This window comes from Miniopterus schreibersii (assembly GCF_964146895.1).
Source record: "Miniopterus schreibersii genome assembly, chromosome: 5".
Lineage (NCBI taxonomy): Eukaryota > Metazoa > Chordata > Mammalia > Chiroptera > Miniopteridae > Miniopterus > Miniopterus schreibersii.
In genome coordinates, this window is record NC_138106.1 from 148,307 (window position 1) to 435,253 (window position 286,947).

The window sequence follows — 286,947 nt, forward strand, 5'->3', positions numbered from 1 at the left end:
CCTGAATGTCTGCGAGGACTGGCCACGCTGGCCCAGCTTCTCATAATGTTTGCTCTACAGAGTGTTGGCCGTGTGTTTATTTCTGCCTTCCCCAAGTGGAAAGCATACTAAGGGGATGTTAAGGATGTGAAATAAGCTGGGCTGGTTTTCCTAAGTCTGTCACTCAGGCCCTTTGCATTGGGGTTAAGATCATCCAGGCACCTGGATTGCCTGTGCTTATTACTTTCTGGAGATAAATGGGAAACTTGGAAAAGATGCACACAATCAACATCAGGCCAGTTTAGGGTCTAAGAAGGTGGATGACATTGTATTTATCAGGAGGGCTGCTGGTTAATTCATAGGCACAGATGCCCACATTGGTCTGAACACTGAGTTAGGTTCCTTACAAGTGTTGTCTTCCCTGAGGGTCTTTCCTGTGACTTTTCTCTCTGCTCAAATTTCAGAGTCGTTGTCGGCAGTCCTGGGAAAGGTGATGCTTTACTTTAGAGGAGTTTGCAAGTTTGGTTACAAATGTTTGATGCTGGGGTTCTGTCCTTTACCAGGTGTCCCCAGAAGGGCATGTCATGGTTTTACCCGACGTCACAGTCATTAGAGTCATTAAATCCCACGCGTCCTGGTAAATTATTAAGAATAATTGATCTGTTGTGGCGACATCAGGATGTATTGACTTTCACCCAAGTCGATAGTTTCCAAAGGCATAATTAACCTCGGCGTTTATGGAAACATGCACGTGTGTCTCCGTGTGTGTGCGTGTGCGTGTGTCTGCACAGACAGATACCCATACTGTACTCTTTCTGAACATCTTTGTAAAAAACCATTTCCTGCAGAGATCCTGGTTAGCCTTGTTTTCTCATCAGTTCTCTCTTCATTCTTTGCATTTCTGACCTTGTTGTTCTTTCCTTTGGTTGACGAGAGTCAGGAAAACTCAGGCTTGTGAAGAAATATATCTGCCTTTTGCCAAATCGTGGGGCCGTCTTCTGGGGAGCTTGTGATTAACTGTGGAGTGGGTGTTGCCAGCTCTCCATCCCCGTCGAGGTCCAGTGGAGCAATGAGAACCTCAGACCCTTCCTGCCCCACAGCGGCCCGGGAATGCTTTACTCCAGCACCGACTCAGACCCGATCGGTCTGAGAACCCACCTCACTTAATCCCAGCATTTTCTCCATTAGATGACTCATACAGACAAACCTAAGGTCAAAGTTGCATTTAGTCACAGTTAAGGGGTTGCTACATGATGCGATCGGATGGGTCCAAAACAAAAACAAGGAAACCCCTTCCTGTCTCCCATCGTACCTTAAATTCTACCTGTAGGAATTCGTCGTAAGTGCTGTTCTGGAAAATGAAGGCTTCTCCTGGCTAAATAAAAACATCAGTATCAGTACCACTTACTGACGATCTGCTCTGTGCCCGGCTCTGTGCCCTCCCATCCAGGCCACACGGCTCTCGGCTGCCCCGAGTTCTCTGTGCCCCGTGTTTCTCCAGCTGCTGTTCCTCGCACATTGATCGACACCTGGGACCACAGACAAGTGAGACTGTGCTTGTTAATCAGCAGGGCTGTTCCTCGCAGCTAGAAAAGTGCTGATCGTCTAGGACATGGTGTTCCGATGGCTGGTGAGGGCAAGAAGGAAGGGGCACGTTTTGAGTGGAGCAAATTGCCGTCCTGTACACAAGTACGTCCCATCATGTCCTGCTGCTAGTCCGCATGTGTGTGTTCTCTCAGAATTCACCTGTTGGAAATCCTAACCCCACAGGCGATGGTTTTGGGAGGTGGGGCCTCTGGGAGGTGCTTAAGCCATGAGGGTGGAGCCTCGTGAACAGGATGATGGTCTGATAGGTGAGGATCAGGAAGAAACCCTTTGCCTTCTGCCACTCGAGGACACGGCGAGAAGTCTGCCACCTGGACGATGGCCCTCACCCACCACGCCGGCGCCCTGACCTCAGGCTTCCAGCCTCCAGGACTGTGCGGAATTAATTAATACCACAGTCTGTGGGATTCTGTGATAGCAGCCAGTGCACCAGGACACCCCTGTGTGTATGTGCCTGAGACAAGGGAGAAAGCAATGTTTCCCACGAGGCAATTTGGTTGTTGGACATTCCAACAGTGACAGAGACTCTCAGCAACAACCCAGCATCTGATTCTCGGGTGGGATGAGCGGGCGAGGTCAAGAAGAGAGAAGAGTCTGGCCGGCGTGGCTCAGCAGTTGAGCGTCGGCCTAGGATCCAGGAGGTCAGGGTTCGATTCCCGGTCAGGGCACATGCTTGGGTTGTGGCTCTACCCCCAGTCGGAGGCGTGCAGGAGGCAGCCGATCAATGACTCTCATCACTGATGTTTCTCTCCCTCCCTCTCCCTTCCTCTCTCTGAAATCAATAAAAACATATTTTTTAAAAAAAGAAGAGAGAAGATATTGCTAATATGACAACATCCATCTTTCTCATTAACACAATGGCTGTAACTGGTCAGGGCTCTGGACTGCCCCGGAGAGTAGCAGGGGGAACGCCAGGCAGATGAAAGAGAGAGAACTGTGGTGAGAGAGCGGATGACGGTGGCCAGGCCCACGTCTCAGGGTAACGCAGCTCGCGCGGAGCACGGTGCTTAAGGCTGGTGCGGAGAGAATAACAGCTCCCATCCCGGGGATGCATATTTAAAGCTAAGACCTTGAAAAATGAGGTTTTTATGTTAAAATTGTTTTTATCACTGTCCTTTGAGCCAGCGTGACTCCTGATGAAATGCATCAGCGTGGTTTGCAAACACTACCTGGGAATAAAGAAAATCCCTTCTGAGCCTAAATCTATGGATTTTCATGAAGCCTTTAGAGTGAGGGAGCTTTATGCTTTAGATTCTAATATAAAGAGGAGATATGTTAAGCACCTTGGGCAGAAGCAAAGCACCGTTCCTGTGAAATACAGAAATAGATGGCGACGTTGCAGGTGGCTTCTCTTCTGTCTTATGTTATGTAAAATCGTGAGTTATAAAGCATATCTGTACGGGAGACTTTCCCACCGAATGCCCGTGAAGACCAGGAGATGTGACCTCAGCCTGTTTTGTGGGCTCCCCAGCACTTACCAAGCACTTGCTGTATTTATTCCAGGAATTGTTCTGTCTGCTGGACAACAACGAACTCATTTAATGTTCAACGTTTTATGAAGTAGCAACCGATGGACACCTTGCGTGAGGAGGGGAGGGCCCGTGAGGGGCGGCTTTTCTTCTTGGCCGTGACGAGTTTGAAGGCCAGCGAGGAAAGACAGAGGGAGAAGGGGGAGTCGCAGATCCCCTCACGCTGCAGCATCTCGGGTCTCTCACTCCGCTCTCGCCCTCGGCCCATCCGTCGCCTACCCCACAGCACAGACCCTGGTCCTGCTACTCCCAGCCCTGCCCTTGCTCCTTGTGCCCCACCCTCTCCCCGGTGCCTGGGCACAGGGTGTGGGCAGCGAATGCCCCTGCTCGGGCCTGCGTGCTGGCAGAGCAACTAGAGCTGCGGTCAGACCCCCCTGCTGTCAGAGAAACACTACGCCGCGGAGTGGAAAGGTGCTGTCCTGCTATGTGTTAAGGTACTTAGGGTGTCAACACAGTCCTGCAACGTATTTGGGGACTTAATGGCCATTGATAACATTACTTGCCTGGCAGGGATGGTGTAAGAGATGATTAAATCTCAGAGCAGAGCTTGACTTAGATGATCTTTGAGGCTCGTTCCAGCCGATGGCCTCTGGCTGCGTGGGAATTATAAACGGGCTCTAGACTCTAAACAAGTGATTTCGGGTGAATACACGTCGGCGGTTGAGCAAGAGCTTGCCTTCCACATAGCGAGTTCTGATTCCTTCGGTTTCCCCTCATTCTGAGTTTTCACCATCAGGTATTCTCTGTTTTTTTCCTACACTCCCGCGCAGGAATCTTCCTTAATCCCAAATTGCTGCTTTTTGATTATAAGTAGTTTCGAATCTTCATTGGCTGTTTCGTTAAGCGAGATAAACATTCCCCAGGAAGGTGGAATGTACTTGTAGATGAGCGACACGGGGATATGTCGTTAACTGGCTTAAGTCTTTGCAATCGTGTCCAATAAGGATTTAATGATCTTTCTGTCCAATGGAATGAGAAGTGGTTGTTAAGTTTTTATCAGCTCCCTGAGTAGGCGGCACTGCCCCTCAGGGATGCGTAACCAGAATTAATCTCAGACGAAGTCCGAGTGAGATGCAACGAGGGTCACGTGAGTCCTTTGGGCAGTTGATCAGGAGCCATGTTCTCTGAACAGTTGACATTTATATTCAGTTGCTTTTGTGTTTCCTGCTGCACATTTTGATTCTTAAGGAAAAACAAACCTGTATACAACTCGGGCATAATACTATTGGATAGAATCAGACTCAGAGGTCATGGGAACCTTCCTGCTCCCTTCCAGGCCATGAGAATTCTCTTCGAATTCATCCCGAAAGGCCCAGAGCGTCAGTCTCCTTGGTAACTACTGTTAACACCTAACGACACTTTCTGTCAGGGTCTTAACTTCTCTCACAAACAGTGGACCTGAGGTGACTCCTCTGCTTGCCAGGAAAAAAGGAAACAGTTGGTTATGATTCCTCATAAAGTCATGAGTTTATAGTAAAACCATGAATTTAAAATCATGAGCCTTTTATTAAACTCATCAGACTAAGGTTGCCTATTGTTCGCTTTTAAATCAATTTCTTTAAAATGATCCTTTACCGTTCCACTGTTATAGTGAGGGCCCGTTGTATAAATGTCACAAATCTCTCCGATTTTATAAATATTTATGAAATATTTAGGACAGATGCTGTCTGAACAGGTGAATGTGGCATTTCAATGAAGGCAGTTTTATTTATTTATTAAAAATATATATCTTTATTGATCTCAGAGAGAGGAAGGGAGAGGGAGAGAGAGAGAAACATCAGTGATGAGAGTCATTGATCGACTGCCTCCTGCAGGCCCCCGACGGGGGATCAAGCCCGAAACCCGGGCATGTGCCCCGACCGGGAATCAAACCTCCATCTCCTGGATCCTAGGTTGATGCTCAAGTGCTGAGCCTCGCCGGCCGGGCTTGATGAAGGCAGTTTTAGAATCGAGCCCTAGGTGAGGGAGGAGACTGTTAGGAGACGGTTGACGCTGGTATTAAAGGGGGCGGGTGAGTCATTGGCCCCGGGGGAGGGGGGGAGATAAGTAACTAGACGGCTTTTCTATCCATCACCTGCTGATGGGCACGTGGGCTGCTTCTAGATCTTAGCTATTGTAAATAACACTGCAGTGAACATCGGGGGACATAGATTCTTTTGAATTAGTGTTTTGATTTCTTTGGATATATTCCCAGAAGTGAGATCACTGGGTCAAAAGGCAGCTCCATTTTTAATTTTTTGAGGAACCTCCAAACTGTTTTTCACAGTGGCTGCCCTGGTCTGCATTCCCACCAGCCGTGCGCAGGGTCCCCTTCCCCGCACCCTCGCCAGCACGTGGTGTTTGTTGATTTGTGGACAGCGGACATTCTGACAGGTGAGGTGACACCTCATTGTGGTTTTAATTTGCATCTCTGATGATTAGCACCCGTTGAGCATCTTTTGGGGCGGTGAACACACAATACTGTGTACGGATGATGTGCTGTAGAATCGTGCACCTAAAACCTATATGATTTTGTTAAGCAGTGCCACCCCAATAGATTCAATAAAAAGGAAGTAACTGGACTGAAGGAGCTAGAGCGAGGGAATCGAATATGTTTCATTGGGACAGAGAAGGGTGCAGGGTGGACTTTGACCCCCGTGAGTGAATTTCGACCCCATGAGCACAGAGCCTGTGGAGGCTGAGGGCAGAGCAGCAGGCGGCCTGGTGATGAATGTCCACCCCCTAGATGCTGGAAAGAAAAGCCAGCCCAGGCGGGCGCCCCAGGAATCTGTAATGAGCTGAGTGGATGTGGGAGGCTCAGGGCAGTAATTAGACAATAGGGGGGAGCGTGGTGGTGACCTGATCACTGGGGCATCGTCAGTCAGAGGACGGTTTCCGTGTGTGCAGCTCTCAGGGGCTGTTAGGAAGAGAACAGGCCGGACGCTGGCTCCCAGGGCCACGCGTTTCCTACTGGGGACGGACATCTCATCTCCACACCCCCAGTTCTGTTCATTACGGATTACATGGCACAGCACATGATGGAGAGGCCTGAGTTTTCCTTCATGGTCTGTTTTCTGGAAGACAGCAATTATCTGAGTGGAACTTGGTTTAGCTGCTAATGTTTGGAGGAAGCTGAGTATCTCAGGCTTTCATGGGCAGAGGCGTAGATAAGCAATCTCCCACTAAAGCCGTAATGTATTTACAAAAACGTGTGTGCAGGCCGTGATCTCTAGACTCTAGATTTCACGGGTAGTTTTTTTGGGGTCGCGGGGATCAAATCTTTGAAATTAAGATTCCAGCAGCTGTAATTCTTGCAGCGGCCGCGTGGTGGCAGGTGTCGCGGAAGCCGCATCCTGCTCGCGCCCCTGGGAACCCTGTTTCTGTGTAAATCGCAGGTTTTGTCTCTGGGCCCCTGTTTTTCCTGAAAACTGCTGCTTTCCCGACAGTGTTTGTTTTCCAGTTGCGCCCTGTTGGTCAGCTGGGCGAGGCCAACCTCTGCGACGCCCTGAATGTCGCGTGTTCTGGTTCAGTTCGTGTCAGTGCCGCTTGGAGGAAAGTTACCCTTTGAAATCGCTGTTGGTTTGGAGGCTTTTCTTCTGTCCTCTCATTTAATTCAAACACTGGGGACACACTGGGAATGAAAAGCGGCTCTTACCGTCCCCTGGAAAAGGTTTCTCAGACGATGCAGACTGAACACGCCGGGCAGAGGCTTGCTCTCCCGAGTCCTCACTGTTGCCGTTTGCAGGGGTCCTCAGCAGGTGAGTGTTCTCAGGATTTGTTCCAGGTGGTGTGAGATTATATATATATGGAGGGGCAAGGAAACTTCCTGCATTAAAATCTACCAAAGGTAACCTTTTCTAATTGGTTTATTTCTTTAATAACAAATTCCGTTAGCCATGTGAGCATTCTCTTTAGCACTCAGAAGGGAATGGATCCTGCAGCCCAGCTGCCTTTCTGCGATTCTCCGGAAGTGACCACCACTGTCGCCTGGGTGCTGCTGGGGTCTGAGCGAGCTGGTTACTCTGCCGGGTCTGCGTTTGCAGCTACACTTGCTGTGTGTCCTCAGGCACAGCAATTAGGTTTGCCCTGAATCTTAGATAAGATCATTCATTCAGGCAACGCTGTCTGTCTGGCAGGCCCTGTGCTGAGACGCACAACCAGGTGTGGTCCCCGAGCCCCCACGCCTGCAGGTGAGTGCAGGAAACAGCATGACCTCAGAGGAAACAGCCTCCGGAGAGGTCAGTCCTCAGGAGAAACACAGTAAACAATTCACAGCGGGACCTGGCCGAGGCTGGTGGTCAGGCCAGGCCTCTCCCCAAGGAGCTGGACTTACGGTGGAATCTGAAAGCACATCGACATGAGCCAGGGTCAGGGCAGTGGGTGGAGAGGGGGACGCTGTGGTGAGAGGTGAAGCCGGGACCAGCTGGTGTGTCTGAGGATGGGAGGAAAGGCCTGGAGGCTGGAGCAGAGGTGGGGGCGAGAGTTGAGCAGCGAGGCCCAGGCAGCGATGGGGAGTGTGGGGGACACCAGTGGCCGTGACGTGTGCAGACGTGAGAACGGCCCTCTCAGTGTGTTGATGGAGTGCGGCCAGGACTCTGCCAGAGCAAAGGGCACAGGGCCCAGCTGCAATGTGAGAAAGCGAACGGAGGAAAACTCATTTCAAACGGGTTGGGAAGGCCTGTAGGGGGCGCCCTCGCCACGCCTTGCCCTGCCCTAGCCGTGGGGAGATTTTCTTCTTGCCCAGCAACAGCCCAGCCTAAGAGACCAGACAACCCTGAACTCTCCATCTCCACCTCCGGACTTCCATTCAGAGCTGCTCCCTCCTGTCCTCTTTGAAAGCAAGCTCTGCCCCCCCCCCCCTTCTCCGGACTGGCCTGTGGCTTTGCCATTGTCCGCATGACCCAAACTGCAATTCCACTGCTAATTCCAAATAAACTCATTTTGCTGGTCAACAACTGGCTACTTCATTTTAAGGATGACAAAGGGTAACAGAGGGAGTGGCAAGGAGTTTAGGGCACCAGGAGGCCACCCACGGGAAGCGCTCTCGCAAAGATGCCCTGCACATGTGGGGTTTAATCCTGCTCCTTCCCCTGCCTCTCTCTCCTTCCTTCCTTTAGAGTTAAAAAAAAAATTGCTTCTGTCCGTCCCTCTCAGAACTGTATCTAAATGTGTTTGTTTGATTGTGGAAAGCCTCAAATTTTTCTACCTTATGGATCTCTACAACTTTCCAGAATTCTTGGAAAGAATCTGTACATGTTTGGGTTATAATGGAGTAATTTTTCTGAAGGACAAGCTACCTCGACCAGCTGGTAATTTACCAGTTAAAAATATTTTTATTTTAATGTATGTTTCACTCCATGTTTTTGCATTTTATTACATCTTTTAACTACAAATAGTTGATTTATTGTGTGATTTGGGGCAAGTTACTTAACTTCCCTCCATGTTAGTTTGAAATATAGTTTAATAATCTGGTGGTGGAGTAACTGTGCCTCTGCAGGGGGCTGTTTTGAGGATTAAATGGGTTAAAAACATGCCTAGTGCATTATGAGCACATGGTGAGTGTTGGCTGCTGTTACTATGGGAGGGGGCAGAAGACTGGACCGCGAGACCCAGGGGAGCAGCCGCTGGAACTTAAGCACCGGAAGTTATCACGATGTTGGGGGACGGGAGAGGTGAAGCCAGTGTTTTCTGGAGTTTATGCTGTCATTTGACTCCCACAGGGAGGTTTGGGAGCTTGTGGTGGGTGGAGAACAGGAGGGGAGGCAGATGTGCAGGCTCTTAGGACGAGACGGAGAGTTATGCCCTTGTGTCTCCTTGGACGGGCCTCTGCTTAGCGATGGGGACTTGGATGTGCTTGGGCACTAGCAGCAGTGAGAACCAGCTGAGAGCTCCCATGGCGCCGAGAGGGCGAGGCCAGTGTCCGCCCTCGGGAAGCCCGTTCTCTCGCTGACATATAAGAAGAGAAATGTCACGGCAGCTCGGAGCGGGTCTAATGAGGGTGACCCAGTCGTGAGAAGTGTCCGAGTAGCTCCAGTGAGAAGCCTTTTAAAGTCTCTCCCATGATAAGACAGCCATTTGGGGTCCTGGCACGTCCAATTAGCAAGTGAGAGACTTTTGGATATTTTTTCCATTTTTATTTTTAGAAAGAGTGGAAGGGGGGAACAGAAATAGAGAGAAAGAGAGAGAGAAACATTGATGTGAGAGACACATCATCAATTGGTTGCCTCCCTCTCGCTCCCTGGCTGGGGCTGGGGGTTGAGCCGATGACCCTTCGATCCAAGGGCCGATGCTCTAACCACTGAGAAACACAGGCCAGGGCACAAGTGAGAGACTTGATTAGCACGCCTGCTGTGTGGCGGACTGTCTCTGGCCCTTTATTTTGATAAGTGGTTTTAAGTATTTATTACAATGATCCACGGTCTGTGGACTAATGAGCTGTCTTTTCACTGTGATGAAGCCCTGAGACCTGAGGAAAGGCGGCCTCGTGAGCACTTGCGGTTAATCTCAGTTGTGAGGACGAGGCCACTCTTGATTGCAATAATCATGTTTTCTGACTAATGGGGTGGAAAATAGATCATTTTACTGTATGGAAGTTATAACACCCCGCACATAGCACCTCGAACAAAAGGCATTAGTTGCTAGTAACGGCCCTGATATCTGTTCGGAAGCCTCCCCTTTAATCGCCCTCCCAGTTGCCTCCCTCAGCCGTGGGTCTCTCTCTCCAGGACACCAGCCGGGCTCTGTTCTCGGAGCACCACCGGGTTTCTCTTCTGCTGAACGGGGCGTGTTCTGGGAGCGAAGGCATCTAGTGTGGAGAAGCGTCCGCTCTCCCTGTGGAAACCGTCTAAATCTGAAAGCAATCCTTCTCAGGCAGTGGTTTGTCGCAGCAGGGGCCACGTTCCCTACTACGTACCGAGGGCGGGTCACGGGGAGCATGCGGCGTCGCTGTCCTAACGGGTCAGAATGTGGCAACCCCGGAAGGTGTGCTGTGCTCCCTCTCTCCTCCATTTCCAAAGGCATAAGGGCTTTTGTTCCCTGGATGAAGGCCCACGACGGTGTCCCTCTCGAGGCCTGGGCGTGCCCCCCTGGCTCCCTGGGACTTTTCTGCCATCAATTTGAGCTCCTGCTCCTCGGTGAGGAGACCGAGAGGACTCTTCTCTTTAGCTGGTGGGAGGTGATGTCTGCCCTCCCCGGAGGAAAGCCCGTGCTGACAGTGTGCGACCTGGAGCCAGAGTTACGGGACCAGAGAATCGTAAGGTGAGTGTGCAGCTCAGAGGCGGCTCATGACCCAGCCCGGTGGCTGCCAGGCACCGACTGGTCTAAGTGCTCAGCGTGGGCTGCGGTGAGTTAGTGCCGAAGCTGACAGTTCACATGGACAGTCCACGAGGAACAAAAGACCAACAGCGTAAGTAATCGCAGGTCACTGAAGGCCAGGTCGGGACCATGGTGGAGCCTGAGGCAAAAGGAAAACCAGCCACACTGATCCTGTCTTTATTTAAAACTGTAACATTTGGTTCACTAAGGATTTTTTTATATCAACTGTGATTTTAAAAACTACAGTGGGCTCCGATACTATTTACCTCGATCACTGAGTTAGGACATCCCCTTTCTACATTGTGCCCAAGGCAGGTCCTCGTGTCCCGTCCCCTCCACCTGCCGATAGAAGAATCTGTCTAACCCACTGTGCCTGGTTACCCGCATTTTACCCGTGAAAATAGTGGAGGGACAGGGAAAGTGTTGGCTTCCTATGGCTGCTGTAACAAATTATGAAACACAGTTATTCTCACAGTTTGGAGGTCAGACTTCCAAAATCAGTTTCCCTGAGCTGAAATTGAGGCGCTGGCCAGGCCGGGCTGTCCCCGAGCCTGAGGGACAAGCCTTTTCTTTGCTTTTCTGGCTTCCAGCTCCCTTGTCCCAGGGCCCCTTCTTTCAGCTTCTGTGAACCAGAGACAGAGCTGCGGCCTCGTCTCACTGTGGTCATCAAGCCTCCCTCTGCCTCCTTATGGGACCCATGTGATCACATTCAGGACCCACTCAGATAATCAAGGGTTATCCCTGCATCTCAGGGTCTGTCCCCCGCATCACATGTTGCACATGATGTGACATTCACGGGTTCTGGCGAGTAGGACGTGGACCTCTCTGAGGGACATTCCTTGCCTCCCAGCGACTGGATAGTAGGCGCCATGTCCAGATTCGATGGAGGCAGACGGGCTTCCACCCCCGTTTGCCGTAGGTAGCCGACGAGTCCTCAGGCCCGTGGGGTGGGCGGGGAGGGGGCTGCAGGATTCAATGCAACAATTCTAACCTCTTTAAGGGCCTGCCCTGTGCTGCAGTCAGCGTCGGGGACAGAGTGGGGAGTCCTTCTCGCCCTCACCAGCACTGCTGGTTTGTTATGGACGGAGCCATTCTGGCAGGTGCGAGGTGATACCTGGTTGTTTTAATCTGCATCTCTGATGATTAGTGACGCTGAGCATTTTCTCATATGTCTCCTGGCCATCTGTGTGTCCTCTTTGGAGAAGTCTCTATTTAGGACCTTTGCCCATTTTTTAATTGGATTGTTTGTTTTCCTCTAGTAGAGTTGTATGAGTTCCTTATATATTTTGGAAATTCGCCCCTTATCAGATGTATCCTTGGCAAATATGTTCTCCCATACAGTGGGCTCCCTTTTCATTTTGTTGATGGTTTCTTTTGCTGTGCAGATGGTTTTTAGTTTGATGTAGTCCCATTTGTTTATTTTTTCTTTGTTTCCCTTGCCCTAGGAGATACACCGGCAAAAATAGTGCTGCGAGAGATGTCTGGGATTTTATTGCCTATGTCTCCAAAGAAATGACTCTTGATCATAAAAAATCTCCAGTCAACTGAGAAGGAGAAGTCTTGGAATCCTTAAAATGACCTCCCAATTATTTGGAAAGTACTGTCCTGTGATGCCGGGTCCCAGCATCAGCAAAGGAAGAATTTATTCAGAGGTTAAAAGGATGTAGACTTTCTCCAGGCTGCTTCGTCCTGTGTGAGGTGTGGGCTACGCCTCTGAAGGTGCCTGCAGGTTGTCATAGGGTGGGGAAGGAATGTGAGAGCAGATGCTGAGGCATTGAGGGACCAAAATTTGGTTTGGATAAACATAGTATCAGGAAATGTACGTGAAATACTGTGTTGATGTCAGGCCAGAAGTGCCAATAAACAGTTAAAAAAATTGGCTGCTGGGCTAAGGGCAGTCACCCCTCTGTGGGAGCAACGGGGCACGAAGGCCGGGAAATTAAAAGTCTTAACCATAGGCCCAAAACCATCCAAGCAACTTTATTGTTTGAGTGAAGTGAAATACATACCTGCACGGCCAGGAGGGCAAAATTTAAATTAAACTTCAACATCGTTTTGTGTTTTAACCGTCTAGGACATTCTTAGGACTGCAAATAAGTTCCCTTTCTTTGGAAGCCTAAAAAAAAAATCCAATACAAAAAACTCCCCTGGCGCCGTCTTTTCCCTCCATCTGCTCTGCACATGTTCACTCTGAAACAGAAATGTGACGAAGATCTGAATTAACGCAGCAACGCAGCGCAACTACCTGGGAAGAGTTGCTCTGCCACGGTGACCGCTGCTCATGCCTTCTCCAAGGTGAGACTTGGTTTGCAGTAGGACTTCAGGTCAACATCACTGTGCCCCCGTTAGGTGGTGGCATCGAGAATGGCCTTGCAAAGCAGACACCTGCAAGGGAGCCGTTAGGTGCCCTTGCTGACACTTTCTGGCTCAGGGTGTTGGATACACTTCTCTGCAGACTGGTTTTCCTTGGCTCAGTGGTGCTACTGATCTCCAGACAGGAGACGGCCATGAAGGGGCGGAGTTTTCTGGACACCTGAGCTCTTGCTCGTTGGTCAGAGCCACCTGAAGAAATTCCCATCTGCGGAGACAGTGGGATCCACCCCAGAGCCAGGTGAGAGGCCCCTGGATTGGTCATTCTGTGCTTTCTCCCCAAGGCCAAGCTGTCTTCTCTGAGGTTTGGCGTCCTTCAGTTTCTCAGAGTCTGAAACCAAGCTGGTGAGTTAAATGTAAATGCTGGATGGAATAAGTCAGATATTGATTTTTTTTTTTTTTTATCAGGGGGATAATCAGGACAGAAGATCATGGGCAGGAAGCAAAGGTCCCTCAGTTCCCTTCCTCACATCCAGGTCAAGGTGTTTCCTCACAAAGACGTCTGTCACGTATGTTACACAGACGTTGTTTCTAAGGGGACAGATGGCATTTAAGGAAGATATTTATACAAAATTCTATGCACAGGGTTAGAAGTGAGAGAATAAAGAAAAACAGGAAGTAAAAAGGGAAATCTAGTCGGCAGGTCCTGTGGCCAGACCAGCTCCTTCTGGGGAATCTGGTAGAGGGACCCGGGCACAGTGGGTCCTCGAGGGATGGGGGCATCTCCTGGCGGCGTCACCCACACCTGGCGGTAATGCTGTCCCTCAGGTAAGGCTTCCCTTCAGGCCAGGAGGAAGGTCTGTTTGCAGCCTGACTCTCCATTTCCCCTTGAAAGAAGCACTGTCTGTGTTTATTTCTTTTGACTTGAAAACAGTTTCTCCTGAGGCTGAAGCAAAAAGAAACAATTGCTATTAGTAGTCTGGAGATAACAGGAGAGCTTTCTCCATGGCTTCGTGACTGAGGGGTTTGAAAATCTGTCTGGATGCTTTGATATTTTCCCATCCTGGGTGGAGTCTATGTCCCAGCCCCCGGCCCTGGGCGCCTTCATGACAGGTGAACAGAATGAAGAGTTAAGCCGTGTGGCCTCCAAGTCCAGGTGAGGTAACACCACGTGGTTTCTCATTAGGATGGTTGCTCTGGGAACCATAGGCCCGGAGTGGAAGTCTGGCTGTTCTGAGACTCGGTGGAGACACACTGTGTGTTAAGGATGGCTCAGCAGGTCTGGATTGTCTAACCTCTGCACATTCAAAGCCAGGCTTGGCCTCAGCTTAGTGTCTGTGAGGTGACTTCCAAGCTTTTGGAATATCTGCCTGCTCACAGAATCTCTATCTCTGGGCCTTGGGGCACGCGATAGTTAATGCTAATAACGTTTATGGTGGGGCCTTGGGTAGTCATCTCAGCTGAACCCTGGAGAGCTTGAGGCCAGCCATGTGGACTGTCACAATGGCTACAGGACTGACCCATGACGAAAACACCAGGCACCCAGGCTTAGGTGAGCTTCCCTGGCTGGCAACGCTTTGCTAGTATCATACACATTTGCTGGGGATAAGTGTAGTCTGCGTGACCCCATGGAGAGGATAACCCCACTGGGAGAGGGTAACCCCACCGGGAGAGGGTAACCCTGCTGGGAGAGGGTAACCCCACTGGGAGAAGGTAACCCCACCGGGAGAAGGTAACCTCTCCAGGAGAGGGTAACCCCGCCGGGAGAGGGTAACCCTGCTGGGAGAGGGTAACCCCACTGGGAGAAGGTAACACCGCCGGGAGAAGGTAACCCCGCCGGGAGAAGGTAACCCCTCCAGGAGAGGGTAACCCCACCGGGAGAAGGTAACCCCCTGGAGAGGGTAACTGGAAGCCGTGCTGGTGTCTCTGGATTCTCCCCAGTTCTCCTTTCTCTTTAACATGCCGCAGCTGAGTGTCTAACAGCTTTGCTCAGTTCTATGAGTTCTTTTGGTGGTTCATAGGACCCTACAGGACATGAGGGTTGGCTCTGACATCTGAAATTACTAGGTCTGAACATCTCCCAGGGAAATTATTTAATTCCAAGAACACAATCTGTGGATGAGGAAACTGTATCTGAACCTCTCCACAAGGTTCTGCCCTTTCGTTTGACACTGTATCCAAGGGATCTGGCTGATAACGAAGCCAAACATGTTTCCAGATTTTCACTGGCTTGGAGACCAATGTGTCCCCTTATTTGGTGGTTTTGCGATGTCAGCGAGGGCAGCAATGACATGTGTTAACTTGTCGTCCTTCCCTGATCTTCATGCCATTTGTTCTTTCGCGTGTGCATTTATTTATTCATCTGTTTGTGATAAGTACACAGCTAATTCTTTTTAAGCACAAAAGGCTATCTGTGTCTTGTTCTTTCCTGTATGTTTCTCTCTCCGCTGCTGACTGACCGAGGGATCTGTCCCACAGGGGGATGATGGTGACATTTTTGACAGTTTTTAATGGGCAGTTGTGGCCACAAAAGGAACAATTCTTATTTTACTTACAAGGCTGAGAAGTCCTCTGGCCAGTAACTGCCTTCACTCATAGAGAAGGGGGCAGGTTTGTGGTTGCCGGGATAGACGCACAGGGAGGAATTTCAGAGGCTGGCGATGTTCCTCACCCCCCCCCCCCCCCCCCGCCATAAAGTAGAAAGCCTCCCGTATAAATTAGGAATCTAATCAGAATGTATGCTCCGCTCGACTGGAACGGGCTTAATTGGGAGATCTGTTTAATCAGGACATCTCCCAGGGAGCTGATTGAAGCCCGAAGATACACAACGGCAACGATTGTGGCTTAAAGGGGCAGTAATTCTGCTCAACTGAGGCACTTTCAGGAAATTTGGTGCTGCTTGAGGCTGGGCATCTGTGAGTCTCGTGGTCTCTGATTCTGCTTGTTTTTCTTACAGCCAGGTGTGCAGGGCTGACTTGACATAAATAGGTTAGGCGCTGCCCCAGCTACTCATCTCTACTCATAAGACAAAGGGGGTCAGGCTCCTTGGCAAGGAATCCCCATGCTCCTTCCAGTGACTTGGAACTGGTGCTTTAGCCCATTTAAAGGTGCTGTTGTGGGCTGCTTGGCATTTCCTATGCAACTAGTTCAAGGAAGTTGGCTCAGGCAGGAGAGATGTGATTTCTGCCCTTTGGGTCCAGTCCCTCCATGGCTCCTGAGTCGCCTTCCTGCTAGAACCTCAAACAAATCATGTAGGTGACCCAGTTTCCATGGAGGACAATCAGTTGCAGGGAGCTATGGACTGAATGGTGTCCCCAAAAATCTACAGGTTGAAGTTCTACCCCTTGATGGGATGGTATTGGAGGTAGGCCATTTGGAGGTGACTAGGTTTAGATAAAATGATGCAGGTGGGGCCCTCACAATGGAAGCAGTGCCTTTTAGGAGAAGAGGCACCAGGAGTGATGTCGCATTATCACTTGTTCCTGACATCAGGAGGCATCACTTGTTTTGTCTCCTCCCAACCAGAACAATAATTCAGCATCCATCTAGGGACAAACATGCCTCCGTGGGAGCTGTGGGATCTAGACCCATACACCTAGGGACCAGGAGGTGTCTTGGCCCAAGTGCTGGGGAAATGGGCAGACAGCTCTGGTCTGGCTCACCTTGGCCGAGGACACTGGCTCCAGCTCACCTTGGCTGTGTCTGGGAGCCCCCTGAAGACACTGTTTTACACAATGACTCAGACAAAAGCCCAGTGGAAGCCCAGGTTTCCACACTGTTGGAGCAAAAACACAAGCACGATGCACTGGCTGAGTCAGTGAAGACAAAAGGGGTGGCTGCTACTTTAAATGTGCAGCAGTAAGAGCCCCAGGGAACACGGTGAATCCAGGGCGCCTGACATCGCCCCTGGGTCACAGTAATAGTCTGGTACTGACCGTGAAGACGTGCAGATCTTCTAGTTACTGGATGAACAATTTAAAGCAGCTGTTTTAAGGAAACTCAATGAACTGTAAGGAAATAAAGACCATTGAACAAAATGGGATGTTTAACAAGGAGAAAATCATAAAAAGGAACCAAACCATTTCCGAAGCTAAAGGAAACAATGAATGCAACTGAAGATGCGACAGAGGGTGTCTCGTGCCGAGCGGATGGAGCAGAAGAAAGAATCTGTTACTCAAAAGTCAGAGCCTTTGAAACCATTGCATCAGAAGAGAGAACAGAAGGTGGAGAGAGCTCGCGTGACCACGGCCTGTCGCGAGGAAAACCAGTCTGCGGGAGCTGAGTCCCAGAGGATGAGGTAACATGCTGTCGATTGTGTTCTTGTGAATTTTTTATTAACTTTGTTTCAAGGTGCTTTATAATTTTATTGTTATTGTAAATATAAGACCCCATTTATATCAGGTGTTCTGAGCAGTTAGTGCTGGAGGGGTGATGACAGTGATTCCCGCAGACTGGCCACAGACTTGGCAGCTGTGATGGACTCAATTACTTTCAATAGTCTGTTGATTTTTCCAGGTACATGATCACGATATTTACACACACCCTTGCTTTCTTTTTTTTTTTTTTAATCCTTGCCTGAGGATACTTTTTCCACTGCTTTTCCGAGACAGTGGAAGGGAAGGAGAGAGAGAGACACACATTGATGGGTTGCCTCCCGCACAGGCCCCAGCCAGGGCCTGGGATCAAGCCTGCAACCCAGGTAGGTGCCCTTGGCTGGAATTGAACCCAGGACCCTTCAGTCTGCAGACAGATGCTCTACCCACTGAGCGCACCAGCCAGGGCAGCTTCCTTTCCTAATAATTTCTAGATTAAGTAGCACTTCCGTTCATGAATTTCCTTATTCTGCTCTCATCCTTCCAGGAAATACACCTCAGCTTTCTCATGAAGCGTAATGTTCTATGTCTTCAGTTTTGGTGTTTAGTCTTTCTATTTCTCTCATATGAGAGGCTTTTAAAAACTATAATAGAAACAGAATCTTACTCAGAGCTTCTATTTTGTATTATGTGAGATGACAGCATGTCTTCTTACTAGTCTATGATGTGGTTGTTGATTTATTTTGTATTTGGCAGCTCCTTGCATTCCTGAGATGCATGCAGCTCGTTCGTGACATATGATGAACTTCGAAGGTAGAACAGGTGTTACTGCGGCTGGTCGCAGGAATATTTACTAAAACTAGGCCCACGCAAAGGAGCCCCCAGTTAATCCCAATCTTTTTGCTGCTGGTGGAAACTGTGTTCTTTCAACGGATCAAGAGAAAAGCATTGCATGGAACAGGAGACTGTGGTGTGGCAAGATTGTTCGGGAAGGCTGCCCCGGGTTTCCAATGTCCCGTATCCGTGGAGAAAAATCCAATTTTGTTTTCATCAGCCCAAAACAAAGGCCAGAGTCTAGAGTTTCTGTTTCATATTAAAGTTTAGTCCTTTGCAGTCCACACTGTCTGCTGTGGCCACAGGTGCCTAGACCCTCATGGTCGCTACAGAGAGAGCCCACAAACAAACAGGGTGAGCACATTTTCCCGAGAGAGAGAGAGAGAAAGAGAGAGAGAGAGAACGAACTCTGTTCCCTGGGGTTATATTATATTATCTTGGGTTTGGGAAGGACCATCCAACCAGAAGCCCGGCCCAGGCTCACCTGGCGCCCGACCCAAGCACACTGTCTCCTCCACTCCACAAATCCTTCCAGGGAGTGTGTTCCCCTCTCTCCCAGACACAGCTTGTCGCACCTGTCCCTGCGTGAGTTGCCGGTGAATCCGGGAGGCGTATTGGATTTCGCTTTGAAATACATGCCTGATGATAACACGCCAGCTATGACTGGCGCTCGTTACTCATTGACGAGAGTGAACCCCACTACAGAAGAGAGCTACTGTGCCGGGGAGTCCCTGCACCTCCACGCCCATCTTCCAACTTGTTCTCTTGTCCAGGACGGTGACCTTCAGAGTCAGAATCTCTGGACTCTCGACAGGGCGTTGAATCTGGGCTCTGGCTGAGCTGGGCCAACATGCAGCAGGACCAGGAGAGCAGAGCCGTGGAAAAGAGTGGACCCCATGGTCCTACTGGATCCGTCTCACCTGGATGAATCCATCTCTCCCTGGAGTGTGGCTGCTCACAGCGTTATTTCCTAGAGGAAGTGACCCAGGACATCTGTGACGGGGTTATTAAGCCTTTTGGTGGACGATTCCTTGCAGTTAACTTCATCTGCAGCCTGCATGCTTGTGAGTCACTATGTTTGTTGGGATGTTGTGAGAAGGTCAACACTAATGATGTGCTTGTTATGATGAGTTTAAAACTCCAGCTGCCATTTGTTATCTTGGTCCCCTGGAGGTCAAGTATACTCAGTCCCAATCCCCCACTGCAGTTCTCAGTGTTGTTTTTTTTAAAAATATGTCTTTATTGATTTCAGAGAGAGGCGGGAGAGGGAGAGAGAGAAACATCAATGATGAGAGTCATTGATCGGCTGCCTCCTGCACGCCCCCCACTAGGGATCGAGCCCACAACCCGGGCGTGTGCCCTGACCGGGAATCGAACCTCGATCTCCTGGATCCTAGGTCAATGCTCAACTGCTGAGCCACACTGGCTGGGCTCAGTGTCATTTTTTGATACTTTTATGAAAATATTTTCTTCATCACTATAATTTGGTTTGTTATACTTAATGCCACTAAATTACTTTTAGACCTTGGTTTGGCTTTATTAAAAACTGTCTCATATTAATTTATTTAAATTTGTTGCTCTAGATGCAGAATTCATGAAGACGAGGACCACCGGCCACCTCTTCAGAGAGATTCTGGAAGCACCTACTGGCAGGTCTGCAGGTGCTGAACACCCCGGGGGATCGTAACAGAGCAAGGACATCACAGGCAGCTGAGAGGACGGTGTGGGATCCTCTGTGCCCCGGGCAGAGCCCGTATTTAGCCAGCAGTGTTTCATCTCTGAGAGTCAGAAGGGAGCAGGTGTGGTCGTGCTGTGGGCAGGGCCGTGTGCACCTTTGGCCACTTTCTAGGTGAGCAAGCTGCCTACCTCTCTGAACCTCTGCTTTGAACTCTGAAAAATAACGTTTGCTCTGACTGTCCTCCGAGCGAGTGCTGCGATGTTCATATAATGCGCTCAGGCCAGGCTCTCTCCCCTTTTCTTGACACTAAAGGCAAGAAAGACCCAGATTTAAGACTTAAAAGGAAAATCCATGTTCACTGTGAACATCGTTTCCCCTCCCTTCCTGAACATTTCACCTGAGCAATCGTTTTCTATTGGCATCAACAATCTACGGAAGGAAAGAATGTTAGATCTACTTTTAATTAACTTTGCCATTGATTTCTCCTAACTGTGTATGAGTCAGTTCTTTAGTGACAGGGAGGGAAACCTCAGAGATAAATGGTTGCTCTCAGGTTCCAGAGATTCTGTGGTTTCTTCTTTCTCTCTCCTCTAAACGCATTAGCCCCTCTGTTCTTCACCCCCCCCAGAGACACGTGTGCACACACACAGCAGACACACAGAGATGCGTGCACACACAGACTTGCACACACACACACACGCTCACACACACACACACGTGTGCACAGTGCTTCCAGGATGAAATATGGAACAAGGAGAGGTGGTTATGCACTGCGTGTGGTAGTTCACATAAAAAGTTCTACAATTTTGTCTAGTCCTATATTTTTTAATATTTTATTTATTTAAAACTATTTTAAAAAATTGATTTCAGAGAGAGGAAGGGAGAGGAAAAGAGAGAGAAACATCAATGATGAGAGTCATTGATCGGCTGCCTCCTGCAGGCCCCTCACTGGGGATGGAGCCCACAACCTGGGCCTGTGCCCTGATCGGGAGTCGAACCCTGATCTCCTGGCTCCTGGGTCGACGCTCAACTGCTGAGCCACACTGGCCAGGCTAGATTTTTTTTTTTTTTGACAGAGTTACTCATAGAAAGCATTGCATACCTTGAATGAAAACTCGGTTATCAGTAAGTGAAGAGGAAAGTGGTTAGTGGGCCTTAAATTATCTGTAAACCAGGTTCACACAATATATTTTAGATATTAAACGTTAATATAGTTCTTTTCCCACAAATTACTATAACAGTATGTGACAATATACAACAGTATTTCCCGAAATGAGACAAAACTATCAGCCTGTTACACTGGGAGCTGTAAAATAGAGTGAATGCCGTTGGTGTAATTTTTAGTGAACTGGAAAACGATGTTTCACCCTCTGATGTGCTCATTCTGTCTCTTCAGGCAGCTGGATTCGTCCTGTTTCTGCTGTAAGTGTTGAACGTAAGCATCTTAATGTGTTTTAATGACCTGCACTATCTTCTCCGCTCTGCTAATAAAATTCTGACTCACCCCCAATCTGAGTGGTTATTACAGTCACAGAAAAGTACCTACCTGATACCTGTTCCTGCCGTTTTAAAGGCGATTTCTTTTCCTTTTCATGTTTGGAGATATTTTTGTACTCAAGCTCTAAAGGGACTAGACTACAAGTTTCTCTGAGTTAAAGCATAATCCTACCAAAATCAATGGGATTTTTATATGAAATATTGATCCGGCGTCTGCCGCTTTTCCGTTTGGTTTCCCGACACAATGAAAGATTCCTCAGCCCCGGTTACGCCTCCCCCAGGGGGCTATGTTTCTTGTTTATTTGATTTTTTAAAGGTTATATTTTTTTAAAAGGCATTTTTATTAATTTCTTGATTGATTTGAGAGACAGAGAGAGCACGGCATTGATTTGTTGCTCCATTTATTGCTGCATCATTGGTTGCTCCTGGTATGTGCCCTGATGGGGATCGAACCCGCAACCTTGGTGCGTCAGGAGGATGTTCTGTCCAACTGGGCTACCCGGCCGGGGCCTGGAGCTCTGCTGCCGGCCCTCTGGGCTGTGGAGAGAGCCTTCTAGGTGACCCCTCCACCCCGCAGTCTTCTGGCAGCTCTTTCTGACTCAGCCAGAGCGGCGGTCGCCTGCCCGGCCCGCGGCATCCTGTGTGTGAACCGCTCCAAGCTCCCGTCTCTCCCCGTGGGGCCTTTTTCCTCTATTTCAGTGCCTGGGAATATGCTGCTCCCCCGGCCTGGAGCGCACACCTTCCCCATCCGCGTCCCTCCCCGCTCCCGATGGCGCCTCCTCCGGGAAGCCTTCCCAGCCTCACCCCAGGTGGAACTTGCCTCCATTGTGTGCCTTCCGCTCGGGCTTCCTGCTCTAAGCGACAGAGTGTTTTTCTCTTACATTTCGCTGTAAACTGAGAGCAGGGGCCATGTCTTCCTCACCACGGCAACCCCGAGCCTACAGTGGCCCCAGATTGGGGTGGACACTTATTTTCTGGATGAATTTTCCCGTTTTAGCATATTTCTATACTCACCGATGTCCCCAGGACCATTTAGACTATTTCTAAAATTAAATTTTAAAACACAAAGACGAATCGTTTCACTTTACTGTAATAACTAGGTATTTGGAATAAACTAAAAGTTTTTTTGTTTTTTTTTAACTCAGTCAGAAAGGACTCTCTCTGTCTGAACAGGTCAGAGGATTTGTCAAAACTGAAAACTTGGCAGCTGAGGACGCCTGGCCACCAGACCTCGGGAGTGGGAGGGAGTCGCAGGGACAGACGGACACTCAGACCCGCTCTAGAAAGAGACCCTGTTGTTTTATTGGTGCGTAGAAAGCACAGCAACTCCCTGGGGGCAAGAGAAGGCCGAGCCGTGAGCATCCGAAGCCGCCGACGCAGAAGCGGCGCCCTCCCGGGTCCGTCCGAGGGAGCCTCCCAGACGCTGGGATTCCCTCTGCACGACCGCGTTGTGTGTATAGACGGACGGAGATGCGTCCGACATCCCGCCTCCAAACCCTGCGGCCGGGGCCCTTTCCCTCCCGCGCCCACGGGCGTCCCGAGGCTCACGCCACCGTCTCCTTTCTCTGAGTTCGCCTCTGGTGACAAGTGAGGATACCGGTGAAGGGCGAGTTCCCCTTAGTTCTTGGCTTTTTCTTTAACTTTTTCTGGTTTCTGAGGGAGATGCCCAGCTCTTCCATGATGGCGTTGAAGGAGAGACACTGGGGAGCGAGACAAGAGCGTCAGCGCCCCAGGCCCCCCACGGCGCCGCTCCGTCTCCGCCTGGGTTACGGGTCAGGGCCCTGGCCTAGGGCAAGTCTGCGCGAAGGCAAGTCCCCCAGCCCCCCCGCCCTTTCGTGCCCGGGGAAACTGAGGCAGCGGGTTAGCCCGGCCAGTGCTGGGGCTTCACTCACAGACGCGGTGACATGAAACTGCCCCGCAGGCCGTCAGAACGGACCACTTACCTTCGCCGCGACACCCACAGAGTTAAACTAGTCATTTCCCCACGGGGCTGGTCCAAACATTGAGGGTGACAAGGCAAACGGACACGTCAGTAATGCTAGAAAGTGAACACACCTTCTCTACACCAAGGCTTTGCTTTTTTCTCCCATGAAACCTTACTTTGTTCCTAAAATAAAATCTAATTCTTGAGGACTTGCCTTTCTGATAAAGAAAAAGAAAAAAAAACAATTTTAAATTGTATATTTTCTGCAAAAACACACAGAGAATCTGCCAGTGGCAATGACGCAGCCGAGTGGGTGAAATGGAAACGTGGCTGTGGACCGCGTGGGGAGCGTGACGCAGGACACGGAGGGACGATGGTCATGGCCGCAGACGCCACACGGATGCGGATGGCGCACGTGTACCACGGGTTTCCCCGCCATTCGCATGCACGGTCACAGACGCGCTGAGACAGGGCTCGCTGCCGTTTCCCCGCCAAGGCGAGGCCCTCGCTCACGCCTGCCTGGCGGGGCTTCCGTCGGGTAGCACTGGTTCTGTGGACGTTCCCCTGTTTTTGGTGGCTCCTCGCCTGAGGATACCTTTCCCATTGGTTTTTAGAGAGAGTGGAACGGGGGGAGAGACATCGATGGGAGAGAGACGCCAACTGGTTGCCTCCTGCCTGCGTCAGGCAGGGATGGAGCCTGCAACCCGGGTAGGTGCCCTCGGCTGGGAACCGCGCGCTGCGTCCCCAGGAAGCAGACTGTGACGGTCACCTCGGTCCAGGGGGCAGGGGAGGCTCGTCGTCAGTAATCGCGCCCGTTAGGCCTCAGAAGGAAAGGGGCCTGTGACACGGGGAGACAGCTGCCGAGTTAGGGTCACAACGCACAGCAGCTTCCCAAGGCTTCTGTCCCTGGAGGACGTCTTCCCGAACCCCTCACGCTGAGGCACGGAAAAATTAGGTTTAAGCGTGAAGTTTAAACACCTAAGCTCTAATTTCAGACAGCGTCAGACGCGCTGGTGGTCACCTAGCTGCTTGCTCCGAGGACGGAAACGGGGCGGACGCCCACGTGGTTCCTGCCGCTGCAGACAGGACATTTCCCTGGGAACTTGGGGTCCTGGGTCCCCCCTTTTCCTCGAGTGGGTGCAGTTCACATTTTTCATGGATCTACGTGAACGACCATGAATTAGAGCTGGGAGTTGCCCCTTCGGCCGCGCTGCTCAGCAGCTGGGCTACGCCGGGCAAGCTGTTTATTTTCTCTTGGGCTCAGTCTCAGTTTTCTTACCTGTGAAATGGAAGCAACCGTAGAGCCCTTTCCATGGAGCTGTGATGAGACCGTGGAGCTGTGTCTATGTCCCACGGGCTCAGTGGTGGCCGTCGGAAGCACGCTGAGCATCTAGACCTGCGCTTTCCGCACGGTGAACCCCTATCGAGGCGGCTCCTGCCGAAATTCCCCTTTGCCCGTAGCAGGGAACGGCTGCCGCCGTTGGCCACGGTCGGACCTGCGGAGAGGAGCCCCGGCAGGAAGAGCTCGCTGCTTCCCTTCGCTTTTCCGGGCGGGTCGGGCGCCTCCGGAATGGCTCACGGGGACGCCGGCCTCACGGCGTGAGGGCCACGGCGCGAGCCTGAGATTTGTTTCGCGGCTTTGCCGCAGGCGACCTCGGAGAGCCTAACGCGGTGCTGGCCGGACGCAGGGCGGCGCTGGGAAACCGCTTCCCTCAGACGGCCTCGTGCTCGCGTGACCGGCTCATTTTCCGCAGGGCATTGCCCAGGCAGTCCCGGTTTGCTGGAAGGGCTCTAAACTAATTCAACTCATAACTTTAGTCTAAAACAAAACGAGCTTTACTCCCCCTCGAGTTGCGTCAGCCGAGAGGGGCCTGTCAGGAAACAAACCCGGCCCGTGGCCTGCGACAGTCGCCGACCCTTGTCCGGTCTTCCCGCTCCTCTCTGTTCCCTCCCTACCTTGAGCGCTTTTCCTCAAAGTAGAAGCGGCGAACAGGCTCCGGATAACCTGCCAGGGCTCAGGAAGGCTCGTGCTCACCCCAAACCTGGAGCCACACGGCTGTTTAATCAGTTTATACGACAACTTGCTCCCCAACTGCTTTTAAGCGCAACAGCTGTACTTTGGGTTATTGTGGGGACAAAACTCATGTAAGAAAAGCTATTGAAAAAACCCTACCCTTGTATTGGGCAGTTTTAATGAAAATGTGAGCGTATGACCTAATTCTGGAGGAAACCGCTACATGCAAGCAAATTTTAGGAAAATGGACGTGGTTGGTTGTAAACATCCACGTTCAGCCTTTGTTAAAAATGCCAGTTCCTGCACTAGCCTTGCTGAGGAGGGATCTCTAGAATTCGTATTTTAAATAAATTTCCCCGGTGGTGCTGAGGGACACAGACGTCTGAGAACGAGTGACGTGAGAATAGAGTTTGGAAATTTTTCTTTCATGTTCAACCCCTTTCTTCTAAGTGTCACTTAACACGCAGCCGTCCCCGGGGAGGCCACCGCGGCCTGAGGGGTCCTTTCCGGGACGGCAGGGACGGCTCGTCTGAGCCTGTGGAGAAGGGCAGGGAGCCGGGTGTCGGGAATCCACGGGGGGCCTCGGGGAGAAGTCACCGGGGCAGTCGGCCGCCCACCTGCGCACGCCCAGGGGGCCTAGGGCTTACAGCTAAACATGGAGGTGATGGGTGGGACGTGGTGGAATCGCTCTCTCGGAGAGGGGCAGTTTCTCCCTGAATTCCCCCAGGAAGGGTCTATTTAATACCCAGTGCTGCCGGGTGCTGTCTGCCCTGCTCAGAATCAGCCGACCGACAGCCAAGGCTTCTCCAGGGCCAGCACACAGGCAAGATTATGCTTCAGACCGTGACTCGCAGCCGCCAGAATCAGCCGGTGCCGCAGAAACTGCGCCCGGCTCCCGCTCCAGACCAATTAAGTCAGGATTTCTAGCGGTGACCTCCATAACCTCCCCTGGGGATCCGCACGTATTGCCAATCCGGGCCCTTCTCTCGGGGGCGATGAACTTGCCATCGATCTTTAACCTTGTGTGAGGGAAGGTCGCAGAGACGGCCTGAGCCTCTACACTGGAAACCTGTTTTCAGACGCTGATACACTGGACTCGCGGCTCGGGGACCAGCGAGCGGTGCTCGGTTTCCTAGGCACCCAGCACCTGCTAACCCACATGTGTTGACCGGACTCTTATAAGTGATTTCATTTCTATGCCATCACAGTATTTAACTTTCATGGCAAATATAAGTCAACATATTATTTTCATTTTAGAAATGAGGGAAGTGAGGCTCAGAGAAGCTAAGCACTGACCCCCCAATAATAATGCCATTATTTACTGAACGGCACCTGCACGCTGGGCATGGCATAAGGTGCTTTTAGATCTTCCCTGGGTGAGTTCCCCGGAGTACGACCTGCGGGACGCTGGTCTGGCGAGATGCTTTGGCAGAAAATATTCTGTGATGCGGTAAGCGTGGGAGATGCTGGGTGCTTGTCCCTGCTGCTGAAACTCAACGCGTCGTGGACACTACATCAACCACACGGAGATGTCACGCAGTAAAGGAGCAGCCGGCGTATTGCGCCATCAGTTACTCGACCGTGAACATCATGTGTGAGTAACGCTCGCCGGTGGAGCCCGTTTTGAAAAATAGTCCTTCAGCTTTACGACTGGAAACTGCACCGCGGTATCGATGCTAAAACCAAGCTCTGGAAGGCGGTCGCCCGTCGACAGTCAGTCATTCACGGGCGGCTGTGCTGGAGCTTGAGCCTAAGTCTGGCCGATTTATAAAGTCATCCTCTGACTGTAAAGTCTGAACTCAGGCTGCTGACTCACATCTCTTTCCCTGTTAGTGAAGCTGAAACAAAATCGTCGAGGACTCAGTGTAACGCCACACGCGAGGATGTTCGGAAAACCATAAACTAATGTGTAAATGTCAGAATGAGGTAGGCCACAGTTTAAAGTGGTCCATAGATACTGATTTTTGGGGTGGGCCATTTCTTTATCTCAATGTCTGAATGACACTTTTAAAGGAAATTCTCTAAAAAAACAGATTTTGTCCCTTGACCTTTTCTGGTAGCATGTTTGGTTTATTAAATAATCCTTGGGAATATAAACCTTTGTAATTTATAATTTCTATATACAGAATCAACAAACTATAAAACGAAATATAATATTTAACCCAACACCGATTCTATTGATTATAAAAATGTGGATGCCGACCTGGGGCAAACGGGGTGTTGCTTTCACCTCAATAACAGTAAACAAATGTTAGTGTAATTTAAAGATATTTTCTTAATAGTACATTAATTTAAAGAGGAAAGTGAGAGTCAACTTTCCTGAACAGGACTTAATGGAGAAAACAGTCGATGGGAGAGACTCGCGATTCAGAAGTTGGATCCCATTTAAGGCTAAGTGGACAGAAGGCAAATGTCACGACCTCACAGGTGGCATATCTGGGCTTCTGAGACGTGTGTTTTGGGGGTCACTTCGAGTGTCATAATCCCATTAAGGAGAACAAAGATTTGGGGTCCCGATTTGGGGGAAGGTGAAAGGTATCCACAGCCCTGGCCCTGAGAGAGCAAACAAGCCCGGGGGACAGCGACGTCCTGTCCCAACAAGCTAAGCACGCAGCTGGCTTTCTGTCACCAGGCGGAGTTAGAGCGGCGACTACTCACAGCACTTCACAGAGACCTGCGGCTAACGCGGATGTTAATTCTCCCCTCTACTTCCTCCCCCGTGTCTTCGCCCCAGCGAATGAGCCAATAACGGCCAAGGGGCCAGAGGGACGAGGGGCGAGAACGTGGCCCAGAGCCGCCGGCGGGCGAGCGGAGGGGGCGGTGTAACGTCTGAAACGACGCGCAGCGGTGCAGAGAGAGGGCGATCCCTGGAGACCAGAGGATGGGGGGCGTGAACCCCTAGCTTGGGCTGAGCCGCAAGCTCGCAGGAGGCAATCGCGGCTGGGGAAAGATCACAGCTCCTCAGAGACGCCGCCGGGCAACTGTCTTTCAGAGCCCGCAGAGGTTGTTAAGCTCTGCAAGCAAGTGTTACGCGGAAGGTGGATGTTAATGAATTTCTACCCAGGGATCCTTCTTGACGGAGCCGCGCCTTTCTTCTCTTTTAAAAAACATACTTACTGATTTCAGAGAGAGAAACATCAGTGATGAGAGAACCGTCATTGATCGGCCGCCTCCTGCCCGCCCCCGACGGGGGATCGAGCCCGAAACCCGGGCCTGTGCCCTGACCGGAATCGAACCGCGAGCTCCCGGATCCTAGGTCGATGCTCCGCCGCTGAGCCACGCCGGCCGCGAGCTGTGCCTTTCTGAGTGACGTTTGCCTTAGCTCATCTCTTCTGTGACACCAGAAGCTTCATTTGTTTTTCTCTGGATCACATTTTTGAATCTTTAAAATCTAAGGCATCTCTGAGTCTTTGTCTAAATAACACAGTTTGAATAGTGAAACGGGTTTGAATGGAAGATTAACACCGTTGCGGAGCTAGAATGAGAGGTCAGGGCTTCGGGTTGTTTGGGGCTGGGGAACCGACAGAGCGTTTGGGGTGGGGAGGGGGAGATACGAGGAGAGGCCTGCGAAGATGGACGCATTCCACACCATTAGCGTTCTCTTTTCTGCTTGGCCCTGTTGAAAGCCTGAGTCTGCTTTTCCGAAAGGAAGCAGCTGCTTATTTTTAATGCATGAAGACAGAGCTGAGGTAACTGGATGGCAGAGCAGGTCCCCGTAACTTCACGTGTCTTGGGGTCTGTACACCCCTGACGCCCGTTTCAACACACAGCGCCCGTCTGTTCCCCGCGCACGGAGCTGGCGTCGAGAGCACGGGGGTTTTGTGTCTTAAGGGGACAGGGGGAGACGGTTATTTATGCTCCGTGGGTACCGAGAGCATCGACAGTGCCAATTAGGGGAGACAGTTTCTGCTGGGAGCACATTATTTAAAAAAACTGATTACACAGAGTGAACTGACGACCGTGTCCGAGCCCCTCTCTCCTCTCGAGTTAATTTGCCACGTTCTACGTCCGCAGAGAGAGTGGCTCCAGGAGCGGAGCTGGCTGGACGGGGTTGCTCACACTGGTCCGTGACACACACAAAAAGCCTCGCATGCACAGGAAATGAGAAAAAACACAGACCCATGAATAAATCAGAAGCAAAAATGAGTGTTCAAATGAAAGCTGACAGCGAATGGGGCTGGCGGTGGCGACAAGCACATCCAAGCGTGAGGTACGCAGGCGTCGCTGGTCAAACGGGCCGCGCAGCGCGAGGCCCCTCAGGCGCAAGCTGCCGGTTAAAGCGAAGCAGGCCAGCCCCGCGCCCTCCTGCGCACAGGCGGCTTCTCCGCAAGGCCCAGGAGCGGGGCCTGCTGCTCTCAGGCTGCCGTGGGACTTGGGGACATTTTCATGGTGAAGCCATCCCGGCTTCGGGGGCCTACGGGGAGCGTCCCTGTGCAGGCCGTGAGGCCGGCGTGCAAGGTGAGGACGCAGAGCCTCGTCAGGATTATCGAGGATTTTAAGGCAGGGAGGGCCGAGCGTTAGACCAGCCCGGTCACTGACCGCCGTGTCCAAAATGCTGACAGCGCCTCACGTCTAGCGCGTGGCCGTGTCCCCTGCAAGGGCCACGAGACTGTTTATTCCGTGTGTTGGAGAAGAAACTGCCTTTGATCACAACAGAGGAGTGCGAGCTCCTCGTGCGATTTCCATCGAAAATAAAAGTCATGCGAAAACATGGGGACTGTAGAAATCACCCGCCATCCTGAATGCAATTTGGGAAAATCGTTTCTAATATGTTTTAGCATCATTTTAGCTAGTTTACCCTATTCCTGGCCAAAAAAAGGGAGTGATCTTTTATAATCAGACCTTGATAGAGGCAAAGGCTGAGTTTGGAAATACGACGTTTATATCTTTATATAAATCGCTTTGCCTTACGCGTGGGCTCGGCATCGACAGGTCAGGGATGGTACTATTTCTCTCCAAGACCTTTTTATCTCTTTTCCAATTTTGGATTTATTTCTCCCTCGCTCTGTCTAGGGTTTCTATCCGAAGAGCGAACGTCCGCTGAAGAATGGAACTGGGTTTGCGCTTCCGCCCTGTCACCCGAGCAGCACCCGCCGGATTTCACCCGCGAGGTGCTGCTCTCGTCTCCCCATTAAGGAGATGGGGCCGAAGCCGGTGGCACCTGCGGGGACTCAGCAGCTCTCTGCTCTAACTCAACAACGGCTCCTCCGGGCATCGAACTCAGCAGATGGTACAGAGAGGGGTGGGCGCCCCGGAAAGTCCCCAAACTCCAGGCAGGTCACCCGGGCTGAAAGACGCCCGCCCTAGGGAGAGAGGGGCCTCACCTGCTCGACGTCGCTGCCCCTCCGCGACGTGTACAGGAATTCGCCGACGGCCACGAACACCGAGAGCACCAGGCCGGCGGCCAGGACGATGAAGACGCCGCCGATGCTCTCCACGCCCAGGGCGCTGGCCTCCCTGCCGTCCTCCTGGGGGCAGCCGGCCCCCCCCCACCACTTCTCCTTCATCATGTGCAGCGTCCCCGCCTCCTGCAGCTGGAGGATGGCGATGGTGATCTTGTCGCGATAGGGGGAGCCTGGGGGCGGGGCACGCGGGCGGGACAGGACGTGAGCGGGAGGATGGCCTCGGAGCACCCGCTCGGCGCAAACCCCACCCCACAAACTGACCGGCCAGGGGCACCAAAGCTCAGGCCTGTGCTCTGAAGGGTCTAAGTAACTGGCGGGGGAGCTGGTGACCTGTGGGGATGAACTCGCGCCCACACTGTCTGTTCCTTTCCAATACGGAAACGCTGAGCTGGGAACCCTGGGACACCCGCTGCTCCCGGTGAGATGTCTCACAGATCCTTTCCTAACGGGGAGATCGCGTGGCTTAGACCTGCTGTTCCCAGGTGCTGGGCTGGATAACCAGCAGCCACCTCCTCTGCCTCCCAGGCAGCAGCTGCGCCCCCCAGGTCCCCTCACAGCCGCTGAACTCACAGGGCCCTTTCTAGCCACTGGGGGCGGAAGTGAAGGGCAATGCTGCCCAGCCCCGGCCCCCACCCCCCCCAGGGTCCTCTGCCTCCCTTTCCCCAACGCACAGGGCGACGGGCGTTCACGTCCCCGGGGACAGCGGGACCATTGATCTGAAGGAGCTCGGGCCCCAGCCTGCTGGCACCAAGCAGGGTCTCTCTCTCAGTCCACGTGGGACCGTGACAAGGTCAAGAAACAAACATTCACTGCCCAAGCCACCGAATATTACAGGTGCCGGTTACAGTAATTAGTCTGTACTGAGTAATGCACCTATGAATATACTGCTAAGAATAGGTTTAAATTCAAAGGTCCTACAAAATCCAGTTGTTTGAAAAATCTGCAAGGACCTTATTGATATTATTTATGCTTTATCTTCAAGTAAAGTCGTGGAACTTTTAACCATGTTAGGGTCAGAGGGCAGGACACTTGCCCGGAGCCTCGGTCGCCCGACGCTGCGTTCCCAGGTTAAGTCAAAGGCAGGGATGCGGAGACGGTGAAACTCATTTGCTGTCGCTCCTCAGATGCCAAGCGTTTTTGTTTGTATTTCTTCTGCTCAGTAGGAGTGTTGCTCTCTCTGTTTGCAAACTTTAAAGTTCTTCTTGGTAGAAGCAGAAAAATGCAATAATAATAATAATAAAAGTAGCAAATAGAAAAATGTGGCCTCTTAGAACCAGGAATCTCATGTAGTCAAGTCCACTAATCTAGAACCGAAGAACCTTAGTGAGCGAACAGTTACCGGCAGAGCCTAGAAATTCACTCAGTTCCCCTGCTTCTCTGCTGGTGTCATTTCCGTCGAAGCTTCTTCCTCCGTGTGCTGTGCGAACCCCCCACCTCCCCAAACCTCCACACACACCTCACGCTCTGTGTAATGTTCAGGCTGGGAAAGCAGAGACTTAACGTTCTGGCATTTGCTGTTGTTTTTTGTGTTTCGTTTCACCCAGGACTTCCCAAAGTCACCATCTGTCCTCAAAACCCAGTTTAAAAGACAAGCAGAATGTCTTGGAATTAGATCTTGGCTCGTCCGTGAAGAGTATGGATTTTTTTTGGTGAGAGGATGCTCTCGAAAGCCAAATGAAAAGATACTGACTGTTGTTTAAACATCCCCTGGTGTCCAGATTGGCACCATTGACACCACCGGAGCGTGTGAGTTCCGTGAAAGTGCTTCGAAGAGTTAAGAGTGATTCTTACAGCAGAGGCCACACCATCCTCCCCGCTGTACACAGTGGGCGCTCAGTACGTGCTGAGGGGCCCTCCTGTCCTCAGACTGCACAAACCCGAACCCCTTCATGTGCGCAGGGATCGGTCTTTTTAAAGCTGCCTCCAAGGAAGGTAATTTCCAGTCTCCCACTATCCTGTTTAAGCCTGAACTGTTCTCATTCTCTTGAAGTTTTATTTTTGTTTATTTTTGTGTTTTTTTTTTAAAGTTTTATCTTAGATTCCTCAGGAAGCACATTCCCAGAGCGTCCATCCTGAGTGTCTTCAAGAAGCAAAGTTTTCAATTTTGTGCTGGCACCGAGCTGACTTTGCTGACCTTTGACCATTTGAAAGAGTCTGGGGCTCAAGGGGCCCAGTCAGGGCAGGACCAGAAATGAGCAGAAAATTCTTTATAGTCGAATATATTTCAACATCAATCTTCGTTGCTGTTGCTTAAATGGACCGAGTGATGTTGGACGTGATTTATGACAAGTCACTTGAAGAAATGTTTATGTCCCGAATAGCAGCTGATCTTTCTCAAACGTCAATGCATCGTAGGGAAGAAATATCTCACAAATCCGTCCAGCAGCTGCACCCCCGATGGATGCATCCTCTCTAAGCTCTGCCATCTGCTCCAATTATCCCTTCATTGTTTTTGGTTTAATAGCCTGACAGGTTTGCAGTGACTGTAAAAAATTCCTGGGGTGTGTTTCTTCTCCTCCGGGGAGGGGGAAAGACTCCCTGACTTAGGAGCATGTGCCCCAGTGTGAATGAGGTTGGCCAAGAGCAGACTGAACTGCAGCATTCGAATCTCTATTACATTATATAAAACACAGTGACTCTCATAGAGGGTCTGCCTCACCCACGGGAGCACAGAGTAACTTTCAAAGCACTGTATTAATTCAGGGGGGTTGCAGAAGGGAGCCCCTTGCTTCCCCACCCGGAAAACAAATTAGCTTCAGAGTTGTGTTCCATTTGGTAGAAGAAACACCCATTAAAAGTCTTATATTCAAGGGCAGATATTCTCAGAAGGAGTGATATGTGTTGTTATATTCTGTCATTATTACCAGGCAGGGAATTTGGGGGGCAAAGAGGGGTGTAGCCAGGTGGTCAAGGTGGAAGACGGAATGAAAGAAGTGCATTGATGGAAGTTTTCAACTTTATAGTCTAGTCTATGGATCGTCCTACTGAGAAGTGACAGGTGCTCCTCTAAGAAATGCAGATTGATTGTATATTACAATCAATCCCAAGGTCTGGATTTTGAAAAGATTCAGGCGAAGTCACCCACTCCTGTGTCGTGTCTGACTGTGGCCCGTTTGACTAAAATCAGGAGTAATAGGATTTAAAAAGAGAGCCTCTGTCTGGCTTCCCCACTTCCTATTCCTCCCTATCTACCTAAAATGAGGGGCAGAGCTCGGTCAGGGAGAGAGGACATTGCTTTTCAAATGAAAAAGAGACGTTGTACCCTTTTACTTAGTGTCTTACAACCCTACTGCCCCTGCTGACATGTTGACTTAATTACAGGAGAGTTTACTTTACCGCTTGGGGAAAATGCACACACTCCATTAGCAATATCGGTATTTTCATCAGGAAAGGTTATTGGAAATTAAGGCATAAAACAATAGTTACAGTATCCTTGGCCCAGTCATTCTGCAGAAGACTTATTTAGAAGATACAAATAATAATAATAATAATAATAATAATAATAATGAAGTTAATTTCTCCATAGCATATATTTCTAACACCAGGTAGATAGCAGAGAGTCAAACGGGGTGTGTATTCCTGGTAGAAGGTGAGGAGAGCTGACCTTTATCTGATTAATTAAATTAGTATTGATCAAAAGTTGAATAAGGGATACATAGTCTTTTTCTTTGAGTGAATTTGTTGCTAAACTAAAATATCAGGACAGTTTGCCTAAACTCTGTGTTTTTTTTTCATGAAAATGGGAATATCTCACAAACTTGTACTCAAATTCCCACATGTACAGCTGACTAACCTGAAAGACAGCTGCCCCTGAGGAGAGCCACGTGGTCTCTCATTTTCCAAAGTCACTACTATTCCCATCATCTCCTCAAGCATCAAGCTTCAGTCAATGATGGTATCTCGTTGGTCCCTGCGGCACCTGAGTTGTGATCCCTGCCTAACGTTGAGGGTTGAGTTGAATACTTCCTTTCAAACAACAAAAATGATAAACAAACAAACACACTGACTCTGCCTTGGATCCTTAATGATCTGACTTGACTGTTACCAAGATTTCTGCTGACTGGGCCGGCGCAGCGGTTACGAAGGCTGCGACCTTCCTGTGGAATCCTTACCACAAGACCACCAGCGAGTCCTTGAGAAGAGCCGACTGCCCCTGCGCTAGAACCTTGTACTACACGGTTTTCCACAGAGTGAGGCTCAGTAACCGTCCCTTGAGCACGAATGTAGTTCTGTGGAGCAGCCGTTCAAGAAGACCTCGCCGTGCGGGTCTGTATGTCTAGGTCCGTAATATCCCCGGGAGAGCAGTAATACAAGCCATGGAACAGGGATATTGGGAGGTTTTAGGTCATTTTCACTGACTGAAGCTAGCACGTCTGTGCCTGAGCAAACATAATTTAATGTTTACCCTTTTTAGTGTGTAGGCACAGTCTTGTTTTTACATCTACTGACATGGAAACCTAGCCCTTCAACTTCTATCATCTATTTGCATAATTAATTTTGTTGTATTTTAATATAATTTAAGGTAGAAAAATATATAGGCATTGTACAGGTACTGAAGAAAACGTGAGGAAAATTAATCAGAAGATATTCCTTTTAAGATATTTGGGGTAAAATAATAAAATCTATAGACTCAAACAGATACCTAGTGGTAGAGCTTGAAAGAAGTAGTGAATGAAAGTTTTTTAGGTTAAATATCTGGGAATTGTCAACTCAAAACACGCCTCTGATCTATGAGGGCATTTCCCCGGTTGTCAGTGCACTCCCTCGAGCACTCACGTGGAGGCCTCTGCGAGCCTGTCCCTGCTACACTGCACGGTGGCCCGGCCCCGCTCAGCCCCAGCCGGTGACCTGGCCCCACTCAGCCCCAGCCGGTGACCCGGCCCCGCTCAGCCCCAGCCGGTGACCCGGCCCCGCTCAGCCCAGCCGGTGACCCGGCCCCGCTCAGCCCAGCCGGTGACCCGGCCCCGCTCAGCCCAGCCGGTGACCCGGCCCCGCTCAGCCCCAGCCGGTGCCTGGCCCCGCTCAGCCCCAGCCGGTGACCCGGCCCCGCTCAGCCCAGCCGGTGACCCGGCCTCTCTTACCTATCGGTGTCCCCACGCCGTAGCCTTTGTGGTCAATGAGGCCCCCGATCTGAGTGAGGTTGCAGTTCCTCTGCATCACGTACTCGATGCTGGTGGACTCCATGAGCAGGGCGTAGTCCGTGGCGAGCACACGCTGGATCCCTTCGTCGCTGTTCCTCACCAGGGCCGTCTGCTGCCTGCTGCTCATGAAGGCCCACATCTTCTCATAGGTGGAGATCCTGGACTTCTGCAGGGAAAGCAAAAGAGGGCGGGCTGAGAAAGTGTGTCCCCAAGCCAGTCAGGTCCCCATGGTTCAACAGCACAGGGAAGGTTTTTCATCTTTAGGAGGGAAACCGAGATTCATGGTCCTGGGACTGCAGCCGAGCAGCTGAGAAGAACCCAAGGAGGCGGCTGCTGAGGAAAAGGAGACCTTGTCCGATTGGTGAGACCTGGGCTCGAGGTCCTTCTGTTGATTTCAGAAGGACTGAGTATTTGATTTCAAAGTTTTCTATGCTTCTGTCTTTCCTCTTATTCGCATTTTTAGGATAGATTTCATAATAAACCACATATATGATATATTATATATGCACTTATATATCCCACTCTCCCATTATCTTCTTTGTTAAAATATACTGCCTAGGTTTTCATGGTGCTTAGGCATGAAATTTCTGTTTTGAATAGTGATCTATGACTAGACAGTTTACACTTTACTCTGTAATTTTCATATTGTTCCCATTTTTTCCCTAAATCTGTCTTCATTTGCACCAACACTTCCCTCCACTTATTTGCGAGACAAAAGATGTTACAGGAGTGACTGATAATTCTGGGCTAACTCTCGTGCTGGTGCCCACAGGCCACACAGCTCCCTCGGCGGGCACGGGGCGACTCGCCTAGGGGGGCAGATCAGCTGAGAACATGCTTTGGGGCTTAAGCAATAGATGGAACAGCCGAGGAATCAGCTCTCGGTGGTGGTTCATGCTCTGCCGTTCCCGGGCTCACTCGGTTCCTGACTGCTTTAGACCGAGGTTAATGCCGTCGGCTTTATGGGGTAGGAGAGACCAATGACTCTATTTTAGATCATTAGACATATGAAAAGCCCCTTGAGAAAGGTCTTGTGAGACAAACAGAGATGCAATGAACAGTCCCTCACAGACTCGGGTATTTTACGGGAGCCATTTTCACAGAGGCCTCGACCCCGAGATACCTGCACATTGGAGCGCACGTCTCCAGGGGGTCAGGGTCAACGCTTCGGTGGTCGTGTGATTTCCACCTGTAAACATCTGATGATGCTACAGTTACAACCAAGAGCTACTCGTGCGAGTGCAGGGAGGCCAGCCTGCCCTTCGGCTCAGCTGGGAAAACAACTTCTCCGTCAGGAGACTGCCTTACGGGAAAATCGATTTCTTAGAAGCTTGAAAGTTGTCAAAGATTTTAGAAATTGGCTCATTCAAACTGCCATTTGTACAGAGAATGGAATGTTTGGTACAGAAGGTTGGGGACCTCATGAAAGTGACAACCTTAGTATCAGAGCTAACACTGGCCCCAGGAACCCCGATATCTAATTCAATGCTTTTGCACTGTCCGTGCTGATTTGGGGTAGGTGGATGTCCATCCTGCCAACATTCTTCAAAGAATGATCTTACTCCTGTTTGCTCGGCCGGTGCCACTCAAGGACTCACGTTAATACAAACTGGGAGTCAGCCTCCATATAAAAAATTCCATGAATCATCTACTTTTTCATGGTATCTAAACGTTATTTAAGAAATAAATGTAAATATTTAGAAAACTGGATTTTTGGTCTACGGAAGTTGTGCACAAAACAGAGTGACCAGTTCACTCACGGAACTAGAGTGTAGGGAGTCCTTTCCAGCCCCCAGCAGTTGAAGGTCATGAAAAGATTCAACTCAAAACCTGCCTCTATTCAGCCCTATCATGGTGGTTCTCACATCACCTGCTGGGAAGGATTGTGCATTTTTTATTTATTTTATTTAATTTTTTTGGTTAATCTTCACCCTAGCATATTTTTTCCATTGATTTTTAGAGAGAATGGAAGAGAGGGAGGGGCGGCGACAGAGAGAGACATTGATTGGTTGCCTCCCCACACGCCCTGACTGCACCTGGGGATCGAGCCTGCAACCCAGCTACATGCCATGGGCTGGAATCGAACCCGAGACCCTTCAGTCCTTGGGCTAACGCTCTAGCCACTGGGCCAAACCAGGTATGACAGATTTTCCCTTTTTAAGACACAAATCTTAGAAATTCTTTAAAAGAAGAGCTAATTTCATGAAAAATTATCACAAGTATGAAAGGACCAAGCAAACTGCCTGAACGACAGTCTGGGCATTTCTTCACTTCTAGTCCTCAATAGTTGTCACCGGCTGCATCGCCCCAAGTGATACATGTTTAAAAAATAGGAACAGCGATGGCTCTTATGTCACAGAATTTGTCAAAGGTTAATTAGAATATTTGTAAAGTACTCCTAGTGTCTTAGCAGAAGTCTCTGAAACTGAAAAGGCCTCGTATTAAATCTGAAAGCATCCCGCTTTTTCTTTTTAATCCTGGAGGGGCGTCAGGTTGAGATAAACCTATCTCGTCTGTTTAAACCCAATTACGTGGCTATTCTGATGCTGATGAAACATTGTTGGGGAAAAATACACATTTTTTCATCCAAAATCTATTGTAAGGAAGCATCGCTGTATCACCATTTGATGACCATCACTTATTTCTCTGTTTTCCCCATAATGCAAGTTCGACTCTTACTGGGAACTGATTTATGATGTGTCCGTGCGCAGCTAAAACTGTGTATTGAAAAGAGCCATAAAAACCAGCATGTGCCAGGTTTACTGTGGGCCAAGCTCTATTCTAAACACTTTGCAAACATTAATTCATTTCATCCTCATGGTGATCACATGAGAAAGGTGCCACTAGGAACAAGCAGCCACGACTGGTCCCAAGAGGGAATCAACCAGGTCTTAACACACAGAACAGCAAACTCGGGACCTGCTAACGTTTCAACAGGATCAAAACGTCTCCTAAAGAAATAATCACAGGGAATGGCTGTGGCATCTTTTGTTACAACCCCAGCGGCTGCAGTTCTCATAGTCGGGGTCACGTAACACATGGGAGCCACGGAGATGAATCGTGAGCTTACATTTGTTTAGACAAAAAGACAGTGTTTTTGGACGTACAACAGGTGAAACAAGAAGAAAATTTGGATATTGTTTATGTCTTTTTTGTTAATCTTCACCCTAGGATATTGTTTTCCCCATCGCTTTTCAGACAGAGTACAAGGGAGGGAGGGAGGGAGAGAAACATGATGTGAGAGAGACACACCGGTGGGTTGCCTCCTGCCCACGCCCTGACCAGGGCCGGGGTCGAGCCTGCGCCCCACGTACATGCTGTTGGCTGGAATAGAACCCAGACCCTTAGGTGCACAGGCTGATGCTCTAACCACTGAGCCACACCAGCCGGGGCTGTTTATATCTTTTTATTTACCAGTAATTTGTGTTCCATACGGTTCCACTGTTTTCAGGTGCAGGGTGTCAGGTATGGTGTGCAAGGTACCTATAAATTCGGGAGTGCAAGATGGTCTTAAGTCTGACAGAACCTCCATTTTATAGGTGTATCCTCTAATATTTCACTTTTACCCAGACAAGCACTATTTATCCCCTTATTTCTACAACCAGCTCATGAGGCTTCTACCAATATGTCCGAGGATTTTATATATAGATCCATGTTCATATATATTTATTTGTACATATCTACCCCCCCCCCCACATACACACTGGGGAAGTTATTGATATTTTATCTTTGTTATCTTATCAAAGTGATGTTATAAATGTGGTGAATATATCCATATTGAACAAATGAAATACCAAAACCAATTACATTTTAAAATTTCCAATATGCTTTTACTTTAAGTAAATTCTGATTTAAGAAAACCTTAAAAATCAACCAAAGACATGGAAATCAGCTATGTAGAATCCAAACTTGTGAAATATAGGGTGTCTCAAAAAATGTATACATACTTTGAATAATTATAAAGGCAGTGTTTATTAAAATACATTTCATTTTCAAAATGTAACAGAAATCAGCTGTGTAAAGTGTGTATACACTTTTTTGGGACACCCAGTAGATATATCGGAGGTGAGTAGTTGCCTTAAAAACAATTGTCTCCTCTAACACATGATTAAATACATAATTTCACTAAATAATAATAATTTCTTACAGTGTTTTAAAACATAATTTAATATACAAAAACCACTTTGAAGGAACACTATCAGAAGAACGCAGTTACAGTGCACTGAGGAGCCTCTGCCTTTCAAATGTCTGTACTATAATCATTATGGTTGATTACGCTCTGATCTCGAGTTGATAGAAAGTTATGACATTTTCGGAATCTCCAAGGTTTTAAAAATTCATATGTCCCCTTTAAAAGATTCCCTCAGTGGGATCTAAACACCTTTGCTGAGACATTTTTCATGTTTCCCTTCTGTCTAGCGTTAAAGATTGGTCCATTCCAGGCAACGCACTTGGCTCTGAAAAGGTTAACTTGAACTGACCCCATGGATTTCCTCCCAAACACACACGTTTTTAATCTCCAGGGGCTTAACATTTCCGACGCTCATGATAAAATGAGCTGGATCTTTGAAACATGAGCTAGTAGGTCTCCTGTGAAGACGACCTTCCTACGCAGACAAGTCTGAGAAATGTCTCCCACCCTGCGCTCCCGTAAAATGATGATTTCTGTCTGAATCCCCTCCGGCGATGGCTCATTGCTTCGGCCCACGTGCAGTGCTCAGCCACCTTCTGAATCGGGCGTGATAGCCGCACCGACCCGCCCCCTGGAAGGAGACGACAGAGGTGAGAGAGCCCCTTATTCCCACGGCTGGCCCGAAGTCCAGGCCGTGGAAGCCAGAAATGACAAGTCTCTTAGGACTTTTTTTTTTTGGTTAATCTTCACCTGAGAATATACTTTCCATTGATTTTCAGAGGGAATGAAAGGGATGGGGGGAGAAAAAGAGAGAAACATCCATCAGTTGCCTCCAGCACTCGCCCTGACTGGGGGGCCCGGGATCAAACCTGCAACCCAGGTACATGCCCTTGACTGGGAATCAAACCTGAGACCCTTCAGTGCGCAGGCCGATGCTCTAACCACGGAGCCACGTCGCCAGGACTGTTGTGACTTTTTAAACCTGTTCTGTCCAAGTCATTTTAGACTGAATCAGGATCTGATCTGTGTTTGGATCTGGGAGGACAGTGCTTGGCTACAAAGCAAACTTCTACTGAGAAGAATTTCTTCCACGACTATTTCGTGGCCAACGTGGCTCACAAGGATTCTTAGGATGTACGACCGCTTCCTGTCTGCACAACACGCTCATTCATCCCTCGGAGCACAGATTCCACAGGTCCACCTGCATCTGCCTCTCTGCTGCTTTCAGGTCCAAGTCGTGCACAAATTTATACCCTTTCCCTCCCTGACAGAACCAACCTCAAGCACTGGTCTGATGGGAGATCCTGGGGAAAACACAAATCAAACTGAATTTAGTGGAAGTGCCTGAGTCTGCTCCTCGGCTGGCTTCTAGGGCCGGACCTGTCCGGTGCCTGCCCACCATCGGGACGAGCTCCCCTGCAGACACAGTGTGCGCACCCGGGAAGGGCTGGAAGGGCTGCGGTCTCCGTCCGGCCTGGCCTCTGAAAGTCTTTCTCATCGTGGGCACTTCTGTCCAGAGGTCGCTGACAGTAGGAAGCTGAACAAAGACCAAACTAGAGTCTTTCAAATCCAGAGGGATTGAAAAATAGGACTAATAGCTATGGAGACAGGATGGAAGCTAACGGTGATGTTGTTGACCATAATTATAATAATATCTCACTTTTTTGTTGTTTACAATTTGCCAAGTAGTAGTATAAGCACATTAAAGTCATCTCATTCCTTAAAATAACCTCATGAGTTAGATGTTATCCTCAACTTACAGGCAGGGAAACAGGCACAGGGAGTCTGTAACTTGCCAGGGCCCATCGCTCATGAGCAGTAGAGTCTGAATTTGAACCCAAGCTGTCTGTCTGCAGCACATGCCATCTGAGGCACCGTAAGTCTGGTTTGTACCCCAGCATTCTGTGTCGGTCTTACCCCCGGAGGAGACTGTCTGGTAGCCCCGGTCTCTGGACAGACTAATGCCATCATTCTGCTCCGATGACGGTCTGCAAGGGGCACTAAGAAATCCTTTCTTTCAGGCCTCAAATGGTTCTTAGGCCCTTTCATGACAATCCTTTCCTCACGGGGGGAAAAATGTGACTTGCTAATCTGTCCCTGAGAGACCAAAGTTTGTACAGTTCCATTCATCCAAAAAGATAATTAATAGAATTTCAAGGAGAAAGAATACAACTTTTGTACATTCCCTACTTCCTATGACAGATGGAGAAAACTCATGCTATATTTTGGTGCTTTGTTATAACAGGAAGAGCTGTAGCTGGGTATTAGAGCTGCCAATTTTGGGGGGGTCCAAAGGAGGAACTGGGTCTTGTAGGCCTTAGGAAGGCTGAACCCAGGTTGTGTCTGCAGGACTCGGCCATGAACTGACGGCTCTTTGAGTTTTCTCAGGTGCTGGTGGTGGTCCCAGGGAGCTGGGAGGACAGGGGACACCGTCGCTGGTCGGGGTTTGAAGCCACGGAAAGGACCACGCACCTCGCTCGCCAGCAGAGAGCTGGGAAACCAATGCAGTTAACGTGCTATTAACCAGCGTTATCCCAAGTAGAAAAACCGGAGGTTGGTGGAACGTTTCTCTTAAACAAAGTCTCTTGGAGTTCTGTATTATTAACACACTGACTTATAAAAAGAGTCTGTTTGTTAATTAATTAACGGTGTTACAAGGAGAAATACACGGCCCCTGGTACTGGGAGAATTTCACCGTCCCAGCCTTGAAGCTGCCTTTTCTTAAATAAGCTGCAAGGAGAGGAGGGTGACAGAAATCACCAAAATCCATCAACAAACAAAACCACTAATCCCTCCTGTCGGCCTCTGTGATGGTCTTAATGAAGCTTCTCCTTGAAAACTGTGGCCAGAAAATGCCGCTAAGGTTTCAATCAAAATCCATTGACTTTTCTGTGCAGAATCTGCTGCTCTTGCCGACAGGGTGCCCCTGGAGTTCAGAGCTGGGATATTTGATTTTAAACATGAAACAAAAACAAAATTAGTTTTTTAAAAATATAGGTCCGGTGAGACTCCGCTCTCCACGGTGTGGACTCAGGTGAGGCGGTGCTGAGTCCCAGACATTCTCAGAACCTAAAACAGGGCCTGGCCCGTGATGAGCACTCAGACAGTATGTTTTCGGTAAATGAGTAAATAAATGCACTAATGAATTTGGAGATGAGCAATCCAGGCAGAGGAGGGGGGAGCTCCTGCAAGAAACCGCAGACGGGTGGCTTATGGACAACAGGCGTCTCCTCCTCACAGCTCTGGAGGCCCAAGACCAGGGAGCAGCGTGGCCGGCGAGGCCGTGCCCAGGTCCCATGAGGGACCAGGGACCTCCCTGGAGCCTCTGCCGTAGGGGCGCTAATCCCACTCACAGGGCTCCCCTCTCATGACGTCAGCACCTGCCAAAGGCCCAGCTTCTTCATTCCATCATCTTGGGGAGTTAGAATTTAATATAAAAATTTGGGGGGACACATTAAGACCGTAGTGGGGAACATAACATAGGGACCCGCGCAGGAAGAGACCCTGTTGCTGAGTCCCTCGATTTACAAGTTTGCTGATAGCCCAGCGACCTTATTTATCAAGACGGAACTTATTTGCAAAAAAAGAGCAAGGGCTAAGTCCGACTTAGTTTCCCCTTGAGGGAGGCGAGCCGTCAGAAAGCTGCAGAGGGTCCCACGCTCGGGGCCCTTAAACTGGGTTATCCCACGAGGGAGATGACCGGTCCTGGGTCTTCCACCGGAGACACTGGGTGACAGCAACTGTGGCCACAGGGACCTGGTCCTGAGCCGGCTCAACATCAACGTTTCGCCCCCTCCCCCCAGGACAACGCCCCCTCTCAAGCTGCTGAGTGACTAAAAAAACTGCATCTAAACCGGCACGTTGGGCCCTTCTTGGGGCCCGATGGGGACCATCTCCACTCAGGTCAAGAAAACCTCGAATAAGAAGCATCTTCTCAGCACACACAGGGCAACAAAGTGCTGCTGTTCCCAGAAAAGCATGTGTACATGCACGTGTGTCCCTCTGGCGACGTCCCTGGTTTCTGAGTTCGAGATGAATCCCTGGCCTGGTTCTCTTCGCACTATGATTTCACAACAGCCCACCTTTCAGAAGCTTGGGGGACATGGAGTTAGTCGCGTGTCCTCAAAACCACACTTGTCCAGGGAAGAGACAATCACCACCCTTCCACTCATCAAGTTGATGACATGTTTCTTCAAATGAAAAACTGTCTAAAGATCTTTTTAACATAGAAGAAAAGCAAATCCTAACCTTTTTTTGTTTTGTGAATCCTCACTGGAGGATTTTTTTTTAGAGAGAGTGGAAGGGAGGGAGGGAGGGAAACATCGATGTGAGAGAGACACATCGATCAGTTGCCTCCCACGCACCCCGACAGAGGCCGGGGATGGAACCTGCAACCCAGGTACATGCCCTTGTCCAAGAATCGAACCCTCAACCCTTTGGTGAGCAGGCTGGTGCTCTAACCACTGAGCATACCGGCCACGGCACAAACCCTAACTCTCTACATTACTCTGCTTTTTGATAACCCCCTGGGGGGACATTCACTCTTAAAGTAAGTTTTGAGTAATAGTTGTTAAACTAAATTTACGACACAGGCGGTGGCTATTTTGGTGAACTAATCCTGTCACGCAAGCAGAATGTTCACTCTTTCTTGCCCTTAGCTTTTGTTTCTAAATTAATATTCTTCAAAACTTTTCCCACTGAATCCTGGGGCGGCACCTTCATTTATGGTACTTTGGGTGTGAAACTTGGCAGAGGTGCAGTTTATTTTGGTTACACCTGCTGTTTTCATTTCCCCCCCCAGTTGCCTCTTACAGGAAGGCTCCCGCCCGTCTCTCCTGAGCCCAGCGACTCTGAACGGATGATTCAGGCTCCGTTCTCTTTGGGGGTAAAGCAAAGGGCTGGCTCTGCCATCTCTCTAAACCTCCCTGGATCTATTAAAACCCACCTTCCCCCCGGGAGCTCTAGGACCTGAGATTTAACAATAAAAGCACTGAGGCTTATTCCATAAGGAAGGCAGACATCCTTTCATTAGAGACGGGAACAGTGACATTCACGTGACCCTGAATCTGCATGGGCTCGAACTCAGTTCTCCTTCGGTGCCTCCGGAGGTGCTCAGGCCCCTGGAGACCTCCGGCCTCGCTGGGCGCTCTGTCCCGGCTGCTGAGACCGCACGAGACTGGGGTCTCCTGGGACGCTTCTCGTTCTAATTCTCCAAATAAACATCCCTATCAACACGTTTACTGGTTACCTGGGCCTATGTCACCAAACAGACTCACATATTCTGGCTGTCAGAATTTCAGATGAAGGGATCTTTATTTTTGTGGGTTCCATGCATGAATGGTGAATTAATGGGTCTTAGACTGTCTTCAGAAAACAGCATTTTTTGTCCGTCTCTGGTATAAAGGCAAGAGAGGATCTTGAAGATGCCGAGCTGCTGATCCCTGGTCTGAGTGCGTTAAACTGGGAGTAGAGGAACCAAAGACATTGCTTTATGCTCACTGCTGGGGGCACATGGTCATTAAAATTTTTATATTCTCCCCAAAAATGTGCCCAATATCCCTTGTTCTAGGGGAGACTCCTGCAGTCCCCGTTCCCCTCCCCCAGCACGGGATGGCGGCCGAGGACCCGCCGTCTCTTACCTTGAAGAAGCTCATGGTCGAGCCGTCCCTGACCGCCCCGTACTCGATCTTGGTTTGCTTGGCCAGGTCGTCCGCTGAGTCTATGGGGGACTCCATCCTCTCCACGGTCAGGAAGGCGGCCAGGTTGGCCGTGTAGGACGAAATGATGATGAGGGTGAAAAACCACCATATGCCTCCGACTATCCTGGTGGAGAGGGCTCTGGGCATCAGCTCCGAGCCTGTGGTGGCAGCACCAGAGGGAGAGCGTCAGGCCGGTTAGGACAGGGAGAAACGCACGACTGAGCCAGCCTAGCGGGTAGGACGCGCTTCTGTGGCATAAAAATTGTAAACCCATCGAAGACGCCATCAAAGAGAGGCCTTGTGTGTACGTAAAATTGATGTATTTTTTTTTAAAAGAAAATGGATTTTTTAAATTAAAATTTAAATGATCCCTTATCATGAATCACTCCTGCTGCTTAAAGTGTAATTTATGAACACTTGACGGCAATAAGTGGTTTTAACCCTGAGATAATCTACGTCTAAAACTTACAGGGTTCACTTAGCTGCTCTGTCTTGAATTTGTTGGCTTGTTTTGGTCGAAAAGTCAACCCCAGACTTCTGGCCTTTTATTACCGTCTAATGTGCATCTCACTGTGTTAAATAAACGGTTCTATGTCTTTGTACAACTATAAAGCTTTGAAATGCTAACGTGTTTTTGTTTGAGGTTAAATATGTGAGAGCCTCTCAGAAGATTAACATGTTATACCGTTTATCTCATGTGCTTTAATGACGTTGGGATTTTACAAATCGAGTTGGGTAAAGATGCAGGCAGGCTTGAGAGAAGAGGAATCATTTTTTATTGTCTTATTTTTAGAGTCAAATTAATTTTTTCTAATGTAGAGTCTTACTTGACTGAAAAGACTATATTCACTGAAAAGCATAATTCTGCCCTTAAATTAAGTGCTATTTCTCAAAGTTTAGGCTTCAAAGATGGGCTGTTTCTCAGGTGAAAGGGACCCTTCTTGGTAAAAACACACATTGTACAGTCGATGACTCCTGGTTATTTGTAAAAGATAAAATAGAGGCAAATAACGTGTTTACCAAGAAAGCCCTTCTCTCTGAATGACAGGGTGTGAGGGCCGAGTTTTCTGACAATGCGGAGAAACATCTTTGGAAATTCTCTGGCTCAGACACTGGGTCCGACTGGGCTATGGGGCCTCCGTAAACCCAGCAAGAGGATTCAGAGGGGCAGGGGGCGCAGGCAGAGCTCGCTCCAGTCACACCGATCCCTGGGTGGATTTTGGCAAATCCGCTTGCCTAAAATTCACCATCGGTTCTGCGCTCAGCATTTCCTCCCTGAACTTGGAGGTGTCTCAGAGTTTATGTGACCATTTAAAACACCCAAGTTAAAAAACCCAAAGGGTTGAAGTGCAGCAGGTGAGCCCGGCAGCGTGGTCAGCAGGTGAGCATCGAGCTGGGATCCAGGAGATTGCGGTTCGATTCCCGGTCGGGGCACATGCCCGGGTTACCGGCTCGATCCCCAGTCGGGGGCGTGCAGGAGGCAGCCGATCAATGACTCTCATCACTGATGTTTCTCTCTCTCTCCCTCTCCTTTCTTCTCTCTGAAGTCAATAAAAACACACATATATATTTTTTAAAGTATAGCGGTGAAACCTCTGGTCTGAAGACTCTTTCACTATTCTGATTGTTTTGTAGTTCATGGTTTCAGATAGAGGAAAATTGGAGTTCAGCTACCTACAAATAAATGACTTTATGCTCAAGTCGAATCTATCCACAGACACATACATATTCGTCGTGGAATCAAAGCCAGCTCGAGGCTCTCGGCGAGCAGGTCAAGGCTGACAGAGGCTCTGAATTAACGGATGTTTCTTCTCAGGATATTAGTTATCTTTGGGCTGGACCCTCTTTTAATGAGCTAAATAAACATTTCACTGCAGTTGCATTTCCTTCCTTTGTTTTTTTGTTTGAATTTGGGTGTATAATATTACACAGATTTATAATAGTTTCCACTAAACTGCCTCCGAGGACTTGGTGGGAGAGTTTGTTGCTGTTGTTTTAATCTTGTGGCTTAATGGGATTTCTGTGCCTGGGGTGGGTGTGTTTACTGCCCAAGGTTGCCTCGTATCTTTGTACTTAATTGACTGAGCTGCCTCGTGGCAGCGGGATGTTATTTTAGATCTTTAGTTGGTTATCATTAAAATAGCATTTATTTCATAAAATAGCCATGGGAAATAAGCAGTAGAGCTAATAGGTATATTTTCTTAGCTTGTAGGTATAGCTTTTCTGCTGTAAATTCACCCTTGTGTTATTTGGATGCATTCATGGAAAGGTAAGGTTTCAGGTCCATTACTTATATAATTATGTTTTATACAACAGTAGAACTGGACAGACAGATGGAGAACCAACCGTTGCCAACTAATAAAAATAGTATAAATTCACACCTATCACACTTAAAATACGTATTTATACTTTTGGATAAAGTTGTCTTGGGAATTAAAACATAACCAGTAGAAAACTACTCAGGTTACATTTTAAACCCTCAGTAGATGGTACGAGTTACACTTCTATACATTTCACCGGGCTTGTTATTTTCACGCAATTTTCTGAACGTCTAGGGAACCAGGGGCCGCACCTACACCTGCTTAGCCGCGGTCACATGAACCACGCTTGACTCGCGGTGAGAAGAGTCTCCCACTTACCTCCACTACTGGGTATTTCCACACGGGGACAGAATACGGACGTTTCAAGCGGTATAAGGGCTCCCTCATGAGACGCCTTGGGGCTCGCCCGTCACAAACGTGGTTTGTCCCCAAAAATGTAGACACACGTTAACAGCTGATAGCACAATTTTGAAAATGAAATGTATGTTAATAAACCTGCCTTTGTAATTATTCAAAGTGTGCGTATACATTTTTGGGTGACACCCTATGGACCCCAGTTAAATTTTCCTTTTCCAACTTATTTTGCAGCTTACTGTCCAATCAGCAGGTGTTGCAAACAGAGCAGCACCTGTGACCTGTGGTTTCCTTCGATTAATGTGTTTAATCTGGGGAAGCACTTTCCAGGCGGGACGCCCGGGACCAAAGCTGAGGAAAACCCACGAAAGAGCTAGATTTCCTCCAAAGGTTGAAACAACTCACTTCTCCCCCTTCCAACAACATAAAAATCCCCCCGATTATCAAAATGTGTAAAATACGTTGTATTTCTATGGTTGGAGTTTCATCTCCCAACCCCTCCCGGTGGCTGTTGCTCTACCCGGTGAGGGAGCTTCGGAGAAAGTCCCCTGGGAGCTGAGATGACTCCCAGTCGGTCTGTCGGAGTGGAAATTAGGTGACGGTTTTAGGAAGACTGTTCAGTCAACTTAATTTTCAAAGGCACCAGCTCCACTCCTCTCAAACCCCTGACTGGCGGGGTTACGGCTGAAAGGAGGAGACTGGTACCTCCGTCCAGGCAAATCTGCAAACAATTTCTCAGGTGCTTTTTTTTCGACTCCCCTCTAGGAAAATTTGCATTCATTGCTTGAGAGAAGCCTTATTTCAGACACACAGCAAAGAAGTTCCCTTGGGCCGCACTTTTGGCTCTGCTATGTCTGGAACTGCCCAGGAAGTCGGGGTCTATATTTTAATTCCCACGACAGCCCCTGAGCCCGGCCTCTGCGCCCGTGGAGTTTACCGCGCGGAAGCCCGTCCGCAGACCGTGGGGCGTGGGGGGGCGGCCGAGGTACCTTGCTGCATGAGGGCTCCAACTCCGAACCAGAAACTGTTCAGCAAAGTAAAATTGTTCTCCACCACGTCCGAGTCGGGGTTGCAGGGGTGGGGGTTATACCACTCGTAGGGCGTGAACCTGTGGTCAACAGAGACAGTCCATCAACGTCAGAGAAAGACACCCGCTGAGCGATGCGGAAAACCCAGCGTCACCCCGAACGGCGGCCACGCTCACGGCCGGCCAGCCGCAAAGGGCCGTCAGGCGATTCAACTCACCCAACTTCTCATTCTAGGTCCTCAGACCCACGTCTGCCGGGCTCTTCTGAGCCGACTCATTTTCATTTTACGGAACTAAATGGACCATAAAGAAAGGTTCACTCGCTCCCAGTGTTCGCCCCACCAAGTAGCCACGCCAGGGACACACAGTGGTCGCACCAGCTACAGCGTGGGGACGCCGTGTGCGGGAGATTCGAGGACGAGGGGACCTGCCTTCAAGGGCGTCCGTGGACAGAAGCTTAAAAGGGACCTACGCGGTCTGGTGAGTTTACAGCGCATCCACGGAGCTGCAAGGCTGAGCAAAATTAGTGAACAAAAGGAAGGTCTGGGTTTTGGAGTGATTAGTATTTTGGGGCAGTTCATATAAATAAAAGTCACAATCCTTATATGAAGAGACAGAGCTTAAGCTTCAAAGTGTCCCCACCAGGCGGAGGGGGTCATTAGTGCCAACTCCACAGCACGTCCCACCGCAGAGCGTCAGGTTCAGAAGCCCTCTTCGGGTGTTTGTTTTTTTTAAAGATTTTTTTATTGATTTTGAGAGAGAGAAGAAGCGAGAGGGAGAGTAATGTCGATGCGAGAGCGTAACACTGATCAGCTGCCCCCGCTGGGGATGGAGCCACAACCCAGGCACGTGCCCTGATGGGAATCGAACTGGCGGCCTTTTGGTGCTTGGACGACGCCCAGCCAACTGCACCACACCGGCCAGAGCCCCTCTTCAGCTGCTGTTACCTTAACTGTTTTCAGGATGGACTGTGGTCACTTGATCGCCAACCCTGGTTAGGAAGTCGGCCTTGAACGAGGCACTTAACATCTCTGGCCTCAGTTTCCTTAGCTTTAAGGAGAGACTCCAGATGTTTCTGAAGTGTGTTAACATAAAAATCTGGGGGACTTAATAGGTTCTTCTATCTTGCCAAGGGGCACTTATGGTTCCAGAGACATCAGCAAACGCTGCACAGAGTGATCCGGAGATGATTTAAAACGCAGGAGCTCTCGGCACAGAGGCTCAGCGCATGAGCAGGAGTGTTGGCGTTACCCCGAAACACCATCGCACCGGGGGACGCACGAGTGCTCCCCAGCCACCAGGCAAACCGCAGGCTGGGCACTGGGGGCGAGCGGGGTTCAGGAGACTCTGTCATCGATAGGAAAGGGCAGGGCACAGTGTGAATCACGCACAGGGAGCTGGGCAGACAGCTCCTCTTAGTGAAAAGCCACCTCGCCAGCCGGTGTGGCTCAGTGGTTGAGCACTGTCCCTGCACCACGAGGTCACCGGTTCGACTCTGGATCAGGGCACATGCCCGGGTTTCAGGCTCCATGCCCAGGAGGGGGCGTGCAGGAGGCAGCCGATCCATGTATCGCTCTCGCTGATGTTTCTCTGTCTCTCTCCCTCTCTCTCTAAAATCAATAAAAAACATATTATTAAAAAAAAAGAAAGAAAAAAGAAAAGCCATCTTCTAAGCCCCAGACTCCTGGAAGGTACAAACTCTGCTCATCAAGTGTTGGGGGGGGTGAAGCCTCACCAGTTACCCCACTTGATGGCACCGACCCCTTGCCCACAGCTGCAGGGCACAGTGAGGTAGGTTCCTGTGAAATTAAGCGACAATGCCAGGCCAACACATTTTAATTACTGTTTCAGCACCATAATTAAGTTTTGAATTTATACACTCTCCTAACCAGAGAAGTGGGCTGAGCGGAGGAAATGAACACCCATGTTAATGAACCTACTAATTGAAGCAATACGCGGACGAAAGATGCCGTTGCTCGAACAATACCATCGCCGCCTGTACCGTCACTTAAAAATATTAATTGCAGTACATGAGGAGGCTTATGCATTCAGGAGGAGTTTTTCCAAACAGGCCGTAAACCCGGCAGCCACGCGCCCTGGTGTCGGCATTTCTCCCCACGGAGGCTCTGATGGGTGAAGGCCGGAGAGCTCACCACCTCCCTCTCTGAAGGCCCCACAGTGCTGCCCTTCCAGACACAGCCCTGTAGGTGCAACAGGCTCCCTGCGCCCAGATGTAGGAATTTCAGCCTGAAATTCCCAAAACCTGCCTGAGGACTGCCGGCCTCCGAAGGTCCAGGGGAGAGTCTCACACGGGAACTTCGCCAGCGACGTTCTGAGCTGCTGACCCCGATCGATGCTGGTCTTCAGCAACGTGACAGAGGGGGACACCTGGGCTTGGAACCTGTGTCCAAACCTGCGTATGGCCCTGGCCGTGTGGGCCAGCGGTTAGACGTCAGCCCGAGTTCCAAAGGGTCCCAGGTTCGATTCCTGGTCCCGGGCACACACCTGGGCTGCAGGTTCAGTCCCCGGCCCCAGTCAGGTCGAGTGTGGGAGGCAGCCAGTCGCTGGGTCTCTCTCATCCGTTTCTCTCCCTCCCTCCTTCCCACTCTCTAAAAGTCACTGGAAAAAACACCCTCGGGCGAGAATGAAAAGGAACCACAATAAACCTTGCCCATGAAAGAGCAGCTTTACATTAAAATGTAAGGGTTCCTTTTGCCTGGCGTTTACAGGGAGACACAAAATGATCATACGGAGGATCTTTAATCGAGGACTCTTGACGGCTGGGAGTGGACGCTGGGCTTCACCAAGGGCAGGAGATCTGCCAGCTTTAAAGGAGGGAGCTCTACCCGAACCTCTGCACCGGCTGGGTTTGTGTAACAACCACAGCATGACAGCCCCGGGTCTTCTCGATTTCCCTTCTTGCCAGATACTAACTTAAAAATGCTTATATTTAAGACCACAAACATGTATCATAAGATATACGCGGAGATTATATCTGGATTGTTAGTCTATTTAAATTGCGTGTTCATAATAACAGGCATCATTTCTCGGGTTAAATGTTTTTCAAAAAATAATGTGAAAACATGTCAACCGCAAAACCCAAACACCGGCGTGCGCACCTGTGACAAGTCAGCGCAACCGAGACTTTTACGTAGTTCCCTTGAGTTTGTGCCACTGACGTTTAGCCTCATAAACCAGTCGGTTCAGCAAGTGATTTTTAAGCATCTCTCTAGCGAGCGCATTAGCCTACACCCAGGGACGCTTCAGTTTTCCTCTTTAAAAGGACTTGAAAGGATACACTTCAGAGCACAAAGTCAAAGCCTCCTGGAGAGAGACGATTACAAGGTTAACTGTTTCGTTCCTGGGTCCCTGATGGGAATGCTAATCGCAAGGTGGTGGCAGAGCCTCTCTGAGCTTCTCCGCGTGGAGGGACCGAGCCCACGTCTCAGCCACGAAGGTGGGAGGTAGAGGGGGGCTGGGGAACCTACTCAACCAGGAGTTGCTCCAAAACCTACTTAGGGGCTTCAGGAAGAGCAGCAGGAATGGGGTCCGAGGTGTGGAGAAGGCGATGCCGCTGAGAGTGGACGCGGGGACAGGCGCCTGTGCCCGGGGGGGGGGGGCACCCTCTTTGTTTCTCCACCCGGCTGCCTCCAAGTCCGCACCTGTGCAAACACCTCCACTTGCTCTGGGGCCACAGGGGACAGTGACGTGTGGTGACCAGAACAGCAAGGTAAACGGAGGAGAGCTTGTCTGTAAACGGTGCTGTCGGTGAGCAGAACTGGGGGGGGGGGGGTACTGATGGGGGAGGAGGCTGCTTTCTTAATAGAAACAGAAAGAAGTCAGAAAATGTAGGGATGTGGGTCCCCAAGAGCTGATAGAGAAACAGACAAAATAAGGAGGGGAAACTACGAAATGTTATACTATTTTGACATAATCTGGTGACAAAAATCAGGCAACTTAAAGGCACAGTGGGGGTCAAGTGTAAAGGGGCACCCTCGACCCGTGCGTTTGTGAGACCCCTGGGTGCTGCTGACCCGTTTTCTCCCACTAGCTGTGACCCAGGGGTGTGACCATGACAGGGTTTCTCACACGATCAGCATCTCTGCCGCCTCCAGGACAGAGCAGAGCCACGGGGTGCGGGACTCACCCCTCTGTGCCCTCCGCTGCCTGGGGCCTCCACTGTCCCTGACATCACCCAGCAGCGTGGGGCCCAGGGGGGAGGCGTCCGCAGGAGCCGACGCGAGATTCCCCGTTCACCGTGGGAGGCACATCCCCTTCGGGTCGTCGTTTACTCGCTGGCCATTCTAGGCTCTAGGACTTTCAGCTGGGAGCCAATAACGAGAACTGCTCCTCCAGAGGTAAGTGACTTATCACTTAAAGTGCGACATCTAGGTCGGCATCTCTAACCGGCCACAGCACGGCCCCTCTCCTCGGCGCTGTTGACCTCTGGGGGCGACTCCGGGTTGCAGGGGCTGCCCCAAGTCTTGCAGGGTGTTTAGCAGCATCCCTGGCCCCTGGACTCTACCCGCTAGGTGCCAGCAGCGTCTCTACCCTCAATTACGACAACCAGACAATGTTTCCAGAACGCTGTCCAACGTCTCCCTGGGGGACAAAGTCTCTCCAGGTTGAGAACCAAAGATCTACGGCATGAAACCACCCACGGGAGCACTACTGTCAACCTACTCCTTCCTGAGTGAGACGTCCGGGAAGAGAGCTTTGGTCGTTATTTAAAGGTAGTTCAGCATTGGGCTGAAATTTGGAAAACAATCTGGGATTTGGGAATGTTACACTTTGCTAGATGTGGAGAAAAACTAGCTTCCTGCTGATGTGCAAACGCCCACCTGGGAGCACACCTCCCGTTAGTGTGACTGTGTCTCCTCCTGAATCTCTAAGACCTTCCCACCTGGGCTATTTTTCTAACCTTTCTTTGTAATTACATCAGGGTAAGAGTTACCTGGCATTAATCAAAACCAGACAGTGAGCAACGACACAGAGCTGGCATGGAGAGCCATTTCTCTTAGAAACTCCTGGAGGAGAAACCAGAATTGATCAGGGAAAAAGTTCACCGCATTCTGCTGAAAGATGAAAAAGATTGAAAACGAGTGGGAGACATGGAAAAGCAATTATTTTTTTTTTACATGGCTTATCCAGGGATATCAAATGTTCAAGTCAGCAGAAAGATAAAATAGCTGCTTTAAATTCAGCATCAAAGGTATTTAGAAAATATAATCTATGGAAAGGTGCGGAGGCCCTTTGAAGAACTGTGTAGAGCAGAACAGTTAAATATAGAGTTATCTCAGAAAATAAAGCCTAACCCGAGTCATTGGCAGCAGCGCAAATATTTCAGGCCTCCAGACTCTAGTGTAAGAAATGTTTCCTTTCACAGTTACTTCTAGAATTCTCTTATCTCTCTAATGTTTTTAAAAAATAAAATTTACAAACATTTTAGGGCCTTTTTCTTTATTCCCGAGAATGTCACAATCTTGTTTTATTCCAATGTTTCCTGTTTGCTGCACTAACTCCTAGCGAACTCCTTCCTGCTTGGCCGGTGGAATATCCCAAGGCTCAAATACACAGACAGCATTGTGCTTTTCTTCTTGAAACATTTTAGATTTATCAGCCGAGCCAGTGCTTTCCTTGTAACATAATCCCAGGGAAATGGGTCCATAACCATCTTGCCTGGAATACTGATAACATTATATTAATATAAAATTATTTTCTTACAGTCTTTTACAAGCACCTTCACAAAGAATTAGGAGGTACTTATTTGCGCCTTTATGAGAGAGACCTTGACGTAACAGAACACAGGCAAAACTAAGACACCACTTTAGAGTTCCTCAGCCGCGCCCACCCCTAGAGCCTACAGGTCAACCGAGGCCGACCCAGGTCTTGGTCGGAGTTCCGCGGTTCTCGAACTCACCTCGCAATCACGAAGAGCACACAGCTGACCCCCAAGCAGGCGAGGAGCACGTACATCCAGATGTCGGGGGACAGGGGGTTGAGGAAGGAGAAGACCCCAGGGTTGGTGCCGTTGGGCTTTCGGTAGAGAATGCTGATGCCCAGGGTCATGAAGGGCTTGGAGAAGTCGATGACCGTCTCCCGCACGTAGGTGATGGTGAGAGGGGCCACGGCCAGGTCAGCCCTCTGCAAGAGCAAGTTCAAGGTCATTTCTTAGGGCCTAGCTTCCTGGCAAGTGCCTGGACCTTTCCTGGTTCTTACTCTCAACCCCAGATGTTTCCCACACGGGAAGCTTCTGTGACAACTGGCTCTGCTATGACACAGGCTGATTCACACAGTTGTTGTCATAAAAGTGTATTTTTTTTGTTGTTAATCTTCACCTGAGGATGTTTTTTCCATTGATTTTTAGAGAGTAGGAGGGAGGGAGGGAGGGAGGGAGGGAGGGAGGGAGGGAGGGAGGGAGAAAGAGAAACATCATCGATAGGAGAGAGACACATCGACTGGTTGCCTCCCGAATGTGCCCCAACCCAACTGGAGCCGGGGATCCAACCTGCCACCCAGGCACGTGCCCTTGGCGGGGAATCAAACCCGTGAGCCTTCGGTGCGTGGCCGACGCTCTACCGCTGAGCCACACCGGCCAGGGCTGAAAGTGTACATTTTAGGAAACAGAAGCGCACACACACAGACAGACAGACAGACCCAGGCATGTGCACATTCTGGAACTAAATGAACAAAAGCGCCGCAGAATGACATCTTTGAAAAGAACACGTGAGAAAAGCACAGAATGAGCAACGTGATCCTGAAACTGGTTGGCAAGTCGTGACTCTGCTCCGAGCTGCAAACTGGAGAAGTCTCCGTTCAACGTGAGAATCGCTCAGGTTCACTCGCCCCAGAGCCTTGTGCCCCCACCTGCCCTTCCAAGTAAGCAAACACTACTTCCAGGTTTCCTCCTACTTTTAAACCCATTTTTATGATTCAGAAAAAGTGAAATATTTCTTCTGACTCAACCATTTTCTCTCTCTTTTCTTTCACTTCTCACTGTGCGTTTTGCGGACATTTGAACCCTGTATGCAGGATGCACTTTTGCTTACGTGATCTATCAGTTCCTTGACCATTCCGTTCCACTCTCCTCTGTCGTCCTGGGCTCCGTATTTGCCGTCGGGGACGAGTGTCACATCATAAATGAATCCCAAAATGTTTGACAACTCCTTCAGGAGATCGAGGCAATACCCTTCAAATCTGTCGTTCCCGTAGAGCGGCTTGTCCGACTTCCTGTACATCACGTAGGGTTCCTCCTGCAGGACGCAAACCGGACACGGGAGCCGTGTTACGGCGGAAGGCGGGATTCATTCCCAAGCTCCCCCCAGGGCCAGGTGCCATACGGCATCTGAAAAGGATTTCTGAGACACGGGAGCGCCGGGACCAGTCACCCACCTCCTCCCACGCTCTGCAGAAACAGGACAGTCCACGTGTTACCTCCCCCCTCCTGTCTCCAAAGGACGCCTGAGTAAAGGGTGGGACGGAGCCCTGTCCCGTGTGCACTCCGCCCGGCGGAGCGGGGCGTGGGGACTTCCAGCGCACGGCCGCCCCCCGGCTTTCATCGGAGAGCTTCGCCTGCTGGCAGGAGGAAAACCCAAACCAGCTAAAAACCCCTTGTACCTCAAGTTCCTGAAAATTCTTATTCCCTTATCTCTCGGCCAAAGTTGGTCTCAGTTTCACTAGTTATGCATTTTTGGTTGGCTTCCTTCAGGGTGTCTTACTTAAGGAGTATTTCTGTCTTTTTTATCATCAGGTTCATTTTCTGAATTGAATCACCTGAAATCTTACAGCCGCCCATTCTTTGCTTACGCACCTAAATGATAAATCCCCGATTCTACGAAAAATGGGCATTTTCTTACTACCATGGACCTACCACCTCCATTCTCACTGGACTAATCAGAATTTCATAAAATTCTATTAGTTACCATACCGCTGACCTGTCCTTTTACTTCTCCTCATTATTGCACTTTTCTCAGATATTTTAGACCCATTTAGGTTTCTCCTCAAACACGCTGATGGGAACAGAAAACTCTGCATTTCCAGGAGGCAGCGGCAGGGAAGTAGTCACCAGAAACACAAAACAGTTTTTATTTTGGATGAACAAGTCTCAGAGGTTAATGATTTTAGAAATAAATCGGTCTGACATTAGGGACTGACTCTAAAAGTGGAAATGTCCGAAAGTAAAGAATTTAGACTTGGCCACTCCAGCCCTTTATCCCGTGGGTCGGGGCTGGGAAGGGGGAGGGGGACACCTGTGCAGGTACAGTGGCTGGACGGGTGTGTGGCCGGGGTTCCAACAGGAAGCGGGAAGCACCCCTACCTGGGCTTTTGAAGGGTGGAAGGTTCAGGGGCTATTCACCAAGGAGCGAGCAGGGAAAAGGGAGCCCAGGACGGGGGTGGGGGTGTGGACCCCAGGGACCCACCTTAGGAAGTGCTACCACTCAGGGCCGGGGCGGGTGGGGCAAGCATGCACCTAGGGTTCCGGGCAGCTGGGTCTGGGAGATGGATCACTCCTGGGACAGGAGCCATGGTCGTGGAGGAGAGTTTCCGACAAAGCCAACGGGAGGCAGGGGAAAAAATCTCCTCACGTGTCGGCCCCACTCTCCTGGCATCTTGCCACAGCCTCGCTTGGTGGAAGCCAACCAGCCACCGGAGAGCAAAGGGGCCCCAACTGAGACGGCTGGAGAGTGGGTGGAGCAGAGCTGATCTCCAGAAAGTCGTTGGAAGCTGATCATTCAATCCCATCTTAGTGTGGTCGGCTCTTAGACAGACACGAGCAGAGCCAGGACCACGGCCAGGTACAGAAGGTCGCCAGGGCGGAAAGCCCCAGGTGCCTAGCAAAGGACAATTGTAGGGCGGGACCTCCCCCCAGGGCGGCCTTTCCTCCCCTAGCACGTCACTGGTCATGCGGTTTGGACCCCTGACCTTTCCTCCCTGGAGATAGCATCTAGGCCCCAGTTGTATCTCAGCTCCAGGCCCAGAAAAGCAGCAGAACCAGCCTCGGCTGACCCAGGACCAGCTGCACTGACTAATAACCCCCTGCCCTGGCGCCGACCAGTCCATCAGTGGAGACCACAACCTGAAAGGACCCACCTGGAAAGCTGCTGAATATTCTGAGACCTTCCCCTAAAATCTCCACCCTTAAAACCCTCAGGGTGGTGGACCCAGCGCTGTTCCTCCCGGGGACACGGCTTCCCTGCCCCTTCCCCTTTCCTCCCCTCCCAGGGGTGTCACCTTTACCTGCCTCAGTCCCCAGCTCCAGGGGCCCTTCCTTTACCTCTATACCTTGTTTCCTCAGCCCACGTCGTCTACAAATTACTTCTTCCACCTGTGTGGTTTTATAAATAAATGTCCTTATAGTTTTAGTCTTGGCTCTGAATTCTGTCCTAGCCAGACTCAGGTACCGAGGTTGCTGAACCCAGGTCCCGTCTGACCCCAGTGGCCAGACACCTGGTGTGGTTCCCGCCACCAACAACAATAGGGACATTCAAATAGGGACACGTGCTCTCAGTAACCCCATGAAAACCAGAATCTGCGGGCAGTGGTTGGCCTGGAGAGGACAGCTGAGGAGTCCTTTGAGGTCTAGGCTGGGGTCTGGATAAGAGAACCCTGGGTGAGACGCCCCAAACCCCACGCAGCCCACTTACGAGGATGGTGGTGACGATGAGAGTGCGGTTGGCCAGCGCGTCGGGGACGTCGTGGGCCCCGCCTCTGCGACCGCCCATCATGCTGAGCCCACGGTTAGAGTTCCAGACGCCGACCTAAACAGAACACAGAGCATCAGAGGCTGCGGGACCGTGAGGGCACTTGGGCTGGAGAGAGGCCCCTGTACCCCAGACGGACGTGGAGCTGGGTCTGGGGACAGCACAGCAGGGAGTCGCAGGGCAGGCTCCTGACGGGGGAATGGACAGCTGAGGAACGCCTGTGCGGAGTGACCTCGGGCGCTGACCGTCCTGAGTGTCGGCGCCCTGACTAAATGTCACAGGGAGACGGAAGAGACCAAGTGGGGGTGCGTGTGAGGGTGTTGGTGCACCGAGAGCCCCGGAAACAACAAACGACATCCAAGTGACTGCCCCCGTCCTTCCTCCACGCCGGCCCCGCTGTGAAAAAGTGTGGATCACCAGGAAGTTTGTTTTTTTAACTTAGAAGCAGGAAAATTGAGTTGTCAAGAACAGGGACAGTCCGGGAACCTTAACCCTTGGACGGGGCGGATCCACCCGCTTCCTGGGTGTGTTCCCGCGGCGGGAGCACCTTGGCTGGGGGGATGAAGGAGGAACGTTGCAGTCGGACTTTTGCCCAGATCCCGGCTTTGCAGTTTCCCTGCGTTTAACGTCGGGCCCGTTCACTAGCCCCGTGGTGCCTCGATCGCCTCTCCGCAAAACGGAGATAAGAGGCTTTGCTGATGATTCAATAAAGCAGCACCCGGGGGAACGACAAGCCTCCCTTTGTTTCTCTACTTGATTTACCGCCTAAATACAGCCACTGGAAGTCCATTTAGCTTGACACAGGCCTCTGACAAACGCGGCTTCTCTGAGGAAGCCTCAAGGACTGTCACGCTCGCCGCAGCGGGAACTATTTCAGCGTCACCGTTTTCTCCCACCCGCCAAGGGGGCCGGGCTCGTCTTTCCTCCGTGCCCGGAGCCTGCCCTGAAGAGGCTCCTGAGAACTGGGAGGGAGGCGGGCGGCACCCTCGCTAACCACCTGGGGGCGGGACCGGGTGTGACCAGGCCCATCGCTCAGGCGCCCGCAGGTCTGCTGCTGAGGAATCTCCCGTTTTCTTCGGCTGCCTTTAAACCCAAAAAGAGCAGCTTTGTCTTTTCTTCTCAGTCTCCACCCCTCCCGCTTGTCTGCAGCAGGAACTCTTGCTCCTAGGAAGGGAAACTCAGGCCAAACCCGCCCGGAGCCTTGGTTTTCATCCGGAGCCGCGCTTCAGGTCGGACTCTGGACAGTGTGTGCACCGGGTCCTGGCTGCCCTTCTGACCACACCCCGGCTGAGGCCCTGGGGCAGGTAAACCTGATGTTTTCCTTCAGTATTGAAAGGTGGAGCGGTAACGGTGTGCGGCCAGCTCCCTAAGGAAGGAAGGAGTCCTTCTTAATCCCGCCATGAATGTCCTGTGCTGAGATTTACAAGTGGCACCTTGAACAGCCTCCCAGGGTCACACTCCTTTAAAAACAAACGGGACGCTGTAGACGGACGGCCGCAGCTCACTGTCGGCTCTGCTTCTTTCCCAGCCCCACTGGACGTGCAGAGGTCAGGTGATCGGAATCGGCGCCGCTCCTTCCAGCCAACTGAGACCCAGAGTCCCGCTCAGGGTGAATTTCCTCCGTAAAATCAGAAAAAGGGTATTTCTTTCCACTGTCCACGTAACAGAAGTTCCTTCTGGACCTAGACTAAAAGAGCATCAAAATGCAGGGTCTCCCCAAAATGTGCACACACTTTAACAGCTGATGACTAATTTCCACCCCTTTCCAGGTTTGGCTGATTTGAAATAATGGGTGAAGCCAGACTAAGCTTTAAACAAAGAGCATTTATCCTAAAGGCCTCTAGACATTTTTTACGGGGACACATAAGAGATGGAGTTCACGGTACAAACAGGCAACCGTTGACGCATTGAGGGCCCGCAAACACCGCACGAAGTCATTCCTGATGTTGGCGATTCTGCTGCTTCGCGTTACCAGCAGGGCCTGGACCAGAAGGGTCCTCAGTTGGAAAACAGGGATTGACAAAAAATTTATTTCTGTAGATTCTTTTAAATTTTGAAAATGAACTGTGTTGATAAACACCGACTTTATAATTGTTCAAAGTGGGCATATGTTTTTGGGGACACCCTGTATGGCCAAGGTCAGTCTGTTCCTGGGAAGTGGATGGTGTCACACAGTTTGCAGGACCTCGACCTTCTGCTCTCACGTCTTTTAATCAGCAGAACAGTGTGTGTGTTTTAAACCCGAGCCCATCGCTCTTTGCCTAATTGAGGCGAATGAACCCGCCAGCGACTGAATGTCTGTTTCAGAGGAAGCAGGTCCCCCGAGCCCTGTGTGTGTGTGGGGGGGGGGGGGGCTGGTGTTAACCAGGTGCCCTGATGTTTAGTATTTTGTCCACTGACCTTGGAGGACGTCCCAGGAAGTGGGACCTGTTTTCAGAAGGTTTTACTAAACCAGGCAGCAGTGGTTGACCAGTGAGATGTGGTGGAGGGTGGACCAATATCTGTGGGGAGAAGCTGCAGAAGGCACACGATGTGGTCCCGTCACCCTGCGAGTGGCACGCGGAGCCCCCATTGCCACCAGGACACTGAGAGACGTGCCCAGGTGACATCAGCAAACATTTTTTAAAAAAGTGATGCCACCAAACTCTGCTCAGAGTGACTAGTCCCATGTTCCAAACCTGGGTTGTGATTCCCACAGACGGGGGCCCCGGTGCTGAGGGAGAGGAGCATCTGAATAAACAAGGGGTGCCTCTGTTTCTGTATCGTGAGCCTTCTGAGCAGGTATTTCAGTGACGGGCGCTGCAAAGTCGCAACACCTCCCCTTTGGGAAGGATTTCATGTGACCTGATCTGTACAGAAAGGGTCCAAGTGAGGGGGGGCTGGACCTGGAGTGTGATGGGGGGAAAGGTGTGCGATGGGGGGAGGGGGTGCGATGGGAGGAAGGGGGTGCGATGGGGGGAAAGGGGTGCGATGGGGGAAGGGGGTGCGATGGGGGAAGGGGGTGCGATGGGGGAAAGGGGTGCGATGGGGGGAAGGGGGTGCGATGGGGGAAGGGGGTGCGATGGGGGAGGGGGTGCGATGGGGAGGGGTGCGGTGGGGGGAAAGGGGTGCGATGGGGGGAAAGGGGTGCGATGGGAGGAAGGGGGTGCGATGGGGGAAGGGGGTGCGATGGGGGGAAAGGGGTGCGATGGGGGAAAGGGGTGCGATGGGGGAGGGGGTGCGATGGGGGAAGGGGGTGCGATGGGGGGAGGGGGTGCGATGGGGGAGGGGGTGCGATGGGGGGAGGGGGTGCGATGGGGAAGGGGGTGCGATGGGGGAAAGGGGTGCGATGGGGGAAGGGGGGTGCGATGGGGAAGGGGGTGCGATGGGGAGGGGGTGCGATGGGGGGAGGGGGTGCGATGGGGGGAGGGGGTGCGATGGGGGAAAGGGGTGCGATGGGGAGGGGGTGGGATGGGGGAAGGGGGTGGGATGGGGGAAGGGGGTGGGATGGGGAAGGGGGTGCGATGGGGGAAGGGGGGTGCGATGGGGAAGGGGGTGCGATGGGGAGGGGGTGCGATGGGGGAAAGGGGTGCGATGGGGAGGGGGTGCGATGGGGAAGGGGGGTGCGGTGGGGGGAGGGGGTGCGGTGGGGGAAGGGGGTGCGGTGGGGGAAGGGGTGCGGTGGGGGAGGGGGTGCGATGGGGGAAGGGGGTGCGATGGGGGAGGGGGTGCGATGGGGGAGGGGGTGCGATGGGGGAAGGGGGGTGCGATGGGGGAAGGGGGGTGCGATGGGGAAGGGGTGCGATGGGGGAGGGGGTGCGATGGGGGAAAGGGGTGCGATGGGGGAAGGGGGTGGGATGGGGGGAAGGGGGTGGGATGGGGGGAAGGGGGTGGGATGGGGGAGGGGGTGGGATGGGGGAAAGGGGTGCGATGGGGGAAGGGGGTGCGATGGGGGGAAGGGGGTGGGATGGGGGGAAGGGGGTGGGATGGGGGAAGGGGGTGGGATGGGGAAGGGGTGCGATGGGGGAAGGGGGTGCGATGGGGAAGGGGGTGGGATGGGGAGGGGGTGGGATGGGGGGAGGGGGTGGGATGGGGGGAGGGGTGCGATGGGGGGAGGGGGTGCGATGGGGGGAGGGGGTGCGATGGGGGGAGGGGGTGCGATGGGGGAAGGGGTGCGATGGGGAAGGGGTGCGATGGGGAAGGGGTGCGATGGGGAAGGGGTGCGATGGGGAAGGGGGTGCGATGGGGAAGGGGGTGCGATGGGGGAAGCCTCCTCCCTGAGGTGGAGCTGTGCTGGGGGTTGTGTCTGTCCACAGTCTCGGTGCTGGCACTGGGGTCACTGTCTCGTGGGTGAGGGGTCATAACACAGAACACGCAGCAACACGCCACAGTGTACACGACTCACAGTGGGGGGGGCAGCAGGAAGCAGGGGCACCAAGGTGCGGACAGGCGGGAGGGGGTGACTATCGTAGTTTAGTGACAAGTCAAGGACAGGGCCCCCATGACTTCAGAGCCTGCGTTCCATCCCTGGGAGACCAGCGTGAATTAATTTCACACGAAGTGCCCAGCCTCCAGCCGGCTGGCGTAACAAGTTCCTCTCTGGGTGCCAGGCAGGCTCGGCCACTTGTCAGCAGTGAGATGGGGCTGCTTCGCCCGTGCCCTCGGTGGCCTCACTGACGATGAAAATAAAGCTATTAACTCTGTGGATTCTTTAAACCTAAAGGGGGCCGTTTCTGAGATCATCTGCTGAGTACGAGACGTGCTGTTTGGCGACGGGAAACTGTTTACACTTTGTTTTCTAACAGACAATCCAAAGGACGGACGTGAACCTGACGAGACTTCACACTAAGCACCTGAAGCAACTTAAGGCCCATCTGTCAGTCTGTGCATCTCTCACAAGCCGACTTAGAGACACAGGACGAGGGCAGGTTTCCTGGCCCAGGTGTTTCCATGTCTAGCGTTTGCTTATATAACATCCGTGCACATTCCTTGTAAAATAAACTAGGAGATCGTGGGTGTTATAATTTATAAGCTGATCTAATTTTCCTTCCAGAGTCTCTGATGTCTGTCCTCTGGAACTTGTTCTGGAACAAGCGGCGAGGGGAGGTGCGGAGCCAGCACAGGAGCAAAGCTGGCTCCCGGGGGCCTCCCGAGCGTGTTCTCGGCGATGACTCCGCGGGAGGGGTCCCGGCGCCCGAGCCTCGGCCTATCTGACTAGTCTGATGGATCAAATCTGTTGCTTTCGTGCCCCTCAGGGAAAGAACTGAGACAGAATGTAAATAGACCAGTGTGTGCCTGCGCTCGGTCCTAACAGAGACGGAGCCTGCCCCGGAGAAACAAAAATAATGTCGGGGAAGCGCTGAATCCATCATTATTTAATCCAGTGCGAGCCTGCTTTCAGTTCCCCGTCATGTTGTTGAGAGACAGCACGTTCAGTCACCCCGCCGGCCTCGCCCAGCACCGCGCTCGAAACCGCAGCCGGAGAGCCAGCTACGCCCGGGAACCTGGGGGACCCGGCGTTTCCCTGGATACCCCCACCCCAGATTTCCTGCAGATTTTTTCCGAGTACAAACCTTCTTCCACACTTTATATAAGTGTTTAGACACGTCGCCAGCAGCCTTGGATTTCAGGGGAAAAAATAAAAATAGCACTTAATTAAAACGGAACACAGAACCCAAAGGTCTCACGGCGAACGGGGCCTCAGCGTCTCCTTCCCCACCCACGGCCTGGAACCGGGGCAGGTGACAGGTGGGCCGAGCCCTGGGTCCCACAGAAGCCCCTCCGCCTGGCGGGCAGGACAAGGGCCCGGTTTTCACTCCCCTTCACGCACCAAGAGGGTGGGTTAAAGTTGTTTTGAACACGTCCAGTTATGCTGGAGACGTACAGGGTCTTCATCAGACCTTGGGAAGCCCTGCCCAAGGCATCTGTCACCAAAACCCGTCACTCGGTCGACACGCAGGCACACGTGCACACACGTGCACACACAGGCACACACATGTACACACAGGCGCACGCGCACGCACTATTCTTAGGCGAGCAGAACGCATTCCTGATGACTTAGTCTTCGACTGTGGGCTTCCACGCAGAACAAACCTGAGCGAAAGTGGGAAGTGGGCCGTTTGTCACAGTTGCGCTTGGTCGGGGAGAGGCTGCCAGGGAAAGGCTGGCGTTTCCTCCCGGGGCCGAGGGCGGTGGGCGGCTTCCCCACTGCCCGACGGCCCGTCAGCCTCCCCGGGAACTGACCGGTCGCCGGCAGAGGGACAGTTACTGCCAACGGTGAGGAGATCAGGAAGAAATGGAGAAAACGGGCTCATCTAGTGTGGTTTTGCCTTTGATGGAGAAACGCCAGCGAAGGCGCGTCGCGCTGCGGAATCACCAGCTGTGGATTCGTCGTCGCTGCCTTGGGCCCCCCCCGTCTGTGCTGGGGAGAAGCCAGAGCGAGAGCGGGGCGCAGGCAGAGCGAGAGCGGGGCGCAGGCAGAGGAAGGGGGAAGGAACACGCGTGCAGCATTCGGCCCACGACGGGCCCTCTTTGCTCTTCTCTTGTTCCCCGGCCCACCCCACATCCACGGGGCAAGGCCGATGCCTTGTGCTCCCCTGAGCGGGTTAGGCTGTTAACAGACGAGGGAAGACGCCCCTGGGGGGAGGGACAGGGGGGCGATTTTGAACCGGGAAACCTGCACGTACACTGTTCACTCTCAAAGCTGCAAACTAATTATTTCCCTCGAACGTTCGGCACCAGGGGTCAGCTGCTGCTACCTTCAGCCTAATTGCTCTCTGTTTGCTTTCATTAAGCTCTTGGGGGGTGGGCATCGTTAGAACCTAAAAGCAAATGCGTCCCAGTTAGCAAAACCAACAAAACAGGAAGGGACAATCCATCTCGTTTTAAAACTCAGCCCAAATATTTCAATGAAGTCACTGCTCCCCAAAGACAGACAACCTTGTCCACCGAGCACAGCTTCCTGCCCACAACAGCAAAAAATAAAAATGTTAGACTACAGAGTGTTGATGTTCGGATGATTATTTGAGGGGTTTCAAATCTTTTTTTAAGTTTCTAAAGGGCAAAACCTTCACATTATAAGCATTAATTCCAAATTACAGTTGTGAATACTAAAATTGATATAATAAAATATACCGAGAAGCCAAATTCTATTTTATTATTAACTAAATAGTTTACGTCTGAATTGCTCTAAATCGTAACAAAAATGGAACTTTAAACATTGAGAAAATTGAGAATCACAAGTAAAATAATCCTAACATCAGAATCCAACATTAAAATACATTTTTGGCATATTTCCTCCTAAAACCAAAGATGCAAAGTTGGTTTGCCCTGGTAAGACTATTCTATGCTCCTTTATTTTGTGCCTCAATCACCAGTCTCACAATGATGTGCAATTAAAATTAAATTCCGAGTAACCCTTGGATACCATTCCAAAGATCCATTGTTGTCAGCCTCTGATTTTTTAAGTTAATTTTTAAATCCTTAGAGAAATGGAGCTAATGACACCCGCCCATCGGTTATATATGTCCCAACGTAATCTCGCTTGCTATATAAACCACGCACTATATAACCGCTCATCAGCGCTGCTATTAATAACACGTGTAATTTAAGACTACAGCATATCAACATCTGTCTGCAGATCTGGAGTGAGATCGGAAAACCGGCGTAAATGAACACGTCGAGAGAACCATTTTTCATCCCCCGAATTGTATTTGCAATTAAAATGCCTGAGCAGTGCTTTAAATTTATCTCTAAATTTATTATCGGGGAGGTTACCTTCTCCGTTCCTTCCTCTTTGAGACTAATAATGTCCAGGTCAAAATCCTTCCGTAAGCCGTCGGTCTTATTGAAGGCGATCCGCCCAGTCAGGCCGTCCCACCGAGCCTGTGGGGAAGGAACGCGTCGTTACCACACTGGCCACGCTCGGCACACCCCTCAGCCCCTCCGCCTGCAGCCACTGGGCTCCATCCCGGAGCCATAACCGTGGCCTCGGCTCAGTAAGCCCATAGATAGCACCCCCCCCGCCCCCCCGCTGTTTTATTAGTGCTCCTTCGCCTGTCAGCTTCACATCCTAACGTCAGTCGGATCCGTATAGGACCAATCCAGGTGGGCTGCATGCAAGAGTGACTGTCAACTCGTCTGCACAGCGAGTAAACAGAGTCTGGGGGTCACAGCGTCCGCTCCCCAAGGTCCTCCAAGAACGCCCCAGGGGAAGTTCCTCCCGCTCCCTTTTAGTTTCCTCTGTGATGAATTTTTAGGGTGTCTTTTAGGGTGACTTAGGCCTTCCAATGTCATTTGGCCATTCTATTAATTTCCTGTGGCTTCTCTAGCAAATTATCGTAAACTTAGTGGCTTCAGACAACAGAAATTGTTCTCAGTTTTAGGGGCCAGAAGAAGCCCTAAATCAGTATCTCTGGCAAATCCAAGTGTCAGGGGGTGTGCTCCCTGTGGGGGCTTGAGGAGCCTGGTCCCCACCTCTTCCCTCCAAGCTCGGCCTCTGGGGTCACACGCCTCCCTGTCTGGGTCACCGTGTCCCTGGAGGGCAGTGAGGCCGATAACCCAGGAAAGTCTCACGTCTCAAAAACCCTTCATTGCATCAGCCACGCAAAGTCCCTTTTGCCACAAAAGGAAACATTTGCAGGTTTGGGGGATTAGGACGCAGCCTCTTTTGGGGGCCCCTGTGCAGTCTACCCCCTGTGCCAACGTTGGTTTAGGAACTAACCTCACAGCAGTCTGCCTGCCCATCGCACTCGCACTGGGCACCTTTGGGGGCTTCGTGCAGACAACACAGTGGCCCCGGAGGGGCTGGAGCTTCACTGGTGAGTTTGGAATGTTGTCTAATTCGGGCTGATTTACACACGAGGATGAAGGAGGCTCGGCCCTCTGTGTGCACGTAGCTGTTTTTTCCCCTCCTGACGGTACCAAATTCATGGGACACGTGTAAGACATAAGGAAGATTCCTGCCCGGCTGGCGTGGCTCAGCGGTTGAGCGTCAACCTAGGATGCAGGAGATCGGGGTTCGATTCCCGGTCCATCCCCAGTGGGGGGCGTGCAGGAGGCAGCCGATCAGTGACTCTCATCATTGACGTTTCTCTCTCTCCCTTCCTCTCTCTGAAATCAATAAAAAAATTTTTTTAAAAAGGAAAATCCCGAAGAGTTTGTGTAGACGTGTCTGTGAGGGGGTCTCCACAGGAATCCGTGGACTGGACAAAGCCGGTTGCCTCATCGCACCCCCGAGGGCCTGAGAGAACAGGGCAGAGGAAGGGAAGTTGCTCTCGGCCTCGCTGAGGCAGGTCGCCTGTCCGTGCACCCACGGGGCTCACACCGTCACCTCCGAGCCCCGACCTTCTCTGCGGGGACTCTGTCTGGGAGGCAGCACCCGGCTGCTTACAGTTCAGTAGGAACCAGCACGTTGATGGATTTCAGGGAGGCCGCAGGAGGGTGAGGACAGGATCCGCACCCGGGGCCGGGAGGAAGCCGTGTGGAGAAAAACTTCCTACCCCAGCTGCAGGGAACAGGAGAGTCAGGCAGGGACCCTGGAGGCAGCGAGAGCAGGTCTGCGCTCCGAGGACAGGGACTGGCCACGAAGACAAGCGTGCGGCCCGAGGGGAAGCAGGAACCCCAGAGGCAATCGCGCTGCCGTGGGCGGGTCCACGGAGCGAGGCAGGGTGATGGCGGGAGGGGGTGGGAAGGGCAGTGAGACCAGCTACTGTTCAACAGGATTTGGAGGCTGCCGGCGTCCTCCGGGCAACGGGCAGTGTTGCTTCGCGCAAGTCCTCTAATGCCAGGGCGCACCCCATTCTCACTGCTGCGGCCGCTGGGCACACACTGGAGAACCCCCCGGCCACACGCAGGTCCCCACGAATGTCCCGCATTGGTGGCTGCGAGCCCCACGGAATCCAGCCCACCACCGACGCAGGGCTCCGTCAGGGAAACACGGGAAAAATCCAAACATACACACACAAAAGTAAAAAAAAACACCCCAAAAAAACACCTCGGTTGTGGCCACACTGGGGATTGAGTCCTGGGCCTCAAAGGAGGACCTTGGAGGTCAGTGTGACCCCAAGAAGAGTAATAGCAGCCAGGGCCTTGGGGGGAAAATCTACTTTTTCAGGGCAAGCCAAGGTTTTGAAGAGCCCATAGACCCCCTCTGCCTACAACAGAAACCCTTCTCCCGAGGGCTGTGTTAAGATGCGTTTCCCTAGAGGACCCACCACCCTGGGGTGAGCCTGTTGGACAGTGGCCGCCACGACCGAGAAAGGCCAGGCAGTCTTTCATTTTTTCCTTTATTTCTAAGTTTTGATGTTTCCATAACCCATGGAATCATCATTTAAAAACTGTTTTTCACTCGCTTTGCTCTAACCCTTTAGGGAAGCTAATTTTGGGATTTTCCATAAACCTTCTACTTATAATATCCTTACAATTTCTAACACATCAACAAAGAAATACTAGAAACCGTTGTTCTTAAAAGGCCACGTCTACGGTAAAAGCACCTTCTCGCCCCTCAGAAAAGGAGTCTGTCTCTCAGCAGGAAACCACCCGATGAGAAGGGCCGTGCCAGGGAACCTGTCGGAACGGCCAGACGTGCTTTCACATAGTCAAGTTCCCTTTAGGAAAAATAAATACACATGAGCAATCATTTTAACTAAATGAAGTTAAATGTCGAATATTACAGGAGCCTCGAGTTAAGTGCTAGCTACCTACTTGCTTCCTTGATGCTAATACATATATATATATATATATATATTTATTTGGACGATAAATATCATCCTGAAAAAGAGCTTAGAAATAAGACATTGATGAAAACGTCTGCTCTTCTCCCTTCCTCTCTCGATTTGTACCTTGGCCACGAGATCGCGCGTCTGATGCGGGGAGGAACGTGCCACGCCGCGGGGTACGCGGTTCCGCAGGTGTTGTCGAGAGGACTGACGCAGGTAGAAACGAAAGCTAGTTCCTAAAACAGGGACCCCGTCTAAGCATTGCTCTCAGTTACGTGTGCTACAGTCGTCCCGGTGCAAACGCTGCTCCTAGGCGGGCGCGGTCCTTATGGCAAACGCAATTACGTCATTATCTGAACTAGACAGGCCTCAGCCCCGTCCCAGAAGACCGGCTCCCCGCGCGGCTCCTGGTCAGCACATCCAGGCCTTCGTCACTGTCCGTCCCCCCTCATCAATAATGCATTGGCGATTGATAAATGCTTATCAACAATTAGTTTGCGAAACCAAACCAAAACAAAAACACAACCCCCCCCCCCGAAAAACCAAAAAAAATACAGCAATGGCCACCCAGGGACAGCAGCAGGGAGACGGGCAATTGTGGCAGGAAGGGAAAGGAGACAGTGAAGGTCAAAAGATATTTCAGTTCAATAGAGACCCCGACAGGGAGCCTTTGTAGATGTTCCAGGCGAGAAGGAAGCATTGTCAGGCAGGAGAAAATGGAAAAAGAACTTTTTTGCCACTTGGATGAGCAGGGAGGAGAACTGGGGACACACGGGCATGACGCCGAACCAGGGGCTGGAACGTGAAATTAAGGAATAAAATGAGCCGGCACCGAACAAAGAGGCACAGCAGACGCACCTGCTGGACGTGAGATTGGATTCTGAGCCGGGCGTCGAGACCCTGCTGCGGGCCGTGTGCCACACGAAGAGAGAAATGCCACCGACCCGTAGGTGTCCAGGGAGCCCCACGGACTCCGGGCGATGGACCGAACTGACTCAGCACGACCCCCGTGAGGAAAACGCTGCCTGTGGGAAAACGCGTTCGGGAAACCCTGTGGCACTTAGTGCAGGTAACTCCCTCCGTCCACACCGGCCAGGAGGTCGGGGAGCACGGGAGGGGCCCCAACACCGAGATTTCCGCTGGACCCAGGTCTCGGACAAAATACGCCTCTTTGGCGTAAGGGTTATGTCAGGGCGATTATTTCTACAGGCAGCAGACACCGCGACGCCCTGAAAACCGAGGAGAAGTTCCCCTCCTTTGTGAGAGTAACTGACATTCATGAGGAGTTTCCATCTGTGAGGTGCCCCCTCCCTGGGCCAGGGGCTGGGCGACCCCGTCTGTAGACACCCTCATCAATGGACCAGGCTGGGATCCAAGTCTGCGTGACCTCCTCGCGTTTCCTGGGGTTTCCCGGGCCCCCCAACACCTCCTGTCTGAGCTGGGGATGGCACTGAAGGTGGCAGCTGCTTCCGTCTCAGGGGGTCACTCAGTTTTCCTGGGTCGGCCTCTCCGAGCGCGTACAAGGAGGTCGACAAGTCCTTAAACCTGTGTTTGTTTTTCTCCGGCTAATCTGCTTTTTATTACAAGGAGGGGCTCCGCCAAGACCCAGTGAGCACGCTGGAGGCTTGTGTTCCAACCACGTCCACGTCCACAGTTCACGATTCTGTTCCTGTTCCCCCGTCACCGGGAACCCTCTCCCCTGACGTGTTTGGACCCCTGCTCAGGGACAGGTCAGCTCCCAGGGCAGCAGGCCGGGCTGCTCTGTTTGTTCACTGAAATGCCCAAACCCAAGGGGAGAACCTCACGCTCAGTAGGTGCTCACGGAATATCCATCGAACAAGCAGAAGACTCTACCACGGCCACGCCAGGCTCCCTGAAGCCGTTACCAGTCCCTCCCGGCACAGCCCAGGGCCTCTCCCCTCCGGGATTTCACGGCTTGGAGTCTAGCGCACGTGAGCGCCGTTCGCCGTGTTTCCCTCAGATGGAGGCCGCCTCGGAGTCAGGGGCAGGCCTGGAGCCGTCACTGCCCCTCCGCTCGGCGTCCCTCTCACCCGGCTGGGCCACGGCATCGCCTGTGCTCAGTGCGCGGCAATTACAATGGATTTCTCCGTAAATCTTCCATGAAAACTTACGTCACTGCTGCAACGTTAGGAGGTGCAGAAATGACGTCACTTAATGAGAGATTATTTTGAAGAAACACGAGCCCTTCTCCGTTAGCCTTCCAGCGTTGAGACCTGCTGGCTCCACCTGGGCGATGGTCCTGTTTTGCCCACCTCAGTGCCCTGCGAGCGTGTCCCCCGCAGGTGGCAGCTCCTGTGGTCCGGGGAAACCAGTCCACCCCACAGGGCCTCCACTTCTCCTTCCAGATGTGAAGACGCTGCGTGAGCCGTCTCTGAGCACCCGCTGTTCTGTTCCTTCCTCTGCCTGGTTTGGAGATTTGCCCGAATTTTCCGCTTACACAGGACTCGGCACCCTGGACGTTCGTCACTGAAGACGAACACTGCGCTTCCGAAAGGAAACCGTAGAAATGGCCCCTCCGAGGACGAGCCTCCCGTTTTCCAATGAGCCAACCGGAACGAGTGCTTAGAACCCCTTCGAACCCCGAGCCAGGCCCTCGCTGCCCTCTCCTGCCTCTCGCACCCAGCGCCAGGACGCCTGCTGACGCTGCTCCATCAAGCAAGGAAACTTCGCTTCTCAACGATTACTTTTCTGTGAGTCCTGAGGGCATTTTAGTTTCCCTGACAGGTCGCTACGCTCACGGGCCCACACTTCTCCCCTGCCCCCCGCACCTGTGCCCGTCGCGCACACAGGCGGGGACGGGACCTCCGGGAGCGACGTCCTGACATCACCCAGAAGTGCCGGGGACGGCCGTTCGTTGGGCTTTTCTTCCGTCACATCAGCAGCATCCTTTCCACCCAAACACCTCGGCATTTACTTCCTCGCGATGAGGAGTCTGGGGTTTGGATTCGCTCAGCCTCTCGAGAACCTTCAAGTGGAGAAAACGGTGAAGTAGATCCCGCGGCATTTCCCAAAACCGCCTCAGCTCCCGAGGGGCGAGGTAGGCGACGGTGACTTGACTTCATGATATTTTAAAACAATATTCACAGACTGCGGGTGAGGGAAGGTCGCTCGGGGCCGTGCTTCAAAGATGTCCCGGAAGCAGGAGGCGCGTTTCCCTCGGCCTGTCGTAGAATAATTAAGTTAAACGGTAAAAGCGACTGTTTGATACCATCACAGTTGAATCGCATCATGTTAATCAGACCCGGTTGGGTTGTTCTCATTTGCATCAGCTTAGCTTCCCCCCCTCAGCCATCCCTGAATAAAACTCTTTAAAACAAGAAAAAACAATGATAAAAGATGAGCATCCAGATCTCTAATTAGCAAATTACTTTGAAAGTCTGTTAATAGAATTACACCCCCGGTGTAATTGTTAATAATGTGATTATCACAGCATTAAACATACAGAAGGAGCCTCTGGGAGAAGGGGCATGGCGGGCGTGTCCCCGCCGCCGGGACGGGGGTCCTCCCATCGCGCGGGTGCCTGCGAGTCGGTTTCTTGGCTTTGTCAGATATTTACGTTCCCAGTATCAGGGTCCTTTATTTCTTGCCAGATACCCCCAGGCAAGTTTGAGCAACTGAAACTGAATCTGCTGTTGGAAGAGGCAGGAAAGGAGGGACCCAGTCAAATCCTTAATAAAAGTTGCTCTTCAAAGGCGTGGGCCTGGTGCCCGATGCTCTCCCAACCGTCCCGTCGCCCGGTCAGCTGGGACGACGGCCTCCGCGGCTCCCGAAGCTGCTGGCAAAGGGGTCAGACTCCAGGTACGAGGACGGCTGCTGACCCCCACGTCGCATAAACTCTGAGCACAGGGAATAAACGACCGTCTTACACCCGCCACCAAATTCTGCTTCCTATTAAAGGGATGACATATTGGCCAAGCCGCAGAGGGTGGCCTCGGTCACACACCTTCTCCCGCATCCTTACCCCCGGCAGGCGGGGGAGCCTTCGGGCTGGGACTGGGTGGCCCAGTGTTCATCCAAAACCTGTTTCTTCTTTACGGCTTCATGATCGTTTCCCCGTCTGAAAGGCGCGGGCGACCTAGCGTCCCAGTGTCATCCCGACACTCCCTCACTGTCCTCCAGCTTTCACCTCCGAGGCCCCAGCCCCCACCGCTGGGCTCCCACCGTCCTGTATTTGCCCCGGAGGCGCTGGGCCCCCTGTATCGGGCGGATGGGGGTCGCCTGCCCCTCCTATCTGACTCCTGACTCATCGGGGGCAGGGGCCCAGCGCTTCACAAAACCCGTGGTCCACGCTCTTCCTGCGCCACCTCCTGTGGGTCCGTCAGTTAAACACACGGACAGACGCTCCTTGGGGGGAGGCGGTTTTGTTGGGACAGAATCACACGCCCGGAGCCAGATCCTCTCTGCACCGCACCAGCTGGACGAGTGGGTCAAACCCACCGTGGCTCCAAGTCCATGCTCCTCGCCTGTCAGGCGGGGATACAAACGGCGCCTCGCAGGGCTGCGTGAGGCTGAGAGCTGGGATGTTCCCCACACCTAAGCCTCTGAGGGCGCCCAGAGACGGTCGCGCTCCTCTCGGCTCCTCGGGGATTTCCACCAGGTGCAGGGGTTGAATTCGAGTCCGTCCTCAGAGCCGCCACGTCACCTGTAAAGCCGACCTCCTTACAACAACGTGTGCAGGGAGCACGTGTAGAACATGCCACGTTGAAGAAGGTATTTGCCAGTTATTTCAGGAAGCGTCCATCTGCTCGCATGGCTGGGACGTTGACAGGGCCCCCCGACAGCACTGAGTAGGCCAGCAGGTGAAAGCAATCGCGTGTTGGCTGGTATCTGAGACACAGCAGGTGTTTCTGTTCTGAGCGGACCTTTCGGGCGGTAAATCACTTCGTGACGCAATGCCGGCTTGGAGCAGATTTAATGGGACGAGGGCACCAGGTGGGAAAGTGTGGCCAGGCGAGAATGAACCTGAAATTGAAACTCAATCAGGCAATTTGTAGAAAGAGATGGCTCCGGTCCACCGGGACCTTTCTTTAAACGCCCTTGGAATAGGGGACAGGCTCTCCCTCTGAGGGCAACCACCTCCTCAGACTTGCTCCCGAAAGATCCTCACCTATTTTCTCTCTCTCGGGGACAGCGTGGCCTTTGCTGGATTCAAATCTTGCTTGTGCTTTACTTCGACGTCTGGGGGTTGCCGGCGGTGTGCGTGGGGTTAGAGGAAGCTGTAAAACAGGACCCTCCCAGCACGACGCGGCGACAGGAACTGGGACGTTCTGGGAAAGACACTGACGTCGAAAGAAAACCGGAGAGTGTTTGCCTCCTTCTCAGTCTCAGTGACTTAAATGGTGTGAAAATCAGCAAATCACTTAAAATCCTGGCTCCACAGGACTACACACTGTGGGTGCACTGACTAACCCAACCGTCAATTGATTTAGCCGGCAATGTGCTTCCCTAAATTACATCGAAAGCCTGCTTTCAAATTGAGAGATGACAGCATTTCAGTCTCCCAGGGGCTGGGAACAGGAACAGTCAGATTCCGTGGGAATCAAGATAGCGCTCGGCTCGGGCTCCTGCTGGGAGAAAGCTCCCGAAACCGCTAAGAAATCTGTTTCTTCCTGAGACAAGTCAAGTGCGCCTCCTGTCAGAAACCCTGTCTCGTAATTACGAATTTCCTTTAAAAACAGCTTTTTAAGGACCGGGCCTGGGCTTGGGGAAGGGCAGCAAAGAGGGTCCAAAACCTGTTTGTTTCATTCCCAATTTAAAATGTTGGGGGGCAAATTACGTATCTGCATAATCTGTACAAAAGAGCCAAATACACCTATTTCTTAATTCATAGGTGCCAGGAACCTCCCTGCTCTCAATTCCTGGGAGGGAGGCCAATCAGTCCCACTGCTCAGGCTTGTCCAGTTTTTAAAACTGAAAGTCTCGTGTCCAGGGGACACCTGCAGTCCCAGGTGAACCAGGACAGGTGGTCATCCCAATTCCAATATAGAACTGTCCTTTTCCCAGTAAGTCGCCTCATAGTATCAGCCACAGTGTTATAAATTTTTTTGAAAGCTGCAAAATGATTAACGTAACCAAGAAAGGTCGTTCCAGGTCGTGCGTTTCAGTACAGGGTGGGGCAAGAGTGGCTTATTTCTGATTATCTTTGTTAAAACAGAAAAAATCTGAATTTAAACTTGATTGTCAGAACCTTCCCGCTTTAAACGACGGCTCCGTTAGGCTGGGTGCTGAGCTGCGGGCGTCCATGCACCGCGGCCCTGAGCACGACCCGAAGCATCACCTCTCCTGTTTGTATCTCGAATAGGGTTGTATCAGCAGGGCGGCATTCGGCAGCCTTTCTCTAGTTTCTGTTAATTGATTCATATACTCTGGTCATAATTTGATTAATACAGTGTTGAGCCCCATCAATTTTTTAATGCAACTGAGCACAGCATTTCTGCCTGGGGATTCTGAAGAACGGTCATTTATGGGAATGCGCCGCCCAGCACGTCTTCAGTGTGAGCCTTGGCAACGAGTCCTCCTGTTTGCCCTGTGCTCTGGTAGCAACGAGGCATTTTGACAATAAATGCCGCTGATTGAAATGGCCGTTGAGTCCCATTTCAGAGGTTTGGGAGCCAGTAGAGGAGTTATTCCAAAACGTCTAGCTCAAATTAAAAGGGGGAAATTGGAGTTGTGGAATGCAAATATTTTAAGATGGGAACATACGATTATGGTCTCTGTTCTCATAGGGGCTACTTGGTAACCCTCTGGCATACCTCCTTGGTCTTGTGCTAACTTATAGTATTTCTGTTAAGCCAACTATGCATTTATTATGTATTTGTACTTGATAATTGTACATTATGTTAACTATCTGTGTTAGCTTTCTCTTCTCCAGTGGAGAGTGAATTTCTTGATCGCCGAAAATGTTTTACTTTTGTTTGAATTCTACCACCTGCATTCGATAGGTACCCGAAATGTGTGTAGAAAGTAAGATTGAATAAGGGAGTGTTTCCAAAGGTTACACCCATTTAACCCATGGAAGGAAGGCGGGGGGGGGGGGAGCAGCGAGCCCTGGGGGTCAGGACGTTCCCCTCCTGGCCCTGACACCGAGGCCGCAGGGTCACAAAGAGACGATACAAATGTCTCTGCCCAACACACTGTCCCATCTCCTCTCCTCTCCTCGAAATCTCAGGACAAGTCGACCCCACAACCTACACATCAAAGGGTTGAATCACTCGACAACCTCATGGCCGTGATGCCAGCACTAGTGGAGCTGAAGGGGCAGCCAGACTCAGTTCATTTGCACCCCCAAATCAGCTCTTATCCCCCAGTCCAACTCTAAAGAAGTTTTCCTTGAATCTGGAAGGCTTTCCACATTCAGGAATTCCCTACTGGGCTGTGAATGTGCATGGAAGGAATGACCCTTTCAGCATCTATTGGGTCCTTAATGAATACACTCATTCATTTGTTTAGCAAGTTTTCGTTTTCCTGGCACTTTATCACAGAATTACTAATAGAAAGATCAAGAGATGAAGGGGCCCCGCTGGCCTGGCTCAGTGGCTGAGCGTCGACCCAGGCCCAGGAGGTCACGGCTAGATTCTGAGTCAGGGCACGTGCCCGGCTCGCCAAGGGCTCAATCCCCGCAGCCTGCAGGAGGCAGCAAAGCGACTGGCGTTTCTCTCCCATGGATGTCTCTCTCTCTCTCTCCCTCTCCCTTCCTCTCTAAAAAAAAAAAATCAATAAAAACATATTAAAAACAAAAAAGATCAAGAAGTGAAGGTACCTTGGGGTAGCTGGTGCAGAGAAAACACAGGGGAAGGATTTTATGGATTTTAAAAATCCGCCTACACTTGGCTCTGTCCCCTGAAAGGAACAGGTCACAGTGTGGTTCATGGTGGTATTTTGCTTGTTTTTAATCAAAGGCAGCTCAGTCTGTGGCCCGATGGACTCCCGCAGTTACTGTCTCACGCCCCCAGGGTAGGTACAGGGACATACGCCTGAGACTCGCCCTCCATCTGAGCAACGTGATCTCTTCCAGTCCCCACAGTTTTGGGCCAGTTCTCAGGAAAGCTGCTTTAAAACAAACCTAAAGTACACACAGTGATGGGGGTGGAAATAAGCATTAAGCAAAGGGAGCAATGACACGCGACCCTTAGGCCACACGACCTCCTTGGAGGTCAGCTATTTCAGGAACTGAAATGGGGCATTTGTCACATTCTCATCTGCTCGATCTATAATTATTTTAACTATTATATGTGCTGTTTATAACCCATTATCTTGCAATAACAGCTTGCACGGATCACTGCATAATTTTAAGATATAATAGCTTTTCTTGCCAATATTTGATTTCCAACTCTGCATCTGCTGACTTTAACTGTATCTGTGCCACGCACTCTGGGTAAACATGTTACTTCCTAAGGACTTATCTTAGACTAGGCACCTGGCTTTTCTTTCTGCATAAACCTGTTTCCTTTTGTGCTGGTTCGTGGGATGAACTGTTTGTCAAGATGTAATAAATTGGCTTCTGAACTTGCCAATCACCTACGTGGGCTGGACCGTGGACCCGAGACCCAGCAGGTGGGAAAGGGGTGGCAGGTAACGTGAGTGATGAAACCTGGAAATCTAATCATTACGGCTGGAATTATTCAAGTTACTTTGGCCATATTAATCAGATTATTGTCTTTACTGGGTAGATAATCATTTTTATAGCTAATCGACATGTTCCTTGTCTATGAAGATAAACGTTTGGATCCCACATGGGTGTAATGAATATCTTTCTCTAGTTAGCCTGGTTGGATGCTAAAATTTAAAAATTTATTTAAAAATGTATTTATTTAGGGACAGTCATGGAAGCTCTTCCAAAGAGAAGAAATTCCACTGAGGCTCCTGCCAGATCCAATGTCCTCTAACCTGAGGGACAGCGTGTCCTGCAGTCAAGGTCACCTGGCTGCAGTCTGGAGCCACGGTAGATAAAATCCTGTCAGAGCCTAAGTTTCTCCAGGGACTTTAATTTTCTTCAAATCTGCAAATTTTCACCCACATCCCATATATTAAAAGGTAACAATACTGACCTACTAAGTGAAAGTCCAAATAAATATTAAGGCAAATAGAAGTAAGTGCCTTAGGGGAGAATTTTATCTTTGGCTCTTTGATTTTTAAGAGCTTGAATTTAAATATCTTGCTTATATATTCAAATGCATCATCTTCACTCCATCAGAACAGAACCAATACATTACTTTTTCATAGCAAAACAGGGGCAGAAAGCTGCCCATATTTTACATTGGTCTCAGTGATTGCTCACATACGTTGGCATCTGGAAATATTTCTCACTCCCAAAGAGTAAATTTGTTTTGGTCTGGCCTTGGCAATAACCTTGATTTGGAACCTGGGTCCTGCTAATCCTCATCTGTCCAGTCCTCTCCTAATGAGTGAGACTCATCTCTCAGGGGGACGCAGAGGGAACAGCCCTGGAGAAGGTCCGTAGGTGCCGGGAGACCAGCAGAGATGGAGGAAAAGCATTATCTTTCTCTAGGATTTCTCCCCTTCTTCCCCTTATGGCTTTGTCCCGCCCCGGCCTTCTCAGCACCGAGAGGAGAAAAGACACCCTTCAGCTGAGATGTGAGCCTGTATCCCATGGAGAAGGCACTGGGCTGGCACCATAGAGGGTGGTGTAGACTCGGCTGGGCCTGGCTGCTCCCAGTGTCTCATGGCATCTTGTCCAGATGCTCCAAGAGCTGTATGGTGGGGTCAACGGCAACTCGAGGATGTGATGGGGGGAGGGGCACGTAATAAGAGAGCCACAGGTGTTCAATGGCCATTCACCTCACTAACTACAGATAAGAGGTTTCTTACAGGCCCTGGGAAACTGGAGGGTGAAACGAGGCTGTGAAAAGGTAAGATGCCTCCGTGGGCCCATCACTCAGAAAAGAAATACATTTTGAGAACAGACCAAGGACAGGACAGACTTTGACTTGGTTGCTGTGCCCAGACCCTGACTCCCTCCGGGAGTTGGCCTCAGGAACGCTGACCATTCTCTGGTCCCAAGAATGGGCTGAGCTGTTTGTAACATCATAGATTAGCCACCTGGTTATCGGACTTTGAGCCCCTGAAGGCCGGACTGCAGACCCTCCCCTCCCCTCCCTTCCCCGTTACAGGTGCAACTCGCAGCTGCAGGTAGTTAGCTTCTCACCGGTATATAATCAGCCAACTGGCGAGGGAGTCAGAGCAGAATTTCCAGGGCGACCGACTGCTCTTCCCATACTGCCGGCAATAATGGATTAAATGCTCCTACATGATTCAACCCTGTCTCTGCTTAATTTGGCTCAAGTAGTGACAGGCGGCCTTGGACCTGCTGTGTCCAGTATCACATACACGTCTATGAGGAGTTTTGGGGCTCCTACAACAGGGTCTTGTAAAGGGAAGTCCAGGATCCCAGGGCAACAGTGAAGAATCTCTTGCCCCAAACACCCTGTCCTCTCGCAGATCCTTTAGTGCACCGGGTGGGTGTTGAACGAAACTGGAGTTTTCCTGTGAGCTGACAAACTAATCAGAATATCACGAGGACCAAAAGGTCCTTTTGTTCAGCCCTGCACAACCCAAGGCTCAGGAGACACTGGGTGATGGGCTGCAGTGTGGACCATCTCTCATCTGCAGGGACCACCACCCACTCCTTGACCCACCAGGCCTGGAGTAGCACCCATGGGCTCCTGTAAAAGTGGGTGGAGGCCCAGCAGCAGCTGAACCTCAGTAGAAGTGAAGGAGCGTGAAAGTGATGACCTGGTAGCTCTTTTAAACTTCTCAGCGTCACACTGGAAAATTCCTGGTAGGAACTTTAGGAGTGAAATGCCAGGGGAGCCATATATATGGGAAGGACCCCACACCCTGGACCCGGCACTGAGCTGATGGAAGAGGGGGGCTGGGAGGGAGAAGCACTTGCCTCTCTGATCAGGTTCATGAATCTGGGTCCCAGGCGCCAGGGCTTGTGTCGGTGGCATTGCAGGGAGCTGACGGCCAGCTGGGCCGCCCGATGGGAGGCGATGGCCACCAGGTACACGGCGTCGTACATCAGGGCCGCTTCCGTCTGCGGGGAGATACACACCACGTTTTATTTTTCAGTTTTTCAATTTTTGTTAATCTCACCTGAGGGTATTTTTTCCATTGATTTTTTAGAGAGAGTGGGAGAGAGAAAGACGGAGAGATAGGGAGAGAGAAACATCGATGGGAGAGACATCGATTAGTTGCTTCCCACACATGGGTATGTGCAACCCACAACCCAGGTATGTGCCCTGAATGAGAATTGAACCCGAGACCCTTCAGTCTGCAGGCCGATGGTCTGACCATTGAGCAGAACCAGCCAGGGCTGCTTGTTTATTTTTAGTAACTGCTGGGAGTAAATCTAACAGCTGGCTCCCAGGGAAGCATTCCTGTGTCCGTCACCTCCGTTTACCAGGGTCCAGAAGGTCGCAGTTACGGAATCAAATCCACCGGCGGCCTGGGGAGACCCTCTGGGAGCAGACGTGTGTGACTCGCTCAGGCTGTGCCTGCCCTTGATGGAAGCTGCTTTCCTGGCAGAGACTGAAGGAGTCATTCCTTCTGGGCTTGGGCATCTCCTCCCTCCCTTCCTCATGAAATTTCTCTCATTTGCAAAAATCCACATAAATACTTCCAGCATTTTCTACAACATCCTGCCCTGTGGTTTTCTTTAAGGCTAAGATCTTATAATACCTTCACATTTTAGTTGAGGGTTTTCATGGAAACTCCAAATATCTTAGCTGGTTTGAAATTCTCAAGAACCGGCAAAATAATCAGGACAGAAAACCCTTCGTTCTGAAGGAACACCGACCTCCACGCAGGATATTGACTTGGAGAGGGTCAGACATAGAGCCAGTAATTAGTAGAGTTAAACCAAGGATCCTGGTCACAGCATGAAGATCGGGTGATTTTCTGCAGTCGGCTGACTCGTTCAGCTTTCACTGTGGGTTTACCGAGCGTGTCTTGGTGGAGATGGGGAGCGATGGGGTGACCACACCGTGCGCGCTATTGGCCTCTGAGTCCAGAGGGAACCTCTATTTGCCTCCTCCTGTCCTGGGCAATCACCATCATTGCCTGTTTCATATCTGTTCACAGCCACTTCTTTTTACATCTGTCTCACGGTAAGAATGTAGATTTCTTGGTAGAAATTCTCGAGTTCATTGTTTAGTGGCTAACACAGTTCCTGGCACATAAAATGTTTTGATAAGTTTTTGCTGCAAGAATTAATGCTATTTTATGCCTTAAAACGCACTTTTGTGCGTCAGGATCCTAGGAGGTGCTCCCGTGTCTGGATGCACCTGAAGAGCTGGGAAGGCAGGGGTCAGGCTGAGGTTGTGGTGTGCCCACGGCCCCTGCGCAGCATCGAGTCTCACACGACTTCCATTCCCAGCGAGAGGAAAACCCACCCGAGAGGGGCCCCTCCTTCACCTGTCCATCCAAGGCCAATAGACTGAATCAGTCCAAGTGCTGAGAAAAACGTAAATGTAGTGGAGAGGAAAGAAGTGGGTTTTATACAATCACTCCAAAGGTCTACTGAATTAACTAACACTTTGGTTTTCTAATCTCAAGATGTTTTGAAATAACTCATTTTGCTATTTTTGAACTTTATTGGCTCAGTAACAATTTTCTTAACTTAATTTTAACCCTATTTTTAAAGTTAATATTTATTTAATTAAGTCTACAGGTCTTAAGAAAGGAGTAAAAAATTAATAAAAATATCTTTATTGATTTCAGAGAGAAGAAGGGAGAGGGAGGGAGAGATAGAAACATCAATGATGAGAGTCATTGATCGGCTGCCTCCTGCACGCCCCCGACGGGATCGAGCCCACAACCCAGTCCTGTGCCCTGACGAGGAATCAAACCTCGATCTTCTGGATCCTAGGTTGATGCTTAACCCCTGAGCCACGCTAGACAGACTGGAGTCAAAATTTTTGAGGTTGGACATGACTTTCTGTTTTCAGATTTGAATGTTATGACACATATAACAATATTCTTTGCAGATATTTTTAGTACATGAAGTTTTGATAAATGCTGCATAACTAAAAATACTAAAGTGGAAAATAGATAAGTAGGTGGGAAGTACAGATGCATGGGTTTTCAGTTTTTAAAAATCTTATATATTCATACAGGTATCTGTATATGTATGTGGCATACACAGAAATGACTAGGAAGGGCTCCGGGGAAATTCACCTTAGAGAATATAATTTTGGAGAATGCAATTCTATTACAGTGATGACGTTCCTTACATATTAATCGTGATTCATTTATGGAAAATTTTTGAAATAACATTAGAATAATCTCTGTCTTCACTGATCATGCCTATTTCTTATTTATAAGGGCTCTCTTTAAACTTTTATGGAACTATTTCAGGACTCCATGAATATTTTTCATTGAACATCTTGAGTCTTTAGCAGAAGCTCACTTTGTATTTACTTAGTGGAGTGATTCCTTTACTAAACATATTTATTGAGGGTCTGCGCTGTGCCAGGGCTCGTCAGCCTGGGGGTGGAGCAGAGCTCAGAAAGACCACGTCTCGATCCTCATGGAGTTTATATTCGTGTAGGGAAGGCACTGAGCAAACATCAAATTATAACGTATTTGTTCATAAGGCTGCGAGGAAAGCCAAGCAGGCTCGGGGAGAGAACAGGGCTGTGTAGTGTGCATATAACCCTGCATGGGTTCATAGAGGGCCTGTCCTGTGAAGGGTCTGGGCAGAGACGAAGGATGAATGAAATGCAGTGCCTGGGAGGTAGAGACCCAGTGGAATAGAAACGGCAGTGACTTTTGCCTTGAAGGTTGAGAAGAAAGAGCTTGAGTGCAGAGAACTTGAGAACAAAGGTTAGTTAGCACCCGGCCCAGGTGTGGGACATGGGACGAGGTGGGCCCTCTTTGGTGGGGGGAGGGATTACCTTTTGTTTTTCACCTGCATGATTTATTAGTTGTCATAGGTTTATAACTTTTTAAAAGTTTTAATAGCAAGCATGTAACACAGATTTATAAAAAGTATAAATAAATATGTAAAATAATGTTGATGTCAACAGGTGTACATGGGTCCAGAGGGATTTTGGTTCCCCATGAACTATTTTTTTAAAAAATTTATAGTTGACATATAATATTACATTAGTTTCAGATGTAAAGCATATTGACGCAACATCTATATACCTTACGGAGCGGTCACAGTAGCCTCCTGTCGCCGTACATAGTTTCACGATATTGTGAGGTGAGGTGTGAGGTGCTATCCCCTGTGGTTCTGATTAGAATTTCCCTGAGGACGAGTGACGCTGAGCATTTTTCATATGTCTTGGCCATCTGCGTGTCTTCTTTGGCCATCTGTCTGTCCAGGTTGTCTGACTTTTTAATCGGGTTGTTTGGATTTTTACTGTTGAGCTGTATGAGTTCTTTACGTATTTTGGATATTAACCCCTTATTAGGTACATCGTGGGCACGTATCTTCTTCCATTTGGCAGGTTGCCTTATGTTTTGTTGAGATTCCTTTGCTGTGCAAAATATTTGTAGTTTGATAAAATCCCATCTATCGACTGATGGATTGATTTGCTCTTGTGGTTGTCACCCTTGGAGACAAATGCAAAAAAAAAAAAAAAATTGCTAATAGTTACGTCAAATTGTTTATTGGTTATGTTTTCGTCTAGAAGTTTTGTGGTTTTAGGGTTTACATGTAAGTTTAAGTCTTTTAGAGTTTCTTTTTGTATATGATTTTAAAATGTCATTTTTTGCATTTGTCCAGCTTTCCCAGTACCACTTATTGAAGAGACTGTCTTCTCCCCGCTGTATGTTCTTGCCTCCTTGTCAGAGAGTAATTGTCCACGTAAGTGAGGGTTTATTTCTGGGCTCTCTGTTCTGTTCCATTGATCTATGTGTCTATTTTTATGTCAGTACCATGCTGTTTTGATTATAGTATATTTGTAGTATAGTTTGAAATCAGGAAGCATGATTGTTGGTCTTTCTCAAGATTGCTTTTTCTGTCCAGGGTCTCTTTTGTTCTATATAAAATTTGTAATTATTTTTTTCTGGTTCTGTGAAAAACATGCCATTGGTATTTTAGTAAGGATTGCATTGAATCTATAGATTGCTTTGGGTAGTATGAACATTTTAATGATATGAATTCTTTCAGTCCATGGCCATGGTATATCCTTCCATTATTTATGTCTTCTTCAACTTCTTTCATTAATGTCATACAGTTTTCAGAGTACAGGTTTTTCACCTCCTTGGTTAAATTTATTTCTAGATATTTTATTCTCTCTGATGCAATTGTACATGGAACTGTTTTCTTCATTTGTCTTTCTGGGATTTTGTTATTAGTGTATAAAAATGCAACATATTTCTGAATATTTTGTATCCTGCAACTTTACTGAATTTATTAGTTCTAGTAGTTTTTTTGTGGAATATTTGGGGTTTAATAAGTATAGTATCATGTTACCTGCAAATAATGACAGTTTTACTTCCTCCTTTCCAATTTGGATGACTTGCATTTATTTTTCTTGTCTGATTGCTGTGGCCAGGACTTCTAGTACTATGTTGAATAAGGGTGGCAACAGTGGGCATCCTTGTCTTGTCCCTGATCTTAGGGAAGAAATATTTCAGCTTTTCACCATTGAGTATGACATTAGCTGTGGGTTTGTCCTATACGGTCTTTATTATGTTTAGGTGTGTTCCCTTTATACTCACTTTGTTGAGAGTTTTTATCATAAAAAAGATGTTGAATTTTGTCAAATGCCTTTTTTTCTGCATCTATTGAGATGATCATATAATTTTTATTCTTCCTGTGGTCTGTCATGTTGATGAATTTACAGACACTAAATCGTTCTTGCATCCCTGGAGTAAATCCTACTTGATCATGGTGTTTGATCTATGCAGTGTATTGCTGAATTCAGTTTGGTAATATTTTATTGAGGATTTTTACATCTATGTTTATCAGAAATTGGCCTATAGTTTTTTTTGTAGTGTTTTTTTCGTGTCTGGTTTTTAGCGTCTGGCTAATGCTGGCTTCATATAATGAGCATGAATACTTTCCTCCTCATATTTTTGAATATTTGATAGCATTAACCTGTGAAGCCTTCTGGTCCTGGACTTTTGTTTCTTGGGCGCTTTTTTGCTTACAGATTCAATTTTATTAGTAGTAATTTGTCTTCTGTAGAGATTTGCCATTTCTTTCTGATAGGGTCCTGGAAGACTGCATGTTTCTAGGAATTTAACCATTTCTTCTAGGTTGTCCAGTCTGTGGGAGTATAATTGTTTGTAGTATTTTTTCTTACAACCCTGTGGTGCTGGCTGTCACCTCTCTGCTTTCATTTCAGATTTTATTTATTTCGAGGCTTCTCTCTCCTTCTTGTTGAGTCTGGCTAAAGCTTTATCAATTTTGCTTATCTTTTCAAAGAAATAGCTTTTAGTTTCATTTACCTTTTTTTGTTTCTTTATCTATTTCTGCTCTGATTTATATTCTTTCTTCAACTCACTTTGGGCTTTGTTTTCCACTTTTGAGTCACTTTAGGTGTAAGGCTAGACTGTTTATTTTACATTTTTCTTGTTTCTTGAGCAGGCCTGTATCCCTGACGTTCCCCTTAGAACTGTTTTTCTTTGTCCAATAGATTCTGGATCATTGGTTTTCATTTTAATCAGTCTCAAAATTTTTTCCCCCTTGATCTCTTTATTAAGCCGTTGATCATTTGGTAGCATGTTGTTTAGTCTCCATGTGTTTGTGTTTTTTTCCAGTTTCCTTCTTGGTTTTGATTTCCAGTTTCATAGTGATGTGATCCGAGAAGATGCTTGACACTATTTCAATCTTCCTAAATCTACTGAGACGTGTTTTGTGGTCTGACATCCATAATGTATCCTGGAAAAGTTCTCTGTGCACTTGAAAAGAATGTGTATTCTGCTATTTTGGGGTGGAGTGTTGGGGTGCTTTCTGGACTCAGCAATCAGTGCTTGGACGCCCTTGTCTTGCCCTTTGACTTTTCTGTGGATCTGTCCCCCCCCCCCCCCAAAATCAGCCACCTGGGCTGGGAGTGGAGAGAAAACACAACTGCAAAATGGCCTCTTCGGATAAATAAAGGTCCATATTACGCTTTGCAGGATCCATTTCTAAGCTGTATCTGAAGGACTGTGGGGTCCCACTTGTAGTGGGCACTGCATTCTACCATTTTTTTTGAAATTGTATTGACATGAGCTGACATGGCTGCTGTCCCCACTTTCGTAGACCCCGGTGAGCCAGCCTCTTCTGATCTGATAGATCCCACCTCCCGTTTTGTGGTTTATAATAACAACAAGAAGAACATCAACAGCCCGAAGACGCCTCCCTTAGGTGAGATGACAGTTACAAACTCTGGGCAGAATGGGACCTTGTCCACCCGCTGGGCCTAGGGACTGGCTCTGCCGTCCCCCCCGTCCCCAGGATAGCCGTCTGCCCGGGTCACTGCCCAGTCCCGGGAGCACCTCACACCCAACCTGCCTCCAGTGTGAATCCCATGGCTCCGTCTCTCTCGCCCACTGGCCTTCCTCATACCAGTCGGTGCAGACAGGCCGTCTGCCAGCTCAGGCAACCGAGCAGGACACATGCTTTGCTGAGTGTTACATGTACTATCACCTGCCTCTACATGACTAAACAAACTCTTAGTGGTGCCTATCAGATGCAGGTGACGAATATTTGAGATTAATCCTGGATAGAAAACTTGCAGGGAGGTGGGGGCTGGTCAGAGGATTTTGAAACGCATTTGAACTCCCTGAAATTACAAATCCCAGGGAAGAGAAAACTGACCCCTCACTCTCTCGCCCACCCTCTCCCACCCCTTTCAGAGCCCAGCATTCCGGGGACACCCTCTGTGTGCTCGTTTCAGGTCACCGACGGCCCCTTGGCAGCAGGATGCGCCCCCTGACTCTCACATCATTGGTCCGTGTGAAGGGTTATTTCTGGCTTGAGAAACAAGTAGGGACCTTGAACTTGAAATCATCCAGAGCCACTTCATTCATTCATTTATTTCTCCTTTTAAATTGTTCCTCATTAAAAAAAGCAGGAAAGAAAAAAAAAATCCCAAGTTCATTTCTCTGTGAGATGATGTCTTTCAGTTATCAGTAAATTGCGTCTTAAAAGCCAGAGTGTTTCTTCCGATGATGGGGACAGAGAATGTGTTGCCAATTTAAGATGCTATTACCTGGCTGCCTTCCCCCCTTTCTTCTCCCTCGGATGACACTGTTCCTACACAAAAAGCTTTTTAAAAAAATGCCCTGCTATTTCCCTCATCTCACAGGGAGTTTCATTAGAGACCTCGCCGAGGGTGGGTGACAACGAAAGACAAATGATGTCAGGAGGAGCCCTGGAAGAGCCGGTCGCAATTTATCTGTTCAGCGGAGCAGCTCTCTCCCTCTCTCCCGTCGGGGGCGGGTTGGCACCTGCTCCAAGAGCGACACACAGCAGGCGTGGGGCACCGTCAGTGTGTGCGAAGGTGTGGCCCAGGTGCCCGGGTCGGGGAGCGTGTGGATGCAGCCGCTGTGTTCGAATCCAGTACTTTCCGCTGACCTGCTTCTCGCTGAGATGGGGCAGAAACCAGGAGGGCAACTGGTCCTGCTCAACATTTGTTTTAAATATGTATTTTTTAAATTGATTTTAGAGAGAGAGGGAGAGGGAAACATCAATGGGAGAGACTCAACATTGATCGGCCGCCTTCTGCAAGCCCCCTGCTGGGGTTCGAGCCCACAACTCGGGCATGTGCCCTGACCTGGAATCTAACCGTGACCTCCAGGTTCATGGGTTGACGCTCAACCGCTGAGCAGCACTGGCCAGGTGAGCACAGCTTTTATAGGCGGCTTCCTCCCCCCTTCTCAAGGCCACATTCCAGCGGCAAACTCTGGCTGGGTTTTTGCTTTGTCTCCATTTGGCCGACAGTGGACCGGGGTGGCTACCCTTTAACTATTTTTATCTGAGACCAGTACAGTCAGAAAGCCAAAAATAGCCGTTTTTGATATAACCATGCACAGCAATCCAAAAACATAAAAAGCTCCTCCGCCCTCCCACCAGTCAAGGCTCAGGTCATAACACTTCTCACTCTACAGAAGGCATGTGGGGTCCTCAACCGGCCCCCTGAGGAGTTCGAACACTCTGCACCTCACCGTCATCACGCCGTCCAGGAGCCCGGCCTCGGGCCGGGGCGGGGCCTGCAGCCTCTCCATGGACCACCTCTCCACCACGGACGACACCTGAGGGCTATCCACGTTGAGCAGCCGGAACCCGGTCATGTTCACGCCGCTGTACCGGTAGAGCTCCAGGTCCAGAGCAAACAAGTCCTGTGCGGCGGGGAAATGACAAGGTGGGGGGTGAACGTTTCAGCGACGGCAGAGGCAACCAACAGCCTACAGCGAAGACGCCCCATTTCCCCACCGTCTTTATGAAAGCGCATCTCCCGTTGCTTTGCTTGCAGGGTCCCTGGGAAACCCCAAGGCAGGGGCAGCTTTTGTCTTCACCCATTTTCGGCAGCACGGGGGAGGCTGGATAAACCCCGAAGCGGAACTTGGCTAATGGTACTGAGCATGCCCTCGGGCAGCCTGCACACCGAGGAGCTAGAGGGTTCTGCTTACAGGACAGAGCCACCGGGGCATCGGCAGGGCCTCTGTGCCCATTGGGTTCAATGCCTGTACTTTATAAATAAGGAAACTGAGTCCGCGGGTGCCGTGGTTGCCCGGGAAAGGCCGGCCGGTCAGTGGCAGCGCCCTCCCTCGTCATCGAGGCTTCCGGCCCCGCGTCTTGCAAAGGAGGTCAGCCCTGGAAACTGCGTGTCAGTTGACAGGAAGATCCCTTCAGCAGGAAGTGGCGCCACCCCCAGCACGGGGACCCCCGCACCCCACACAGCCAGGGCACGGAGAGTGCTCGCTGGGCACAAGCTCGGGGGAGGGCCTTCAGGGGACGAGCCGGGGCATCTGAGCGTGTGGGTGCGGGTGTCCTCTCAGGGGCCCGTTCCCTGCCCCCCAGCGGCGTCTCAGGAGGAGAGCTCGCCCCCCCCCCAGGTTTTCCATCACGGATGAGGCCGAGCGTTAACCAGGAGCGTGGGACTCGCCTCACATTTAAAATAGACACGGGTCCTAACTTCATCTTTCCTCTTCTATAAAAAGGCTGGACTGTAAACTATAGGATTAAAATATACAAATTAAATCTGAACCAAACTTTCAAAATATAATTTAACAGCAAAAAAATCCGTTCATAACCATTTCCCAACAATGAGGTCGCTGGATTAGGCAAGTGCCGCACAAGACAGCCCGTCATCTGTGACGAAGGTGTCACGAGGCAGGAGCCCCGTCGGGACCCCCAGGACGTGTCTGCAGGAGACGCTCAGGGGCCGGTTCCTCCGACCTCCCGGCCGGGTGCCCTTTCCCCAGACAGCTGGGTCGGGGGGCACAACCCTGGGCGCTCAGAGCTGAGCCCAGGCCCAGGAGGTGTGAACTGCCTTCCGAAATGTCGCACTTCCTTCGCTTGCACTAGGTCACTTTGTTTTTTCTTTAAGTTTTGCTAATACTCGTGGGGAAGGGCAGCAAGGATGAGAGGGCAAAGCCGGGCAGGATTCAGGTAAAACCAAAGGAAGGAGCCTAAACGACGAATGTAAAGGATAAATCCCAAGAACGGGCGATTCCTTTATCACAATGAACACAAGGAGCTACTCGGCCGCAGGAGGTCGGATGGACGGACGGACATGCGCAGAGTCCCTCATGGATTCAACAGCGCGATGTGCTGACCGAGGCTCCACCCACGGAGAATGGACAGTCGAGTCCGATTTCCAGGCCCCCGTGAGGGAGGGACCGGGAACCCAGGGGGTGAGACAGCCAGCCTGCCCTGCCTCAAGGGGCTCCCTGGGGACCAGCCGCTCCGTCCCACGGTTCAGGTTCTTTCTCAGATTTCAACAGAGCCCGTCTCGGGCGTGTCCCGTGGGGTTGGCAGAACCCCGAGGAGGTCGGGTCACCGTGAGTAAAACCCGGGTGTTCATGGTGCTGGGCAGGGGCTGTGCTTGTGGAGAGTCAGAGGGTTCCCAAGGTTCCCCGACCCTCCTGACAGAGTGACCAGGTGTCCCGGGGGGCGGCCACGGAAACGCCACGAGACAGAAGCTGGTTTCAGGACGCCTGCCCTGCACCCGCGCCCTCGCCCAGGCTCAGAGCCGGCGTGATTTGACAACTGCCCGAAGCCTTTGTCTCGGGATGTCCTCGGCATCCCTCGGGCCTCAGGCACCCCGAGTGAGGAGCGAGTGTGGCAGCTTCCGGTCCTTGCTCCAGGTTCCTCGATCTCCCTCGCGCCAGCCTGCCTGCCTGCCTGCCAGCTTTATCGGGCAGATGGGATTCGTGCCGACTCTCCCAGCATCTGAGTGGACTGTAGGCAGCACAGCCTCACGGGGGAAAGGGAGGTTGGTTCTGTTTCCCTCTCATGTCAGAAAGGGGGGGTGTGGGGGGTGGGGGTGGGGGTGTGGGTGGGTGTGGGTGGGGGTGTGGGGGGTGTGGGTGGGGGTGTGGGGGTGTGGGTGGGGGTGTGGGTGGGGGTGGGGGTGTGGGTGGGGGTGGGGGTGGGGGTGTGGGGGTGTGGGTGGGGGTGTGGGTGGGGGTGGGGGTGTGGGTGTGAGTGTGGGTGGGGGTGGGGGCGTGGGTGTGAGTGGGGGTGTGTGGCTGACTTTTGAAATTGAGCGAGAGCCATCACATCACTCTCATGTGCTAAATGCCCTAAATCATTCTTCCTCGATCTGATAATTTCTCAAAATTTAAGGTGTATAGTTTTTTTTTAACATTTCTTAGTCTTAAGAGTCATGATTTTTCTTGGGTGCAAAGCGTTCAAGGTGCAAAGCACCCCCCAAGCTGCTCTTCCTGACAGTCTTCACGACGCCCGGCAGGCGACCCCGCCTAACCCAGCCCCCGCTGGACACGGGCGGGTGAGCCAGGTCACTCCCAGCAGCAGGACGCTCGTCACTGCGCCTTCAGGGTACACGGAGATGCCAGCGAGGCTTCTTTATGAACAGTTCGCACTTCGACAGTTTCTACTTAATGGAAGTTTCATTTTAATCCCTTTCTGGATGCACATTTTTCAATGTTAAAAAAAAAAAAAGAAAGAAAGAAACCTGCTTCTCAGCATTTCTGGTCAGAGGATTCTTAGAAAAGAAGCCAAGTCCCCGTGACAGTGCCCCCCGGGACGCCGTGGGGCTGACGCTGTGTCTGCCACGCTTACCAGGGTCGTGAAGAAGTAGTGATAGTACTCGGTCATCATGCCCATGAACAGGATCTGCAAGAGAGACACGGAGGAATCAGAAACGGCGTGATCGTAAGAGACCAATAATTAGCGGGCGGCTGCAGCCGATTGGAAACGAAACAGGAAGGAGCCTCGGAAATCCAGACGCAGGAGAGGAAGTGGACCCACGGCCGACGGGAGCTGAGACCCGAGCCGTGACCGGCACCCGATGCCTCCTCAGGATGCTGTGTCTGACTCAGAGCAAAGCAATTGGACAGATGATCAGATTTAAAAATAGTTTGTGCTGCCAGCTGGTGTGGCTCAGCGGTTGAGCATCGAGCCATGAACCGTGAATCAAGTCGCCGGTTTGATTCCCAGTCGGGGCCCAGGCCCGGGCTGCAGGCTGATCCCCAGTGGGGGACGTGCAGGAGGCAGGTCAGTGACTCTCATCACTGCTGTTTCTCTCTCTCCCTCTCCCTTCCTCTCTCTCAAATCAATAAAAACATTTAAAAATAGTCTGTGCTGAACCAGTTTTACACTTGGAGTTGCCCATAACGGCGCAGCGGGGCCTTCCCCACCCAGGTTCCGGGGTGATCCCGGGGCAGGAGGCCCTGGCCGGTCCTCTTAGCTTGAGTCTCGTCACGACGCCACGGAGGAGAGCTCGCTGCGCCCCGGGTTAGCCGCGCCCGGGCGCAGACGCCCGTAAGTGAGGATCTGCAAATGGGTTTCCCTGAAGCCTCGCCTGTCCTCGCTGATCCTTCAGGAGGAGAGGATTTGTCACAGACGGGAGGCGGGATGTTCTCGCGCTCGGTGACCTACCTGGCATCTTGCTGGCTTCAGACATTCTGTGTGTCGTCTTGCATTTGGCCAGAGGGAAGGAGGCGGCGGGGAGGACACGGTTCCAGTGGAGGTGGCTTATTAACTGTGATCTTACTCTGGGATTCCTGGAAACGTGTCCACTGAGAAGAAAAAGTGCCAAATGCTCTGGAGATAGACTATTGCTTCTAAATCTCCTAACTCAAGGCTATCACCTTCCTCGGGGCAGGTGCCAGAAGGGCTATTTGAGGCTGTTTTGGTCGTAGTAGAGAAGCGAATGGAGAAGACTCAGAAATCGGACTCCACAGCGCAGATGCAATCTGGGTGCCGACGGGAGTCGGCTCTGGAAGCTCGGCACTCGGATAGTCACGGGGACGCCCTGAATCAGACCTTCTGAGGGCGGAGCCTGGGCTCTTGTATTTCAAAGCAATCGCTGAGAATCGCTGCTCTATGGAAACATTAAAGAGCAGGGACTTTCATTATTTCAAGTGAAAGATGGGTTGGGAAGGTCTGGGCTGAGGCAACCTAGTCACAGGAGGTCCTGGAAGGTGCCTAAGATGTGACCAAAGTGATTTTGCAGGAGAGGGGATAAGGGATGAAGAGGGTGCTTGGTGACAGCACAGGACAGGCCACCCGGAGGCCCTCTGCCCTCTGCTAACCTAGAAACCAGAGGAACAGTTGCTGAAACTGTAACGTCATGGAGATGACAAACGGCCGGAAACTCTCCCCATGAATCACGCGCCCAGCGTGGAGCTCGCTCCTGCCGCGATAACAAGACGGGGCTCACAGAGGGCTTTTCAAAGGGTAGCACTGCTTTGGGGCATCAATAACACTCGAAGCCCTGCCTGGCGAGGTCTTGTTAGCAGGTCTCTGATGTCACCGGAGCGTAAAGAGCTAACCTGCCGGGTCGGTCAGGAATCCAATTTTTCACTTCAGTCATTAGACGGTGTAATTGCAGCCAAGACTGGCTCTGGAGAGGGAGCTGGGCAGGTTTTACATCAAGACATAGAGCTGAACACTGAGGCTTAAAATATTGTTTCTGGAACTGAAAACAAAACACAAAGGCACCTGAGTTTTCAGCTTTCCACCTGGGCTGATGTTTCTTTTTAAATTTTCTTTTAGAGGGTTTTTTTTGGTTAATCCTACCTGAGGATATTTTTCCATTGATTTTTAGAGAGTGTGGAAGGGAGTGAGGGAGGGAGGGAAAGAGACATGGATTGGCTGCCCCACACGTGCCCTGCCCGGGCTGGGAAATGAGCCCTGGACCCTTCAGTGTGGGGGTGATGCTCTAACCACTGGGCACACCGGCCAGGGCCACTATAGAGGTTTTTGATCACCAATTGAGGGCATAGGCTTTAAAAATAAATGATATTGTTGTGGTGATGCACAAAACAAAAATCTAAAATATGACATCAAAGTCATAGAGAAGGGGGAGTAAAAATTCAGTCCTTGTAGAATATATTTGAACCTCAGTGCCTATGGGCTTAAACTGTACTGCTACAGATCAGGACGATATACATGAACCTCCGGTAGCCACAAACCAGAAGCCTACAGACACACAGCAGTAAGGAAAGGAGCCCAACCAAACACTGAGGAAAACCAGCAAACCCCAAAGGAGCTCAGCAGAGAAAGGAACCGAGCGGAGCTGTAAAACAACCAACAACGCAGCGAGCACACAGGTGTCAATAATCACTTTAAACGAAAATGAATCACACGCTCCGGTAAAAAGACATGAGGCGGCCGAATGGCTTCAGGAACACGACCCGTCTGCTGGTAGGAGACTCACTGCAAGTCTGAAGACACAGACTGAAGGGGAAGGGATGGAAGAGCAGATAGAAATGAAAAGAAAGCCGGGGTAACAAACTCATATCAGACGAAATAGACTTAAAACAAAGAATGTAAAAAAAGACATCACATGATGATGAAGGAGTCAGTCCACAAAAAGGCTATAACATCGTAAATATCTATGCACCTGATACACAAAATAATTATTAATAGACATAAAGACAGAAATTGATGGTCATACAATAATAGGGGACGTTATATCCCGTCACATCAATGGATAAATCATCCAGACAGAGAATTAATAATAAAATAATGGCCTTAAATGTCACATTAGACATTTATAGAAAATTTCATTCAAGAATTGGACAAAACTTTATTTCAAGTGCACGTGGAAGATTCTCTAAGATGGACCACTTCTTACACCACAAACAAGCCTCCATACATTCAAGAAGATTGAATTCCTATCGAGCGTCCCTCTGACCACAGTGGCATGAAACTAGAAATCAGCTGCAGGAAGAAAACTGGAAAAAGCACAAGTACCAAGTACACGGAGACTGAACAGCTGGCGAGGAAACAACCAGAGGTACAAGGAGGAAATCGGCCGACGATCACCAACTACCTTCAGACTAATGAAAACGAGGACACGGCCTTCCAGGATTCATGGGACACAACAGAACCAGTTCTAAGAGGAAGTTCATAGCTACACAGGCTCAGGAAGCAAGAAAAATCTCGAACAACCCAACCTCCCACCGAAAGGAACTAGAGAAAGAAGCGCAGACGGGACCCAAAGCAGACAGAAGGAGGGAACTAATCACGATCAGCGTGGATACAAATGCAATAGAGATTTATGAACACAGCAGAGAGGTCCGTGGAACCAGGAGCTCGTTCCTGGGAAAGATGGATGTACCTTCTGCCAAACTCATCAAGAAAGAAAGAGCTGAAATAAATAGAATCCTGAGGGAAGGAAGAGTTGTACTGGACACCACAGAAATGCAGAGGATCACTGACGGTGACCGTAAACAATTACACGCCAACAAACCGGACCCCGGGAAGACACGGACGCATTTCCAGAAGCATCCGACCTCCCACGGCTGCGCCAGGAAGAAACAGAAAATCCGAACAGGCCAACTACTCGCAACGGAGTTGAAGCCGGAATGAAAAAGCTCCCAGGGCACAGAAGCCCGGGACGAGATGGCTTCGCAGGAGGGTAAAGGGTGCAGTGCTTTTATTAGAAGCAACCATTCAACAAATTATTTTTATTAGTATTTTGCTGTAGCACCTGGAGGCAGAGATTCATTTGCTACGCCTCTTATCTCATGCTAGAAACGAGTTACGAAGATGCAGTGAGTAAACAGCTAACAGGGCCACCACGTTAGAAACAATCCTCACCTCGGGAGTGAGGATATTTTTTTCACTGATTTTTAGAGAGAGTGGAGGGGGGACAACATCACATGAGAGACACATCGATCGGTTGCCTCCCACACGTGCCCTGACCAGGGGTGGCGATCGGACCCACAACCCAAGTAGGTACCAGGTGCCATTGACCGGGGATGTTTTCGAACCCTCAACCCGCTGGTTCACAAGCCGACGCTCTCACCACTGAGCCACGCTGGCCACGGCAGGTCTACCACTTTTAATGCAAAAAGAACCCTTAGTTCCCGCAGGTTCACTTTTCACTTGTACTAGAAAAATCGCTGTTGCTGACTTTCCTACCTAGCGCCTGGGCCAGTGGATTCTGATTCCTCCCTCGAATCTCCTGGACATGGAGTGAAGAACCAGGTATAGTCTTGTTGGGCCACTGGCCTCTTTAGGACCCAGGTACATGAGAAATTTCCAGGTGAGAGTAAAGCCAAGGGCACCGAAGGTGGTGCCTTGAAACGTCGACTTTACAATGACCTGTCGCCCGGTAGCTGTGCGCTCTGTAAGGGAAACTGCTGCAGCTCACAGCGATTTTCTTCTCTGGGTGCTGGTATTTCAACTAAAAGTCATTAAGGGATTAAGAAAATGTCACATCAAGATAAATGCCAGTTTTTCAAATAAAAAGTATAATCATAATACGAGGAGTTTGCAAAACACGTTTCCCTAAGAAACGCCACCTCTTTGGATGCTGATACTGCACTTTTCCCCTGGACGGGTTGGGGGGTCGCTGACCTCGGCCATGTGCAGGTCTCCAAGGCGGCACTGTTGGCAGCAAGCTCTGGCTCTACTTAAATCACTTTGACGGCCCAAACATCACGTCCCACACACTGATAAGGAATGACGTGGCTGTACTATTTGTACTAACCCTCGGTGGCTTCCACTAATGTGTTCTTTTCATAGCGTTATCATTCCTAACAGAACTATTCTTGAGTAACCCTATGACACCCCATCATCGACTAGATAGCAGGTAGTCAAACCCCACCCTCTCGATAACATCGTGTGTCTGTAAGGGGTGGTGCCTCCTCGCCTTGATTTTGGAAGCCCCGTAGCATGGACACCTTCAGTGTCCAATTCCCCGACCTGAAGGGCACAGGAAGGATTGCATCTCCTGGCCCCTGGGCCCTGGGTGGGGCATGAGCTTGTTTTGTCCAAGGAGGCAGGAACGATTCTGATGTGTTACCTCTGAGCGCTCCGCCCTTGACAAGTGACCAGCGTGGTTATCAGAGTCAAAAAGCAGGTGTTTTGTCTGAACAAACACAATTTTTTTTTTTGGTTTTGTTTCATGCACCCTGCAAGGTATGTGAAGTGTTCTTATTTATGGAGAATTTAAGGTAAAAATTAGCAAATAGTAAATGACTGGGTCCTCTACTAAATGGCCTCATTTAATACATTGGAGTTTTTTATGGTATTTTATCTGCCTGTTGCCCGGGCACAGTCTTTAACACTCAGAAAACATCCAATATGAGTTCACTGAATAAATGGTGGAACCTACATCTCACAGAATCACCCTCAGGAGAAAGGATCTGGCTAATAGTCATGGGGGGAGGCGGGGGGAGCGGGAGGGACCCTTTGGTAACATCTCGAGTTTATCAAGGAATCTGATGGAAGCCATGGAGTCTTTCCCCGAAAAAGCCACTTTGAGGGGCCTGAGAGCTGAGCCTCCCTGATCCTGCTCCAGGCTAAAGATGCACTTTGGTGTCCAGATCTTCAAATCCTTCACCGATTCCGTCTGAATTCCCCCACCTCTATTTCAAGAATGACTTCTCTTTATCACCTGTCACAGCAAAATTTTAATGCAGCTGGAATTACTCCCTAGCGCATTTCTGAGGCATGTGGTTTTTATTACTAACTCTGATGGAGACAAATCCAAGTCCTTTCCCAGATCTACAATTTGGAGATTTTTGGGACTCCTCAAATGGGTGCCCCGTACACTAAAAATATGAACACATTTCAAAGCCTTGGGTACACTGTTGGTTATCCACAGAGGTCAATAAATTCATGTGTATATTTAATAACATACTCATATCTATGAACTGCTCCTCAGAACCAAGCTATGTGCTCAGGAAATGTAAATCAATTTTAATATCAGAGAAGTCTCATTACAATGAGAATGTGCTGCCAACGTAATTATATAATAAGCTATGAATTACCACCCAGTAGTATCAGCAGAGATTCATCATTCTTACGTTGTCAGAATGTATCCAGAGTAATGAGCTTATCACCAGGTAACTGTCTCAAAGGCCACCCAGGACTCTGGGAGCTTTAAACAATGAGCTGCTCAATTGTCTCCCCATTTATTTGAGAGCCTACTAAGTATAAGGCAATGTGTTAGCTCTTTATGTCTGGACTAGTCGGGATTTTTTTTTTTTAAGATTTTAAAAAATTGATTTAGAGAGAGGAGGAGAGAGAGAGAAACATCCATGTGAGAGCAAAACGTCAGTCGGCTGCTTCCTGCAGGCCCCCCGCCGGGGATGGAGCCCACAGCCCAGCATGTGCCCTGCCTGGGAATTGAGTTGGTGACCCCTCAGTGCACAGGACGCCCAACCAACTGCGCCAGGCCCGCCAGGACCGGGGGGTCCTTGATCACTTGCATGGATGGAAACCCAGCGCTGGAGGAACCTCAGCAGGATTAGAATCCAACAATCCTATTTTACAGATGAGCTGACTTGCCCAAAACAGCGTATTTTGAGGGCCTAGGAAACTCAGGTCATGGGCACGTTGGAATCTGGTTGGAAATTGAGGGTAGGCCCTGGAACACGTTTCTCATCTGTAACCTGGGATATTTTGAGAGAATAAGAATATCATTCCAGTCAAATGCGTGGTGTATTTTGGCACAGGGAATATCCATCCAATAAATGCAAATCTGTTCATTCTATTGAGGAAAGCGCAGAGTTTGCAACTGGCTCTCCCAACTTTCCACCTAAGACTCCAGCCACAGTTCTTTACGTCTTTAGAAATTAGCTGCCTGGTCTCCGACCAGCCGGCAGACGTGGGAGAGCAACACCAATGACATTCATTTTCGGGTCTCTCTTCCCCTCAAGGGGGCGGAGGTTCGAGGGGGTGGTTGCTGTTTTCACTTATTGCATCTTTATCCCCACCAGTCACGGCTCAGGGAATGTGTGTCGGCTGAAAGCGTGAATTTCTCTGCTGCGTGTCCACCACTCTCTCGACTCGGCCGTGGGACTGTGGGTACAACAGTGTTTCTTGAGGATCAGATGAGACATTTCGGATGTGTGAGTGAAACGGAACATGGGTAACTGAGGAAGGGCAAAGGTTTTCTAGGATGTGTCCCGGGCTCCAACACTGCGAGGACCCGCTGGGTCTTGGTGCGCACAGCAGCGGGATAGGGTATTTTCTTTTGTTCCTAAATCCTGAGTTGGGTTTAAAGTCCCAGGCCAGCCACCTGCTGGCCCTGCGACCTCGGGAAAGTTACAAAATTCTCTCTTCTCTCTGCCAGTTTCTCGAACACAGGCTTTTCTCATCAAAGTTCCATGAGTGACGCATTTCCCCCGCGTAGCTCGGGGCCTGGCGCGTAGTAAGTCTCATTAAACAGTCGGGTCTTTGACCTGTTCTATGTGTTGATGACTAGAAATGACAATCTGACTTAGTGGGTGCAGGTTCCAAACACAGGTTCTGTGTCTTCTGTCCCAAGGGATGAAGACTGAGGGTGGACACATGACCTGAAACCCACCTCCCGCCTCCCCTCGCCCTCCTCACAGCCACTGGGCACCACTTATGTGGGGAAGAATCGGCCACATAATTACACTTCCCAGCAGATGGAAGCCAGGCATTAAAAAATACATTTTCTCTCTGGCTTAGCTTTTATGTTAATTAAAAAAAAGAAAAAACACAACAGAGGGAAAAGCAATATAATTCTACAAAATATTCTGGCACTAAACTGTTTTATGGAGACTAATGGCTCATTACGATGCTATGCTCACTGCCATGTGCTGGGGGCTGGGGGTCCCTGTTCCGATGCATGTGGTCGTGTAAACAAGGCAGCGGGTTTCCCGAGTGGGAAAGAGCATGTTCACGCTCGCCCACCGGCCGCTGCGCAGCTCGGGGTTGCCCAGCCCCGCTGGACGGAGGACCCAGCACCCCCCCTCCCCGTCCAAGAACCATCAGGATCCACCTGCTGTCCAGAGAGCGACTTGCTTTCTTAATCCTATTATGGGATTTGCAAGCAGCTGTGCAGTTCTCCAAAGAGGCAAATTTATTTTCAGGAAGAATTGTAGGTGCAAATGCAGAACTTCTGGGGTCGCATAAAACTGTCCTTTTGAGGAAACAGGCGCAGAGGAGGGACCTGGCCGAGTGCTCGCTGGAGCTGAGCGGCCAGCACTCTGAGGGGGAGGGAGGGAGCCTGGAGATGACTTACGGGGGCTCCTAGCACAGGACACGGTTCATCCATCCACCTGGTTCATTCCTTACTCAGAGCTGCACTGGGTACGACCACGTGTCACCGCGGTGGGTACTGGGGCTTTGTGGGGACAGGACACAGAATCTCTGCCCCCTTGGAGGCAGCAGGACCATAGGGCATCTGGGTAGCGGAGGAGCCAATGTTCCGAACTGATTATAGATTTTCACTGGGCTGATTCAGCGACCAAGGGGAGCGTGAGGTGAGGTCCTAGGGAATGCGAGGGGCTCTGCCCCTGGATCTCTCAGGGGACCATCGAGGGGGCTTAGCTGAGGCTGATGATGGGAAAGAATGTTCTGGGCTGGAAACTGCAAGTGGAGAGGCAGTGAGTGGGAAGGGGCTGCTCTGGGACCAGCCGAGTCTCTATCAGAGGCCAGGGGCTGGCACGGGGGCAGAGAGAGGCCGGTCAGGTCGGGCTGGCCACAGATCTTCGCGTTGAGAGCAGGCTCCATCCGTGGTCCGTGAAATCAACCCTGTGAGCTTCAGGTTTCATTTCAAAGTAGGGGCAGTGCAGTTACACCAAGTCTCACGTGTGGATCGAAGGAGGTGGGTGCCCGCGGCCGGGGTGGTGCTGTTAGGGTTCCACATGTAGTTTTCCTACCCCGGACTCGTCTTTAAATCCTCCCCCCACCAGCCAGCGCCTGGGTACAGTGACACTCAGGAGGAGCGAGCGAGCGAGGGCGCCGCGTGGTGGCCCTGAAGGGTCGGCAGGAGCTGGTGGGACTTGGGAGTGAGGAGCGGGAGTTGGGGTCCCACCGGAGGGCAGGGAAAGATGGGAGCAGCGTCCAGGCGAAGCGGCAGGTGGCTGCTGGGAGGCGGCAGGTGGGAGGGAGGGGAGAGGACGCCAGGTGACCGGGTGGGTGGCAGGACATGCCCCGGGCAGTCGGGGCCACGCTCAGACTGCAGACACCGGCAGAGACACTTGGTTCCCACAAAGCCCCAAGTCTCGGCAGCTTAATCAAGTCTTGACATTTGAAATTCTAACTAATTTTTGGGAAATAACTTTTCAGATTCTCATCATATAGCACTTGTTCAATGTGAATAGAAATAATTGCTTTGCGAGAATAATTAGCATGCCCAAGAATAACTATAGACTTTTCCCCAATTTTACTTTTAGATAAATGTCAACCATCCTCCATAAAGTTCACTTGATGTCTTTCTCCTTAAGGATCATTAAGAAGCGGTAAAATATGACAGAGGTGCCGGGCATGCAGGGAAATCGTGAACATGTACACGGAAAAAACGCCAAGTTAACCCAGCCGGGAGGAATTTCTCAGCAATCATCTTAGTTACAAAGGAAATAAAAGCTACTGATACTAATTTCACCTGAGTGGTGGTGTTTTCCCCAGAGATGAAATGCTCACCCTTCTGAGGGGCCCTCCCAGGTCTGAGCACAGGGGCTCGGAGACCAGGTGGTGTGGGGGCCACGTGGCAGGCTGGCTGCTCAGTGGGACCCCGTGGGGGCGCCTCACCCGTCGGCGCAGCGTCCTCGGCTCTGCAGGGAGACACGTGTTGACCACAGGGGATGGGAGCTCGTGGGAGCTGCTCTATAGGGTCCCAGGAGTCCTCACGCCACTGGCCCCGGGTGGGCCCTCGGTAAAGGACATACACCTGCTTCTTGCCTTTCCCTTCTCAGGTAAAGGAGCTGGGCTGAGTGGCGGCTGGAACCCGGACCCTCATTTCTGCTCCACATTCTCCCCAGTTACTGGTGTACCTGTGGGGCGGGGTCTCTGAGTTTTGTTGACCAGGGCTCATGGACAGGTGATCCCACAGAGCACGCGGGCCTCGTTTTGACCAGAAGAGAAAGTCCTGGGGCTTTAGTATCACTTTCGATGCATCACAGCTCCCCGGAGGGTCAAGTGGAGCCCCATCAGCCCCGCGGGTCTCCTGTGCCCATTACCCGTCAACCACGCCCCGCACCCCGACCTTTAGGCCAGGAAGTGCAGTGACAGTTTGTCATTTTAAATTCTTTTTAAAAACTGATTTTAGAGAGAAAAGAGACAGGGAGAGAGAAGCATCAACTTGCTGCTCCACTTATTTGTGCTCCATTGGTTCGTTCCTGTATGTGCTCTACCCAGGGGTCGAACCCGTAACCTTGGTGTATCCGGACGATGCTCTAACCAGCTGAGCCACCTGGACAGGGCCAGGTATGTGTCATTTTAGATAAGAACCTTGCCTGATGCCACTGTGACCACTTAAGCACACCCATCAGGCCACGTGAATATAACTGGGCTAGTTTTCCCCACGTTCCCCCAAGTTCAATGCCCTGACCTGCTGTTAATGCCTCGTTCTGACCACCTGGTGGCCTTCCCACCGTCCTGGGCTGTGCTCATCCCCCGGCCTCAGCCCTGCCGCACTCAGGCCACACCGTGCTCTGTGGTGGGGCCGCCCTGCGCGTTATGGGATGTTTCCAGCACCCTGGCCTCTACTTTTCAGATGCCTGTGGACAGTCCCTGTCCCCTGTAGGACGATGAAAATGTCTCCAGATGTTGCCAAATCACTCGCGTGAGAACTAGTTGTTCACACTTTATCTTTTTTCCAAATTCTGAATTTTCTTTCTTGAGCACAAGGCCAATGCCACGTCCTGAGGTGCTCAGGAAGCTTACTCTGTGTGGTTATTATTTTAACATCACCATCTTCCTTTACGTAGGATTCCACAATTTACCCAGTGCTTCCACCCCCCGCTGTCCCCGGAGACGAGTGCGAGGCCGCCCCCCGTCTACGACAGGTTAGCAGAGAGGAGCCTCTTCCCCGTGACCGTCCCTCTGTCCCTCTGTCCCTCTGCCCCTCTGCTCGGAGTCCTGAGTGTTGGACAAAAGTCCTCCACAAGGGAGGTGCCTCTGGGACAAGGCAGGCGCTGCGCACGGGGCTCTGGCTCAGTCTTTCCAGGGATGTAAGAAAAAGAGAGAGAGTCACCTCGCAACGCCCCCCACCTCTGCGGCAGGGCCCCCCCACGTCCCGATGTGCGCACGGGACTATCTGCCTCAACTGCACAGCGGCGGCTTCAGTGAGGACCCCAGGCCCCAGAGCCCCTGGCCTGTTAAAGGGCCTGAAAATGAAAATTTCCAGCCTGAAGGAGCAGCTGCAGCCCTCGGGCTGTGCCGAGGGAAACCAGCCGGCGTCTCTGAGAAGGAGAAACGAGCGATTCCCTCCCTTGCCCGGCCCCGGCCCTGCCCTGGCCCCTCACCTGCTTCAGGATCCCGGCGGCCGCCCGGTGCGAGCAGTCGAAGATCACGTAGAACTCCCCGCCCTCCTTCATCTCCTTGAGCAGGGGCTTCGCGTCCTTGCTGCCCGAGGGCAGCTGCCGGATTTTGATCTTGATGTCGTACCGGGAGGGAGCTTTGATGAGCTCTTGCAGGCGAATCAGACCTAGGAAAGTCCAAGGGATATTTGTTTATTGCCAATTACAGCCAAACCCAAGTCGTCCCCAGGATGCACCGGGAGGCCACCTACGCGAAGGTGACACTGCCGACCTCTCCCTTCTCGCCTCCTTTCCCGGTGGGTTATGCTGTTTGCCGCTTGTGGGGGCGCGTGGCCGGGAGACACGCTTTCCCAAGCGCATCCTGAACTCATTTGGGTGCCACTGTCTCCTCCCATTTGCAGCCAGCACCTCACATTCTTAACAAGTCTGAACCTCTAACGCTTGTGTCCATCAAAAAAAATTGCCTGACGTTTCCAAAGGTGCTCGATGAAGCAGGCGACACCTGCTCCCCTAAGAAGCCACCGAATCCTGGAATTTCTCGGGGCTGTGAGCCTCTGCGGGCCACTCATCCGGTTTCTACGGAACAACTGTTGGCCGGCTCATTAGTCGGGCGGCTCCGCGGAATCTCCCTGTTCTTGCCGTAGAGACTCCTTACAAATGGTTCATCCTGTTTCCTTCCTAACAGGGTTGCATGCTGAACTGGGGAATCCTTTCTTGATGAAAAAAAGAGAGGCCATAGAATTTTTAGAGATTATGATGATAAAAGTAGAAATTAACGTTCCTTAAAACCGCACTATTGGTAATTGGAGGAAAGTGTATAGAGCCAGCTAGGGCGGCTGAGAATGTCCAATTTGCCCGAGTGGGACTCTGTGAGCTGAACCGGGTTTATTGTTTGTTTTAAATATATATTTTTTATTGATTTCAGAGAGAGGAAGGGGGAGAGAGAGAGAGAAAGAGAGAGAGAATCAGTGATGAGAGCCATCGATCGGCCTCCTGTGTGCCCCACACTGGGGATCGAGCCCCAAACCTGGGCATATGCCTTGACCAGGAATCCAGCCGTGACCGCCCGGATCATGGCTCGATGCCTAACTGTTGAGCCACACTGGCCAGGGCTGTAGTTGTTTTTACAGTGAGAGAATCGCAGACATTAGGGCAAACGTGGCCACACGGTAACTGCTGTATCTGGAGGAAGGCTGTTTAGGGTCTCATTGCACATTTCTTGCAACCTTCCTCTAAGTTTGAATCTTTCTAGAGAAAAAGGCAAAGCTGTAGCTATAAAATAACCTCGGTGCCTCCCTTTCCCCCCTCCAGTGCCAGGAATGCACTTAGAAACCTCACCTTTGGTTTGGAAGGTGCCTTAGAGCAAGGGGCCTGCTGACGACACACGAGTTTGGGCCGCGCTCTGCGCACGGAGCTTTCAAAATGTCCCAATGGCCCTGGCGGGTGTGGCTCAGGTGGCTGGGAACCGTGCCCGGCACCAAAAGCTTCCGGTTCAATTCCTGGTCAGGGCACACTCCCGGGCTGTGGGCTGGATCCCCCTCGGGGGCGTGCAGGAGGCAGCCGATCGATGTTTCTCTCTCTTCCCTTTCTCTGTCTCTAAAAATCCATTAAAAAAAAATCTTTTAAAAAATGTCCAAATGGCCACTTCTGAACACTTTTTTGGCCACCTATCTGCTCTGCACTCAGATCTGACAAAGAGAAGCCCTGATTGGCATGAACATCGGGCGACCCTGGAAAAGGGGAGCATGTGCCCAAGAAAAAAAGACTCTGCTACTTGCAGTGAGCATTGAAAGTTTCCCAGGACTTCTCCTTAAATAATAAGCTCTGCTGTTTACTTCGGCCGTTCTGTGAAGGGTGCCACGTGCCTTATAAACAGCTCAATGAACCTCGGAACACACCGCTGAGGTGGCCGGTGTCACTGCTATTTTACAGCGAGGAGAGGGAGGTGCCGCGGGGTTAATTGTTTGGACTGGCCCTGAGCGCCAGTCGCAGATGCCAGGAATTGGAGGGGACCTTCAAGGTCAAATTCTCGATGCCTGGGCCCCTCCAGACGCAGCTGCTGGGCACCCGGGCTCGAGAACCTGTCTCCCTACCGCGGCAGCTCCGTTCCCCCCGGACAGCGTCAGTGACACTTAATGAGCGTCAGTTCAAAAGGAAAGCGCTTGGCTTTTCCTGAGTCTTAATCCAATTCCCGGTTCGTTAAACCACAGCAGTGGGGTTCGGGCCGTAAATAGGAGTGTGATAAGCCACCGGGACCCAGGACAAGGCTGCGCGGTTTAAATGTTAATTTCTTCTCCATTTGAACTTAGAAACAAGCGAAATGGCATTTCCCAAACTTGAGGGTGTATTAATATTCTCAGACCTAGTAGGATTCTTAAGGGGATCTACGCGTGTACCCCCCGGGGAGTGGGGGAGGAAAGCCAGGAACGGGAATGGAAATGGGTGGGCGAGTGAATCACCTGGGGGAATACAAGGCTTTTACGTGCAGATCTGCATACGTAGGATTTGTAAAAGGTGCCTCACAGAGGCGAGGCTTCCCAAAGATTGGGCCCCTTATTCGCAAAGGACCTCATAGAAGAGGCCCTGGAACTAACACACCTGGCCGCCTGCACAAGAGGCCCTAAAACTAACACACCTGGCCGCCTGCAGCACCTGGGGACTGGCTTTCCCAGCAGAATCCTGGAAATCTGAGTAGGGTTCTGGCCAGGAGACAGGTGCGTAAATGTGAAGGGAGGGAAACGGTGAGAGCAGAGGAAAACAGCGAGTTAGAAATGATCGCCTTGTTGGCGCAGGAGCCGAGGCCTCTCCACCCCCAGCCACGTCGGGGACTGTGAGGAGCAGAAGCGTTTGGCTTGGCCCCAGTTATAACAGCACAGTGGGGGAGTCGTGGTTGTGGAAGGTGAAAAATTCGCTTATTTTCTTCCCGACTCTGATCACGTGCGGAAGACCTTTCATTTCGGCTTGGCCGTGTATCCAAAATGTTAATCTTCTCCCAGCCCAAATGTTAGGCCTCTGTCAAGATTCTTGGTTCTGGACAATATACGTTCTGCCTGTTTTCCAAGGGTACATGGAGGGAAATATAATAAGGTAAGAAATCTAAGTCACCGTTAACATTCAGACGTAAGAGCTGCCGTCTCTCTTGTTCACGGGGAGCAGTCAGAACCGGGCAGGGCCCACGGTGCTCGGGCATTTACGTATCGTGACGTTTGAGGCGATTTCCTTTGGGTTTCCTCCCTGGATTCGTCTCTTTTGATGACCAACGTTTTGTGCGTTCGTCCCATTTCGGTTAATCCTCACGGTGAGGCTGGGAGACGGCTTTCACGTGAGAGCCAAAGCTCTTTGTAGGAGCCTGTATGCTAGAAATCTCGGGTCTGCTGTGCTGAGAAACAGGGCGTAAGGCAACCGCGGGTGAAAAGAAAAACCCCCGAGGGCTGCGGTCGTTTCCTTGGTGGCCCCGCCTAGTCCCCCCTGGATCCTGCGGTCTCTCCAGTTCCATCTTCAGCCCACACCACGCACCAGCTCCAGGAGACGTCGCAACCTCGGCATTCGCCTGCTCCTCCGGTTGGCTCCCGGTGAGGGCAACTCTTCTCGGGTCGGGACAAAAGGCTTCGCGCCCGGCCTTTGCCTGCCCCTCGCGCTCTCACCAGCCTCCATCCCTCAGCCTTGAGCTCAGCTTTCAAAATGTTCCCAGCCCTGGCGGGTTTGGCTAGGTGGTTAGAGCCTCAGCTCGAGGGCCGAAGGGTCCCGGGTTCGATTCCGGCCAAGGGCACATACCTCGGTTGAGAGCTCGATCCCCGGCTCCGGTTGGGGAGTGTGGGGGCGGCCACCAATCGATGTGTGTGTCTCTCTCTCCCTCCCCTTTCCACTCTCTCTGAAATATCCTCAGGCGATGGTTAAAAAAAAATTCAACAAACAGAAAAGCTTCCAGAATCCGACCCTCTCTCGCCCCTGGGTTGCCACCCCTCCCTCTCCAGGAGCCACCTTTTACCCGTCTCCCTGTATTGTCAATAGAGCGACCAGAGTGACTGTTTTTGGTGTAAACCGGATCCTGTGGCTCCTCCCACTTCATGAGGAGCAGCAGCTCTTGGGGCCTACAAAGCCCCCCAGGATCGACAAGGCCCTCCTCTGACCCCCCCACCCCAGGTCCAGCCACGCGGCCTCATGCTGGTTGTAGCTGAAGGTTTGTGGAAGCACCAGGCCCACTCACTCAGGCTGCCCAGGGGAGCAGCGTGCCTGTGACTGAGCCCGGTGGCCCACGGAGCTCCGGCTACACCGCCTGGCCTTTAGAGAAGAGCGTTGGCTGAGCCCTGATCCAGGGAAGTGGCTGCACGTCACTGATTTTGGCTTTGAGAAGCGGAAACGGCTGACGTCCCCCCGCCGCCCTCAGCGCTCAGCCTCTGGGCCCTTGGTGAGGCGTCCACCACGGGCTCAAGGAGCAGCGATGTCTCCCTGCCCCGTCACCGGAGGGGAGCAGCGGAGAGGAGGTGACTGATGGAGAGAGAGCGGGAGGTGGAGCGAGCGAGACACGACTCGACTCCCCAGAGTTCTCAAGGGGCTCCCTACATTTCCACCTCTAGGGGACAGGACTGCCTGCTGGTGTTCAGCGGACTGAGTTTCGTCCTTAGGAACAGGCACAAGCCCCCTTGACTACACTGGGGGGCACGGCCCAGTCAGTCCCACAGGTTTCAGGCTCATTAACAGACTCAACAAATCCCGACAACGTGCTTCTTAATGGGAACCGATTCCAGACGTGAGGGTGGGTGCCGAGTGCACCTACGTCCCTCCTTTCCCGTCAGGTTACTAAGTTTTCTCTTTATGGCTTAATAATCGCTGCAGCCAAAACCCTGAGTCAGGCCGCCTCAGAGCCAAAGGCCTCTGCTGCTCCTGGCTCGTTGACCTGTGTGCCCTCCGGCTCCAATTTAACTGCTCGATCGATTAGTCCTTTACATTTTTAATGTCTTTTTGGGCAAAACCTTTTAACATGAATAATCTTGAACTTAATGGGCAGTGTACTAGCTCACTTTGGATTTTCAGTTTCAGCAAGTGTGTGTTGGGCAGCTGAGATCAGGTGAACCCAAGGAAGAAAAGACCTCAGTTTCTTGTCGAAAGAGAGCGAGGCCTGGCCCGAGTGGCCGGAGGTTCTGCTGTAGGCAGTTAGACTCGGCAGAGCCAGGACCACAGGCCAGGTAGAGAAGGTCGCCAGGGCGGAAAGCCCCAGGTGCCTAGCAAAGGACAATTGTAGGGCGGGACCTCGCCCCCAGGGCGGCCTTTCCTCGTCACTGGTCATGCGGTTTGGACCCCTGACCTTTCCTCCCTGGAGATAGCATCTAGGCCCCAGTTGTATCTCAGCTCCAGGCCCAGAAAAGCAGCAGAACCAGCCTCGGCTGACCCAGGACCAGCTGCACTGACTAATAACCCCCTGCCCTGGTGCCGACCAGTCCACCAGTGGAGACCACAACCTGAAAGGACCCTCCTGGAAAGCTGCTGAATATCCTGAGACCTTCCCCTAAGATCTCCACCCTTAAAACCCTCAGGGTGGTGGACCCAGCGCTGTTCCTCCCGGGGACACGGCTTCCCTGCCCCTTCCCCTTTCCTCCCCCCCCAGGGGTGTCACCTTTACCTGCCTCAGTCCCCAGCTCCAGGGGCCCTTCCTTTACCTCTATACCTGGTTTCCTCAGCCCATGTCGTCTACAAATTACTTCTTCCACCTCTGTGGTTTTTATAAATAAATGTTCTTATAGTTTGGGTCTTGGCTCTGAATTCTGTCCTAGTCAGACTCAGGTACCGAGGTTGCTGAACCCATCCCGCCGCCCACAACAGTCAGAGCGTCGGCCTGAGCACTGAAAGGTCTCGGGTCCGGTTCCCGGTCAAGGGCACGTGCCTGGGCTGCAGGTTCAGTCCGGCCGGTTGGGGCGCATTCGGGCGGCAACCAATGGGTGTTTCTCTCGGGTGAACGGTTCCCTGCCCCGCTCCCTCCCTCCGGCTCTGAAAGGTGATGGGGAAAGTCCGCAGCTGAGGGGCAACAGCAGGTGATAGAGATGACGGCTGAATTGTTCTCTCCTGCAAAACGGCATCCCTGCGGGCGCGGCCCCGACGCCAGGGCCGCGGTTAGGTGTCAGCCTCTGTGCCACCTTCTCACAAGCTCTATTTTGTCTCGGTGCAGTTTGAAGTCCACACTCCGGTTGGCCTCTGTCTGAAGTGGAATCCAGAACCCTGACGTCATTTACTGATTTCCTTTCCTTTTATTATTTATATTTTACACTTCTTTTTTATTTTTTTAAATTCATCTTTGTTGTTGAGTATTACAGATGTCCCCCATTTCCCCCACTGACCCCTCCACCCCGCTCCCATCCCCTGCGTGTCGTCTGTCTGTGGGTTGTGCACTTACGTGTGTAAGTTCTTTGGTCAGTCTCTCCCCACCCCCTGCCCTCTGAGATCCCCAGTCGGTTCCATGTTTCTGTGTCTCTGGACCTATTTTGTTCCTCGGTTTATTTTGTTCATCAGATTCCACATGAGTGAGATCGCGTGACACTTGACTTTCTCTGACTGGCGTGTCTGTTCTCCTTGTCGACGGTCCTGCTTTGCTGGAGAAGGTGCAGCCCGAGTGAGAAGATGACCCTTAGCGTCCGCTGCGCGGCGAGGAAGGCGCGGCTCCATCGGCCGTGGGATGAGCCCGCCGCTTACAAAGGTGGGCAGCACGGAGACCTGACTGCACCTCCACTGACGACGTCGCTTCCTCAGGCTCTTGGTCTGTGCTGGGCACGCACTCGATGCCATGTCCTCCCCAGCACGAGCCGGTGAAACTCCAAAGGTGCAGCAGCCTGTGGCTTCTCCTTGCCAGTGGGACTGCTCCGAGCATAACATCTACACAGTCCGTATCAGTTACCTTTACTTTTTCCCAAAATGGGATGAGGTATAAGAAAATGCACACATGCATATTTCGGGCCAGAACAGTCTCTTTTATCCAACAGTTTCAAGTTAGTGCCAGGCAGAGGCTCGGTTCACCTGCTGGGGGATGGTCAGTGTGGATGCGGGCGGAAGGGACGTGAGAAATGAAACACTATTAAAATGAAAGATTAAAAAGTTTAACCGGCTTTGCTTTATTAATTTTCTCTGATAACTTTATTAGTCTTACTATCAGGTGTGTATATCAAAGAGTGGAGCTAATTTCAAGCCTTGGGGAAAAATTTCAGAAAGTAAATACAGTCGTCCCTCGGTACCCATGGGGACGGGTTCCAGGACCCCGTGGACATGCAAATGGGCGGCTGCTCGAGTCCCTCGGATACAGCGGCCAGGACAAGGCCTACATCGGCCCTGCATCTGTGGGCGCCCAGCACTGCCTCCCGCATGACCCCCGCAACCAGGTACGTGCCCTTGACCAGGAATCGAACCCGAGACCCTTCGGTGTACAGGTTGATGTTCTAACCACTGAGCAACACCGGCCAGGGCAAAATCCTTTTAAATTTGATGATGAAAAAAAAATCACTCCCCCAAAGGAACTGGAATTCTCTAGAATGGGCCATTCCTGAATGGGAACACCCATCAGCTTCCCTTAAAGAGCCTTTCAGGCCCCACCAGGCGAGCGACGCTGCAGGAGCTCAGGCTCCGCCCTCGCGGCCAGGTGCGTCCTACCTGTGCTGTCCTCGTACACCACGGTCACGGTTCTCCAGTTGTAGTACAGGACCAGGTCCAGCACCGCCCTGCTGATGGCCGTGTGGTCCGGGTGCAGGTTGATGTAGAAGGAGTCCCTGGTGTCCACCGAGGGGTGTTTCCAGCGCGTCTGTATGTGCGGGACCTGGAGGGCGTTGCAGATGGACTGCACGGCGCTCACCGAGGAGCTGTGTGCGGGGCCGAAGAGCGCAGCCACACCCAGGGCCAGCTGGTCACAGGCTGCCCGGCACAGGGGGAGAGAGGGCAGGACACGGGAAGAGACAGAGAGAGAGGGCTGTGAATTCCTTCTCCTTCCCAGACTCCTCTCCGTCTGCACGCTCCAGCCAGCGTCCAGGGTCCCTCAGATGCTAAAGTACCCAGGATGGAAATGTAGGACAGACGAGAAACTCACACAGGTCCACCTCCCTGCAGATCGCACCGAGGCTGGTCTCGGGTCATCACCTTTCACCAGGCGGAGCGTAAATCCCTCGCCTGGCAGGGTGACACCGGGAGCCTCAGAGCCAGTCTACAGCCCTTTGCTAAGCAAAGGCCCGGGAATGGGGTGTGCCGTGTGCGGGTGGCAGAGAAGGTATTGACGTGTCCACAGAAGCCAGGAGACGCCCTGGGTCACTGCAAAGTGCTTTCGCTCCTATTGGGAAACCGCTAAAGAGCATTGAGCGAGACTGATGCCTCATTAATTACAGGGAAATAGAACAGCACGGCCTATGGAGTGCTGGGGGCATCGTGTGTCCACGAATATCATAGGCCGTGGAGAACGTTGGGGACCCAGCTCCGGCCAGGCCTCTCTCAACTCATCACCAGTCAATACGTAGCCTAAAACCGTATCAACATGTGTTTAAAAATTAATTTATAACTCATTGATTTTTATCATTGTAAGATTATGTACCCCGATCGAGAAAATTTGAAAAGTGTCAGGAAGAGAAAAGGCTGTGTAGTTCCATCATCTGGGGATAATATCTATTTTTCGTGTGTTCCATTTTATAAAAACAAATCGAATCATTATACAGATACAGTTTGGTGCACTGATTTCTTTATTTAACACTGATCTGAACACCACACATGCCTTTTCCCCACGTGATTACGAATTCTTCAGGTGTATATTTCTAGTGTTTGCAGAACAGCCCATTTCACGACTGTGTCATTTATTTAACTAGTCCTATGATACCAAATATTGAAGCTGCTCCTAATCTTTGGCTATTACAAGTAATAATACAGTAGTTATTTTGTTCTTATATTTTCATCTGAATTTTATATCACTTTCTTAGAGTAGATACCCAACTGTAATGAAAGGGTATTGACAGTTTTAAGTTACTTGATATAAATGAATCAGATTCCCTTCCAGAAAGGTTAGGAAAGAGTATCTTCTATAACCATGCAAAATAGTGCCTACTCATTTTATGCTAATATAAATTTATGCTGGCATTAAATATACATTTAAAAGCATTTCAAATTTATACTTTAATGCTGGTCTAAAGGAATTTGAAACTGTGGAGAGATAATTGAGTATCTGAAATTATAGCAGAATTTATAAAGAAAATTGTGTTAATATTTTTGATAATGTCACTGTACAAATAAAAGTAAGGAGGAAACTATATGGCTTAGTCAGAATCAACTAGATTCAGACAGAAAAATTCATGAACACAATCTGAGAGCCGTCTTCCAAATATCCCTGGGGCAGTGACGCTGATGGTCAGTCCCTCACGAGGGGACTTCCTGCCCCTGGGCGCTGACCGGCCACCTGAGCCGTGCAGACGGGTCATTTTCTGCACTAAGCTGCAGGTGTAAATGGCCACTGTCCTCAGAAGCTCGTTATTCCGGAGGTGTTTTCTCTGGTTAGCAAAATAGAACGAGAGCATAAGAGAATATGGGCTGTTGTTTTGTCTCGTGTGAGTGATGGATTGAGGTTCCTGCTAATATTTAGCTCTGGGAATGCTTTTTGCCAGCAAATTACTAGTTTTAAGAAGCTTTGGGGGTGTTTAATTTATAAGTACTGGCAGGTGCTTCCGATCACAAAGAAAGCTTTCAATTTCATGTGGGTTGAAGCACCATTTTTAAATGTGGCTGGTTGGCTTTCTGAGGTGTCTACTCAACAATGCTTGTGTGCACATAGCTGGGTGTGTCTCACACAGGGACAGGGAGTCACAGAGGGAGTTAGAGGCCGAGCCCACGGAGACAGTTTATGGGAGGATCCTCGCAAACCTGAAAACGCTGCATAAATATGAAGTCCTACTATCTGTTCATAGAACACCCCTGGCCTACAGTGTCTGCAGCTCTACCCGTCTTTAAAGTAGCGTATGCTCTTCACGAAGGCCGTGCCACGGACAGAAAGAAGGTCCTGTCAGGCCCCCTTACCTTCCCTTCCCTTCCCCCTTCCCTTCCCCCTTCCCTTCCCCCTTCCCTTCCCCCTTCCCTTCCCCCTTCCCTTCCCCCTTCCCTTCCCTTCCCTTCCCTTCCCTTCCCTTCCCTTCCCTTCCCTTCCCTTCCCTTCCCTTCCCTTCCCTTCCCTTCCCTTCCCTTCCCTTCCCTTCCCTTCCCTCGTTTCCAGGAAAACAAGCCTCATGTTTTGCTTGTGAAGAACACAGAGGCTCTAGGAAGACTCAGGTGAACACCCCTGCCAGGTGGGTGCTATGTGGGAAGTCAGCGCGGACATGGCGCTTGTCGTAGCCATTTGCTGGGTGTTTTGTTGGGGGCAATGTTCCTCCGTGAGGAAGAGCCCGGCCCGTCCTGGGCGGCGGGCACCCTGTTTCACACCCACCCTGCGTCCAGGCTCTACAGCGCTCCGTAGAGGCCCAGCTTCAGGTGTACTCAGTGTGACCACGTCTGGAAGACCCTCTCCGAAGCGCCTGGAAACAAGCCCACAGTTCCCACGGCTCCTTCCAGGAGATAAAACTCAGTCTGCATGTAAACTGGTTACCGCCAAGGAACTGTTCTGTCCAAAGGCCAAAGCGGACGGAACGAGCAAATTGCTCTCCCAGGTTTCATCTTTTTAAAATTTTATTGTAACTTCAATTAATGAATTATTTTTACGATGAATCTCCTTCCCACACCCGGGGCCTGCAGAGAGTGCAGTGAGCTTTTCTGACCCCCAGTATCCTGATTTAGTGATTTGCTTGACTTTCACTGTGACTCCATTTTTATTTCCTACTCTTACCTTCCTAATGGAGGTGTAGTTGACATCTAACATTATCCCAGCTTCTGGAGTACGACCTGATTTATAATCTTCCTATTTCTACGATCTTGTGGAAAGGGGTTAAAAAACTCAGGAAGGTGTTGGGCAAACCCAGTAGTTTGCGACCTGCTGAAATTCAGGGGGCAGTTACGTGGGCCCTGGGCATTTTCTCCCGCTTGGTGCAGCTGACCTTCCCCGTGGTTTTATTTGGCTGCACTGCACAAATTCGTGGAGGTATCTCAGCCGTGGGAAGGAAAACAGGTCACGCCTGACATTCTCCACCGACGGCTGAACCAGTTAATCACGGCCCGGCGGGCGCTGGAGGGTGAGCTGAGCAGAAAGGCCCCAAACAGCCGGGCCACCTCCATTCGCGCAGTTCAGCTGCACCCGAGGGTGACACCAGGGCCGACGCAAAGACGTCCCTGTGCAAAAGGGCCGGTGGCGAAACGAAGGTGGCCTGTGTCGCAGACACATCACCAAAGGAGCTCTTAAGAGTGTGGAGACAGTTACCTCTCCGCGAGGCTTCGAAGCTGTCGAAAAGGTTAATCCTCTGGACGTCGTAGGTCAGTGTGGTGTTGGGCATCAGGGTTCGATTGCGGTTGATGCTGGTGACGGCGAACTTGAATGCTAATTCTTCGACGTTCACAGGCTCGCTCTCCACGGTTTCAAAGATGCCCCCTGCAGAAGCAACGAGATGCGGGGACAGAGTTAGTCACAGAATCCACGCGGGTCCTTTAAAGAGCAGAATATAAATGACTCAAACAAGAGGCGCAGCAGACTGCAGGTTGGCCCGCTCGGAACGGGCCCCAGCCCCGGGTGACGGCGGCCTCATCAGCCCCCTGATCAGCGGGTCTGATTTCACACCCGTGCTGGCGATTCCAAGGCCACCGCTGGACCGTACGGCACCTCCCACGTGGCAAATGTCGTCCAAGTGTTTAGTGCCGTGGAGAGTGCACCTGACGATAACATGGCGACAGCGATTTTCTGGGGTTTCACGTGAATCGCGCTGCTGTTGACCTAACCATAGTTTGAGCTCTATCCTTAGGACGCAGCTCTTGTGTTCACAAGCAGACTTTCTAGGCTCTAGGGGGTCGTGCGGAGAGCTGGGGGGGTCAACATGAGGCGCAGACACTGAGAGTTTTCGGAATTAGAGCGTCTGCCCCTGGTGGCCCACAATTCCCGGCCTTACTGTGCACCTTCCACTGCGTGGGCACATCCAAAGGACCGTCCTTTTTGTTTGCTCTTTTGTTTTGAGTGCTTTCAGGGACCCTTTGGTCCTGCTCAAAAGCACCTAATCTCTGGCGAAGTAGGAACAAGAACATAGGAACTAGCCTCTCCTACCACTTATCCACTGACCCCCAAAAGCACAGAACTGGGGGAAGTGAGTGAAAGTACACACAGGCGCTCGTGTGTATCCAGAACACAAACGCCCAGATAAGAAAAGCGACGTAAACACACCCAGTCTCGGGAAATGTATTAAGAACTTACAGGAGCAGGAACCAGAACTGCTGTTCGTGTCACTGCTTAAAGTGATGGCAAGAGGCGGGGCTGTCAGTTAACAACGTGACGCTGAGAGACAGGCCCTCGGGTTCATCCCCAGGTGGCCGACTCAATCGTGGCTCAGAGGGACGGCATGGGCCTTGCACCTGGCGAAACGGTACTTAAATGATGCCTTTATTATGCACAAGACAGAGCTCTGCAAGTGCAGGTGTGAGGAGCACTTGAAATCGGCAGAGCTTGATTGCGTGTGTTGATTGACCACTTAGACCTGAAGTGGGGAGTCGTCGGAGTCTGAGAAGCACTGATGGAGCCCATGAGCTTGGCCAGAGATGCCCGTTACTCCAGACTCTATAGCTGGAGCCCTAGGGTGTCTTATCTCAGCCCTCGTCACGCACACGCTCTGTGCATTTCTGCAGGGGGACTCTGGGAAAGAAAAATTGTGAAGCCTGTTTCTGTAAAAATGATGACGTACAGAACTTACAGGGACATTTCTATTACTTCTGCTCCAAACTCCAGCTCATGTCAAAACAGATTCAATTTTGGAGATAAAGAAGTGGGTTCAAAGTTCACACCTTGGGCCAACAGTTAGGTTATAAGGTATAGAAATGCTCTTGCTCTATCCAGATGGAATTGTTTCCTAATGATGGTGCATTTTGTAGTCTCTCGGCTTCATTTGCTCAGGACTTGAGTAATTTTTCCCTCGGTCCGTTGGAAGAGTCAGTTGATGGGTCGGTGGCAGCGTGGGAGGTCCCTGAACCCAGCTCGTTCCACCGACACCTCGAACGCGCTCCCACATGCAGGAAATCTCCCCTGAGAAGAACCGAGGCTGATTAAAGGGCTCTGCCCAGCAAGTGAGAGGGGGCCAGGCGGGGAGGGTAGGCGAGGTGGGGACATGGTGATGGTGATGGAGATGGTCTTCATCACCGGGGAGGATTGCTGAGGGGCGTGGGCGCAGACTTGCTCGCCTGGGCAAGGTGGAAATAGCAGTTCAGAGGGCGCCTGGACCGTATGTGAAGAAAAGAAACCTGTTTACTAACCTGAGAGCATCGGCCAGTGGGCCAGGGACTGCTGGACTCTCTCTCTCTCTCTGTACACGAAATAATACAGGGTGGGCAAGAGTAGACTTACAGGTGTTCATATGGGAAGCAATACAGTGATTAATAAATAATAATAGAAGAATAAATTCTTGTGTTTTGCACACGCACAACTGTAAACTACTTTTGCCCCACCCTGTAGGACATGGATGAAAGGAATTAAAGATGACAGATGTAAATGGGAGCATATACCATGCTCATGGATGGAAATGTCATAAAATGTCCATAATACAGATTCAATGCAATGCCAAAAAAATACCAATGTAATATTTCAAAGAACTAGAACAAAGAATCCTAAAATTTATAAGGAACCACAAAAGACCCCTAACAGCAAACACACTCTTTATAAGGAACTAAGCTGGAGGGATCACAGTCCCTGACTTCAAACTCTACAGGCACCCCTCTGCTCTCTGTGGTGTTGTGTAAGAACCAGAGCAACCTCAGTGCTAGAAGAACAGATGAAGCTGTGGTACATCCATGACACAGAATGCGACTCAGCCATAAAAAAGAGTGAAATCTCGCCCCTCGTGACAACACAGGTGGACCTGGAGGGAATCATGCTGAGTGAAATAAGCCAGACGCAGAAAGACAAAGACCGTGTCACTTCACTCGCCCGTAGAACTGAAAAAACCACAGCTCGCGGACAAAACAGAGCAGGAACAGCCTCACGGACCCAAGAACCAAAGTGGTCGACACCGGGGGGAGGGGTTTAGAGGCACAAACTCCCGGTTATAAAGCAGTAAGTCCTGGGGGCTTGACGACGGCATAAGTAATAGTCAATAATGTTGGGATAATTTTACAGCGGCAGGTGGGAGCTAGAGGGATCATGAAGGTCATTTCAAAATGCACATAAACAGCAAATCACTGTGAGGTACACCTGACACTATAGGATCTTGCCTGTCAAGTACAAGTCAATAATAAACCGATAAATAAAATGAAGTAATGGGGCACTTTCTGCTGGGATGGAGTATCTGTCATCTCGCGGCAGACAGAACAGTGTGTAGAATTTTCAAAGCTCACGGAAACAAACCATTCGTATCTATGCTTTGAAAACAGGAGTCAATCGACAAGGCAGGACCCTGAAGCTTTTGGGATTTTCCATCAAAAAAGTCTCTGTTCTGAGTCTTAGAGAACAGTTTGTACTTTCATGTTCATCAGCATCTACATTTCTTTGCAGGAGTGTAATTTTTGTAAAATCAGGCCTGTGTTCTTCTAGGAGAAACGAAAACACACGGGCTTCAACTACCGCACGCGTCTCAAAGAGGGAAGGATGGGAGCGTGGGTCCCAGAGGTGCTTAGTTTTCCCTCCGCCGGCGTGGCCCTCGCTCTCTGTCAGGAATCTTAGCTTTGATTCCGTGTCCACGGTCCCCTCGACAGCAGCCTCCGCACAATAGAAAACTCCCATCGTGCTATCGAGCCGTGAGATGCACCGTTTCCCAGGGGACCGGTTTGAACGGAGAGAGATGTTTCCCAAAGGACCAGTCGGCATAACTCACATTTCGAGACTGCTGAGCGACTGGTCCCTTCCCCCCTTTTAAAGAAAAAGATTATTTATCTTGATTTGCTCACATAATGTATTACACAGGCCAGAGCCCATTTCATAAATACAGGTTAAAAGCTAATTATAGTAGAAAGCCATCTCTGAATTCTTTCTTGTTTCTAAAATGCTTTTAAGTAGGAAAGAAACCTGAGCTGCTCAAGACTTTATTACAATTTAGACCCTCTGATTTCTAATTAGATTTCTCCTGGTCATGTTTCTACATCTAAAAGAAGTAGTGAATAAAATTATTCATCCAGATAATAAATAGCACCCCTACTACGGCTTCCCCATCCCCAAGCTCCATTAATCACAGTCATGCCATTAAATGCAAATACGGTCTGTGTTTTGGAAACTGTGCGCTTGTTTCTCAGATAATTATGTCACTTCACTGTCTCACTTCCCGTGTAAGATACGGCTTCTCTGACCTTGAGCCGATTAGTCCAGGGACATGTCTCCTCCTTTGCAGATGAGTGTCCATGAGGGACGTCGGCCCATCTCCGACTCAGAAGAACCCTTGCACCCCACGTCCCTGTGCTGGTCTGCACGCCTGGGGGTGCAGCTCCTTCCCATCAGGCATTGCGCTGGGCGTGTTCCTTTGAAGTTCACGGAGCCCCCCCCCCCCCAGGGCATGGGAGCAGCTATGACCCAGGGAGCTGATCACAGAGGAAACTGAGACTCCAGCGGCTCTGGACAGCCGGTCACGGAGCTTCAGGGGTGCCTCTGAGGATGAGATCGTGGAGCCCCCCACAGCGGGCTCTCCAGACAGTTGTCCAGCTACTCCCTGCCCCCCAGAACATTCACGTTTGGCTCAGGAACATCTGCACGAGAGATCTCTGCTTCCGCAACGAAACACAAGCCTCCATAACCATTGTTAGATTTCACATCCCACCCATATTACGAGGACACCGTCTACTTACAATCAGGATCCTATGACTAGTAGTGTCTAGGGAGATGGCCAATGAAACGTCGATAGCAGTGAATTTTAGGAAATTGGATTGTAGATGATTTTTAATTTGTCTTTATCTCGATTTTGAATTTTCTTCAAGTGACATCAATTAATTGGTAATAAGATATTTTTACATGTTTACTTGTAAAAATGTATAACTTGGATATTTTCCACTTTAAATGATAAAATAAACTATTCGTGCCTTTAATTTTGAAATTTGAGAATGCTAATATGTTATTCAACAAATACTTTGAATTATTAGCTAATGGAATTTTATCTTCATTATAGAGGCATCTAGTATAGAATCTTAGCCATTAAATTTATTTCAAGTATTTCTTGTTTTAAAGAAAAATGTTATCATTTAATGTTTCATTGTGTTTTGCAGATTTGGTAAGCTACTGGCTTTTATTTTCCTTATCAGTAGCTTTAGAATAATTTTTCTCATATTTCTGAGATGATTGAAATCAGCAGGCCTGGGGAAGGGAAACTTATTGAAACACAAAAACAGATAAACAGGTTCCCACAATCTACAAGTGAGAAATGAAGAAATTTCTTATTGGTTTTAATAACCTCCCCGGTTGATTCTTATCAGAGACGCTGGGAAACACTATTTTAAAATATGTCTTTATTGATTTTAGAAAGAGAGGAAGAGAGAGGGAGAGAGAGAGAAACGCCGATGTGCGAGCGAAACATGGATCGGCTGCCTCCTGGACGCCCCCTGCAACCCGGCCTGTGCCCTGACGGGGAAGCGGACCCGTGACCTCTGGTTCATGGGACGGTCCCCAACCACTGAGCCACACCGGCCGGGGTGGAAACACTACTTTAGAGCGTAAGCTTCCAAACACTGTGTGATTCTGAGCACATTCGCGGTTCTTGCCTAGGGAACAGCGGACCGGCCTCGACAAGCATTTCTGGGGATGGACAGTGGATGACCGGTCTCTGTTTTTCTAACCACAGCATTGTTTTACTCCGTCTGTACTTTCTAAAGCTTATTCAAACACCCTAAGCAAAGAAGCTGCCCTTTTGTAGCACCTGCCTCAGAGTGTCACTGCTGCATAAACTCAAGCAGACGTTAGAACAACAGAGTTTAATTCGCAGGCTTTGCTCTCTGTTTCCCACACGTGAGCCGACATGAAGAGCGGGAACAGCTGCCCAGCGGGTCTGCCTCCTGGTCTAAGGGCTGTGTGCCCGTCCCGGGGTACATCAGCGATTCTCGACCCGCCTGGGCTACACCCGCAGCAGAGGGCAGCTTTCGCGTGAACATCACCTCACCCACCACGTCAGTGCTGGCGGCCAGGCAACTAACCGGGTAATTCCTCCAGCACAGGATCAGTCAGACGGTGCTGCGAGGTCCAGGACGTCGCAGCTGGCTCATTTCTATGATGTGGAAAATGGTAATTGTAATAATTACCCGTGAAAGTGCCTCTCTGGCCCTGGTCCTCTCTGTGTTGCAGGATTGAGCAGGTCGGGCGTCTGGGACTTGAGCCTCGTGGGCAGTTATCAGCCGGGCAGGACCCGCTTCATCCGGGGCGCTGCTGGCATACCTGGAAGTCCCTGTCCTCGGGGTGAAGGCAGACAGCGCCGGGCGTGTTAAATCACGCAAACGCCGGGCGCCCCGTAGAGGAAGCCGGGTTCTACACCCAGGTTCTGCAGAGGTCTTATGACAGTGTTGACGTCTTGTAAAGAATACGTTATTTTTCGGGAGGCCGCCTTTCCTCAGTAACGATCTGACAATGCCCGGCGCTCGCTGGTGGGATGGACCCTTTCGCGGTGGCGGGGACAGTCGGATGGAAGACCAGGCGGGCTCCGGTTCCCGCTCAGAGGGCCTGGGGACCGGCCTGCGGGGCTGAGCGAGGGCTCCTCACGTCCTCTCGCCGAGTTGGGGGCGCACCTGTCTGCCTCCTGCGCTTTTGTCTCAGTGGGGTTTCCTTCCCGTTTTCCTGACGGTCGCTGAGAGTGGAAATTCGGCATTTAGTATTCCGCCTGTTTGCACACTTACACGACTCTTCATCGGATTCAGTGGGACGTTCCTTTTCAGAACTACTGAGACCTTGGCCGCTGTCTCAGGCGCCCTGACGCCGGGGACGTTTGCAGTTGTTACCGAGACCTTCTCCGAGAGTCTACTCACCCGGCGCGTCCTGGCCGAGGGCTCAGCCACCTGCCCGAGACGGGGGCCCGGTGACTCTCGCCACGGCCATTCGATGGGACATAAGAGGCCAGGTGCCCATCGACGCTGTGAGGAAGCCCCGGCCCCTGCGAGGGGTCGTTGCTAAGGTGCACACACAGGAGCGGGCCACAGGGCGAGGCTGCGCTTCTGGGAAAAGGCGGAGGCGCTCGCTGTGTGTCCCGCTCTCCATCCTCGGTGTCTTCCTTGGCAGAGAGAACTGACCGTCACCTGGGGCACTTTCCTCTTAGATGCTTTGGTGGCCCCTGAGGCAGACGCCTGTAAGTTCTTGGAATGCAGATGGGCTGACCAGCGTCGGGTGGTGTGGAGCTCGGAGTGGGGCCGCCGCGGGTTTCAGCGCACCCCTCCCCGCGCGGTTTACAGCAGGAACGCGGAGGCTGCACCCCAGGGTCTCGGAGTGTGGAACGCTCAGCGCCGCGGTTTCATTGTCAGAAACTTCATTTAAATGCCCATAAAGCCATCCAGATGCGGAGAATGAACTGTAATAGCCTGTAATTATGACGGTGCATAAAGTACGCCTCAGAACCCACCACAGAGCCATAATTTTAGCATAAAAACCAGCAGCCAGGAGACAAAACCCCGAGAACTTCAAAATAAAACAGCAGCTTCTGTGAGAGCCCCGCAGAGCAGTAAGCGGGGGTCTCGCGTGCCTCCCACGGGCACAGCCAGGGAGGGTCCTGATTTTCAGACTTCACACCCCAGCGCCTCCCTACGGCATCTTGGACCTGGAGTTTCCATGGAGATCGGCCGCCGGTCAGAGGCAGCTGGTTTGGTGGAAGGAGGCTCATTATTTACTCGTCAAATCGGGGAATTTGGGAGAAAGGCTTTGTGCCCGTCAGGGGGACAGAGACAAGCCTGTTGTGACCATCACACCGGCCAGGGCAGGACCGAGTGAGACCCATCGGCTTCACGTGAACAGAGGAAAGGCAACCGATAAACCGCATTTTATCAAATAAACAGAACCTGAATTCCACAATAATTAACTCGTCCGCTTCCTTAATTCACTTCTAGGGTTTCTTTAGAGCTCCCTGCCTTTTCCTCAGAGTTAGAGATGATGCAGAATTTATCTGATATTAACAAGCCAAAGCGCTTTCTATCCAATCATGTGTCGCACACACACCCCTTCTAAAGTGGAGTCAAAGCACGCAGCTTCAAAGTGCAGCTTTAACGTGTGGGTTCAGTGTTAATATTGGTGAAATAATATTAGTTTTGGCATTCAGCCCAAATTGAAACCCCCCCAATATCCCTTCACCAAGAGATAACCTTGCTTAATGTTTTGGAGTAATTCTTTCGGACATATGTCTTCAAAACATTATTAAATTCTACATATAATTTTATGTAATTTATTTTTCAAACTACATTGTGATCTTTTTTTGGTATCATTAAACATCTTCTAATATGCCACTTAATGGTTGTGTAAAAACCCCATTATTTAAACTCATTATAGTTTAAACTTATAGTCTTATGAACAAATGTTTCAAAACCAAAACAACGATTTCTTTCCTCACTGGACCCCAAGTCGTCTAATGACTCGGGCAACCTGCACTCGCCGTCCAGCTTTCTGAGAGGAGCGGGCGCCCCCAGAACGTCACACCGCTGAGGGTGGGTCTGACAGTCACCAAAAATCGGAGACGCCTTGGAAGAGATGGGTTCAGGGCCGGTTCCTCGGAAAAGGGGCCGAGGGAAGGGAGCTGGAGGAAGGTCACACTGGCGTCAGGAGGGAGGTTCCGCAGGGAGAAAGTGGATCCCTTTCACCCCCGGCCGCGAGTCGGCGATGGGCTGACGTCTACGGACCCAGAAAGCAAGTAAAAGTCGCTGCAAACAGCTCATTTGGATGTTGACGGTTCACACTTTAAGTTTTATCGAAGCAAAAACACCGTCCACGCGGCTTCACTCCACCTACGGCCCGAAGTCAAATCGGCGGCGAGCAGGCGAGTCAGAGGTGCCTGTTCCCGACTGGCGTCTGCAGACGTGGCCCGGCGTCCGCTCAGGCTCAGCGTTGGGGGTGGTTTCACCCAGAGCTTCAACCCTCAATTGCCGACCGTAGATTTTCCGCTGGACCTCGGTTTCTTCATCTGGGAAATGGACATCGTGGTGTTTTTTCTCCTCAGAAAAAGCCATAAAAATCAGATAACATCTGAAAGCTAATGTTATTAGCCTTAAGGATATATTTTATAAATTAGTTGAAATGTTTATTAAATGGACATTTTTATGGAAGGAAATGTTTCCTGAAGACCTTAATGCTGGGTGTGTTGGTCACAAAGCCTGTGTCGCCCACGTAAGGACACGTGGGGCCTTTCAGTGGACCCGTGTGTTCAGACTCCGTGTTCTCATTTTACGATGGGTCCACGTAAAGGTCACCGATGTTGACAATTTCATCTGTCCCCTTGGAAACGGCCGGCCAGCCCTCTCCCGGGGCCTCAGCGAGGTCTGGGCAGAACTGGCTCTAATTCCAGAGGCTCCAGCGTTTCCGCCCGAAGCACAGAGACACCGCAGGCGGGTTTCCCAGAGGACGCGGAGGTCGGCCGCTGGCTGTTTAAATGGGATTTTACTGGATGATGCCTCGAAGCGCTCACTTTGCATTTCTGCCAATAAATCTGAGCATTCAGCCAAAGTATTGGAGGGGAAACACCGGGCGGAATGAAGCCACGGGGAGGGCGGAGGTGGGGGGCCCAGCCAAGCGCCGCAGGACAAGGGCACCCGGGGTGAGGGAGCCAGGGCGCCTGCAGCACCTGGGCTCCTGTGTCTTCCTCCGGCAGCCACACCCCGCCTCGGAACTGACCAATTCTTTAGTCTTTTTCAGCCTCTCCTCTCCTGTACTCGTTTAAACCCTCGGCTATTCCATTAACGACGACTCCAGATTTAATTCCGAACGGCAGGTGCCCTAGTTGGGGGTCACAGGAGCGTTTCTGCCCCAGCTCGGGAGATGAAATGGCCTCGTGCAGCGAGCAAGCAGGGGCCCTGAGCTCTCCTGTGGGCAGCGCGGTCGCCGCCTGGAACACGGGACGTGTTCTCAGCTCCCGGCGGGACTCGCTCGGTGCGCACACCCACCTCTGTCCCCGCGAGGGAAACTGTTCATACTGCACTGATTTCCCTCCAAACCCCTGCTCCTGGAAACACCCAGTTCACTGGGTCCCGGGAAGCCAGCCCCCCGACACCGCCCGGGTGGGGTACCTGGGGGTGTCTGACCCCGCACGGGCGGCTCAGGGGTTCAGCGGGGTGGACACATCAGAACACGGCCGGAGCTCGAGACGCTGGGCGCTGGGCAGGCGCAGGCCTGCGACCTGCTCTCGGTGGGGCTCCGAGTTCTTGTTTTATCAGCGACGCCTCCCTTCTGGTCCTCACGCCTCACCCTCGGGTGCGTGTGCACGTGTGTGTGCGTGTGTGTGTGTGCGTGTGTGTGTGTGCGTGTGCATGTGTGTGCGCGCACGTGTGCGTGTGTGTGCGCGCGCGTGTGTGTGCCTGTGTGTGCGTGTGTGTGCCTGTGTGCGTGTGTGTGTGCCTGTGTGTGCGTGTGTGTGCGTGTGTGCATGTGCATGTGTGCGTGTGCGTGTGCGCATGTGTGCGTGCGTGTGCACGTGTGTGCATGTGTGTGTGTGCGTGTGCATGTGTGCGTGCGTGTGTGCGTGTGCATGTGTGTGCGCGTGTGTGTGCGTGTGCATGTGTGCGTGTGCGCGTGCGCATGTGTGCGTGCGTGTGCGCGCGTGTGTGTGTGTGCGTGTGTGTGTGCGTGCGTGTGTGTGCGTGTGTGTGTGTGTGTGTGCGTGTGTGCGTGTGTGTGCGCATCTCTTTTAGGAAGCCAAGGGAATAGGGGGCGACAGAGGCCCGTGCACATTTTAGGCAGGAAGCTCTAAAAGCCAGCTCCCCGGCCCTCGGGCTGCCCGTCTGCCCCGTGAATGACCATCTCTGGCCACGGCTGGAAATCAGGGGCCGTATTTTTAACGTGTTGACCAGATCCCTTGGTATTCGGTGCTCGGCCGGCCCATGCACGTTTTATTGGAGTACTGATCTGTTTTGTGTCCCGTGGTGAGTAAAATTGGGGCAGGACTAAAAGGTAGGCATCAGATCACCCAGCAAATATATTTTTTAAAATGGATGTAAGGGGACAAGAGCCCTTCCTTTTCCGTCCTTGGAATTCCAGAGCCGTTTTAAAGTCATATTGGTGAAATTAGGTTATTTGAATGTGAGCAGGCGGCAGCCCTCCCGACAGACACGCATCCCCGGGGGCGGCAGGGCCTTTCTGACGCGTCCGCGTCACACCGGCAGTTTTCAGAGCTCGCGGCTGAACGATCTGCTGGAACCTGAGCGTTTTTATTAAACTGTCATATTTTAACTCATCCAACAGTTCCTTTTCTCGTGCAGAATCTCATTAGGGGTTTCACGTGTTTCCACAGGTGGAACATCGATTGCTGTTGTTTCATTGACAAATTCTTGGATCCTTATATATCTTCTTCACTCGCCCATCACCAGGAAATGGGCTGGCATCGCGTCCGCCCTCGGCCGTGGAGGAAACAGTCCCGCGGAGAGCTCTGGGTGGCGTTGCAAATATTTAATTACAAGGGGACCCTCGCCTCATTTACAGCAATATGCCAAAATTAACGTCATGGTATTCGGTCCAGCAGAGAATCTCACCATATGCCCTCGAATAAAAGCAAACGAGTTAGGAAAACTCTGACGGGCAGTTTACCTAATTCTGCCAAATCTTCGGATGCGCGAGTCCCGTAAATGAAACCGGAACCACTCGTGCAGACATGATGGAGTTTATTTCCGCTTTTAAAAGGGAATTTTTTAAAAAGTGGTTTCCATGTTTTTATGCTTCTGCATTCACACCGAATATCTTCAGTGCACAGACCCGTGTTTTACCAGAAATGCATTAAATGTGAAACTAAGTGTCGGGGAGAGAGAAAGAGCGAAACCCCCACCGACAGAGCACACGCCCAGGTCTCCAGCTGGTCACCTGGAAAGGCCCACACACCTGCGGTGAAAGCAAAGATTCTCTGTTGTTTAGGAAAACAAAGGAGTTATTTTTACAGGCACTTGTTCTAAGAGCGCCCGAGAACCTGCTTTATACTCCAGAACTTGTCTTCTGTCTTGTTCCCACCTCTCTTCCTGGCCCTGCAGCTCCCCGGGATTTGGTAAAATGCTCGTGTCATGGGGACGCTTTTACGGTCACCGACAGCCAGGGGAAGTCGGTCTGTGCCAGAGCCTTCGCCCAGCTGGCCCGGTGTCCCGAGGGCCCATCGCTGCTCCCTGCTGTCCTTGCCTCACGGGTGGCTGTTCGCCTCCAGGACGTGTCAGCACAGGGACAGCTGTGTCCTCGACAGGAAGCCGAGTGTGCGGCTGACTCCCTAGGAGGGGACAGATCCTCCCATTAATTACCTCTCACCGTTTGTGTCACGCAGGAAGGACTTATTTGTTCTGATCGAAGTATATTTTGTCATTAATGGAGGAAAGGGGTCCATGTCTTACATGGCACTAGGCAGTTTATGTTGTGAAATTGTTATTAGCTCACACACTGGGCCAATATTCTTTTTCTCTAAGACTGAATGAAAGAAAATAGTATGAAAACTTAGAACACACGCTCACGCCTTAGCCAGTTTTGCTCAGTGGTTAGAGCATCGGCCCGAGGACCGAAGAGTCTAAAATTAAGTTTGAAAGCATCCATCAGTAATATCTTTATAACATTTTTAAATGTTCAGTCTTAGTAGAAAAATCTTTAATGCAAAAAAATAATATTCAAGAAATAATATACTTTAAAATTAGTTGTCAAAATAGGATGCCTGACAATCAGTATTTAATCTAAATTATAAAATATTAAATTATAGTTTCTGTAATTCAGAGGCTAATCAATTACCGTTTTGACAGATGTTAAATTTATATGCAAAATGTATACATATTAAATCACTTAACATCCCAGGTTCAACCGGAATCTAACATCCCTCCCAGCACGAAACTCCGGGGAAATGAAACACACAATTACCATGTAAAAGCAAGTGCCCTAGAGCCTCGATGTATGATTGGATGACAAAACAGTTTTTCCTTGAGCAGATATATAATTTCAAAATAAAGGTAACCCCTACAGAAAGAGCTATTATCACAAAACCTGCGTTTTTAGTTACTTTTTTCACTTAAATATGGGCCCGCCTTGCAGCTGGCTGTCCTCTCCGATCGCCCCTTTCCCTCCACACTTCCCTCCAGCGACTGCTCTGTCCCCGGCAAGGGGACGTGGCTTCTCCAGGTACCAGGTGTTTCGTCTTTGGAAACAACTAATCTCAACACCAGTCTTCCCCTCTTTCCCAGAGGCCCTCGCCACTGCCACGTGCCACCCGCGGGGCACAGCAAGCTGAGGTCCCGCGAAAGGCGGGTTTTGAAGAAAAACGAGACGCGTACCAGAGTTCATTTTAAAAACCACAGCCTTTCTTTCATTTCTCGATTATTAATTTATCATAAAAGAAGCAATGGATCTGCCGTTTCATTCTGCAAACGGCTGGGAATTACTTTCGAAAGGACGTGGGTCACGTATGGGTGTCCCGACCCCTGATTACAGCCGTTTAGGTCACAACTGCTGCTCTGAACCGGCCGGAGCTCCAACTGGGCTTGGAAAAGAGACAACTAAGTTTTCAGGGTCACGCACTCCCCTTTCTCTGATTCTAGGAGACAAGGAGAGGGTGGGGGAGGCTGCCTGCATCTTGGACGACTTCAGCTTGCGGGGTGAGGATTCCATCGTCCCAGCCCCAGGGGACCGGGACCAACAGCCTCCAACTTGGAGCCTCTGAAGTCACACTCGACGCCATAGCCAGGCTTTTCTCCCCGAACCAGCCGGCCCAAAGTTTCTGTGAGATTTTATTTTATTTACAGCTTCATAGGTCCCTGTCCGCCTGCCCAGTGCAGTGAGTGTCACACGGACGGCGGAGATTGTCTTCTCAAGTCCTAAGACTCTGATTTACTAGAAAAAGCTCAGCTGAGTTTCACCCCCATAGGGCCGGGCTCCTGCCTGCCGGGGCTTCAGCAACCTCTCGGTGCAGCTGGGCTGGCCCGTCAGCAAGCCTGTCGTCTGTCACCTTCTGCTTGATTCAAGCACTGGCCTGACTTCTCCTGAACAGCTAGATGGCCCATCTCCTAACACCTGTGGTCCCACTATGTGTGGAAGTCTCTGTCCCGAGGGGGAGGCAGGCTGGTCGCTCCCGGTGCTCAGGGGCATCCAGGGAACTTAGTAAATGCCCCGAACGCGGACGCCCGGCTCTGCGTCTCCGCTCCTGCGCTCACCTCCCTGAGCGGCGATTCCAACATCAGCCTGGTCACAGGGACGCCAGGGCGCTGACGGCGCCAACAGGGGCCCTGGGCAGCATCTGAGCTCTTGGGGCCAATGACGACTGACACTGGTGTAAACTTACGGAAAACACGCATGTGTAGTAGCCGCCTCTGAGTCCAGGGGCCAGCGGCCAGGGGGAAACACCCATTTCTGAGACATGCACACCCACACGCACGGCGGGATTTTTAAAAAACATGAATTGAATATTTGTAATTCTCTGCTATTGTGCAAACAGATTGGTGTCCGTGTCACCGCCTCTGGCCCCCACTCGCCTGCCTCACTGAGAACCACCAACAGAAGCACCTTATTTCCGACTTGGCCCAGGGTTTGTGCAGACGCCGCCTCTGGAACAATCTCTAAACGCTTCCGTGAGAAATTCATGAAGGCAAAATACTTCCTTGCCTAAGTTCCAAGTCGTGGTTGATGCAAAACTGAACAATTAATAGCATTTTATTCCAGCGCGAAACAGAAAGCTAAGTTATTGTTTTTTAAATAAGCCCTCCAAGGGCGTCGGTGTCTGGAGGGAGCTGCCGACACCAAAGGGCAGAAATGATTTAATGAATATGGATTATTCGGAAATTTTAATTAAATGTGGCTTCATATTCTAATCTGTTCTGATATTTTATTTACGTTTCCATGTGTAACCGTCCAAGTATGCACACATTATGCCAACAGTTTTTAGCCGTGTGAGGTTTCCTCCAGCAAAGTGTTTAAATTAAAAACAATGCCAACATTTTCTTCTATTTGAGTTACTACAGCTCCTGTAAAGTGTTTAAAAATAACCCAAAAGCCCGTACGCACTGTGTCGTTGTCCCCAAAGGGTTCCGTTTCCCCTAGAGAATTTCACATTCGATAGGCAGGGGCTCCCTCTTCATAAGTACACGGACCCCAAGTCCGATAGAGTGAAGGACACGAAATACAAGCTTTGTGGGGAACATGACTCGGTCACGGGCCTAATTATGTTTACTTCCATTTTCATTTGGTGGCGAATGTTTTGTTTTTTTAAAAATTATTTTACTGTTGAGAGTATTACGTTCGGCCCCTTCTCCCCGCTTTGCCCCCCACCTCGCGCCCCCCCGGCCTTCACCCCCACTGCCTGCGTCAGGGGTTACGCACAGATGCACGTAAGCCCTTTAGCTAACCCCCCCTTCCCTCCGAGGTCCCTCAGTCTGCTCCCTGCTTCCAGGCCTCTGGACCTATTTTGTTGGTCAGTTTATTTTGTTCCTTAGATTCCACACAGAAGCGAGATGGTGGGTGGTTTTCGTTGAGAGATCGCAGGCTGAGTAGTCAGCATCCTCCCGTGTTTGCGACCAGCCGAGGCCGTGGCGGAAGCAGAGGGCGGGCTGGCCAGTGAGTGTCGCCCCTGGGCTTCGATTTCTCCTGTAGCATGAGCTCTAGGACTGGCCGGTACCCACCTCATGGCAAAGGTGTTCACAGACCCGAAGTCACACTGATGTGAGAACGCGGGTCCGCTGGGCTGCACACCCAAAGCCAGCCTGGGCTGAGGCCACCCCCGCCCGTGAGAATCACGCCAGGTGACACCGACCAGGGAGCACCTGCCGGCTCCACCAGTGGTTAAAGTACCAGAACACCCCACATAGTCGGTAAACAGCTGTCTTCAGGCCTGGGACCCCCCCAGCTCCAGCCCCCTGGTCTTCCAGGGCCACCTGTACTCCTGAGCTCACTCTGCTTCACCAAACGCGGGCGGTGACCGGACGACCCCACCTGGGTTCCCGTCCGTCTCCGCGAGTCACAGCCAGTTTTCCCCGAGCTCGTCCGAGAATGATGAAGTTTGTCCACACACAGGGACAGGGGACAGAGGGCCAAGGGGTCCGTGTCTCAGCGCATTCGTAGCATGTCCGGGGCCAGGTAACTAAGGGGCTAACTAAGGCACTTAGGACGGGCTTCCTCCAGCCGTAAGGACAGCGAAGCTGCTCACCTCCAAGTCTGGTCCATCCTCTGTCCATCTGAAAATCACTCACTGGCCAGTCTAATTTTTATTGTGATGCTATGTATAGGGTGTCCCCCAAAATGTATACGCACTTTGAACGATTATAAAGTCATTGTTTATTAACATAAGGTTCATTTTCAAAATTTAAAAGAATCTACAGAAATGAATAATTTTTTTTTTTTTTTTGGTCAATCCCTGTTTTCAAGCTGATGACCCTTCTGGCCCAGGCCCTGCTGATACCGCGAAGCAATGGAATCGCCAACATCAAGAATCATTTCGTGCGGTATTTGTGGACCCTCAATGCGTCGACAGTTGCTGGTTTTGCACCCTAAACTTTATCTTTTATGTGTCCCCATAAAAAAGTCTAGAGGCCCTTTAGGATAAATGTTCTTTGTCCAAAGCTTAGTCTGGCTTCACCCATTATTTCAAATCAGTCAAACCTGAACAGGGGTTAGTTCATTCCCTGCTTTTCTGCCGAACAGCCCATTGGATCCTCTAGTTCTGTTGACAGTGGACAATCTTTTCTTTTTTTTAATTAAAAAAATATGTCTTTATTGATTTTGAGAGGAAGGGAGAGGGAGAGATAGAAACATCAATGATGAGAGAGAGTCATCGACCGGCTGCCTCCTGCCCGCGCCCACCGGGATCGCGCCTGCAGCCCGGGCATGTGCCCTGGCCAGGAATTGAACCAGGATGTCCTGGATCCTAGGTCGCTGAGCCTCGCTGTCAGGTGACAACAGATAGTCTTAAACTACCGAGGGACCGAGGTGTTTGGACGGCTGGTGCTGGGACCAAGGACTTGCCACACCCCAGGCCCTGAGGGCACCTCTCCCAGGCCCTCTCTCCGGCCGTCACCTGCTCGTCGGTGCTGAGGGGCCACTCCTGGCGAGGCCCAGGGAGACGTCGCCTTTTCGTGGCATTTCCCTGCCACCCCCATCCCCTGACCTTTCCTCCCAGATCAGAACAGAGGAAAGAAGAAAGGACAGAGCGGAGGCCGGGCCTCCTGCCTCTGCTCAGCCGAGTGGTATCGACTCCCCATCGGGTCCCAAGTTTAACCCCGTTACCATGGCGATCAGTTCCCCTCTGCAAAGCCATTTCTTTCCTTTTCCGTTCTTCAGTGGGAAACTTGTGCTTTATAATTTCTCCTTGAAGCCCGTCTTAGCACCCCAGCTTCACTTGTCTCCCTGTTTGAAAAGACTTTCTTTTCAGACTTAAAGGAACTCGGCCCCTTCGGATAGTTTTACACGTAATTTGTACACGATTTAACAGCTTTCTGTACCGCGTCACGTGTGTTCGTGAGAAACTGTACCTTAAGCTTGAGCAGTGTGGCCAAGTATCTGCACTGCCTGGCTGAGCGTCACCATAGTTCAATCAACAGAACGCGGCTCGCTCGCTTGTACTCGGCACATAATTCAATTTGCTATAAAGTTAAAAACGCAAGGAAGAGATTACCAGCTAATAGTGTCCAAGACAGAGGATATTTCTCAAATTGTGTTTACGGGGTTGAAACTTAAGCCTCCTCAGCGGTGTATCACCCCAATCAAGAGGAGAGACAAAAACTGGAGAGCCCGGCCGGCGTGGCTCAGCGGTTGAGCGTCGACCTAGGATCCAGGAGTCAGGGTTTGATTCCCGGTCAGGACACAGGCCCGGCTGCAGGCGCGATCCCCAGTCAGGGGCGTGCAGGAGGCAGCCGATCAGTGACTCTCATCATCGATGTTTCTCTCTCTCTCCCTCTCCCTTCCTCTGAGATCAATAAAGATATAGTTAAAACAAAAAACTGGAGGGATGGAAACCAAGTTTATTTCCTGGCCTGGAACAGGTGGACGGTATTTTATAAATAGTGACAAAGAAGAGGCTATTTTAAATCTTTCACTTTCTGTTGATAAAAACAGATGAACCTGAAGTTTAGAAGAAGTTCTCCAGATGGTTTAAACAAGCAAATTCTGTGTGTTTTCAATGAAACAGGCCAATTAGTGGGGGTGGTTGAGGTAACTGTAGCTAATAGCCGTCGGCCAGGGACCTCAGGCGAACATCCTTCAACATTTCTTTTTAAATACATTTAACTGAGTAGCTACTAAGTCCGAGCATCGTGCTGGATTCTGCTGAAACTGACTGTACCAGTCCCTACCCTTGTGTTTATTGTCCAACAAGGATGCCAGGCAACCGAGAAGGAAATAAAGGGATCGAGGGTCAGGACGGGAGGTGTCAAGACTGGACCTAGTTAGCTGGGCAAGAGGAGCCCGGGCCGACGGTACATCAGAATCAAGCTGGAGAACCTAAAATCCAAAGTCGGAACACTAACTCGCGTCGCAAGCCCCCTTCTAGACTGAGAAGGTTAAACTCGAGGTCCGGCTCTGCCCCGAGCTCCCAGCTGACTCTCGTGAGCAGGGCTCACCTGCCGGGCGTGGGCTGTGGCTCAATCAGCCTCCGAGTCAAGGGCCCTGCTCACTGACCACAGCTGCTGGGCCCAGCCCCGGAGATTCTGGCTCCGGCCTTGGGTGCAGCCCCAGGCCCACGTAGTTACCCTTCTGTTTATTGTCCAGCAAGGACGCCAGGCGTCCCCGGAGCTGCTGAGGCTGTTCGCCCAGGGACCCGGCGTCCGGACCCGTATTGTAGCAACACTGGGAAGACTTCCCGAGGATGCCACGTTTCCCCGGGGCCCGGAGGACGGTGCACAGGAGAAAGCAGGTAACCGGGGGGAGCTTGGGGTGGAGGGTGGCCTGTGAAGACGCCCAGGTCTGGAAAGAGAATTTGAGGAGCTGAAAAAGGTCCGTTATGCTTGGGGCAAGGCGAGCGACGTGAGCGTTTGGGGTGCAGGTGACGCGGCGAGGGGGAGCAGCTCCCGAGTGACGCGGTAAACATGCTGAGTTGTTCCTCCAGCAGTGGGTGACTCACTGAAAGGCGGGACTGACACCCTGGTGGTGTGGCTCAGTGGTTGGAGTGGAAGCCTGCGCACCGGAGGGCTGTGGGTTCGATTCCTGGTCAAGGGCCGGTAGCTGGGCTGCAGGTTTGGTCCCGTCTCCTGCTCAGGGTGCATGCGGAAGGCGGTCCACTGATGGGTCCCTCTCACGTTGATGTTTCCTCAGCTGAGGAAAAGCCCAGAGCTTTGTATTTTTAATTATGGTCTCGGCAGGGTCACTGCCCCTCCTCTACCCCAGCACGCGTGCTCTCAGCCACCGTGAGCCCACAGGAAACCAGCGTCGTGCTCCTGACACACCCAAGTCAAAGCAGGGCCAGGCCAAGTCTTTATTTTCTTATTTCACCAGTTTTTGCAAAATAAAATTAAAACTTTATTTAAAAAATATATATATCTTTATTGATCTCAGAGAGAGGAAGGGAGAGGGAGAGATAGAAGCATCAATGATGAGAGTCATTGATCGGCTGCCTCCTGCGCGCCCCCAACTGGGGATCGAGCCCGCAACCCGGGCCTGTGCCCTGACCGGGAATCGAACCCCGATCTCCTGGATCCTAGGTCGATGCTCAACTGCTGAGCCACGCCCGGCGGGCCCAAGCTTGAGTGAGTTTCGGGGGATGTTTGAAGCAACACTGAAGCCCAGCTCCCGGAAGGGCCTGTTGCTTCAGGACAGCCGTTTGCTGCTCTGCGCGTCTGGGCCCCTTGAGGAAGGACGTTTGGTGGACAGGACGAATGTCTGCCGCACGCGCCAGGTCTTATCAGGGCTTTCCTGCACGGACTGAGCTCCCGAGGAAGTTATCTGCCCCCGGATAGGACAAACCTGTCCCATAACCAACAACGTTTCCGTAGGGTTTTCTCCGCACGGCCCGTCGTGGATGCGTTTCGTTGACCAAAACTGCTCTGTTTTGTTTTGTTCCCCAAAACGTCTGTGTGACACAGACTGAACTCCCGGGTTTCGGGTGAGTTGCTGGCGAGTGAGCAAGTTGTTTGGAGCAGAAATGGCCTCACGGGTGGTGGAAATCTTAGACTCTCGAGTCTCAGCTTCACCGAAACCCTTGTTGCCTGACTGCTGCTGGGACTGTTGGTCCGTTTCCTGACTCAGGCCTGTACCTCCTTTGTTTCTTGTGTCTTTAAGTCAGAGGGCTTTGCAGGGAAAGGGTATTATACCAATGCAAATGGCTTTGGGGACCGTATTTTAGAGCGTTCTTCCTTGAGACACTCCATTTCGCATGGCGGGACAGTGCCCCCAAGAAAATAGGTCTCCCCGTCTGGCCTGAGCACGTGGTGAGCTCACGGACGCGCCATTGGATCAGGCACAGGGCAGGCGCGGCTCAGGGTGAGTCCCCGAGGAGGGCGGGCCTGTCCCATTTTCCTAATCCACCGAGAGTTACTTTTATAAAGGTGACATAGTTGCCTTCAATCCCCAAAGCAGCCGCCACTTTTATACTCTCCTCTGAAAAATAGGTCAGATTTCCTTGACTCCGTATGAAACGCAAGGGATAAATCAGACGGAAAGACTGTTCTGTGCTTTGCCATGAACAAAATATTGTTGGGGTGAGAGGGTGGGAGAGAGAGAGACTTGAGTGTGTTTAGGGGCTTATGACTCCCGTGTATCAGGTGCATTTCTGTTAGGACTGGACACTAGTTCTGTATTTACCTTCCGTGCTCTGTACGGATTGTGTGTGACTCCAACTAAAGCGTTTCCCTTGCACACCAGCATCTTGGTCACCCACAGAAGTGAACTTCGGGGCTGATTGAACAGGTGCGTCAGGAACTGCGCAGGGAAAACCCGACGGCCTTAAATAAAATGTACGACATGGGCCTGAACAGGGATCCTCTGCTCTCGGTATCTTTTCTCCAACGAGAGGGGCTCAGCGGCTGAGCCCCATTAGCTGGGCTCCGAGTCCCACTAGTTCGCTGTGATATCTGTTGAGTGATGTGACCTCACGAAAGGCTATCTGAGTGTGGAAACCTTGCGCTGAGGTGTCCGGCTGACCGTGCAGGAACTCCACATGGGCGAGGCCCATCACCTCCGCGGCTGTGACCCGCCCGACGCAGGTGCAGAGCAAAGGGAAGCCCACACCTGCCTGTCCACCTGGGGCCCTGAGTGCCACAAGGTAAGTGAGTCTGAACTTCAGCTTTGGCGCGAATTAGCTTCGTGGTCTTGGTCAAGCTGCCTAACTTCTGTGGCCTCGCGTTTACTCACCTGTGAAACCCGGCTGACCTACCTGCCTCACGGGTGGATGCGCCTGAGGGGGGCTCAGTGAGACAGACACGGGAGCAGTTTACCGGGTGCTGGACAGTGTTTGTTTGCTTTGAAATTAGGAAATGCTGGCTGGCATTTCCTGAACCCTATGTGTGGGATCCTACTTTTAGCAGCATCGCTTTTCCTCTGTGTTCATGAGATTATGAGGGGCCCCCCAAACTTATGAAACTTGGATTTAAGCTAAACGTACACAACTGGCACTTGCTTATTTTTATTTTATAATAATATTTTTGGCATAATTCACAAATAGGGCAACGTAGAAAATTCAGGGCATTAGGCAGTTTAGGGGAACACATGCATTCTGAAAAGAAAGCGAGCGCTAACACTCGAAGTTTCACGCTGTCAAACACCCCAGAGCTTGCCCAAGGCTTCGCTTAGCTTTGCTGGGTGCACCTTCCTGCAATAGTGGCGACTCTGCTGGGTGCACCTTCCTGTAATAGTGGGGACTCTGCTGGGTGCACCTTCCTGCAATAGTGGGGACTCTGCTGGGTGCACCTTCCTGCAATAGTGGGGACTCTGCTGGGTGCACCCGCCTGCAATAGTGGGGACTCTGCTGGGTGCACCTTCCTGCAATAGTGGGGACTCTGCTGGGTGCACCCGCCTGCAATAGTGGGGACTCTGCTGGGTGCACCCGCCTGCAATAGTGGGGACTTTACCAGGGCACCCCCCCCATTGGTACAATTGGAAGCAAATCAATCAAAGCAGGAGAACCTGCAGCTTTGGGGGCACCGGGTGAGCATCCCTGTGGCTCAGCATCATTCTCTCGCTTGGTTTCAGTCCAGCAAACTCATTCCTGCTGGTTAGATGCTGTTTTTAATTACGGAGGAAGTGCTGTATGGATTTTCTCTCCACCTGACGCGTGCATTTCAACACCGTCTGACAAAATCATCCCTGCTCCTGTCACCTCTGCCTTGCAGGTGACACGGGAGACGTCTGTGTGAACGTCGAGTCAGGACGGGGACCTGCTCAGGTGCTTTGTTCCTCCCCTGAATTCTGCCTCTGCCACACCTCAGGCGGGAGAACACAGCCCCGTCTGGGATAGCCACGCACACAAAAGGCGTCTTAGATCAAAAACCTCCAACCCCCACGCCCCGAGGTGACATCGCGGAGGAACCTTGTTTCGTTGCTCTTGTGATCAGTGTGGCAGCGAACATGCTCCCTCATAAATTATTACGCGCTTTTCTCCTTAATGCAGAATCCGAGATGTGAAACTGCTCCGGTATCGGACACGTGTGCCTCCGGAGCTGCGCTGTCGGGTTTCCCCATGGAAAGGCTGCCCGTTTATGCTCCCTCCCGCCCCCCCGCGAGGGCGCCGATTCCCTCCGTTCTCGGCGATGCTCAATTTATCCGTCTCCAGCTGTCTGGTATTAATTTTTAAAGTTGCTCTTTGATTTGAGTGAAGATGAATATTTTAAATATATTTCTGGCCTTTCTAGAGATTTTTGGTTTGTGTCCTTTGCAAATTTTTATTTGGATATTTGCATTATATTACTGACTGTATGACCTACGTGAGGGCAAGGCTGTGCCAGGCCGTGGCCTCGGGGTCTCACTTTCTAGGGCCTAGGAGCTGTTCGATGAATTTTGTTGAATAAACACCAATATTTTGTCATCTACTTAGTAATTTTTCTTGTTTTCCTTGGGACGTTTTATTTGCGCTGCAGCTAATTTATAATCCATCTCACTGTTTTCTTTGTCTTTTTGGCTCTCATGTCTTCTTAGTGCTTAATCCCAACAGATGGTGCCTATTTTCTTAAAATGCTTTTATGGTTTTATTTTTTTAACATTAATTTTTCCAGTTCAAGTGGAGTGAACTTGGAGAGATTAGTAAAACAGGGGTCTTGTTTTACATTTTTCCGACCACTTCTATTGACCAGTCTGTCTTTTACATATAACGTTATATTTATTGTACACTAAATTCCTGGGCAACTTGGGCCCATTTAAGGATTCTGTGTGTTTTCCACAGTGGCCAGCTGTGCACGCGTTTCCCTGCCCCACACCCTCGCCAGCACGTGTTGTTTGCTGATTTGTGGATGGTGGACATTCTGAGAGGTGTGAGGTGACACCTCATATGGTTTTAATTTGCATCTCTGACGATTAGTGACGTTGAGCATCTTTTCATGTGTCTCTTGGCCTCTGCATGTCCTCTTTGGAGAAGTGTCCATTCAGCTCCTTTGCCCATTTCTTAATTGGATTGTTTGGGGTTTTTTGGTGTTGAGTTGTATGAATTCTTTATAAATTTTGGATATTAATCTCTTATCAGATGTATCTTTGGACTTTCTTATAATTTAAGTTTTATTTTCATTGAATACATAATACAGTGACGTGGTTCAAAATTCAGAAGATACCAAAAGATACACAGGAAGGTGTGTCTTCCACCTGCTATCCGACCAATCAGGCCTATGAGCAAACAACTGGGCCCCTGACCATTCTTTTAAAAAAGCATGTGATCGGGGTTATGATGCGTCCTAAAGCCTGACAATAACTCACACTCCAGAGCTTCCTCAGTGTGTTCCTCACATGAGTGGCACGTGACACCTTTAAACAGTCTCACGGTGACGGACGTTTAGGTTTCTCCAGCCTTTGCTGTTACAGAAAACACGGGAACCCATAGCCGCGCGCTAACGTCTCTTACACGTGTGAGCGTGTTTCCTGGAAGAGCAACGTCCAGGTCAGAGGGTGAGGCACTGGCATCTCCGGGACGTGTTGACAAACTGCCCTCCGTAAGGGTTACACTGATTTTTATTTCTACTAATAACGGATGAGACGAGCCACCCTCCACCCTCTAGTACACAAGCCGTGTGTGCGAGGTGGGGTTAAATCTTTACCTAGGCTATTTCTTAATCCCATTAAATAATTAAATAGAAGTTTTTTTATTCAAAGGTTTATGAGTTATGAGACATTTGTATTTAATAAAACATGCCAGACACAGAAAATCTCTGGGTTTTTCATTTCAATTTAAATATGCGCTCATTTTCGTATCTGTAGTTGTGTTGGCTGCTTTTATTATATGATTTACAAAGATTAAATGAAATATAGACTGCCCATTGCTTCATTATTACTATCTCACACATCTAATACTATTTTCTGATAATCCCTTAAGTGTTTAAAATGGTGCCAGTTTCAATTCTAAGACCACACAGGTTTAGATACGTTTTAGTAAATCAGAATGTAGTGAAAATCATCACGGATCTTCTCAAATTCCCTGATTTTTATCTCAAATGGCACTTGGTAGCTCAGAAGCTGGAATGAGAAAAGAGGCAGACGGGTAAGGCCTAAAATACACCCTGCTGAGGACACATCGTAATTAGTTATGGTTTCAGCAATTATTATCCGCACGTCAACTAAACAAATCGAACTATAATCCAGGTGTCGACAAAACCCACCAAACGGGATGAGCCGCGTGCCCAGCAGTCGGGAGGCGCCCCCCACAGCCCCCCTAGTGTGTCTGCAGACGGCCATGGCATCTTCGAAACCTTCCCCAGCACAGCGTCGGCAGCACCGTCGTTTTTCCGCGAGGGTCTTGCCTAAACTCGGCTACCAGGAGAGACTAGTGTATTAAAGAGCTTAGAATGAACTTTGAGGGCTTATTTTCACTTTTTCAAAATTGCCTCATTTTACATTATTTTGTTTTGGTGTCGAGGGATATCACGCCCCAGCCGAGGGCACGAAATGCCCCCGAGCGGCCGGACGCGCCCCTGCGGCCACCTCCGGTCGAGGCGGGAACGGTCCCTCACTGCGGCGTCCTCCGCCCACCCTTCCAGGCGCGGGCCCCCCCGCTCCCAGAGGCGCCCCGCCCGAGCCCTGTGGCTCCCGCAACGAACGACTCCAGACGTGCTGTTTTCAAGGAGCAGAAACGTATTTATTCTCTTACAGTTTTAGGGCCAGAAACCCAAACTGAGGCACAGGCAGGGCTGCCCTCCCCGTGGAGGCTCCGGGCCCCTCCTGCCGCCTCCGCTCCCCGCGGCTCCAGGAGCCCCCGGCTTGCGGCCCCATCGCTGCAGCCCCCGCCTGTCTTCACATGACTGTCTTCTCCGCTTTTCTCGCATGTGGACCCTTGTCTTTGGATTCAGAGCCCGTCTCGATAATTCAGGATGCGTCTCATCTCGAGATCTTTAACTTCACTGCGTCTGTAAAGGCTTTTTCCCGAGAAGGTCGCATTCATTGGAGGTTCGGAGGTGGGCATATTTAGGGGTGGGGCCCCTTCAACCCTACTGTACCCGAATTCTGAATTCTATCGCCATAGTTAAGTTTTGCCTGTTCTTGAACTTCATATAAATGGGATCACACTTGTGAACTTCGCACTGTCCGGATCCATTCACTGTCTTGCATTTTAAAAAGAAATCTGAGCATACGGCTTGGGAGCGTTCTCTACAGTTCATCTCCTTCCCTGTGAGGCCAGAACAGCGAGGACTGTCCACAGCTGATGAACCCCGGCAGCTTCCCCGGAGCGCTGGCCGGCCCAGGCTTCCCCGGCGGGCGGGGCCCCACAGCACAGCCCGACAGCTAATCCAGGAGCGTTAGCCTGAGATCCCGGGTCCGAGAGACTCAGTGTCTAGAAATCGAACCCGCTCCCACTAAACCCTGGGATAAAAGTGCCTCCAAAGGAGTCAACTGAGGTAGAGCCTTGCTTTGAATAATAATATCCTCAAACTCCAGATACAAGAGACCATTTCTTAGCTCCAGATTCAGCTCTTTGCATCCGCTGGAGTTTAACGGTAACTCATTTGTTTCTTTGTCTTTAATGGATGGGTAAGGCCTCCCTAAAATTTAAATTCCACTTTAAAATCCATATTTATGACATCATTGTCTGTGCTCAGGCAGGCAATTCTAAGATGATCTTTTAAGTAGAACCAGACAAATCCGCAGCTCAGATGAATTCTGCCGAGATATTTCTCATTAATCTCGGGGACCTCGCAGGTGTGTTTATTAATCAGAGGACTTAGTGCCGCGACCCCTTCTGACATATTAAGCCATTTTTAATTTGCTCTTATCATCGGAAGCCCTCTCTTTTTCAAAAGATATTAAATAACTCTAGGGTGTTGAGCAACACAGAGTGATTTGGGGGTGCGAGGAGGGGGGGAGTTATTAATCTTATGCAAATGTCTGTCTAATTTTCAAAGGATCCAGGCGCTGCTGCAAACAGGAACTTTCTGGGGGGTGGGCAGATAATTTCCTGTTTATTTAATTGAGTCTCCATAACTTTTCTCTTGGCAGGTGTAGCTCAGTAATGGAATATGCACAGGACAGTCATGGGAAATGCCAGTGTGACATTTGATTAATCCAGTCTGTTTAGATTTGGAACACAAATCACACGTTTATTCTAACAACATAATTAATTACTATTCTTCCCTTTGCTCTTCAGCATATTTGGAGATTGGGGTGACACTTTCCTCTTTAGCCTACAGGCTCGTCACCCCTCTCTCGGCTGGTCTATCCCCATGCGATGTGCGGGCTGAGTGACCGAGCTGCAGAGCCGTGCATCAATTCTGTTTCTAATTTCATTTAAATTTTAATAAATTATGTGTTGCTTTGGTGATTTCTAGTGCCAGAAATTAAGCACAGTATTTTATAGCCCTCTGCACAGCAGGGTCCCTCATTTTGGCCGTCACTTTCCCTCCTAAGAGAAGCCATTTCTTAAACGTTATTGACACTTTCTTCCAGGCCCCCCTGTGAGACCTACAATTAGCTCTACCCGTTTATCTGTTCGTTCATGCCCTCGATCTCTGGCAGCTCATTCAGCCGTCTAAGGAGTAACTGCAGGTCATGACACAGCAGCGACAAAAGAGAGCAAGTCCCTTCCCTCGTGCGTTTACATTTAGTGAAATGGGACCGACCACGAAGCCAGCCCGGCCTGTGCCTTGTGGCCAGAGCCACGGCTGGAGTGTAGCAGGGTGAGGGGCTCGGAGGGCGGTTGTTGTAAAGAAGGGTTATGGTTTGATTGTGTGCGGTCAAGACAGGTGAGAATGTGACATCTGGGGAGTCACCTGAGGGCAGCGAAGGAGGAAGCCATGTAGATACCCTGGAGAAGAGTGTTCCAGGTGGAGGTGAACAGGCCACGGGGCGTGGCGTGGAAACAGGCCTGCGCCTGGGGAGCACAGGTGGGCGGGACGGAGGCAGCTCAGGGAGCCGGTGGGAGCCCGGCCATGGAGAGCCTCGTGGAGCCCTGGCAAAGACTAACTCTTACTTTGATTGAGCTACAAAGCCACTGGAAATGGCTGTGTTAACTCTGCCTGAGCCCTGTGCTCTTGGAAATCAGCTGCGGTTAAGGAAATCGCCCCGTCCTTTGTGTCCCGGGAAACGCCTTGCAACCAACCCCCCGTGTCCCCCCATGACCTAGATATGGCTTAAGGATGACGACCTCTGTACTGGGCAGAACCAGACACTGACCCCCACATTCTCATTCTCTGTCCCCCCAAATGATCAGCCGAACTGTTTGTCCTAAACGTGGCTCACCCCTACGGTTAAACGCACATGGAATTCAAAACAAATCCTCCGTAAAGACCTCTCCTGAAAGTCCCACAAGGAAAAACGCTCCCGCTCGACTGTCCACCTGCTCGCCCCACTCCCCACGCCTGAGCTCTCAGAGCTGTGGGACCTCGTAGGGCGTGAGGAGTGGAAAACTGATTCTAAATGTGATGAAAAGGCAGGAAAATCTGTGAGATACTGATGCTGGGACCTCTCCCCCGATCAGCACTTTCTCTGTCCCTAGAATTTTCCATCCCTAGAATTTTCCCAGGAGAAGTGACGGAAAGAAAAAGTAGTGTTTCGTCTTTCTTGGTACCAAAGGCTGGAAAAAGGGCACGTCTGACGTGAACGGAGTAGCTACTGGATAACAGAGCAGGCGTGGGGCACACCACGGAGCCCCGCGGTCTAGGGCGCTAACCCTGAGTTCCCACACACAGCCAAGGGATTCAGCTCTACACCCGTAGGAGAGACGGACGGAGGGGAGAGGAGGAGGGGGAAAGAGGGAATGATTTATTTTTATGATTATTTAATTACATTAATAGATTTCATGACGAAGTTAACGCCAACACTGTCCTATACGTATGAGAAACTCAGAAACAAAGAGATTCAGTAAAGTTAAAGAATAAGTTGATGCTTCTAAATTAAGTTCATTGTTGTCCCAGAAAATACTCTGAAGGACCTGAGTCCTTTAGAATCTGCTGGGCTCGCTCCACAGCCCAGCCGCTGGTCGGTCGCGGCACATTTTCGATGAGCACTGAAACACCGGTGGTGGCTTTCCTGGGAGTCTATTCTCTAAGCATTAACTAGGTTAACATGTTAATCGCGTCGTTTAGAAGGTCTGTATCCTCGGACATTGCACTGCTTGTTAGCTCATCGAGCAGGCAAAGCCTCCCGGGCGACGAAGGACTTTATTCTTACAGCTCTGGGTTTTTCCTATAATAGATCTTCCAAATAGGCAGAGGGAGGACTGATTCAGACAGCACAGCTCAGGTAATTTGCTGAGCTAACAGAGTCGTGCACAGGGCTGAGCCGCGTGAAAGGAAGGCGTCAGGCATCTTATTGGATTCTCGGCCTTGGCCAAAGGGAAATTCACCCTTCAGCTGGGGAGGTAATCGATTGGTGATGGCTCCGTAATAGTCTCGTAAAAGCGGCTGAAAGCCCCAGAGAAACGCTGACTAACGAGGAGCCGGAGGCCTGATGAAACCCTACCCGGTGGGACGGAGCCGACAGTAGAAATTTTAATGTGTTTGTTGAGATGCTTTAAGCAGAAAACCCTTCAACAAGTTTCCGAATGTGAGCTCTCTCCGTGGAATTGTCTACTCACCGTACTATCAATAAAAGAGTTACACGGAGAGGGTGTCCCAAGAAAACATATACGACTTTAACAGCTGACAGGTCAACGTCAACTTTGAAAACGAAACGTACTTTAATAAACACTGCCTTTATAATTATTCAAAGTGTGTATGCATTTTGGGGACACCCTATATATTAGTGGGCTGGATTATATATTGCAAAACCCATATTTGGAACTTTCTGGGTCATTTATGAAATTTTTCAATTGACTGTACACAATTTCCGCTTTAATTCTGATTTAAGAATGGAATCCTCCTAAGTTGGGTCTACTCATAACATCGCTGATAGGACAGAAAAGGCTTCAAGTTTTAATAAAATAATTTACATATAAATTTTAGGATGTGACCCATTTGTAAATTTAAAACCAACTTATATACGTAATAGATATATGAAATAACGTGTATTTACAGCTTCTAACACGTACGTGTGTATCCTGGCTGGGCAGACGGAACCTCCGCGTTTACTGGACTCAGAGGCTTTCTCTCTGTCCCTCGGGAAGGGCAGGGTCCCATCTGCGTGGCTACGGGACACAGGGCGGGACTGTCAAGTGGGAGTGAGGTAGGAGCTCTGACCACCATCGCTTGGAATTTCTCGCAGGCGACGTGAGAAAATAACGCCCCGCAGGTCCCTTTTCTCTTTACAGGCCCCAGCCTGCCATTCTCCCCACTGGGGGTAGTTTCCTGAGAGGCCCAGGGCCTCGGGGAGGACGGGTGGGCTGCAGTCCGCGGGGGTCCCCGGGAAGGTGGCTGAGTGGACCCCGACCCGAGCAGCCGGCGGGAGGGGTGGGCTGTAAGCAGACGTCGGTCGGTGAGCCAACACGCCCGCTCTGACCCGCCGTCCTCGCTGTGCTCGGGCCGCGGGGCGCGTGGCCTGCAGGAGCCCGGGCAGCCTCACAGGGTCGCGCAATGCGAGGTCGCCTGGGGCACGTCTGGGCCCCTCACGAAGGTCCGATGTGTTTGGGCCGCACCAGTGGCCGCAACCTCATTAGCAGCATTTGCTAAAATTAAATGGACGGCAAGAGGAGTCACTGTTTTACTGGGGAAAGGAGGAACGTGAGCTTTTTCATTTCTAACGAGTTCCCTCAGGACACGGGCGGAATAATTTCCACTTGTGTCCCAGTGGCCCGGGTGCCACCAGACCTACTTAATGTCCCTGTTTCTCATCACTGGGAATCAACGCACCCGGGGCTGCGGTGAGAGCCGGGCCACGGGGACGCCCAGAGGAGCAGGAGGAGCGGGGGGGCGGTCCTGCTACACACAGTTCCCATCACGGCCCTCGGTGAGCCCGCAACGCAACACAGCGGGTCAGCGAGACTCGGCCCGGTCACAGCAACACGGCCCGACTCCCAGCCCCGGCCGGGGGCTTGCGGGAGGCAGCCAGCCGAGGTGTCTCCCACGTCGATGTTTCTCTCTCGCTCGCTCTCAGAAAAGCAGTGGGAACAAATACCCCCAGGTCAGGGTTCACAACAACCACAAGAGTTACCGCCCCGCTCCCACATCTGTTATGTTACTTGGAGATAGTCACACTTTTTCGTCTCCTGTCTTGGGCTATAAAACTACTGGATTTAAGAATCTCCCAGGAAATGGGTCTTGACCGATCTTGTCGACATCAAGTCCATACTGAACGACTTTCTCACCACAACCTGGAACCAGCCCCTGTTCTGTCTTCAGTGTTTCTATGGGGCTCAGTAAGTCGCATGTTCCTCGAGGGGCCAGGTCGTTCACCGTGGTCATAGTCCTGTAGATGCTGACGGGTGACCGAAGCTTCGGGCCATCAGCACGATTCGTTACATAAAGCTAACGTTTTATTCAGACCCTGAGGTGGGCGCTTGTGATCCCGGCCAGGCGAGTGGCTGCCACTCACCCTTAACAAACAGCCCCACGGCCTGTTACGACGGGTCCGGGCAGGAACCTCGGGCCCCTCCGTGGAAAGCGGCCACCCCTCCAGCTTCGCGATTCATGGTCCTGAGGTGAGAGGTGGCCCGTAACTGCAGCCGTGTGTATTTATTTTAGAGACGACTTTATCAAACGCATAAAGGGCCTTTTGACAAGTCAGAAAATGCCACGGCGATGGCTCCCCTGCAGCTAATGTATTCACCCTTCACGAGCTAGATGTGGAGGCTCACGTCTCGTGCCACACTCATCGGCAATTACGGGCACCTCCTGAGCAAAGAGCGCCTGGCGGGGCCGTCGTTCCATCTCCCGACGCCTGTCCTCAGGGCGGGTTCGGGAGGTGCCCACAGAGCCGAGTGGAGCGGGCAGGCTCCTCGGGGGCTGGGCTGGGAGCAGGCTGGTGACGGGGCTCCTGGGGGCTCCTCGGCCTGGCCCTCCCGTGGGCGCCTGGCCCCACCGTGCTCCCAGGGAGCCAGTGAGGGGGCGGTTAGCTACCTCCCCACCTCTGCGGAGACGTCCAGCTCTGTCCGAATCCCAGCGGCCTCACTGCCTCGGAGAACTGGCAAACCGGGGAAAGCCTCTCGTCTTCCTCCGAACAATTCCCCAGCCACGCGGCGGTGATTTTCCTGTATTCGGTGCCCTTCCCCTCCCCCTGTCTAAGCAACAGGCCCCGCTTTGAGCCATACGGAGCCGCACATGGCTGAGGCTGGTCCTACGGACTCGTCCTCGGGAAGCTGGGAAGGAAGAGACTGACCGTCCATCATGGGAAAGGGCTCAGTGCAGCCGTGCGTCCGGCCTCCTGGGGGTGAAGGGGACCTGGGAGACAGGGCTGGCGCCTGAAGGCAGAGGATCCGGGGGGGCCGGCGGCTGGGTGGCCTCAGAGCCCCCGACCCTGTCACCTCAGCCTCTGCACAGCCGGCAGCTCAGCCGGTGTTGGGACGGGGGACCCACCGCTTCATCGTGATAATACCCCGGGGCCTGCATTTCCCCGACCTGCGTCCCGCCGTCAATGGGCAGTGCTCTCCGAAACGCCTGCCAGGCCCGAGGGACGTTTTAAGCTAATTTTCACCTGAGGAGACGAGATCCCGAGGCTGCCTGGGTGCCCCTCCCGTCAGCACACCTGCCTCCGCCCGTCACCTGCACCAAAGTGCTTCCGAGAAACACCCGTGGGCTCAGGACACGTTTTTAATTAGTCGGTGGAGCTGGGCTCATTTCAACTCCAACAGAAAGACCCATACGCAGAGCAGAAAACTTTCCCCCGCCGATGCCGTATTATTTGAACGGAATGAATGGAAATTCTGGGTCTTGTTATAAAGTCACCGGAGGCCAACACCAAGGTATTGGGGTTCACGCGCTGACCCTGTGGTCGGAGGGCCGGCGACTCTGCTCCCTCCGGTGCTCCGAGGAGACAGGGGGCACATCCGCACCGTCGGTGCCTCCCAGCCCGTCCTGAGAACACGAAGCACCAGTCCCCCCCCAACCTCTTTTTCTTCAGCCCACATGTTTCTTACTGATTCTAATTTATCAGAATTTTTTTAAATGTCTATTTCAATGCACTTGACAGGAGCATAGTGGGAAACGGAAAGAAACACAGAGAAAAGCATTGCAATTTTACTAATGATTAAAAGCCGCAGTTCTGTCGCAGGCGGGGCAGTGGGATCAGGCCAATCAGCTGCGACGGCTCCCACTTTCCATCTGTGAAGCTGGAACAGGGGAGAAGGGGGGTGGTCACCCCAGAGGGAACCCTCAGCTGAAAGGCTACAGCCCCCTGCGATCGATGTTCTGCCGGGCGCGTCGGCCGCTGGGGTCCCGCCCACCGCACTCCCGCGCTCCTCTCCTCTCCGGTTCAGAGACTCGGGAGAGACACAAAGTGGGTCCTCTGGGGAACCCAGCACGGGGACAGGCAGGGAGCTCCGGGAGCCAGGGAAGCCCCCACCGCGGGCCAGGCGTCGGCCGCGCTCCTGGGTTCAGTCCCAGGGCTGCAGTGCCCACCGGGCATCTCGGCCACTCCTGCCCACTCGGACGCCCGCTCGGCCCAGGTCCAGGCTCAGACAACCCAGCAGTGAGATGGCAGCTGGCTGCCTCCGGGGATGAGAGCAAAACATGCCCCAGGTCACAAGATGTCTTACGAAAAGCGAAGGTCTTTGACCAGCCCCTCACGTCGCCCCCAGAGCCTGGTCGGCAACCTCAAGTGTTTATGTCGCGGGCTCGCGTGAATGACTATTTTATTGAGCGCCACGGCGAGCGGGTGGGGCCGCGGTGGCCGCGATGGTGTCGCTGGAGGCTGTCCAGAGCAATCTCGGGGAAATTAGGTTCTTTGGAAACAAAATCAAGCTTTGGCTTCAAGGAGGGGAAGCTGGACAAGAGGGGTGTGATGTGAAATTGGCCGAATTATCCCCGGCTCTCAAGGCATCTGACAAGGTCAGAAAACCCGAGTTTAAATGATGTTTTCACTCACGGGCGGCTCTGCCCACAATCCGTGCCTAATGAGCGTGTTGACAGTTACGCCGCTCTGTTTACGCTTACGCAGCTCGTTTCCATTAACTGCCATCGGGCGAGCAAACGCAGTGCTGGCTGGCGACCGGCTTCGGTCTCCCCAGCGGCCTGGCAAACACTAACTGGGGACAAATAGAAAAATCGCCGCCCAGACCCTCCTTTCTGTTTGGAGAGTGTTCAGTGAGGTTTCCTGCAGCTCATGGGGTCCCCGCCTTGGAGCTGTTCTTCCCGCACCCCCACCCCCACCCGGGAACCCCTTTCCGAGGCCTCACCCCGCTTCCCTCTGTCCTGCGGAGACGGCACCTCCCAGAAACCTCCTCAAACTGCCCCAATTAAAACGGTGCCTCAGCCCCGGCCATTCTGCACGTCTCCCTGTTTACTTCCCACACGCCCGTCACCTCCGCGTGAAACCGTCTCCAGAGTCACTTGTACATTTTCTACAGAGAATACGCGCGAGGGGCCTTTGCCGGTCTCCTCGCTGCCGTAACGGCGGCCTCCGGAAGAGCACCCGGCACACAGTAGGTTCTTCACGCCCTTGGCAGGTCAGCGAGGGAGTCTGGAGGGGGAGGCGCGGTGCGGGTGGGAAAGCCAGCGCCTCCCGCCCGCCTCGCGCCAGCTCCGACAAGCAAACAGCACAAATGAAGAAAAGTCAGCGCCGTGGGGGACTATCCTTGGTTCCTTGGCAATTTGTTTTCTAAAATGCACCCTTGACCCCCAACTTAATTTTAAGTTCCACCGCTGATGGTTTGCTTCCCACGGTGCTAACAGCGTGTTCCCGCATCTGTCGAAGGCCCCGTGGTGTGCGTGCGATTGTGACTAGATCAGGGCGACGGGCTGCATTCCCTTCCCCTGTGAGCACGTTAATTACCTCTGGTTCCCTCGCAAATGAAATAGCCAGCATCTGGCCCGGACCCCAGCTCGGCTGTGAGCCCCCAGGAACCCGAGGGGCGAGTTGCTGCGACTCTGAGACCCGCTGCCCGGGCCACTCGGAACGGGTGTGTCGATCCCCCTGTGTCTCGTCCACGGCTCTGCTCAGCTCAGTGCGAGCCCATTTCTTTTTTCTCTTTTAAAATATATTTTTATTGATTTCAGAGAGAGGAAGGGAGAGGGAGAGACAGATGGAAACACCAATGATGAGAGTCATCGATCGGCTGCCTCCTGCCCGCCCCCGACTGGGGATCGAGCCTGTAACCCGGGCACGTGCCCCGACCGGGCATCGAACTGTGACCTCCTGGATCCCAGGTCGACGCTCAACCGCTGAGCCACGCCGGCCGGGCTGCATATTGTACTATTGTTCCCCTACTACTTGCTGCCCCCCAAGAGGAGAGAACAGCTTTCTGTCTGGACGACGTTGGCTCTGGCCATGCATCCCCTTGGACCAAGGGAGGGCAGTGGTCAGAGGTGACCACGTGCTGGTTCTGAACAGACACTGGGAGGCGTCCAGGGTTCCTGCCCCTCTGGCGTCCCTGCCACTGAGCGGCAAGCCCGAGGGAGCAGCTGCTATTTGGAGAAGTCAGGGGCAGCCCAAAGGGGCCAAGCAGAGCCGGGTGAAACCACAGCCGCCCGCCGCCGGCGTGAAGTGCGGGTAAATCCCACCGCGGCTGTGGGAAGCACCAGGGTTTGAGTTTGTAGCTGCAGCAGATGCTGAGTGATAAACACAGGGCCCTTCCCAGGGGCCCTGCCCTGTGCCCATCGCACGATGCTCCCCTGTGAGCCGGGCGTCATCGAGCGGAGTCCGCAAGGCTGGCTCGTGTGGCCTGGGCCCTGCAGGGACCAAGTGGAGCTCAACTCGGGACGTCTCACTCCGCGGACTGGAGCCTCGGGCAGCGTGGACCATTTGCACTTTAAGTATGAGAACTATTGCAGAAAACTCTATAAGGTGGCTGGTTTTATTTTTTTATTTTTCTTTTGTGAATCCTCACTGAGGATATTTTTTCCATTGATTTTTAGAGAGAGTGGGAGGGAGGGGGAGAGAGAGAAACATCGACGTGAGAGACACATCGACTGGTTGCCTCCCACACGTGCCCTAAGGGGGGGCAGGGAGCGACCCCGAAACCCAGGTACACGGCCTCGGTCCGGATAGGACCCGAGACCCTTCAGTGCACAGGCCGACGCCCTAACCACGGAGCCACGGCAGCCAGAGCTAAAATCGTCGGCTTTAAAGGCGAAACGTGTCCAAATCCCAGCCATTCCAGACGGCTGACCCCGCGAATCCCTACGTGTACGAACGACCAGGCCCAGGGGTGGATTATGAGAACTGAGACGCGGTCCGTTTGCAGGATCAAAACTCCCCTGAAACCGGATTGACGCGGGTGATGCAGACACGACCCCAACCACACTGCGTCGCACCCCCGTGACTTAAATTCTCGAGGGAAAACGAAGCTGGACTTTCAGTCTAATCCTGCTCGGCGCGTAGCCCGGTGTCCGCGGCCCTCTCTGTAGAAACCTGGGCCTCAGGGACGACCCGGGGCCTCCCGGACATCCTCTCCCCTGCCAGCCGGGCTGCGCGGGCCTCTCCCTTGAGAAACGAGTAATTAGAACCGGGAATCCCACCCTGAGGCCCACCCTCCTCGGGCTCCCGCCGCGGCCCGATCCTGGTGACGGGAGCAGCCCTTGCGGAAGGCAAACAGCTTTTCACAACTGTTGTTTAATGGGTCCTGCCCGCTCCCGGGACTCTCTCCTCGGCGTCTACTTGTCATGCAAAGGTCAGCATGAGGCCGCCGGCACACGGGGATGCCGAGAGGTCTCTCCTCCTGGTTGAAATCCACGCAGGGTGGGGCGTGGACACGTCCAGGAGCCTCGCAGGTGGCGTGGGTCACAGTCAGGGCGACCCTGACCTTGTCCTGATTCCGGTCTCCACCCATCACTCGGAAAACAGACCCGCGGGAGAGGAACGGGCCCGGAGTGTCTGCTCACCAGCCTGGCGCGGGGCCGTCACCGAGGGGAGAGATTTCACTGTCGCCCCCTAACCAGCCCTAATGTCACCTAAACGGGTTTCTCCTTCAGATAATTTAGGGGAAGCCGGCCCCAGAGGGTGATTCTGGCCTCTGGTATGTGCGTATCTGCAGGATTTATGTGACCGGCTACACTTAAATTAGTGATGGCAGCCTCGCTTCAGGATTTACAGACTGAAATATTATTCAGCGAGGAGGCACTTCTCCAAGCAGCCGCGGACGATGATTATTTATGAGATTAAAACGCATCCCTCACGCCCGTTTCGAATGAGCCTGAAGTGCTCACACTCCAGCTTATGCATCCAGGCGGCTGCTTGGAAACACTCGTGGCCTGAGCTCCGGGGGAGAAATCGGTCCCCAGAGTCCCCGTGTTTATGGCCGGTTCTTGTTGACTTTAAAAAACAGCGAGAGGAGGAGCCAGAGAAGACAAATGCCAGCGGGGCTTGCGGGTTTGTGCGCGTGGGGGTGAGGTTTCCGCGTCTCTGTTTTCACTGCGTGATGCCGGAGTCACCGTGAGGGGTTTCCAACCAGGTTGCCGTCAACTCGGGGGCGACGTTCAGGCTGCCGGCAGGGGCCCCGGAGGGTTACGGACGACAAACCCTCCGGGTGTAAGAGGCGGGACCTGTCCTCACAAGCCCGGCGCTCGTTCCTCCGTGTTGAGCCTTGTTGACCTGCCGGGTGCATTTGACGCGCTGTTTTCTGTATTGACCACGAAGAACAATTGGGGGCCTGAGAAGGGGGTGCCCTGAGGGTTCCTTCCTGGGACCGGAGGAGGGACATGCTGGCGAGAGTGGGCGGAGGAGCTGGGAGGAAAGAAGACGTGACCTGGAAACCGGGGGCACGACCTCTCGCGGCTGGGCGGGGCTGCAGGGGCCTCGCTGGGCGGGGGCCGCGAGCACCCCGGTGGCACTGGGGCACCCCGATCGCTTCCGGAGCAACTCGGCTCCCTGGGCCATGGTTCTCCCTCTAAAGCTCAGTGAAGCCACAACTATTTTCGAGCAAGAGAGTAATAGGCCAGGTTATTAAGTGTTTTGGTTTTTTTATGTGCCAAGCACTGATTTAAGGCAACTACATACACTAATCGATTTTTTTCTAGGCCATCCATAGTCTTTTTTTTTTTAATATTCTTTTTATATTGATTTCAGAGAGAGGAAAGGAGAGGGAGAGAGAGAGAAACATCAATGATGAGAGTCACTGATCGGCTGCCTCCTGCACGCTCCCGACTGGGGATCGAGCCCCCAACCCCGGCCTGTGCCCTGACCAGGAATCGAACCGCGATCTCCTGGTTCATGGGTTGATGCTCAGCCACTGAGCCACACTGGCCGGCGTAACCCGTATTCTTACCCCAATTTTGCAGATGACAAACAGAGGCACAGAGAGGCCAAGGTCTTACCCGCGGCCACCCGCCTGGGACATGAATGCGCCAGAATTCGAGCACTGGGAGGGTGGCAGTCATTGTCCCACACCCGCAGCGTCTGGCACCCCCGACCCGGCCGTCAGTCTGTGACACTGAGAGACATTCTATAAAGTTGGGACCCAGGAAAGTGTTAAAAAATATGGCTCCTTGGCTGGACCAGGCGGTGAGGAAACACTGGAAACACACCGGGCCCTTTCCTAAGGGCTTCGGACGCGCTCCCCTAACCCCGTGAGGAGCATCGGTACTGTTGTGCCCCCCTTTGCCCCCCTTTGCCCCGAGGCAGCTGAGGAAGCCCGAGGTCTCACAGCCAGTTAGCGTGGAGCTGGGTGGAGCCCGAGGGACGCCCTATTTTATTACGTGCATGTAGTTTAAAGATATAAACAATACACGTGTTAATTTCACATACAATTTCATGTGAAAGTTTATGTAGAATTTTATCCACATACCATCAGAGTCTCCCCCACTGCACGGGTCTGTCGCAGTAGATTCTTACTAGTAAATGTTTGTTGCATAAACCAATAAAGGGCAAAAGGCAAGCACTGGGAGAGTCGAATATTTACCATAAATTTGAGGACCAAATATTTTTGCAGTTTTAATATTTTTTTAGAACAATGATTTGATAAGTTTTGCTACCCGGGGTTGGGCAGCTATGTTAACTTCCGCCTAAGTCTAATCAGGTATTTGGAAGGAAATTCATATTTTTGGAAACTATTTAACAGAAGTGACAATATTGTGGGGGAAAAAATTACGACGGTCACTGGGACTCACACGTACGCGGCACAGTGTGCTACTGCCGACGACCGATGAAGCGACTGGAGGGATCGTGGCGAGCCCGCCTCTCCACCCCGCCCCGCGGTCTGTTCTTCACGCCTGTTAACTCCTGTCTCCCGGGCCCTTCGCTTCCACGGGACCTGGTGAGAGTGGTCAAGAGCGTGGGCCCGGGGCTGAGACAGACCCGCCCGGGTCTGAACGCCGGCTCTCCCCGAGCCCTCGGCCCCGTGAGTTCTCTACTCCCGGCTTCCTAATACGTAAAATAGGATTAGAATTCTGCCCCCTGGTTCCCCTGAATGTTTAATGAGGCGACGGATGTGAACTGCTTAGAGCAGCTCTGGTTTGAATTCAATAAACAGTACCGAGGGCCTTTTTTGGAATTATTCATACACCTGTCTTTGTTCCTGCCCCTCCGGTCTGATTCCAGGTTTGGGTTTTCTGATTCGCCCTCAGTCCTGCGGGCGCCGTTTCTACGCTCTTCCCGATCACGGCCGCCCGGGGACAGGCCGTGCGCCCGGCCCTGCCCTGCCCAGTCCCCTCTGGCCTCCGTAACTTCCCTCGGCCCCTTCCCCTCACTTCTAGGCCACTCTGCTGCTGCTGCACTTTGTGTCTCTGTCAGCTGCCCGCAGACCTTTCTGGGTGTCCTAACACATGTGCACGCACTTTAATAGCTGCTAACTCACTTAATTTTCACCCCGTTCAGGTTTGACTGATATGAAATAATGGGTGAAGCCAGACTAAGCTTTGAAGAAAGAACATTTATCCTAAAGGGCCTCTAGACTTTTTTACGGGGACACATAAAAGATAAAGTTTAAGGTGCAAAACCAGCAACAGTCATCAAATTGAGGGCCCACAGACACTGGAAAAATGGTCCTTGACGTTGGCGATTCCATTGCGTCGCGTTATCTGCTGGGCCTGGAGCAGAAGGGTCATCAGCTTGAAAACAGGCGTTGACCAAAAAATAATTATTCATTTCTGCAGATGCTTTTGCATTTTGAAAGTGAAATGTTAGTAAGCACTGACTTTATAATCATTCAAAGCGTGTCTGCGGTTCCTGGGGACGCCCTGTGGAGCGGGTACTTATCCAACTGCTGGGTCCCGGCACCCAGCAGCCTCCGCCTGCTCATCCGCTCGCTCGGGCGCTTCCAGGTCCCGTGGTCGCCCAGCCGGGACTAGTGATGGTTGCTTTTGTTTCTGTTTTCAGAGGAGTGGCCCCGGGAGGCTGGCTCTGGGGCAAAACCCTGGGAGTCCAGGTCTGTTTCTTTCTGTTTCCAGGAGCTTTCACGCTGCTCTGAGGCTGTCAGATCCACGCATCTAATTCATCAGAACCTCCTGGAGAACACGGTTATGTTTCGAGAGCTCTCTGGAGCCTCCGGGTCCCATCGTCCGACACCCGGGTGAGGGCGACGCCCGTTTCCAAAGAGCTGGTTGTTGGACGAACACATTTCCAGGTGGAAAAACCAGCCAGTGCCCAGAGGAGCGCATTTAGGAGGCAGTGGGGGGGGAAACGATCAGCTTTTCCTTCTCACTTCTTAACGTGTTTTGTCGCCATTTGAAAAAGCTCCATCCAGGGCCGGCAGTTGCCTGGGGACAGGGTGCCCTTTGGTTGCATAACTGCCTGGGTCACCTGCTCCGCGGCGGCGGGCGCGGGGTGCAGGGGACTGTGGGCGCCCGTCCTGCGGAGGCGGCAGCCGCCGGGCCCTCGCCGCCTGGCAGCCGCCCAGCTTCCCACCCTCCCGCTCATCCAGGCAGCCGCCTGCCGCCCTCGGGAGAGCAGGGAGCGTAATTTCCCAGAAATAAAAGCGGGAGGCAGAAATCAACCAGCGGGAAATTGAACCGAGGCACTGAAAAATTTAAGAGAAAATTGTATGATTTCTCGGTTTTTAGCACAATGAAAAAAACACCGATGATGGGCAGTGGCATTCTTCTGGGGCGCAGGAGCCTGAGGCCCCCGAGTGGACGGGCTCGGTCAGAGCATCACCCTCTCGGGATGACGACGACGCGTGGGGACCGACACTGTCCCTGCTGCATCGCAGGTGTTAATTTTAGGTCACGTCTGTGCCATGCAGCTTTTTTTTTTCTTTGATCCAACTGAATTGGCTTCATGGGAAGTCCTGTGCACAGTGGAAGAACGACTGTGATAGTTAGAGACACGCGGGGACGGATGCATGTTTGCCCCGATCGCACGCGGATCCTAAAGTTTATAAACACGAAAAATGGACAAGAAGATGGAAGGAGCTAAAATGTCCCTATTCACACGGAGACCTTCACCCACAGGCTGGAAGGTCACAGCCCACCGCAGAGCCGTGAGGCGACGTCAGGCCGACCCGTCACACGGACCCCGTCACGCGGACCCCGTCACACCGACCCCGTCACGCCGACCCCGTCACGCGGACCCCGTCACGCGGACCCCGTCACGCGGACCCCGTCACACCGACCCCGTCACACCGACCCCGTCACGCCGACCCCGTCACGCGGACCCCGTCACGCGGACCCCGTCACACCGACCCCGTCACACCGACCCCGTCACACCGACCCCGTCACGCGGACCCCGTCACGCCGACCCCGTCACGCCGACCCCGTCACGCCGACCCCGTCACGCCGACCCCGTCACGCCGACCCCGTCACGCCGACCCCGTCACACGGACCCCGTCACGCGGACCCCGTCACGTGTCCGCGCCTTCTCCTGAGCTGAAAGCCATTGCGTTGGTCGCGCACAAGACGTGAGGCTGAACTGTCTTCCTCTGAAACTCACCCGCTGCAGGGAGGTCGCCGGGAGGGGGGCCCGTGGGGGACAGAGGGGAGGTGACCGTCATCCAGTCCCGGTCTCGGAGCCCGGAGACTCTGGCCACAGTGTAAGTGACAGAGTCCAAGCTCTCGGCGCAGACGTGAGTTGCGTCCTGGCCCGGGACCCGGTCCTGTCCTCTCTGCCACGTCGCCTGCTCAGCCCGCATCCGAACACGGCGACGCCCGTGGGCCCTGCATTTCAAGAAGTTAAATTTGGCGGAAAGGCCACGGGCCGGAGCCCAGCACCGCACCTTACGAGGAGCGGTGGTGAGCTGGTGATATTCGGAACGGAGGAAACCAGGCCCTCGGGTGACAGGGGTCTCCTCTAGGTGACGGGTTTCCACGTGGGACAGGAGTCAGATTATCCCGCGGAGCCCAGGGGCTCAAACTAAGACAGCTCGGGGGGTGTCCTCTTTGGGGAAGTGTCTCTTCCGGGCCTTTGCCCATTTTTTAAACTGGATTGTTTGTCTTCTGGGTGTTGAGTTGTATGAGTTCTTTATATATTTTGGAAACTAACCCCCTATCAGGTGCATCTGTGGGAAAATGGGCGCATCTTTAATAGTGTAAACAGTTAAAAAAAAAAGACAAATTGGTGGAGACTTAAAACTTAAAACTGGACGACTCTGACATCATCGAGAAGCTCTGAAGGAAACCACGGCGCCCAGCTCACGTCCGGGAGGACGGAGGCGCAGCTGCGTTTCAGGGCTGCCAGCAGCCGCATCTTTGGCGTGAGACCTTTTCACGTTAATGGCCTTTGGGGATCTTTGGATGAGGGGAGGGTGCGGTTCCACCACGGCCACGTACGCAGCCGGCATCCCGGCCGCGGATTTCAGGGATCACAGCCGGGCCTTCAGAAACTGTCCCTTCAAACAGGCCCTCGGGGACGCGTCGGGTCTTAGGGGTTCGAGCGATGGGACGACAGTTTCATGTGAAATAAATTCCGTGATTGTTCGGGCTCAAAATATTTGCTTTACGCTGTTTTGCTGAGCCCCCGGCGGTATTTCCTAGTGTTCTCCTGCGGAGACGTCAGGACTCTCCATGTAGAACAAAACCGCTTGAGGCAAAATCCAAAAGTAACGTACGATAGAGAACAGCTCCCAAGCACAGCCGCCCCAGAGCCACAATTTTATAAAACACGCTCGGCTGGAAGAACATCGGCAGGAGATCTGACGTGACAGGTAAACGGAAGGGGATGTGGCTCAGCGGGGCGGCGGGACCGTTGGCGGAAGGTGACCTCACTGCTGGGTGACGGGGCGTCGGCCCGCTGCCGGCGACGCTCAGAGTTCCTCATTCTTTCTGCTGGCGCCGGCCAGCAAAGCCCCTCCGCCGCCCGGCCGTGGCCTCGGGCTCCTCGGGGGCGATCCGGCCGACGGCAGTCACTGGTCTCAGCAAATAAGGAAGTTACAGCAACCGCATTTTAATTTTTGCGCCATCGTGTAACATGCCGAGTGCCACCAACTGGACGGTGAGCGATATTTAACCCGACGGCGGCAACGCTCATCTCCCGCTGTCCACTGAAAATCAATGTGTCCTCACTGAATTCTGCAAAAACCAACCCCAGGAACCGATGGAACGTCTCCAGTTTCGTAAACTGTGCATCAAACCTGCACGAGCGTGTCCACCGCCGCTTGCATTTGTGACAAACCCTGCGAGTGTAGATTCCACGGCGTCAGAGGTTTCTAACGCGTCACAATTACTTTGACTTCCTCTGGAGGGGGCCTGCTGCTCCTGGCTGGAGACGGCATTGCTGAGGCCTCCTGGGCCGCGGCGGAGTCGCTCCTCCAGGGGCAACGACGGCCGCCGGCTGCCTGTTCGCTCTTTGGCCAAAGGGCCCCTTCATCTCCTTTGAGACAGGTCAGGGGTCCCATCTGCGGCCTACACCGAGCGAACAGGCCCACACGCGGCCGGGACCACACGGGGCACAATCATTCGCACGGTAAGTGAAAGGACCCTCTCACCCGACGGGCCTGGAGCCGTCTGCTCTAGGATCGCGCCATCGTTACTGTAAAACGTCGGACGAGACGTGCACCGGTTTCTACTTACAGTCTCAACAAACGTCCTGTTTCTAAAACAGTTGCTTAATTTAAGGCCCTTTTCCGGTGGAAGCCTTGCCCCCCACCGCCCACCTTTACTCCGGCCACACGGCGAGCGGCGGTCGACTCTGTAAATTCACTGGGCTGAGTCTCGGCTCCGCTCTTCCTGCGGACGGTTGACTCTCTCGTCTGACGAAATTCTCATTATTTCCGGGCGAATTATTACAGGACGCGCTCAACCTCTGGCCAGGCCTTTCTCTCCCACGTGCTCTGCCTCCGCAGAGAGGAGGGACCTCCCCCAACAGGCAGCGCGATGCGAAGCCAAGCAGAGAATCCAGACACAGCGTCACCCAGCGGCCGCTTCCCTCCGTCGCGGGTATTCGAGGGATGATACACCTCCCGGCGTCCTCGACGGTCCAGCGAGGACACAGCCAGAGATGTGATACCGTTTGCCTCCCTCTTTCTGTTTATTTTCACGGCGAGTTGAACGTGCGCTGAGAATAAAAAATAAAGTATTGGTGCAAAGGATACTCGTGTTCTCCCTCTTGGGAACGTGGAGTGAGGTCAGAAATGGGGAACAAAGCAAAGGGGGGCCTCCTTACTGGATTCGGGTCCGCGAACCTCAAATTCTGAGAGCTGACTGGACATTTTCAAAGGTTTTGTGCACGTTAAGGGGGGAGGTGAATTCAAGGCTGTTAACTTCAAAAAGATCTCGTATTCCACACTTAAGGTTTTTTGCCCCGGCTGGTGTGGCCCGTGGTTGAGGGTCACCCTCTGCACCGAGAGGTCACCCGTTCGAGTCCCGGGTCAGGGCGCATGCCGGGGGCATGGACTCGATCCCCAGCAGGGGGTGTGCAGCCGATGGACGCTTCTCTCTCAGGGACATTTCTCCCTCCCCCTCTCTCTGTTCCTCTCTCTGGAATCAATAAAAACATAAATAAGATTAATTCGTAAGTTAATTAATTAAAGGAAAAGTATTTTTGACCACGAGGGGAGAGTCCGTCCCCATGGTGGGAGTTCATCACCTCCCTCGTTACAACCAGGGCTGGTCGGGCTGGTCTGTGAGGGGCACTGATGCCCCCTGGGAGTCCTGGGCACGGGGGGGCACCCCCAGAACTGAGCCAGGACCCCTGGGCCCACTCGGTGCTGCTCACACTCGATCTGGGCAGGACTTGGTTGTTCTTTTGTGTTGTTTTTGTTTTTAATTTTACGTTTTCAAAAAGTTAGATCTAGTATCTTATCGATAGTGAAGATTGAACGAGTGTTTTGAAAAATATGAAATATCATGCGGGTGTGGTGCTCATGCCTGACGCTTGCTAACTCTGTGCCAATATTTGGAAACTTGCTGAAAGTAAGATTTTTTTACATAAAAAGTGTTAGATATTTCCTTGCGTGTAAGAGACAAGGACCTGTCGGTGCGAAGGGTTTCTCATCTTATTATTCTGGTTCCTGCTGAAAGATTTTGAATTCAGTTGGGAGAGAGAACTTCCGTTTCTATAAGAGAAAATCCCAAGAAAAGACAGGTGGATGCTAACTTAGCGGGAGGGACCTGCAGGTTAATCCACCTGCCGAGGCCGGGAAGGGCTCCTGCTGAGGGAGGTAACGTGGAGGCAGCTCCGTCCCCCTCGGGGTCGGGGTCGGGGTCGGGATCGGGGTCGGGATCAGGGTCAGGGTCTGGGGTCGGGGTCAGGGTCTGGGGTCGGGGTCGAGATCGGGGTTGGGGGTCAGGGTCGGGGTCAGGGTCCAGGGCAGGGCTCTGCTGTACTGATGAGATGCCTGCGCTGGATCCTTCTGAGCTCTGGCTCTTCCTTGGACAGTCGGGTCCCCACAGACCCCGGCTGGAGGCAGGGAGCTGGCCCCCTCGTCCAGGCTGCCCTGGGACAGTCCCCGCTCCGGGGCAGAGCTGACGCAGCAGCCGTCCCTGCGGTCAGGAGGGGGACGGGAGCTGTGCCCAAGCCCTCGCCCCGCCACCGAGGCAGGACGTCCCAGCAGCAGGCGCGGGCTCATCGAGCATAATTTGATGTTTGCTCTGAGCCTATCTGTCATTTCAGTTTTGCTTTGGCTTAATTTTACTTTATTTCCTATAAATATGTATTTTTCTAAAAAAACCCTCAAAGAATCTAGACTCCTGAGAGCTTTACCTTTGGAAGTAACACATTCTTGCAGCCCTCAGACTATTCCCTCAACGGGACCAGCGCCTGACATCATCTGATCCCCGGGAGCCGTCAAGCCCGAAGGTCAAAGTTCAGCCACCGCCCTTGAGAGCACCGCTCTCGACCGGGAGGGTCCCGACCACACACAGCTGTCACCCGGCTCCCAGCTCGCGGGGCTGCTTTTGCCCAAAGCCCCGCTTCCCGTTCCCGCGCTCGGCAAAGTCTCACCACCTTCCTCAGAGGGACCTTTACGAAGCGCTGCTCCCTGGCCCGGGGAGCTCTTTCCATCGGCCCTGTTGGCACCTGCCAGGCCCCCCATGGCTGGTCCTCCAGCCGGCAGCCCCTCTGGGTCCCTTCCCGAGGCTGAGCCCCCTCCTCTCGGGATCCCTGCATCAGCCGCCGACCACGAGGCCCTGACCGTCCTTGGGCTCTGCTGCACCCTCTTAAAAAGTCCTCCTATTTCCACCTATTTTATATGGACTTTGAAAATTTCCTCCATGACAAACGATTATTATTTTTATTTTTTTTATTGATCTCAGAGAGAGGAAGGGAGGGAAAGAGAAACATCAATGATGAGAGTCACTGACCGGCTGCCTCCTGCCCGCCCCCTGCTGGGGGTCGAGCCCACAACCCGGGCAGGTGCCCTGACCCCGAATCGGGCTGTGCCCTCCTGGTTCATAGGCCGATGCTCAACCGCTGAGCCACGCCGGCCGGGCGACAAAGGACCCTTTATCCTGGCCGGCTGTACCCTTTCCCCGGTCGACTGACGGTGCCTGTGAAGGCAGAACCCAAATCCGCGTCATTGACAAATGCCACAGGGCACACGCCAGAGTTCCTGGCACGGAGCAGGTGGCGCGTCACTTACTGAGCGTGAGCGACCGAGTAAGCGCTTCACCCGCAGGTTCTGCTCCGTGGTGCACTTTCCAACATGCTTGTCTTACCGTCTGTATAAGGTTTAAGTCCTTTCACGTTAAAAAAGAAAGGGCGTTATTTATGTGGTATCCCAGCACCGCGCCTGCCACCAGCCCTCCTGAGATTAATGAGTGTTTGCAGAATTAAACTGATCTGAATTACGTTTTCAGAACAATATTAAGTCCTTGCCAGGACATCACAGATGGTAAATGGCAACTTCTGCTAATCGCTTCCAAGGTTCATGATGAGATAAAATCAGTCAAGTGCCCGTCAACGTGGGAGACGCTCCTGAAGGCGAGATCCTGTTTTAGAGTCATAAGGTCGTCTCGTCGGTCATAGCGAAGCGCTACGTTGGTGTCCCCGCCGTCCTCGGAGCATCGAGCCTGGTGTCACCGCGGAGACGATGGGTGTGGGATGATCGCGGGAAGGAGAAAAGCCCATTGAAAAGTAGGCCGTTCGTTTTTGCTAATGTCCTTCATGACCCAGGACACTGTCCTGGGCTCTGCCTCCCTTCTCCTCGCTGGCCTCCCGACCGCAGCTTCCCAGCCCACCCCTGAGCGCGCTCAGTTCGAGGTGAGGCCGAACAGCCTTCCCAACAGCGCCTGCGTTTCCAGTGCAGGGTGCGAAGCCGCCCCGGGGCTGTGCGGGTGCGAGCACGGTGGGCGCTCTCAAGGCTGTGGGCTCAGCGCCCCTCGGGCCCCCTCGGGCCTGTGAGGGGAGCTGCTAGGCCCAAGCAGGCGGCCCGGCTGCTCCCCCCGCACACCTGGGGCAGCAAGAGGACAGCTGGCCCCGGAGGAAATCACAGGGTCTAGGACGTAGGAACCTGCACAAAGCCCATGAAATTTATGCACAGTCTGACCTTTCCCTTTTTGTGTGTTTTTTTTGTATTTTTTGTTTTAAATTCTCACCTGAGGGTATGTTTTTATGGGGGTCAATAAAAGATAAAGTTTATGGTACAAAACCGGCATCGTCGACGCATCCAGGGCACTCAAATACGGAAGGAGAGGGTCTTTGATGTTCGTGATTCCACTGTTTCCCGTTGTCAGCAGGGCCTGGGCCAGAACGGTCATCAGCTTGAAAACAGGCGTTGACAAAAAAACTATTTATTCTGTAGATTCTTTTAAATTTTGAAAATGAACGGTGTGTTAAAAAAACACCGACGTTAAGATCATTCAAAGTGTGTACATATTTTGGGGCCCCTTGCGTTTCTCCGGGGCCGTGGCAAGCACCCAGCACGTGGTGGACGCTGAATGAATGTCCCCTCGGTTTTTAGAGAGAGGAAGGGAGAGAGAGAGAACCACTGGGGATCGAACCCACAACCCAGGTATGTGCCTCGACCGGGAATCAATCGGCCACCGTTGGGTGGACAGGAGACGCTCCAGCCGACTGAGCTGCCCGGCCAGGGCCTGACCTTTTTCTGTCACTGACCTTCAGAAGCATCACCACGTTTCCTCGCTTCATTAACTTTTGCCCGTAGAAAACACTCAAAGAAACTATCTCAGATGTTTAAATAATCTCTTTCATCACCAAAATAGCTGTCATAACGCTGGGTATTCATGCGGATCTCCAGTGAGGTCCCCTAATTCCTACCGACATCCACGGAATTCAACAGATGGGAGCTTGTTCGTTAGGGATGCAAATTAAGCAGCTTCTGGGTTTTCGAATCTCCCCTCTCACCCGACTGCAGGTACTGGGAGCTCAGCTCGTGTCTCCCTCGGAGCAGGCGCCCAGAAGGCCCGGCTGAGCCTGGTCCAGACGCCGCCGACGGAGAAGCAGCCACGTCGACACGCGAGCCCTTTAGGAGACGTCGCCTGCGTCAGTCAGTGTTTCTCAGCTGCTGTTTGCTACAAAGCGGAGTTTAGGCCTCTCATTGTGACAAACGGGACCATCTCCTTGTGTCGGCTTCCGAACCAGTTTTTAAATCTTAGCACTTACGTCAAATTACTGTATTTCAGCTGTAGATTTGAGATTGCAGTAAAAGTATATTTCTATTTTAGTGCTTCTTAATTTATAAAGCTTTTCTGATAAATAAACCATTCGTACCGATAAACTACATACAGTGTCTGGATAAAAACCTCTCGGTAACATAATTCATGCTGATTATATATCTTAAACCCTCAGGATTTGCATAAAATCACCATACATTCTCCCTCCTAATGTGCTATGATGTGCCATTCCAAGGGGAGTAAAAATACATAATTTTAATATAAAAGGAATTCTAGCCTCGTTGAACAGTTTAAATAATCCAGTTTCCCATCCCTCCACCGGCAAAATATTTTACATTATCTTTAAAAACCGGCGCCACTCAGAGGAAAGGGCCGTGGAACTGGCCACGTAATGGACCCTCCTTCCGAGTGGATCTTGGCTCCAGAGAGGAGGCTACACGGAGGCAGGAGCTCAGGCCCTCAGCCGGCGGCGCGGAGTTTGCTCTGGGTAATGATCTGCTGCAGGGTCTCCTGGGCATCGCGGGGTGTCTGGCAGCACACAGGCCTCGGCCCATCAGATACCCCGACTGTGACACCCCAAAGCGTCCCTAATCATCATGAGATACCCCTCGGGGAGCGTCTACCATGTGCTGGGCATCGGGCAAGGCCCTGGAGAAACAGATGTAATAAAACGAGACGAAAAGTTTCTGAAACTTACATTCTAATGGAAGGAGCAAGACAGTAAACAAATGACAAATACAGCTCGTCAGGTGGAGGAAACGTTACGGAAAAACTCGAGGCAGCCACAGAAGGACCTGGGGGCAGAGCCGTGGGCACCGGGGTCGGGTGGATTATAATGCTTTTTAAAAGATGTTTTTATTGATTTTTAGAGACAGAGGAAGGGAGAGGGACAGAGAGAGAGAAACATCAACGAGAGAGAAACATCATCGATCGGCTGCCTCCTGCAGCCCCCTCCTGGGGATGGAGCCGGGAACCTGGGCCTGGGCCCTGACCGGGAATCGAACCTACGACCTCCTGGTTCAGGCGAAGACGCTCAGTCACTGAGCCGCACAGCCTGGGGGTGGGTTATAAACTGGGTGGTCAGGGTCGGCCTCCGGCTGTCTGGGCCCAAGGCCACCCCAAAATATCCCACAGTGTCCGCTGATTACTTCAAATTCAAGTTCCGGGATAAGCAGCCCGAGCCGGAGGACCCCCGACCCTCCCGCGGGCCCTGAGCGCAGGAGGTAAGTCCCCTGGTGACAGGCGTGCTCCCCGTGACCGGAAGGCGCCCCCACGCTCGTCACCTCGCGGTGGGAAAGTCTGAGCAGGTGCCCCTCGTTGTCGCTGTTCCAATTCACTGCTTTGCTTAAATTCCACCCTAACAAGCACCCGGAGCCGGCGCGGGTCCCTTTCCAACGAGCAATCGCTTTTCTTGTCCCGTCAGCTTCTCACAAATGTACAGTTTCACTGTCCACAAAGCGTAAAAAGTCGCCTGGTTCCATCGTTTCCTTGAGCCCCGTTTTACGATCTGAGCGTCACGTGGCCTCCCGCGTACTGGTGTTAAATTGGCTTTTCTCCTGTTCATCTAGTCTTTTGTCAGTTTTATTATCCTATTACTAGTCCAGGACTAAACTAAAGAGGGGTGAAGGTGGGGGCTGCTTCCGTCCCCGACACTGGGAAGGTGACACCTGGCGGAGGTGAGAGAGGGAGCCGGGCGCTTGGCACAACGGCTTTCCCGGGAGAGGGAACCGGTGCAGAGGCCATGAGGCAGCATCCAGGGACTGGGAGGGAGAGAGGGAGGGAGACGCTGGCCTAGGACTGAGGGAGGGAGAGGGAGGCGGGAATGACTCATGGAAGCAGAGGCGCAGATCGAGGCCACATGAGACCCTGCAGGTCACTGTCAAGGGCAAAGGAACGATCGTCAGGGGAGGTCATGGATAAAACAGTGACAATTTTTTCTTTTATTTCTCTTAAATTGCACTGAGAATCCTGTTCAGGACAGTTCAGGGACCCCAGGGGCGGTGTCACCGTCGTCGGCTCCCCCAGCGATGCCCACACTCCTGGGGTCCCTTCCCTCTTCTTTGATGAAAATTCTCAGTCTAGGGGATCTGTCCTCTAAGATCCGCTAAGACAAGACTCACTGAACTAATGCAGAAATGCCTGTGAGGGTGCTAATGGGGGGACTTGCATCTTACAGGAAGGCCTCCTGGAGATTGGACTTTTTAAATTGGTCTTTGAGTCAAAAAGTGAATCATTAGCTTGAGAAGGGAAGTTACTGTAACCGGCCAGGACAGGGGCTATTTAGGGCATCGCAGGCCTTTCAACACCTGAAGTTCCATTCTGGGCCTAATGTCACAGTCATATTGTGTCACCAATTAAACTAATATGGGCTGGAATCTTCTCCATGTGTCTCCCCTTGTTTTCAGGGCTGGGGAGCAGGGTAGGAAAGAGATTCCAGCTCTCACCAAGCTAACTTCTTACAGCATGAAAGAGACTCAAAGGCAGGCAGTGAAGCAAGAACCATATCATCGGTTACTGACACACACTGTCGAGAAGCCACAAGACAGTCCCAGAGAAGCAGCTCCAGGTGGGGAGCCGAGAAAGAAATGACATTTAAGCTGCAGTTTGAGTAACGAGGAGCCGGAGAGCTTCGCAGCCCAAGAAATTACCTGATCAAAGGCGGCAATAAGCTTGACAGGGGAAAGAGCCCAGGGACTCGGGCCGCGTGGGTTATGGGATCAGTAGAGAGACGCAGGGGCCCTCGCAGTCTATCTGGGTGGGTCTGTTTTGTTTTACTCTGAAATGGGTGCCCACAGGAAGGTTTTAAGAAGGGAAATGAGATGCTCCTAATTTGTGTTTTTAGAAGATTGGGGGTAGGGGTTGAGTATCAATGGCCAGGGGAACAGGCACAGGTGGGAGATAAGGGTGGTTGTCTGGAAAGGTTTAGATTGGGGATGATTTTTGGATTCTGATGGATCAGATAAAGATGACTGGAGAACCCGGAGCAGCTCTGAGAGTTTTGTCCTGAGCACCTGGGGGGTTGGGACACATTCGGTGACGTGTGGAAGGGGGCAGAGACACACATTTGGGGAGAATACAGAGTTCCGTTTTGGAAATGTTGAGTTTTCCGAGATGAGTTCAGCGTTGGGGATGATTTATACTTGGACAAGTCTGGGGTTCTCGGGAGAGGTCACGTCTGAGATGTGGATTGAAAGCCAACCGTGGTGACTGGTCTTAACATCATGGGACTGGGAGGGTCACCCAGAGAGACTGGGCCTCTGGAGAGGGGAAGAGTCCTGACGCCGTGAGGTGGGATGCTACTGCCCCGGTCCAGGCTGGAAACGGCGACTGAAACGCGCGGAGCGGCGAACTGCAGAGCTGGGCCTCCCACAGGCGCTGACTTCAGACGTGTGTTCCTTTCCATCATTTCCCGCCGCCTTCTCGGCCCAGCGATCCATCACAATTTGGCAGCGATTCAGGAGTCTTCTGTCGATGCTGGCCCAGCCACCAGGAAATTTCTCTTACAACGATACATAACTGTGACAGGCTTGGCATTCGTATGGGGAGTTTACATCAGATCTCTCTGGAAATAGCAACGGAACAGGGAGTTAAAACACAAATAGGAACACCTGGAAGGCGCAGGTCGGCGTTCACGAGGCCTGTTGTTAGATGCTGGCAGTTTCCAGAAGACGTCTGTCACAGCAGTAGTTTTGTGTTGAGGTTATGAAGAGGGTACATTTTGCATTCAAAACTTAAGGAACGAATGTTCATAGTAAAATGATAATAAATGGCTATTTGAATTATAAATTGACAAATAAATAATAATTGGACAATAGTATCTTGTAACATAGCTGTCTTTGAATCTAACTGGCCCCTTGAGGGTCTAAGATTTCAGTTAGTGTCAAAACTAACCCCGGCCCAAACTTGCTCAATGTCCATCAGCCCCTAGTGCCCTGTGAAGTCAGTTTTAATCTCCAGGAAGATAAAGGCCTCTCTGTCCCACAAAGAGGCGGCCAGTGGAAACGAGGCCTCCACCAGAAACGGCAACAGATCCCTTCCTCTCCCTCCCTAATACTAATTAGAGTAATTTCTTCCATTCTAATTGTCTTTGTCAAATTGTTTTATCTACACCAAGGCCTGGTCCTCCCCAGATAAATTTTAAAATAAACTTGTCTACATATAAAAATAAAACGTAGCTGAGATTTTTAATAGTCATTGCATTGAACCTATAGATCAGTTTAGGAAGAACTGACATGTAGGGCTGGTCCCGTCTCCCCAAAGTCATCGTCATGGAGTGTGGGTGGCCTGGTTCACCCTCTACAACCTTCCCCTTCACCACGACATCACCAGACATCAAAACACCTTTGCACAGGTGCTTTTTTTCTTGAGAAACAAAGAACTGACAGCTGGAAAGGAGGCAATAAGCCAACATTCAGGGAAGTCTGTAGTTTTAACAAACCCTGTTTGTAAAGGTCCCTGAGGCAGATATGTGTGTTTATGATACGCAGAGTCTTGGATTGAAGGTTAATGTGCTAGACTGAGCTCAGAGTAATCAAAGTATTCAGCAGGCAAACGTTTATGATGACACAGACCTTAACATCTGGTCTATTGTCATTATTCCAGTGATGACGGCAACTATGTAAAGACACAAAGAAATACATTCTGGTGATGACGGCAACTATGTAAAGACGTAAAGAAATACATTCCGGTGATGATGGCAACTATGTAAAGACGTAAAGAAATACATTCCGGTGATGATGGCAACTATGTAAAGACGTAAAGAAATACATTCCAGTGATGATGGCAACTATGTAACGACATAATGATATACATTCCGGTGATGATGGCAACTATGTAACGACATAATGATATACATTCCGGTGATGACGGACAATCTGTCAGAATTTAGGAGCTGTGAGGACCACGTGCGTGGGTCTGAGACCAGCTGCCCCAGTGAGAATAAAAGACCCTCAGGAATAAAAGCTATGAAGCTGTTTGTCAGAATGAAAGAAAAAGCGGCAATGCACTAAAGACGAAGTAAAACAAAAACGAAGCTTAAGAAAACAGGGCAAAGGGAGGGAAAATAAAGCAGACGGGAGGCGAGACGGGCGGACGGGAGGCGGGGGTCCTGGGGAGAAGCGGCAGCAACGGGAACCACTGCCCTGTCACCAGGTGTCCTCGGACGCCGCGGGAAGCGGGAGCGTAGCCGGTGCAGGGAGGTGAGGGAGGCTGGAGGGCGGCAGGTGGGGGAAGGCGGCCTGAGACCCTCCGCCCCACCTGCTGTCCGAGCTCTGCTCAGAATCAGCCTGGAAAGACAGTGGTTTGTCTGTTTGCTCTTTTTGTGTGTGTAACACGTACTTCGATGGCAAGTGCATAAGAAAATGGAAAATAGCAGCTCCATTTTTAATATTCTGAGGCACCTCCACGCTGTTTCCCACCATGGCTCCCCGTCCGCATTCCCGCCAGCCGTGCGCAGGGCCCCTTCCCTGCACCCTCCCCAGCACGTGTCATTTGTTGATCTGTGGACGGTGGACATTCTGACGGGTGAGGTGACACCTCACTGTGGTTTTTATTTGCATCTCCAATGATTAGCGACGTTGAGCATTTTTTCATATGTCTCTTTGGCATCTGAGTATCTTCTTTGGAGAAGTGTCTACTCAGGTTCTCTCCCCATTTTTTAATTTTGTGTCTTCTTGGTGTTGACTTGTATGAGTTCCTCATATATTTTGGATATTAACCCTTTATCAGATGTTTCGTTGACAAATATGTTCTCCCACACAGTGGGCTCCCTTTTTGTTTGTTGGTGATTTCTTTCAGTTTGATGCCGTCCCATTTGTGTATTTTTTCCTTTGTTTCTCTTGCCCAAGGAGATGTATCTGTGAAAATTCTGCTCCGTGAGACGTCTGACATTTTGCTGCCTGTGTTTTCTTCTAGGGCTGTTATGGTTTCACGTCTTACACTTAAGTCTTTTACCCATTTTGAATTTATTGTGTACGGTGAAAGTTGGGGGTCAGAGAAAGACAAGTACCACATGGTCTCACTTGTATGTGAGGCTAATGAACAAAATAAACTGATGAACAAAATAGATCCAGCGACACTGAAACATGCAGCAGGCTGATGTGCAGAGAGGGAAGGCGGGGGCGGGAAGAGATTATCCAAAGAGCTTATATGCATGAAGCATGGACACAGACAATAGTGTGGGGAAGGCCTGGGAGGGGTGGGGCGGGGTGGAGGGGGCAGTGGGGGGAACGGGGGACGTCTGTAGCACCTTCCACAGTAAAGACGGTCTGGCCACAGCCATCGTCCTGCATGGGGGCCGCTGGCACCTTCAGAGGCAAACATTGTGGTCAGTTCGCTTGGGAGAGAAATCTGGGAGCTGTGAGATGTCTTGGACTTTTTTCTTCCAGTTTTGTTGTTTTCAGAGATTTTCCAGACTCCTGAGTCCACTAAAGTTTCTCTACAAACACATCTTTTCACTGATATTTATTTTTCTTTATACCCACTTTTATGGAGTTTATATTGCATATTTCTACCCCAGCATTCGCCAAAGTGACCCTGGGACGCCGGGAAGTGAGGCCGCTGGGACCTGAACACGCACCGGGTCGAGCCCAACGGGAAATGCCCTCTGATATCCATGGTCTTATTTCCTTTTTATTTGTGTTCTCTATTTTCAACAAATGTACAGGGAAGTCCTGCTAAGTGGTGTGGAGGGAGACAAGCGTCTCGCTCTGGAACAGAGGGGGGTGTTGTGACTGACGGCGGTGGAGGGGATTCGAGGTGGGTGACAGAGAATCCACTGGCGTGATGACACACAAGCTGAGAAATGAATCATGTCCTGACTTCACTCCACAGGAGCTACGGAGGGAGCTTTGGTTGGACAGTAATTCGGGAATCAGTGGATCTCTTAACCCACCTCACTCACGGGCCACGGCCAGTGTTAAAAGAAGTGGAATTACAGACACACACATCCATACGGGGTGGGGGCAAACGTAGGCTCACAGTTGTTTGCATGGGAAATAGTGCAGAAATTAATAATAATACACGAATAAGCTCTGTTTGCATACTCACAACTGTAAACCTGCTTTGCCCCCTGGATATACTATGTTTTTTTCTGCTCATATAAATAGCTCATGTTCATTGTAGAAAAGTGTAACGATAAAAACACACTGAAAACAAACCAGAGAAATCTGTGATCAAACCCCACAACTAGTGACCACGGTCTTTCGGTGCATTTCCTTACAGCCTCTCCACGGCACACCTTTCCCCTCCGTACTGAGTACACTGAATACGTGTGTATATATTTTTATGTTACGTTACTAAATACTATAAACTACACTTTTGTAGGTCCTTTAAGATGAGGGCTGTCACATTTAGCAAATAAAAATACAAAACACCCAGGTCCATTTGCATTTCAAATAAACAACAAATACCTTCATAGTTTAAGTACATCCTATGCAATGCTTGGAGCTTGACTATAATACACAAAAAGTTTTCATTGTTTATCTGAAATTCAAATGCAACCCCAAATCCTGTATTTTATCTGGAAATCCTTTTCAAAACACATTGTGATTGTAACTTTAAGTGTCTCTAAAATATTAGATTACACTGAAATATCATAACTGAGTACTTATCCATTCCCTCTTGGTTGGAAATACGTATTTTCAGTTTTTTATTGATAGGTGTTGCATTGCTTCTCAAAAGAGATGCCTAGAAATAAAATCATTTGGCCCGAGGGCAAGAACAGGCCTTTCAGTCCCTGACAGCAACGGACGAGCTGCATCTGCCTTGATCTTTCCTGGCCAACACTGTGATTACTCTTTACAGCGCCAGCCGATCTAGAAGGTGTCCAACGAACGGCTCACTTACTGGCACTGAATAAAATACACGTGATGCAATAGCTTTATGTTACCACACACTGCTTCCTAATTTACACTTTGAGATGATCAGTAAATTCTTCTTAGACGTGAGCGGTGTCTCCACCCTCTGACTGTGTTTAAGAGACTGGGGGCCGCGATCCTGTCACAGTCTCCCCGTGTTCCCCTGGTTTATCCTGCGCCCGTCTCGCCTCCACCGGTCTCTGTAACACACCAGCCTCACATTCATAAGCCAAACCTGATTATATTTCTGCAGCTTTAAATGCTGGGTGACCGGTTCCCTCCCACCCCATTATCAGTGGGATCACGTTTACATGCCTTTGACACATGTATGATTTTCAGTATCTGCGTCTAAATTTCCAGCTCACTTCCCACACGTTACATGCCAGGTCTCAGTCACATGGGCTGAGTTCAGTTCCTCCAGGGCCCCGGGTCACCGTGCTATGTCCAGTCCTCTGTGTGCAAGGCCCCCCACCTCCTGTGCTCCCTCAGGGCTGGGCCGACCCCGCGCCTTCCGGGACAGCTCTCAGGTCTCCCTGCAGGGAGCTGACCCCACCTGCCCACCCACCCACCTCGCTCGTGCCCTTCCTCTCACCAGGCATGAGCTTCCTGAGGTCAGGGGCTTCACCACAGTCAAGGTCTAATGGGCGAGTAAAATGCCTGGCACGTGGCACGTAACCAATTTACAATAACGGCACCAACAGTAAATCCAGCATCTTAGAGCACCTGAGAGTTTCAGGCACCTGCAAAGCCTCCTTTCTCTTATTAACTTATTTCATTTTTAAAAATATGTTTTTATTGATTTTAGAGAGAGAAGAAGGGGAAAGGGAGAGAAACATCAGTGATGAGAGTCATTGATCGGCCGCCTCCTGCAGGCCCCCTGCTGGGGACAGAGCCCCCAACCCGGGCATGTGCCCTGGCCAGGGATCGAACCCCGATCTCTTGGTTCATGGGTTGATGCTCAACCACTGAGCCACACCAGCCGGGCTCATTTCATTTTTACACAAATCCGGTGAATTAGATAATATTATCATCTCCACTCACTTTATAGTGATGAAACTGTGTCCTAGGGAGGCTGAGAAACTGGTTTAAGAATGTGGCCAATTAGTGGAAGAGCTGGAGTCTAACTGAGCGCTGGACTCACGTGTTCACTGTGTCAGTGGATCGGGGCAGGGAAACGTCCGTCTCTGTCGTGGGCACGCTCTTCATACGGAGCAAGAGAGAGACAGAGAGATGGCAGTGTCCCTGGTCGTCCAGGGCAACGTAGGTTGTGGGGACCCTGAATTTTGAATTACGGCTCTTGGCGTTTACTCAGGATCTGCCCACGGGAAGAAATCGGGGGCTCTGACGCTGGCAAAAGCCAGTTCCTACATGTCCACTGCACGGCATCCGTTTGTGAGAAAACTCCAGACCCCTCAGCTCAGAGCACTGGGGAGACTAAACCCAGAAAAAGGCTTCAGAGAGGAGACAGGCTTTGGGGGGTGTTGAGGGTGCCACAGACTCAGGGAAGGGAAATGGAGGGCGTTCTAGGGACAAGGAATGAGGTTGGACCTGAAGCATATTTAGGGCCTTGTAACCAAACTGTTTAAATGGCACGAAGTCATTGAGTAGAGAACTGGGAAGCAAGTCCTGCAAAAAGTGTTCGAGTGAGGAAACACATTGGAAATCAGTTCAACATTTTCTAAAAAGGGACACGGAAAACCTAGTTTTACGGGGCTGTTAAAAGGCATTTCGTGAACTGTATTTTCCGTAGTAAAGAGAGTTTCTCTGGTTTAAACAAACGCAGTAGAGTTTTGCACGTCAGGACGTCTCGGGGGTGTTAAGAGACTGACATCTCCGGAGACCACAGGAAAGGACCCAACGTCCCTATTAAGAGCTCAGAGCCGAGTCTGACCCACCAGGTTCGAGCCTCTGCTCTGATAGTCACCAGGTATGTAACCTTGGAGATAATCCTCTCCTTCCTGAGCCTTGGCCGGTTTTCCCATCTATTAGGCAACTGTGTAGACTGGTGAAGACTGAAGGATATAAAGCACATAGTGCTCTGCGTGTCTGACGCAAAGGAAATCCCCCCAAACGTTAGTATTTCACTGTCTTATTCAGCAGCTCTAACTTGGTTGACCAGGAGGCCCTTCTCCTGTGACGCGGCCAGTGGGACAGTCTTGAGAATGTCATCTGGAAGTACAGCTCTGGTTCAGTATCGCCCGTGAGAAATCTTGGAACCAATTTTGAAGAGCCTTGAATATCAGGACAAGGAGTTTAGATGTGTCCTATAAAAAGTGAAAAGTTTCCACCCGGCTGGTATGGCTCAGTGGTTGAGCGTTGACCTAGGATCCGGGAGGTCACTGGTTCGATTCCCGGTCAGGGCACATGCCTGGGTTGTGGGCTCGATCCCCAGCGGGGGGCATGCAGGAGGCGGCGGATCAATGATGTTTTTCTCGTCAGTATTTCTACCTCTCCCTCTCCTTTCCTCTCTCTCTAAAAAATAAATAAAAACATATTTTTAAATAAATAATTAAATGGAAAGTTCCTAACGGACCAGGGGCAATCATATGTTGAAAACTCCGTTTTGGGAAAGTACACAGCGTGGATGGGGGTGGGGAATGGACCATGAGCAGCCGCCTGAGGGTGGAGACAGTGGTTCTTCACCTGGGGATGGAGCCAGAGCTGGGTGGCAGGTCTGAGTGCGACGCACACCGTGGACGTCTATCTACGGAGGGAGAGGGCTTGGCCTTTGGTTATCCCTGGGCTGCCTGGCTTCTGTACTTTATCAACCACAGCAAATGGGGGTGATTCAGGTTTACATGGTCAAAGCTATTACTTCAGAGTTTCAAATATGATTTCCAAAACTGCTGCTTATTAAGAACAGGGATGGTATTGATTTTGGTATTTCTCCTATTAGAGTTTATTTATGAGTCCCAGTTTTTAAAAGAAAAGTATGTGTGCTTATTTGGCCAATTTATTTTTTCGTTTCCTTCAAAATAATGAAGCCTGAGGAGGGTGGATTTGTCCCACCCGAGGACCACTCCATCGACACTGCCTCCTAATTACAGCCCATTTCCCTGGACGTCCAAGGACCAGACCACCGTCTGTGCCTCTGTACTTGGCTCATGGGAACACGTTGAATTTTGGGGCCACCATTTCCACCCGGCTTCCTGGTAGGAATTATTACTCTCTTCCCTCATTCAGCGAGGCCTTGGAATCGATAATCACTACACACTCTCAGGTGTCAAGAGCAGCTCACCCTCGCACCCTAGGACAGAAGGAGACCTGGATTCGGCTCCCGCGTAGCCTTGGTTCCCATCTCTTCCTGCTGCTCTGAGAGGCACCATGTCTATCAGCTGTCACCCTATGGGTAGGTCCCTAACACCTCTGTCCTTACCTGCAGTGACATCCCCTGTGGGCTACGGTAATCACGAGGATTTCCATCAGGTCTCGCTAGGCGCTGCCACCAGGGAAGCTTCTAGAACAACGACTCCCAGCGTTTCCCCTCCCCCTCCTCTCCCTCACCCCCTGTCCTCCGTGTTCCCCGCCTTCCCTGTTCTTTTTCCTTTCTTGTCTTTAATTTTTAAGCCTCCGTATAGTCAGAGCCCCTTATGAGCCACTTACGTAATGGGCTCTTCATAAATTTATCTTAGTTTAATCCGCTTACAACAGTTGGAGGCAGGAATTACTATGTTCCTTCTGGAGATGAGAGAAAAATCTCAGAGCTCGAGTCTGGCTCCTGAAAACCGCGGGGGCAGCGCCTCCTAGTGGAGGGCCCGTGTCCTGGCTCAGAATGGCCTCCTTGGGAGGTCTTCTGACAGTCCCTGCTGAAAGGGCTGGACCATCCGTCTGCTTTCTCGGTCACTCAGAGCTCGGAGTCCTGGATGGACACTCAGTGCGGGCTCCCAGCTGAGCTGCTGCTGTACCTGAAATGGTGAGAGGCTCCTTCAAGGGCGCCTTTGTCACTGAGGCACAGGGTCACCTTGAGGGGCTTGTTTTGTTTTTTCTACTACACAGTCCCAAAGAAATGGATGCAGACATATATCTCCATGTAGTATTAGGTTCTCCACGGAACCAGAACCAATAGGATGTAAATGGATATAGATATAGATACAGCGGAAGACTTTTTATAAGAATCTGCGCATGTGGTTACAGAGGCCCAGAAGCCCCACAGTCCCCCTTCTCAGAGCTGGGCACCCAGGAGAGCAGTGCTGTAACTCAGTCTGAGCCTAAAAATTGAGAACTGGGAGCTGCTGCTGAAGGTCCCTGAGTCCAAACACCCAGGAACCAGAAGTTCCAAAGTCCAAGGACAGGAAAAGGACCTCCCAGCTCCAGAAGAGAGAGAGGATTCCCAATTCCTCCACCGTTTTTTTCTATCCAGGCCCCCAGTGGACTTGCTGCTGCCCCCACAGTGGCGAGGACAAGTCTTTACTCAGTCTACCAAATCCGTTATTAATCTCTGCCAAAAACACTTTCATGGGCACACCTGGAAACAACATTTACCAGCTACCTGGGCATCCCTTAGCCCATATACACATAGATAGAATACATGTATATGTGTATTTATATGATTTTATGTTTATGGTATATGTGTGTGTGTGTGTGAGAGAGAGACAGACATATCCTGGCAGCTGTTGACTAATAAGTACATGATTGTCTTCTCCAGATATTTGGACTTAATTATTTCATATGTAAAAATATCATTAATAATACCGACCTCACAGGACTTTTGAGCCATTTTATGAAATAGCTTATTGAAAGGACTTAAGTGTGCTACCTGGCAGCACTGAGTAATCAGCAGCTGGTCACAACCCCTCCTTCTTTTTCCTTTGTCTTTACACCAAATACATTATTTCCCAAAAAGCTGCAGCAATAATTCCGGTCTCATTGTCCCGAGTTCTGAATGTGCTGTAATTATCTTGATTCCACAGAGGCTCTGACGATACAAGAATCTACCCCCAACCAGTGTGCATTTCATCAGTTCATTCTTTCTTTGCAAACTACAGTCAGCACCCACGCTTTCTATGCTGCTTTTTTTGCCCACTTTGCTGGTCCTCACATCTTGTGCTGCTGGTGTTGCCCCGGGAAGGGCTGTCTGTCGGGATTACAGTGTTATCCCACTGCTATTCAATCATACTTGTGCTTATCTGCACTTCGCCTAATATCTCCTTTGGAGTTGGTTTGGAATCAGAGTTAAAAACTCATGTAAGCATGATTTATTTTTTTTTTAAGAAATCTATCACATTTTGGAAAATTCTTCACTTTACCGCATCCAAGAACTGAACAGCTAAAGTTTGATCATTCATTTAGCTTCTGGAAAATAATTATGGTTCATCAGCTATGCTTCCTGGAGGAATCATTAAGCCAAGAATATGCTCGACATGATAAATTACGACCTATTTAATAACCTGCATATTAAGAAGAGTTCGCTCCAAGGAATGCAAATAAATAGGCTACAAAGTAAAGCTTAGTTAACACAAAGTAAGGCCTTCTAAAAAGACACATGTGAAAGGTATATTATCAATTATATTCAGAATAAAAGCTTGCTAAAACATTTTGAAAGTGTATCTCTTAGAAATCTATGTGTCCATGCACCATGGCAAAGATCAATATTTATTTATGCATTTTTTTATAACTTTATATTTCATTGAAGCTAGCTGAGGAACAATGCAGACAGGTGGTCTTGGAGAAGGAATTTTAATCCTTAATCATTTCTACAAATCTGTGGAAGAGTCTTTTGAGGATTGAGAAAATATTTCAAAGCATATTCTCATTAATTCTCAAAAGCTTAGATAATAAGCATTAGATAAAATGAGGGGGGTGATGTTACTATTCACAACAGGAAAGCTAGAGTGTCAAGTGATTCCTTAACTAAATTTTATAGGATGAAATCTATATATCACCCTAAGTTGGATTAAGACTAAGTGGCACCCAGTCCAGAAAATATCTCATACTATAACATGGACTGTGAGTTAGGTCTTTCCACAGCTTCACAATCAATCATATTGGCAATACTTGGCAGTATATACATCTCCTATTATTATTTTATGTGGTCAGTCTTGTTTCGCATGCCAAGATTTTATCCTTAACACGATCACTGGAACAAACAGCCAACCCAACCTAAATCTTGTTATCTTGTGGTTGTGCCTAAGTTAGATGAGAAATGTTAAATCAAACTTGAGAGTGGTTTAACTGAACACAAAGCACCTGGAACGTAGAAAGTATAGGAGAGACATAGAGATGAGAAAGTCATCTTTTGTACCTTCCACAACCAAGTAAGAAAATCAAGCCTGGCAAAATAGCTTGAACAAAAGAACTGTTAAAGATACAATAAGAAGTAGGAAAACTGCTTTTGAACATGGGTGGGATGTAGTGAGGTTAATTCTGTCTAAGATTGGCCCTGGAAGGCTGTGTGGAGTAAACACAGGAACAAGATTCCTAAGCAGAGAAGGCATTTCCACAAGAAGGTGTGAAACTAAGGATATCTGTCCTTGGAACAGGCAAAAGCAGAAAGGTGGGAAAGGACAACTTGGGAAAAAGAACTGGTACAGAAATGAGAATACATTGGAAGGAATGAACAGCAGATTAGGGGAAGTTGAGGATCAGATCAGCGAATTAGAAGACAGGGTAGAAAAAATCAATCAGAGATCCAAAAAGAAAAAACAATGAAAAAACAGGAGGACAGTCTAAGGGAGCTGTAGGACGACATGTAACGTAACAATATTCGCATCATAGGAGTGCCAGAGGAGGTCGAAAGTAAGCAGGGGTTAGAGAACCTGTTTCAGGAAATAATGGCAGAAAACTTCTCATAACCTGGTGAAGAAAAAAAACACACAAGTTCAGGAGGCACAGAGAATCCCAAGCAAGAAGAACCCAAAGAGGCCCAGGCCCAGACACATGATAATTAAAATGCCAAGAATTCAAGACAAAGAATCTTAAAGGCAGCAAGAGAAAAGCAATCTGTTACCTACAAAGGAGCCCCCATAAGGCTGTCAGCTGACTTCTCATCAGAAACTCTACCGGCCAGAAGGGAATGGCATGAAGTACTCAAGGTGATGAAAGCAAGGATCTGAAACCAAGACGACTCTACCCAGCAAGAATATCCTTTGTATATTTTTAAAAACAAATGCTTGAAATCAAACAAGAAATGAAAGAAACCTCAAGCAAACAGTCTCAAAAGCCTATCAGCACTTACCCTCTTAATATTTTTTTTGGTGATAAAAGTTTACATGTGAAACTGTAACAATAATAATCTCTTGAAGCTCTGGGGCGAGGCTTCACAGTATAGTGAAGCTACAGACTTTCAAAATGCAGTTTTTATTATAACCCCAGTCAGGAAACAGAATGACTCACAGTTCACAGTATTGTACACATAACACTCCTTCACCTCTAATGTAATAAAACATTGAGGCGTTACATACAATTATAAACTTTATATTATTAAATGTAGGTTTATATCCTTAAGCATCGACAAGAAGTGAATAGTTACCTTTTATTTGTCAGGAAAACCCCCAGAACATTTCCATTATTAGAAAAATCTTTCCCAAGTCATTCCCTGTTACTTTGAGTCGAGATGATTATGTTTCTCTGCCGCAGAAACGTTGCCAACTTTGGCTGCGCATTAAGGATAATGGTCTTGTGAGATAGCAGATTCCCATCTCCGACCATCGGAGAGTCTTAGTAGCACTATCCCCTCCCCTCCTCCCTGTTCACACGGGAAGTTCAGGGATGTTTTTCATCCTGAGAGGGAGACAGCGTTCCAGGGACCAGCTGAGCCCTGAGAGCATCAGAAGCACGTCCGACGCCCAACTCTATTTCTGGCTGCTGTTGAATTTCCTCATTTGTTGTTAAGTGTTCAGATTGCAAAGCAGCATATTGTCCCTGACAACCCTGCACAATGCTGGAGGCTGCAGATGGCGTCTCTCGAATGTGACACACGCCTCGTTTCACGCTGCTGTGGGGGGGTCAGGATGATGCTGTGAGCTCTTCAGGCTCAGGGGTGTCTTCACAGCAGACCCAGGGCAGCAGGCGGGCCCAGGCCCATGCAGGAGGGTGTGACACAGCAAACGCCGCCTGTTCTAACTTTTAAAGAGCTCAAGCTGGAAGAGGCCACCATTCGTATAAATGAGCTGATGACAGTCCAGGAAGGTCCAGGGATGAGGTCAAGGCCATTGGGGCTGGCAGTGCCCTGGGGCAGGGCCACGGGGCAGCACCCACAGGATCTGTTGGAGAAGCGCCCAGGTGGACCACAATCCCAAGACTGAATATTATAGAAAAGTCTTAAGTCTGATTTGTCTTTACAACCAGCATAAATCCTGACACATCATAAATATCACCAGTATTTATAGAATGGAAATGAATTAAAGTGGTTCAGGAGCCCTGGGCTGTCCCTTTTGCCAGGGTCCTTTACGATGCCATTGTCTCACTCGTCCTCTATTTAATGTCCAGTCCACGCGCCCGGTAGGGTGCCAGATGCCTTCCTACGGGTCTTTCATAGATACAGAGAGCTACACCCAAGGGACTCGCTCCCACACGAGTTCAGCAATGCCGGGCCCACGTGGAAACATATTCAATACGTTGGGACGTACCTGGATCCGTTTCGTGGTTTTCAAACCTTGAGGAGGGTAGAAGAACGTGTTTGCATGTTTGGGAAGTGGCTCCAGCTACCTAACTTTCAGGAACCATTTAAATGTACCCCATAAACTCCCGAGGGTCCCCGAAACAGTGTGAGAAGCCTGGTGAGTCCAGTAAAAATAACGGCTTCGCACCCGACCTTTAGCAAACACTGAATTCTCGGGTGGGGAGCCCGCCGTGGCTTTCCTGCCTCCTCAGGCTACTCAGCATCCCCTCGTGGGGCTTCAGGAAAGTCACAGCGAACACAGAGGGGCCCACCCTGGCTGCTCGGGCCCCAGGCCGGCTCCTCGGGCCCCAGGGTGGCTGCTCGGGCCCCAGGCCGGCTCCTCGGGCCCCAGGGTGGCTCCTCGGGCCCCAGGCTGGCTCCTCGGGCCCCAGGGTGGCTCCTGTGACCTTCTACATTCACATCTTGGTTAGAGACACGGATCCCCAGGGAGGCATTAGAATGAATAGTTAGTTAGCAGGTTATAAAGAAATCACGGTATAATCCTGTGAGATGCTGGTGGAATTCAAAAGCTTCGGTTCACAATGATTTAAACATTTGTTAAAATGTGTGTATTCCCCCCCCCCCAACCCGCCTCCTTACACAGAATTAGTACAGATGCATGTCAGGGGCTCTCAAGTTAGAAGAGCTGAATTCTGCGGTGAGTGTCAGAATAATGACAAAGGAAACACCTCACCCGAAGCCGATCAAAACCCACCCTCCGGGCTCCCACAGGCTGGCCTCAGGCTGACTCTCCTCACAAGGGGGGATGCTTAAGGCGTCGTACTGATGAGAAACGAGGCAGACGGAAATCCCGGGGACCCCCGCGCAGGGCTCCTCTAGACAGAGAGGCCCACCGTCTCCTATTAAACAGGATTTTACTTTATCGCGTGTGGTTCAGTTATCTGTCCATATCCCAGCCGTACAAGCCACTGTGAAAAAAACACGTTATTTATCACGAAAGTGGGAAGGGCGGGCAATTGAATGAGCTTCCAAACATCCGAGATTCCAACACCGAGATGCCAACACCGGCTGTCATCACCCAATAGGTGCATCACCCAATAGGTGCATCTGTCCGTGACGAGAACAAGCCCTTTCTTTCCAGGACGCCTTGTAAAACTACCCCCCTTCCACCGCCTCGTTGTGAAGTGTTTCTGGATTAAGCAGGGTCCACTTACAGCGATCGGCATCGCTCCTCGGACTGCAGGCAGGCACAGCAGCTCCGCGCATTTTCTTCCCATCCGCCCTCCCCAAACTCTTACTATTATTATGGCCGGAGAAACAGGAGGGGAATTGATGACAGAATCAGGGAAAATTTACCTGCCGGCCACTCTCGTCTGCCATTTGATGACATAATAGGCAAGAAAACATAAGCACGGGGCCCGTTTTTCTGGCCCAGCAGAGAGAGTTTGTACAAAGCCGAGCCGATTACCAGGGTCTCGTGAGCCACGTCGCGTTAGGAGCAACAACGTGAGCACAGTGTGTTGTCAGGTGTTGTGTGAGGGGCGAGATAAGGGGTAACAGGCCTATTGCAAAGGTCAGCGGGCGCCCAGTGGGGGGGCAGCTGGAGCCGTCCGTCAGGGGAGGAAAGTGGTAACTGGTGACTGTCTCCATCCTGGAGGCCAGACAACCGGGGCTTGGAGATTATGTGACTTGGAGGGTTGACACTGACACTAAGCCACCTGCTTTCAACGGCTGCCCATCGCTGTGTCCAGTGGGACTCAGTGGCTGAGAGTCGTCCCTGCGCCGAGAGGTCGCAGGTTCGATTCCCGTCCAGGGCACACGCGGGGTTGCAGGCTCGACCCCCCGTAGGGGGGGGCAGGAGGCAGCCGATCGGCGCTTCTCTCTCCCTTCCTTCCTCTCTTGCTCTAAAAAATCAATTAAAAAGAAATATATATTTGCTTTTTTTTTAAAAAAAGGAAAGTCTTCCTGTTCTGGGCGACACTGAGGATGAGCCGGGCCTGACCGTGGATTTGCCCTCGTGGAACCACGTCTGTCGGAACGTCTGCCGTGGCCACTGTGTGGTTCAAACACAGACACAACTTCGTGTTCTAAGCTTCGCCGGGGGAATTACAGCTAAACGCGGGCTTATCACACGCCCGTTTCCGTCTCCCAACCGTGACCGAGCTGCAGGGACTCCGGACCGGGACCTAGGGGTGGGTTACGTTCACGTCACGTGAGGAAGGTAAACCGCTTTCCGGAGACCTGTGGAGACCCTCCTGCGACAGCCCGGGGAAGGGAGAATGCAGCCCCGGGTTAAACGCAACACCCATTTTCCACTGGAATTTTAGTAAATACTTTGTCTTTCTTTTTAAAGGTAACTTAAAAAAAAAAATCCTCACCCAAGGACACGTGTGTTTTTTACTGATTTCAGAGAGAGGAAGGGGAGGGGGAGGGAAACATCCAGGCTGCCTCCCGCCCACGGCCCCGACCAGGTCAAACCCCTCCCTGGGCACCTGCCCTGACCGGAATCAAACCCGAGGCCCCTTGGCGATGGGACGGTGCTCCAGCCGACTGAGCCACACCGGCCAGGGCAGCCCTTTGTCTCATAGAACTTGTTTCAAAGGAAATATTCGCGGAAAGGACAGATAGAGAATTTCTACTTGTCCTCAGTGAGCGTGAGACCGACTGGCCGGGGGCCCACAGAAGCTCCCCCACCATCCGCACCCCGTGATGGGGGCCCACGGCGCCGACGTGCAGGAAACCATAAGACCCCGACGGCGAGGGAACTGCCGCGGCCCCTCGAGAGCATCCCGGGCGGCGTCTGGGTGAACACGGCCAAGCAGCTAAACCTGCAACTGACATAAACAGGGAGACCCGTTTAAGCCCTTAGACTGCTGCGCCCTCAGCACCCCCCTTCTTTATCCGCCCCGTTGGGGCCACGGTCCGTTCAGGGATCCCACCCAGGCGGCGGCGACGTCGGAAGGCGAGCGATGCCCGAGTGCCCGCGGCCTGCTGAGGAAACGGTCCTTTCAGGAAACTTCCTTCCTACAGATCAGCAACGTGTTCCCGCCGCGGTTTCTGCAAAACGCTCAGTGCAGGACGCGGCTCCTTCCCTAACGACAGAGCCCAATGCACGCCGGGTGCCGGTTTTCAAACTTTAACCACAGCACGAGATCAGTGGAACAGAACTTGGACTCACACTGGAAGTGCCTGCAAGCCCCCAGGGGCCATAATTAATAGGAGTGTATTTTGATTTTATCCAGAGATTAAAAGATAAAAGCCCAGGCGCTCCGTCGTCTCCCCCCTTCTCTGCGTTCGCCGACACTCGCGGTGAAACCCAGCAGTGGTCCCGCCGGAGACAGAATCGGGCGAGACCCCGGGGTGCTCAGGCCTCCGGCTGCCAGGGGGAGTCCGTTCAGCGAGCGCCTTTCAACGCCTGGCCGTGAACAGGCGCGAGGGGGCCGGCGACCGTCTTCCACGCACAGGCCCTGCTGGGCACCACCACTGGGCACTGAAAATCCACCCCCCCGTTAATAAAAACATCGGGGGTGAATTCAAAAGACCTAAAACACCTACCGTTTTTGCTACTTGTAGGTCCTTCAACACTTTCTCTCTTTTCCTCTGTGTGGACCCTCAGCCGAGGATATTTTTCTACTTTTTAGAGAGAGGGGGAGGCAGGTGGGGGGGGAGAGAAACATCGAAGCGAGAGGGAGAGTCGATCGGCTGCCTCCCACACTGGCCCCGATGGGGCTGGGGATCGAACCTGCAACCCAGGGAGGCGCCCTGGACCGGGAATCGAACCCGAGACCGTTCAGCCTGCAGGCCGGCGCTCTGACCACTGAGAACCCCTTTCTTGGCTTATCACTTCCTCCCTATCACCAGGGTAATAGGCGCCAGGCGGGTTGGCGCCCGACCTGAGCCGCGTTGTGCGCAGAAATCCCTCCGTGCGCATCACGTTCGGAGACCAGGAGAAAGCGCGGCGAGAGGAATGACCGCAAAGCCCGTCCCAAGGATAAGGGCCTGCAGCTGAGCGCCGCTCGCCGGCGCAGTCAGGGGAGGGGGACACGAGGGAACGTCAGGGACGAGCGTTTCGGGTTTATCTCAGGGGCGACTCAGGCCGAGCTCACGAAGGCCCCTCCTGTCTTCTCACTTTCCCGCCATCGCCCGTGAGCTGAGGCCGACCGTGTGCTGGTCGTGTGAACACCGAGCGCGACGTTCTGGATCACGGTCCACGGCGCTTCCTCGCAGGCCGCGCCCCGAAGGTTACGTGGACTCGTCACGATCCCGAAAGACCCGGGGGATTACGGGTTTTCAGACGGCGACACATTCATTGTGTTGCTTTCTGAAAACATCAGGCGTTTTTCAATTCACTTCCCAGGAGTGAATTTCACTAACTCCCGTCTTGGGGAGAGTTCGGGCCTCGGAAGTTCCGACTTGGGGTCCAGGTCGCTCGCGTGGCCGTGGCTCCCGTGCTCCACTTCGCTGTAGTTTCCTAGACCGGACACTGCGCTTCCCTGCGCGGTCTCACCCGGGTCCTCGCTGTCACTAAGGAGCCACCTGGGGACCGCCGACATCGATGCGTCAAGGGAGGAAGCCCTCGCCCGGGCACAGCTCTGTCCGCGGCACCAGGCTGGTCGGTCGCAGCTGCGCGAGGCCACCAGGGGCAACCAACAGGCCCAGCAGTGGCTCGAACACATCGGGGGCTTCTCATAGTCGACGGTCAGAGCAAAGGGGCTGCTTCCGGGGCTGCAGCCGCTGGCCACCGGCAGCCGCACCCCAGGTCCTGCCATCCTCCCCTCGCGCCCCCTCCGCCCGGGACAGGTTCCTCCTGCTGTGGCCTCGGCAGCTCTGGCACCCCAAGCTCACCTGGGGGGGACAGTCCCCAGGGACTCTCGGCTCATCTCCCACCCCAGACCCTACAAGACGTCGGCCTGAGGAAGCCTGGGAGGCAAGTGTCCCCCAGGGCCAGGGTCTCAGCCTCCCCGACAGAATCAGGGCCCCGAGGGGAGCGGAGTCGGGCCGGCCGCTGGGCGCGCGTGCTGAGCTGTGGCAGGAACCAGCTGCTCGCCCGGCCGGCAGGGCCCAGCGGGTGAGCATCGACCCATGAACCGGGAGGTCACGGGTTCGATTCCCGGTCAGGGCACCTGCTGGGGTTTCAGGCTCGATCCCCGTAGGAGGCGAGCGGGAGGGAGCCCATGGACGTTTCTGTCTCAGCATCGATGTTTCTCTCCCCTCTCCCTGCCTCTCTCTCTAAAATCAATAAAAACATTAAAAACAAAGCAAACACAAAGCCCCAGCTTCTCAAGAGCCAGAGGTGCGGGGCCTGAAAGGGTCAGGGCCACGTCGATGAGGCCGCCCGGCTCCGTTTCACACTCTCCCGTCTCACGGTTTCATTACGACGAGTTCTGTGTCCCCGAGAAGCTGCGGCTCAGCAGCTAAGAAACACCCCGACCCCCCAAACCCACGAACAGAGCTGCTGGGCGACGGGCGGGTGGTGGGCACCTGGGGCCTCGAACGTGGACCTCCGAGCACAGGGCGGGTCTCAGGGGCTGACGTCTGCCCACCAAAGACGGGTGCCTGACGCGGGCCCTGGGACGCACGCGACCTACAGCACCACGCAGGGAGGCCCCGGCCCGCGCCGAAGATTCCCGGACGCCCCGCCGCGGCTCCCCTCGCCCAGCTTGACCTTTATCCGATGAAAGGGAATTCAGTTCCCAGCAAGGAGCGGGTCCCGCTGGCCGGATGTAAGTGCTGGCGGAACTTAAATGCCGTCTTCTAAAGGTTAAAGCAGCTGCTTCATCAAAGAGCAAAGCGGATGCAGGTGGAGATGATTCACTTTATATCTTGACGCCGTTTGCAGGTAACTTCTAAATACACCTCAACAGAATTTTTACCAAAGAAAATAAAAAACTCAGTATAAGTCCGTACACATGTAAGTCATAATTGTAAACGTTAATAATATGTAATTTGAAAAACTGTGTCCATTTTAGAGGGTTTTTCTGAACACCAGCCCAGGTCCCATCTCACCTGCGAGGTTTTCTCCGCCTCTCGCCCGAGTGCCGAGTCTACCTGTAAATTCAACGATCGCCGGTGGCTTGACGTGGCCCGCGAGGCCTCGGGGTGAACCGCAGTTCTCTCTGACACGAGCGCTTTCGCTCGCCCCTCCCGCCCGGTCAGGACGCAGAGCTCACAGAACGCTCGGACCTTCCCCGGCCCACACGGGCTCTCGCTGACCACAGGCCGCTTTTCCCCGTCCGCGGAGACGCCGCCTCCAGCGAGGACGGCGCGGGCGGCGGGCTGGAAACGGGCCCGCGGGCGTCGCCGAGTGAGGAAGTCGATCCGCACGTGCTCCCGAGGGTCACCGCCCACCTCCCCTCGGCTCCGACTGTCGGGTCCTGCTGAGACTTCAGGGCTCCGCGTTTTCTGCGCCGAGCTCACCGTGCGTTCGCTGCACCGACGCTGCTCCGCGGGGGCCGAGGAGCCCAGCAGCCGCTGCCCAGCCGGGGACCCGGCCCCCTCCTGCCGGCTGGGGACCGTGGGCGCGGCCGCCGACCTGCGCTGGGTCCGGGAGAGGGGCGCGTGGGGCGCTGGGATAACCGAGGTCCAGGGGAGCTGTCAGCGTTCTCGCAGGAAGGGCCCGCGTCGGCCAGTCGGGTCTCCGCGGTCCGCTGTCCACTGTCCGTCCGAGGACGGTCACTGGCGGGCGCGAGGCAAGGGCGCCACGCGGCCTCGCGCGCCCAGAGGGAGAGACGGGACGAGAGCGCTCGCGGGCCCACTCGGGCGCGACGCAGAGCGAAAGGACCGCGCCTGTCCCTCTCCCCGCCCGCAGCCCCCGGCCACCGCCTGCAGCGTCCAGCACGGCAAGAAGCTGCCGGCGACCCTCGGGGATCCGCACGCGTCGCTGACGTAACATCTCTTTTGACATTAATTCTAAAATCATCTTAAAAACCCACCCCTCGGTGCGCAACATTAGCAACTGTCGGAGTGAAACCTGCCATTTTCAGGGCATTTCGATAAGAACGGCTCCTCTTTTCTTCTCAGTCATCCCTTTTGTGAAAACAAAACCAAAACCCACAAGAAAACGTCAAGAGCCGAGGTCGGTCACGGAGAGGAACTGCGCCTGGAAGGAGCCCGGTCGTTCGGGCCCAGGGGTCCCGCCCAGGTTCATACATAAGACCCTCTCGCTGCGAGCCCCACGCGGAGCGGGGCACGGTCTCCGCGCGCGCAGGAGGGCGCCGAGCCCTTTGTCGGTGTCCTCGAAAGTCGGCTTCAGGCCGCCGCCGTCGCCAGGACGGCCTGTGGGTGCGCGGCTTCCCCATGGGGAAGGGATCGGTCTGAAGCCCGGCCCTCCTCGCGTGTGGCGCAGACTCAGCGTCGTCAGCAGCGGCAGAGCCGCTCGCCCGCGGCCGCCGTTCTCCGCTCGGAGCAGCGGGCGGTGGCAGGAGGCCCAGCCCCGCAGCTCGTTCGGGGCTCAGAGCCCGACCGGCTCAGACCCCGGGGCTGAGTGTGGGCCGGAGGCCGGCCGCAGGCAAGCGAGGGTCACGCTCTCTTTTAAGTTAGGAAACGTTAAGTAAATGAATTAGTATTTCAGTTGGTGACTCACCTCGGTGATAGTTAAAAACTACGACCGACACCGAAACGCCTGCAGTTCAGCGTGTGAGACGCAAAGGCGAGCTTTGATCAGCAGACGCGTGGACGCCTTTGTCGCTCAGCGAGTGCGGATGCTGCTCCCAGGCCGCGTCCGCACGGGGCGGCACTCAGTGTGCCTGCGCTCGGTGATTAAAGGCGAGTTTCATCTTCATAGGTGGGGGGCTTGTAATAATATCCCCATTTCACAGATGAGCAAGACCGAGGCCGGAATAACGAGCGGAGCTGCGGCGGAGAGTGGCCCCTTCCTGTGGTTTCCTTTGTCCCCCCTGCTGGTGACTCCTCCGTAGGTACCAGAAAGGCCAGAAACACCAAAGCGGGGGTGCCGGGTGGGAAACTGGGCAGAGGACGTGGCTTCTGAATAGTCTGAGAGCAGAAGCCACGCGTCTGGCGACCGGGGATCAGGCAAAGAGGCAGCGGGAGCTCCCGGGACGGGCACGTTCGCCGGGCGCCGAAAGCGGGCGGGGCAGAGACGTTCCCGCTCACCCGGAGGGAGGAGTAGCCGGCAGAGGTCTGAAGCCTGTAGCGGGAGCCTGAGTTGTGCAGCAGGGTGGAGGGAGGGACTGATGTGATGGAAACACGGGCGGCGAGGGCGCTGCTGCTGGGTGCGGGACGGCCCCCGGCCCCCGGCCCCCGGCCCGGCCCCCGGCCCCCGGCCCCCGGCCCCCGGCCCCCGGCCCCTGGATCAGCTGCCGGCCGGGCTCCTGGGTGGGGCCGAGACTGAGAAATGCAGGGACAGGACCTACAGGGACACGGTCTCCAGGCTCCTCTCTGCCCTTCAGAAAGTCCTCACGTTGTCTCTTTCCTCAAAACACAATGTGTTTAGTGCTCTCAGTGCATTGAACTTGCCCATGAACTAAAAACGGTCTGTTTCTGGTTTGTCACGGAGGCACCTCCAGAGCCAACGAGAGAGAGTCTGGGGTGATTTAAAAAATAAAAATCTTTGACGGCCCACGGGGTCAGACGAAGGGACATCCGGGGGCCACGTGGTGGGCGACCGCGAGATCTTCCTGCCCCTCAACTCGGAGCCTCTGCGCTTTCCTGGGCAACGACCTTTTCAAAATCCAAACCGAGCCGGAGCCCCTGGGATGTTGGAACCGTGCGCAGTGGCGACTTCTTATGAAACCAGGGCGGGTCTCCCCGCCCGTCCCCGTAGGACGCCCCGAGATCCGCCTCCTTGCCCCTGGAGACGAGGCCGTCCCCCGAGACCAGGCCCGGGCCGCGTGACCCGCTTCCAGGTGTAATGGGCACACTTAGCGCTGATTCTCCTTCGTCCGAAGCTCCTGCCTCAGGTGTTCACGTGTCGGCGTCCGTCTCCCTCTGCGATCACGGCCTGGAGTCGGACAGCGAGGCTTCAGCCGGGTGACCTGGGGCTCAGCCCGCTCACCCTTAGCCTCAGGGTTTCTCAGCGAAAGCCTCAAGGGACAGCGGCTCCGCGGGGCTGGCGCCTGCCGTTTTCACCCTGCCCGGCGTGGCCGCCCCGTGCTCCAGCCCCGGACCTGCTGTCCCTGCTGACCCCGCTGCTCCTCCCGGGGCTCTGTCCCAACGGCCGGCGGGCCAGCCCCTCGCTCTTCCCAAGTCACCTTCGTCACGTGGCCGCAGCAGAGGGGCGCGCTGAGTGCGGCCTGAGCTCGTGGGAGGGCGCCGAGGGCGGCCGGGGGACAGTCCCTCCGAAGGAGAGGGCGCCGGGCGGGAATCGTGGCAAATGCTCCCTCAGACACGGTCGCCTCTGATGTCCTCCTGACATCTGAGATGCAATTAAACGCTCAGTTTCTCAGCGAGCCCTTCCCGGGTCGTCCGCGTAAACTCTCGGTTCCGCGCGAGGCTCCCTATTCACCTTCTCGGACTCGTTCCCTTCTCCTTGGTGTCGACCGAAATCCCCACCACTCCACCCCAGTGCCTAGAAGTCTAAATTTCCCGCACATAGTAAGACTGAAAAATACCTTTAAATGAACGAGTCGCTTACTAAAATTATCAGCACAGCCCCGCCGCTGCGGTCAGGGGTCGATGTCCACTCGGGAACCGGGGTCACCGGCTGGATTCCTGTCCAGGGCGCGTCCGGGTTGCGGGCTCGACGCCCAGTAGGGGGCGCTCAGGAGGCAGCCGAGGGACGTTTCTCTCATTGATGTTTCTCTCTTTAACCCTCTCCCTTCCTCTCGCTAAAACTCCATAAAAACATTTAAAAAAAATAAATAAAATAAAACTGCTTAGCATAGCGCTCGGCACATACCACGTACTCATGACACAGTGGCGGTTCCCGCTGTGAATTTTGCTGATATTTTGCAAGATCTTTAGAAGTCATGAAATACACTGTGTTCCTTATCTTATCGCTACGGTGGACACGGATGGACGGACGGACGATGGATGGATGGGTGGGTGGATGGATGGATGGACGGACGGACGGATGGGTGGATGGACGGACGGACGGATGGGTGGATGGACGGACGGATGGGTGGATGGATGGATGGATGGACGGACGGACGGATGGGTGGATGGATGGACGGACGGACGACGGATGGATGGGTGGATGAACCGGCCGATCAAATGTAACAGTCAGCTACTTGGGCCTCTCCTGCTGACGTGCTGTTGCTTCTGAATCAACCCTCCAGAGCTGGAGAGACGCTGGAAGCCGAGGGGCTCAGCCGTCACCCTGACACCAGGCCAGGCCCCCCAACCCCGCGCCACCCCCATTCCTAACGGGGGGCTGTTATCGAGGGCCCTGTACAGCTCTCCCAGCCTCTGAGTCCGTGGGTCCCAAAAGCTCAGGCAAAAGGTAAAATCTTTTATCTCTTTCACTTTCCTTTAAACTCAAATTGCCTTTAAAAAAAAGTCAAATTGCCTTCGCAGGGAATGAGAAATAGATTTAAAGCCACCGGATCGCTCGACGCCTCTTGGTCGCGCGTGGATGTGCGCACTCGGTCCTGGCCTGACCGTTTCTCATCTCTCCTCAGGCCTCCGTCTCGGCGATTCGTGGCAAGCGCGAAGATATCCCCAAAGCGTTATTAATGACTCAGAAAGTGGGGTGCGTGCCTGTCAAAACCGAGCTTAGCTCGGCTGGTGGCGGGAAGCACCACGAACCAGCGTGAACTCCAAGTTTAAATTACAAAGAACTGTTTATCCTGACAGGGAAGCCAGCCTGCGAATGAACTGACATGAGACGAGTCTGACACTGAAATATTATCTCAAATTCCCGAAAAGCACGATAGGGGTTCAGTCGCACAACCAAAGGGAACAGGAGAAAATGAAAAATTGATTTGTCGTGATCTTTCCTTCAAACACATGGTTTCCTGCGTAGGCCGAGCTCACTTGGCACATAATTAGTTACCCAGGTTCTCCCTTCACGGGATCAATTATTAATTTCAATAATAATTTAGCTTAATAACTCTCATCATCGATATTTCTCTCTCTCTCCCCCTCTCCCTTCCGAAACCGGAACTTTTTGGGCATCCAGGGGGTGAACGAACACTGTTCGCAGAATCGGCAAGAGCAAGTCCCGGGGTCACCTTCCCACACCTGGGTCATCAGGCTCAGCAGAGCTGGGAGCAGCTCGATGTTCACACAGCCAGCGGACGGACGGACGGACCTGTGTGCTGGGCCGCTCAGCCCACGCGGGTCACGTGGGGTCAGCACTGCCCACCATGGTCTTCTCCCACCTCACCGAGTCCCCGATCGAGTCGTCCGGGCCTCGAGCAGGGCCCCGGACGGGTGCTTCTGAAGGCGAAGCACCGAGCATGTGACAACAGGCAGCCCCTCGAGTGCCCCGGGAGCTGGGTGCCCGTGTGACGCCGGGCTCAGCGCTGTGCGTGGCCCTTCGGGGCAGGAGCCTTTGAGAGCCTGTCCTGCGCTGCGATCCCTGGGTCTAAGGATCCCCGACAACCTTCACGGGGGGCGGGGCACGTGCAGAGCTGACCCTCTGGGTTCAAGCCCCGGAGGCCCGAGGGCTCTTTGTTACAGCAGCAGCACTAAGCCAGCACGTCCTCCTCCAGCCACCTGCGAGTCACACACACCCGCGTTTTTAAGCCACCTTTGACTGAGGATTTTAAAAATAGGATTCGAAGAGAAACCCTCGATAATACAGCATACTTGTTGATCTTATTCTTAATTTTCTAAATAAATGTAGGTGGTGCCCCCAACATGCTATGAAAAGCCGACCGTCAGACGCTGAAGACTTCAGAGCAATGCAGAATCCCACACGCGCGGGCTTTCAACCCATCTGTTCTGTTCCCTCTTTTCCATGCCATGTGCACACATTCAGAAACACACATGCACAAACACGCAGACACGCATGCACACCCGCACACAGCACACACATGGACACACGCACATGCACACACGCCTTCCTCCCCCCGGGAGGCAGGGGGAATACTCAGGTGGAGTCCGCTTCCCCGGGCCACAGGCCGCTGACAGACACCCTGGGTCCGGCTTCCTCGTGCCCAGCAGAGCCCTGTGTCGACTCAGACACGGAGCCCAAGTCACGTGCTCGTCGCGAGACTCACAGTTGTTGTAAACGTAGATGCACAAAGTACTGGTGGCACTTACGCTCCATGTGACGGTCACTGGTCCACGCCCACAGCCGTTCCACAGTCGTTTGCTGACCGCTTCTGTGCGCAGGCAGGGCTGGCTCCGCACCACCGTCCAGCTGGTCTCGCTGCGAACCTAACTCCTGTCGCGGGAAGTTACCGTATTCTCTGGGGCCCAGAGGGCGAGCTCAGCGGCTCGGCACGGCTGCCCTGTGGCCGCGTCTCCGGCGTGGATCCCAGCACCAGGCGAAGAGTCAACAACAGCAAAGGCAAGAGCCCCGGCCGGAGGCCGTGGGGCTGGACCTGCCTGCGTTGCGGTCGCGGCCCTGCCCCTGCCGGCGGGTTACGAGCCTCCCGAGCTGCGCACCTCCTGCCTCCTCTGCAGCGTCTCTGACCAGCCAGTGAAGCGACGCATCCCGAACACGCAGGACGAAACCCGGCCCCCGGGGGCTCACTCACGGTTTCCTCCACTCTCTGTGGATGCGGAAACCACCTCATCTGCTCCAGCATTTCTTTTTGTTTTTTATTTTTTAAATAAAGTATGTTTTTATTAGTTTTTAGAGAGAGAGAAACATCAGTGATGAGAGTCATTGATGGGCCGCCTCCTGCAGGCCCCCGACCCGGGCCTGTGCCCTGACCGGGAATCGAACCCTGACCTCCTGGATCCTGGGTTGATGCTCAACCGCTGAGCCACGCCGGCCGGGCTCTCCCAGCATTTCTTACTCTTCTCTCAGAGAAAGAAAACGCCCACAGAAAGCGCCCGGCACCTCCAAATCCACACTTTATTCTCTAACCACGAGACGTAGGTGTGACAAAGTTAAACAACTGTAAAGGGTCCCGGTGAAGGACACACAGTCTCACGTAAGCATCCTTATGTTTCACGTTTATTATCACAATTTTCTTGCAATCAGTTACCCAGGTTCCTGCCCTTGAAACAAGAACAGAAACGCAGTCCCCAGGAAATGACACAAAAGTAAAAAAGCTCAAAACTGACATTTCCACAGAAAAGTAACATTCAGGTACAAAAAATGTCTGGAGGCACTCGCATCCGTGTTACCGCGTTGTAAGAATTAGCTGAGATTATACGCGCCCATGGTACAGCCCCGGGCCCAGATCGCACCCTGTAAACGGTGGCTCGTTACTTTTTGCCAAGAAAAACTCAGTGGGAGACAGAGAAGAGCATGTTTTTGTAAAAAAAGATATAAATAGGAAAACTTAACCCAAATTAGTGCATCAAGTAACTCGTAAGAAGATTATTAATATCCTCCCACCTATGTCATAAAACAGAGGCTAATGCCCCGTAAACTTTATCCACACGCTCGGGGGGGAGAGGCAGAGGGCAGAGGGCAGAGGGCAGAGGGGAGAGTCTCTAAGAAAAAGGCTATTCGGTAGCAGCAACGGGAACCCAGCCGCCGCTGTGCAGACAAGGAGCCGACAGTCCTCGGACAGTCACTCGGCCGATGGGGACGGAGCCGCGGGGAAGGCCCGGCCTGCACTGCCAGCCAGGACGCCAGGCGCCAGGACTCCAGGCCGGGATCTCACTGGTTTACGGCAGGTGGAGCCGGAGCTCCTGGTCTGCAGCCCCATGAGCCGAGTGGGCAGGTCGGCAGCAGAGCTGAGGCCGAGGCCGGGGGACACGCGGGCTAGAGCTGGGTGCACTGATGACACAGACCTGCAGGTGTGGTGTGCCTGTGTGTCCGTGTGCATGTGTGTGCCTGTGCGTGCATGCACATGTGTGCATGCATGTGTGTGCATGAATGTGTGTGCATGTGTGTGAACGTGTGTATGTCCCTGAGTGCGCGTGTGTGCACGTGTGTGCATGTGTGTGCCCGTGTGCATGAGCGTGTGCATGTGAGGGTGCATGTGCGCGAGTGTGTGCATGTGTGCACGTGTGTGCGTGTGCATGTGTGAGTGTGCATGTGTGCACATGTCTGTGCGTGTGCACGTGAGTGTGCATGTGTGTAAATTCTACAACACAAGCTGTCGTCACCCTTGACGATCTCGCCTCCTCCCGGATGACGCGATGCTGTGCGTTCCCTCCAAACCAGCTTGCGTCTGATGTCTTCTCATTATATTCGACCTAATTACGATTTTAGACGTTTTGTTTCGTTCCGTCACTTGGCACTCTTTCGCTTGCACGCTAAATACTTCAAAAATGAGGATGATTTTAACACAGGATGAGAAAGGCGGCCCTGCCTGATGCTTGGACCATTTATTTTCCACAAAGACCAGGACGCGGGAAAAGCGACCAACTTAAGACACGTTTTCACCCTCACGCGATGTGGCCCAGGGTCCCGGGGCTGAATCAGAGGCGGGTGGAGGGTCAGGTGTGTCCGACTCACCGGCTGAGTCTTCACCTCGGTGTCGCTCTTTCCGCGGCCCCTGAGTCGTGAGGCTCAGGAGGAGACGCCGGTCTCTGCTCCGCTGGCATTTTAACAATAACGGTCATTCGTGTGCTTCATTTTTCCTCATGCGTCAGGACAGACGGCACGGAGTCAGGCCCACGAGGATTCCCTGTGTCCCTACTATGTGCACAGCACTGACAGATGCGCTTTCTCTCCACCCGAAAATCTTCACGGCTTCCCCTGAACCAAGGCGGAGCCCCTCCCCCCCAAAGCCATGCCGTGGACCACGGCCCTCGGGCGTCGCTTCTCACTCACCCCGGAAATAACAGGAAAACTAGAACCTGACCCCGCACGTCGAATCAGGATTTAGAATCTTCCATGTTAGTTAAAATGGTTTCAAAACATGTAATTTCTGATGGATTGTATCTTGTGTATCTGCTAGATTTACTTTCATTAAATCATTGGGCCTGAAGACTTATTTCTTTCACTTTTGAGGACATATTTATGATGCCACTAGTTTTTTAAATATATTGTTTACTGATTTCAGAGAGAGGAAAGGAGAGGGAGAGAGAGAGATAGAAACATCAATGACGAGAGTCACTGATCGGCTGCCTCCTGCAGGCCCCCGACTGGGGATTGAGCCTGCAACCCCCGGCATGTGCCCTGACCGGGAATCGAACCCCTGACCTCCTGGTTCATAGGCCGCTCAACTGCTGAGCCCCACCGCCGGGCATGATACCACTAATTTTTAACACTAGTCCTGCTTTTCAAACCAATTAGTGAAAATACAGTTAATTTCTGTTAAAAAAAAAAAAGAGGTACGATTTATCTTTCCCTTGGATGGTGTTTATTATTCTAAGGCTTCCAAGAGCTAAGACTCAGCCATCTTTTCAGTGACCTTATTTCCACAGGGCCTCGCAGCTCCCGCCCCTAAAATAGCTTTTGTAAAAATGAAAGACCTTCAGGGAAGAGCTCGCGTCCTGAGCCGTGCAGACCTTTTAGGTTCCAGGAAGCGACTCCCAGTAAGTCGCTTAACCCGCGAATCTCTCCGACAGGGACTTGGGGCCTGTTTCAGACGCACACGCCCTCCTCCGGGCCCGCTCACCCTTTCAGCTATGACTTTATGGGCTGCAGGAGGATTTTCGGCAATCCTGCTGCCACCAGGGGATTTAATAAGCCAAGTCCCGTCTCTGAGCTTCTGATGCTCAGGAATATAAACATTTTTGCCCCGAGCATCAGAAATTCAGAGATTTTTAACCCTGTATGTGACTAACGTTGAGGATTTACAGCATCTGTAGTATTTATTTTGTGACTTCTTTTGAAGAATGTCGTAAAATAGAAACTGACGAGGTGACCTTGGGCATTTCATTCCCTCTCTCGTCTGGAAGTTTCTCGCCTCAGAAATGGGCGTGATGTCGACAGGAGCTCCCACGGAGAGCGGCTAAGCGCCTGCCCTAGGTGTTCGTGACCCAAGTCTCACGTTCTGAACCCTGGCCTCTGATGCGATGTTACTGGGAGGCCACTGGGCTTAGACGAGTCATGAGGAGGGGGCCCCGCGAGGGGTCAGTGGGCTAAGGAGAGGGACGGGCGCCCCCTCCTCACGAGGACGCGAGAGACGCGGACGGCGGGGCGGGAAGCGGCCCTCGCCGGACGCTGAGCCCGAGGCCGCCTTGGCCTTGGCCTCCGGCCTCCAGCCTCCGGGCCGTGATCGGCGAGTGCGCCGTGTAAGCCCGTCGCAGGGACCCTGACAGCAGCCTGAACGGACGGAGACACTGAAGATAAATGACAGAAACTTCTTTATGAACCACAAAGAATTACTTGCAAACGAAGCAACGGCAACGACAGGAGTTAACTGTCCTTGACCGTCCGCCATGTCCCGGCCCCGTGCTAACCACCTTCCGCCTCCGGGCGCGGCTCGGCTCGTAATCAACCCCATTTTACAGGCAAGAGAACCAAGGCGGAAAGAAGTGGAAGGATTTTCCCAACCGCCACACGCGGTGAGGTGTGGAGCTGGCATTTAAGGCATAAAACATTCATAACCAGCCTCTGCTGTGTCTCCATAGTCTCCGGACACACTGCATCTCCTCTACTTAAGTCGAAAGACTTTGAAGGTCAAAAAAAAAAAGCCTCCATGTTGGGGGCACCTTCCCAGCACCTAATCCTGGGGGGCGGCGGCCGTGTTTCTCGGGGACGTTCAGGGACGTGCACCTGCCCTGGCTGCCCACCGAGAAGTAAACGAACAGACAAATCAGTGCCAGGCAGCAACGCAGAGGCCGTGTTATTAGGGTGACACTCTCAGGGAAACCCAGCGGCAGCGACCGTGTAACGGGGACGTCCGATGTGCGTATTAAATGGCGCCGTGGTTTCATCCTCACGGTTCCATCGTCCCACCCGGGGGCGTCCCAGCCCCGTTACACGAAACTGTCTCGGTCAGCGTCCGGGAGAAGCGGACGGGCCTCTCCCGGGAGGTGGCGGGGAGTTTACTGAAGCTGCTCCTTATAAACACGGGCGGGTGGGCAGAAAGGTGACCCCGGTTTACCCAGCGAGCGCCGAGGTCACCACCAGCCCCTCTCCCCTAGAACCGAGGGTCAGGGAGGGAACACCTGAGCTTCGGAGAGACACCCCGGAAGCTAAGCCCTGGGGAGCAGGGAGGCCGGCCACTCGGGGAACCTGCCGGGGCGCCAGGGAGGCCCGGGTGAGCACCTTCCCTCCCTGCCTTCCCATCTGGGGGTGCTGTTGACCAAGAACATCAAGACCAGGAGGGAGAGAACCTGTGATACACGTCGGAAGGTGGGAGGCGGCCAGGGCGTGGTGGGAGCTGATGGGGGCGCGGCCATCACGGCCGGGGAGCGGTCTCCTGTGGAGGAACCGTGGGTCGGGGCGTCGTCCACCCTGTAAAGTGGGGGGAGGCCGGGCGTCCACAGAACACACCTAGAGGGCACGTCCAGGACGCGCCGTGCTCCCGAGCTGGGGTGGAGGGGGGACGTTCTGGGTCCCCTTTGTCTTAACCCCGCCCTGAGCCAGGCAGCACTTTCTGAACAACTGACTTACGGGAGAGTCGAGAGTGGGCCACAGCCCGGTGCTGGCTGCCGCCTCGCGTCAGGGAGACGACGGCTAAGACAGCGCTCGCCCGACACCGCCTCCCCCGCGGCTCCGCAGCGCGTCAGCCCGTCAGCCTCGGGGGACCGGCAGCCCGGGCGGCAGACGCTGAGAGGCGAGCCCCCGGCCTCGGTTTACCTGGAGTGTAAAGGCGAAGGTGTGATTCTCACGGGACCCGACCACTCAGGGCCCCTGCGTCCTGACCAAGGATGGAGGGGGCGCGGAAGGAAAACACCACAGAGGCGAGAGGAGTCGCCCAGGCCTGAGAGGTGGGCGTCCACAAACACGTAGGGGGATTTTTTTCTCTTAAATTATTTTGGGGGGAAGCAGGACTTCCCTACTCTGTACCTTTGCTCACAGGCCCTCTGGGGTTGATCAGAACATGGCGTTTAATTTCTATACATTGTCAAAGAGAAGATTTAAATTTCGCCTTCGGGGGAATAGCTGCTGGTTACGTAACTGGTTATGCAATTCCCACCTAAGAAATAGCTCTGTTTTTTCCATTACCTTGGAAGATTTATTGCACACAAATGCGCACACACAGCCGACCAGGAAGCACCGGCGGGGAGCCGAGTGCCCCTAACAGACGCCTCCCGGCTCCGACTTCCGCGCTCCCCTCCGCTCCCCGCCGTCCATTCTGCTCTGGGTTCACCTGAGGGGGTCGCTACCCGGGACCGTTTCCAGGACCTTCTCACGCTTGGGCAGTTCCTGCCCAGCGCAGCTCGCAGCTCCACGACCCCGGCCGCAGTTTCACAGCTTACGGCTGAATATTCATCCGGGTGATCGCGGGATTCACGCCACGTCCTCCCTGCGCCTGAGCTCCGTGGGGACAGCTGTGTCCCGCGCTCGTCAGGGTCCAGCAGCTGCCCGCGGCTGTCACCCCAAAAGACTGGCGGGGCCGGGACGCGGTGCCCCCTGCGCACCACGCGGTAGCCGGCGGCAGAGCTTGCTGGCCTTTCCGGGGACGTGTCCTCCAGAGGTGCCCAGGGGCCGGGCAGGGGAAGCGTCATCAAAGCTGGGTCCCCGACTTGTGGCCAAACGTGACCGCGGCCGGTGGCCTCTGTCCGCACCATCTGGGAATGTGTGGCCGACTATTTTACTCGCCTATTAATTTTTCCCCGGGATTGAGCCTAAACTAGGCTCCGTGTGTAATTTCTGTCTCAGGACTGCCGGGTGCCAGTACCGTTGGTGTTCTGGGCGGTCGGGTTTTGTCCCGGGGCCGATGTGGGTGCTCAGCGGCACCCTGCCCCCTGCCCACGAGATGCCAACAGCAGCTTCACCCCGTCCCCGCAAGATGAAGCCACAAAAATGCCCCCAGACGTCACCAAGTGTCCCCTGGGGGACAAACGCCATTCCTGGAGGAACCGCCTGACGTTCCACGGAGGGTGCTGGTGGCGCCCCAGCTCCGGCCTGTCCCGGCACCCGCCTGTCCCAGCTCCCCCGTGTCCCAGCTCCCGCCCATCCCAGGTCCTGCCTGTCCCGGCTCAGGCCTGTCCTGGGTCCCGCCCGTCCCAGGTCCCGCCCGTCCCAGGTCCCGCCCGCCCCAGCAGCCTTCGCAATGGGAGGGCGCGGCTGGCCCGCGGCCCTCGCTGCACATCCCCCGAGTTCCTCACGGTCCTATTTCACAGTCCCAGAAATATCTTCATCTGTAACAGCTCCCCAGGGGGTTTCGAGTAAAAGTTGAGTCTTCACAAATCAAATAAATCAAGAAATAACAGGCGGGCGGGGGTCAGACCTCTAACACCTGAAATTTCACCCAGGCTCCCTGCGCTTTCAATTAAGACCTTGAGTCTGGTTCCGTTTCTCAGCTCGTGCGCCCACCTGGGTTCCGCTGTGGAAATTCACACGCACGGGAAGCCTGGGAAGCAGAGTCAGGGGAGCTCCAGAAGAAACCTGCCTGCAGAAAATTGGGAGTTTTGACTTAATTCCGCACAACCCGGCTCTGCATTTCCCCAGGTGCCGGTGCTCGTGGCCCGGGGTCGGCGGGGCCGACGGAGGCAAGCGGGTCACGTTTTCCCCGATGTCCCAGGGCGGCCCTGCTGGGAAGGGTTCTGCCCGTAAAAGCAGGAGGGGGGGCGATCACACAGGCGGAGGCGATGCTGGCGATGAAGTCGGGCGGCGTGTTCACAGGCTGCGTTTCCCTCCCGAGCTCCATGCAGGACGCTGGGTGTGAGCTCGGGCCTCAGTTTCACATCCACGGAACAGTCGTATTCAGAACAACTGCCTTCGGCTTCGGGTAACAGCCAGGATGTGCCCTATAAACGTGCACACCTCGCGATCCGTGTCCAGCACGTAATATTTAAGCTTTAGGGTGAGTTGATAAAGCCACTAACCTGTTTTAATTTTGAAATGTTTCCTATTATTTATGAACACAGTGTCACGCATCGTGGGGGAGAGAACCTCTGTGGACTGAAAACACTGATCTCACAACTACCTCAGGAACGTGTGTCTTTCTCCTGTTCTTCATGAATAATTTAATGCACACGCAGGGCTTCGCTACGCAGGAGTCGTTCTATATTTAAAAGCGCTGCCTGGACACTGTGCCTCTCAGAAAGAGTGTCCTCGAGAAAAAAATCCACAGTATGTGTTAGGAGCGACCCAAATAGAGTCGTCTTCATTTTCTTTCCTCTTAAACCAATTTTCCTCATGACTACGTGTTAAAATTGCATTTACTTAAGTTATCCTCTAAAAAATAAATGGAAATAGCTCTTTGTCTAAAAATAACTAAAGTGCCAACTCCTTTTTTACTTAATTTTAGCAACTGGGTCCTGCGCCTGGACGCTCCCAAACAAATCACTCTCTCGAGCAGCTTTTTGGGACAATATGTAGAGAGGATTGTGGATTTTTTTTTTTTTTTTTGGACAAAACAATCTTAAATATTAGTGTTTGGCACTTTTTTTTTTTTTTCTTTTCAAAAAGAATCTTACGTTTTAGTGTTTGGTACCTAAGACCCGACTACAGGCCATAAAACGGTTTCCCCAAATATACTCTGGGCAGAAAGTGGCCCCTTTTTGACGCCCGAGGGGGCTTCGGGGCCCGGTTTACGCGATTCTGTGCGGTTGGGCGTGTTCACGTCGGCCTGTAGGTGGGTCTGTCCACGTGGCGTTTTACAGTCGCCTCCGACTGTGACTGACGCTGTCTGTGGGCGTGGGAAGCACGGTGCGGACTGGGGGGGTCACGAGTTGACTGACGGCGTGATCTCCCTCTTCCGAAAGCCCTGAAGAAGTTTTCCGCTCGCCCCCCCCCCCCCCCGCCTGTTATTCTCAGTGGAGACGCCGGTTTCAGGCTTTCGCAGCAGCTGCAATGGGCAGCTCTGCTCCCGCACGATCTCTCAGGCCCTGCGTCCACGCTAACGACGCTCCGGGAGAGGAACGAGGCAAGGACGGCAGAGACGCGGCGGGCCAGGCACATGCCGGGGAGGGAGCCTCGCCAGCCCCGTTTCCAGCTCATCCTGTCGCCGCAGACGTGACCGGAATCTTCGGATTTATCACGTTGCCTTTCGGCTCAGGTATAAAGGTGTGGGCTTGGAAATGAAATGCCGTTTTCAGGGGTGTTGTTTATCTCTCCCCCCAAAAGGCAAGACATTCTTAAAAATTTCAAGCTGTTCTTTAGGTTCTACAGAGAAAACTCAGACTCTGAAACCAAAACATATTGTTTCGGGTTTCACTTGCTTGGTTTTGAACCTGAAAACCCGGGTAGTGCTCGCAGAGCACGGACTCTAAGGAAAGCAGGACACAGATGGGCGAACAAACCCGGTTTCCCTCCTGTGCTCTGTGCGGTCGATGGGCCTATTCGATGGAACAGCCTTTCCCGGGAGCAGGCGACCGGGACCCCGGAGCTCGATCTGAAAGGCGCCGAGGGGACAGGAGCATGTGGGCTCTATTACGGGCCAGGACGTGCAAAGCAGGTTCTAATGGAAAACAAATCAGCAAACAGCGGAACGATGCAAATATAAAACACAAAATCTGAGAAAATGAGTTGGTAAAAATATTGCATATTGGCCCCGACCGGAGTGGCTCGTCCTGAGCACTGAAGGGCTGCAGTTTGCCTCCCAGCCGGGCACACGCCTGGGCTTCAGGTTCCGTCCCAGGGCAGGGCACCTACAGAAGGTGGCCAGTCGACGTTTGTCTCTCACATCGACGTTTCTCTCTCTCTCTTCCCCTCCTCTGTCTCCAAATCAATAAAAATATATTTTAAAAGCATTGCAAGTTGTTTTCTGAACAGTAGGCGTGCCTGGCGGGGGCATCGTGGGCTGGGCCAGGGCCCAGCTGGGGCTCGGAGGTGACTCCTCCTGCTGAGGTGCTGGGCACAGGCCCAGGTGCGCCGAGCGACCAGATGGAGAACCTGCTGCGCCCCAGAGTCTCAGCAGCCAGGCCAGCTCCCCGTGGCTGAGCCCTGGGGTCGGAGGCCCCCACCCAGGGCCCAATGGGACAAGCTGGACCCCAGACGTCTGCAGCAGCAGCAGCCAGTGCCCCTCCCTTAAAGTCACCTTAGGGAGCAGGGAGAAAAGAGAGTCCTAAAAAATTACATTTTAAATTTAAAGTGAGGACCGTCATGTGGCCCCAGGGCTAATAGGGCCGAGTGTGTGTGTGTGTGGGGGGGGGGCTCGATGTTTAATTTCAGGGAAATGAGCAAAGCTCCTTTTCTATAGATGTGAGGCTGTGGATGTAGATGCTGATGTCCCAGAACACAGTGTCTTCGGGCAGCATCTCGGTTCAAACCCATGTGATAAAGCAGAGCCCACACTGTGGAGGGAGCTGTGCACCCAGGCACTGGCCACCATTCCCCCCACGGCCACCACTCCCCCTCCATGGCCACCGGTCCCTCCCATGGCCACTGCTGCCCCTACGGCCACGGCTCCCCACCACGGCCACGGCTCCCCCTCCATGGCCACCGCTCCCCCTCCATGGCCACCGCTCCCCCCACGGCCACCACTCCCCCTCCATGGCCACCGCTCCCCCTCCATGGCCACCGCTCCCCCCACGGCCACCGCTCCCCCTCCATGGCCACCGCTCCCCCTCCATGGCCACCGCTCCCCCCACGGCCACCACTCCCCCTCCATGGCCACCGCTCCCCCCACGGCCACCACTCCCCCTCCATGGCCACCGCTCCCCCCACGGCCACCACTCCCCCTCCATGGTCACCGCTCCCCCCCCCACGGCCACGGCTCCCCCCATGGCCACCGCTCCCCCTCCATGGCCACCGCTCCCCCCCCACGGCCACGGCTCCCCCCATGGCCACCACTCCCCCTCCATGGCCACCGCTCCCCCCCCCACGGCCACGGCTCCCCCCATGGCCACCACTCCCCCTCCATGGCCACCGCTCCCCCCCCCACGGCCACGGCTCCCCCCATGGCCACCACTCCCCCTCCATGGCCACCGCTCCCCCCACGGCCACCACTCCCCCTCCATGGTCACCGCTCCCCCCCCCACGGCCACGGCTCCCCCTCCATGGCCACCGCTCCCCCTCCATGGCCACCGCTCCCCCCACGGCCACCACTCCCCCTCCATGGCCACCGCTCCCCCCACGGCCACCACTCCCCCTCCATGGCCACCGCTCCCCCACGGCCACCATTCCCTCCCCCAGACAGGACACGGATTCACTGACAGGTGTGAGACGTAGCAGGTTAGGGGCCCTCAGAGCTGGAAGATTCTTCCCTCAGTTCCCTTCTCACTACGCCCGACGGCACGGACGTGATGGCGAGAATCATCTAGAAACCACAGAACGCCCACTTTCAGCAATCGCTTTTAAACTGGGCAAAGGACACTAACAGGAATCAACATAAAAGAAAAATTTCGCCCACACTCCACCATCTTAACCAAACGAGGGGCTCCTGTGTCCAGATTCAGCCTCGCTTGGCTCTTGCCTACGAGCAAGGACGGCCGTGCCCTCCCAGGCCCGCGTGCGGCCCGCAGGCCGCTCTGAGCTCTTCCTGCTCGCGCACGTTCCGCGCGAGGGTCACAGCAGCAGCCCGGCCCCCGCGTCCGTCCCAGGCTTTCCCTGGGCGCCCCCCGAACCCTCACGTGAGGCACAATCGCTGGCAGTGGCTCTTCCCAGCTCAGCCGCGTGTGGAAACAGCCTCAGGGCTCAAGTCGTCCCGGGAACCAAAGCAACACGCGCGGCCTGGAGTCCAAGACGCAAATGCCTCTAGACGTGAAACGGGGCTCTGCCGACTAACCCCTTAGGAGGTAGACACAATAACATCTTACACGATACAAACATAGCGGGTCGTCGGGGTGCAACTGCTCTTCGTGGGTTGCCAAAGTATATAATCCAACGCTTTAGAAGTTACAATTTACGAAAAAGGAAAGAACACCCTTAAAAGTTATAATTGAGTCTTCACAGTGGGGGAAAAACACTGATGATTTTCACTGTCTTTTCTCCAACTTGAATGACAAAGTACTTTTTGGCTCTGGGAATTGAGTATTGACTTTTTAGAGGATATTTAGACAACTTTGCTGAGAAAATGGATCCGTGCAAATAGTGGGCGCCGAGTGTTCAAGACGCCGGCGTTCCATGACTGACGGGGCCGGCGCAGCGCCTGAGCCCGGATTCCAAGCGAAATCATTTTTAGTGACGTACAGAAGGCCTGGAAGAGTCAGAAACCTGGGCGCTGACGGACAGAACCGGCTCATTCCACAAACTCATTACAGAGTTCTAAGGAAGACACACAACCATCACATTTCGTCAATAGCAATTTTTATCCGAAGTTTATTTCTCTAATGACTCTGTCCTGACTTGTATGCTGTCGTCTGCGTTTTAATGATACTCTTAGAAACCATGTAGCACATCGCGCGGGGCTGACTGTAGCTTTTGTTTCCCTCGATACAATTAGTTACAAATCCTCACCTTCCGCAGAGGAGACGGGAGCAGAAACAGCAGAAACCGGGATATGGGTGGAGGGTTATTTTTAATAGACGATTTCTTTGTTTTTCAGAAGAGCGTTAGATTTACGTGAGCGGTGGGGATGTGGTCTAGAGCGTTCTCACACGCGCCGCGTCTAGTTCCGCTGTTACTAACATCGTTAGGTGAGTAGGGGCGTTTGCTAAAATAAACAAACAAGTATTGATACACTATTACTGAGTAATATGCATCTTTATTCATTGTCCTTTTTCTGTTGCAAGATCCCATTCCAAACGCCTTCCATGTACTGGTCACGTCTCCCCGGCTCCTCGTGGGGGGGGCAGTTTCTCGGGGTTTCCTTGCGTTTTGTGACCTTCACGGGGCTGCCGAGGGTCGGCCGAGTGCCTTGGGGAACGACAGGCTATCAGCGCTCGACGCTTTCCTGCGACTCGAGCGGGAATCTGGATCTTGGGAAGGAAACCAACAGGCAAAGTGCCCATCACGGCAGGATTTATCCCGGTGACGCTGGCCTCCGTCACTGTCCCTCCTGCTGGGAGATATGTCTCGTCTCCCCCACTTAGGCGTGTGATTATTGATTGATCTGTTGGACCACTTTTCCATATCAGTATGGATCCGCAGCTACTTTGGTTTACGGTTTACTTTTAACAATGTTGCTGCTCCAGTGATTCCAGTCTCAGCCCCTGGCAGCACTCGGTGCGGCGTCTCTTCGACGCCTTCCCCGCGGTGAGATTTTCTCGAGCACGTCCTTAGTTTTCTGGGGCTAAAGGACACCCCAGGGTCATCTCTATGCTCTGTGCTTCAGTCCCCAGATGGCCCGTTTCTCCAAGGACACCTGGACGCCAGGTGTGCGGGCACTGCCCCCAGAAGCTGGTCTCCAGCCCCCCTCAGCGGACATACCCAGGTGGGGGGTGAATTTTCACCCATCAAATAAAACAGATGCTTTACTTTTGCACAGTCCATAATTGTGAACTTGCTCAATGAGCAAATAATACATTTTAATATTCCTTTTTTAAGGAGAATAGTAGGTAGTAGGTGGTAATGACCGTTGGTCTGCACACTGATCACCGATGGCAATAACAGTTAATCATCGCTCGTCTACTAAGTAAAAATGAATATACACGATTCTGGTGTAAAAACCAGCCTGTCTGAGCTCCTTCGAAACGTGACGCAGTAGAAGTTTAAAGGCTCGTGTGCTGCTTGATGTCGTTTTCCTTCCCCAGCAGGGTGGCAGCGAACCCCTCGCTCATCAGAAGGCGACAGACGGGCAAACGTTTCCAGTGCATTCGGTCAGCGGGTTCACCACACAGGCGTTACGGGACTTAGGGCGGCGAAGGGGGTGTTCTCACGACTGTATCGCGCGAGCCTGTCTCCGCGGCTGGTGTGTGGTCAACGGGAGTTGACTTTCTGTCGTCAATGCCAGTGATTATTTTACTTTATTTTCCCACCACCACTTACCCCCTCTGCCCCCAGGGCCCCCTCCACCCCCGGCAGTCAGGGCCCCGCTCTCCAGGTCCGTTCCCCAATCTCTGTTTTTCTTTATTGCCCCCCCAGCCGCCAGCCTGCTCGTCTGTAAGTCTGTCTCCGCTTCGCTGGCGGTTCGGTTTGCTCAGCAGACGCCACATGTAACTGCGGTCGCGTCACGCGGGGCTGGTGGTGCTCCGACCGGCTCATCCCCGCAGGTCGTGCTCTCCAGGCCCCGCCGCGAGGTGGCGAAGGGCAAGCACCTGACCCGCTGACCCTGCTGCTTAATTCTGCTTTGTAAGGAACCCCACCAAGTCCTTACAAATAGGTTCACAGCGCTACACGGAAGCACACGCTTAAAACCCCCAATGAGAACAAAACGAGTGTGAAATAGGGTCCAAGTGCTTGGGGAAGATAGTCTAAAATTTTGAACTGTTTTAGTAGTTCACTAATAACATAAGTACAAAATCAGATATTTTTTATCTCTTTCCTTTTTCTGTTTTCCTCGCCACGTAAACCATTTTTTCCAATAAACATTATTATTAATATTACAGTTGATGTAATGAGATGGGAGGTTTTTGCAATTCGCTGTGACAGCTTCATCTCAAGACAAGAAATTTATGAAGTGAATGCAACTGGTATACAATCCTTTCCATTTAAATCTTTCCATTTCTCTATGAACGTTTATCATTGAAAAATCAGACACGCATTTAAAAATAAGTGAGTCGGTTTAACTTTTAAATATAGACAGACCTTTAACTTACTACAAAGTACATTCCTGGAAAAAACACTATAAATCTATTTTAAGTTTTTCCCTTTAAAACGATGTTGAAATGTAAGCCTAGTGGGGAAAAAAATCAGGAAAACGGCCCATATCACGTTTCCAGCTAATAAAAGTGATGTACTTTCAGACCAGGCTGTGTGGTTTTAAAAATGTTTTCTGCATGGTGGAGACCATTCAAACAGCCAAACATTTAAATCCACCGGAGGCTTTTTATGCAGAGCTCTGGGCTGGGGGCAGAACTTGGGGGGGACTGAGGGCGCGGGCGGGCGGTGGCCCCGCGGGTTCCGAAGTGAGCGCTGGAATTTCCATGGTTTCACTGGCCAGTGTTTCCTCAAACATGTCCCGAGGAGCATGAGTTCAGTGGGACATTAATAATCATGATGCCAGGAAGAGTCCTCAGGTAATTAAAATTTGGGAGACATTAAACAAAAGAAACCAGTTTCTTTACACAGAATTAAAGAGCCTTTAATATCCAAACCTGCCTCCTGAGTCCCCAGGGGAAACGCTGGCCCACAGTCACAGGACCAGAAGAGCGAGTGATTCGAAAGCACTAACCCCCCCCCCCCCCCCCGCTCATCAACAGAGACGAGGGAGGCACCTTCGTCAGCTCGCATCACACGCACACACATGCAGACGCACACGCGTGCACACACATATGCACACGGACGCACACACGTGCACACACATGCACATGCACACGTGCACACACACATTCACACGGATGCACACACGTGCACACACAAACACACACATGATCATTAATAGTCTCAGTGCCAATTAGAAAAAGGCAGAAATGTGATCCCCTCGGCCTGCGATTCTCCGTCACGCTTTCTGACAGTCGAAATAACTTGGGAAAACTTACTGACGCAGACGGTATTTTCTACGTTACGCGGGTCGTTATCAACAAAACAACGAATGAAGGTCGCGAGGCTGTGGGAACTCGCCCCCCCCCCCCCCCCCCCGTATCCGCGAGTGCTCCCTCCAAACCAGCCCTATCCAACGTACAAGCTGGTTAAAAACGGCATGTCTGCCGCGGGCTCCCTCCGGCGGGTCGCCTCCTGACGCCGTTTTACAGACATTCCGGGGGCCCCGCCACAGCGCCACTGTCCTCCTGGCCAGCAGCCTCACGCTCAGACGAAGTCACAGCAACTTCAATTTGTCCCTGAATAACTAAGAGCCGCCATTCGCTTCTCGCACACGTGGTTTTGCTTTGTGCCAACAGTTCCGTAAACACGAGTCCACGCAACACAGCGAGGTCACGCCCGGAGACACACGCGCGGCGAGGACAGGCAGCTTCGGGTCCCCGCGCTTCTGCCAACTAAGCGCTTGGACTCGGGCAAAGCCAGCGAGCCGGGGGCTCCTCAAAGAGAAGGGGACCACACAGCCGGCAGGAGACGTGGCCACAGCTCGGTCTGCACAGGGGGAGCATCAGGCCCAGAAAGTAATTGTAGAAAAGCTGAATCATGCAGATAAAATCACAGGGCAAGAAATCGGCTCGTTAGGAGAAAGATGTTAACACCCACCAGGCGCTCGCTCCCTCCCGTCAACCTGTCAGAGCCTCGCTCCCGCTCCCTCCGCCAAGGCCAGCGGAGTTACGACCCACAGGCTCTCGGCGGGCGCGCGCCTCGGGGAACGGATCCTTCCCCGGAGCCTCTGCTCCGGGCCTGGCCGCCTGTGCCCACCCGCCTGTCCCGCGCCGGGAGCCGGAGCCTGTTCCACGCTGACTGTGCGCTGCGTAAAGCAATCAACAGCAGAATGTGAACTAAACCCGCCAAGAATAATATTTGGAATGAAAAACAGGAAGTGTCCGCGTGGAAGGCCGGGCGAAATTCAGCGAGCGCATCTGTCCGCAGAACATAAGCCGCACGGAAGGGCCAGCGTGTCCACTGTCACCCACACGGGTGTGTGGCCCGCGGCGGGCGAGCCGGCACCTGACAAACATGTGTCACGTGAAGAACGAACATTAACATGACGAAAGGATTCGCCATTAACGGTGAGAGTTGTGAGTTTTTTAAGTTCAAGAGAAAATATAAACAAACGTGTAGTAAACATTCCTTGGGCCTTTGGGGGGCCTTAGGGTTAAATGCTCCAAAGGAGGCTACAGCCAACTCGATGACGGAGGTAAAGACACGGGGGCCTCTCTCAAGGAAATACAAGCACTTGGATAATTATATTGTCATTTAATGCTCCACACTGTTCATACAAATTTCCACATTTCTCCTTACATGCTGTATTTATTTACATAATAGTAATATGTCATATTTACTTAGTGATTTGTCTGCAAATACAAAAATTAGTTTTTTGGGTCTTCCCGGTGACTCGTAAAAGCGGATATGACCGCGGCTACCTCACAGAACCAGGTGGGGCACGTCCGACCCGCGGTTCGGCAACCGCGAGGGGACTTGAAATTCAATAAATCCAGGCGCTCTTTTCATAGCTAGTTTTTAAGTCAATAATTTTGAATGGCCCTCAAGTGTTATAAATATCCAAATGGCCTTTGGCATTAGAAAGGCTCCCCACCCCTGCTGCCGAAGAAGAGATTTGGGCTCAGAAATATTGTGAAAAATACCACATCAACTCTTAAGTCCCTGTTCAGAAAGAAAATGTCAGTAATTTTTAAAAAGTAAAAATGAAACAACAACAAAACAATCGCTGTTGACCCTTTAACGACGCCGGTTTATGGAAGACGACCACCGCGCACTTGAAAACCTACACATAACTCTTGACTCCCCAAAAACTTAGCTGTCCCTTAGTATCCTGGAGGGTTTGCTTCCAGGAACCCCCACAGACACCAAAACCCACGCATGCCAAGTCCCTTATGTGAGACGGAATAGATCGAAGGAGAGGCCACCCCCCTGCATCTGCAGATCCCCGCTGCGGATCAGAAACAGAGCCGGTGTTTACTCACAAAAATCAAATCTGTGGACCCGGGACGTGTAAACCCATGTTGTTCGAGGGGCAATCAGATAATGCAGCCCAACTACTCATACCTGGCACAAAGCCGCTCACATTCCATGTCACCTGCTCCGACCGATGACATTGTCAGGGTGCAATTGTTTTAATTCAGTTTTTCAGATGCAGGACACAGGCCTGGTTTACTAGACACGTATCTAGTAAGTCTGGGAGACGGGCGCAAACCTATGCTTTCTGACGACAAACCCTGTTTCAGAGCCTGGCCACCTGCCACCCAACTCTGAAGACTATGCTTTTACCAGCACCTCTGTGAGTGGGCCTGTGGAGACAACGCAGGAATATTACTACGTAAACACGCCTTTCTGTTATTATTATTATTAGAAATATGATGCATCTGTCCCAGAAGTCGCATATGCACCTGGGACTGTTTTTCTCCACCCCCCCCCAACTGACGGTGGGTCACCGTTGGCTCGGGTCACCTAGGCCCCGCTCTGACTGTTAGGTACTGTTTGTGTGGCCATGTGAGGAGGGCACCTGTGACCGGAAAACTCAGATGTGTGTATGTGAGACATTAACTGGTTGCTCACATACACTGGGGTGCACGAAGCGGCAGGATGACCTCGGCATCCCACAGGGGCATCCCGGGAGGGGCCCCATCTCCCCTCCACGAGGCTGCTGGGAGTCATGCTCTTGTCCACACAAGATTACGAACCTTCTGCGGACAGTCGGCATCGGTGTGGGAACCATGCAGACGCACACACTCACCAGCCTCCCTGGGGGTAGGATGCATGAACTTGACCTTAAAGTGACCGCCCTCCTCAGCAGCCGAGGTGCAAGCAGACACTCTGGCAAGAGGAGCGGGTGAGGAACCCATCCAGGCATCCAAGTGCCTTCTCCACAGAAGCACCCTGCACAGTGCCCGGCGCCCGCGATGTACCACACGGATGTTCTCAACAACCTTCAAATCAACAATCAAGAGCCCCCTTTCTATTGGTTGGCTGAAGGGATGGTACTTTGTTGGAAAAGAGGAAGGAGCGATAAGAGATGATAAATCTTTCCTTCCCTGCACCCACCCACACACCCACCCACACACCCACCCACACACACGCGCACGCTTGGTCCCCCAACTCATTTGATATTTTGTGTTTGGTGTTGGACTTAACTGACTAAATGAACTGTTCAGAGACAGGTCTCCTTCCAGCGAACGCTGGTTTCCATGGCACTGAAATGCCCGTTTAAAAGTGAGCATGGTCCTAGGTGCTCGGGGGTGGGGTGATGCCCGCAGCAGCCACAGGTGGCTCGGAGCCGGGAGTGAGGCGTCCCCGCCGCCCACAGGCAACCCGGGCCGGGCAATTTTGCTCTGTGCCTCTGGCTCTCACTTAGAGAAAGGAAATCTCATTATCTGGGGGCGTGTATTGTGAGGTCCACGAGCCACGGCGGGTTGCTTTCACTTTGAAAACGGTTTCTAAGTGGATGAGTGTGGCCGCTCGGGGCTTGGAGAGGGGCTCAGACTGGAGAACAGGTGCATCTGAAAACATCGACCCCACCACCCCCTGGGATTCCTTAGGATCTGGGGGGAGGGGAGGAAAATGGGACCTCAGACTGGTGGTGCAGCGAGGGGGGCTGTTGGCTGGAAGCCACGTCCCCTACTTGCAGATTTGTGTCTTTTCAAATGTGTGAACTGTAAGCAGAACGCCAATTAAGTCCACAAGCCCTGGAAACTGTAATATGTTCCTCATTTGTTTTGTACGGTTCACAGGAATTTAGTGACTGGCGTCTGCGAGGTTGATCGCATCCAAACACAAATGAGCAAAAAACCCCCCCAAACAGGCCACCGAGGCTTGAGCACGTCTATGGTGAAGGGTATCTTAGCTGGGAGAGGATTTTTTTTTTTCTTTTGGTAAAAGGAATACTTCGGGACTCTTAACACACAGTCTGAATTACCCAGTAAAAGTGCACATTGTTACCCACAGTCTAGAAAAATGCATCTTCAGTAGAATTAGTGTCGGGGATCTTTTCTTTCCTTTGAAACCCAGACCCCAGGTGCCTAGAGAAACACATTTCAAAGTAGTAAACGAACATTGTTAAGACAACGGGCATGTTCAGTTAGAAGAACCGGGTTCTGGATTTTTGCAGAGGTTTGCTCAGGGCAGGTCAGACCCAGGGAAATTACTGAGAAATTCCTCCCGGGCTGGGCGGCTGGGCGGCTGGGCGAGGAGGCCTGCGGGGTGCAGGCACATGTGGCCCATTCCCTGGGGCCCTGGGAAGGGGGTGGGTTGGCAGCCGCCCAGAGGGGGAGCCTGGAGAAGCTGGGGGACCCCGGGTGTCACCCGCCACCTGCGGCTCTCGCGCTGTCTCTAGGGAGCAGAGCTGGCTGGAGAAAGACAGACAGACTAAGGGAGGAGCCGTGGGGCTGGGTCTGGAAGGAAGAGCACGGTGGAGGCTGAGAGCTGGCTCAACCCAAACACGTCCCCGAAGCCGCGGTCAGATGCACATGTTGGCGCCTGGTGCTCACACGGGCCCCCCTTGCTTCCCGGCCGGGCCCCAGGATCCCTGCCTGGAGCTCTCTGAGTCTCTCCGCCCCCGGCATGTGGGTCCAGGCCCCCCGGGAACTCACCTCCGGGGCAGCTGAGCGGCTCAGCGCCGGGCAGGCAGGTTGGGGAGCAAACGGGGACTCGGCTGCTGCTCCTGGTGCTGGCTGACCGCCCTCCCCGGGCCCCAGCCCTCGGCCAGAGGCCACATGCAGCCTGCGCCCCGGTGGACCCTGCAGACTTTGGAGACCCCCAGTGCACGAGCCCAACTCGGGCGCGAGAACTCGGAGGCTCGGGGCTGGCAGGCTCTGGAGATGCCCCGGTCCCGCGTGGCCCCCAATTCCACCCGAGCCCCGGGCGTGCCCGCGGCGCCCCAGAGCCCGGGGACCAGCGCCGCGCGGAGCGCCCGGTGCCCCCGACACCCAGGGGTGGGGGCGCGTCCCCGCGCCCAGGCTGCGGCCGCGCGACCCCAGGGCCGGAGGGAGCCGCCGGGCGCCCAGATGGAAAAGCCCGCCAACCGTGGCCGCGGGGACGCGGGGACCCGGGGACGCGGGGACGCGGCTGCCCCTTCCCGAGCCCCGGTCCCCGCGCCCCCCCGGCCCCCGCGGGGCTCACTCACCGATGCGCAGCGCCTGCGGGGCGGCCTGCGGCAGGACCGGGACCAGCACCAGGACCGGGACCAGGACGCGGCGGAGCAGGCGGAGCAGGCGGAGCGGCGCGCGCCCCGCGCCCCGCGGCCCCATCCTCCGGGCGCCCGTTCACGCGCGGCGCCGGCCGGTCCCGCCTCGGGCTCGGGCGCGGGGCTCCGGGTTCGCTCGGCCGGACCAGGGCGCGCGCGGGGGACGCGGGCGACGGGGGACCCTCGGTCCTGCGCCCGCCGCCGCCGGTCCTCCCCGCGCCGCGCGGATGCGGGGCCGCGCCTCCCGCCGGGCCCGGGGAAAGTTGCGGCCGCGCTGCGGGGGCGGCTCCGCGGGCGCCCGGGTCCGAGCAGCAGGTGCGCGGGGCCGATCCCGCGCCCGCGGCCCCGCCTCCCTGTCCTGCCGGCTCCGGCTGCGGGGATCCCCGCGCGCACGGCACAGGCGCGCGCAGCCTCCGCGCCCCAACTTCCAGCCGCGCGCAGGGAAACTCGGGGCGCGGGCGGGCGGGGCTCCGGGCGGGCCCTGCGGGGGTGGGGGGTCCCCTCCGCCCGGGCGCGCCCGCCCCCCCTGTCCCGAGGACGCCCCGCCCCGGCTGCGGGCGGGAGACGCGGGAGGGGCGGGGCCGCGGGGCCTCAGGGCGCCCCCCCCGCGGGACCCGGCCCGGAGCCGCGTCGGCGCTTCTCGGGTCAAGGGCGCGCCCGGGAACCGGAGCCTCGCGCAGGACGTTCCCGCGGCTGCGCCGGATCCGCGCTGCCGGGCGGGGTTTTTCTCTAAGTAAGATTTTGCAGAAGTGACGGAAACTGAGTCCGTGCTTCTAACAGGTCCACACACAGATGGGCCTAGGACAGGAAACTAAGTCTAGGGTCCGTCCGTCCGTCCGTCCGTGCGTCCATCCATCCACCCGTCCATCCGTCCCACCGTCCATCCATCCATCCCTCCATCCGTCCAACCGTCCATCCGTCCATCCGTCCGTCCATCCATCCGTCCCACCGTCCGTCCATCCGTCCCACCGTCCGTCCATCCGTCCGTCCCATCTGTCCATCCATCCATCCATCCGTCCGTCCATCTGTCCTTCCATCCATCCATCCATCCGTCCATCCGTCCGTCCATCCGTCCGTCCATCCGTCCATCCATCCGTCCATCCATCCATCCATCCGTCCGTCCATCCGTCCGTCCATCCGTCCATCCATCCATCCATCCATCCGTCCCACCGTCCGTCCATCCGTCCGTCCATCCGTCCATCCATCCATCCATCCGTCCGTCCATCTGTCCTTCCATCCATCCATCCATCCGTCCATCCGTCCGTCCATCCGTCCGTCCATCCGTCCGTCCATCCCTCCATCCGTCCGTCTGTCCGTCCATCCATCTGTCTGTCCATCTGTCCGTCCACCCAACTGAAACCTATGCGCTGAGTCCCTCTGTGTTGGACCAAGTGGGTACTTTTCACTTTAGACTCAACAGTGAGAAAATGCACCCTCCACCCTGCAATAGACGTGGTGACCCCACTGCTGGAGTCTCATCAGTTCATCCCTCAGGTGTCATCAGTTCGTCCCTCAGGTACCAGCTCATCCCTCAGGTAGGGTCCCCAGTTCTGGATACTCTGGGGTGAGAGCTGACGGAACAGAAAACCCACAGAGAAGACGGGCTGATCTGGACTTAGGGGTGCACCTTCTGTGTGGGCTGAGGAACCAAGAAGACTTGAGGGGCGTACATGGGTTACCTTTAGACATTCAAAGAGTCCTTGGGTTAAAAGAAAATAGTCTTAGTCGGTGTTAGTTAAATGAGAAAAAAATAAGAAAAATAATATTCAACGGAAGTTGGAGCAGAGTCGGCTTCACCTTACTTGGGGGGAGCACTTCTAAGTCAGGAAGGCGCTAAGCGTGGTGCGCCCCGCGTCAGGAAAGACGCAGACTGTCCGTCCCTCCGTCCATTTACTCCTTGGCTCATGGAAACAGCACTTGAGCACCTGCTTTCTGGGAGGCTCTGTGCCAGCCCTGTGGGCCCAGCAGGAATGTGGGTGCCACCACCACGAAGTTCAGGTATTAAAGAAGGGCGACAAGTCTACAAAGAACAGTCAGTACTCAGCGCACAAAGAAAGGAGGAATTTAACCTAATTTAGCGGTTTGGGGAGGTCTCGATAGGGGAGCGAGACTCCCAAACTCAGAGAAGGGGCAGTTTATAGGGGATTCGTAACTATTTCTTAAAACGAAAATAAATACAAAACTTGTTAGAGAATTTATTTTTAAACCTAAAGGTTTGTGTTGAGCATATAAATCAGTTGTCTTCTCTTTCTCCATCCGTCCAGGGTCAACAGGTAGGAAACTACGGGGCGAGGTCCTGAGACCACCGCGTCTAGAGCTAGGCCGGCTCTTGGACAAGCTGCGTCTGAACCCGGGTGGACTTTGCTCCAGTTCTGCAGCCCTGGTTGGGTGACTTCATCTCCCCGTGGCAGAGACGGGTGGTGCTCACCTCTGTCCAGGTCTCTCAGGTGCATTGGCGCTTGTCCCTTTTTAGTTAGGGGCAGTCCTGTGACTGGACTCAGCCAACGGAGCATGAGTGGGCCTGAGTGCACCCCCTCCGGATAGAAAGCAAGGCCGGGAAGAGATGCCACGCGGCCCCGGACTCTCTTCTACTTCCCGAGTAAACCCGAAGGTCACACATCCTGGGGGGAAGGAGCCTGGACCCCGGAGTCCCCTCTGGGAGAGGCATTGCCCTGAGTAGTTCTCAGACGACCAGCTCGGGACAAGTCAGTGACAAATCAGTTCTGTCTTTTAATCCATTAAGATTTCGAGATCCGCTTGTTACTGCAGCATAACCTCCCCCATGCTGACGATAAACTCCCAGGACTTGACGTCCTTGTGAAATGAGGGTGATGATAACTCAGTAAGGCCACTGGAGCATTACGTGGGCATATCCCATAAAAGGACTTTCCATATAAAGTACAAAGAATTTTCCAAAGTCCTTGTCGCTCAGCACATACAGGGTGTCCCCCAAAAATGTATTCACACACTAACAGCTGATAGCCCAATTTTGAAAATGAAATTAAAAAAAAATTTTTGATGAAAATATTACAGATGTCCCTTCTCCCCAATGACACCCCCCCCCAGCCCACCCACCCCCAGTCCCTCTCCACACCATTGTCGGTGTCCGTGGGTTGTGCATATATGCGTATAAGTTCTTTGGCTAACTCTCCCCCTCCAATAGACTCTGCCTTTATAGTGATTCGAAATGTGTGTATACATTTTTTGGGAGACACCCTGTATTAGTTCATTTGTGGTCATTACTTTATTGGTTAAAAAAAGGTCTGTACATGCATTTCTAGCTCAAATGTGCCTCAGATGGCAGAGACTGAAATATTCTCTCTCATAGGAAATGAGTCAACAATATCAGTCCCATTAATTGTGTAGTAATAGGTCCAGTACCGTTGAAGGACATTTTACTTGCTTTTAGCTGTGCTCCCGTCTGTCCGTGAGGACACAGTCCTTTGTGGTTCTAGAGATAACAGAAAGCTGGCATTTCCTGCAGGAGGTTTCCTAAAGAGCACCCGGTACACTTTAGTTACTTCCCCGCATCCTCTGTAAGACACTGCAGAGCTCAAAACGGAAACGCATTTGCTCGTTAAAGCGCCTCCCTCCGCGGCTCGTGTGCACAGGCTCCGGGTGCCGCGTTCCTCCAAGTGACCAGCAGCTGCTGCTAATTCCTTTTGTGCTTTTTACAAGAATTCAAAAATCGAGTTTGGTATACACAGGCATCTAGCTATTTTTTTGCTCAAAATGACTATGTTCGCAGCTCTGGCTCACATTTTTCATGGTGCCCTCTTGGGAATTACATGTCGGATTAGATGCATGCTGACCCCTTCCCACTCCCCCAGCTGAGACCTAAGTTGATCCACGCGGTCCATCCTAAAGCAACACAGTAAGTAGTGGGCGGCCTTGTGGGTCCTGTCAGCGCTGGTGACGCCCTCAGACTCTACTCCATTAAAATCACCTGAGTTTAGGATGATAATTAGGTAAAAGGAAAAATACCGTAGAATAAAGCAAGGAACCCAAGTGTTATAACTGTGCTTTCAGAGTGTGGTGAGTCTGCCTGAGTCCACTCACGTCACCCAGGGCAACATTTGATGAATTATCAAAGCGGAAGGCCAGGGGCCCTTGAGCACCTCCCAGGCACGTGTAGCTGATTTAGGACCAAAACCCTCCTCTCTTGGCCACTTGTTTATCTAATACTTCTTTTTCCTAGCGGATGGGGCGTATTTCTGAGATGTTGAACACCTTTCAGCCAAGGTTCCCCAAATTTTATCTTTTGCTCAGAACTTGTCTGAGCTCCAGACTCCAGCAGCCAATTCATTCTACTGACGATTCCTGACCGAACGCTGGAGCTCCTGGCTCTGTGCCCCATCACCGCCCCCAGGCCCTGTTCGGGGATCCCCTCATTTCAATATGCGTCGCTGCCTCCACCCAGCGGTGAGGGGGGACCCAGCCCATCGTTTTTTATTTTCCCTCAACTTTTGTCCACATCTGGCCTGTTTTCACCCACAGCTGGCGTCACCTCCCCGCACGCCTTTAATCTACCTCTGTCCCTCGGCCGCTGTCACACTGGCCTGCGGCTGACCCGCCTCAAACGTCTGAGGTTTGGGGCCAGAAAATTATTTGTGCGGACGCTGTTCCCGGGGTGGGAGGCTGGTGAGCGTCGTCCGGGGATTCTGTCCACTAGGTGTCACTGGTGCCCTCCTCCCGACTCGCAGCAGCGGAACCACGTCCCCTGGCATAGCCCAGGTCCCCTGAAGGGCAGAGCCAGCCTGGCGGGACCCTCGCTCCTGCCCGGTCACCACGGTCTTCCACGCGCCCTGTGACAAAAGACACCTAAGGGCTCCTCTCTTGCCATTCGCCTCTTTCTGTCCCTTCTGCCGTCTGACCCAAACTAGCTGCCCGTTAATCCCGGCTGGTTCCCTCGCGGTCACGGTCAGCTCGCTAATTGTTCCCTTTATTACGAACTCCGTGAGGGCAGCTGGCAGTTACCGGAAACCTGGGCCCTGTCACCGAGTCTGCAGTGGGGGGACATGACTTGGGAAACGCCAGCTGGGGCTCGGGGAGCTCTCAGAGTGCTCCCCACCTCCAGATGCAGACCCAGTTCATCCGCAGGCTGCGTTGGAAGGTTGGAGGGTCGAGGCGTCCCTAAGGCCTGACCGAGAAGCCTGGGCACAGGACCGAGGGGAAAGGCAAAGCTGTGGACGTAACGTACTGTTTGCATAACGCTGGCTTTTGCTTAGAGTTTTAATAATCATTGTTTCCAGCAATCTTGTAAGTTGAAATTACTTTAGTTTCAGAATAATTAAATAAACCTTGGAGGACTTATGGCAGAGAGCTCGTGATTGCCTTTTAAAAGTTAAAATGGAAACTCGCAGCCACTACAATATTCTCATTTCCATGCAGTGGGCCCTTCCTCACGGATTTGCAGCTCAGGTCTCCTGACGCAACACACTGGGCTCCTTCCTATTTAATCATATAAATTAAACCACATTTCTAATTATTACATCTTGGTTTAATTTCTTCCCTCACCATCTCTTACTGGAAGTGTCATGTATTTTTTAAACAGCTTTTTAAAATTTATTAAAGAAATGCATATAATTTTAAAAGTTAGATAGCGCTGAGTAAAAACTAACACAACCACCCCTCCAGCCCCTTCTCCCCAACCCTGACCCTTCCGTGCAGCATTGCACACACCTGCTTCTGCGGGACGTCCACAAGCAGTCCTCGCTGGCCGGGTCCCTCCGGGCTGTGACTGTCCCCATCGCGGTCGAGGAGGTTTTCACTCGGACACGTCACCCATCAGCTTCCCTTTCTCCTCTCTTCACCCACGAAGATTTTAGGCTCAATCACTCTTCAGGGTTTATATTAGACTCTACTGGTGGGTGCACAGGCGCGCACTGCGGGTGCTGGGGTCACAGGCGAGCACTGCGGGTGCTGGGGTCACGGGCGAGCACTGCGGGTGCTGGGGTCACGGGCGAGCACTGCGGGTGCTGGGGTCACGGGCGAGCACTGCGGGTGCTGGGGTCACGGGCGCGCACTGCGGGTGCTGGGGTCACGGGCGAGCACTGCGGGTGCTGGGGTCACGGGCGAGCACTGCGGGTGCTGGGGTCACGGGCGAGCACTGCGGGTGCTGGGGTCACGGGCGCGCACTGCGGGTGCTGGGGTCACGGGCGAGCACTGCGGGTGCTGGGGTCACGGGCGCGCACTGCGGGTGCTGGGGTCACGGGCGCGCACTGCGGGTGCTGGGGTCACGGGCGAGCACTGCGGGTGCTGGGGTCACGGGCGCGCACTGCGGGTGCTGGGGTCACGGGCGCGCACTGCGGGTGCTGGGGTCACGGGCGAGCACTGCGGGTGCTGGGGTCACGGGCGCGCACTGTGGGTGCTGGGTGCACGGGCGAGCACTGCGGGTGCTGGGGTCACGGTGGGCCCCTGAGTTGACGGTGACAACACTGCCCAGAGTCGTGAATGCAGCACATAGTCTCGGAGGGTGTGATTTGGCTCAAAATAGCCTTTTATTTTGCCTCTATTTCCGGGGTAACCACATTCAGAATTAGAGCAGCGAGAACCTGCAGGAAGAGAGAACAGAAAGCTCACAGACGCTGACTTCATCGCGGTCCCCGCCACGGAGGGTTGGGGGTGACTGTTTCTGACAAAACGTGGGGCCCACAGGATCTATAGCACCTCCGGCACCTCAACAGCTCCAGTAACAGCTGCCGCGTGGAAGCCAATCTGGGTAAAATAAGACGTTGACTCAATTCTCTGAAGGGAGATTTTTGAAAACAAACTTTATAAGAATCTCATTTTGCCTTTTGGGAAATCCCATGTCTCTTGTTTTTAGAAAGTAGATATTTATCTGTTTTTTTATTTTATGAAAGTAATTCCTGTACCTAATTGATTGAATCAAGTAGTTTTACAAGTCTCATGACGAAACCCCTTTCCTCTTCCCTCGCCACTCCTCGGTAGATACAACCACTTTCGACATTTTCAGCTAGTTCTTTGGCGTTTGCCTCTATATTTCAAAATAACAGGCTTCCTTTTCAGTTTACATATTGTGAGAGACAGACTAATGGCCCCCAGTATGTTTATATTCTAACCCCCACAAACTGTGAACATGTTGTTAGTGCCGGGGCCTTTTAGGCTGAGAGAGAGAATTACAGGACCCAATCTGCTGGCTTTCAGGTAAGTAGAGTAACCTGGGCTCTCCAGGTGAGCCCAATGCAGTCGGATGCCTGGGAATGCAGGAGAGGAGGCGGGAGGTTCGCGTGACAGTGATGCATTGTGGGAGACGCTCCCAGGCCGGGGTCGGCGTCGGAGCTGGAGGAGTAGGGCAGTGTCTAGAAGCTAAGAAAGGTAAGAAAACAGATTTTTCCCCTATAACCTCTGGGAAATAACACTGGTCCACTGCCCACTGGAAAAGGTAAGAAAATGTTCTCTTTTTATTTTCTTGTAGAACCCGTAGAAAAGAACTCAGACCTGCTGCCCACAGGGAAAGGTAGGAAAACAGATTTTTACCTACAACTTCCAGGAAAGAACACAGACCTGCTTGTACACCTTGGTTTTCTCCCAGGGAGACCCATTTTGGACTTCTGACCTCCAGAACTGTAAGATACCAAATTTATATTTATTTAAGCTGCTAAATTTGTGGTAATTTGTTTCACCTGCGATGGAAAATGAAAATGGATATATCACAATGTTGGTTATATTTAAAGTCAGTGTTTAGGTTTTTAGGGTCTTTTGTACTTTTCACTGGTGAACCATATAATGTTGTGGACAAATACTAGTTTTTGCTATATATTTGGTGTGTTTTGTGTTTATTTTGGTTTTGAATACCAGTGGGTTTCTGAGGAAGGTTAAATGGGAAGCAGCTTTCTGAGACCTGGAGCGTGTGGAATGTGTTGGTGCCATGCTCAGGTTTGGTGCATGTTTAGCTGGGTATAGAATCCTGTATTGGAAAATGTACAGTTTCTCATAATTTTGAATGTGTCGCTCAGCTTGCTCTGGTCTGTGGCATTTGTCGTCGCTTGTCTGTCTCCCTTGCTTTTAACCTTTAAATAACAAAACAGTGACAGAAAGGAATATTAAGTATCCAAGTGTTGCCTAACAGATAATTTTAAAGGAATGCATTTCTCTTTGCACCTTGACTCTCTCTCTCTGGATTTCTTTACTATTGGGAGAATATTCCTGTGGCATTTCTGCTCAGCCTGACATATGAAATGTGATTTTTTTTTTTTTTATCATTAAGTGACTATAAAGCCATTGCATGCTCTGGCCATTGACTGCATTTGTATCTTGTCACCCAGCTTCCCAGAGAAGGACACGGGTGACATCAGTAGCAAGACACAAGTGAATTCGGGTTTTGTGTGGTTTACTGTCTCAGCGCCTGTAACTTTTTTCATGATTACTCCCAAGAGGTAACTATTATTAGGTCATTATCTAGGAAAGGGGAAGTTAGCATGGTTGGTGTGAAACTGATATAAAGTGTTCTTTACCTGCCCTTTGTGTTACACTGTGTTCCAAGCCCATCGACCGCTCATGTCCACATGTGGCCAGAAACTTGGCCGACTGTTTCTGTGTTGACACTGTTTTCAGAATATATGAGGTGGTTTTCCTCCCTGGGGACCGACAGCCCATTGATTGGACATAATATATGAATCACATTTGTGCCTATTATTTTTCCCAAGCTAATATAATACGCTCTTTGATAATTTGAAAGTAATGAAATAAGCGAATGATTTTTTTCAAGGGTCTGGAGAAAGGGTGCCAGCCCAGTTCTAGTTACCCAGGGGCATGGGATGAGGGGTGTGGGATGAGGGGTGAGGGGTGAGGGGTGTGGGGTGAGGGAGGAATGTTGACCGTGGAATGGAGACCCTAGTTCTGGGCCTGTAGCTGTTGAGTGACCTGCTCGTGGTCCCTGGGACCTCGGACCCCTCCTCTGGTACATGGAGGGGTGGGGACCGATATTCTTTCAGGTTCCCCTGTTTCTACCTTTCTGTCCAGTCTCCATGTTTTTACTACTTTGCCAGTTTGCTCGCTCTCTTCATTGCTGTTCAAAATCTAACAGGATCGAATCTGTGTTTTACTAAGGTCACTGTGACTGAGATGTGGGGACACCTAGAGGGGCACCGGGGGCTGGGCGATACTCGAGTAAGTGTCCGGGTTTGATCTCGTGGGTGGGGGGAGGAGGGGGAGTGAGGGGATCGCTGAGGCTCTGAGCTGTCGCAGCAGCCTCCCTGCTCCGGGTTTGTTGAGTGAAGAGAGAGGGGTTAAGGCTCCTGGTTTAGGGAGCCAGTTCGGCGTCTGCACTCTTCCCTGAGATGGGGACACAGCGAGAGCGTGAGCATTGGGAACAGAGGTAAACGTTTGCCTGTGAACGTGGGGATTTGGGACATTTTCACCTCACTGGTACCGTCCACCTGGGGGCCACGGGTCACCCAGCGCTCACCTGAAGTCCGTCTCACCACGTGTCAGGGCATCTGGAAAAATTCACATCCAAACACAGTCTGAAAAGCAGGGTAGATGCCCATGGGCCTGTCATTGGAAAGGCTGGGGACTGGAGTTACCTGCACAGCACATGTTAAAGCTTCTTTAAAATCATCCTTGCGTACGGCTCTTCCTCCGAATCTAGCTCCTCTTGACATTTCCTCATCACTTTCTCTCTCATAAAAACGCTCTTTTCCTCCGACCATCATCCTCTAACCAACTGACAGGCGTCGCCTCCGTCACTCACTGGCCAGTGGAGTCGGGAGCCAGCCTCGGTCCAGGTGAGTTCCCTGGACGTGGCCACACCCACGTCTCACCTTTACCACCCAGCACCTTGCACACATCCGTCCCATCTGTCTCATCCGTCCCTTCGTTCGATGCTGAGCCCCTCGGGGACATGGTTAATTTTTTTTTATTATATAATGCCAGAAATTAGGTTAAATTCATGTTAGACAGAAAATACATAACCATTTAGTGAAGTAAAAGGAATGACACTTAGGCATTAGCTGATTATTTTTTAATCTGTACTTTTCTATGAAACTCCCCTGGGTTCCCCAGTTTGAAATGATCCCTCCCGCACAGGCTCCCCGAACACGTCTCGCCTCTGGTTTTAACTTCCACTGTCACCTGCTGCGTCGCAGGGAGCTGGTCTCATACGTGTCCTGTTCCCGCAGGGGCTTCTTAGTTTCATGTTGCCAGCCCCGATCCGATGGTTTGACCACGCGAAGTGGTCAGAAGTATTTCTCGAGGACGCTCAGGTCTAAATGAAGACACGTGGGGCGTGGCTGTGTGGCTGTGACTGTCCGTGGGCTCTATTTTCTCTGTACGAGAGACATTTCTGGTTCTGATTGTTCACCTGGTGCCGAGTGCGCTGGCTGTATGTTGCTTGAGGACAGGGCCTATTTCTTTTGCTAGTCTGTGTTTTTTTAATTCTGTTTCCTACTCACATATCTGGCTAATGCTAACTGCCCGAAATGAATTTATTAAACGAAGCCACACAGTTGCAGTCCCGTGGGACGTCCATTCTGCCACCTGCAGGACGCCATCCTCAGACCTGCAAAAGGACCGGCCATGGGGACTGAACAACGTTCGTGATTCCTTTGCGAGGAAGGACAGGCAAAAGGTACCCACCCCCACTGGACGTTACACACTCTCGAGAACGTTTAAGGTTTTCTTCACGAGAGTTTTTGAAATATTAGACCTCGGTTGCACTAGCGCATCTTTACGTTCCAGCAACACATACCTCCAGGGTTGTCTCCATCGGATGAAGGGCCGCAGCGAGCATGTGCGTCTTATCTTGCGTACCACCCGCGAGGACCGTTAAGCGTTTTATTAATCTTTCAGTCAAGAAAAACTCCACGAACTTTAAAATGCAAAACACCTCTGGGAAACCCTATGGAAATGGTTTAACTGCCCCAAACAGGCCGCCTGCCCAGAAAACGAGAGGTTTCCCTTTCATTAGAAGGACGGTGGGAACTTGGGGAGGCAGATTTAATGTAATTAAAATCGGAAAACCATTATTTAACAAGACTCATGCCACATTTCTTGAGGAAAACACAATGAGGATCTTTTCATTGCAGACGAGCCGATCGTTTTGTTTTTTATCTCCCCTGAGCCTGTTCTAATTAAAGAGCAGGGAAGATAAATCTGTGGAAGCTGCTTCACCTCCTGGTCTCGGCTGCAGGCTTCTGCTTGGAAAGTGTATTTTCAACATTAAGATGAATTTCCAAAAATGGTACTTTCATATCTAATCTGAGTGGTGGGGAACCAGGAATCCTGAGTAAGCGGAGAGAATCCAGAATCCAGGATGTGCTCAGGGCCTGGGAGCCACGGCGTCTAGTCACTGCCGTTCTCCTGCTTGTTGACGTCTTTAAGTCCTTTTATAATTTTATTTTTTATTTCGGGGAGGGGGAGGGGGAGAGAGAAACATCAGTGATGAGAGTCGTGGACCGGCTGCCTCCTGCCCGCCCCCGGCTGGGGACGGAGCCCGAAACCCGGGCATGTGCCCCGACCGGGAATCGAACCGCGACCTCCTGGTTGCTGGGTTGACGCTCGGCCCCTGAGCCACGCCGGCCGGGCCACACTTTTTATGTATGGAGAACGGTGTGTGGTGAGCGCTCCTGGCCCTGCGAGGTGCTTCCCCGTAGGCTGGGCGTCGCCAGGCCGGACGTCAGGCTTCACGGGCCTGATCATCCTGCTCCAGCAAAGACCTAGGATGAAGGTGCTCAGTGTGTGAAGCAGAGAAAACAGAAACGAGTTGTCCGCCCTGGGTCAGAAAAGGGGAAAGTGCCGTAAAATAAACCGTATTGTGTCACATAGTAAATGACAAACATGCTGGAGGGGAAACGATGATCTTACCGACGGAAAGAAGGGTTTTTAATTGGCTGCGGGAATTACCCTCAGGTGAGGTGTCGGTGCCGGTTCCGGTGCTGGTGCAGGTTCTGGGGCCGGTTCCCACCGCGATGCCGTGTGAGGCCGGCTGGGAGGGTCTGGGCCCGGAGCTTCCTCCAGCCCCCGCTTTGCCAGTAATAATGGGAATAAGGTTCCCTGAGTGTGGGTGCCGGTTACGCTGTAAGTTACCTCCTTTCCCCCCCGCGGTCTGGGGAAATCCATCGACGTCGCTTGGCGTTTCCTGCTTTGCTCCTTTCAACAAATGTACGAGATGCTACCCGGTTCGCTGGCCATGCTGGCTTTTAGGATCCCTTCTAGCAGAAGCTGATTTAATCTCAAACCTGGATATAAAATTTCATGTTGAAAATGTTTCAAAAGTACCCAACTGTGTGGTACGGACCACAGACGGCGTGACCTCTTTAAACCAATATGATTAGAAATGAGAGTTGTGTAAACGGCTGGTAGGCTCTGCATAGACTGAGTCATTTAAGTTCTCGATAGCAGACAAATACTTCAGTTTATATTGATAACGTAACTGCTGCTGTCCACTGACATTTTTTCTCGCCTTTCTCTAGAGTAAGAGATACACCTGCCCAGGGAAAGACGGTTTCTTGGGTCTCTCGAGGCTAATTTAGTTATTTCGGTCCTATAACTGGATTCTTGCCAAGGGAATGTGAGCAGAAGAGCTGGGTTCTGATTTCGGTTCTGAGTCTTAGAAAACTGAACAGAAGGGACCTGCCTGAGACATAAACTCCTGTGTTGTGTTTACTCCTGCGTTTGGGGCCTCTTTGTTACGGAGGCTCAGCCTCCACCTGACGGACGCACCCCTCACAAGGCAGGGAGTTTAACCCCTGGAACCACAGCGATTATCTCAGGGAAGCTTCCCCTCCCGCCAGGCCACGGCGGTTAGCGCAGAGCTGATTAACCAGGCGCCCGATTTCGGCGTTAAGTATGATATTAAACTTTCTGTAGCAGACACTTAAAAAAAACGGTAGAAAGGGTTTTGGGGGTTTGTTTTTTTCCTACCGAATGGAAAGTAACAAGATGAGCTCTGAATCTCAGCGGTAGCCTGGTTGTATTAACATGGTTCTCGTGCTTATAGACTCACCTACGGGTGCTCTGGCGGGGAGGAGGGTTAGCGCCCCTCTGCCGGGAGTCTCACTTAGCATCTCATAACCCTGGCTATTTCTCTAACAGGGTTGACAAAGAGACTCAAGTCTGGTGATGACCATGGTAACGATTATGGCCCATAAGGAAGAAAATGTAGGAAAATTGTGTGTAATCACCTGTAAAACAAACATAAACAGAGAGCGTGGAGCTCGGGGGCGGCTTACTTGGGAAATGGGGGCCCAGCCGCACAGTCACTGGAGGAGACAACCCTGGGCTGTGTGTTCCCCGGCCGGTGGGTCAGATCTCCAAGGAACAGCTTCCCGAGTGGCCTTAGAACTAAAATGTGAAAGTGCGTCACACGCGTTATGTTGGTTTCCTAGGTCACTGTGAAAATGACCTCAGCCCTGGCCTGTGTCGCTCGGCGGGTAGAGCGCCGGCCCCGGACTGAAGGGTGCGGGAGGCAACCAACCGACGTGTCTGCCCCCCGCCTTCCTCCCTCCCTTCTCCTGTCCCTGAAAATCAATGGAAAAAATAGCCTCAGATGAATATTAACCAAATAAATGAATAAATACATAAAATAACCTCAAACTGGATGGCTTAAAAGAACAGCCCCGGGGCCAAAAGTCCAGAATCGGGGTGTGGACGCAGCGTCCCTCCGGCTTCTGGAGGCCCCAAGGGTGCGGCTCAGGGCTCACCCCTCCACCCTTTGCCTCCGCCTTCTCTGGTGTCTGTGTGAACGTGTTTCTCTTTTTTAATTTATTTTTTAAATAAGGCGACTTCCCTCTGTGTCTCCTCTCTGTGGGTCTCTCCTCTCGTGAGGACACCGGTCCTATGGGATCAGGGCCCACCTAGAGCCCACCCAACTCCGGTATGATCTCGCCCTAAATTAACTAATTATTAACTAACTAACTATTTCCAGTAAGGCCACAGCCTGAGGTGCTCGGGGTGAGGTCATCAGCACAACCTTTTGCTGGGGACGCCAATCAGCCCATAACACTCACCGCAGGGACTGAATTTTCCAAAATGAAAAACGATGCTGAGATTGGTCTGGTTTTAGTTATGATTATTGAGGAACTGAAAAATCGGACTTAATCGCACATTGAAAATAATTATTAAAGCATGTGACTGAGAGACTCGTCTAGTTTTTATTTTAAGATAAAAGCCAAAATGTGTCCAAGTTCTGGAAGCTTGTCTCTGCCGTCAGCGCCGTGAACTCCACTCGTCTCTGCAGGTTTCGTCCCGTTTCTAGACGACATCGCCGCCGGCGTCGGCCAGAAACAGCGACGTGGACGCTCCCAGTCGAATGCTACTTGGCCAGTGGGAGAACTTCAATGTGCTTTTGAAAAAGGTGGTGCTTGTGGCATCCTGTCCCCGATGCCCGGGCATCGCAGCTGCCGCGGCCACAGGTAGAAACCCAGCGTAAAGGCTGAAGGGCTTGCGTTTCTGAACGGCCCCTTAACTGGGTTTCTAAATAAAGCAATCCGGAATCTCTCCCCCAAATCCTCAGTATTAAAACCTAACACCAGATTACTTGATCTTTTCGGTCTTCGCAGGTTGCATCTGGCTCTCTTTTCCTTTCTTTATCGGCCGCGTTTCCTCAGAGGCGCTTGGAAGTAAAAACATCTTCCACCCGTTTTCTCTGTTTCCCGAAACAGCTTCATTTCTGTGGGGACCAGTGAAGATGTGAGCAAACCTCCCCTTTCGGGGAGCTGGTGAGAGTTTCGACGTCTGGCTGCGCGCCCGAATTTGTGGCGCATCTGTAGCTATAAACATAGAATTTCAGTTCTGTAATCACCTCGGCGGCGTCTTCGAGAAGTTACTAAAGGAGGCTGCAGTCCCTCCCCGGTGCCTCGGGGAGGTTCCAAAGGGCTTTTATAAAAGACGTGAGTTTCTCCCAACGACAGAAGAAGCTTCCTCGTGAGCTGTGCGAAAGGTTTAGAAAACAAAGAACAAGACAAACCTGTCCCTGCCTTGCTCACGCTAATGTTGGAGCCTGAGACCGGAGCAGGAGCCCGCGGGGCGCCGTCCGCAGGGGACCCCAGTTCTCCTGTTTTCCTCTTTAGCGCTCCTGTCGGCTGTTACCAGCCCCCTGTCTCCTGGGGAACGGTCGCAGGGCTTCGCTTCCCGCCGGTTCTCTCCGAAATGTCCTGCGGCGAGCGTGCCTCTCAGGCCCGAATCCCAGCACACGTCCCGGCAGGTATCGGGCGCCCAGTGAACGTTCGCGGTGTAAGCGAGGATCTGGGGAAGGAAGGAAAGCAGGGCAGAGACACACGCGAACCACACGGCAGTGCCGAACCGGCTGGCGAAGGGCCCGTCCTGGCGAGCACAGCCGACAGGAGCACCCCCAGTCGGCCCGCGGACCCCGGCTTCGCACCGATGCCCGCGTGGCGACCGCTGTACCTGTCCCGGGAGGGTCCCTTCTTGCAGTGTCACAGGTTTTCTGTTGTTGTTGCAAGTGGTAAAGGCCACCCCAAAGGACATGCTTTGCATTTTCAAAATCCATTTGGAAACCATCAGGCCTCGCTGAGGAAGGTACGTTAAGGACAGAGCGCTCCCCTGGGGAGGGCGCTCAGAGCTCCGCGCGCTGGCTCTGGGTCCATCGGTTTAGCGTCTTCTGCCGAGGGGGCACCCCCGGCTGAGCCTTTGGGTGGAAACCTTCCACTCTGGGCTCTGCATCATTTTTTCTGCCCGCGGCCCGGCCTCCGCCGCATTCCCATTCTGTCCGCGCGATTATGTTCCCGCGCTGGCTGCTGACTTCTCTCCTCCCTGACCCTGCAGATCACTTCCCCGCCTTCTTGCTACAAAGCAGGACAGGACCATCTATCTCAGTCAGAATATCTCATTTCTCTCCGCCGCATGTGTCTGAAAACTCACATTTCCATCAGCAGCTGCGGGAACAAGACGAGTCCTCGGTGGGAGAGGCCAGTGGCTGCCACTGTGCTGCCTTCGGGGCAGGTCACTGGGGGGCTCACGGCCAAGGAGCTCAGGCTTCCAAAGGCATCCCAACAGCTCCCCTTTACACATCCCCCAAGCGGCTCCCTGCGTGGTCTCTGATTTTCCTTTTAATATGTCTTTATTGATTTCAGAGAGAGGGAGGGAGAGGGATAGAAACATCAATGATGAGAGTCACTGATCGGCCGCCTCCTGCACGCCCCCCACTGGGATCGAGCCCACAACCCGGGCCTGTGCCCCGACCGGGAATCGAACCTGACCTCCTGGATCCCAGGTCGATGCTCAACCGCTGAGCCACGCCGGCCGGGCCTCTGAATCGTTGCAGTAACTAAATCGATCACTTGCTGCTGAACTTGCAGAGGGAAATCAGGCAGCAGGACCGCTATAGGTCGTCTTCCACTCACAGCCCGCAGCTTCCCCCAAACCCGGCCCCAGGAATCCGTCGTTTATGCCGTGAAGCAGGAGCGAAACGGAAACGGAAAGTGCTGTTTTATCGCTTTTAATGGTGCCTCATCTCCTTCAATTACGCTTTGTCTCGCTTAACGTGGTGAACGTACTTTTATCTTGTCAGCAAGAAATATGCTTATTTTGACAGTTTAAGGACGTATTCAGGTGGTTTTGCTGATTAGTGTTCCTCTTCCTCCTGAAAGTCCGGAATTATTAAAAACCAGTGAATTGTCCCTCCTTCCAACTGGATGTAAAAACTGTGTTGCTTAGAACATTGTCAGCACGTTTGGAATGATTCCTTGGACCCCAATATAAAATTGTGTTTTCATGAATTCCCGGAAGGAAATATTAAGCACCATCTCATTGGTTTTTTTTAAAAAAACTTTGGATCAGGATGAGTTATCTCCATTTTTTAAAGTTATTTTTTCATGAAACAGAGCTGCCTTTTAATCACATGAGTGGCAGCCACTGAAAAATAAATGCTGCTAGGAAATGTTTCAAAGAGTATAATTATTTATATCCCACATCCAAGACTAATGAAATCTTGGTGCTAAATCAAAACCCTTTAATATGCACTACATGTCGTCTCTTAATAGGCACCGGACTTCTCTCCACGGTCTGCCGGTGCCTAAAAATCTGGCTTCGTGGACCCCTGGAAACACAGCCCTCGGTCGCGTTGTTTTCATGGGCAGGGTTTGCATTCTGAGCTTCTCTTACGGGCCTTCTGCAGCTTCCACAGGTCAGTGAGGGAAAGTGAAATGATGGCTCCATGTGTGAGCTCACCCCTTGCATTTCGCTCTCTCTCCGGGAAGCGTGAAGGCCTCAGGCAGAATCCTTCCAGGCCCGTCAGCGACCACGCAGCCCACAGGCCCCGGGGGACCCTTCTCCACCCCGCTCCCCGCCCTGCCCGACGGGACACAGGCCGCCGGACCCCCCGGCTTCAGTCCTCGAGGCTGACGTGGCCGACGGAGGGTTAAAAACAGAAAAGGGGCACTTGGTGGGCTCAGCGAGCACAGGCCCTGGGCTGAGCCCTTCACATAGATGATTCTTAATTCTCCCAGCAGCCTAATGAAGATGTCGCTCTGTTTTACGAGTGAGGAAACTACGGTTTGGGAAACTAAGCAACGGCTGCAAATCACCCGGCTGGTGAGAGCAGAAGCCGTGATTTGCTTCCCGAGCCCGTCCTCAAACGTCCCGGGCCAGCGCTGCTCAGGCGCGGGGAGGGACCGCGGGGGGCTTGCAGCTCCGCGGGGGTGGCGAGGGGGGCGCGCCGTCCTGCTCCCTGATGTTCCCGTCTTCCGTGGCCCCCCCTTGACCTTCTGCACAGGACCGAGTGGCCTACAGAGAGATGACCACCTGCCCGGAGCCCTCGGCGCCCCCGCCTGCCCCATTTCTCTGCACCAGGACAACATACAGTTTGTCTTCTGAGCCCATATCACCTGAGTACTGTTCCCTCGTTGCCCAAATAAACCCGTTGCCAAGACCCCAAACTCCTGCCCCCCGCCGTCTCTCCTCACTGGCCACACTGCAAAGTAAACGTGGCGGTGACTCACGAGAACGGCGCTCACGACTGCCAGGATCCGTCTTCGCGCAGTCAGGACATGACCACCGAGGAAGCGACGGGAGGCAGCAGCGACTGTACAGCTGGAAAGGGGGCCCGCAGAGGGCGGAGCTCTTCCTGCGCCGTCGGGGATGGCGCTCAGCCCTCCCCTGGCTCCCGACAGCCGCCTTCTCTCCGTCTCACGTCACAGTGGCGGCCGAGCCCCTTCTCGTCCTCAGGGACTGTCCTAGATGCCAGGGGTGAGCGGCCGAGCGGGACCTGCCTCGGGCCTTCAGCTCTTCAGTGGGGACGGGACAGTGACACTATCCGGCGGACACTAGGGAGACATACGGAGAAAAGACTGAGTAATTATAAGTCCCGCGCAGAGGGTTAAAACAGACGCCCCCAAGAACGACTGTCTCTGTCGGCGGCTTGAAAGGCCTTTGTGAGGAAGGCGGAGGTGGGCCGGTTTCTGACCACAGGGGAGCCAGGCGTGCACACGTCCCGGGCGCCCAACCCCGTCCGTGCCCCTGGGGCTCATCTCCAGGTCTCGGCTAGTTTCGTAAGAGAGGCTCTCCTGGTATTATTAAGGCGCATGTTACAGAAGGGCCGCTTTTAAGGAGATTAATAAATTATAGAAGGCGTGGGTCCAGACCACACGGATCTTAATCATTTTAACTTGATAACTGCGTCCTGTTTTAATATTTCCTATTAAAAGTAGATGCCGATTCATTTACAGTCACTCGCTTTCATTCGTAGTCAAGATGCTTTAATGTGAGCAAGATGGAAACTTTTCTTAAAGAACTAAATTCATTTCATTCCCTTTATTTTAAGCAACTTTATCCAAAGTAACTTCCTAAGTCTCTTCTGAACAGAATCATCTACTTAGACTTATTTTGGGATTATAGAAATTTGCAGATGGGACCAAATTAAAAGAAGATTAAAAGATTAGGCTGGGGAGGCTCTGGAAGGAGGGCGCCGGAAGCTGTGGGAGCAGCTGGTCCGCGTGACGTGGAGGTGACGGCTCAGGAACCCGCGTCGCGGAGCCTACGGACTCGCACGGGGCTCTGCTCAGCTCCCCGGAAAGATGCAGCCCATCGGCCACTGTAACAGGCCATTAAATCAAACGCACGCTGCGTGGTCGGCCCAAGTTTTCGTTTCGAGGAGACACGTTCAGTGTTACCTGAGGCTGACACTCTTCCCGGAGGAACAGTGGGCCTGCCGGCTCGTAATCTCCAGGGTAAAGTGCCTTTAGTCCTCCCTGAACACGTCTCCGCGTTCAGCGGCGTCACACAGCCAGGGACAAGCCCTTACCCCTTTCATAGCTCGTCCTGGAGGAGAGCTCCGCCGTTTTCCAAGGTGGGAGATCAAGTGCAGCAGGTAGAAACACAGAAACGCAGCGATAACCTCACCCTTGCCAGGCGTTAAGAAGCTCACATCAGCTACTCACAGTAGCTCACGAAGGTGCCCCCAGCCCCCCAAGTACGGGTGGAGACCAGGTGTGCGAATTAGTTCAATCACTCGGCACGTCGGGAACAGGACAGAGCCCTGCTCTCCAAGCCCTTTGCAGTCGCAGGCGTGCTCAAGCTGCAGCATTTTCCAGGCGGGCGTATTTCAATACACAGTTAGTATTTTGATTTACTGAACAACAGGGCCTACATCTAAAACACAATGATAAATGGCCGTCCTCTCTCTTCATACACACTCACACGTGGGCACACATGTGGACACGAGTGAAACGGGACACGCCCACAGACTCCGATGCCCGCAAACCTCTGCCAGGCTCCCTGCAGCTGAGAAATATGCGGAGCCGTGGTCCTGGGCTCCAGGCAGTGTCCTGTGAGAGCATCCTTACATTTTCTCAGTTGAGCGCTGATTTCACGAGGTGCCTGCGATCTTTCCCAAATCTCAGATAAGGTGGGAGCATCACAATACTGAGCCACTCGCTAAAGAGATAAAAAGCGTGCAATAAAAAATAACCAGTGATTCTACTCTTTTTTAAAAGCAGAACAGTCACCTACAGAGTACGGGAGTCGCCAAAGTCTCCCGAGAGCTGTGCGTCTCTCTTCCCAGGATGGTCTTTTCTGAAAATAAGGGACATGTTTCTCTGGCATTTAAAACCTTTTGTTTCCATAAATCTATGCAATCTATTTCAAAACTGCTTTTTTCTATTCATTCATTCATTCTTATTTCCAAATGTCCCACAGATCTGTTGTGGCCAAAGGAAATGGGCGTGAGAGCGGGAACAGGGTGGAACGTTAGCAGAAAGCCTTCATCTTCCTCCCCTCCTCCCATCCTCCTCATAAACAAAGAAGGGCTCATATGTAAGAATATCACTCATTTATCTCACACTTAAGTACTGAAAGCACAGCGGTTGATGAGACTGATACAGACCATGTAGGAAACTAATCAATAGCCCAGCCCATCGATTAACAACAGATTCTTTCTAGATAGTAATAAAATGGAATGTAAGTTACAGCGAAATACAAGGACTGTCCTTATTACACAATAAATCATGAGGAAGGAGACGCTTTTCTGTCCTTGGGAGCAGCCACGTCCAATTGGATCACAGTGGGAAGGCCGGTGTGTCCTGCCAGCGACTCAAATCAGTTCTGATATGCGGAGCTGGAGACAGATGAGATTAAACTCTGATTGCTTCTCCGAGGACGAGATGGTTTCAGATCAGAGCTGGCACATCCAGCCAGGAGTGCATCTGTTGGGGATCAAACTCCCTGGACTTTGAGGTCCACTCTGAAACCGGGATCGGCTTCGGTAAGGATTTCTCGGTGAAGCGACCACGCAGACCACGCAGACTTCCATCTCAGCACCTGCACAAGGTTGGAGGGGCTTTCGTGACCAGTTTTAAAAAGTTCTTTGATGTCTAGAAATTTCTGGACGTAAAATCATTTAAAACTCATTGAAAGTGAAGTTTACAAAGAGGGAGATGTTCACATGAATCAGTTAGCTCAGGTTTGGCCTGAGAGGCCAAATCAACAGTTTCTACCCAGAATCCTAAACTTCGACACCAAGTTCTTTCCTTCTGTGGAATGAGTGACACGGGACAAACATATAAAAACAAGGAGATTAATCACTAAGAGCTGCAGACAGTAATATTCCTGGGTATCCGTATTTGCTGATTTCTTCTAGCATATGATTTACAAATCTCAAGTGAGTTTGATTTGCAGACACAGGTTTTCAAGACCTTGACATGAATAAGCACAAGGTGAAAAAACAGACTGAGAGGAGGACATGGTGAGGGCGGGACAGGAAGTGTCCGCGGTGGCCATGGTGGCCATGCAGCTGTGGTGGTCGTGGCAGCTGTGGTGGCCGTGGTGGCCGTGGCGGCCCTACAGTTGGGGCTGTGGGAATCCACAGGAAGAGCCAGGGATGGAGCTTCTTACATGGGGAGAAAAGACTGAAAAAGTGGGTAAGAAACATGGAGAAAACCCATAGGAGTTGCCGAGGCGCTAAGTAGTTAGACACACACAGTTCAGCTTAATAGTGGCAATTGTTTTTAGCACCTGCCAGACTCATCCGAAGGCTTTGCACATGGTGACGTATCCACTCTGAGAGCAGCCCTGTGAAGGGGTCGGAGAGTCCGACAGGTAAGGGACATGCCCAAGGTCACTTACCTGCAAAGTCCAGCTTGGACTGAGCTCTGGGTCATCCACCACGATGGCATCTTGTGGAAACCTTCCTCTCCAACGTGGCTTATTAAACTGAGACATTAGACAGAACAGGCAGCCATGGGTCACCTCACCACCTCCGAGCGTCTGATGCTCAGGAAGGATTGGGATTTGTGTTCCCCACACAGGCTAATTTGACAGCAGGTGGGAGAGGATGGTTTCCCACCTTCCCACGGGAGGCACATCAGCAGGAGGCACATCTCCGCTGACCTCTCCTTCCCACGTTTCCACTCTGCCGGGACCCCGTGGGTTCTATGTGTTGGCAAGATCTTGTCACCAGGAGGTTCCCTAGCAGAGCGCCTGGGGCAGAGACAGGAGTTCCCACTTGAGGATGCTCCACCCAGAGGAACAAGGCCTCTGGACTTGAGCTCTCTCATCTCAATGATCAGAAAGAGCTCAGGGCAGAGGCTGACCCCCGCCTGTGAGGCGGGGAGACAGTCCCCTCATCTCTGCTCTGGTTTCTGCTGATTAGAGTGACCCTGTGGCCTGAACTATATCTGCCAGGAGATATGACAAGTCCCAGGGTTCTTTATGACTGGCAATAACCCCCCAAATATTATCATTTTAGTTTCTAAGATTCAGAAGAAGATGGAGAGAGGGGTGGACCCCGCAGACCTCAGGTGTCCCGAGCAACCTGTTTTTTCAGGCAGAGTTTCCTACAAACTCAATCTCATTCTGTCCAGAGGCTCCTGTGAAATATGAGCCCTGAGAACGTGTTTCTTTCTCGATTGAACTGTCACCTGAGATTTGTTTTGCCTTTGGTGTAACTCTGTCCGCACTGAAGTCCTTGTTGCCGACTCGACTCACTGTGAGGAAAACAGCCTGCTCACAAATGCATCACCCTCATGAAGTCATGAGAGATGCTTAATGGCATATTTCTGTTACTAATATTCAGCTCCTAAAAGGGAGAAATTAAGTGAAAAGCTATTTATGCGATTAAATGATAAAACAAAAAAAATTGGGTATTCAAAGTAAAATTGGGCATTCAAAGTACAATTTTCTGTTTTAGATGGATGTTTGAAAACATCAACTACTATTTCTAAATGTTTTGAGCTTTTATGGAAAATATGGACTCGGGATTATTTTTTTTAAATATGCTTTTATTGATTTTTTAGAGAGAGAGGAAGGGAGAGGGAGAGAGAGATGGAAAGATTGCTAAGAGAGAAACATCAATTGGCTGCCTCCTGCACGCCCCCTACTGGAGGTCAAGTCTCCAACCCAACATGTGCCCTGCCTGGGAATTGAACCGGTGACCTCTTGGTTCACAGGACGACCTCAGCCCGGCTGGACCCAGAATTTTTAAATGACTTGGTTGTTTACTAAGAACTGACTTCAGGAAGGAGGGAAACATGGGAAGTGGACAGTGAAAGCTCTTCAGTTCCTTAAAGGGATACAAGACCTTTTCCAATAATTTGTGGTCAGCAGGAGTAAGGAGATTCATGACACTAAAGGGCTGTAAGACCTTATGATACTCAGATAAGGGAAACCTTCAAGCATTTAGCAAGGGGAGCAGCAGGAAAGTAAAATGTTAGTCTGCCGACACTGTGACTGTTTAACTGGCAGCAAACGTATGCACCTGTGTCTGTTTTGAGGGCAGCTTTTTTTTCCTGCATCACCGATTCTCCCATCCAGGTAGAATACAGACACACCCTGTTTCCTTCCAGGGTCCTCTCCACTGCTATTTTATGCGCAGAGTCTAGAATAAAATAGATCTTGACATGTAGAGAAGCAGAAAAATGGTACCCATAATCAAGAGATAAAAGACACAATAGAGGCAAACCCACCTGTGACTTGGATGTGAGAAGTGTCAGGCCATACATTTAAAACAACCATCTTTAAAAGCATGCTAAATTAGAGGGACATATACATATAACAGGAGAAGAGATGAGCATGGCAAAAATGGAATTGAAGCTGTCAAAATAATCAGGTGGTAATTGAAAAAAAATAATAAAATTTAAAAATATTCATTGACAACAGAAAACTGAGTACTATAAAAGAAATAGTAAATTTGAAGGCAGATCAATATAAATACTCTAAACAGAAGCACAGAGAGGCAGAAAAGATTGAAAAAAAAATGACCAGGGTGTCCTTGGCCTGTGATACTATATTAAGTCAGTGAATATGTGTAATTAGAGTCACAGAAAAAGAACTGAAAAGGTAGAAAAAGTACACAAAGAAATTATGGCCAAAATTTGGTGAAAAATAATCCATTCATAGACCCAATAAAGATATCACCAATAATCAGGATGAATACAAAGAAAAGTACAGGTGGGGAACACTGTAGTCAAACTCTTAAAATTAAAGACAGACTATCTTTAAACAGCCCGAGAGAAAGACAGACAAAGTAAAAACAGCGAAACAGCTACAAGATGATTGTTAATGTCTCACCTGAAATTATGGGAACTGCAAGACAATGAAATAAACTTTTTAAAGTAGAAGCAAAGGAGAAAGGAGGAAAGAAAGAATTTATCACAAAATTCTGTCCCATATCCAGAAAAAAATACCTCCAAAAATGACATCAGACAGCCACCCCAAAAATGCTAAATAAAGGTCTTCAAGCTGAATGAAATGTATACCTGATTTACAGGATGGAATTAATAATGTGGGCAAACATAATTGACTTACCTCTTAACTTTTAAAAAAGACTATTGGCATTAAAAATATTATATACGTGTGGTTATATTACGAGTAGGAGTCCCGCGTGTGGATGCAGTCGCAGACGGGGAGGCTGACGCGCAGTGGTATGGCTCTGACTGTGTGCGAAGGGGTATTTATTAACTTAAGGCAACAATTTTCAACCTTTCTCGTCTCATGGCACACGTAAACTAATTACTAACATTCAACGGCAAACCAAAAATACATCTATTTGTTGCCGATCTGACAAAAAAAATTAGATATAATTTTGGTTGATTTACAGACAAAATAATAATGATGGTAATTACCTACCCTGTTTGCTCCAAAGTGACTTTTTTAAAAATCAGGTGCCTACACTTGTATATAAGGATTTCCGTTACCAAGAATTAACCCGTCAGGTGCAGCGTTATTCTGTGACGTGACCTATAAGATGCAGCTCTATTACGTGGCCTATATATTTACGGTTCAAGACGGGGCGTTCACACTGGACGGCTATTGTGCAGCTGTTGTCATTTTTTTGCTTGACAATCTCGGGAAGGAGGTCAGTGCCCCGACTAAATAGCCGGGTAGTGCATGTTTTAAAACTTCTTGCAGCCCAGGGGTTGAAAACCGCCGACTTACGGCAGCCTAGGGTGAAATGAAGATGCCTATTGAAGTCTCAGGAACAGACCCTCCAGGGAACCCATGGGGTCAATAGCAAAACGGAAACCTGTGGCTTTCAGCCAACCGCCCGGATAGTCACGTGACGCAGGTGGGCCACACATCCCAAGTAAAAGGCAGCGTTTTCCGAGCCAAATAAGGAAACAACGTCCCGGTTTGGATTCCAGCCTGTGCTCCCGAGTAAGGAGCTCAGTGGTCCTCTTCGGCTCTCGGTTCCTCTACCTGTGACGAGGCGGAACCCAGTCCCGTTGCCCAGCAAATGGGAGGGCGTTTGGCGTCTAACAGGCAGCCGATGAACTTGCTGAGTAAATGAAAGTGTAAAAACACAAACCGATTTATCATGCTTTTAAAAATTAAAAAGTCAGAGCCTTGGTGAGCCTTTGTTTTGCCCGCAGAGAGAGAGCTTTTAACAAGAGGTGCAGCCACGGGGACTCTGTTAGTGGCGGATGGAGAACAACCCGGAGAGAAACAGGCTTTTCTGAAATGGCAGCAAGTCCTTAGCGGAGAAGAGAGGGTTTATTTTCCCAGCAAGAGGCGGAGACGACGACAGTCCCCCCGTGGCCCCCCCGAGGGCGCCCAGGGTCCCCCAGGGGAGGCAGAATTCCCCGCAGTGGGCGCGTTTGTGGTGCGGGGGGCAGTCGGCGCCCAGAGGAGGGCAGCTGACCCATGGGCCTGACCTGCGCTTTCAGCGTGTGCGACCCCAGGGGCCTGTTCAGTCACCACGCCCACCTGGGCGGCCAGGCTCCATCGCTCACCCGCGAGGCCCGGAAACTGCCAATGGGCTCCTTGCACAGTAACATGCTTTTTCAGAAACATATAAAAAATAACCTTTATTTTTCGATTACTGAATTGTTGGCAGTTGATTGCGGTAATTTTGGCAAGCGTTTTGTTTAAATAGCTGGCCTCCCTCAACTTTAAAGTATAAAGGATTTTCTTTGTAAACCGTTCTTATTAAATCAGGTAAAAAACAGTTTAATCAGTGAGAACAAAATGTATTTTGATACCTTAATTTTCCCCCTTATTTCCTTCTTTTCTTTAAACTGTATATTTTTAGTGACATTTACACAAAAGATGATTTATCATGAATGATGCTTTGTTATCATTTCAGAGTTTTTTTTCTGGGAAAACTGTCAGACACCAAAGTTTATATTCTGCTTCTAATGACTCTTCATGGGGGCCATGAAAAATTCCCATGTGTTTTTTTAATATTTGTGATCTAAATAAATTTAATATATTTAAAAATAAAGAAAGTCTTGAAAGTTTGTTTCATTTAACACTGTGAATGCCGGAGGAGTTCATCAGACCAGAGCATGTTTATACCTAATCCTAGTATTCTGTTTATTATCACTTAGATTTTATATACAGCCAATAACTCAAAAAATAATATATTATTCTTAAAATTACTTAGCTAATGCATTTTCTTTTATTATTTTTAATAATTATTTTATTTCCATATTTGACCACCTGAACGTTTTTCATTCAATGTTTCTATTCAAACAGCAGCATTCACTAAAGTCACTAATTTTCCCCTTTGATAATAAATAGTCATTATCTTCTAATTGCCACTGGGAGGTGAGCAGCGGAAACAAGCAAATGATGAGGTTTTTCCGCCCAGGCGATCTCTGGACTGCGCACTAGGCTCCTACGGAAATAGTCGGGTGTCACTAGTAAATCTGAATAAAAAGCTTGGCTTAGGGAGCAGGTGCTTTTTTGAGAAAGGCTTGGTGACCCTGATGCCACCTGGGTCACTAACCACGGGGCGTCAGCTCAGGTCGGCGGGAAATGGCACCGAAACAGGCAGCCAGGCCGTCGACCTGAGGACTGAGGCTGACGGGGAAGCTGAGAGCAGATCTTGGCAAAGCCTCTGTGCGGAGTCCGGCTTCTGTGCAGCCGTGATGGAAAGTGAATCGCCAAACAGAACTCTGGTGAGGGATGTGCTTCGAGTTGTGGCCAGAATCTTCCAGTTCGGCCTAGGAGCAGACACCTGTGCTCGGATACCAGCGCTTTTGCAAAATTAGGAACCCCTGGGCCAAGAATACTCCGAACCCCGAGCACGTCTCGATATGCTGGGTCTGTGCCGTACCCCAGGTCTGTATCCGTGGAGTCTCTGCTTTATCGAAAGTAGTTTTGTTACCGGACTACAGGGGCCCATTGGCCTGAGTGTATCCAAGTCCAGTAAGATGCAAACTGGGGTTCACAGCAGAGAAAGCGAAGGTTTCTTAGTTAAGGAAATGGGGCCGAGCCTGGAGTCCCAGGTGAGCTGCTGCTGGGAGACCAGGCTCCCCAAGGGCGTCTCAGGGAGGGGCAGGTCCTGGGGGATCATTAATCCTGGTGGCTGAGGTGGGTGGGGTCGTGGTCGGGGTTGTGGTCGCTACTGATGGGTGGGCATTAGGGTGGGGGGAGCCGGGCCCTGCACCTGGTCCTCTGTCAGCCACGCTGTCCCTCCGTCTGGGTTCAAAAGGGTGTGGTTGGCGGGGTGATTCCGCTTTTCTGGGCCTGAAGCTGGAACACAGCTGAGGCCTGGGCGTCACCTCTGGTGTGACTGAGACTCTGTCTCCGGGGTCAACAGGCCGAGGCTTTGTTCCTGAGACTGTTTGATGCCGACCAGACCCTCACTGTCCTGAGGGCTCTGGGTGGAGGAGCCGCACAAAGCGGGGGGTGGGGGGGGTGAGTGTGAGTAAAGGAAGGAGGAGAGGCCACCGTAAGGAGACCAAGTTCCTGGGGGTGACTGTTCCAGTTTGGACTTTCTGCTCACTGTTTAATGAAAAGAATGATGACAGAGGGAAGATTCTGCAAATGTGAAGTGTTATAGTGAGAAAAATAATATAGGACCAGAACCTGTATTTAAGGTCAAGGGGGAATTTGCTCTTAATCGAAGGCATTTCATTCACAAAGCTACAGGGACACTCAAGTTAAATGCACAGACCGGCCCTCGGGGGAAAGGGCAACGTTCCCTTAGGGGCTGGGGGCTGGGGCGGGGAAGCCTAGATGGTTGATTGATTAGTTGATACCTTAAAAACCGTTAGAAGGGTTTAAGCCAGGCAATGTCTTTCTGAGGCCTGAGCGAGGTCAAGGGAGCCTTTCGAGGAATGGCGGCAGGGCCAGTTAGCAAGGTGCAGGCGCACGGCCACCCCCACAGCCGAAGGACAAGGGGGATGCTCGAGGGAACCCAGTGAAACCTACAGGGCCGCCTGGCAGGGGCCCGGGTCGTAGCCGCAGGATGTGACCGCCACCGAGCTAAAGGGAAACCCAGGCAGGCGGGCACACGGAGCCGCCCTGGGGAGTGGCCACTTGCGGTTCCCCAGCTCCAACCAGCAGGCCCAGTGTGATGGGCAGCAGGAGGGGTCACGTCCCCTGCGCGCTGGACCCTCGCCGGCGGCCGCAGGGCTGCTTTACCCTTGAGGCAGGTGATGTTTAGGGCACACACCTGGGTTGCGGGTTCCATCCCCAGTCAGGACCAGTATGGGGGGGGCAACCGATTAACCTCTCTCTCTTCCTCTCTCTCTCTAAAATCAACAAAAACATACCATCAGGTGAGAATTAAAATGAAAATCTGCTGTTTGTCCCCGTGGTGAGCAGGACTGGCACCTGGAATATCCCCCTAATTGTTTGGATTTACACACTCACAAGCACTGCGTTTCGGGCCTCTGTGCTTCTGGCCCAGGCCTGCTATGCTTCCTACGTTCCCCCTTGACTAGCGGTGTGCCAAGTTTAAGGTTGAACCCACCACTAATTGGAGAGAGCGCTAACTAGTACAATTGGAGAAATGCTGATAATGAAGTTGGTGTAACTTCTCCTATTGCCAATGACATTTCCGAACAGTTTCCAGCTTTTAATTATGATGAGCTTGCATTTCACAAAACTAATTAAGGTTCCTTATTGTTTCTTTTGCAACCACAAATTTTACCCCCGGGGCTGCCTGAGAAGGGAAGACAAAGGCAGCGATCAGCAGATTCTTTTGTCTTTTCCCCTTTATTTCTCTGTTTACCAAATGGCAAGCGGCAAGCGTGCGCCGGCGAGAGCTGTGGGTGACACCGGCGAGAGCTGTGGGTGACACCGGCTTCCCCTTGCTCTTCACGCTCCTGGGAAGACGTAGTGATGGCTCCGCAAGTCTGAGTAGGGCTGCTTGGTAGACGAGTGAACAGTGAGAACAAATACGGAGCCCGGCCGGTGTGGCTCAGCGGTTGAGCATCGACCATGAACCAGAAGTTCGCCAGTTCGATTCCCAGTCGGGGCACGTGCCCGGGTTGTGGGCTCGATCCCCAGCAGGGGGCGGGCAGGAGGCAGCCGATCAATGACTCATCCTTGATGTTTCTCTCTCTCTCTCTCTCTCTCTCTCTCTCTCTCTCTCTCCCCCTGAAATCAATAAAAACATATATTTTTTAAAAGAATAAATATGGATTCATTGACTCATTCAAGGAATATTTGTGGAGGGCCAACCAGAGGCCAGGAGACCACCATGTGCTTCCTCGAAAGTTCACTGCAGATGAGTCTTGGGACCCACCCCAGACCCACTGGACGGTCTCTGTGTTTAAACTAGATCCCCGGGTAACGCGTGTGCACGTTAAAGCTCGGCCCAGGGACAGTGCCCGTGAGAGAGGGGGTGTCACAAGTTCCACTGGACGCACTGTATCCAGGCTAATTTCTCGTGGCTCCTCAATTTCCACGGATTCTGCTCAGCGGTGGCTGACCCGGGGCACAGCCCCTGCCGCCCTCCATGGCACTCTGCTGAGGAAAAGCGGCTCTGAAACAAACAATAAAGGGGCTTTTCTTCCTTAAAGAGCAAGCTGAGGTCAGAGCCGCCGGGGGTGGGCTTCCCCGAGAGCTCGGGCTCTTTGCGCGAGTGTCCGGGTCGGTTCTCACTCGTTTCTGCCGCCTTCTTTCATGAGATCCCCTCACTCTCTTTTCTTCTGTCCAGATTTCTCAACCAAACATGCGTCTCACCGAGAAGTTAGCAGTTGTGTATTATTTTCTCCGAATGGGCCTGACCTCGAGGGAGGCTCACCTTGACCCTGTTCCAGACACGGCTTCTCCACGTCCAGCTCCGCGGCGTTACAGCCGGTGCCTCCCTCTTACTTTCCGGGGCATCATTCCCTCGACTCTGAAATGGAGGAAAGTATTGGAAATGCCGTTGCCACTATACGTCCCAACTAATGAAATATAAGGTCCTTTCTCAGACCATTTCCCGTCTGTTCTGCTCCACGGCCTAGCGAGATATTTCCCTTGCTCCTGCCTTAACACTCTTTCCTGCCTCGGAAACTACCTGGCGAGGGAACTGACAATCAGCTTCAAAATAACTCCACCGGGAAGGTTTGCGGGGAAAAAATGAAACTCCACAATTTTCTTCTGCTAACGCTTTTTCTCGGTATACATGCCCGACATAACCACCCTCCGCCCCCGTGGCACAGCGGGGTGGCGGCGACTTGATGATGATTATTTCTGGTGGGTGTTGTTGCCGGATCCTGACTCATCCCAGGCCCTCTGGTTCTAGACACTGATCACTCACTGCAGGGCCCGGCAGAGGGAATCTGTGATTTATAATAAGAAATACAGACTTGGTCTTTGTCCTGCTTCAGGCACAGAGCTCCCCAAACCCTTGGAATTTCCAAGTAAGTTATAAAAATCCTGATATTCATAACAAACCAGGTGACAGCCTGGACTTGCCAGTGGCCTCTGAAGTGGAGGGTGGTCCCGTAGGACTGAGCCCTTAACCGGTGGGGCCTGATGCTCTTTCTGGATAGATGGGGTCAGGATCGAGTTGGCTGGTAAGAGAATTACCTGTTTGGTGATGTGGGGGAAAAGCACCCACAGCGGGAACTGGTGACCTGACTCTTAGGAAGGAGGTAAACTGGGTGTCATCGCGCCTCACCCTGGATCCATCACCCTGGCAGCAGTGTGTGGTCCAACGGGGGAGCCTACGGCTCATGCAGAGCCCATCAGGGGTCGTCCCTGGAGCCGACATCCTTTCTCCGTTGGCAAGTCCAAGATGAGGCCAACACCTCCTACCGTGTGGACAGGGCTATGGGAGAGACAAACGATGGGAGCAGCGAGGCAGCGACGTGAGAAGGTGCTGGAGGGTCCCCGGGGCAGACACTCCCGCAGACCCCGTCTTCTCAGACTCTCCCCCCTCAGTTCAAGGCCAATAATCTAGTCTTTTGCTTCGGCTGACTTGCCTGGGACTTGGTCGCCTGCTTTTGGAGGAGTCCAGACAACGACAGCGCATTTCTACGTTGACGTTTGCCCCCTTTCTGTGGGTCTCCACTTTGACAGGAGCTTCTGGGTACAGCAGGTGAGACTTAGATCCACAGGCATGTGGTCAAGGCCTCCGCGCCCCAGGCACACAGGGAAAACCGTTACTGGACCAGGGCAGGACGTGAGCTTTTTCGGGCTGGAAATTCAGATCTAATTCCAGCCTCACAACGAGCTGCCTTCCCCACAACCGAGGGTGGGGCTGAAACCCCGCAGAACGTCCAATGGCCCGGTGGAGACGGTGCTGGCTCTGGTGCCAGACGCCCGGTTTCAAATTCTGCCCCCGCTTCCCACCGGCTGCATGTCTTTCCCCCAAGACTCCGTGTCTGGCTTCCTTCATCAGGACGGTGGGACGACAGGCTGATTATGAGGGTTAAGTAAATTAATGTCACAAAGCATTAAGGACGGCTTGGTAGAGTCACGCCTAAGAGCTACGTGGTGGTAGGGCGGCAGGTGGCGCTTCCTGTCATCATTCCCATGGTTTGGACGTTTTCCCTGCTACTTACGAAGCCTCATGCGTGTAACAGAAAGGAAAGGTGCCTTCGTCTACATGACACTGGCTCTGATTTTGAGCTGAGGGTAGTAGAGCCCCTTCGGGCTCATGAGAAACTTTTACATCTCGCTCAAAGGATTTAAATTTGGGGCCTTGCCTATCCCTAGTAATAAGGAAATTGACATTGCACCTCAGCTCTTAGAAGGTTCACGTCTGTGCATATTTCAGAAGTTGAAATACGGGAGCACGTTCCTGATTTTTCATCCTCAGAGTCGATCAGAGACTCTGTCCGTGGGACCCGAGGCTGCCACGTGGCCACGTGTGGCTCAACCTGCTCTAAGAGCAGGAGGCGGGTCCCCTCTCTCCTTCCTTCTCAGCTGCCACTCAGGTTTCCTCCTTTCACCACCTGTTCCTACATCATCCTGACGGCATCTGTCTTTTCCTTTTCAATTCAGATCTTAGACCAAGGCTTCGGGATGAATCTGTCAGACACGTTAGACCAGAAAATATGAGAGATGTCAACACAATTTATTTTGCTTGGGAAAACAGCACTTTTACATGAGCAGAATTTGAGATCTATCAGCCCAGGAGAGCTTGCGGTGGCTCTGACGCGAGGTGACCACAGGGCAACGGACAGATGGAGTCCGTCTTCCCACGGAGGGAGGGAGGGGAACAGCTGACCAAATGAGTCGCAGGCCGAAATGCGTTTTCCTAAACGACTTCCTAATTCAGCTCGGCATTCCCGGGCCTTGGTGCTACTTAGATTTGAGCCAGGAATAACCTTCCCTTGAGTAGGTCACCCTCCGCCTTGAACACAGTTGACAGGCTTTTTCTCCCAGCAGCTTCAGTGTCCCCCCCAGTCTCTGACGAGGCCGGTGAGCCCTTGGTCTTAGGATCTTCCCACGTGGTGGCCCCTCGGGTCGGCTCCCGTCAGGACCCTCCCTCTGCCTCTGTCAGCCTGACCGTGACGTGTCCGCGTTTGGACTTGAGTTTATCCTATTTGGAGTTTGCTGAGCTTCCTGGGTGTGCAGGTTAATGTTTTCATCATCATCAAATTTGGGGAGTTTGGGCCATTTTTAAATTATCTCTCTCTCCCCCAGAGACACCATTGTGCATATTTGTTACAGCTGATCTCCCGCAGGCCTCCAAGAATCTCTTCTTCTCCTGTCCCTCTTATGGGACCGTTTTAATTGGCAGATATTTTGATTCTTATGGGGGCTCAAATGTGCCTCTGATGAACCTTTCATTTCAGTTATTTCACTTTTCAACTCAAGAATTTCCTCTTGGTTCTGTTTTGTAGTCCAGCTCTTTACGGATATTCTGTGTGTGGTGGACATGCTCACACTTCCCCTTAATTCTGTAGACGGTCTTTGCCTTGAGCATATTTATAAAATCTGATTTAGAGGCTTTGTGGACATCCTTGGACAGTTACTATTAACTGTTTGCTGTTGTTTTTTTACCCACATACGGGCCCTGCTGCCCTGCTTCTTTGTGAGTCTCATATGCTTTGTTGTTGGAAGCTGCATGTTCTAAAGAAAGAGAGTAGTAACCCTGGAAACCAGGTTCTCCTGCACCCAGGTAGGTTGTTGTGGCTGGTTAGCGCGATCACTTTCCTGAGCGATTCTGCCCTCTGATCGTGCGTGTGGGCAATGGCCCTGCAGCCACGGAGAAAGCTGCTCAGCACAAGGTCAGACGGTGACCGGCCCGAGCCCCACACCCCTTCCCCGGTGCGTGTTCCGCCCTTGGCCGGGCCGGGTGCTGAAGGTGTGCGCTCCCAATCTTCCTCGATTTCCGGTTCACCCGGAGCCTCCCCTCCCCTGGGTGGTGTCAGGAGGTCACCCAGGGAAGACGGGGCCCCTCGGGTGTCTCCTGGCACCCGCACGGCTCTGACGTGTGCCTGGCCTTCCCGACTCCAGGTGTGTAGGGACTTTTCACATCCCCCAGGGGCATCTCCTTTCCCCAGCCGCCCCTGGTAAAATAGGGTCTTGTCCAATCCCTGGTTTGCCCCACGGGCCTCAGTGCGTTAGGCGGGCGGCACTGAGTGGCAGCTGCTGGGTTTTTGCTTGTTTTTGGACGGATGTCGTCACGCAGGGCTGTTCTCACTGAACAGGCGGAGTGAGCTCCAGTGAAGACTCGCTCTGTGAGGGCACCTTTGCAGCAAGTTCCCAAATCCTGTCATTTGTCTGGGACGGGCCTGGGCCTTGGGGAGCTTCAAGCCCATTCTGTCCCCCTCTGGTCGCTGCTCAGCTGTTATATCTTCAGTTACCGTGGCCGAGAGGTTTCTGGTTCTCAAGGGAACGGGGTCAGGAGTAGAACAAACAAAACCCCGCAAAGTGCATCGCTGCTCATGACGTTCAGCTGGTGTATTCGCATAAAGCTTCTCGCGTTGCTGCGAACACACGGGCAAGTTCAGAGTTCATAGAGCTGATTTGGACCATTTGGGGCAGTTCTGGATTTTCCTTGTGCTTTCTCTATACTCCTGATGCAGTTTTCTGCTGGTTTTGAAATGTTTCAGGGTAAATATATCTACCCTTTCGCTCACCCCCGGCTCCCGCGTTCCTCCCTCTCCTCGGCCGCACTGAGCTGCGCAGTGGAGCAGGTCCAGTCGCCTCCTTGGTCAGGGCTCCCGGGACCTGCACACGTTTCCAGTGACAGCCGAGGGGCTCGGTTCCTTAATTTCCACTGTGCACTGAGCTCGCACCAGCCAGCCTCGCCCTCCCTGCGATACTCAGGATTTAGCAGGATCTTATCAGGAAAATGGAAAAGACTCCTTTTTAAAAAATATATATATATTTTTAAATGTTTTAATTGATTTCAGAGAGAGGAAGGGGGAGAGAGAAGCACCAGTGATGAGAGTCATTGATCAGCTGTCCCCCCACACGCCCCTGACTGGGGATCGAGCCACAACCCGGGCCTGTGCCCTGACTGGGAGTCGAACCCTGACCCCTGGTTCAAAGGTCAATGCTCAACCTGACCCTCAGCCACTGAGCCACGCCAGCCGGGCTTCTTTGTTCTTTTTAAATCCGCAGCTTTGTCTTCCTCATTGGCAGCTACGTGTCTTCTGTGAGCTGCATTTCAGACAGAGGCACTGAATTCACGCCGCAGATCCAGCTTCGTTATTTTCCCATTCCAGGAGCGATGGCCGCCACCCCTAATTTACAAAAGGAGACGCGCCCCGGGCACATTTGTCATGGATGGAAGCCAATCAAGGGTGAACTGACCCCTGAGCAAATAGCCAAGGGCTTGCACGACACCCGAATCTTGAAATAAAGTAAAAATAAAGTGAATCATTGCGCTTTTTCTAAACCGTGAGGGCTTTCCTACCTTACTGTTTAACTTGTCCACTGCGAATGCTGTCGTTCTCGACAGTGGCCGAAGGAAATGCTCCTGTTTCTCCCCTGCCCCTCCGTCTTCTGTCTGAAGTTTCTTCCTTTATTTATTTTCTAGATGAGACTTGTTTCCAGGCAGGAACCTGGGCGGCGGGCCTTTCCGCCCCTGCGGAGCCGGCCGCCTCCACCGGGGGGCGCACTCGGCCCCCACCTGGTCTCTAGTTTGCGGCGTGTGGACCACACGGGGCTGTTGGGCGGATGCCCCCCAAAGGCATTTAGTAAAAACAATGACACGTTTCTACAGGCGACTTCCATCACCGCCTTAGGTCTGTAAACAGGAGACTAGAAAGGACGGACGGAGCGGCCCAGGGTCACGCCCGTGACAACTGTACGCGTTTTCGTTGCAGGAGTTGGGGGTCCTTGGACAAGACTCCGAGGGGGGGCCCAGGCAGCACCTGCGTGTGGCTTCGTGGATCGAATGTGCCTGATCCCCCGTCACGTCAAACTGAATAGCACAGGTGAAGGCTTTTTGCTTATTTGTTTTTCAAAACAGAGCTGAAAAGATAAATTCAAATAAGCGTCTGAGATGACGATAGGTAAAGAAGCGAGGAAAGCAACACCTGAGTTTTGTGAGCCTGGCAGGTAGAGACGACGTTGGGGAGACACCTGCTCCCTGGCCTGGGGAGGGGGAGACGTGGAGAACGAACGCGCCGACGTTGCCGGCGTCGAATCGCGGGCCTGCTGGGAGGAGCCGGGGGGGGGAGACGGGGGAGAGGGCCGAGGCCTGCGCTGTCCAGACCCCAGCAACTCGGAGTCCTTCTGGCCTCGGGGGGATTGTTCTGGCCTGTCTGGTAGGAGACTGAACAACAGTAGGAACATTTTTAGAAAATGACATTGCCTGCGTTGACGGGGACCAGGATTGACAATTAAAGGGAAGGTGCCCAGCCCTGGCCAGTGTGGCTCGGTGGCTGGTGCGTCGGCCCGCGGGCTGAAGGGTCCTGGGTTTGAGTCTGGCCCAGGGCACGCACCTCGGTTGCAGGCCTGGTCCCTGGCCCCAGTGTGGGCACATGCAGAAGGCAGCCGACCAATGTCTCTCCCTCCCTTCCTTCCACACTCTCTAAAAAATAATAGAAAAAAAAAATATATATATATCCTCAGGCAAGGATTAAAAACAGACAGACAACAAGATAGACACCTGTGCGGGAGCCTGAGGGATTTCTCTTTTTAACATCATGGCTGCTCCGGGCTCACCCGCCCCTGCACAAGGAGACCAGAGAGTCTCGGGAAACTGGGAACCAGACCGCAGATGCAGGCAGAGCCTTCGGCTCAGTGGAGTCAACCCTGCGCATCAGCAGCAACTATAAGGTGCAGGAAACGCTGCTTCCAGATCGCAGACTCCGCGTTCCACGGGGAGCTACTGTCCCCACGTGCTGTCCTGCCTGACACACGGCTTAGTTTCTTAAGGCGACGGCTTAACTGGTTTGAAAAAGCGTTTTTATTGCTGCCTCTTGCAGTGGCTGAGCCATCAAAATGCCTCCCCCGCACCCACCCCTGCTCTGAGATACTAGAAATTAGCCCCAGGTGAACCTCAATAAGTTCCTCCTCCAGGAGCACGTATGCAGAGGCTCAGCCACGGACGAGTGAGACCCACGCGTGTAAATCCACAGCCGTGGGACCCTCTGCTTGTAGGAAGGGCCTGTACTGTAAGGCCCTAGATAGATAGATGATAGATAGATAGATGATAGATGATAGATAGATAGATGATAGATAGATAGATAGATAGATAGATAGATAGATAGATAGATAGATATAGATAGATAGATATAGATAGATAGATGATAGATAGATAGATAGATAGATAGATAGATGATAGATAGAAGATAGGTAATTGATAGATGATAGATAGATAGATAGATAGATAGATGATAGATAGATAGATAGATAGATAGATAGATAGATAGATAGATAGAAATAAAACCTGTAGAATCAAATTTTTTTTTTAGAGTCAAATTTTTTGTTAGGATTTGGCAACTTCTCTGAGGTGCCTGGCCAAGTCCTTCTTAGAAGTTATGATTAATAATTATTTTTTGCAAACGAATCTCAGCATGAACTAAGGAGGTCGTGGAACAGAGATGGACCCCCTGGTAGACGCTCGGGTAGCGATCGGCCTCATGGCTGTTCAGTCTCAGGTGAGAGGAGGGAAGAACCTGCGTCGAGTGGGAGCTGCGTAGAGCAGAAACCAGCGAAAAACCAAAACCGGGCTGTCCTTTTACCCCCAGGTCACGCTCCTCATTCCAGACTTAATTTAGGCTCAGGTCAGTGGTGAGGAGCGGGTCTGAACCCCAGCTCGGCCCCTCCCCAGCCTGTGACCTTGACCAGGGGATTCTGGCTCAGTTTCCTCGTTTATAAAATGCAAATAAAATCAGCAGGGTGGACGGGCTGCTATGAGGGTCAAGCGAGTTAGTGTCTGCGAGGGTTAGGATGGTGCCGCCCATAGCACGTGGCATCTGAATGCTGGACACCACGAGGACCCTCCACAGGATGAGGTCAGCTCTGTGGCAAACTCCAAGGCCTTCCCTGCCCCCGGAAAACTCATAATTTTGGAAAACAACTTATATTCCTCCGTGGCACCCAGGCCATGGTTTAACAACCCAGATAAATGCCGTTTGCTTTTTGGAAATGATTATATAGGATATTCTAATAGTGAGCATGCATTTTTAGCAAAGAATTAAACATCCCGCTCCCGGGTAAGACACCGTCTGCCGTGCGCACTTCCTGCAGTGCTGCTGAGAAACCTGAGACACGTCGATGAACGTTCTGGTCTCGGTTTGTTAAAACTCCCCGATCTGTGGGGCACTAAAATGGATCCTTCATCCACGCACAGTTTTATAACAACATGCACTGATCATTTAGAAATGTTTTAATTTAAATTTTTATTTTTCAATTACCTGTTCCTTTCAGTATTCTTTTGTTTTAGTTCCGGGTGTACAGCATGCTGGTTAGACAATCCTGTCCTTTACAGGGTGCTCCCCTGACATTTCCAGTACCCACCTGACACCATGCACCCCCTTCCCTGATGGGGAAGCAAACTGTGTACCAACCCGGCCTTTGCTCGGTCAGCAGAAATCTCAACAAAGCAAAAGCCAATGACTTTGCCAAATGCCCTGACGGGATCTGGGGGACAGCCGGGAGTCGTAGGCCACACGCTGTGGACTGCGGGGCGGAGCTGATTGTGAGAAGCTCATGCACAGGCCGGAGACGGGTGTGGGATTCAACTCCGGGCCACGGGATGTGGAAGACACAGGTTTGGAGTCTTCAGGAAACGTCTCCTTGCTCACAGACGGTCACCCTGGCCGAGGACACCCTCTTCCTACTCGGGGCTTTGTCACGTCTTGAGAGGAGGCAGCCGCCTTCTAACAACAGGACGAACGGGGCTGTGATGTCGTCATGGGGAGAAGGGAACCCCAATCCCGGGTGACACGTGAACACACTGGAGTGACCGGCCCCACAGCCACGCTCTCTGCAGGTCTCGCTTTGGAATTCAAGTCCCCCTTCGGTTTTCAAAACCAAAACCCATCCCGACGGCTTATTTTCTATTCGGCTGGGGCCCCAGTAGGAACGGAAGGAAGCGAATCCACTAACCAGCGAGGGGAAAATGTCAGGATATATATAACTTTTCCATCATATTATGTAAGAAAAGAAACAGCTACAACATCCTGAAGTTTACACGGGGCGCCTGTGTGAGCAGATGGCCCGCTCACAACGCCCGGCCTGGCGGAGCTTCTCGGGGGCACCGTGTTCTCTCCACCGAACAGATGAACTATGTCCCAGGAGCATCGGGCAAAAGCAAAACTTACATCCTATGAAGTCAGGTTCCCAGCCTAAGTCATAGCTACTGAGGTGCACCTTCCGGAACGTGCTGAGCACTGTCCCCTTTCTCTATGAGCGGCCGACTCTCAGGCACGACCCCTCATGTGGCGCTTTTCCGTGGCATGTGGACACTCGGAGGGGCCCAGCCACACTGCGAGAGCGCGGCTGTGGGAACGTAAAACGCGCGCCAGCTGAAAATGCCATCCGAGCAAAAATATTGTGGATCCCAGCTTCCAAACTGTCTGTCATGTCCCGTAATTCAGTTCAAATGTTTATCTAAAATATCTGAGAAGTCAAATTATATCCCGAATTATAAAAAGAGCAAATTATAAATGACATTTAGAATCACCGTGTTAGCATTGATTCTATCCTTCAAAAAAATAAAATAAAAAGCAGCCAGCGAACCGTGCCAGTGAATCGATGAGTCTCCTCCCCGTAGGGTGTTTAGAAGCCAGATCACTGCGTAGAAAGGAGAGCGAGATGGTTTTAAAGGAACATTCAACTTTGTTATTAAAACCTGGCTTATCCACGGTGAGTGCCAATTACCTGTAGACAATATCTGAGTCACCTGAGCAAACTGTAGCAACAAGGCTCTAAATAATATTTTCTTTTCATTCATTGCCTATATGTTATTTAGAAACATAGTCTATAGAACAGCCATTTTCCATCAGAATAATTAGAAAATTGTAGAATTACATTTGATGTTTAAAAAATACAACTATATTAGAAATTAAATATATTTTGAAGAAAAGGGTACATTTCATATGTATTCTAACTCTAAAGACTCCAAGCTTCAGGTGATATTTTCTATGTCTCTTCCTCTTATGGAAAACTGGGTGTTGGAACCGGATCCCAGAACCTGACACTGCCTCTCCCGGGTGATGCGGGACTGATGCCTCCTGCCCAGGGACTCGGGTTAGCACCCCCCCCACAGCCTCGGCCTTCTGACGTGGCTCATTACTATTTATTACTATTTATTATTCAAATTTCAGCTCAGAAGACATTCCAGGCTCCCACGGTTAGGACACTGCACCCTGAAACTCCTTCAGAGCTGTTACTGTGAATGTCATGAAATGCTTTGCATTTTCCCGGCTCTCCCACTATAACGCAGGCTCTATGAATCGGTCTATTTCTGCCTTACTTATGGTTAATCTCTAATCCTAGCACAGTGTCTGAATAATAATAACCAAAAAAAAAGCCCACAACAGGTACTTGTTGGATGAATGAATGTGCTACGAAGACCATCCATTGTGAAGCCAACTGCGTGAGTTTCAACGTGGTCTCGAGCAAGTCGCCCGGCGCACCTGTAAAGTGGAAATAACGCGATGTGCCCGGCGGTGAGAAAAAACCCGAACGGAATTCCTGATGCGTCGGCGGGATTCAGTAAATACTTTATTCCCGTGACGCCGAGTGTGGGAAGTGCAGCCCGTTGGTTATCACCACCGAGTGCCAAGACGTCACCGTTCACTGGCAGGCTTGAGCGTCGCAGGCAGGAAGCCCAGAGGGATGCCTTCTTGACTGTTGAAAAACCGAATATCTAACATGACTTTAAATGCTTTGGAGTCGGGGTCCACTTCCCTGTACCCCTCTGTGCTTTCCTAGGCCCCCCCAGTCTAGCCGCGGCAGGAAGGCGGGATTTTCCCCCGGAGCCCTGGCCCCCGGGCACTGCCACCTGAGGCCGAAAGGCTAAAACCAGAAGCTCACGCGAGGTCATCTCCTCTGGGCCTGTCCCTCCAGGGTCCCCCTGTTCTGTTTACTCTGCGGTGAAGTTGCTCTGGGAGTTTCGTCGGGAGTGGTGGGCGCTCTGGGGGCCCGGTGGGGAGGCCGGCACCGGAGCTGGGCCCGGGGCGTGTCCTCCACACGTCAAGGAGGCGGCTCCGGACAGTGTTTTACTTGTAGTTGACCTGAATCTGGACACAGGTTCCTCCTTGGGTTAGAAGATAATCCTGACTTTCATAAGCACTTCATTTTCCGTAAAATATGGGAACTGACCTAACAAGGATTAGGGGGAAGCTGTGGTTGGAGAAATAGCCGGGGTCCTCCGAGCGCGGCTCCTACAGGTGCAGGGGCTGGCTTTCTCCCTCTCGTGAACTGGAACAAAACCGGCACCTTGAACCAGATCCTGGGCGACTTGAAGAAATCGTTCCACAAACAAAGGGAGAAGCGCCAAGTTAAAGTCTCACATCAGCTTCTATTTAGAATGGGCCCCACTGCACCCCCAGGACTGGCAGAAAATCAATCGATTTTTTTTTTAAAGGCTTTTTATTGATTTTTTTAGAGAGAGAAACCTCAATGTGAGAGAGAAACATCGACCAGCTGGCTCCTGCACCCCCCCCCGGGGATCGAGCCCTGACCGGGAACCGAACCGGCATCTCCTGGAGCACAGGTCAGCGCTCAGCCCTGAGCACGCCGGCCGGGCAGGCAACTGACTTTGACGCTCAAACAGTTCACGACCCTCGACTGGTCACGAAATACGGCGTCTTCCCCTCAGACAAAGGTCTCACTTCCGCTTACAGACGCGACGAAGACGAGAAGTTCTTATCGACGGTCACGTGAGAAACAGAAACATGGTAGGAAGGAAAAAAATACCTCTGTGCCCGATATTTTTTTGAAAATAAAAATTTGTAAGATAAAAACTATGTCTTAAAAGCGCTTATAACCCTCCAGGAAAGAAAGAAATCTCAAAACCTCAAATCTGAGCGATATCGTTGTGGGAAGGTGACCACGTGCACAGAGAAAAAATTAATTTTGACAGAGAGCTTTCAATGATATTTTTAATCTGCAGTCTTTGACCAGGATCTTAAGAAACACGTGTGAAAAGGGAAATAAAGGGAGTTGCAGCTGAGGAAGTGCTGGGGGGACACTGACACTCCAGCTGCGACCTCAGTGCCGCAGAAATAACAGTGACGCGGGAGAGGCGAAGTCGCATGGAGGTCGGGGACCAGCTCGTCTAGGCCTTGAGCACGGGAGCGAGAATTTGGATGTAACGGACGTTATCTCTGAAATGCAAACCCTCCCATCTGGCTGGAAAGGTGCCCAAACACCCGCAGACACCCCGTGGGAGACGACCTGAGACAAGCCCTTCAGTCGTGATTCGCAGCAGAGGGGTCGTGGCTTCCCGGCCACGGGTGAGCCTTTGCCTGGGGTAACCAAGGAGGGCTTTCAGGAGGAGGCAGCCGCTGAAATGAATCTCGTGCAGAACGCTGGGCGGCCGGGGGACAGAGGAAGAGACGCTCCCTTCTCAGGGTCCAAGTGGATCAGACGATGAGTTTAAACACTCAGAGAACTCGAGTGCAGAGGCCCTGGCTGAACCGGGCGCCCGTTACCACAGGAAGCGCATCGTGTCTAAACTTACAAATGATAAAAATCTGTACCATTATTTTATGCTTCCATACGGGAGGTAGACCGTCCGTTGTAATATTTGACATCGTTACTTATGAGCTATAACCTCTTAACTTTAGAGCTGCTGAAATAAGAAAATGTATGTGAACAAGACATGATCAACGATCTAAACAAAAATTCATATTCTTTGCATTTTGTCATAAAAACGTTCAACTTTTTTCTTTGCTGTTATCTGTAAATAAGCCGCTCACCCCAGGGTCACAAAGATGCCAACTTATGTAAAATTTAATGACTATCCAGGTAATTTTTGTCAGAAGCCCCGCTGGCGATGGACCGAACACCTTGGTCGCACAGCCGGCCGGGCCCCAGGCTCCCGCTGCCGGGGGAAGGGGCGAGGGAGCCCCCAGTTCCGCCGGTTGGCGTGATGCTTCCGTCATTGCGAGAGGGCTTTTTGGGGTGAAATCCTGCCATTTGTGACAACAGGGAGGGGCCCTGAGCAAAATAAGTCAGACGGAGAAGAAGGGGAGCCATGTGATTCCCTCCCATGTGGGGTGTGAAACAAAAGCAGCAAACCCACCAACCGCCCCACAGACGCAGGGGCTGCCCCGGGGGGGGTAAAGGGGTCCGCTCGGTGGTGACAGAGGAGACGGGGCTCCCGTGAGAGCCACAGCGCCGCGCACAGGGGACGTGTCCAGGTGGTGCACCCGAGGCTCACACGATGCCACCAGCCAGGGTCACCCCAGCGAACTCACTTTTAAAAGGGGGTCTTTTCGCGCCTCTGCTGACCTCGAACGCGTCCATCCGCCGGCCGTTCCTCTTCAGCCCGTGGCCAGAAAATGGAAAGAAAGCCGGTTGCATTTTTTTTTTTTCTTAATTATTCTACTTTCTTCCATCTACTCAGAAAATAACAACCCTGGGAGACTAACATGTGATCCCGTGGGCACGAATCTCCAATTAAGAGGCACTCTCCCTGGGCCTCGGACATGTGTGTGTTTTTTTCCTCCATAAATTGGTGAACTTGTGGACTTAGCTTTTCCGTAATAGCTCCGAGGGTCATACTGATGTCGTTTCGCCTGACAGTTTGGGGGAGAAACGGTTTGAATGTTTTTCTATCAAACTAAAAAGGCACAAAACCACCGTAGAGCCTGTGGAAGCGGCAGGGCTCGGCCGGGCGAACGCAGCCTCGGAGCCTCCGGGACCCCGTGCGGCTGTTACTTGGCTGTTTCTGATTCACCCACAGATTCACCGTAGGGAGACCCCATAGATCAGGTTCGCTTTTCTCCCATGGAAAACGACAGACCTGCTCTTTCCAGAAACACAGAAATGAAGTAGGTGCAACTAATGGAAAATTAGCGGCTGATGAATTATAAAGAGGTTCATTCATTAATCGGTTTCTGCCCAGGACATGCACACGGCCGCGAGAATCGATAGCATATTGAACCTAAGGAGCTATGGGAGGCCGGTCAGTCCAGCACATGAAATGGCTGGAAGAGTCAGAAATGCAGGCAAACCCCCAATTCATCGCTGACACTGTGTTTTGACCCCAAATCAATTATAAAGGGATATTGGATGTCAGACAGTTGACCTCCTTAACATCAACTGAGCAATGTGTCTGCTTTTTTATTGAAATGTTTAAAGACTAAAACACCCTTTGCCCCAGATGCATGTCTCTAATTTGAGGTTAAATTTATAAAATATTCCATCGAAAGATAATGTGAGATTATGCACTTTACAAATTTTAGTCTTTTTTTTTTTTTTTTACAAATTATAGAAGCTTTATATAGCTATCTGCTCTAAGATTTTAGAGTCAGATATGTGTCTGACTTAGTTAACTTGTAAGAAAATGCAGGTGCATATTGATCGTGTCTGATACTATTCCAGATGAAGGTATTTTCGTTACTTCTTAAAACAACAGAGGAAGGAGACGTAGAGATGATGTGATGTCTCGTTTCTTTTCACCACCGAGTAATATCCCACTGTCTGTATGGACCAGTTTGTTTATCCGTCACCTGCCGGAGGGCCCCTTGGCTTCTTCCAAACTTCGACAATTATGAATAAAACTGCTCTAGACACTTCTGTGTGGGGTTCTGTGTGGACATAAATTTTCAGCGTCTCTGTGTAAACGTCGAGGAGCGTGATGACCGGGCCCCGCGGTCAGAGTACGTTGAGTTTTGTGAGAAACTGCTAAACTGTCGTCCGGAGAGTCTGCCCCATTCTGCATCCCACCAGTACCGAGTGCGAGTCCCTGCGGCTCCTGTCGACCTACAAACGAAAGGCCCAAGTGACAGGCAACAGGGTTTCTCCGAGATCGAAAAGAAGAGCCCTGCGGACGGCACTGATTCAGCAGGAGCCCACAGGCAAAGGCCGGGGCCCTCACGAGAAGGGGGGGGACAGTGACGTGACTGGAAGGGAGGCGTTTCCGCTGCTCCGATGCGGTAACAGCCGTGGGGGCCCTTTGCGGGCCCCGTTTCTGGCGTCGGCAGCCTGGTCCGCAGCGTCCCTTGGCTTGTAGCCGCCTCACTCCCGCTGCAGCAGCCGACTTCTCCCCATCACGGGCCGTCTGTCTCCAAATCTCCGTGTGAAGCACCAGCCACGGGTCAGTCCACTCTCATCCCGTCAGACCTCATTTTAACTCGATGCCAAAGCCTCATTTCCAGACAATGTCCCGTCCCCAGGTCCCTGGGTTTAGAGTGTTCACATATTTCTTGGGGAGACACAAGTCAGCCCACAGCAGACATGTCCAGGAAAATTTTGATTAAATAAGTTTGTGATCAACATTTAGATATTGGGGGGGGGGGGGTGTCATTTGTTAAATCCCTGTGTTTTGATTAATTGGTTAGGTACCTATTAGATGAATATTTAACAGACTGTAGTTTCATGTATAAAAACAAGCTCTCTGTTCGATACATGACAAGAAGAGTGAATTTTTATTAAAACAAAAGGCACATTCCAACCCCCTGAACCTGACTCTCCACGGGGGTTATTCTGTGACACCTTCGCGTCCTCAGGGGAGGTTGTTTGCACCCGGGGGTGAGAAATGCTGCCCCAGGTGGGGCCGTGGGAGGCAGGGGTCCCACTGGGTATCCCTGCGCCTGGCGTCGTAGTTACTGGAAGTGAACAAGTCAATGGAGGAAGAAAATACTTTTTTATTAATTAATTTACTTATTGCTAATCCTCCCCTGAGATATTTTTTCCATTGCTTCTCAGAGACAGAGGACTGGAGGGAGGGTGGGGAGAGGAGAGGGAGGAACGTGGGCGTGAGAGGCACCGACGGCTCCTCCCGCACTCGCCCAGACGGGGGCAGGGAGCGAGCCTGCAACCAGGCACCTGCCATTGGGGGGAATCGAACCCGAGACCCTTTGGTGCTCAGGCTGACGCTCTAACCACTGAGCCGCACCAGGCAGGCGAGAAAAGACTTTTGAAAGAAAAATTCACCGACTGTTGTCCTTTTTAATACAAATAGTTGAAACCCATCTAGTTCCCAGTTCTTAGATTACTTATGTTGTTTCTGTGTCATTACTATTTCATGGAATCTATTTTGAACTGTCAATTTTTAGTTTGAATGACTATTCTTTTTAATGGTGCTGTGTGTGTGCACGTGTGTGCCCATGTGTGTATGTGTGTGCACACGTGTATGGACACACATGTGTGTGCATGGGGCACATATGTACATGCGTGTGCACATGCGGGGGCACTGTAGGGCTTGTGTGTGCACGTGTGTGTATGTGCGTGTATGGGGGGCTCGTGTGTGTGGCTCTTAGCTGTGCCTGTGTTGGGATGAGCGGCAGCGACGTGGGGAATGGACGGGTGAGTTCGCTGATCCCTGTGTCCGGGCTTTGGAGCGGCCAGTGTGACGTGAGCACAGGGACCCTCACGAAGTTTCTCTTTTCTGTTGCCGGGCCGACGACGAGGAGACCTCGTTCTTGTCTACTCGACGGAAGGATTTCAACCAAGAGACAGAGTGTAGAAAAGAAAGCGAGAGCTTGTTGGCCGCAGCAAGACTATACTGAGGACAGGGAACGGGGAAGGTCACAGAAGAAGCTGCAGGGGAGCGGGGGTGCTGCGGGGGCTCCCTGAGAAGTCGGGGCTCCCTGAGAAGTCGGGGCTCCCTGAGAAGTCGGGGCTCCCTGAGAAGTCGGGCGGGGGAAGGTTCGGGACCTTGGAGACAGGTTCAGGGGGTAAGCCCAGGACGAGCTGCCTCTCCCCACTGCTCCCCTGGTGGCAGGTGCCGTGGGGTCCCCTCGGAGGGGAGAAGGGAATGGGGTGGCAGGTTCCCTGGGGGGGCAGGGAGCGCACACTGGGTCCTTTCCTGAGCGTATTTATCTCTCTTGCAGGTGGAAATCCTAGGGGAGGTCTCAATAGTGTCTCCGTAGAATATCCATCACCTCCGGGTGCCCTTTCAGGGGGTCATTAGTCAGTGCAGCTGGTCCTGAGGCAGCCGCAGAGCCACTTGTCCGGTTTCGCTGCTTCTCTGGGCCCGGAGCTGAAACACACTGAGGCCTAGATGTCATCTTTAGGGAGGAAAGCTCAGGGCGTCCAGACCGCAGGACCAGCAATGCTGGGGGAGGATAGAGCACCCTGGGGACAAAGTTCTGTTGTCCCAGTTTCGCCCCTTGCCAGCCGCCCGGGGCTTCCTGCCCTGGTGAGTTTCTGTTCCCTAATTTCTGTACCCGGCCCATCTAACACAAACCATTTACTGTCCAGTGTCCTCGGTTTAGGGAAAATAGGATTTACTAGGTGGCTGCAAACTGCTGTTTAACTGTCCCAGTTTCCCTCTTCCACTGGTCCTGGGATTCTCCCAGATTTCTCCTCTCCTGTAACACCGTCCAGGCCCCACAGTGTGAGCGATGCCACGGCCCAAGGTGACCACGTCTTCACTTTCCTGCCGTCTTTCCTGCCACGGGCGACGTTTTGCTTTAGTTGCCAGGCTGACATTGGAGCCGACTCGGCGATGTTTTATTCATGAACGTCGATCTTGTGACTATAGCTCCCAGGGCGCCAGAGAGAGAGCAATACCTCCGGGTCGCACCCACACTAAGCGCGGTGGTGGAACAAATGGGCACATAAATCGAGTTCTCGCTGCTGAAGCCGCTCAGCTCCCCAACCGTACTTGCCTTTGGAGCTCTGCTGAGGAATTAGCTTAGCTCAGGGGGGCTCGTCAAGGGTCCCCGAAACCAGAGGACACCAGGACTCATTCAACATCACCTGCCACACCCAAGGAGCTTTGAAGGCTAAATCAACCACCTTGTGCCTGTTGGTCAGCACGTAACTGGACTTAATGAATTGCTAGATACTTTGTTTCAATTTTCCTGAGACTTCATTCGTCCCCATGTGGGCGTGTCCTTGTTTCGGGGTCTCCGCTGAGAAGCCGTCGTCCTCGTGTTAAGAGCATCCGGTTTCCCACGTGGCTGACCTTCAACTGACCTTCGAGGTCGCGCGTCCTCAGGAAACGGGGTTAGGAAGGTCACGCCCTCAGCGCTGGAGTCACCTCCGGAAAGAAGGAGGCATTAAGCTGTTTTACCAGCTGTTGTAAAAACGGCTCCGATGTCCTCCAGGGAGAAAATAACCCGCTTTCAAAGCTCTGGGGAAGGAGCAGAAACGCCCGGCGGGGCTCGAGAAGGTAAACAAAAGGCAGAAGCAGGTTTTCAAGGACGGCTCTGGGCGCCTGAGATGACGGTTTAGCCACCGAGAGAGTCGCTGAAACAAAAGCTGTTGACTGTATTTGAACTAAACTGAACCGATGAGCCTCCTGGCGCTCAGACTCCAGGACCTGAGGCCGGCGACGTGCGGCCTGAGCGCGGCCGGAGAGCCAGGGAGAGGCGCTGGGAAGGGCGCGCTCTCCCCTCCCGGGGTCTCTGCTCAAACGAAGCCTTTCCCCTGGGCCCTGGGCCGGAAGCGACAGACTCGGTCGCAGACAGAGGTGGCTACCCTTGAACTCTCCTGCCTGAAGGTTCCTCTGTTCCCTGCAGAAGAACATACGAGATCCTAAGGCAGAAACGGAAGCAAATTCGAGAGGTGGGATGACTCAGGCTCTGTCTTTTATCTGCCCATCAGCTGCTTTTTGTTCCTTCTTGGCCAGGGTTTACTTTCTTACATCCAGTTGCCCTTAGAGTTGCTGACAGGCAAGCAGGGACGTTCATGTCGGAATCGGGTAAATTCGAAGAGCTTTGCGCAGTGGGGTTCAGGTGCAGAGCCCCCCGTCGCCAGCTTGCGCCCTGCTGTCCTGTGAGGTCAGGCGCCCCGAGACCGGCTGCTTGAGAACGTCTCCCGGAGTTTTCACCGACTGCCTCTGGGGCAGCCTTTCCCAGGCCGCCCTTCCGTTCAGGGGCTAAATCCACCCCCGGCCCCGCCCCGTGGAATTCAGTGACGTCTTCCTTGGGCTCACTTATTCTTTTCTGCCATTTCCATTTTACATCTTTCCTGCCCGTGGTTTTGCTCTTGTTCATCCGTTTTAGAGCACAGCCCTCTGTAGAAATAGTAAGTCTTTTTGTTTCTCCTTGGTTCAACTTTTGATTTACTATATTGTAAATATTCCTACCCACTGCTCCATTTTTCTCTGTACCCAAACTGGGCATCTCCGACTTACTTCTGCTCTTGTTAAACAACTTTTATGCTGGTTTGTTGTTGTTTTTTCACGTATTATCTTCTATTTCGGTTGCAGGTGAAATCCGGATGCCTCTCTTATCCACATGCTAGGGTGGTAGAGGCTAATCTGGGTTTTACTCAATATTTCTTGAGTCTCAAGTTCCCAGGACAAACAAAATTTGATCTAATGTATGTTTATTGAACTACTGCTGTTGGGCATCTGGAGAGCAAATAAGTAGAATTTTAAGACCCTTTCATTCTGAGCCGCCAAGTGTCTCTATATGGGCCGCATACACCTAATTCATTTGAGAGAACCTGTTAGAAAACATATGCCTGGGTCCAAAACCAAGGACTCTGACTCAGCAGGTGGGTCTGAGGTGGGGTCTCGCACCTCACTTCTCCCACCCCCACCAGCCCCACGTCAGTGTCTACGGGCTCCTGCTTTCGTCTCATTCGACCCATTTTACTGGTGTGTTAGATAAACTTTTCTGTGCTAGTGAACCGGTGAGTGTGACGATCACTCACTGAATGACGCCTTTTACAACGAACTGCGCCGAGAGACGGCCTGGTGTGAAATTCCTTCTTCCGGACTCAGCTGTGCGGCTGGGATGCCAGAGGGCCGACGTCAGCTCGGGCGATGGACACCTAGGAAGCAGAGCTGTCGAGGGGCCAGAAGACCCGGACCCCACGCCAACTTCAAAATGTAGGAAGAACAAATATCATATGATTCCACTTATGTGTGGGATCTAAAGAGCAGATTAAACCAACCAACCAACCAGAAACAGACGGATAGACGCAGAGAACAGACGGACGGTTGACGGAGGGAAGGGGTGGGGGGCTGGGTGAAAAATGGGAAGGGATTGAGAGGTACCGGTTGGTGGTTACAAACCAGCCTCGGGGATGTAAAGCACAGCACAGGGAGCCCCGTCAGTGATGCCGTGAAAACTGCAGGGGGCCAAGTGGGTACTGGGAATACTGGGGGGACAGGTCATAAATTATATAAACGTCTAAATGCTGTTCTGCAAACCTAAAAGAGAGCACTGGATGTTGACTTTAACTGAAAAATAAAACACTATATAAATTAATAAGAATTTCCCAAATCGTGTACCGTATCTTTTTTTTAACTGACCAAGAACTTGCATTTTGGGAGGTTTGTGTCTCATGACTCAGGGAGCTCTCCTCCCTCCCAGTCGACTGTGCGGAGCCCGCCTGGTCCTCACGGGGTCTCGCCCTGGTGGCCTTTGCAGGAGGTGGTGACGGGATTTCTGAAAATTTCTCTCTGCTGGGAAATGAGACATGTCGGCTGACTTTTCCGATCTGAGCACGATGGCTCTTCATTAATTCTGGGCTGTAAATGCCACTTCTGGATTTCATCTTCTTTCATTTTCCCAGGTTCATTCAGTCCAATAATTCTCTTCTCTCCAGAACCACCCCATTTTTATTTTTGGAATGTTTGTGCTGATAGGTTTCCACAGGCCCATTTTTATGATTATTGATTATTTAATTTACATGTCAAGAACAAGTTACAATACAATGGACCTGTGTTAGTGTCTAGGGCAAGTGTTTTAAAATTTTAATTTTAATACATTTATTATTAGGATACAAAGGGGGTGAGTCTAGTCTGAAATGAAATTGTTCTTGGGAAATGCAAGCCTAGGTACATTTACTGATGTTCACAATCAAAGCAGTAGTCCCTTTGCTCAAACAAATGTTTAGATGTAAATGTTATAAAAAGATACGTGTTAGGAATTGACTAGTTTCGCTGCCCCGTCTGAACCTGTTTGAAATCGATGCCGTAACCACTGAGTAGGGATGGGAGATGTTGAAAATAATTTTTGGAACTAACATGCTGACTGGAGATTCAGGGGAGATTTTTCTGTTTCTAAAGGTTTCCGTCATTCTCGCTGGGCCCAAAGTCTGTGAGGTTCCGACTCGCATCTCAAGCTGCGTAGACCCAGAGCCACCCCCTTGAGATCTGTTAGAGGCCAGACCCCTGAGTCCATCTTAGGACATAAGGAATCATAATACTTGAGTCTTAGTTTCTACATTTAAAAAAAATCTCCGGCAAATCTTATGTTCACTAAAAAGTTCAAGGACTATTTATAAATTTCCCCCTTTCCCCGTAGCTGATGCCATTTAACGTCCAAATTCAGAGACGCCCGCTTCTTGTCTCCAGCACACATCCCGAAGCAGCCTTAAAAATAGTCAACACAACAAGGAAAGGACAGTCCCCTCAATAAATGGCGCTGGGAAACCTGGCTACGCACATGCAAAAGAATGAAACTGGACCCCTACCCTGTCCCGCTCATAACAATCAACTCAAAATTGGTTAAAAACGTAAGCGTAAGACTTAAATCATAAAACTCCTGGAAGACGTAGGGGGCCAGCTGCTTGATGCCGATCCTGGCCGTGAGGAGCTCCAGGGCGGGCCTGGCTGCGTGAATTCTTGCATTTTCAGAAGCCCGAGGCCCGGTGGCACGTTGTAAACACCGGTCGCGCTGAGACTGGTTACGCCGCGAGGCCCCCCCTTGCTGCGCCGCTTGTCATTTATTCAGCCTTAGCTCTTTGATCATAATTCAACATGAGTGGACTTAATACAAAGAAGCCGAGGAACATTTTGTTCTCTGGCTAGATAATGTTTGCTTTAATATTTCAAAGAACTGAGGGTTCTCATCTCGAGACTTAATGAAATCCATGATTTTAAAAAAACAAATTAGGGTTGAAGTCTCGTCTTCAGTTTGAATGGAAGTGCGACTTTTAAAGTCTGAAGCCTCTGGCGGGACAATAAGCATCGTTGTCATTTCACGGGTTAAGGTGGGGAGACCGCCAGGTTCTGCTGGTGAGCGGCCTCAGGTGAGCCTCAGGTGAGCCTCAGGTTGGATCAGAGTAAGGGCTTTGGAAACAAATATTGATTCAGGTTTTCTTAAACTCTCTTGAGCTCTTGTAAGTTTATTTTTTTCAAAATTCTGAATTTGCCTGTAGCCTAAAAAATGTTCTATCTAATCGCATACGAGCGCTGGCATCCACACGACCCATTCTTCTTAAAATGCGGCCGTGCGTGTTTAAGCCATAAAAGAGGGCCCTACAGGACGGTGAAAATAAACTTAAGCAATGCAAAGAATTCAATTTTAAAATCACTCTCATTTCTCCTGCTTTTAAAACACCTTCAACCAAATTATTTGCTATCTTACTGCTAAAATTTTAAATCAAAAATTTTCAATTTGTGGACTCTTTATATAATTTTGTGGAGATAAAGTTGGTACAAACCTTTGAGGGAAATCTGGAAAAGTGTATCCTAGTTGTAGATTTATCCTAAAATGGGCTCAAAGATGGGGCAGGTTTTAGATAAATGTATTTATGGCAGTTTTTTTAAAATAATTGTTCAAACCTGAAAATCTGGAAGCTTCACGGTTGAGCAGGGGACTTAACTCAGTGTGGGGCCTGGGGTTACTACTGGCTTTTTCTTTTTACACCTTTTCTATATCTTTGAGAACAGTTATGATGAGACCTTTGCCCGACGCCTCCCCCTTTCTTTCTGCGTCGAAGGTGGAACCATCCAGTCTGCCCTGTTCCCGTGGGTTTGAGGCCTGCTGGTCACAGACGATTTTCGTTTATGAGGCAAATCCGATGAAACATTGGGGGGAAAGTGGGAGGAGAGGAGAGACCCGTCTCCTGGTAAGTGGAACTATTAGGAAACACACACGGACACACACCTTGTAGAACAAAAGGTAATTGCTATGAAAAGCGGTACGTTCAGACACCTAGGTGACAAAGAAGGCAGCGGGGCCCGTTCATTTCTTTCCCTTTGGCACCCCTGAAATAACAAGAGCCAGGTACCCATTCTGTCTGCGCCTGTTAAGCCCCCACCTTCCCGCCGTCAGCCAGTGAGCCAGGGACAGGCCCAGACTGTGGGGTGGCAGCAAGGACTGTCACCCTCTTACGGGTTCAACCAGGCGTGAAAACCCTGGCAGCCGGGAGACCAAAATGTGGGGGCCCAGGAGAGCCGTTGGGCAAGATCGTGGCGCGGCGGGTACCCCCTGGGGGCCGGGCGTCCACGAGGGGGAGGAGAGGAGGTGGAGAGAAATGGTTTTGTGACTTGGCCGTCGCTGTGTTTTTAAGCTGGTGGCGACGAGCCCATCGAAACGCGTCCTCACGGAGCAGCAGCCGAGTTGGCCGTGACTCTGAGCCCCGCCGCCCCCGTGTGCTTCGTGGGAAGGGGAGGTGCGTTAGTGTCGGTGTCTGGGCTTCACTGGGTCGCGGTCCCCGCCAGCTGTTTCAGGATGTACTTTCTGTTCTCAGAATTTTACTTCTTTGCACTTGGGAAAAGCTCTTCCGTCTTCTTTCTGGAAGCCAAAGCCACCAAGGAACCTGCTGAAAAGAACTGGCCGCGGTCCAGGGCCTGCCCCTCCCGGAGACGCGTCCAGGGCTGGCCGGTGCCTGGCTCCATCCAGCTCAGCTCGGCGCCTGGAGTGGCTCGGGGGCTCCCGGTCCCCCCACGGCTGTGAGCCAGGTTCACGGGCACGGTCCTCCTGGCTGCCTTGGTTCCCCACTCGCCCGTCTTGTCCCCCTGACACGGCCTCAGGCGCGAAACCCCGTCTTCGTCACCCTCTTACGGGATTCAGCCAGGCGTGAAAACCCTGGCAGCCGGGAGACCAAAATGTGGGGGCCCACGAGAGCCCACGAGTTTCTTTGTTATCAGAACAACTTCAGCACGTGAAGCCCGTGTGCCTCTGCGTTAGAAGGGATTCCAGGTTGTGAGTCATGGAAACAGGGGAAGATTTCTTGGCAAGAAATGGAGAAAGCTGAGGGAAGCGGGCCAGGGAGGAAGAGCCTGGGGTGCTGGGCGGCGGGCGCAGGGAGTTCAGGCTCCAGACGGAGTCCCCATCACCGGGGGCTCTCGCAGGCCCGTTGTCACAGGGTTTACTCAAGGCTGAAAGTCCGAGGAGAGAGCCTGGGGCTGGGGCTGGGGCTGGGGCCCGCTTTGCTTGCTCCGAGAACCCCGAGGCAGACACGTTACCCACGTGGACCCTGGTCAGACCCTTAGTGCCCGTCTCTGGGACACTTTGTTCCCAGCCTCCAAATGTGACCCCATCGGTTACCACGGCCCGGGCGGCCTAAACAACGGACATTTACTGTCCCACCGTTCTGAAGGCTGGACGTCCAAGATCAAGGTGTCCGCAGGTTCGTTTTTCTGCGTCCCCCCCCCCCTTGGCTCACAGGCAGCCGTCTTTTCCCTCCGTCTTCACACGATTTTCTCCCCGGACATGTGTGTTATAGGACGAGGGCCTGCCCATAACAGACTCATTTTACCTGCATTGCCTCTTAAAAGATCCCACGTCCACATGCAGTCACATTCCAAGGCACCGGAGGTTAGGGCTCGGACATATGGATGCTGAGGGGGATGCGGTTAAGCAGGTAGTTAGTGGTCTCCATGGTGATGAGATGCTCCAGGTGAGCGTGTCAGCCCTGGCACAGAATTAACTGAAGCGGTACAGCCAAGGCGTGGCCCCCGGAGCTCCTGGGGAGGCCGGTTACTCTGATGGGGACCCTTGGAGAGCGTGGGGACACCCAGCACATGGAGCACAGCTCTGACCGGTCGAATCCTTCGCAAGACCCACCTCCCCAGTGAAAACTGTCAGGGGCCTGCAGCCCAACATCGGGGGCCATGGCTGTTCACCTTCTTTTGGAGACATTTGTGACAAATACAGGGATGCCGGAGCCCGGGATAGTTTAAGTGTGAAAAATTTGCCATGGCTGGGTCCCTGTGGCTCACTTGGTTGGAGCATCGAACCCTATACCAAAAGGTGGCGGGTTCGATTTCCAGTCAGGACACACACCCAGGTCGAGGGTCTGATCCCCAGTTAGGGTGCATGCATACGGGCGGCAACTGTTCAGTCTCTCTCCAGCCCCCCAACTCTCTAAAATCAATAAAAAAAATTTTAAGTGTATAAAATTTATACATTTTCTTAAGCTTTTAAGGCAGTAGGTTTTTAAAGACGTGGTGGAACTCACAAACCTTTTCAAGCTACGGCGCCATACAGAACCTCGCTGGGTGATCTGCATGTAATTTTAGGTAGTTAGGTAGAAGCTTGAGGAGCTGAATTTAACATTTGGTCTTGTAATCAGATGTTCCACTGTTTTTCTTAAAATTGAGATGGTCCGGGAAGTGTGTCACCGAGCACAGAAGCATCCAGGGAACTGGCAGCCTCCACGGCTGTGCCCACGGCCTGGAAAAATGTGGCCTGTTTCTCACGGCGACGTAAAGAGCAGAACATAATTCACTCGGGAGAAGAGAGCCTATTACGCCCCCAGGGACTTCATAGTGTGCAGTTTGGGGCTGTTACAGCTCTGTGAGTCCCTCCTGCTGTTTCCATAAAGAACTGCCAGAAATTTCACCTTTCTCCAAATTGCTACGGGTCCCATTTACTGTGGTATTATAGAGCCACACGGCACTAAAATGCAATTTTTCATACTAAGATGGAATGATTATATTTTAGGAGCCACATTGAAAGACCTGTGTGTGCACTGGGTAAGCACACAGACCTTCCCAAGGAGGGATTTTTTTTTATCATAAATGAATCGCCCGACTAGTTCTTAAGCTGTTTTAATTGGACAGATACCAGAGGAACACGGTGATTCAGCCTCTTTACATTGATCTAACTTGCGTGTGTGCCTGTTTCTCATAAAAAAGAACATGGGTGATTGTGTTGCTTGGGTCTCTCTGACAGGGGAGGGAAACATCCCACTTTAAATGTTCCCGGCCAGGCCCCTGCGAACCAGTTTATGCCGAGACAGAAAATCGCGAAGGGCCGAGGCTCCGGGAGAGTCTTGCTCAGCCCAGCTTGTTTTCAAGTTTTTCGGGGAGACGCCCAGAAGGGGGGCTGCTGGGTCATATGGTGGCTCGATTCTTAGTTTTTTGAGGAGCTCCACAGCCTCTCCAGCACCCGTTACCACCTGTCTTGTTTACAAGAGTCGTTCTAACAGGTGTGAGGTGGTATCTCATTGTGGTTTCAAACAAGCTTTCCAACGTGCCCAATGTTAGCTTTTTTAAAGCATTAAATACCTAACCACGTGCCAGGCGTGGCCTCACTTAACCCTTAGGATGAGCGGACGAGCGGTTTCCACCAGACCCGGCTCCTCGCGGCCTCTCCGTAAACAGCGTGTAGCCGCGTCCGCGACGGGCCCTCCGCCTTCTGCAGAAACGTCTCCTTCACGCCACCTCACGCCTTGTGCTGCAGGCAGACCGAGCGTCCGGCCGATTTCTCCCCCCGGGCATGTCTCTCCCGCCTGGGACTTACTCCCGGCCGTCTCGCCCTCTCCCAGCCCGGTGCCGAGGCTCTGCTTCCACGCCGTCCGCATACGCTGCTCCCGGCATTTACAGCCCTGAGGGGTAGCCGCCTGTCGCCCCAGAAGGAGGAGGCAGCTCCCGAGGGCGCTGCTTGGCTCGTTCTCCGCGGGTCTGTCCCAGAGGAGGCGAGCGCGGGTGAGCTCCCGCTGACCGCTCCCTGAGGGCGTGAGGGGTGAGTGGCCTGGGCACAGATTCGTGTCAACATAAAGGAGACGGGCCGGGGGATTCTGGTAGGAACGCTCTTCATGGAAGATGAGACGAGAGCCTACGCCCAGAACGAGGGCTTGGCCACGGGAAAACGGGAGCAAGTAGGCGGAGAATTAAGGTCCGGGGTAGGCTTGGAGACCACCGAGATCGTCGAGAGGAGCAGGGCTGCGGGAGGGTCGGGGGCCAGATGAAAATCAAGCAACGATTGTTTGCATCTTTCCCTAGAGGCCTTTGTGCTGCAAGGAGCAAACCCAGAAGTTGAAGGTGAAAGCTCCGGGTTCAGAATCTGTTCAGCGTTTAGGGCGGCGTGCGTGTGTGTGTCCGTGTGTGTGTGTGTCCGTGTGTGTGTCCGTGTGTGTGTCCGTGTGTGTGTGTGTGTCCGTGTGTGTCTGTGTCCGTGTGTGTGTCTGTGTGTGTGTCTGTGTGTCCGTGTGTGTGTCTATGTGTCCGTGTGTGTGCCTGTGTGTCTGTGTGTCCCTGTGTGTGTCCGTGTGTGTCCATGTCTGTGTGTGTATCCGTGTGTGTGTGCGTGTGCCCGTGTGTGTGTCTGTGTCCGTGTGTGTGTCTGTGTGTGTGTCCATGTCTGTGTGTGTGTCTGTGTGTTCGTGTGTGTGTCCGTGTGTGTGTCTGTGTGTGTGTCCGTGTGTGTGTCCATGTGTCCGTGTGTGTGTCCGTGTGTGTGATGGGGTCCACGGCCGAGATGAAGGGGGTTGTGCAGTCAGCTCTCATAGAGCCAAGCCCAGAGCTGGGCCACGAGACCCCTTATGCTGTACCAACCAACGAGGGTGGTCCGTGTGAGTAGCTAGAGGCTGGAATGGCCAGAGGCTTCGGCGGAGGCCCAGTTAGGAGGAAATCAAGGAATTGGGAGGAAGTGAGCAAAGCATCTGGAAAATAACTGATTAAATCCAGCACTTCTGAGTGGGTGCTATTGCCCATCATGATATAAATCTACTTTCACAAACGCAGGTGATTTGATCAAAGTCAGAACTGGCCGCAGGGTGTGGTGAGAAGAGAGCTGGCTGGTCACTGGCGAGATCATAACCGATGCGGCCCTGAGGGTGTCTTCAAAGTAAAACCTGTAAGGCTGAGGGCCCCGTGGTGTATCCGCCGTCTCGATTTCAATCAGAGCCGGAAACTAACACCGGGAGACATCTTTCCCCGGGCAACCAACCACCCCCTAATGCAGTGCCTGTGGGCAGATCAATCCCCCTCCAAGTGTGTATTGACCCCGGGTTGTGAGTTGTGCGCCCAACAGGAGCCCAGTGCTGGGGGCAAACAAGGAAATAGGAGGCTTGGTCCCTGCCCTCTGTCCCCAGCCTGCCCCTGTCCCGACACCTGTCCTGATCCCAGTGTCACTCGGATCTGTAATATCGGCAGAGGCATCAGTGACAGTGGCCCCCGCGGGTGCTTCTGTGACTCGGGGGTGACTAGGGGATGGTCCATAGCTATGGGTGCTCTTAGGTAACCAATTCTTTAATACTTTTTTTAAAAGTTAGATGCTGATTTGATATTATTTTGTAAGTGATAAGCTTCTGGTGAATTCCAAATCAATATTTCTTATGCTGGTCTGCAAAAGGTGCTGTTTCTTAAATATTTGTAGTGTTTTCTAAAATTACACTGAACTGCTCTATCTTTTGTTTTATTAATATTTTAAATAAGAGCATCTCCTTAGTCTTACCCTTTATTTCTGAAAGTTCGGCGACCACATGGCCCTTACTTATTAATTTGTGCAGTTATTTCATGAATAAGGATTTGCTTTCTCTACCCTCTGAAATAATTTCCATCCCACTCATGACTGAGGAATAGTTTCCCCCAAATCTTTCCTGGGCTTTCCTGTGGCTAATGTGACGCAGCTATAAATGAAATTAATGTTGCCCGGCCGGCGTGGCTCGGCGGTTCAGTGTCACCCCAGGAGCCAGGAGGTCGCCCATTCGATTCCCATCCAGGGCACATGCCTGGGCTGTGGGCTCGATCCCTGGGGGGTCGTGCAGGAGGCAGCCGACCAACGACTTTCTCTCCTCCTTGATGTTTCTCTCCCTCTCCCTCCCTCTCTCTCTGAAATCAATAAAACCATATTTTTTAAAAGAAAGAAATAAAAATCAGTGCTGATCCCAGCTGACATTTTGCAACATGCAAATTGATGAGCCGTGGTCACCACGGGAGCAAAGTGGCAGCGGCCACGGCTCGCTCCGCAGGGCCTGCCTGGATCCGGCCGCCTCCACAGTCCCAGCCCTGCGGTGGTCACTCGGAAGCCGTCCCACCGTCCTCGTGAGGCAGGGGACGCGGCCTGAATACCCAACAGGAGCGTCCCAGGAACCCCAGTCGCCGCTGTGACCGGGAAGATGAGCGGTGGACACGCTCAAGGGCCCGGGCGACGCATCTGGGTTCGTCCTGTGCAGCAGCAGCAGGTGCTCTCGCTGCCGGACCCTGCGCGCCCCCCACGCTCGCCTTCCGCCCTCTGCACCGGGGAGGCCGCTTGTGCTCAGGGTCCCGCGGCCGCGTAATTGTAAACGCTGAGCGGCCTCCTGGATTTGTACCCGCTGCCCCGCAGAGCAGCGTAACAAATCGGAGATTACAAATCAGTTTAGCTTCCCCAAATTGGATGGTTTTAAAAATGCATTTATTTATATAATAGATTTTCCTCTGAACATATGAATCCTAGGCCTTCGATTGATGTTTTTTTGTTGCTGTGGCTGGTGTGTTTTTTTCCTTCAGGAAATGTAGGGTGGTAGCCGCAGAAAGCGGATGTTTGTGTGGAATCCAATAGTTATATATACATTTATTCTCCGGACACTGTTTAGAAATTCAGTATAATTTTTTAATGAATCAACATCACTTATCAATCTGTCAGTCAAAGAATTTATCAACAGAAGGAAAATGCTAATTCAACCATCGTCTCTGACATCTCAAAGTTTTGTAGAATTTTTCTTTCCAGTGACACAAAGACCAGCAGTGAAGGCTCTGTATCTAGATCATGGATTTGGAAATCCTAACGCAGGCACCGAGGACCCAAATACCTGGATGAATCCCTGACTGCCGAAGCATGAGGGACCATTTTTTTAAAGATTTAAAATTATTTCTAGCCCGGCCGGGCGTGGCTCAGCGGTTGAGCATCGACCTAGGATCCAGGCGATCGGGGTTCGATTCCCGGTCAGGGCACATGCCCGGGTTGTGGGCTCGATCAATGACTCTCTCATCATTGATGTTTCTATCTCTCTCTCTCCCTCTCCCTTCCTCTCTCTGAAATCAGTGAAGATATATTTTAAATAAATAAATAAAAATAAAATGATTTCTACTACGTACCGCGTCAGCTGGGATGTTTATGTCTAACAGGCTCTCTGGGGTGCGGGGACAGTCTTTTAGGTACACTTGCTGGTCGAAGCAAATCAGTTTATAAGGTAGATCATTTTAACGACCTTCGTTTTCAGAAACAAATCCCGAATCCCCACCCCGTGGGTGAGTTTCCGAGTCAGCGCCCGTGGTTCGTGGGTGTGGCGCTGACCTTCCCGGTCACATGGCCACTCCTGGGCGTAGGCAACACACAGGTAATTCTGTTTTATTTTTTGCTCGCATAATTTTGCTGGGGATGTTAAACACGTTCAGAGCTGAATTTTTGAAATGATTAGTGTTTACACAATCATTTACCGGGACACAATCCCATTTAAAACTGGGACGTGGACCAGGATATTACGGACTGGAACGCAGGCTGGATTGCGGGAGGAATGGCTCAGGGGGAGTGTTTTCGGAACTTTTTTGGTTACACTCAGTGTATGTGTTCTGGTTATGACGTTAAATTTTTTTTTTCTTTCACTGTCATTAAAAGTGAAAATTAGGTTGAAAGCAGTTATTCTAAAGGTGCATCATGTTTTACTGTCCACATCGGACTGACTTAGGGGGAGCCCTTGTCTCCCAGCCTCCCGCCCTCGTGAGGGGTCCTGGAGGAACAGGGGGCAGGTAGGGGCAGGGGTCACACAAGGGGCCTGAACGCACTTCCCGGGGACGGGCCCTTTCCTCCGGACCAAGGTCGCCAGGGTCCCCCCTCCTTGGAGGCCCAGCTGCCCACTGTTGCCTGGCAGAGCCCACGGCTCCCCCTCGACGGGCTGGGGTTCGTGACCAGCGCCCACGGCTCCCCCTCGACGGGCTGGGGTTCGTGACCAGCGCCCACGGCTCCCCCTCGACGGGCTGGGGTTCGTGACCAGCGCCGGTGACACTCTGCCCTCTCCTCCATGGCGACGCCTGTGCCATCGCCACCCGATTGTCACGGTTACACCTGAAACGCCTTTCAGATGGGTGTGGGCGTCTTCATTTGTTAAATGAGCCAAACGAATCGCAGAGGGTTAAATAATGTTTCCAAAGTCACGCCACTGACACCGAACCCAGAGGGTAGCTTTGGGCAGGTCCGTCTCGGGGCAGAATGTGCCTCAGAAGCGACGCCTCCATCAGAACTTGGTCTTCCTTCTGGGACGGGCTCGGCCCTGTTCCTCTCCACAAGGGCAGTTTCAAGGTCGTCCTTCCAGGAGCCTGACTAAGAGGTTGCAGGGTTGCTCCTCTGTGTATCTGTTTTTAAAACCAGAAAGTAAAACACAAAACACAGAACTCTGACCACACCTGGCTGTGGGCCTGCGAAGGGAACAGGGCCACCGGCGGGGCGGGCGGAGCGAGCGGAGTTTGGGCACCGAGGGCCAGATTGACTAATAATTCAGGCTGGGAGTGTCCGCGGGGCCCGGGGCGGAGGGGGAAGGATTAGGGAGGGTTGGCATTTTGGGGAGGGATTGAGGAATTAGGTGAGTCACTGAGTAAAGCCCAGGAGGGGAGCGGCCAGAGGGAAGGAAATGAGTCAGTTCCGAGGCAGAGCCGGGCCCGGAGGGAAGCCAGGCGAGAAACTGCGGATTCACCGGGTCACCTTCGTAAGGCCTTGAGTTTTGATTTTTTCCAAAATTCTGCAGTTCACTTACATCTCGTAAATGACAAATTATTCGAACGCATTATTTCACTATTGTTAATGTCGTGCGCTTAACACGTTTATGTGGCATATTTAGGGGTCCCCCCAAAAATGTACACACACACTTTGAATAACTCTAAAGGCAGCGTTTATTAACACTACATTTTATTTTCAGAACTGAGCTATCAGCTGTTAAAGGGAGAATATGTTTGTTTGGGGGGCACCCTGTATTTTGAGGGCACTTATTGACCTCGGTTCTGGACAAAACTACATGCAAAAAAAATTAAGATTTCACCTTTGACGGCTTAAAGGCAAGAGAAAAAAATCCACATATAAGCAGATACCACGTAACTTGATGAAGAAAAATCTATCATTAATCAAGAAAGTTTTATCCAGAAAAAATAAACTATATAAAAATACGCTCTAACAGGCGGTGGCTTTAGAAAACAAACGAAATTCTCTTAAAAGTGGTCCAGGTCGCCACGCGGTCCTTCCGACTGGCCCAGAAAGACTTGCTGGTGGTGGAAGAATTTGTTCTCGATCTTTGCAGACGGTAAGCGACGCTGTTCGAATATAGACACGCGCTCGCGACAGGAGGCGAAATGGAGAAATTCACCATAAAAATACTAATCATAAGGAACCTGAAACGGCCCTGCGACTAACTAGCAAAGCGATCTTCAAGATGAAGCATTACCGGACATAGAGTCATTTCGAAAACATAAAACGGTCAACTCATCAGGAGGCGTGAAGCCCTAAGTGTGCAGCCCGTTAGCAGAGCCGCGACGTAAACAAAGCAAAAACGGCCCGAAATAAATTAGAAACGAAGCCATAAAGTCGGAGATTTTAGCCCCCCCTCAGTGATCGCAGAACGTACCTCACAGCGTATGGACGCGGAAGGTTTGGGCAACGTCACCACCAGCCCTGACCTGATGGGATAGTTGCATTTTCGTTTGTATTGCCACGAACCCAACAAATACAGACGCACAGCCCTCCAGAGCTCATGGGGACACCCACCAGGAGGGGTCGTCCCCCGGTCAGTGCGGCGAGGTGACCCCGTCGGCCCCCCTCCCGCTCAGACACCTTCGCCCGGCCACTGCGGGGGCCTGAGAGCGAAGCCCCAGGGGGCGGGCACCCTTGGCTCCCGTGCGCCCTGGTAGCCCGTCTCCGGCTCATCCTGACTTTCATGTAGTTGCTTCGCAAGGTGATGTTTTTTCCGCTTGGATCCCCTTTTTCCTGTACGTCGCCTCTGTCCTTCGTGACCAGTTTAGATGTTACGTAGACTCCTGTCCCAAATCCACTCTTCTTCCTGCCTCCTCTGAACTTGGTCATAGACCGTGTTTTTAAAAAATATGTTTTTATTGAAAATTTTTTGGTAGAGGGGAAGGGAGAGGGAGAGAGAGAGAAACATCGATGGGCTGCCTCCTGCACCCGCCTACTGGGGGTCAAGCCCAAAACCCGGGCATGTGCCCTGACCTCCTGGCTCCTGGTCGACGCTCAGCCGCTGAGCCTCGCCGGCCGGCTGCTCAGTTCCTTGACGGTCAGCAGGGTGGGAAATCAGCCTTTTCCTGGTCCTGCTGGTGACTTCGGGTTGTCAGTGATTTTCATCACATTATGCTAATTGTCTCCCCGGGTGACGTTTTTCTGTTCTACCGATTTCTCAGCAGACGTATTATGACATTTAAAGAGTACAGCATTCAATCCAATATTTATGGATTTCACTGTAAAAGTGGATTTTCTTAAATGAGCTATTCATTCGGTTGATCGACTAAAGCAGCAAACGGATTGACGGGGTGTTTTGACAGGACCTTGGCGCAGGCAGGCCCTGCGGTTCATCCCGCACGCGGAGCGGAGAGAAGCGTGCTTCCGCCTGCCGGTATCTGTGAAAAATCTCCGCGTTCCTCAGGCTGTGGACACCGTCATCACCCTTCAGTTTACACCACTTGGTTCTTCCACATCCAAGTGCCTTGATCCGAACCCACTTCTTTCTACGACTAAGATCTTCTCCCAGCCAGGCCTCCCCCCACCAGGGCAAGTGCGAATGAATTAGGAATTTATACCCCTCTTAGTTCAGGGCAGGACAGTTAGACTGGGCAGTTACTGTGGGGCTCACGGGACCGGGGCTAACTAAGGTCAGCGGGCCGCTGTCCGCAAATAGCTCACCTCCCTCATTTTTACGAGGTAGAAAGCTCATCTTGTGCTTTCAGTGCTGTGTTTGAGCTACACAGGCGTGTCCTCGGGTCGTACTGGGGGGAAATACTGCTTTTCTGACATTTTATAAAGTATATGCAAATTTTTAAATTACCTTGGTGAAATACTGAGCTATTTTTTAAAATATGTTTTTATTGATTTTGGAGAGAGAGAACTGAGAGAGAAACACGGATGGGCTGCCTCCCACACGGCCCCCCGGGGATCGAGCCCACGGCCCTGGCACGTGCCTGCCCGGGGATCAAACCCGAGGCCTCGGGTGCATGAGACGCCCAGCCACTGAGCAACGCCGACCAGGGCGTTTGAGCTGTTTTTAAACGCAGAGATTTCAGAGGAAGACAGAAAAGTATAGAAACATTCTATTTTCTGCCTATTTTTTATCACACGGACACTTAACGAGACAACCTCAGGATTAAAACATTCATTATACGGTTGTATTCTCATTTTTCTTGGAAGTCAGATGAAAAGATCTCGTGTTGGGTGGAAGGGACCTGACGCCGCGTAACAGATAAGCGCCCGCTATCGCAGCGGGTATACTGACGTTCCCAGGAAGGGGCCCAGCACCCGTCACTCCTCGGCCTCCAGCCGGACGCTGCGCCTCAGCCGCTCTGGCCCCTCCCTCTCGCTGCCCGTTTCTCCCTCTCCTGCCTCAATCCTCAGACGCCCCCCTCACCCGAACTGCTTTCGTTCCGTATCTCGTACCACAAGCTTTTTAATAACAACCATGTTTTATATGCAATTCATTTCTTTTCCTCTGCTGAACCGGATCTTCATTTTCATTATGACTTTTATGTTTGTGAGTTATTTCTTCCCACCTTTTAATTCCTCCCAGACTCTACTGATTTATCTCCTTGATTTCACAATCATTTCAACAATTATTTTACTAAGGACTTAAAATTCCTAAGGGGCCGGAGCAGAGGTTGCCGACACGGGTTCAGTGGGACCTGAGCTGCCCAGCGCCAAGGGCCTGGCCGCGCAGTCCATGAACTCGGACGTCCCAGCAGCGTCCCACCATCGGGTGGAAGGAATTAAACAGACAAGTCCAAGTAAGTCCTGGAAACACCAGGAATCCTGGCCACTGGGAGGCTCATCTTCCTAGAGCACCTACGTCTGCACCGTTAAGCCCTCAGCCTGAGTCCGTGACCTCATGAGAATTTTCTAAGACCAGTTCATCAAGGAAGAAAACAGTTATTTTTTTAAATATTTATTTGTTTTTATTCTTTCTTAGGTCTCATTTTTGAACCTGAGGGACAACAGAAAATCAAGTAGTTAGTACAGTTTGGAACTTGTCATTCCCTTAGGAAACACAGATATCCCTGGCCATCCAGAGTCTCTATTTACAGTCTTCTGGACTCAGGAATTGTCATGACCTGATCTCAGTTTATTTAAATCTTCATGCGATTCCCTCACTCACTGACCTCTCATTGCTCACCGACCAAAACACAGTCACCGATGCTCTCTCTACTCAGATTCATAAATTAAACACGTCTGGGGTAATTAAATACACTTGGACAGTGGGGAATATTTTTGGGTAACATGGTAGATTTCAGTAAACGTTTTGATGTGAAATAAAGCAGAGAATGGGAGACGTGACTTCCTCGGTAGGGACGGTGACTGGCGTTCTGTGCAGGGCCTGACAGAAGGTGACGTTTGAGCTCGGGAACGAGGGCGTGACCTGCAGAGTCTGGGTGGGTGTGGACCGGAGGCGCATTCCAGGCTACGGGAACATCCGGAACTCGGGTCCTGAGTCGAGCAAGATTCCTGGGTTCTGGGAAAACAAGGATGTTGGTTTAGCTCCAGTGACGTGATTGAAAACAATGTCAGCGGTGAGGTCGGAGGTTTGGGGAGACTGGGGCTGTGACGGGCCTGAGAAGCCAGAAGGGAAGCCAACGACGGGTTTAGGGCGGAGAAGTGACCCTTATTTACTTTATTTCACAAACCTTTACATGCCAGACATTGTCTTATTTATTTTACAAAGTCATGGAACTTAATCTTCCGGCAACACTACATGTTGGTCACACATTAATTTCCACTTTATAGATAAAGAAACAGAGGCCTGTAGAGGCGAGTCGTCCACGCAGGGTCACGTGGCTGGTGAGAGCAAAGCCCAGGATGTCGGTCTCCAGAGTCCACGCTTCGGGCCACAAGTCTGCGTGGCCTCCCTGATCTGACTCAGATGTTAGGAAGACAGCTCTGGCTGCCAAGCCGAAAATAGTTTGCTTAGGAACAAATATAAAAGCAAGGAGGCCAGTTAAGAGGCCATTAATAAAATCTAGGCAAGAGAAAACAATCAGATGTGGGATTAGAGGTGATGCAGAGGCGTGGTAGCCAGAGTCCGCATGCCTTTTACGTGGAGTTTACATTAATCACTCAAGTATCGGATGGGGGGGGAACTCAAAAATAATTCCAAGATTTTTGAGCTCAGTGACCCAAAGAACAGACCTACCGTCTGCTGAAATGAGGAAAACTGGGTGGGGAGGTAAAAGAAAAAGCTTACAGGGGGAAAGAGGCGGGAGAACCGAAGGTTGGGTGTTGAGTGTGAGGTGCCCGTTAGGGACCCAGCAGAAAAGGGGGGTGTGGGGGGCTCAGGGGAGGGGCCCGACTGGAATCCGTGTTTAGGTCTTCAGACCGTGGGCGAAACTGACAGCCGTGGGCGTGGAGCGGACGCTCTGGGGGTTAGTATGACGAGAAATGAGAGGCCCAGCAATCTCTATACTTAGGGGATCGGCAGATGCGAAAACCCTCTACCTCCCCTGAACCTGGGGGGGTGTAAATAAGAAGGAACAATCTAGAAGGTAGGAGGAAAGCCAGCAGAGCGCGGAGGGAGGTCAAATTAAAAAATGTTTAGCCCGGCCGGGCGTGGCTCAGCGGCTGAGCGTCGACCTGGGATCCAGGCGATCGGAGTTCGATTCCAGGTCAGGGCACAGGCCCAGGTTGCGGGCTGCAGCCGATCAATGACTCTCATCATTGACGTTTCTCTCTCTCTCCCCCTCCTCTCCTCTCCCTGAAATCAATAAAGATATATTTAAAATAAATAAATAAATAAAAATGTTTAAAGTAAACAGGAAGGAGCGACTGAGTCCTACCTACTGAGAGATCAAACGAGGATCCCGAGAATTCATCTCTGGATTAAGCAGTATTCGTGATCTTTATAAAAGCTTAATTTAAAAAGAAAAAAGTATCTTTACTGTTGAAAGTATCGCAGACGCCCCCTTTCCCCCCCCACTGACCCCGCCCCCCCCAGGCCTCCCCACTACCGTCTGCGTTAACGGGTTACCATAGGTGCACCTAAGTCCTGCGTTAATCTCTTCCCGCCCCCTTCCCTCTGAGATCCCTCCGTCTCTTCCCTGCTTCCATGTCTCTGGACCTATGTTTTTCATAAATTTATTTTGTTCGTGAGGTTTGAGGTATGCGTGAGATCATGGGGTGCTTGTTTTTCTCCGCCTGGCTTATTTCGCTCAGCACAGCACTCTCCAGGCCCCTCCTGCTATCGCGCCCGGGAAGAGATCAGGCGGTGGAGCTGGAAGCCGGCGTGGAGCGTGGAGCGTGGAGCTTGGAGCTTGGAGCTTGGAGCCTGGAGCCTGGAGCTTGGAGCTTGGAGCCTGGAGCCTGGAGCCTGGAGCCTGGAGCTTGGAGCTTGGAGCTTGGAGCTTGGAGCTTGGAGCTTGGAGCTTGGAGCTTGGAGCTGGAAGCTGGCTTGGAGCGTGGAGCCTGGAGCCTGGAGCCTGGAGCCTGGAGCCTGGAGCCTGGAGCTTGGAGCCTGGAGCCTGGAGCTTGGAGCTTGGAGCTTGGAGCTTGGAGCGTGGAGCTTGGAGCTTGGAGCTTGGAGCTGGAAGCTGGCTTGGAGCGTGGAGCTTGGAGCCTGGAGCCTGGAGCCTGGAGCCTGGAGCCTGGAGCTTGGAGCTTGGAGCTTGGAGCGTGGAGCTTGGAGCTTGGAGCTTGGAGCTTGGAGCTGGAAGCTGGCTTGGAGCGTGGAGCTTGGAGCCTGGAGCCTGGAGCCTGGAGCCTGGAGCTTGGAGCTTGGAGCTTGGAGCCTGGAGCCTGGAGCCTGGAGCCTGGAGCTTGGAGCTTGGAGCTTGGAGCTTGGAGCTTGGAGGGGGCCTGGGAGGGAGTGACGGGGCTTGAACTGGAGATGGTGCAGACAAAGTTATTTTCAGGTTGTTTGAAGACAATGAAATGGGGAGCTAGGGTGTGATATCCGGTCAGAAGAGAGTATTTTCTTACATGATTGTACACAGACGATTAATGTTTGTACACTGATGACAACGATTTAACAGAGAAGGGAAAACGCCAATGAGAGGGAAATGGAATAACATTTCCTGAGCCACGTAATCCAGCAGACAAGAGAGGGGAAGATTCAGAAACCAAATACAAGGCCCCTTAGACGGAAAAGCAGAGTTCCAGCCGGTGTGGAGGAAGGCGGAGTAAACGGACACGTGCAGGCCGAAGCGAGCGGCGGCCTGGGGACGCTCGCCGAGGTTATTTCCTGTCATCTCGCAGGTTTTTTTCAGTGGAGCGAGGCTCTCGGCGGACAGTGAGGATGGGAAGAGAGGGTGGCGATTCGCCTCCTAATTTAGTTCCCAGGCTTTGCGAGACGGGATTGCGACCTGAGGATGAGTGAACGTCACCAAGTTGAGGTAGAAAGCGTCCGATCTCCCGTCGTCAGGACAGGCCAGGTGCCTGGTTGCATCACAGGCTTCAGGTGAGAACGTGTTGTTGTTGGCGGGACTAGAAAGTTCATCTGAGGGCGTCTTGAGGAATTAAGCTGGAGAAGTAAGCAGAGACCGGGTGACCGCGAGCTCGCTGCCATTTGACAGCAGTTTGCAATTTACCCTGATGTCCCAGAGGAAATTTGGAAGATTGTTTAAAGCTGGAGGATGACATGAGTAGCTTTCTATTTTTGAAAGAAAAGCCGAATCTGATGCTCGGGGAAAAGGGATTTCAGTCCATGGAACTCACTGAAGTGTGACCAGCACAGCGGGTGTCACAGGCCTGAACGCCCCACCCGAGCGGATGGCGGTGGAGCTGGGGGTCGAGCGCTTCCAGGCATCCTGAGGGCGTGACAGGGATCACCGGTGCGTCGGTGGAACTAGAGGTCATGGAAAGGAGAGGGGTCGGGAAGTCCTTGGACGTCTGTCCTGTGTGACTGGGGGGGGGGGTGCCGTGAGCAGAGCAAGGTCGAGGGTGACGGGTTCCAGGTATACGCCCGGGGCTCCGCCTTGCAGGCAGGTAGCTCTGTGGATCTGAAGCTCAGCAGAACAGTCTGGGCAAAGAAATGTACGTGGGAATTGTTAACTCTTCTTCGGTGCATTTGAAATAATTAGTGGAGATGAAATACCTAGAGAAAGAAGGTAGAATGAAGGTAAAAAGAAAAATCTTGGTCTAGTTCTGACGTCATTCTGGCGACTTCGATGTGAGTGTCACGGACCATCGGCATCTGTCCTCGTAAGGCTTTGGCCTCTTGGTTCCCAGGAACCTGCACATCCTCTCACCCCCGGAGCTCAGGCCCTAAGCTCCATCTCACTGGTCCTTGTGTGACACACGTGAGCCCTCAGTGTAAATGGGTAAATAGACAGTAAAATAATAGAAGCAAAAGCCAGGACAGCCCAGCTGGTGCTGCTCAGTGGCTGAGCGTCATCCCACGCACCTCAAGGTCGCGGTTCGATTCCCGGTCAGCGCACAGGCCGGGGACGTGGGCTCCGTCCCCAGCAGGGGACGCGCGGGGCAGCCGATCAATGACTCTCATCAGGGATGTTTCTCTCCCTCTCTCCCTCTCCCTTACTCTCTCTGAAATCAATAAAAAAAAATATTTTAAAAAAGGCAGGCTAACCCAGCCGGGCGTGGCTCAGTGGTTGAGCGTCGACCTAGGATCCAGGAGATCGGGGTTCGATTCCCGGTCAGGGCACAGGCCTGGTTGTGGGCTGCAGCCGATCAATGACTCTCTCATCACTGATGTTTCTCTCCCTCTCTCTTCCTCTCTCCAATATACAAGATATTTCAACAGTGTAGTTGCTACAAATGTGTTTTTCGCTTTTTTCAGAACGCAAACATAAACTGAGTTTATATTTCATAATTTTTATTGGTTGAAAATATCAGTTTATTAATGAATGAATAAATAATACTCTGTGTGTATTTGTTAATAGTTTAGTGTCATTTTCAACTGTGCAAATTTAAATAAAAATATGAAGCAATATTCTAAATTATTCTAATTTACCGAATAACCTAAGATACTTGGGTAAAATATTAGGAAGATAATAAAAATCTATGAAAAGTAGTTATTTCTGGTGGAAACCTTTCTTATATTTTACTTCTGTGTTTTACACAGGAGTTGAGTCTTTGGACTGTTATGAGCAGAGAAACTTATAAATACATATGTAACTTCGTATTTCAAAAGTCTCCCATTCAATCCTAATAAATTAAAACTAATGAGGTAGTCTCTTAAAAATATGCAGGGTTTTGTACGTAAGTGGAAAACTTCGACAAATGGCAGTTGGTGTCACACACACATTTTCTGAATAGTAAAAATGGACACGATGGATGAATTCTCCCAGAATGTTTAAAAGCAGCCGGCCGGGGAGGGCCGGGCCCCTGGCGTTGCGCCTCCCACACGGGCAGTGATCTCTGGAGTCACCTGCAGTCGGTCCCCAGGTGCCCGGCGGCTGCCCGGGGAGTCCTTGCATCACCAGGAGGTTTGACCCGTGGCCAGACCCACAACCACGAAGTTCCCTGAACCTGTTGCTCCCGGTTTGGGCAGAGCCACTGGCCCGGCCACCTGGTAGGAACAGCACAACACGGCCTTCGTCCTTACCTCCTAGAGTTAATGCCGTCACAGCTCACGTTTTAATTGGTAGTTTTTATCAAAATCGTTTGGTTTAGCTCATAAATTCTCAGTGTTGTGATTTTAGAGGACAAAGGTTAAAGAAACGGAGTGTCTGAGCTTCACAAGTATTATTTTCATGAAACTTGAGCAGGAAAGAGTTGTACCTGTGTGTCGACTGCAGTGGCTCCCTATTTATCTTGGTCCAGTTCCCATCAAACTTAGTGTGTGAATAAAGATAAACTCATATTGTAACCTCAGTAGCCCAATTAGCATAATGTCTTACTGAGAAAAACCTCCATCCTGAAAAACTAGGTGAGAAATAGTAAAACCGCAGCGAAGTTTAAAAAGCAGACTACACTCGGGCAATATAGACGGTCTCTACCCGGGGAGCCCCAAGTCCTTCACAGAGGGGGGCCCGCTGAGGAGGGGCCGAAACACCCCGTGGAGGTGCCGCAGGAGTCTCTCCGTGGATCTCCGTGGATTTCCGTGGCCGCTCCTGCCCATGGAGATGCCACGATTCGTGGCAGTGCTGCTTTGTTTCTGAACCTCACAGCGAGATCGTCACGCTTGCTGCCAGCGACCCTGGTGAGGGCCTGACGGGGCACCTGATGACAGGCATAAGGATGCCCCCCTAAAGCAAGTGCGGCTTCGGTTGTGCCTTGAAGCAAAAACCTCAGTAACTTATGGAGAGAGAGCAAAGGTGCGTTTCTCAACTATGCACAGCTCCAGTTGTCCATAACTTTTAAACTACATAAAATTCTATCATAGAGAAAAAACTGTTTAAAAGTAGAGACAGGGAGGAAAGATTACTGGGGTTGGAGACGGGAATCGCTGCTGAGTCATCGTGGCCTCGGGCCCTCGACCGTGGGCGGGAAGGTGAACAAGGCCAAGCATCATAACCGTTCCCCGTTTCCCCGTTTCCCTGGGCACAGCGTCCGGCTTGGAGGCAGACGTTGGGGCCAAGCCAGACAAATCCACTCAGAGGTACTGATCCATCGTCCATCCGTCCGTCCATCCACGCTTCTTCCACCTTTACGTGTAGCATCTCATTTACCTATAACATGGTAAAAGTTATTATTTAAACCCCAAAGCTGTTTCTCACAGAGACCGGAAGCCGAAGAGAGAAGGCATCTTTGGAAATGCTAAGCGAAGACTGGAACTGGGGCGGGTTCTAGGCCTCCCCGAGTAGGAAAACCCACCGGGAATGAGAGGACATCCTGGAAGCGAGAAGACCCTGCAGACCCTCTGAGAAGCGGGTGGAGATGACGGGAGAACACTGGAGGCGGGAAAGAGAAGCGAGGGGTGAGATTTTCTATGTTCAAGTGACTCTGAGCTCCTGCCGTCAGGGAGAGCAAATGCCGGTTCGCGTTTAACGCTTCTCTTTGCAGTTTTGTTGCGTGAGCCCCGCTGTCGCCTGCGGTGCAGGCTCCTCCACGCAGACGTCTCTGCGGGAGGTTCGAGGGGAGGCGAGGGGTCAAGGAAAGTGAGTCGCGTCCGAATGACCAGGCAGGAAATAGAAGGAAGGGAGCCGGCCGCCGGGGCGAGACGCGGAGTCCAGACTTACAGGCGTCTGACCAACAGAAAACCTGCAACTTCGCAAACACCTTGCGGAGGGCGATGCGCGTTCCCTCCCTCAAAACTAGGCCAGGAGTTTCTTTCCGGGTACATTGAACGCTCACCGGACAGGCTCGTTTCAGCCGAGAGTTGCCACACGTCTCGGTGGTCCCTTCAGTGGAGGGTGGTGTCCTGCCGCGACGAGGACGCTGTGCGTGTGGCCACAGTGCAGAGCCCAGCGGGCTGGTCTGACGGAGGGGGCGACTTCTTTAGACGGTAAATTCCTGTGGTTCTTACTCAGTAAAAGCAGGCTCGTTCTGGCCGCGGCAGCCTCAGCTCTGCGGTAGGCAGGCTCCACCCAGCTGCCAAGGTCCCAGGGCCCAGTCCTGCCCGGGCAAAACCTGGGGTAATTGCCACACTGCCCATCCCTCGGTCCTGCCTTTTAAACCTTCGTCTGAACAAGACTCGACTGAAGCCGCAGTCACTCGGGCAGGGGCGATGGACCAGCCGGCTCCGCGGGCAGACGCCTGGAAACTCTCCTTCGAAGTCGCTCCGGCACAGGGTGTCCCCAAAAACTGCGCACACGCTTCAACAGCTGATAGCTGTGGGTCCGATGACAGTTGGAGACTGGGATGTATTTTAACAAACACGGCCTCTGTGGTGTGCGTGCCCTTTTGGGGAAACCCCTGGCTATCGCAGTGGTTTTTAAGACACTTGGAAGCGCAGTTTCACGCGTGAGGAGGCATTTAAAACGGAGAAGCAGATTCGCCAACAGCAAGAGGGAGCAGTAGCAAGTCGCTCAGAGGCCTCCCTGAAATTCAGAGAGGACCTTTAGTTAGATAACACCTTGGACAGCACCTACGCGACCTACTCCGCTTGCGTCGGGTGATTACAAACTGAGGGAGAACAGGGCCTGCCCTCCTCCGTGGCCTGTGGCAAACCCTTCTGACGCTCTCAGGCATGTGTGAGAGATTACTCGGGGGGCGTAAGGTCCGAGGTGCTGGGCTCCGCCGCAGGGAACCTGAGCACACCCGGGACGGAGGCAGGGATGTGTGTTCAGCAGGTGTCTCAGGCGTTCCTGATACGGTCAGGTTAGGGACACAGCGGCAGTCGGGAGATTTCAGAAACTTACAGGGGAGATTTATTCCATCTTTTCCAAAAAACACTTGCTCACTAGCCCACGGGTGCTTGGAATTCCTGTAAGGGCAGGCAGACCCGGTTAACCGACAATTAGAGGCGAAGATCCCTGTAGTAATTCCCAGGCCTAAGCAACCTGAGTGTCCTGCAGAATCCCGTCCTAAGCCTATGTCGTGTGTGTGTGAATCTCATATCTATCTCATATATGTCATCTCTCTCAAACGCATGTAAACCCCATGGAAACCCAGGGAAATCTATTATAAGGAGTTGACTCAGGCAGTCACGGAAGTCGGCAGGTCCCACAATGTACCATCTGCCGCCTGGAGACCCGGGGAAGCCAAAGGGAGCATTCGGTCCAAGTCCAAAGGCCTGAGAACCAGGAGAGCAGATGGTGTGAGTCCTGGCCCGAGCGCAGGCGCACACCCACCTCTCGGCTCAACCAGTCGGGAAGAAAATAAAAGAGAGACACCCACCCACGCACACGAATTCTCCGCTCCCCACATTTCGCTGCGGCCAGGCCCTCGGTGGGTTGGGTGACGCCCACCCACGCTGGGGAGGAAAACCTACTTCTTTCCTAAATCCAGCAGCTGGAACGCTAAAGGGTCACCCAGAGACCCCTCGCAGGGTCACCCAGAGACCCCTCGCAGGGCCCAAGCTGGATTTGGAGCAAACGTGTGCTATGACTGATGAAGCACCGGACGGCTCGAGCCCACGTATGTGTCTGCAGAGCCGTAATTCATAGCTGTAGAGAGAGAGAGCTGAGGAAAGAAAAGGAAAGAAAATGGGGGATAACTGGAAATAGGAAATAAAGTTTAGGGTCAGGAGTTTTGGATGGAGGTGAGAATCTGTCCCTCTGTGTGCGGGAAATAGGGGGGAGGGTCCCGAGGTGAGCAGAGGGGCCACGGTCCCCCCGGTGAGCTGAGCACGGGGCGGCCGGGGGGGCTAGTGAGGTTCACAGAGAAGGGGGGTGTCAGCAGCGTCCGGAGCACGCTGAGCAAGAACAGAAGGCAGGGCCCTGGCCGGAGTGGCTCAGTGGTTAGAGCACAGCCTGTGCGGCAAAGGGCCTCCGGCTCGATTCCAGGTCAAGGGCACGTACCTGGGTTGCAGGTTTGATCCCCGGTCTGGGTTGGGGCACGTTCAGGAGGCAACCAATCGATGTATCGGTGATTCTCTCTCTATCTCCCCCTCTTCCCCTCCCTCCCTTCCTCTCTCTCTAAAAATCAATGGAAAAAATATCCTCGGGTAGAATTAAAAAACAACCACGGAGAAGGTAGGGGCCACAGCCGAAGGCTCTGAGATTGTCGGAACGGGGTTTGTGAGAGAGAGAGGGTGCTATGAATTATTACTCAGGGACATGGGAGTTAAAACACATCGTGACCGGCACCAGCGTCTTAGGAGACTGAAGGAATTGTGACGAAGGGAAAGGAAAACGGGTGAAATCTGAAACTCAGGAAACCATAATAAGTGTTATTTCTGCCCAAGTTTAAGGCCAACAGGACATAAAAGTGAATTTTGTTATGAGCGGAGAAAGCACGCGGACTATAAAGAGCTCCAGAGGTGGGCGGCCTGCAGACGATGACAGTGATCAGGAGCCAGGTTTGCCTGATGCTTGAGGATGAACGTTCTCGGGAGCCCGGCTCCTTGCTCTGCAGAGTGGCCTCAGCGGGAGAGGCGGCTGCTCCGCCGGCTGGGA

At 52.0% G+C, this 286,947-nt stretch overlaps 1 protein-coding gene and 1 long non-coding RNA gene across 3 annotated transcripts; one reads left to right on the forward strand and one right to left on the reverse strand.

Moving 5' to 3' along the window:
* The first annotated feature begins 16,399 nt into the window (after positions 1–16,399).
* On the forward strand, positions 16,400–20,431 carry LOC308557647. Its single transcript, XR_013998870.1, has 3 exons — positions 16,400–17,013; positions 17,786–18,927; positions 19,447–20,431. It is a non-coding gene; the product is annotated as an uncharacterized lncRNA (long non-coding RNA).
* Positions 20,432–22,319: 1,888 nt separating this feature from the next.
* On the reverse strand, positions 22,320–212,286 carry GRIK1 (glutamate ionotropic receptor kainate type subunit 1; the record flags this gene model as incomplete). 2 transcript variants are annotated; one of them, XM_081138306.1, is made up of 17 exons in its annotated part: positions 212,226–212,286; positions 114,671–114,838; positions 110,953–111,210; positions 103,306–103,487; positions 91,685–91,738; positions 88,603–88,776; positions 80,387–80,530; positions 66,512–66,619; positions 58,700–58,813; positions 56,105–56,308; positions 54,976–55,199; positions 49,018–49,136; positions 45,294–45,511; positions 35,463–35,688; positions 30,301–30,551; positions 23,094–23,180; positions 22,583–22,738 (listed from the first exon to the last, which is right to left on the reverse strand). In XM_081138306.1, exons 2-17 carry the CDS (start codon positions 114,741–114,743, stop codon positions 22,583–22,585), a joined length of 2,592 nt encoding a protein of 863 aa, XP_080994432.1. In that variant the 5' UTR covers positions 114,744–114,838; positions 212,226–212,286. The 2 variants fall into 2 exon arrangements, with proteins under 2 accessions (XP_080994433.1, XP_080994432.1); XM_081138307.1 differs by lacking the exon at positions 23,094–23,180 and having other exon boundaries at positions 22,320–22,738.
* Positions 212,287–286,947: the final 74,661 nt, after the last annotated feature.